The 270978-nt window shown below is 35.2% G+C and overlaps 7 protein-coding genes across 7 annotated transcripts; 4 read left to right on the forward strand and 3 right to left on the reverse strand.

Annotated features, from left to right (window-relative positions):
* Positions 1-5019: 5019 nt before the first annotated feature.
* Positions 5020-150074, reverse strand: LOC129750663 (sestrin homolog). The gene is made up of 8 exons (XM_055745669.1): positions 148553-150074; positions 125598-126136; positions 37926-38093; positions 27079-27261; positions 17969-18179; positions 17599-17908; positions 17241-17535; positions 5020-7208 (listed from the first exon to the last, which is right to left on the reverse strand). Exons 2-8 carry the CDS (start codon positions 125646-125648, stop codon positions 7122-7124), a joined length of 1305 nt encoding a protein of 434 aa, XP_055601644.1. The 5' UTR covers positions 125649-126136; positions 148553-150074; the 3' UTR covers positions 5020-7121.
* A 56120-nt stretch (positions 150075-206194) lies between these two features.
* Positions 206195-206767, forward strand: LOC129755266 (mitochondrial import inner membrane translocase subunit Tim10B). Its single transcript, XM_055751667.1, has 3 exons — positions 206195-206299; positions 206360-206533; positions 206596-206767. Exons 1-3 carry the CDS (start codon positions 206279-206281, stop codon positions 206761-206763), a joined length of 363 nt encoding a protein of 120 aa, XP_055607642.1. The 5' UTR covers positions 206195-206278; the 3' UTR covers positions 206764-206767.
* Positions 206767-207734, forward strand: LOC129755265 (L-seryl-tRNA(Sec) kinase). The gene has a single exon (XM_055751666.1). The coding sequence runs from the start codon at positions 206784-206786 to the stop codon at positions 207702-207704; it is 921 nt and encodes a 306-aa protein (XP_055607641.1). The 5' UTR covers positions 206767-206783; the 3' UTR covers positions 207705-207734.
* A 1184-nt stretch (positions 207735-208918) lies between these two features.
* LOC129756245 (lethal(2)neighbour of tid protein 2) lies at positions 208919-211326 on the reverse strand. The gene is made up of 2 exons (XM_055753051.1): positions 210837-211326; positions 208919-210716 (listed from the first exon to the last, which is right to left on the reverse strand). The coding sequence occupies exons 1-2, from the start codon at positions 211150-211152 to the stop codon at positions 209446-209448; spliced, it is 1587 nt and encodes a 528-aa protein (XP_055609026.1). The 5' UTR covers positions 211153-211326; the 3' UTR covers positions 208919-209445.
* Positions 211327-217166: 5840 nt separating this feature from the next.
* Positions 217167-218848, forward strand: LOC129756246 (uncharacterized). Its single transcript, XM_055753052.1, has 2 exons — positions 217167-218396; positions 218522-218848. The coding sequence occupies exons 1-2, from the start codon at positions 217410-217412 to the stop codon at positions 218531-218533; spliced, it is 999 nt and encodes a 332-aa protein (XP_055609027.1). The 5' UTR covers positions 217167-217409; the 3' UTR covers positions 218534-218848.
* Positions 218849-219157: 309 nt separating this feature from the next.
* On the forward strand, positions 219158-227147 carry LOC129756983 (protein lethal(2)denticleless). Its single transcript, XM_055754065.1, has 3 exons — positions 219158-219548; positions 219630-220279; positions 225109-227147. Exons 1-3 carry the CDS (start codon positions 219506-219508, stop codon positions 226612-226614), a joined length of 2199 nt encoding a protein of 732 aa, XP_055610040.1. The 5' UTR covers positions 219158-219505; the 3' UTR covers positions 226615-227147.
* A 13319-nt stretch (positions 227148-240466) lies between these two features.
* Positions 240467-258175, reverse strand: LOC129751593 (uncharacterized). Its single transcript, XM_055747193.1, has 6 exons — positions 256820-258175; positions 256505-256752; positions 251439-251633; positions 251016-251376; positions 249930-249958; positions 240467-241862 (listed from the first exon to the last, which is right to left on the reverse strand). Exons 1-6 carry the CDS (start codon positions 258026-258028, stop codon positions 241532-241534), a joined length of 2373 nt encoding a protein of 790 aa, XP_055603168.1. The 5' UTR covers positions 258029-258175; the 3' UTR covers positions 240467-241531.
* Positions 258176-270978: the final 12803 nt, after the last annotated feature.

The raw sequence follows: 270978 nt of genomic DNA on the forward strand, positions 1-270978 counted from the left end.
AGTACAAATTTGCCTTTCATGTTTTGCTCGCTATTTTTGTTTTCCAATAGTAATTTTTATTTTTTTTTTCCGGGATTTTAAGCCCAATGGAAGATAGTAAGTTGCTATCGAAATACCGGTATATGAACTTTTCATTTACTGTCGTTGAATTGAAAGGAATCTTTCGATTGCTTTGATTCAGTTGAATCATTCAACCAAGTAGGCTACAACACAACAGAGTGATTGTTAATTATTTGTATTGGTTTCTGCAATAATGTGAAATTTGAAATTTTTCAACTTTTGAGAAGGATTTTCCCATGAACCAGTTGATGGCTCAAAAGAGCAATCAACGATAAAACAAGAAGAAGAAGAAGAGAAGGATTTTTTTTTATTCTCTTTCTTAAAAGTTAGTATTTGAACAATTACCTTTCAGCAGACCTTTCAGTTTTAGTTATACATATTGGAAACAAAATAATTGCATTCTCATTATTATTAGACAGGCTTAGGTATACTGTCAGCTGAAAAGGAAATCTAGGTATAAAATGCACTTAAAAAGTCTTTTTACAGTGAAGTTTTGCTGAGGCTTTTTTCAGAATTTTCTAGCTTTGAGGTCAATAAAGAAGAAAACTATATTTGGAGTAACAATGATAATAAAGTATTGATTTGAAACCTAACTAGTTATACATATGGTCTGTTTGTTTTGTAGTTTTAATAACTATCGTTATTTCATTTATATTTTTTGTTGGCACGCTATGTGAACTTTTTCAGAAAAAACATAGTTTTTTGTCAACCTTAAAGTTCTTGTAAAATCATCATTTCTTACATATGGCCTATGATAGTAATTTTTATTTAAAATAATACAAAAACTCATTTTTTTTTCAAATCTTCTCAATTTTCCAATATACATGAAAGACATAGTAAATTTGACACGTTGATAGATTATTTCAATCAAAAACTTATTGTTTTTGCAACAATGATTTACTTTGGCACTGGAAACATTGGTCCTTATTCTGCGCCGCGCGTGACGTGATGATTGTCACCTGTCTTTTGTGTTTAAAGACGGCAGCATCTGAATTTGCATCTTTAAAAATTAATTAAAGTTTTAGAGTGTGACAAAAAGTGCAAATAAAATAAAAGATTATTATATTTTACCACTTTTACGATCAGAAAACTAATTCCAACAACTAAATTTTGCATTTACATTAGGATATCAAATTTAAGTGTTTGCATTCAGCATTCAAATTTGAATGACAGATTTTAGGAAACAAGGTTTTTATTTACTACATTACATAATCATATTTAATAAATTTGTTTCATTATTTCCAAAACTACAATTCTTTAGTGTAATTAACTATTCAGAGCCTAACATTCCGCTTTACATAAATTTAATGCTCAATTTCTATCCCGTCACCACCTGAAAAGGTACCGACAATTGTCACCTAAAACTCTCACTCGAATGCGACTGTTCTCACCCACGGTGTCTACGAGAATACGGTAAGAACTCACAAAGTTCATCCGAAGTGACGTTCCTCACCTAAAGTGACTACTGGAATCAAGTGACTTGGGTGACTCGACTATCATCACGTCACGCGCGGCGCAGAATACGGGCCATTATGTTTCTTCCTTAACCCTTTAATGCATAGTGTTGTTTTAAAGTAACACTATTCAAAATCCAGATATGTCGGAAACGCGTGGATGTTTTTGAGTGATGTATTCACAAAACAATATTCTAAAGATTGAAAAAAGTTAACTCATGATATTTTTATTACTATTTTTTAATGTATGTGTGAGATATCAAACAAAGTATACGGAAAAATTGCAAAAATCAAATTTATTTTTTGAAAAAAGTATTTTTTGAAAAATCACTGTTTTTCTTTAGATTTGTAATTTTTTAATCTCAATCAATCACAAACACCTTCCTGCACTCAATTAACAAGGTTTGGAAGAAATTGTCAAAAATTGGGATGAATCATCCAAACGGATGAAAATCCTTGCAAAAAAAAAAATTGTCAAAATCGTATTAAAATGAATTAAGAATTTCAAAAACTATTTTTCAACTTTGATGGGCCATAACTTTTATAATACTCAAAATAACGACTTCATACCTGTTCAGTTGTGTTATTCGTCATGCAATTAAAGCGTTAATTGAATTGTAAAATAGGGAACAGGAGACGCTCAGAGAATGAGATTTGAACAATGGGATTTAACACTAGTCAAAGGTGTCTCTTGATCTAATCCTTTCTCCACACCCCTAACAATATTGTTTGAATATTGAGGATGCAGAGGTAACCTCGGTCCTAAAACATAAAATTAATCTTTTATCCCTCTCTACCTTTTCCATCCTATCTTTTGACTACTAGGACGTGGCCGGAGCCCTTATTGATGTTTAAAGCGAGAGCATCAGTTTTGGGAATTGTGGATGAGCTGACAATTCATTTGACCTCTGTTTAAAAGTGATGGCCTCGGTTAATCACGAAGTAGCATCCATTGGCGATTTGGAATTCCCAAGCAACCAAAAGTCGCATACTAATACATACAATACAATCATAGTGTCTGCTATGCTCTTTCTAACGAACCAATAAGATCACATCTGGAACATTTAAGAGAATTTCAAGCTTGTCCAGCACATCTGTCATTTCTGTCACTGTTTTTCAGATTTTTTACAACGGCAAAACATTGCATTAAAGCAATTCGATAATATTGAGTGTGTGCTAGCCAGGGCAGAGAAGTGCAGTAAAATTTTCCCCGCCAGGAGGACGGAAAATAGCTTCGGACCCTTGGCGAATATCAACGATCGACAGGCCCTGACTCATTGCGGTAAATATTTCCGAAACCGCGCACGTGAATACGAATCCCAGCTATCCGGACATCACTTGAATTCTGTAAATTGTTCTTCGTGGGATTTTTTTTGTGCAAATGTTGAGAAACTTAGTTTTATGCCTTTTAAATAAATAAATTTTGATGATTCACAAATCAAAAATCAAACCAACGTTTCTGTTTGAATGAATCCGCTCACTTATGGCTTTAAGTGTTAAGAACCATCTTTGGCGGCGTACAGGAGAACGGAGTGTGGAGGCGAAGGATGAACCACGAGCTCGCGCGACTCTACGGCGAACCCAGTATCCAGAAGGTGGTGAAAGCTGGCCGGATACGCTGGGCGGGACATGTTGCGAGAATGCCGGACGACTGTCCTGCAAAACAGGTGTTCGCTACGAATCCGGTAGGAACAAGACGAGCGGGGGCGCAACGAGCGAGGTGGTTAGACCAAGTGGAGCGTGATCTGGCGAACGTGGGGTGCCCGAGAAATTGGAGAACGGTTGCTATGAACCGAGTGAATTTTAGGAATAATGTTCGTCAAGTTATGTCGTGAGACGGTATACTATGTAAATAAAAATAAAATTATGGCTTTAAGCATTTTATAGTGAAGTTTAAATACATCTAGTAAATACTCTTGAGAACTATTGCTGGTTTGGTCGAGAAACTGGTGAATTTCAGTGTGACTTGGAGAGCAGTGGTTCAATTCCCGAAATCTGAGCAGCTTTGTTATTAAATCTGTGAAAAATTCAATATTAAAATCAATGAAATGACTGGCAATCTAGCAATCTGTCATCTGGTTGTTAGAGCAATGTATCAACCGGATTTTTTTTTCGGCGCGTAGAAGGTTCTATACGTTCTCCTAGGGGCGAATAGCATTCTCTTCAGCCACTGAAATGAACATCAAAGTAGCTTTAATTAAATTTTAGGCTGATTAGCATTCTTTAGGAACACCTGCAGAAGCTGATTAGGCTTCTATGGTACCTCTTTATGGAACTTTTGGTTGCTTCAGTTTATTCTATTAAGTCGCACCAGCCATCATGGGACTCGAAATATGTAAGTTGCTAGGCAAAGAAAAAAAATACTTTTTTTAGTAAGTTTATTAAACATTTCGATTCCAACGGTTCAAGGTGGATCTGAGTAGTCAATCAATCTAAGCTAAGCTAGATATTTGTGGAGTTTCGATATAATTACCGATGATGTTTCGAAACACATTCATGATTTAGCAAATGATGAATATTAGTTTAAAACTTTCGCTTTTTCTTTAAATTAGCTTGAAGTAGGTACTAAATGCTGTACAATAAGAAAAACAAAAGATACACATGAAATTTCACGATGCATAAAATTGGCACTATTACGTGGGACTTTTCGTCAGTAATGTTTTTATTGGATTAGACATAGCTAGCTTATTTAGGTTCTTCGGAATCCGATGACCGTTCAAACAATGTTAAATCTTATATAAGGCTGTATGAAATTCCGGCAGTCTTTGTAGTAAAAAAAATGATGATGCAATATTTCATTCAACAATTCGAAATTGTTCAATCAACTGCTAAAGGATCTATCTTGAAATCGTGCCATCTATTGCGCCGCTGAAATGTTATAACTCAAGCAATAGATGGCACTAGTTTTCGTCAATTTTTAACGGTTTCTTTAAAAGAGAACATTTTTAATTTTAACAGGTTTCTGAAGATTTTTTTTTGAGCGTCATTTGTTCATCTGTGCTAAAAAGGACATCACTTTTAACCGATAAGGACGATAATCGAATTAAAAAGTTTTACGCAACATTGTCGGGAAAATGCATTGGATTTACAAAAACCAATCTTCACGCATTAATGGTCGAAAACGAAACGGAGTTCGTTCAGGATCAGCTAGCTAAATTAAATAAGTGTTCAAATTTTCCTACCTGATGTTACTTTTTTCTAACATGTTCAGCACAGCCTTGAATATTTTCTTTGCAACATAACGCTAGCGGCTAGCTCGACTTGAGCGGCATCTCAATAGTACATGTCTGAGGCTTTTTTGAGAATTTGTTTGCCAACGATCCATTTTTTCAATCAAGTGGAGCTCTGGTGTATTAAGTTGGTTCCTGTCGTTGGAAACCATTTGGACGTTATCGGCGGCATACTAGTTGATATCACAGTCTCGATGTAAATTTCAGTATTCAATACACATGCAAGGTTCATGTTCTTTCAAGAATAAAAGCTGCAACAGACAGTGTTTCGTTTTCGCTCACATTTATTCCTGTACAACAATAGTTGGATTTGTTTTCCGTGTAAGAAACGATTTATAAAAGATTTTTATTTGTCTGCTCCTCAGCGTGTGTGAGGTTATTTGTTCCATATCCTAGAATAAAACAGGAGACAACCTCGCCTTGTTCAAACTGATAATCATCGAACCTATGGTGTGCTTTCGTAATTGTAATTCAAATCGGGTGGGTTGTCTGATTTCATCACACAGACAGCGCATTTCGTCGTGTAAGGCTGTGGGTGGTTATTCTAAATGTTCGACTTAAGCTAGGAAAGATAAACTTATCAAGATATAATAATATTTCAATGCAATTAACAGTTAACAAAACATACATTTTCAACGCTATGATTCGTTTTGAACGTTTACATAAAAGAAAGGTATAAATCAACAAAATGTTACGAAACGGAAAATGTGATAATAAATTGATCGGTTCTCTGTATTGAGTTAATATAACATTTGTTGCACAATTGTTTTTGATTAAGGTTTTCTTCTTTTTTGTATCCTGGAACTGATTGAGTTACCATTTTGTTTTTTCGAATCTATGGATGCCATTTTGCAATCAAAACATCCTTTTTTATTTTGCATTGTACGCATTGTGTTTTGTAAAATAAGAGATTTTTGGCACAAATTTCATCACAAACAAATCACATTTATATTTTGTATTCATTTAGTTTGTTGCATAAGTCTTAGCTTTAAATTATTGAAGTTTTTTTTTGTCGGTTAGATCTTCAAAGGTGTATTTTGTTTTGTATCAAAACATTTTTCTCCAAAGTGATTTCATTAGGTAAACTGTTCACAATTTAGTGGTGTATACATCTGTAGAAAATTTTCATTTGAATCTATAAAATGTTGAACACATTTTCTCTGTTGTTCTTTTGTTGTACGTCAATTTGAATTCAATACAAAATCTGACTCAAAATGGTTTAGAAGCTTTTGCCAAGGTGGTTATTCTCCTCAGACTAGTTACGACACGATCGTCTATTCATAATATCAATGACCGTTTATATGGAGGTCTATCGTTTGTTCCTGCTTTAATGATTCATTTGACTTATTAAACACTTATTCTAGCAACAATCTAACTTTAACGTTTGGGTAATTCCTCGATTTGATAATCAACACGTCATGTCTATCATCAAAGGTTAACAATTTGTTGAAACTGGCATAGCAAAAATTTGTAATTCGAAAAACAAAATCCTTCACTTGATTTGTTTGAGATCAATCTGTAGTGAAAAATTAGTTATCTTCAATAGTTCACATTCAACTGGTGTTGATTAGCGGCTAATTGTGCGATTCATCAGGTTTCAATAAAAAGTTGTTATTTTTTATTCTGCTAGCTAGCAAGCATTCGCCATTATCTGTACAGACTAAGATTGATTTTAATCAATGCCCTGATCTTCGTCCTTATGACACATTCTTCTTATAAAGATTGTTATTAACATAGATCCTAAACTAAAGTTTTACATGAAATTTGACTTGTGTAATCACTTGTTACCATCTTTACATTTTTTCTTTTGTTTCGACAGCAATCAAATTCAATCTCAATGCTTTTCAGCATACAAAATAAAACGTCCTTAGCTTATATCACCACATGAATATTCTGTTGCTTGCAGTTTCTGCTCTTTTTTTTCTATCGACAAGTGCTTGATTACAAACTATACGCTCTTCCAAACTTCCATTCCATGCTCTGAACCAACTCTCGTCAAACGTCAAAAGCTGTGTCTGTTCGCCCCTTTGCGGCGAAATTCGAATGGGAAAAACAAAAAGTCTTGGACGCTCGGTCCTAACAACATCTACACATTTAGATTGAACAGGGAAGGTGCTTAAAATTCACAAAAAATAATAAAATAAAGATAATAAAATACAGCCAATTGATGTCAACAGAGTCGAGGATTTGATTGTTTCGGTGATTTTGTTCTGCGTGGATGGTTTGGTTGTAAGCAAAACTTAACTAACCGTATTACTTCTGCAAAATTGAACTACACAAAAGGGTTGGTGGCTATCATCTTGATTGTGATCGTCGTCGTCAGATTAAGTGATGTCATTTGTGCATCACCATCGTCGAAGACCGACACGCAGACGAATCATGTCATGTAGCGCATAATCTCACGCAGGGCGTACAGCAGCTCGGCCTGGTTGCGTGCCTCCATGATCATCAGATTCACGTGGACCTGGAAGAGAAGGGAGAAATCTATTAGTACAGGAGTTGACGTCGAAAATGTTTTAGAATGACAAGTGAGCTGAATATTGTGTTCTTCGTAGCTTAGCTTAGTAGAGCACAGAAAAACTAGGCCTAAATCATCCGACCTTTGAAAATCTTATGAGTATGATCTGACCACGGAAATAGATGGCGCAATGAGCCTAAAATTTGTTTGAAATTATGAAATTTTTTTGGAAGGAACATGAAAACCCTGTTTTGCACCAATTTCTTAAATCCCTGTCGGCCGATTTTTTTTAAGTGATAGTTATTCACGAAGCTTTAATTATGACAAATAGTTCATTCAAAGGTCCTATTCCAATAAGGGTTATGTTGTTTGGTTTTGATCACCGCACTTTTCTATGGTTTTCTTTGATTGATAATTTTCCGGTGATTAATTTATTACGAAATTAAAACTGCTGTTTTTTACGTTTCGGCCTACTGAACTTCAGCCATCTTCAGAAAAAAACTTGTTTGGCCAAAAAGAAAAAAACAAGTTTTTTTTCTGAAGAAGGCTGAAGCTCAGTAGGCCGAAACGTAAAAAAACAGCAGTTTTAATTTCGTCCTAAATAAATTACCGAAAATTATCAATCAAAGAAAACCATATAATAAGGGTTAAGGTAAAAAAAAGGTATTTAGTCTCGAAAATTAGCTTCTGAAGAGTCAATTACAAAATACATCGAATGATCGTTAATCGACGCTTATATACCCGCTTTTGAAGTTTTATAACTGTTTTATGATAACTCTAATTGAAATGCTCATAATTAACGCCATGTGCTAGTACCTATATATTTTAATATAACTGATATTGTAATTAATTTAAAAGTCTTTTTCGTGGAATTATATGTGAATACGAGGTTTGATTTGGATTTTCTAGTAACATTCATTGAGGGGGAAAGATTTGCAAGATTTTTTTTTCCGAAATTTCACAAATATTCTGTTAAAAAATCGGAGAGGATTTATGATAGTTTGTTTATTCTCGACAAGTGTTCAACATGCGTGATTTTATATGTTTTTCTTAAAAACGTTTAAATTGTTTTTGCATAAAAATAACGTTGTTGGTTATGCAAATAAAAAAGGTTTCTTAGTTTCGTTAAAAATTTGATAATTTAATCCGTTAATTAAATCGCATCGTTATGTTAAACTTGTATTGAAGAAACACTATAATAGCATTGAAGTAAAAAGTCTTGAAAGTTTCCGAAAAAAAAAATTAAATCGATTTTCATGACGTCAAAACGCATTCTTTACCCGGGTGTAACTCACAACTTTCTGAACCAATTTTCATTCTGAAAAATGTTTTTAATTCCTTTCAAAAATTTTGAAGAGACCGAAATTTCGACAATATGTGACGTGAATCATGAACTGAAAATCAGTAAAATTTGCATGACGTCACAAAGCTTAAAAATAGAAACATTTATCACCAATTCTAAAGCGTAAATTTGCAGTGATAATTCTTTATCTAATATTATGCTTAAACTGGCAATTTCCAAAATTTTTTTGACTGTGACCATGAAAGCTAGATTTTTGACTTAGTTATGGTTCAAATAAAGGATAATTATGAAAATCACTTTATTTTCATAGTAATTTTTTTCAATTTCAACGAAAACATACTCAATTCTAAAAAAAAGGTAACTTAGTACTGTACTTACGTTTAACTAGTTTAAAATGTTCCGTTTATCATTGAGTTCATTTTAACGATTTTTCAAATTCAGTTTAAAAAACTTTTATTTTGCACGGGTTTATTTCGAAGGATTTTCCTATACATTTCCGCGTTTCTTTAAAACAACTTCTGGGTGGCCAATTGATTTAAACATAGCTTCTTGACAAAATTATGGATCAAAATGGTTACTAGAAGATCCTACGAATGGTCCAGTCTTTGAAGGGAAAATAACCAAAGACAAATCTTAGAGCCTCACAATTTTATCCAAATCAATACAGCATGGCAGTTCATTGTCCGAGTTGGTAATTTCACTTGAGTTGACGATGTTTTTTTTCTACATGATTTCCTTTAATTTTTTAAATGGATTTTTTAATCGTACAAGACAATTGTTTGAAAAAAAATCCAGTGTATAATATATAGGATCCTAATTTGCAAACTTATTGAATCAACTAAATATAGACACAAAGCTTAAAATCAATGCTTGCCGAAAATCTTTATTTACTCATTAAAGATAATGTAGCTTATTTCGAGCTATTGACCCAATATAAAGCTTAGTTCATTTAGAAAAAGGGCAGTTATGAACACGTGTATCTTAAAAACCATTCATTTGATCGAAAAATAATATGAGAAGAAAAAGAAGGTTATCTTATGATAAATCTTAGAAAAAAAAAAAAAACATATAATATGTTCATATTTAGTCCTTGGTATTTCTCATCAGTCGGCTCATACTTTTTTAAGTTATGTTATTGATCAGAATAATCTGCATTTTATGTGCCTACATCCTTCCTCAATTTCCGCTACTTTTTTAACCATCCTTCTTATTTGACAGAAACTAGGGACATTTTGGTGGGTTCAGCTGTTTCGATTTTAAAAAGACTTGATTATTTTTGTGCCACTAAAACACGTTTTCACTGGAATGTCAGCAGTCAAAACCTGACAAAAACGTAATAGAATCATCATAAAACTTAGTTAAAAGCAAAATCGATTAGTTGAGATCTTAGGTTACAAAGTTATCAAACAAGACTACCTTTTTGGGCTTTTAAAATCATCATTGTTTTTTTTTTGTTCTGCCAAATCATGATATTTTTCGCTAAACAATCAACAGATATAACCTTGATTCTGCTAGGGACTTTGCCACGAGCAGAGATGAAGAAGGATTCTATAGCCGTAATTTATAAAAAAATTGTTTTTTTTTCACAAGTTTTGTCGTACATCGGATTTCAGCCTTCACATTGGCTCGAGTTTCCAACATACAGGGTCTGAACTGCCGTAATCTGGCAATCTGACGTATGCGCCAGCGAGTAAAATTTTCAGTACGGAGCTTTTTGCAAAAACGTTTGTTTATTGAGCCTCTGAGCGAATTCAGACAATCAAATCTGTACACTATGAGTTTAAATGATGACAAAACATGGCTAAATACATGATTTGTGGAAAGAGGTTTATTAACGGAAGTTATGTTACCAACGTCATTTTGTTGTGGAAACAGCTATTATTTTTCACTGTTTCCAAGACCAAATGACGTACATCCATCGTAGTATGCGACAAACCATTTCCAGATAGTTTCTTTCACAATCAGTCAGATATTCGCGGCTCGTGGATGGTGAGCTGTATCCGAACCAAAAAAATGGATTTTATAGCTGAGTATGGTAACATGAGCGAGAGTGAGCCTGAGGATAATCCGGTAATAGAACAGGTGCTTGGACTAACGAAGCGTGAAACGAAGCATTTGGAATCTGTGGCAAACAGGAAACCGAGGCATAATGTGATCCTCACAACATGTAAATGTGAATTCAATTGCTTGAATCACATTTCCACAGTGAGAAGAACTAAAACAAATAAAATGAAGAGTATCGGAACCTTTCCCTGGATAAGAAGAGGGTCTTCATACTCAAGCACAGCCTTCGCCAGGACGTTAAACGCCGACGGGTAGAACCTGATATTTCCGGAGGTTTCAAAAAAGCATTTTTTTAAATTAGAAATAAATCGATAATAATATTCTTCCTCTATAATTAACGTATACCTTATGAATTTAAAACAAAAAACTTATAATCCAAACAGCTTGTCAATATTTTCACATATTATCTTATCATCATGTTGGATAGATGAAGTTCTATTGGTTTGTTTCTTGCGAAAAGAAAGTACACACTAAAACGCGTCATTCATTATGGACAAAATATGAAACACAGGGACATAATTAAGACCCAAACCCACCTTCTTCCGCCCTTTACAACCTCCTCGTGAAAACGCAAAGCCATTGACACCTTTTGAAATTAATAATCATTTTACAAGTATAAAAGTGCAAAGGTTTAGTCCCTCATTTCTATTAGTCCTGAAGCTGCCACTAGTAATTTACTGGTATTTTTAGTTCGTAGAATTAAATAATTACATAAAGACAGTCTTTTATTAATGGTCCTCACACTTACTGTTTCTTTGAGACGTAATCAAAGCGTCTCAAACATATTTTTTATTAAACTTACGTCACGTTGAGTAGAAATGGCGCATACGTCATTTTGTTTTCATAATGTTATGTAGGTATTTTTTAACATTTTTGAACATATTTTTATCTCATTAGGTCGAGTTTGGTATCTTCTATCGTTCAACTGCAAAAAACACAAATCGGTAATGTTGGCGCATACGTCAGATTGCCAGATTACGGCAGTGAAACAAGCAAAAAAAAGTTGATTGAGGCTAAGCTGCCGAAATCACAGAAAAAATTTGAATTTCATAAAATTTTGAGCAAATTTTCTCCAGAAACTGTATCACAGAACACAAAATTTTGAAAAATTCACAAATCGTACAAATATTTTGAATTTTGAACGAATTATAAAATTATAAAATTTAGAATTTTTACTTTGAATTAAAAAAGTTTGATAAGATTGGTAATTTTGATTGATTTTACTCAACTTTAATGTAAAAAAGACCCAATTTATCATGAATTTTCAATGAAATTAAAGGAAACATCATCAATGAAAACCATCACAGAATTTTTGATTAAAACCACAGAAATTCAGATTTTTTTTTCTCAAAACACAGAAGTTTTTTTTCTGCAACCTTGAGGTTAATTTTACATGACTGATTGCTGGGCAACACTTCTATCTCCTCAGAGAGAAATCAGCTGGACATTTCAGATATCAGCGATACACTAAGTTTTTTGCTAATTCATAATTAAAAGGCTGATATAAGCCTTGACTTCTCTGATGCTCTTTAACCGTAGTATCCGAGTGCTCCACTCCAATACTTGGTTTAAACTTTGTGGAAAACCTTGACTGTGTTTTTATAAATTTGCGCCACTTACGCATAGTATTTTCGGCATTAAAGACGGTTTTGTCATTTCTAAATTTCCTAATGAAGAATTTTGAAGGAAACTGTGCACAATTATTTTTGTCTTCTTCTCTTGCGTCTGGAGTATCCCAGAAATGCGATAGTTTCAAATTTTGAAAAAAATAATGGGCAGAATAGTACTTACAGTTTACAAGCAATCCCACGCTTTCAAAACTTTGCATGTCCGATTACTAGTTTTATGCATAAAATTTTTCGTATGAGGTTTAAATGATTTGAAAAATAAAATTACATTTAATTTTGTTATTCAAAATGCGAAAAAATATTGCAAAATTTAATTCATAAATAAAATGTGCTGAACTTTTTTCATTGAGCAAAGTAGCTAATTTTCATACAAAAAAGAGTAAATTCAATCATTCAAAACTCTGCTAGTTCCATTGATTTCCACGTCTATTTGAGATGGAAAATGTTCCATTTATCATAAAAAATAATCACATAAAAAGTTGTGTTGCGATAATGTGCCCTTTTCGATGTACGAGCCTCTGAAAATCACTTTAAAAATACACTGAATGCTTTCTACAATTTCTTAAATTATCATAATGTATGTAGTGTAGAAATTGTAGATCTTAGCTTTTTCCAACTTTGTTTTGAGGACAGCGAACCATGTTATCCAATCGACAACGTTTCAGATTTAAAAATCTGTTTTTTCAAGGATTTTTTTTTGTACTTTCATTGTAATTTTTAAAGGTGATGTAATATAACTTTGATACATTCCACAAATTTATGTATTATATTCAGATCAACAACTTTGTTGAAGAAATCAAAGCCCTAATTTTAATAACAAAAAAGTTAATTTGTTCCACTTACATTCTTGTACCCGAATGTACAGAATGCATTCTGTTTTCTGTTCGTTTCTTTTCATTTGTTGATCGGTCAATTTTCGTTATTAATCTCCTTGGTTCGCATTTCATAATAATTTTCGCCAAAACAATAACGATTATGCCGTTTGGAAATGTGATTCGAAAATCAGAAGCGAGCAACGGTTGATTTGAAAAACTGACACGGGTTGTCTATGTGTGCGTCAGTGCGAAAATATTTCTGCGTGGAAATTATTTGCACAGGAGTCTAAATAGGTGCAATTTCCGCAATACTCCTTGTAAAACTGAACAATGTTGCCTAAGACACCAAATGTTTATCTGTTTATTCCTGGGCGCTTTTATTTAGTACAGCTAGATTGGTGTTCTGCAGTTAAGAATCTCACAACAGCGGAACATAAATGGCGCTTGTCCAGCTGTCAGAAAACGCACTCAACAAAGCAGGCCAAGTTGAAAGAGTGAAAGTAGAATTGTCTTAATTCCGGATAAGGTCCTACTTGCAATCATATAATTTGAATATATGCAAAGTTCTTCGAAATAACAGGTTACCTCATCCGCCATATTGGTTGGCAGATTTCCAGAATGATGACGTAGTTGTTATGAAGAATGACGAGCATTGTATTGAATTCTACAGTTTTTCCATAAAAAATATTTTTGATGACAGTCATTTGTACGCCACTGTCCTCAAATGCATAAATTCGACTTCCCAGATTTAAAAGCTTTTCAAAACAATACGATTTGGTTTGTAGTTCTGCATAAAATGTGAATTAACCTCGGAAATATCTAAACTTTGGTAGAAATTGTTATTATTGGAAACTATTTCCAAGCATATTGTAAGCTTAAAAATGGAAAACATTGCAAGAAAACACATCTTATAGTCCTAATAAAGCATTAAATACGCAAATTTCGAGTTTATTAGCAGTAAAAAAATTAATTGATAAATCAGCTTTTCTCGTAACTATTTTCTTATTCGAGTTTTGGAATGATTCCAAGCTCTTTATTTAAAATATTTCATACTGAAATCAATTGATTCAACACTAACTTTAGTTCCTTAACACTAATCACTGAACTTTTTAATGCAAATGACGAAAAACGTAGATTTAATTTTTTTTTCCTATGGAATGTATGAAGAATCTCATAACAACTACGTCATCATGCCCGGCGTGGGGGTACGTTCACGTATGATTACGGTACCCTATAATTCAAATACTCTGGAATATATGACATTAATCCTTCAAATTTATCAAAACAACTTTAAAATTTGTATTTCACATACAGAATATGTTGTTGAGACAACAAATATTCTAAATGGACAGAAATTGAGACTGGTTTATGTCAGTTTTTGTATTTTTCGTAATAGGGTAAGTGAGCCTTAACTTGGCATGCTCCTTATCTTGGCATGCCAAAATGCATTTTGGTGATTTTCATGTCAAACATACGCCTGAAAATAGAATAAAAATCAAACATAAAAGAAAATCGCATATGGCAACATTCTGCATAGCATTTGTCCACTATTAAATCCAAATAACTGCGTAATATTTTTTTTCGCATGACAAACTGCAAATTAAACTATGATCTTCGGAAAAAATCTAAAATGAACCTACCTTGCTAGTGCATCTGCCGTCTTCGTATTGATTTTAAAAACACACTTCCTTATGGAAAAATCACTAAAAATTACCACTGGTTACAGCAAAACATGGCAAAAAATATAAAATTATAACTTACTCCAAACAACGTACATTTTCTATGTAGAATTGAAGAAAATATAAACATTTTTTTTGCCTTATCTTGGCATGCAATTCCACAAATAAAAGTATGTATGTATGTGTGAAAACGACATAGCAGGCAGTCGGTAGCCCGCGGCCGTTCGTCGGCCGACGGTGCACAGTGGTCTGGAAATTGAAAAGCCGGTCGAAAGTAAAATGAATGATTGAAATAATTTAAAAATATCATGAATGTATTTTGGACTATAATCAATTTATTTATCTCTCAAGCCGACTCAAGCGTATTTGGCATCTTAGTTAGAATTATAATACTACAATTTGAGCTGCTCTTTCATGGTAAATTTCGAGAACTTTTATTCTCAATAAAATTTACCTCTCAATAAATTAATTTACCGGTTCCGGATCCGAATTGATATCTTGGATCTCAATGTTGTTACTATATCCATACCTTAAAAAATCCACATTTGGAAATGCGGTTTAACGTATTTTGAATTCATTTGATTTGTATTGAAGATGAACATTTGCTGCATATGTGTCGCTTTGAAAGGAATTGTTTTAAAGTTCAAATTATGACACTCTAAATATTAATATCAAAAATAACTGCAATGCAATGTTGAAATACTCTGTTGTGACGAGCTTGAATTTTTATTGTTTTCAATTTCATGTGAAATAAAAAATAATATTTTGACCAAGATTGTTTTTTATTATACATCACTGTGCATCAGCAGGAGGTGATGACGTTGTTCTCTGTAGGAAAGGAATATGCAAAGGAAGCGCTGTCTAGTTCGGGTGATAATTTTGCATAAGTGCGAAAGGGATGCAGCCTTTATTTCATCCAGCTTTTGAGTTTGCTATTCGCTTCCATTGCCTATAGTTCCCAAACGAACGAGTGAGATGCAATATATTTCTATCAGGCTGGCTGGAGTAGGCGAAAGTTTGTCTTGTATTGCTATCCGAGTGTACGCATACGATTGCTAGAAAATTCCTAAGGGCGACATTTTAAACATTTATGATTCAAAGAATCGTTCGCTTACTTTAGCTTAAGCTTTAGTTTGCTTCTTGCCTCGGTCATAATGGTTTTTAAAATTTCGATCCTCCTTTTAAGGGAGTGGAATAAAATATATGAATATATGAACATTTACTATCTTATGTTAACCTGTTAACTTCAATGGAAACAGATCTTTCATGATTGCATGTTAAAAATTGAGCGAACGATTTGTTTGCTTCATTTATAAACATTTTTATGTCAACCAGTGCAATAGTTTGGAACCTGTTTGTTTTAGATTATCATTCTTATAATAGAAATTTTAAATACACAAAAACTGAAATTAACAAGTTAAACTTTTTTACCTAAGATTATCATTCTACATGCAAATATCAATTCTAAAAGTTGATTGACATTTCGTACATCCGACTTTTTGAAAACAATACAGAACATTCCTTCCGGGATAGTTTTAATGAATTCGTGGGGGCTGTTGTTGTATTAGTGAGGCAAGTTTATTCTAGAGACGGTCAATTTAAGGAACTCATAAAGGGCCAAAATTCGGCGCGGGGGCTACAATAAGGAGCATTTCAATCAAAAGTTTGATCAGGTTTATCTCAAATTATCAACCGCTTTCAAGCAAAGACATATTTTTGCTGCATTTCAGGCTAGTAAGCAATCATATTTGTCGAAGGACTTATGAAGGTACACATTACACTACTAGACTACTATCATGGGAAATCTAGTCAACCATGCCTTAGGGGCCAAGATTGGGTACATTTACCCTAAAACTGTTTGTCTACGTTTTGTTTCATACGATGTAATAAAAGCTCACGCTAGAAATAGGTGTACCAGTGTAGGTGCAAACGATCACGTTACGGGTAGTGCGGGGTGTCCAACTTTTCTGGTCAACTATCGTGATCATCGTTGTCGTAGTGACCGAGAAGCTTCGAAGCCAGTTGCTAACACCTCAACACAGTTCTCGCAAACTGGAGTAGAATACTCTCACTGTCGAGAGGGGATATCCAAGTAATGCTATTCCCTACGAATGAAGCCGCGGGCATAAGACATAACCTCTCTGCAGCAGCGAATATCGTGATGTAAAGGGTATTTCGCGGTTTGAACAATATTTTGGAGAATAGAGACTTACTGAGTATTGCCAGGGGGCGCAATAGTACTAAAATGACCTCTCACTTTCAAAGGAAAGGAGTAAAGGACCAACAGTCAGAGACTTTATGTAGATTTGAGCAGATAGGGGTTATACGTAGGTATACCTTGAAAAGTCTAATTCCATTGTACCACTAGAACCAGAGGTATGGGAATACGGAATTTCAATTTGTAAGATGCGTGTTCTGATCAATAACAAAAATATTAGCTAGATTTTGAAACCAAGGTAATCGGTTTTTGGAGCCATGTGTAGTTTCAATGTGTTGAAAGCCCAAATTCCTTCATAAACGTTGTCATGGAAGACCCAGGTCAAACTTACCTTTTCGCTGTGCTGCAGCTCCACCAGTATGCTGTCGTAGTCCGTTTTGGTGATCCGCTCCGGAAAGCAGCAAGCCGTCTTGATGAACATCTTCAACGGCCGATCCAGCAGCTGGTTGACCTCCCCGTAGTCGTAATCATCGTAGCGAATACCGTAGATACACTGGATGTAGTTCCAGATGGCTCTCCGGAACTTCGACGTATCCACGTTGGTCCGACCGGCAATGGTGTAGTACGTCAGATTGTACGCCACCCGGAACTTTTCGTCCAGATAGAATCCAACGTCATTGTAGAGCCTTTGAATTGAAAGATAAATTTCAAAAATGGTTCAAAATTGCTTCAACTTTGGAAAAACTGACCTATTCACAAGGGAATACGCATGATCGTCCCAGGAGTAGTCCTGTATCCGAAACGTTTGCGGAATGTTCTCCGCTCCACGCCGGGCAAAGTCCTGATATGTGAAGTTCGGATCGTCCACGAAACGTCCGATCAGCTGAGGCACTTCAACGGCATTGGCCACCACGGCCGGCAGCTCGGCCGCCTGCAGTTCAACGTTCTTGAACCGATTGCTCAGTTCTGTTTCGGTACACTCGGTGCTCTTTTCCGAGAGTTTCTTCATGCGCTGCATCAGTGCATCCACTGTGACCTCGTTCTGGGGTTTGGTCATTGCTGAAAAAAGAAACTCAAATTCATTCAAATGTCTTCAATCAAATAATCAAAATTAGCTACCTTCTTGCCCGTTGTGATACTCGTGGTCAGTCTTTTGTGCGACACTGTTGTTGTTCACGATCATGCCTTGACTAGAGTTGTTGGCGGTGTCCAGTTCCTGCGTTAGGCCGCAGGAGAATACGAACGACGACAGCGAGTGGAAGTGGGCCAGCAGGACGATCGCGTGGACCACCTCCGACAGGGACCAACTGTTTTGACCCCTGGTAAGGCGCTGCAGAGAGTGGGGTTAGAAAGAAAAGAAGCAAACATTATTGTTTGTCTAGATTTGTCAATATGTTCATATATATTTTAATGTCAGTAAAAAATGTTCCGATCATTTAATTATTCGAAGAAACTTCTTTTACTAAAACTATCGTAAGTGAAATATGGTTTACTCGAAAAAAAAAGCTTTAGACACATTCCACGCGCTTGTACCGCTCAAAAGTGATTTTTATCCGTTCGCGAATCAAAAAATCTCAAAATAGTCTATAATTTTGATAATTCAAATCACACAAAACCATCGGAAAAATGAGAAAAAAGTTGTTTTACACACGGTTTAGATGATTTTGAAAATCAGTTTTGTTGTTGAAAAAAGTGGTGTTTTTGACAATTTTTACAAAATCATTAATTTTAATATATGGACGATTTTTTTTTGGAAATATTTTTAGTACGTTCAGAAGCCAAAAAACACGGCTTCATTTTGTAAAAAAAAACTACATTGGATTAGTTGGTTTGAAAAGCAAACAAAAACAGTCGCAAATGAGTGAATTCACGTCACAAGAAAAGGGAAGTTTTTAATTCTACGAGAAAATTATGACTTTTTTTTAATAAAAAATGAGATTTTCTTTGAAAATGATGAGACGATTCTAAAACTCTAAAATTTATAGAAATTGGTTGGAATTTAGCTGAGTTACAACAGCGCGAATGAGTGAATTCACGTCACAAAATTTGATTTGTTGTTAAATTTTATATGAAAAATGTGCTCTGAAAGCTGTTTTGACCCTCCAGATGGTCGGATTTTTACAAATCGAGCATAATTTGATTTTATCTAATAAGTTCATTATTTTCAAATAAAAATACAAAAGATTGAAAAAAAAAAAAATAAAAATTGTTTTTTTTTTGGTGAATCTTTAAATGAAGACAGCAGTAATTTTAACATATGATACCTCAATATGTTGCTATTCAAGTGCCAATCAAAATAAGGAAAAAGTTAGGTGCAGATACTGAAAATTTATGGTTGTAAAAGTCGCAACAACAAAATATCGTTTTTGAAAGTGTACATAAAATTTGAAGACTCCAAAGAATGGTTCAGTATAATCACAGTATAACTTTATATTAGCGTGAATTCACGTCACAAAAGTTCTTAATCATAACAAAAACAACTTAAATTTTAAAATGAACAAATTATATTCATTTTTAAGGAAATTCAATTTGCGACCGTTTGCTACAATTTTTTTTAATTTTCAAGTAAATTGGTTGACTTCTAGAACGATAACAGTGTAGAAAAGTCCGGAAAAGCGATATCACGTCACGGTGGAATGTGTCTTAAGAGTTCATGAAAGCTTAAGTTAAAAGCTATACGCTGGAACATCGAAAAAATTTTTGCGAACGAAAATATAAAAAGAAGTCTTAAAAACGTAGTTGAAGAATTGAGTCTTCTAGGTACAATTTTCAAAGATGTTTATTTCTCTGTAATTTTTGGAATTTGAAACATTATCCATTTTTTGTAATCTTCCCTGAGTTTGCACTTAGTTTTCAGTGAATTTTCACTGTTTAGACCAGTGGTTTTCAAACTTTTTTCACTCACCGCCCCCTTTTGCAAAATTTTCGAGCTCAACGCCCCCCCCCCCCCTGGGCAAATTTTCAAAAATTAAAGAAAATGATTATCTGGATCGTTAAAAACCATTAGCTTTTGGCTTTGTGTTCTTGTAAGACTAAACTCAAAATTCATTCAAATTTATATGAAGTTCTCAGAGCCAAATGGGTAGGGGGTATTATAAGTGTATATGGTTCGATTTTGATTAGATAATGTCTAACGATTATTCATGTTTCAAACTATATTTCGTTATTTTTCAGATTTTTAGAATTTTATTTGCATACTATTTTGTTCGAAAGATAAAGGCAAATTTTTGAAAAATGACCAAACATATCAACTTGTTTTCTCGAAATCAACATTTATGCATTTATACCTTTTTGACTCTAAGTGCCTCATTCATATTGCATAACCTCCAGTAATAACTTAATTCTATGTAAAGTTTTCTGGACATTAACTTGAACTGATTGATTAGTTTGTTTTGTTATAAAATCATATATCTTGAATTTTGGTAAACAAAATCCTATATTCACCATTAATTAGCATAATTGAATACAAACTTATTATCAAGCCGGTAAAATAACGAACAAAATAGTATTTTTCTCGATATCTGAATTTGAGTACTGTTCAAAATTATGCAGTAAAAACAATCCTTCATATTTTCTTTCCAAAAAATCTATTACTTAATCACAGATTCTTTCAAAGTTTTTTTTTCAGATTTTTTGAGACAAAATTTTTTAAAGATTATCAAGAATTACCATATAAAATTTATCTTTTTAAGTATAAAAAAAAATTACAAAACAAGATCAATATTCTATATATGTTATTCTTTTGCATCGAACTTACTCGTTTATATTTCTAATCTACGTTGTGTCGTGATTTGCAAAAATGTGAAGTACGACCTCAACGCCCCCCTGAGCCATTTTAACGCCCTCCAAATTTCAAAATTGAGCTCACCGCCCCCCTGAAAGCTATCAACGCCCCCAAGGGGGCGGTAGGGACCACTTTGAAAACCACTGGTTTAGACCAATTAAAAATATATTCAATGAAACGTAAATTTAATTGACATTCTTATGCAATAAATAAATTCCGCTGTGATGTGTCACAAAAATATGCAAATTATAAACTTAGAATAAATCTCGATTTTTTAGTATCGTTAGCAGAACGCGTTTCGTTTGCTCTTCGAGAACGCTGGGTGCTTTTGTAGGGTTGGTGAGTAAAACGGAACGAACGCAATTCACAGTAATCACTCCGAACATGAACATTGTTTGTTGAGAGAGTGAGTTTGTTCAAAGTTATGACATGCTTTATTTAGGGCTAAGTGGGGTAATTATAAACAAGGGATAATTCCGAACAAACGTCGTAAGCGTCGTTAGGGTCATAGTAGGGTCTCAAAACTGATCAAATGTGATAGATAGTCTGTCATTCTGACTTGTTATTCTGACAAGTTACAGTTATAACTTGCATACCTAACTGTATAAATTTTGTAGCTACAGTCCTATTAACAAAATTTATGTCTCTAAGAATTGAAAATCGTTTTCAGACGTGTCTTTTCAATTGACTTCCTCGTCAATGTGAATGGAGATGAAATGTTGTTTTTGAAAGTTTTACGTTTGATAATTGATGCTCCATGTGGTGTGATATGATTTTATGTTGAAAAAAATTTTCACCCACGCACAAAGAAGTATTCATATTTACCCCATACTTTTCAAGATGCAGGATAATTATGAAAACGTGTTTTCTCAGCATTGGTTAATGATTAAAATTTACCTTTTACCTTCAAAATCACGATATCCATCCAAATCTTCAAAATAAGCTAAAACATTACTTTATATATTTTTTAGAATTGTGGATCTGTGATTATATGAAAAGATGCCTCCCAGCTATGTAAAACTGAAAATATCCTGTAATTTCTCAACAGTGAATTCAAAAAATCATCAAATCTCACTACAATGCACCGTTTAGACGTGGTTTAAATCTAGGAATAAAGTCAATTTCAAAAGTCATCACATAACAAGAATCGTTACAGTGTTCATAATTACCCCATAGACAAGGGGGTAATTATGAACAAACGGGGTAATTATTAACAAGCTTTCTACGCCCACATAAACTGCAACTTAAAAGTTAAAAAAAAAATCTAAAATTAAGAAGGGAACCAGTCATTCATTTTTGGTTACTTTCCAGAATTTCAACACTAAAGAGTTACATACTTGTTTGAGCTGATAGTATGAAAAACTGAGTAATTTTGTTCATAATTACACCACCTAGCCCTACTGTGAATCTCGTTCGTTCCGTTTTTGAGTAATTTATATGTGACTTAAGGTAGTAGACTGAGTCGATTTGGGGTCATTTTTGAATTTCTCAAACCCTGGGGTTTTGGTAAGAGGTGTTTTTTCGGATTTTTTAAATTTAGAAGTTGAATGGCGAGAAGCAAGTGAATATAACTGTATAAAATGTTCGGAACATTTTCTACTGTCATTAAAATGTTTCTATTGTTGTTTTTTTGAAAAAATTGTTCAGAAAATTATAGATAATGAGAATAAGGTTAAATAATACAGATAACAAATCTAATGTTCTTAGTTCATTTTAGTACATCTTCGTACCTCAAAGTTATCACATTTCCAAAGTGATGGAAAGTAACAGAGAATCGAGACATCAAAGAAAGAAAGAAAGAACATACGCCGTAAATATCATGAATTTTTCGTAATAAGGACAACAGCTGATATCTTTTTTCGAAAAATTCATGATATTTACGGTTTTAATTCTTTCTTTCTCTGTTATTTTAAGATTCTCTAATACATAGTTGCCAGAATATTTTCAGCTCGTATCCAGGCCGGACAAATCCGGGTTATTTTAACTTGTTAAATCCGGGTATTTGATTTCAAAATTGTCGACAACAATCCGAGTAATATCCGGGCAAATTTGGTCAAAACCTAGGAATTATTCATCAAAAATCAATTAATAAAATTCGTTAAACCATATTTATCATTGAAATTTATCAGCAGATTTTATATCGTACTTAAGGCTTTCGAAAACCATTTCATGATTAATTTAATGAAACCTGCTTGAAAAAATTTATGTGTGCAATTTTCCATCTCAATCCTATGTAAAATGACGTCAATATCGCTCAATATTTGTCTTGTATGGACGACCCCCTTCACATAACACAATACTTAACATTTAAAATTATTATCTTGAATTCAAATTCAAAATTAAATTTCAGGTAAAAAATGAATGTAGATTAAAATTTAGATCAAATATAAGATTCCTGAATTCCTGAAATTTGGAAACTGAGGTGCTGAACAAGGTTGTCGAAAACACATTTATGTTTTTGCGAAATGAAATTCTGACTTTCTGTGATTTTAGGATTTTACTCATAAATTCTGTGATGGTTTTATGTGATGGAAAAAGTATAAATTTCAATAAAAAGTCACGAAAAATTATAATTTAAAAAATTTTTTTTTAGAAAAATAATTAAACAAAAATAATCTTATCATGATATTCCAACAAACAAATCCAAAATGAAAGTTGACTTTAAAATTTAGAATTTTATAGATAAGTAAAACATTTGAAAAATCTGCGAGTTCTGTGAATATTTCCAAAGTTCTGTGTTCTGTGACATAGATTCTGTGATAAAAATTTGCCTAAAATTCTGTAAAATTATAGATTTGTCTGTGATTTCGGCAACCTTGGTGCTGGAACGGGCGGAAATTCATCAGTATGCAGCAAAATCAAGCAGACAAGCGGCAGAATTCTCCAATTTTGAAAAAAAAATTCCAAGTGTGCAAAGAAATTCACCAAGTGTTCAGAAAAGTTCACCAGGTGTGCGTTCCATTTGTCGTTCCAATAACGACTGTGGGTTCTGGTCGCGGACAGATGGGTGGTATTTCGAAGGAAAGCCTGTTCTTTCTGGTGACCATAAGTGAGTCTCTGGAGCCACCATTCGACTTGAAGTTGAGACGGTCATCCAACCAATGTCTTCCGGTTTTGGAGGTTTATCACCCCTCCCCCCACCCCCTTGGAGAGTGACATTTTCAGTGCATTAAATGAGTTTACTGTAATTACAGAAAAAAATATCCTAAAAAGTGTTTAAACAAATGTCAGAAAATTGGTTCGACTCCGGCGAAATTTACTCCTTAATCACTCAAGGAATACGAAAACCTGTCCCTTTAACCTTTTTCATTGTTGATGCAAAACTAATTTGCACAGTTAGTTTGTAAAATAAATATTCAGGTAGGGTAGTAGAAAATAAAAAAAGATATTAATACAATTAAAAATATAAAAATCAGTAACTTGTGATATTTAACCTTCCTTTGCGGTTAAAAAAGGACAATTAGCAGGTTAGCGTCATATAGACATGGATTACTATTTAGGCTGTATCTTCAAAACTACTAAACCGATTTCCATAAATTATGAAATTTTGGAATCGTCTACATACGTCACTATCCATTGATCAAGGAAAAAATAAATTATAATTTTGTTGGTGTCTGAAAATTGAGCCGAAAGACAACATAATCAAAAAAAGATGCCATTTTTTCAACAAAGATCGTGAAGTAACGAAGTTTTACTGTGCCAGCCAAATTCCGGCTGGTTTAAAAATTCATTCAAAGTAATAATTGTTTTTGGTTTTCGATGTCATATATCATGAATGGAAATATAATAAAAATTGAAAAATAATTGAATTTCTTCTTGAAAACCATTGTTTTTGGATTGTCGTATTTAACTTCTTAAAATATTATTTCAAAACTAAATTTAACACTTCAGAGTATTTTGTACTTAGGGTTACAAAAAGCGTAAAGTAAAAGTGAATAAACCTGAGATTTGGTCCTAAATATGTTGAATATGATTTAATACTAGAATTGGTCACCCTATCAGTCCCTATTCATTATTAATTCATCACTATCGATGGGAATGAATGTAATTTAACAGAACAGTCATTTTTTTCATTCAAATTCGTTGATCCTCATGAAAATTCAATTATAAAACCATTGTATTTTTTTATGAATTTTTCAATAATAAGGTATGTAAAACCAAGAACTTTTATTATTCCAATATGAGCTCTCAATCTATCTGAATTCATATCAATCAAAAGATTTTAAATACGACCATAAAAATCAAACCTCGAATTTTTAAAAAGATTCTGATAGCAGACACTTGGACAATTTCGAAATGGTAGTGTTTATGAAAATTGGTTCAGTAGTTTTTTTGGTCTTCATTTGAGAAGTTGGTTCAGTAGTTTGATTTTATAACCAAAACAATAATACGGGTCTATATGACCCTAACCGGCTAATTGTCCTTTTTTTGCTGGGTGACTTTGGTAACCCTATCAGGGTGTCCAGCGGGTTTCTTTTTTTAAATTCCCGGTTTGAAACCCCCTTGTGAGATTTCATGTTTTCACGGTTTCAGAATGTACTGTTTAATACATTTTACAAGATTTATTGACCGAACAATATGATATTTTAAGATATTTGTAAGTGAAAGTGTGTCAGAAATGAAAATTTTTAGTGAATCCATTTTGTAATTCGAAAGTTATTCACAACTGCAAAAATTGCGGTGAGGCTAGATGGATTTCGTACCGATAATAAAGCATTTAAATGTTGAAATGTAAAAGGGAAAGAAAATAATTCCAGTATTCCGTTTGTTCAACAAAAATTGTCAACTTCGTATAGTCTTTGACAAAAAAATTTTCCAACTTTGACAACTGTTTTTTAGGGAAAATTCTTTATTTTTATAATTTGAATTTTTTGGACGTCATCTATGAATTTTGAAATACGGCATTGCATTATTTTGAAATCACATTATCATATCATGTGGTAAATCTGAGTTGACGTTCTGGATCTCAAGTTTTATGGAAGATTTTAAAGTTCGTTCAACTAATTAGAGCCAAAACTTCTTTTTATCAATAAAACATTTTGGGGTTCGAAGGTTTCTTAAATATTTAAATTTATGATGAAGAAAATATATTTTCCGAGACATTTAACGATAGATTTGTTCGTGAAAATGCCGAAAATGCCAAAAATTAAATAAGAGTATGAAAATAATAAACCAATATTAGGAATGCAAAGATTTCGTGATTTTTAAACTTCGGGGGGAATTAAAAAAGTTTAAGGTATTTTATTGAAAAAATTTATGAATTCTTGGAAAATCCAAGTAAGATTTGTTTGAATTGGTCGCAAAAATAGAGATTTATTTTCATTATTTTCTCAAAAAATCTAAAAGGAACGCCCATAATTATGTCTTAAAATGAAAACTGCAGCACCAAAAGGGCTGGAAAATTATATATTTTGCCGAATATTTGATGATACAGGTGATATTTTTTATAGATTACTCATATAGAAGCTAACTACATTTTAATTTGAAAACTGGTAAAATTTCAATGCATTTATTTGATTTCACTTGGGATGTTATTAAGTTATAAATGTGCATTTGAAAAAGGGTCCATCAATCTCAATAATCTCAAAAATGAAATTCATAAAAATTGCCATGATGAACCAAATTTAAAACAATTCTAAAATTTTTAAATATGTAATTCAGAAAAATCAGTTTATTTAGATAAATAAACAAGCTTATTTTGTGCTGTAAATATATTTTACTTTTAAACTTAGACTTGAAAAGTTGAACTCAAATTTTGGAATACCAACGAGGTATTGAAATTCTGATCCATAAATATCTATATAAGTTTCAAAATTTTATTGCCAATTCGAACTTTGAGTTAAAATTATGAATTCTTACCCATGCATGCATGAATAGCATTACTTTTTGTTATTCTGAATATGAATTTATGATTTTTGAGTGTTATTTGAATATTTATTTCTGAAATTTTAGTACTAGGTACTGGTTAATAAACTATAAATTTAGGATACTAGTTTCTTAGTTTTCGTTTTATTTCTATCCTAAAATGAGTACGTTTTATCCAGATAATGGGGCATATTCTGCAACTCGAGTTACCTGACTGGCGGAATTTCATATCGGTTTGCTTTTTTGAATAGCCTCTTTAGCCTCGAAATGTTCGTTCGGATGAGCTGCTATTATAGGTCTTCAGAGCTCATCGATACTCGAATTTACTTCCTGAAGCATTTTTTGGAGTCAGGACGAAAACGTGAAATTTTGTGAGTCACGTCACTCAAATCGCCCCAATAAGTCTGAATTTAAAATCTCAAGCTTAGTTAGATTTTTACATTTTGAAAATTAATTTTAAGTCCGAGTTCTAGAATACATTTTCAAATATTTTGTCTGATGACTGTCCTTTTAATGCCAAAAAATAAACGCAAAATAGAAAAGCAAACTCATAAACGCTTTGAAAGGAAACTATACTAACCTCTATGTGCTCCTTGTTGAGCAGCCATGGACGGTGGGCTAGGATTTTGTTGATATCGGCTATGGCACGTAGTTTGGCTGGAATATGCTCGAGTCCCTTGAGCCAGTCCGGATTTCCGCCCCGCATCAGGAACTCACCCTCGTACAGATTCACCAGATAGGTGCACTTGTGTCTGGCGGCCGCCTGCAAATAAGAAAATAAACAACGAGCAAAGCAAAAAGAGAGAAAGGTAAACAACGACGCTCAGGTAATAAATGTATAAATAAATAAAATGCCTCATAATGATAATGATGTGACACATATGTATGTACGTGTGGCGTTGCACCACCCACAATTGATCAGCAGGATGCAGCAAAAAAAAAAGTAAAAACGGTGCGAGCGAAATTATCACACCACGTAAGGTGTAATAACCCATCGAGTGCAAACAACATATTTGCATAGCGAGATACAAATGGAATGGCGAAAAATGAATGTGGCCCACCACAAGGAACGGGAAAAGGTAGGCATGGGAATGGGAAAGTGAGGCGGACATGTTAAGTAAACGTCCCGAACGGTAAGCAAACAAGAGATAAAATGGCAGACCCATCCGCATGTTTGCCAATTGTCTGCCAGTCGATCGAAAGGAATTAAATTAAGATGGTCGGTACATATTGGGACAGATAGCGGCTAACGGATAGGAATAGCGGAAAAAAAATGAATAAATTGATAAAACTTAAATACCCGGGACCCACATTGAGAGGACACGTTTCATTTACGATATGGAAGGGAGAAAATATGATAACATGTTACAAGATTACCCAAATAAATGTGTTAACTTAACTGAAGTTCAAATTCAAATAACATTAATAATCATTGCTTGGAAGAGTTTAATCTTTAAAAAGGTTTGTTAGACAGTGATGATGTTTTAGAAAAGATATAATTTATAAAACATGGTGTTCAAGACTGCTACAAAACTGTTTTATAAAATGTTCAGCTTGAATGTCTTGTTAAGAGGTTGTTTGTTAACAATTTCGAACCATGTGGACCGTATCATGAAGTTTCAATACTGGCAAAGCTGTTTTATAACTCAAATTTGTATGAAACTTTCTATGGAAAAAGTGAAAAATGAAAAAGAAATAGCTAAAAGTTTTGAGCGTCTAATTTTAAAGTTGAACCACAACGTTTTAGAACATTCAAAATCGTTCTGACGCATGTGGAAGAAGTTACAGAGATTTGAGGTTTGCTTTCACCTTATCATATAGTTTCATGTAAATCAATTGAAAGGTAACAGCAAAATTAAAATTCCGGAAACTATTTAAAAACTTTTTCAATTGTTTGGTATCATCGATATTTTCTCATTTTCCCATATTGGTTAAAAACTGAAGTCCTAAGTGCTGCCAGATATAATTGTTTAAGTAACATATTAAAAGTAAAGATTTTCATTAAAAAAATTGTTTTACAATGTACAGACTTATAGTATTGTTCATAATTTAAGTTAGTTCTCAAACATGTAGTAGCTCAAACCACTATAAATAATTTGAAAACTGCCAACCTTGATATGGCTGGCTTCTGGCTTCAAAAACTTCCCAGAATGTATACCCAAAAACCAAGAAACAAAGCTGCTCTTGGAGCATTTCCATACAACATCTGGTATTAGGCCCAGCCTGCCCTGAAATTGTTATAGGATGACAATGTTACAACACAAACACAGTTGGAACAATGGAAAAAATATTATTTCCAAGATACAAATAAGTAAAGATGAAAAAAAAAACTATTAAAGAGAAATCATCGACAACCAGCAACAATTTTACATCATTTTGAACGTTATAAAATTGCATTACATATATTTCCTTTTGGATTTGTCCTTACATTTCAAAAAACGACAATGGATACATAAATGGCAAAACAATGTAGGTTAGTTGAAAATAGCAACGGGAAAATATTTCGGCTTTTTTAGTCAAATCACGGATAAAAAACTCCGACTCTTCTTATTCAGACGTTTCGTTCTTTATTTGAACTTATTCACAGTCACAGTCACAATCTTTTACACCAGTCGAAAACAATTATCTACTCATGTTGAAAATAACATAATAGAAAAGGGTTTAACAGAAAAAGATAAAAAATTTACAAAAGACACGCAGGAAAAAAATGTGCGCAGATCCTGGTGAAAAAAGAAAAAAAAACCCAACCCAATCATTCAAATAAACATTTTTTTTAAATAGGAATTTTAAGAGGTTTTTTTTTCCCATCTTTTAACAATCATAAAAATGTGTGGTAAGGCTTAATTAAAGGTTGCCAGAATTTTTTCAACACGTATCCAGGCTGGACAAATCAAAATTGTTATTGTTCGCTACGAAAGCTCCCAGCAGCAGCGAGAGATTCCCAACATGCGACGCCGATGACCAGTAACGACGCCCGGAGCACTCACGAGAGGAGAAGAGTGCCACACAGACGCGAGAGTACGGCCCCGAGAGAGCGAGGAGGCTGCTCTCGCTGAAGGATTATACGCGACGCGCCTAGCAGGTTCTAGGCGTTTCCATCTGACGCAAGCACGTGGTCCTTTGCTTGCGTGACTGCCTATTTAAGGGCGCATTCTCAATGCGCCCTGAGTTAGTTCCGTTTAGTAAGCAGTGTAGTTAAGTTGTGTATAAATAGAGTTGTGAAGAGAAATAAACGTTGCAAGAGACAAAGAAGGAAATTTTATTGGTGTTCCTGCCTTTCTCGTCTTGGAGTTTTATTCTCTGCTCTGTTCCACTGCTTGGATCTCCGGTAGTGATTGGTGACGCAAACCCGGTTCTTGTCAGAACCAAACCAAGAGTTTAGTCTTCCCGCGTCCAGACCAATACTACCGATCCAGTCTGCCGTGTCTAGTGAAGAGAAGGCTCACTTCAGACACGTGTATCTCGGTGCGCTGTTCGCACATCGCTTGCCAGTTGCCGGAAACAACCAGTCCACTAGCAGATCCACCCCGTGTGAGTCACACGTTAAAAAACAGTTATAAAAAATCCGGGCAATATCCGGGCAAAGTTTGTCAAAACCCAGGAATCACTCAACAAAATTAAAGAAAAAAAACTAGGAAACAAATTTCCATCAAAACTCATTTTACATCGTATTGTAGGCTTCCAAAAAATCTTTCATTACTATTTTTATGAAAATGGTACAAAAAGTTTCGTTTTGGACGCATAAAAAAAAAATTACAAGACAATTTGTTGTTTTTTTGTTTCAACGAATTTTGGGCAACCAGGCCGAACCGGACTTTCTCCAAATTTTGCATTGAATATCCGGGCAAACTCGGACAAAATCGGGCAACCTGGCAATCTTAGCTTAATTAAACCTTAGTCAATTAATTGACTATGCAATATCATCAATATTCTCAAGAAATAAGAGAAAATGCTTTCAAAAATTACTTTCACATTCATGGAAACACTTTAAACATTTCTCAATGTAAAGAAACAATAAATAAAAAAATAATAAAAATAAAAGAAAAAAATTTAAAAAAATATAATACAAAAAATTTTAAAAAATGTTTCGATATGAAAATTTTAAGTTCATGAGAAAGAAAAAAGTTGCTGATACTTTTGTTAAATTTTTGATCTCCCATTGATCCCCATACAAAATGAATGGGATGAACAAAAAGGTCTTTAACTTTTTTCGCTTAGTCCGAAACTACTTGTTGTCTTCTGAAAAGTTGTTTCTAGACTTAGAATCTAGACTGCAATTAATTTTTAAGATTTCGCTAGACATAATCAATATTTTTTTCAATGAATATTTTCAAGGCATTGCGGCTTGTCTAAGAGTTGTCCATCAAAGTGAAATTTTACACTTAGAATTTTGCAGCAGTGAAAATTTGTCTTTTAAAAGCTTCTTTATAGCTAGGAGCCAGCTTAGTATCTACAGAAAATATTAAATTCAGAAAAAGAACCAAGAAAACAATAATTTAAAAACATAATATTAAGATTTGAACAGGTTCTTTTAAAATAATAAAAAAAAACTTTATTTTAGAATTCAAAATATGATCAACCTAATTGAAACGTTTCTTACAGTTCTGAATAAAATATGTTTATTTTTTTTCGAATCCTTACTTTAAAATTGAAGTAAGAGCAGACCAAAACTAAAAATTAAAATTTGAAAATTGTTTATTTTTATTTTGCAGGTATATTTGCATAACTTATTAACTCAATGTGACCATTTCAAACGATTCTTCGCAGTTTATTCTTTTGGTAATGAAAATTTCACGAAAGTGTTGAGGCATAATTTCTCCAAAGCAGCTTTAATGCACTTAAATTTTGTTTAAGAAACCAGAACTCAAAACAAATTTAAATAAGTTATTTAAATTTTATTCAAATTGATGAAAAAACGGCAAGGCAAGTATAAACAAGACATGAGACCTGAGATGTTGAACAGGTTTTAGGTCCAAAGTTTCATGTCTCACGCCGCACAGTTGGGCAGGACCTATGATAGCTTGGCCAAAATCCATTTTTGTAAATTTCAAAAATTCATCATAAATTTGTGCTTTTCAGAAACTGGACTACACCGATCACAAATCTGTCAAACATATCTTTAAATTCGTTGTTTCATAAAATTTTCTACGTAAGTGAAGTAGGGGTTTGATGCTGTTGCATTTTATTGTAAAAACAATAAAATATTTTCAATACTCCACCAAAATTTTATTTCTTGAAGAAATAAAAAAAAACATGTGTTCAGAATAATTTGAAATTTTTTTTATTTGAAGTGGAAGAATTGACAAGAATCGTAATTTTTTTTCGAGCACAAAAGTATAACGTTAAGAATTAAGAATTTTCATCATATTTGGACATCTGGACATCATGTTACCCCACGAGACCTCACTCTCATTCCTACTGGAAGTCTCAGCTATCCAAAAAAACAAAAACTAATTGCCACTTAACGTTTTGGTGAAATATGTTTATGGACAATTTTCGTGAAATTCAGCTCATTTAAATTGTTTTCCTCTTAATAATTTTGATAATAAATTTGTTGTTTTACAGACAAGCAGATAAGATTCCTTGGAACATAAACTTCCTATAACCATCTCACAACAACATTCGTTCAAAAGGGAAAAAAATAGATCTTCTAGTTCTACTCAAAAATAAAATAGAAATCATTTACCCACCGAATGTTTGAATATTTCAACAAAAAAACAAAGCAACCATGTTTTATTGCTGTCATATTAAGCAACAGCCCACTTGATCCATTTGCTACTTATAAAAGGTACCAAAATGAGTTTATGGATTATTTATCTGAACTAACTTGTTCTGATACTGAACCACATCGTGCACATGTTTTTTTATTGGTTTGAAGAAAGTTTGGTTGATTTTTTATGAAGTTTTTCTCCCGAGGTTTGGTTCAAAATGTTTCGGAGACGAGACTATTTTGAAATGCTCAATGAGAGCAGTCACAACACCTGGAATAATAGAATAACCTAAGTTATGGAAAAAAATGAGCAATCTGTGATTATAGACTTTAAAAGAAAAAAAGCTGCGAGAAAAATTATAACAAGAGAATGCTCCAAAATGCAACATAAATGGAAACACGGTAACCGCACAGATACATTCTTTTTTTTCGAAAAATAATCTTTGGCTTCAAACTAAAATAAATTTCTACTAAGCTATAAATGAAGGTAAATATGAAATTTTCTTTTATTTTTGTTTAAGAAAAAGCCCTACAATACAATCATTGATTCTTCAGGAGGAAGGCCTTCAGTAAATTTTGAAGATTCTTCAGATAATTCAAAACGTAGAAAAGTTACTGGATTGCGTAAATCTGATCCAACACAGCAGCTTGCATTATTTATACATAAATTGTAGATATTTTTTTGTATGGAAGCATTCGTTTCATAGATGGAATGAGTTTTAAGCCATCATAATAAACTATTTATTAAAACCTCAAAATCTTCCTTGTTCCTCATCAAGTTACTATCAATTGTTAGAAATTTTGTGGTTGCTTGATTAGTTTTTAGAACTGTAGTAATTTTGTACCAATTCTGCAAAATCTCCTTCTTCCAGAAAATAGATGGGTCTCAAACTAGCGAAAATAACATGTATTTCTCTCTTGATAAATTTGTCTCCATTTGCATTATTATTACAAGAGTTGTGCAGATATTTAGGTAACATTTGTTTGGGACCCCCCCCCCCCCCCCCTCTATTCTTGTGAGAGGAGGGATCTCAAAACATCATTTAACTTTTCAACGGTCCTAAAAACCCTTACACGAAAATTTTCACGCCGATAAAATGAGGAAATTCCAAGTTTACAAGCAGAATTAGCTAAACAAAGTTATCTAGATAAAATTCAATAAAATCTGGATGAAAAAAGTTACATCAAATTAAAGATTTTGATCAGTTGAACAACTTTTCAGAAGGCTTCAAGCCAGTAAGATTTGATTTGAAAAAGTTTTGAGGTTTTGACCATCGATTGGTCAGGCCTGCCTCGCTGTGCGCCGCCCTATGTCTCAAATCATAAACTGGATTTTGGTCACCGTTCCTTTTATGTTTTCGATTTTTGGTTGATTTTTCTCGTGTATCTTCTGTCTCAAACGTCACTTTTCAAGTCTCAGCTCAGCATGTTTTGTGTCTTATCTCCCATAATTAGGTCTCATATCTCAGGAAAACTTGAGTAACATCCAATTTAAATTCCGTATTCGAACTTTTTACTGTTTTTAACACTAGAAGGACCGGCAAATTGAATATACCTATTCGGACCGTGACCAGTCAAAATGACTGGTGAAGGGAAAAATTTTTATATCATAATATTTTCAACTTTTTTCTTTTGAAATTATTTTGTTATTTATTCGATAACATTTTTGTTATAAAATGGAAATATTTTTTCACCATGGGTGCCACGGAATCACCTCATATTGGCATAGTTGACGAACGCGTGTATGTCATAAAATGAATATTTCAAATAATTATCAAAAAATTAAAACACATTACCAATCTAATTATATAATTATGTTAGATGGCTATGGGTATTGACCATAAATGCACGGTTTCACTTCTATTTTGTTTAAGTAGATATTTTCTAGCATCCGTCGCTCTGAAATTTTTCAACACGTTGCCTATAAATTATACCTGATATTGTAGGTTTTGAAGCATATTTATTTCTATAAGCAGAGCAATTTGCCATGGGTGCACGGATTCACCGTTAGTCATCCAAAATCTTTTTTTTTTGCATGCTAAAGGTAAAGAATAAAGACTTTTATAGATTCAAATGAAAATTTTTGTTATACACATGGTTTTTCACTATGGGTGCACGGATTCACCGCGTTTTAATCAAATATTGGACTTTTTGCAAATTTTTAAAAAGCATTTTTACAAATCTTAACTAAACGAAAGTCGAAACCATGTCTTTCATGTTGAGACAAAATGATTTAAATAACGATTTTGTTTAAAGTTCCGTTTTTTCATGCCTGGAAAAGAAATATTTCAATTATGTATATCTTGAAACCATAAATTTATTTATTTATTATTCAAAAACAGGTTTTTTCAATCGTATATTTATTTAATAAGATCTGATCAACATCCAAGAAATTGGAAAACGGTCACCATGGACCGAGTGAATTTTAGGAATAATATGCATCAAGTAATGTCGTGCGACGGAAAACAGTGAAAATAAAAAAAAAATGAATCATCATTGTCAAATGTACACGTTGATTTGTTTTTCCTTAAAAGTTTTTTGATTGACCAATATGGCATTTCAAATAACTATCATATCTAACTCAAAAATATTTTGTGTTCTGAAGCAAGTTAAAAACTATTTATTTCTATATAATTTACAACAGCGAATTTACAGCCATTCTTTTCACCCATGGTGAAATATCTTAGCGCCGATGTGGTCTATCAGAAAGGCTGGCGTGAGTCTGGTCTAGGTATGCCAGGTATGGTTCGATTCCTGGTATCGGCAAGGAAACTCTTGGTTAATCCCGATAAGTTGCCGACAGGTAAGATGTGTTTCCTCTTATAATAAGAATGTTCAATAAGAATGTTCAATCAATTGCCAGTTGGCCAGGTAAATACACGGGTGCCGGAATACCTGTAAGTGAACTTGCATTGGAAATTGGTCGAACCTAATAAATCTAAGAATGCATTTGAATACATACTTGGGCAGAAACTGCGGTGAATCCGTGCACCCATGGTGGATAACCAACATATAAAAAATATTCCGTGCACCCATGTTGAAATATCATTTGAATTATTCAGTTTCATAGCTGATGTTTTCAAATTTGAATAAATGCGTACACAATTCATAATTATTTTACTCATTCTTGTTTGGTATAAAACATATTTATCACCTAAAACTACTCGATTACTCGAATGGACATTAGAGTGCCCCAAATGACCCTACTTTTGAAAAAGTTAAACGCTGCAGGCTAAAATTGATCCTAGGCCTAGTACAAGATCTCATGCCAAATTTGGGCCAGATTGGATCACGGGAAGGGGTCGCTCAACGAGCCTGAAGTTTGTATGGGATTTTGAGACATTTTGTTTGGGAGAAACATGAAAAACCAGTTTTTCATCAATAACTTTGGTTTCCGTCGGTCGATTTCTTTCAAAAAAGGGTTTTCTTAAAACCCAAATTATGAAAAACATTTCATCTGAAGACTGCATTTCGATAAGAGTTAAGATAAAAAAGTTATTAGGCTTCGAAAATGGGCTAACTTTTTCAACGGTGGTATTCATCAGTGTTAATGAGGCGACGATATGTTCGACCGCTCCGACTCATTAACAGTGATGAATACCATCCTTAAAAAAATCAGCCCATTTTTGAAGCCTTATAACTTTTTTATCTTAACTCTTATCGAAATGCAGTCTTCGGATGAAATGTTTTTCATAGTTTAGGCTTTAAGAAAACCCGGTTTTGAAAGAAATCGGCCAACGGGAACCAAAGTTATTGATGAAAAACTGGTTTTTCATGTTTCTCCCGAACAAAATGTCTCAAAATCCCATACAAACTTCAGGCTCGTTGAGCGACCCCTTCCCGTGATCCAATCTGGCCCAAATTTGGCATGAGATCTTGTACTAGGCCTAGGATCAATTTTAGCCTGCAGCGCATAACATTTCACAGGTTTTGAATTTCCCATACAAATTTGGGGCAGTCTAATGGACATGTATGAAATCTAACACAACTTTTACAAATCTTGATGAAATTTCGCCAAATTTTGACAGAAAGTTCGATTAAAGTTGAGCAACAAAACAGATTTAAAAATTGGGAGTCAAGTGCTTGAAGCGCCACACAGCGGCCAATCCGAGAACTTTTTCTACAAATCTTCATGACTTCGCATCGAAAATCAATAATTTCATTTTAAAATCCCAGATAAAAAAAACAATATTTCATAACGAATGACACACTTCTGCCCACTATAAATCACTGAGGGCTTATTGTCTTGAATGAAGATTGCAAATGAAACCAAAAGCAAACGAAAAAAGCTATAGGGTTGTGAATTTTACCAGTTATTTTGACTGGTTACGGTCCGAGTGTCCATGGCGAAATTTTTCTCGCTTACTAAAAGAGCTAGTGAAATAAAAAATACACAGTTTTGTAGAGATTCAAAATTCATAGAAAGTCGTATTTTTTCGAATTTTTGAAGCGAAGTATTTAAAAGATATTCAACAAACAAAGTGTCCAACCAGTCATTATGACTGGTGCGGTCTTTCTAGTGTTTACTCACATAGTGTTAAGATATATGCATTTGAATCAAAAATTAAAGTTGTGTAATTTAATTTCAATTTATTGAGTGTTTGGACTTTTCTTTTTTAAAATAAGTCTCTATTAGCCTTTTAATCATTACATTCAAGTTATTTTATTACAGTTTATTAAGTGTTCTGATCAATTATGACCAGTTCAACTCTTAAATTAAGTAAATATTAAACATTGTTTATTTGATTTAAATTTATTAGAGCAATAAATTATTCGATTTATAGGAGAATATCCTGTAGAGAAAAAAAATATTTATATATAAACTTAAGCCTAAACTATATCCTATTGACTGTTTTGACTGTTCCGAGCTTCAATTCACTGTAAATAAGCTTTATTCTTGAATTTGAATATACTGTACAAATTATGCCAGAGCTCTGTTTTTTTTTTTAATATTATGCTGGATACGATTTTTAAATATAGCTCTCGAGTTTATGTTTTAGTGTGTATTTTTTTTTTAAATCTGCTGGTATTATAAATCTGAATCTTTGATTGAAATGTAACAGTTTTTTCTATCAACTGATTAAAAGTTGATGTATGTGAAAGAGGTTATTTGGAATTAAAATCCAAATTGTAAGTTCTGCACTAAAATTCGATAAAACATTTTCTAAGCGTCATTATTTGTATGAAAATCTGTGTCATGAAAATTATTTTTATTCTAATAGTTTTAAAATGATTTTTGAATTTTTAAACTATTTTCTACCTGAAATATAACTTCAAACTCCATCTAGACTTTTCTTGGTCCTTGAGCAGGTGGTATCATAACTGTGCGGTATTTCAAAAATTAAAAAAACATCTACTTAAGTATATGTCATTAACAAAGTTTTTACGTTACAAACTAACGTGTGAAAATGGAATAATTGAAAATTTGAAAATTTGTGATTAAACAGGATACAAAAGTGAATTTCAAGTGAACATACGAATCACTAGATCAATAAGAATCAATAAGAAAATTTCTTGGCTGTCACCTAAGTCCTTAATAATTCAATCTATTCGTAGACAACTCCCTTGTTCCTTACTTTCCGAAGTAATCTTAAATTAAATCATGCCCAAAATGAACTGGTCTTTCAAACAATGTGTCACATCATTATCACTACTTAACTCTAAAATTAATTAAATTAATTGACAAGCTTCAGCAAAATATACAAAAGATGACTCACCATAATGGCAATGTAGGACCGAAATTCGTACGGCAGCGGTCCATCGCACTGCATGATGAAGTTCTGGGTGTCCAGGTAATGCTTCAGGTACCGCGGATGGTATGCTATCACCTTGGTGACGTGGTCCATATCCAGGCTGTCCACCGACAATGAGTCCTTTGTGCCAAACTATTGAACGAGATAGAAAAAGAAAATGGAAAACAATTAGATCAAAACATACTAACACTTCAATAAAATTGTCAAATATTCTAGATAAAGAATGCCAAGACACTTTGAAAACACTAGTTTAAGCAGATCTTTTATTCAAATAGAAACCAAACCCTCTGCCAGCGACGTCGGATGAAAATAGAAATCTCTGCAAATATTTTGCCCTTCTGTTTTTGCCGTAATCGTAAGAGGTATGCGCGATGGTAAATAAATAGGCAGACTCGTCGTGCTTATGTGACGGTTCCAACCTACTAGAAAGAGAGAGAGGCCGTTGTGTTGTTAATCACATTCTTATCATTCATTCCGCGGTTCAAAACAGATGGATGGATTCCTGTTTGAAGCATCCAGCCGGGCGATTCAGAAAGTGCAAAACAACAAACAGTGACGTCAGCAGTAAGGCGAAGGCTTCGTTTTTGCAAATAAGTTGCAATCTTGAATCCAGACCATCGAGGATTTTTCTGGAAGAAGGGAACAGATGAGATTCGCCTGTCTGTTCCCCAGGGATTCAACTGTTTCGAGTTTTATATGTTTCTTGTAAAAATGCTCTTATAAAAGAAATAAACAACATTCTCCCAAAACCTTATGAAAACAAAAGGCCTCGAAATGGCCTTAGATCAACTAAACTTTTTTTGGGATGTTATTTGCTCCTCTTTGCCAAATCATCCATCTCGCAGGAAACTTTATTGTGACAATCTGCGTAATCTTAACGATCTAAACATTAGTAAGCAAATTTCATGTTTATATCCCCCCAAATTTGTGGCAGTCCAGCATCCACCGAGAAAAAAAATCGTGATTTATTGAGATTTTAACTGCACTGCAATCAGTAGCCGCATCTGTTGACAAATGAGCGGTTCACCGTGATGCAATCCAACAAATTCAACCATTCAGCCAACCTACAAACCGTGTCGTATAAAATGATATCTCGTGTTTCTGTCATGTTTTTATGTTATTTTTTTCTTCCGTTGGGGACTATCTAATGTTTGACGAATCTCACTGAAGAGTACGACGACTGCGAGCGACTCTGTTGACCAGTTTTTGGTGGGGTTTATCGTATTCGGGTTTGGGACATCAAACTCCACTACCAATGCATTTTTAATAGGTTTTCCATAAAATGGTCACCCCATAAAAGTGCGCGAAGGTTTATGGATTTGGTTTTATTAGCTCAACACCTCTGAGGAGTATAGGTATTTGAGACCCGGTCGATATAAACATGACAACATTGTATAGTGGTATCTATTAGTAGGATGTGTCAAATTGGGACATTTTTTAGAATTTCAAAATGCCTAAGGCTTGAAAAGTTTTTGGCCCAAAAGAACTTTCAATTACTTCAAATTTTGAAGGTACTCTCTCGTTTAAAGTGTTGTATGAGAAAATGCAATTTTTTTCTGGAAGAATTTCGTTTTTTTTGGTGTTTCTCGATTACTTTTTCCCATGCATTGCAAAACAAAACATTGATTACATACTCGAAATCTATCTCTTTCTAAAAGCTATTGGCCTCCGTTTGTAAACTTCAACTTTCTTCTTCTATATCAAAATCTAATAAAAACAATGAAATGTAGTTACAAAAATCAGACATTGGCTCTACGGTACAAGCTGTTTCAAATAAACGAACCGTTAAAAAATTGCAAAACAAATTTCTACTTAGCCTATTGGAAAATTCTCGGACTAAAGTTTCGCTGAACACCAAAAAGCGAAAAAAAGGTTTAAAATAAATAATTTTCTGCCTTTTTTCAAACATTTATTAAGGGTTACCAGATGTCTAGATCAACCGGACGCCATGGTTTTGCAATAACCCAGGTCTACAAAACGTTTTTTTCTTGGTGCTAAGAGCTGTTTGTAAATAATTTGAGGGTGCCGAATCTTAATTTGCAATCTGATTTCCTGTTACAGCTAATTTTTTATTCAATACAACAGTTTATTTAAAAACGGAAATATTTATTTAGAAAATTGTTTATATTTCTGGCAACACTGAAAAATTAAACTAAGAGATTCAAGTTAAAAGTTAAAAATTCATAATTAAATGTATCTAAGACCACTGGAAATTATGTTTTTTGAGAAAAAAAGTTACAGAAATTTGATTTTTTTTAATTTGCCGTTAGGTGAAAATTGAGAATTTCAACAAACTTTTGGAATTTTAACCCTTATCAATTCTATACCTAATATGTTTTACAGAATAAGTCAAAACGTTTTGCGTTTAAAAAAATCTGTAAGATCAACAGCTCAGTAACAAGGCGAATAAAGTAAGGTGGTCCAAGCTGTCAAATATAACTGACATGTTGAAAAATATTTTCGACAGCAGGCCAAAACAACGAGAAGCAACGGCGTCACCGATCACATCGTTACTAAAACAATGCCTTTTCGACAACTTTTTACAACCTATAAACTCAAAAAGTTCTGAACCGATCAGTGTGAAATTTGGTATTTAGGAGTTTTTGGGGTCGGAGATGGTTTCTAAGATACTTTTAAACCACTCCGGCTTAAAAGATGAGGGCTACCATACAAATTTTTTAAAAAAATATGACACAATTCGAACAATTTTCGGAAACTACCGATTAACGTGAAAGTTTGTGTGTAGCCGTTTTCAAGATCGGAAATGGTTTCTATATTTCTTTCAAACCCTTCCACATCCAAAAAGGGGGGCTCCAATACAAATTTAACAAAAGTTGACACAATTTTAACAATTCTGGAAGGGTTTTTGTTAAAAATTGATAAACGTAAGCGCTTTGACATAATGAGGTGATTTATCGAATTGACAAATAAGTTTTGACAAAATTTGATGATATATTTTATTGAAAGAAGCTTCCCATTTTCATGAATAAAGAAAGACTCTCATATTCATTCAATATAATAAACATGTAATTTTCATAAAATTTGGCTCATTGAAGATCCCTTTCATTTTCTAAATGGTGGCTCCTTCAACCTACAAACCTTCAATTTACGTTGAGGCTCAAGAAAATCTAGAAGACCAGATGCCATGAAAAATAGTTAACTTTTAAATAATGTTTAAATTTAATTTCAGAGGAAGTTAATTTTGATAATAATAATTTTAACAATTTTATTTTTCTTTCATGGAAGGAAAAAGCAAAGCAAACCGGGTCAGCTAATTAATTACACTAGTTTACAAAATTTATAAAAAAAATCGTGAACTTGATTAACTGACCAACATTTTTAATGTAAAATCGGGCGCTAAATCCGAAAATGAAATTCAAAAAAATCTTAGTAGAACCGTTTTTGAGTTATGCTCCAAATATGAAATTTCGAAAAATTAAAAAAGTTCTTGTACTTAGATTAAAATATCTCGGACGACATAGCAGTAATTTGAAATCCCTCTTTTGCATATTGAAGGTGAATAAGTTTTCTATCGATCATCTGAACACTGTTTTTGCGTTTGACCAACAGTATTGTTGATATTAGTGACTTTATGAGAAAAAAAATTATAAAAAACGCATTTTTTTAGAGAAAATTTTGTTCAACGAAAGTTTTAGACTCGATGGTAGCATTTAAAAAATCTGATTTTCTTTTGCGCTTGAATGTTAATTTAAAACAAAGATTTCAAGTGGTTATTTATTAAAATCGGTTGAAAATTGAGGAAGTGATGGCTACTTTACCATAACTGAAATTTTTGGAGTTTTTAATAATTCATCGAACCGCAGTACACTTATCATAGTATAGGAAGAATGAAACATGATAAATGTCACTAGCTCCAAGTCAAAATTATTTATTAACTTACCAGAAGGTCACATGGCAAGTTTCAGGAAGATCTGACCATAGGGAGGGGTTGCTTAAGTCTCAAACGTGAATAAAATTTTGAGGTATTTTGCCCGGAAGGAACGAAAAATACTGGTTTTTCATCAATAACTTTTTTCATCACTTGCTGATGGTTTTTTATGGTTGATTTTCTCAAAGCCTAAGTTGACAGTCTAAAGTTGGTTCTCATCGGGTGCGCTCGTGATTTCCCGGTGCTGCGCAGTGTAAGGTGAAGTTTGCTTTTCCGTCGCGGGCTTGTCTAAATTGAAGTGGTGCTGAATTTTGGTTTTAAAATGGTGCTGTGATTCTGTCATCTCATTTCAAAATAAAGTCTGAATGGACAACAGAAAAAAAGAATTCTTAAGTAAATTCTCCGAAAATGTGCTGGTGCGGTTTTCAGCTAGCGGTTTGAAGAAAAAAGTTTTTGGCCAGAGAGAATCAGGGCGAAAAATTATAAGGTGCAAATTATTGAAGAGTACATTGGTGTTGCTGCTTTGCAATAGTTGACTAAGTCACTATTATCAAACTAATACAAAATTTCAAAAGAAGAGTTCAACAGAAAAAGCCTACAGCAGCAGTGGACGTGATGATGTGGGAAAATTCAATTCCCTGCTTTCGTGTTGTTGCCATAACGACGATTGTGGCTTGCTGCGATCAAAAAAATTTATCGCTTCTCGTTTCGTGTGATTATTGAAACCTTTTGTGATGGAATCGGGGAGTGATTTAAAAAGTGAAATGCTGGAAAGCTGATCCGAAATTTAAAAATTTTGGCCAAGCAAAAGTGCCTAAAAAGGCATGCTACGGGGTTTTTAAGTGCAGCAAGTGGTGGCTGAAGAATAAAGAAGAAGAATGAAGAATGAAATTATCCCGTAGTGAAAAAGGGCTTCAAGTTAGGGCTGGAAAAGATGTGGGTGGAAGAGAGAAGTTAGTGATAAAATCTGAGAAATTAAAGGGGAATCTTTCGAGGGGAAAGTTAGAAAATAAAAAGAAAAGAGAGCCTACTCGGATCTACGAGAGAATGTAGTAGCGTTTGGGTGAACAGTGGTGAAAAAAATTGTGCATAAAATGGGAAGTGAGGTGAAAAATTGTAAAGGTTTATATTAAAAATAGGAAGCGGGAAAATTTCCAAACGAGGAAAATAGGCAGAAGATGGCATATTTAAAGCGTAGTGGTCAGATCACGTATTTTCGGCAGATGGCTTCTTTTTATTGGGAGTATTCAAATAAAGTAGCCGAAAGGAGAAGAGAATATTGTTAGGTTGTATGGTAAGGTAGGTAGAGTTGCGCAACAAGGTAAGATGTCAAGTGTATCTCAAAATTAAATCAAATGCATATATTTTTGAATGGTCAACCATCTGCCAACTAGCCAGGTATATACACGGATGCCGGAATACCTGTAGTAAATTTATAAAAATTGAAAATTTTTATAAATTTTTGACTGGTTTTGGAGGTGATTGAAACATTCGTCCAAAATAAACACAAACACTCATACAAAGTACATACGTTCACAACACATGACACGAAGCCATGGTGCCGGGTATGGAAAATACTGCATTAGAGATGCTGTGAATAGTTAATCATAAGAATGCAGAGGGTTCATACTTTGGTAAAACTGCGGTGAATCCGTGCACCCATGGTGGATTATCATCATACAACATACATACATACATTTTCTCAAAGCCTAAGTTGAGACAAATATTGCACCCGAAGACTGTAACTCGATTGGATTTGAAACAGGAAAGTTATTGCGGTTCAAAGATTGTATTTTGGTCGAAAATTGTCGTATAAAACGCACTGCGTAAAAGTACTTATTGCGTGTTGGACAAAATTTGGAAATGACCTTCAGTTTACTGAGTTCAAAAATGCTGTAAACTAGTGTTATAAAATAGGGTATCCAAACAAACAATTGATTACTGAAAAAGCTCTCAAAAATATCGTGGCACAATTTTCAATCAGCAATCTGGCTGGAAGAAGGCCTCCAAAATTCACTGATTCACTTGTCTTCAGCCTTTATACATCTTAGTTGAGAGAAGTTATACAGCGAACGTCATTAAACGTCAATTGACAGGTCAATCAGAAAAGAAATAAAATATAAAAATAATGGCCAATGTCTGTCCGATGTTGTGTAAGAAATAAAATATGTTGAGTGTAGGAAGGATGATCTTTTTTTTCAATTTTGGACACAAAAAATCCAATTCATGCAAAAATCCACTCTTCATTTCAAAACTAAGCTGAACAAATGAACTTATAAAAAAATGGCATCAAATAACGAAAACAAAAATTCCCCTCTCATTTCAATTTAGCCGCCATCATGTATGACACCTTTACCCAACCCCCTGGCAACTTGACAGTTCTGGCGAGTTTCGTGTGCCTGATTGAAATCCGCAGGTGTCGCTTGTGTACCGCTTGTTTACATACTTTTCGAGCCATGCGTATGGAAAGGGCAGATCTTCAAATGTGGTGCAAATCATAAAATTCGAATGAATGAAAAAAAATTTCAACCGAAATTATTATTCTCATTGAATATTCTACATATTTATTTATTGTATACGAACAGTTTTCCATAAACCGAGAAATGTTCTGCTATAATTTGAAAGTGTTGTTATACTAAAATTATCATATGTATCGCAGTTTGTAAAAATCATTCGATGATTGTTGTGGTAATGTTTTGTTTTACATTTATTTTGTACGATCGTCATCAATAGTTTTGGTGGAAGGGGTTCTTTTCCCAAAAATCTGCCGTATATCAGTGAATTATTTTGATCAGTCCAAAAGTTTTAAACGTAATAAAGGACATACAGATTTACGTCTGTGTGCCTTTTATTCAACTGAACTTTTGAAAACAAATTCACTTTACGTATAACTGAACTAATTTTCAATTCTGAACGTTTTTTTCATTTGTTGAATCGGTTAAAAGAAAACATATTTCCATATGCGTCCTTCCGACATGTTAAGTCGCTTGATTTTCGATTTGACAGAACCAGAGAACCAGAAAAAACTGGCACACGCGATTTGTATGGGAAACGTCAAGTTGCCAGGGGGTTGCCTTTACCACACTTTATAGTCTGTCAAATTCCAATGGTAGCGAATGGTTAAAGAAAGGCTAAAAAAGTGGGTTAGAAACAATTCTTTAACTTCTCCCATTGGCTACACTAAGTCTTCTTCAAACGCTGAAACATGGTTTCAGTTTGTTGTTATTCAGCCAGTAATCTGAAACAGCAATTACGCTTTAGCTCAGCTTTTGTTCAGCAAATTACCGTTCTTAAGCAGCCAAAATGTTCGTTGAGATGTTTCTGTTTCAAAAAGTTAAAGAAAAAACATTCCAATTATTTTTAAGTTATTGAAAATTAAATGTATTGAAATTTCTTGGCAAAGAATAGGAAAATGAGCCAATGAATGAGCTTTTTTAGAAGCATTACTCAAAAGATGGAAATATAATTATAAACCCTTTCGGACAAAACTGAACACAATACTTTCAGTAACTCTAAGATACTTAAATTTGTACTAAATTTCGGTGTTTCTAGCCTTAGATTTCATCGCGGTCTTTAATGTCTACAGGATTTTTTTTTTAAATATTTGAGTATAAGTACATTTCAAACTTTTTAATGCCTTAAAAATTAAATTAGAAATTATAAAACTCAAGACCCAAAAACTAAGTACTTCAATCGACAAACTTGACTGATTCTTACTGCAAAAATTTGAAATGATTTACAAAGATTTTTCAATATCGATAGAAGTTTCTTAGCTAGACTTCAGGTTATTCCTCAACTCTCGTAAATTTTCAAATAGCTATCCTATTGTATCAAAATATGTCATTTCTTTGCCGATGATGTAGCTACTGTCAACAGTTTGCGAAACGGAAGTTCTAAGTGATGAATGTTGCAAAATAGAACATTTAGATTTTTTAAGCGTTTCCTTGGTTTTATAGATTGTCTGTCTGATTCCTGTTAAGCCATATATAAAGGTAGAACTCTGATTTTCCTTGCTTTCCAGACTAAGATCCATTTTTCCAATTAAGATCGTGTAAATTTTTAGTAATTTAGTACTTTTTATTGGCTTTGGATATTCCCGGGCGGGATATTTAAGCATTTTTCGGGATTCGGGAATTCCCGAATTTCTTCTTTTCCTGGGATTTCCCGGTCTTTTAAAAAATCGTGGATACAAAAATAAAGGTTTTTACAACAGTATACCTGTTGAGATTTTTTTTAAAAATCAGAATAATAAAGAAGTTTCTATCGATCAGTAGAAATGCTGAAAAATGGATGACCGTCAATTCTATTCCAAATTCTAATAAAAATGTATATTGATCGATATTGATACATACATATACCATGGAATAAATAATGTGAAATTTCTGAACGGACCCGATGCATTAAAATTCCTTCAAGCTCCTTACAAATTATGACACCCAATTTTCGTCGAAATTCTAAAAAGTAAAAAACTTTAATAAAAGCTAAGTTCTGTTATTACATTGTATAAAGTGTTAATATTACATGTTCTTTATTTTTTTAGCCAAGAATTTTGTGCAACTTTGTTAATAATTGATAAGTTTATGGGATAACTGTTTTGCATAAATTGTTTAAAGACAGGACTGTCTTCTTAATTTATTTCTATTATTAGATATACAAAATGAAAGTAGGGAAGAGACCCACTTAAAAAAAACCATTCATTAATATGTTACTCAGAAAACATAGCGCCTTACGCGTTCCTTTTCCAATCTTTCTAACCGGTATTTAATGATATACCGAAAACAAACCACAACCGATTTGCCCCTTCCATATTCAGTGGACCAAATACGGGGAAGATGTTATTCGATAATTTATACTGTGTGGACTAGCCGGGCTTGGTGCTGCTTGGTCGAAAACTGGCCATCCTTTAGGTGCCACGCTTAAAATTATTATTTATCGCTTTGTTTTGATTTTTTCGACGAAAAAAAATATTTTTAAATTTCCGAGACCATGCCACAGAAGTCTTTCGGTTGAGTGCCAATAACTGGCCTTCCGAGCTAGGTCGAGTCCGAGACCGAAGCAGGAGGGAGAGATAATAGATTTCGAAATGCTTTAAATTTTTCGCCAACTCTCGTGTATGTTAATGCGAAAAAAAAACCGAACAACAACATCATCGGAAATGGCCTATCAGTCTGTGTCGAGAGTAGTATCAACATCGGCCGAGTCCAAGGCATTCAAACGCCGCCGGACACTGCCAGCAATGGTTTATTTCTAGCAATATCGCACACAAATTTAGAAAGCCGCCCAAACAAAAAAAAAGTAAGAACTTGAATATCGACAGCTGGAAGACATTAAGCTGTCAGAAGTCGTACGGTCTTCTCAAGAATGAGGTCACTTGTTGCGAACAATCTAATCGTCTCCTCGGAACTGTTGTGAGCCGAGATGGTTTATAATCTTCAACTTGAGGCTACTGAACGGGCGGAGGACGGAGAAAAGCGTTCTTCCTGAATGGTCCAACCGAACCAATAAATAAACAACACGCTGTGCATCAATTGGATTTCTAGCGTCCAATAAAGTGTAGCGTTGTATCTCGTGCCGTTTGTCATGAGCTGAAATATAAACTGTTGATCCGAAATAGATTTGATCTAAAACTGGAGCGAAAATCAAACTATTTCAGTATCACATTATTTGGAAATTTATTGATTATTAAATTTATCTATTTTCCAAGATATATATCAAAATTCCTAGATGAAGAACTCAAAATTTTGAATTGTAATTTTATATGTTTCCTTCTCATATCTAATATGAATAGAATTACCTATAATGTTCATTAATCTGTGATTGACCTGCTTTTGATCGAGTATGCGAAAAAAACACTAGAAACCATCTCTACACACTATTTAAAGTTGAAAAAAATCAGGACATCTCGTGGCTCGCTTTTCGCGTGTGTGCAATGCTTAAAAATAACTTATAAGTTGTAAATTGAACCACGAGACTATATTGTACAAGTTGCCTTACCGAAGGCCCAAACCTTATTTATGACAAAAAAATCTTGCTAACAGATTCAACAACTTTTTTTCTTCAATTGGATCGGACCTTGCCAAGGAAATACTAAATGAACCTGAGATAGATGCTTTTTTCAATACACACAAGGTCGAAAATTCAATCTACCTTCAACCAACAGATGAAAATCAAGTTAAATAAGTAATACTGAGCCTCAAAAACAAAAAAGAAAATTGGGTCCACAGGGCAGTAATATAAGTCCTTTACTTTTTCTTATATACATTAAAGACATTTGTAATCTTCCCCATTCTTGGTACAGGACGGCTTTTGCGGATGATACTGCTTTATTTAACACAGAAAAGTCTCCAAATACAATAATTGAAAACCCGGAACATCATTTGAAATTTCTATCCATATCTGCAATCCACTCTTTTTAAACAACGAAAAAACTGAACATGTAGGTATATGTTATTCCATTCATTCAGAAAAGTAATATCACAACACAGAGGGATCCATACATGAGGTGAAAACTTTCAAATACTTAGGTAATCATTTAGATAGAACTCTTTCTTGAAGTTGTCATATACAACATTTAGAAAAAAAAAACAATTTTCCCCTCTATGGTGTACTCTGGAGATTGAAGAATTTTGTACCACAACATGTTCTGTTAAAATTCTATTATGCATTTATCTACCCTCTATTTCACTATCTTATAACTGACCGGGACGCGCATCTCAATCACATTTAAATAAACTTCAAACTCTGCTAAATTGATGCTTAAAATTATTTACAATCTTCCTTTGCTGCATCCAATTAGACTTATTTATTCATCTAGATTTCATAATATCTTACCATTATCTAACTAATCTTTGTGATTTCCAAACTGTATGGTATGTTTTTGATAACCTGCACTTTCTGCAACTTCTATTCAAAACCTTCATTTCAACCAACAGGAATACAACAAAATATAATTCCTTACCCAATGAATTAAAAGGAATCAATTCTCGATCTATTTTCCAATTGAAATTGCTTCATATATTTGAAGATAAAATAAGTCCGTAGAACAAATGAAAAACACATGAAGCGGCATCGATTAAATGTGTTTTCGATCTTCTAAATGGTAAGTTTGAGTTGAATTTCATTTTTTTTGTGAACGTTGAAATTATTTATTTTCTCAAATACGTTTTTTGTTTACTTTTCAGCATGCTGGCCACCGGTAAAAATAATATTTATGGTGAAAGGACCTGTTGCTCACGAATAACTTTGTTGGTATCGGGTGTTGATATGCTGCTGATAGTGAGTGATCACGATGTAATTTGAAATAAGTCAGCCGAATAATAAAATTAAAGTTTTAAACATAAAATTTCTTCAATTATTTTCACCAAACGTGACAATTCCTGTTTCCATAAGACCCTCTTATGAAAAGCGAAAATCTCTCATTGGTGTAGGTGTTCACTTCAGAATTCATTTGCGTCATAAGACAATCTTATGAATTTCAATATTTTTTCTTTTGGCGCCACTTCATAGGAGAATCTTATGTCATATTTAAGAGTATTTTTCTGAGTGTAATATTAATTATTTTTTAACGCTACAAGTTAATTGTTCATTCTAACTAAATCTTTTAATTTAAGTATTACTTTTTATATAAATTTTCTAAAACATGAATCTCTTAAAAGGAAATCGGTTTTCATTGAGATTCATACTAGAAATTATTAGCATAATGTGTTTCGTCACATTTCCTTGCATTATATTATATATTTTCAGTGCATAGTCTCAAAAATCCTTGGTCCATGTGTTTTTCGATCCAAAAAAAAAGATAAGCAATAGGTCTTAGAGTTGGAATTACGATTCGCAGTAACGTTTTTAATGACTTGAGTTATCATTATGAATGCGATTTCATGTTTGCTGGGTCCGGGCACAGTTCCGGACGGTTTGACAAATTCATGTCCTCTGGAACAAAATGGACAGAATTGGCCTCATACCACTTCAGGACAATTTTAGAATAGTGGCTTGATGCCAAATCTGGCCAAAATAGCGGAGCTTCGTCGTGCTGCTGCAAGAACGGCAAAAGGCGCTTCTCGAGGCACTCAGATTTGTAGATTTCGCCATTTACTGTGCCTTTTGTCACGAAAGGCTCACTCCTCATTCCGCAAGAGCAGATGGCCTGCCAAACGAGATATTTGGAGGCGAACTTCGACATTTTCTTCTTCTTAAATTTGTCGTCCACATCAAACTGGCTCTTGCCGGTGAAAAACTCCAACCCCGGAATTAGCTTGAAATCGGCTTTTATATACGTTTCGTCGTTCATCACACAGCAGCCATATTTTGTCAGAATCTTCTCATAGAGCTTCCGTGCCCGAGTTTTAGCCGTCGATTGTTGCCGCTTATCGCGATTTGGGAAGTCCTCTACCTTGTATGTATGTATGTAGTCCAGCTCTCTACTTTGCATTCTGGACGTAGCTCTGCGACATGCCGGTCTTTTTAGCCAAATCACGGCTTGGGACGTTGAGATTTGCTTTAATCATCCGTTTCACCTTTCCTTCCGTCTTTTTGTTCTCCGGTCCCTTTACCGTGGTCCTGGAACCGCTGCTCCTGGAACCGCTTCAACATTCTGGAGAAAGTTGAATGGTGAATGTTCAATATTTTTCCCAACTGCCGGTGCGACAGGTCAGAAAATTCCAGGTGTTTGAAAAGAATTTGTTTTCTCGACTTGCGTTGGTTCGCCTCCATTTTCGTTGAATCGAAAAACACGTGTTTGACAGCATGTAAACAATACACATCAATGAGAAACAGTACAAAAAACGGTTGATTTTTACCCAATGGTAAAAAAAAAGTTATGCCCAGTTGAATGGGTCGCAATAATATCGTGTTCGCCATTTTTATCAGGGATGAATCATCCAACAGGATGAAAATCCCAGAAAAAAAGTGTTCGCCCTTTAAAAACACTTGACATTTTTTTCTCGCATCCAAAAACATCATTTTTATTTTGCAAATAAAGTGATCGAGTCCGGGTTAAATTCCTGTGAGGAATCTAAAATTCTTTATATTCATGATTTTTCCTTCAGAGAATTAGCAATTTACAATTCTTTAAATATTATGTGTATGACGTAACGACCCAATTGACTTCAAATAAACAACACTGTCCAGCATTTACTCAGAGGAGATTTTGTTTTATTTTAACTGAATTGCTCGCATAAACATGTTCTACTTCCCGTGGAACTAATCATCGTCTCCACCGGACGATGAACAGACAAGCCTTTGATTTCGTTTGATACGATCCGAATATATTGGAACTCCTATGGACCTTGTATAGATTGAAGGTTTGAACTACACATATAAACAGCACAATTGAACCGTTTCTAAGAGGTTAAAATTATTTAACACACATTTTCAAACATCAGTCATGAATTATCATCTTTGTTCCAATTTGTTTATAAACTACTCAAATTGATAAGTATTGGATAGATGCTTCAACCTTTTGGAAGATGATAACAGGTTTATAAAAAGAGTAACTTGCTGAGTATAGGGACGAATGTCGCCTGAGAATTTGAAATCTCTTAAAAAATAATTCAAAAAAAAGTTTGCTTGTTCTTACTTGGTTAGAATGATAAAATTCTAACATTCGTGGAGCAAAAATAACTTTAGGTTGGCTCTAATCACACATGCTTTGAGATATTAGAAATGTATATCAAGAAACTTCTTTAAGCATTATATCATTTTGTGATTTTTTTAACTATACAGATGCAACATTTAGCTGTCTTTTCTGTTCAGTGGGTATGATCAAAACTCATTCGTCCAACTCGTGTGCCAGGTTTAGCAAAATTGAAGTGTGTTTTAATGGGTTTTTTTTCTTCAAATGATTTTTATCTCAAATCGTTCCCTTAAAATGTTAAACGGCATCAGCTGATACGTTATGCGTCTGATAACGATACATCGTGTATTTTTTTTAAACGCTGCCCGTGCATCCATATTTGCATTAACACGAAGCAACGATTCGCGAATCGGCATAAATGTTAACAGAAACAGTTATCTCGGGTTCGGAATCATATGGAGATCGAAACGGCGCGGCGGCGCGATACATTGTAGCGTACTTAGATATCACGTATCCCCCACAAACACCTCCCGGCTGCTTGGGGCTGGCAAAACGATGCAAATTCCGACCCCAACAGCAATGAGTTGATTCAAATAGTTGGATTTTTTTTCAATTCGTTTACTGTACCCCAACCGAAGATTTTAGCAAGCTGACTACCACTCAGCCAGACAATCAGATGTTCGCGTTCCACTGATCGCACGTTGCTTCCTCGTGATAAGGGTCGAAGCACCAAAACTATCTACGCCAATTGACGGCTTCCAAAGGGTAATGAGAGGTAAACGTCTCACTAAATTTGATTTAAAAAAAAGAACCCTAAAGTGTTTCTGTATTCAGAAAAGGCTGAAAAAATTTCTAGTTGAAGAAATACCCTGGATTACCCCATGGAACCTTTTTAAGCGAATGTAGTTGGGCACAATTGAGGAGAGAAAAAAAAGTGAAACATTGGTCTTGTACACGATAAATTCAATCAAACGTTGTTTGTTTCTGTTTTTTTTTTCGAAGGTATGTTCCCCAATTAGTTGCATACACTATACAATACGATACGCTACGATAAAAAAGTTGCATAGATTTTTAATCACTCATTAAATCTAAAGCTAAAGCCGAAAAATTACGATTGTCGCATTGAAGTTTGAAGATGGATTGAAAAATTCTCTTAAATCATCTATATATCTAATCATATTAAGGTTGGAGGATTGAGATTAACAAATATCTTTTATCACTGATTCGAATCTTCGGAAATTTGATTAAATATGCTTCACAGAAACCCGGCTACTTGAGTTGAAATGATTCCATTTTCGTAGCAAGAGTCTCTATTTAGTTAAATTATGTTTAGCCAGGTAATTATCAGGAGTCTTTTTTTATAAACAAACATAAAAACATATAGGATTTCAATAAAACTAAATGTTTCCTCGAAGAGATTCCTTTTACTCAACTCTAATCGTATATCTTCCGAGGATATGATGACTAGCATCTTACAAATGTTAAAATCATCAATCCACAAAAAGAGTACTATGTATACCGTGACCGAGATTTGATCTCATGACCTTTGGCTTAGAAGATTTGAAGGCTTTTCTCTAGGCCACGGGCTGCAGCGTGATATCCCGAAGTAACGTATACGCCGTTTTTAGTTTTCGCCAATAAGAGTGTTTTTCACTTTTACCCAGTTTTCCACTTCTACGGGACTTTTTATGAAATGTGATTCTGTTTGCAGATCACATTTCATGACAAGTCTCGGAGAAGTGGGAAATGGGGACAAAGAGAAAAACTCTCTTATTTGCGGAACTGTTATTTGCGAAAAATGGCATATACGCACATCAATTTTCATGGCAGCATGGGCATTTTTAACCCCAGTTTTTTTTACTAATTTTCACTTATATCTAAAACTAATCATACATTTTAAAATACTAACCAAAGATTTTGCAACGTTTTCGAAAGAGCCCAATTCTTCAAGAGTTGTAATGATATGCAATTTTAATGAATAGTTAAATATCCATTGTTCATTCTCCAAATATCAGAGTTCTCAATTGAATTACACAGTACTGGAACTGATTCGTCATGCCAAACGTCACATTCGAATGAAAGGGAAGGAAATATGGAAATCATGCTACACATGTTTGTGTTATATTCAAAAAAAAAAGTTTTCTCACTAAACTTGTCCAATCAGACAGCAAATTCAAGAAGATTCCAATTTCATTTGAATTTTTACCGCTAACCAATTGAAGGTACCGTCACCCTAAGCCTGAAAACGTATGGTTTCGTTTTTTTTTCTCCTATCCGAACCTGCACAACCCGCGATCAGCTGTGCGCTGTTAGGTCGTCCATCAGCCTATAAACGTTGCGAATTAATATGATAATTATAGCCTGGGTCCGGAGCCATATTAGATGCTCCCTAATAGGTGATAACTGAACCCACCTGCGGATATTGACCAGTGCACAGCCATAAAAATGGGAATCGAATGGGGGCTGAGGGAAACGTGACGCTCCGCTTTTGCGGGTGTTAGCGGGATTTGCGAGTCCGATTGCCGTTTGTCGTTTGCCAACATAGAAAGTGTGCGATCCCTCAGCAACTAATTAGCATCCCCCGTTCGTCGTTGTTGTCGGTCGAATTTCGGATGCGAGCTGCCTGCAGGTGCTAATTAGGAGGTGAATCGCGCTTTGGCTTTTTCCTAGCTTGAATGATGTTTTGTCATGCGCATCATTGCATTGTGCGAATTTGAATTTGAAATAAATAAAATAAACACACAGGAGGTAGCAGCAGAATTGCATTCACAAAACCAAATCAAAAAATTTGAATTTTGAATATCGCGATTGTTTATTCTGAAGAAAAACTTAATTTATCATTTTCAAAAAATTCATATTAGTTTATAAGAAGCAGTCCTTTGTAATTATGGTAAATATTGTTATTTTCAATTTTTGTTTTTGTAGTTTTTGCAATTATGAATTTTTTGATATTTTTGACTTTTTTCAGGTCTCCACTTTTTTACCACATCCGGAACTAAGGCAGTATTTTTACTGGCGTAAGCAAGCATGACTTCCTGGTCCAAATTTTTGTCCACCGGACCCGGTTTTCGCACAGATTTGTTTTTTGTCAACGGAGCTGCTTCATCTCCATGCTTCCGAATAGCATTCCGGACCGCATCTGGAATGAGCAAGGTTGAATCAAAGTCATTATCAGACCCAATGAAACACCCTATATACAGTGTCGAGCTGACGTGCGGAAAAGGCGTACTAACGCATGATCATGAGGATTATACTGGTTCTGAAACTGATCATCACCAACTCCAGGACTAGATGCTGATCCAGATTGTACTTGATCTTGATTGTGATCCTGATTGGGATCTTCCGATCATTCCGATCGTGATATCAATGTTTATTCTGATCCTGATCCAGATATTAATCCTTATCCTTATCTTGATCCTGGTTATTCATCATCCTCAATATCCGGATTCAGTTTCTTACCAACATCTGATTCTTGTTCTGGTCCAGATTCTTAACTAATCCTTATCCTGGACTTTAAACTAATTCTGATATTGTTATTCGTTCTGATCCAGATCCAAAACCTGATTGTGTATCCCAATCATAGTTTTGTTCCCAATGTTGATCCCAATGTTTCTGATTCTGATTCTGATCCTGCTTCTTTTTTGTTCGGGATTTCAAGCGCCTACGGCTTATTCATCCCTAAACTGATCCTGCTTTGAAGTTCATATAGTTTTTTATTGCGCCTCAAATTCGATTGCTTTGATTGTGTTGGTATATCTATCTACACCCAAACGATCCGAAGAGTACTTCGGATTGAGTACTCACAATACACAACCCAACTGGCCTAATGTTTTTTAAACGCGAAATATTTTTTCACTTTCATGTTCTCTATAGTCTTCTTTTACAGTGATTAAATACAAAATTATTTAGTAGGCTGAATCCTTTATTCATAGACATATCTTTATTTATTTTGAAGTTCCAAACTCTATTTTTTTTACTGTGAAAGCATTTGAAATAATCATTTTATGCTTTAATTTATTTGTATCTTTCATTTTAGCTCTAAAGTGTCTTCCGAACATTTGCTTCTTCAAACATGCTTCATAACTTTAAAGCATCGAAAATAATCGAAAGTCTACTATGCAAAAATTGAAAATTAGAACTTTTTTTTAAAAAAATAGAGCTTTACTATTTTGTAAAAATTTGAAACTTTGTTGTAAACCTTAAAACTGTATCTCTGCTCAGGGCAGAGATAAAGGGTGATACGGTCAAAATTTGGTCGATATCAACTTAACGTATTTCTTTCAATTTTGCATTTAAAAAACCTGAAACCCCTCATTTTGAAGGTGTGTGTGTAGAATATTGCTCCTATTTTGATTTTGGAATTCACTCTTCAGTTGTCAAAATGCCGTCCAAGGAAGAAGAGTAGCGTATCAAAATTTTGCTCGCACGAAAATCCGAGCTACTCGCACGCAAAGCTGGCAAAATCGCTAAAAGTTGCTGGCAAAATAGCTAAAAGGCAAATTAAAGTGTTTGGGGAACGTTTGTCGACAGCCAGGATGTATGGATCGTAGGGAAATCGAAAACCGGAAGCCACTGAGACGACAAAGAGAGTTGCCGGTAGTTTCAAGCGAAACCCTAACCTCTCTCTCGTCTACAACCGTGTATCGTGTATCGTGTATCGTCTACAACCGTGCATCGAGCCAAAAAACGAGAACTATCGACTTACAAGAAGGTAGTGACTCCAAATCGCGATGATCAACAAAATACGACGGCCAAAGCGCGATCCCGGAGGCTGTACACGACGATGCTGACGAAGTTTGATTGCGTGGTAATGGACGACGAAACCTACGTCAAAGCCGACTACAAGCACCTTCCGGGACAGGAGTTTTATACGGCAAAACGAAGGGGAAAGGTAGCAGATATTTACAAGAACATGAAACTGTCAAAGTTCGCGAAGAAATATCTGGTTTGGCAAGCCATCTGTACCTATGGCTTGAAAAGCGGCATTTTCATAGCTTCCGGGACTGTTAACCAAGAAATTTACGTGAAAAAGTGTTTGAATAAACGTCTGCTGCCTTTCCTGAAGAAACACGGTTGTTCCGTACTGTTTTGGCCGGATTTGGCATCTTGCCATTACGGTAAAAAGGCCATGGAGTGGTACGCCGCCGTGCAGGTGGTTCCCAAGGACAAGAACCCTCCCAACACGCCAGAGCACCGCCCAATTGTGAAATACTGGGCTATTGTCAAGCGGAACCTAAAGAAGACCAAAAAAACTGCTAAGGACGAGCAGCAATTCAAGGCAAACTGGCTTTCTGCGGCGAAGAAGGTGGACAAGGTGGCTGTACAAAATCTGATGGCAGGGGTTAAGCGTAAGGCGGATTTGGAAAAGCGGAAGCCTAACTGAATATTTTTTCTGAATTTTATACTAATTAAACTTGAAAAAGAAAATTAATTTGATTTTTTAAATAAATTCCACCGATTTACACGCGTTTTCCCATGACCAAATTTTGACCGTATCACCCTTTATAGAGGATCTATTTTGAAAGTTATTTAAAAGTTTCTTAAAGTAGTTTTATATATACTATGGTTATCTAAGTATTTACATGAATGATATGTTCTAAACATTTGTTGGGGCATTCAAATCACACGTTTTGCACAAGTTTTGAACGTTTTTTTCAACATTCCACGATTTTTGTTAGCTAACTTGTTGCAATTTTAAATTTATTTTTTTCTCAACTTTACGAGCGTTTATTGCAAAAACGTGCAAATGGATTTTTAAAACCAATAGATCAAATTGAATCTTTATTTAAGTGCAACAAACTGATGTTGGCGCCATTTGTCTCGAGGCGCTCATTTTTAAACACAACAATTTAATGTGTTTTGCATGTTTCCATACAAAAATTTTTCTCAACTGCCTTCTGCGTAGCACGGGAATCATCATAGCTAAACTCCTAACGAATCTTCGTTGCATTTTTTTAAGTTAGGAATTAATTGTAATCTCCTGTATGGTAAAACATATAACAAAATACAAAACTAGAAACCTTCAGTCATTATTATCATCCTACTATAATCAACTTTTTATTAGGGAAAAAAATAATAGAACATGCTGTAATCAATCAAAACTTGCCCTTTGGTGGCATCACTGATAATAATCGCAGCGTGTGGCATTATTTGTTGCGACACGTTTATATGAACCGTTTAGAAGAACAAACTGTTCGGTTGTCAAATTGGAATCGAAAGTAACGTTTCGAAATCTTGCATCATCTTTCTTCAAGGTTTCAATTTACACTTTAATTTTAATTAGAATTGGTATTTGTCAGTTTGTGAAATGACTGTAATAGGGAAGTCGGATTTTTCTCGGCATAGCTGTTTAAGATGAAAAAATACGTTTTTGAGCTTTAACAGTAAACTTCCATACCAACAGTCGCTGCACACTCCGAAATGACATCATCCGAGTCCAAACAGCTGCTGCTGCTGTTCAGGCTCTTGGATAACCGCGAATGCAAATGACTATTTAGAGTAAATTGCTCATCGTCGCGTCAAATTGTCAACATTGTCGATTACTGCTGCTCCTGCTGATTTTGCTCTATTCCACGCCGCCGCAAACCCATTATTATTTGCCAAGTGTCGCCATGTATGGGCTGAAATCCGATGTGTGACGCGCCGTCTTGGGTTCGTTGGGGATAATTGAGCAGCTCTTTGAGCGTGTCACGGCTAATTCGGGACTCCTGGAAGCCTCCTCGCCGCCGTAAGAGCACGTGTTGTTGCGCTTGTTCGCCGCGTTGTTTGATCGACCAATTAGACGTGGTTAAATCTTTGGAGACTTCAAAGTTGGAAATTTGCGTTGCTGTTTTTTAAATGCACCAAAATGATGCTCTGAAAAGTTCAATCTGACTGTCAAACTATAATTATGAACCTTCTAATAAGTTGTCCCACACATGATGAGCGAAACAGTTTAGGCTTGTCTCGTCGTGCTCATTAATTTATACTGCACATGGTTCTAGCATGAATTTTGTCACAGTGCTCGTAATAACTCCACGACCGGCAAATTTTGCGTCTCTTCGGTGTTTCTACATACAAAGTCGACTCGAACGAGGGATCGGTTTTGCGTTCTTTTCGGAATCCCGACAACCGACAGCTACGAAGCTCTTAATTACGGAATTCGGTTCCCGGTCACGATCCTGCGGTTTTGCGGCGCTTAGTTGTTGTTGATATTCACAAATATTGACAGCAAACTTGCTCGGAATGAGGAAGTAGTCGTAATTTTTACAAACGGACGATTTACTGAACCTAAACAACGACGACGCTCAGGCCGGCGTGTGACGGTCGTAAAATCACCAAACCGACTCATTCGGCCGCTCACTTGCTGGCTGGCTGCATTTATGATGGGATGCTTTTAGGTTTTGTTATTGTTGTGCACATCGTGAGAACCATCGATTAAAACAACTAAAATAGTATTACTTAAACACTATATAGGTTCTTAGCTGGCATTATACAGGGATATAGAAAATGCCTTACAGAGCCTGGTAGCTCTGAATACCACCTCAGTGCTGATTAAATGCCACTTTTGGCCTGTAAATCGGCTCATATACGGCTTGGGGAAAAAAACAAAAAAAAATATTTTTTTGTTAAACTTTGTGTCCCTTTTCCTCCCAAGCAACTTTGATTCCTATCTTCTTCTAGCACCTATTTTTTGCTCAATTGCTGTTAAATCAACTGGAATCGAAAATTTTCCAACGACTTGTGTAATCGTGACTTTACTCTCAGGCCAATTCTGTCCTCGGTTCAAACTTTGCAAAAATTTGTCATACTCAAACCAAACTTTATAACTTTTACCTTGGTTTTCCATCAGATTTGGTTCTGCATCAAAATCAGGGTCAGGAACAAAAACAAGATTAGGATCAAGATTGCAAATACGATCAGAATTATTACAAGGCTAAACACCTAGATCAGGATCAAGAAATGGTGCTGTATTCGAGTTATGTTAAGGTTCTGGATTTGGATTTCAATCTGAATCAATGTTGAGATCTGGATCAGGATCTGAATCAAGATCCAGATCAGGATTTGGATCAGGTTTTGGATCAGGGTTTGGATCAGGATTAGGATCATAATTGGAATGAGAATCAGGATCAGGATCATATAGGGACGATAAAAGGATCAGTATCAAAATCGGGGTCAGAATAAGCATCACGATCTCTATTGAAATAAGCGTTAAGATCAGTATCAAGAATAAGATCACGATCCATATCAGAATCAGAATCAAGATCAATATCCAAATCAGGATCAAGATCACGATCATGTTCTGGATAAGGATCCGATCAAAATAATACGTTTCGAGCTTCTGTGGCATTTGCTCCTCCTCAGTTGACCAATTTACAGGTCATCGTCCAAACCAGGGCTTTGGTAAGGATCACAATTCGGATCTAAATCCCGATTAGCGTTATGATAAGATTAGAACAGAAATCATTCTCATTTGAGAAAAAAATCGAGAAGCGAATAAGAATCTGGATCAGGGTCAGAATTATGATCAGGATCTGGCTTCACGATTAAGATCAAGATCAGAATCATAATCAGGATCAGGAATAGAATTAAAATGAAGATTAGAAATAGTTAAAGGATCTAAATTTCGATGAACATTACAACCAGAATCAGGTTTAAATCAAGATCAAGATCTGAATCGGGATTAGAGTTAGATACAAAATCGAAATCAGGACTAGGATAAAGATAAGGATCAGGATCTCTATTTGTACCTGAACCAGGATCAGGTTCTATATCAAGTTTCTTCTCGTGAACGTTACAGTGTGAAATATTTAAAAAAAAACTGCAACACTTTATTCATGAATTTAATGTTTTCAACGTTTTTTCGATAAGTAAAATAGGAAATTTATATAAAAAGTGTATTTTCAAACATTCAAATCTCTACTAGTTCCATCGATTTCCCCGCTAATTTGAAATGGAAATGGTTCCGCTTATCATCAAAAATAATCACAAAAAGGGGGTTTTGCGATAATGTGCACTTTTTGATGGACGAGCCTTCCAAAATGGCCAATAAATTACACTAAATGCTTTCTATAGGGCTTCAACAACTTCTAAACTCATCATAATGCATGTGACAATTGTAGATCGTGGCTTGTTACAACTTTGACATATTCAACAAACTTGGAAATTTTGATCAGATAAACAACTTTGTCGAAGACATCAAAGCCCTCATTTGAAAAACAAAAAAGTTAGCATTTTTATCTCGCTATCGATGGACCCCTCGGCAAAAATTTTGATACTCAAATATGCTCTATGTAAAATTGAACAATGTTGCTGAAGACATCAAATGTCTATCTCTTCATCCCTGGACACTATTAATTTCGTACAGCTAGATTGATGTTCTGCACCACTGTGCATTGAGAGGGAGGGGGCGGGGGGGGGGGGGGGGGTTCGTAATTCAATTGAAAGGTCGCCGTCTTTTGGAATATTGGGTCCTAGAAAGGACAAAATGTAGGAACTACCTTTTTCTTATAAAAAAAAAAAGATTTATAAGCTTCCAAGAAGATTATTTTTCAAAACATCAATACAGAATTGAAAAACAGAGATAAAATGTTCAAAAACATTACAAAAGAATTAAAAAAAATTGGCAAACATTCTGTAAAAAAATTCTTTGAAATTCGGTAAATTTATTTAAAAATTAAAACAAAATATGAAGATGGAAAAAGTTAGTTTGTTAACAATTTAAAAGGAAATTTTTTACAATAAAATCACCGTTTCGGTTTAAAAAACTTATTTAAAAATTTAATTGGTTTCTCCAGGAAGCAGCATTTTTGAGTCAATGTTTTAAATATTTGGTAGATTTTGGCGTCCTGAACTAGAATCTTTTGTCAGATTTGGTCTGTCACCTCTAATTTTGATGATATGATGTTTATGAGTTTTGACATTAAGTTGAATTGAGTTTTAAGTGAAATCAATCATTGATAACTGATGAACTAACAAATCTATATAAAAAACGATTCTGAAATTGTTTGTCAATAAGGAACAATTTTTTTTGTAAAGACAATGAAAAAAAAAATTGATTCTGTAGTTTTTGAAAATTATCCCTGGTAGGTAAGACTGGCATTACTGAATAAAGTCTGAAAAAAAATTATTTCATTCAATAAATTTGTTTAATTTTGCAAATCGATTTTATGTTTGCTTCAAAAATATCTAAAATATAATTGGGTTAAAAATTTTTTTTAAAATCTTAAAAATTCCCGTATTTTAAAAATAGTTATTATCTATAACTTTTTTTAGAAAAGTACAGTACTACTTCCGTCAAGTTAATTTAAATTTAACGCCACAGCTATTAGGACGCGAATAACTTAAGTCTATTTCCCACATCTGACAAATGCGACGATTTTTTTCGGTCAACGAATTGTTTTGCATTTGATGCCCGAAAAAACTTTTCTGAATTATGGAACATTTTGTATTTACTGTGTCACAAATAGTAGCAAATAAATATTAGAAAACATTATCATCATGAGATTCTTCAAAGTATAGGTTTCTTTTAAGTGTTCAAATGGTTTTTTTAATTAATTTATTTTTCAAAATAGCCATTTTGCCATGTTGTACAAACTGTTTCACAAAATTTATCTTATTTTATTTCACAGCTGCTTCAAAAAGGATAATATAATCAATTTGTCCCATTTGACAGACCCCAAACGATTAATTTTCATCAGTTTTTGTTGGGTTGATAAATATGTTTTTTACCTCGCCCTCTCGTCAATCACATCCAACACACATTTACAAAATGTTAAAATTTTGTAAAGTGTTGGTTTAAGTTAAAAGTAATATCAAGAATTTATTGTTTTGTTTGAAATGCTTTTAAAACTGCTTTATAGTTCTTCAGAAATATGAAAGTTGGTAAAAGATTTAAACAATGTAAGCTTAAGGCTTAAAAGCAGTTAGTGTTGAAGCTCCTTCATAGTTTTTTGTCACTATAAGAAGTTAAAAATAAAGATTACACCTTATTTTTATTCTGTTTAAGCACCCATAATCGGGTTATTTCAAAATTAACACCCGCTTAAAAAGTACTGAATAAAAAGTAGAGATTATCCATACCGCACCATAATAAAAATAAAAACCCTAACGACTGAGTTCAAATTAATGGCCACAGATCACACTCGGTGGCGCCAGAGAGTTCTCTCCCATGGAACAGACTGAATTAAATTAGTCATGAAAGAATAATGACTGCCCATTAATTAAACCTAGTCAACACCACCAACAGTTAGCTAAGCTAACTAGTGCTCATATGGTGTCAATTGTTGAAAAAAAACTCAACTAACACACTGTTTTCTCCGCGCGAATGTCAAGTTCATGTGAGTGACAATCTAAACCTTCTAACCCTAGCTAGCTGTCTCAACTTGTAGTGAACCTCCTCCAAACCACCAAGCCGGCTAATAAGCGAACGTTAATTAAACTTTGCCGGTGCACTAATTACTGCACAGCCCCAAGATAATTTCCCGGGGGCGGTCTGGCCTGACGGCTCCACCGAAAAACAAAAACTAATTAGAAGGAGCTCTTTTTATTGAATTTTTGAACCCTCCTCTTGTAATCAACAGCAACTACCTCTATATTTGCCAATTTTGTTCCAACTCCACACTCCACTTCTTCATTCAACATCGCACCTAAACTTATTATAATCATACTCAGACTAGTTAATCGCAAATTCACCATCGGGAACCGGAGACGATCTAAGGTGTTCCGGTAAGCTTGAATAAATGTGCTCTTTTTCCACCACCACGTCCAAAATTGGCATGCCAGCGACGAAAACGACGACGACGACGAGTTGTTTATCTTGCTAATGTTGCAAAACCGAATATGAAGAACGAAATCGTTGTAAACAAAATTTACACTTTTCGATGACTGACGACGCAGCAGTACAGCAGCATCGTCATTACGAGGGGGTGGTGTGGTGCGGAAACGCTTGGGGATACAGGACTTGATAGAATATTTACACGTACCCAGACGCAACGTCTGGAGATGGGTTTTTAATAACATCCTCTGATTTTGTTTTTTTTTTTAACAGTAGGGGTAAAGTGGGCAAGTTCTTTGCATTGCTTCATAACTTCTTTATCATATAAGACTAGCACTGGACGAACTTCTTTCCGCTGTCAACCATTGATACGTGAAAATATGTTTGCGTTTCAATAGGGGATCCGATGTTTAATAACGTCAGTGAAGCAGTGAACAATAAATATAAACGACTCTTATGGCCGTGATCCGTGATCACAAATTAAGAACTTGAAATAAATTGTTCGTGTCATTATTTGCCACCCTTCCCTCGAGAAAAAAAAAGTTGAGCAATCTGAGTGCCTTTTTACTATAGGAGATAGCAAATATTTGTCGTGTGACTGCTAACATACAGATATTTTAAAAATGGATCTCATAAAACCTCATCCGTCCCAGATTTATTTACCAGTTAAAATTACAGGAGTACCAATTTAATACTCCTGACTCCTGAAGTTGTACTTCTTTAGTTTATGAATTTGAAAACTTATAACTGATTATACCAATCATTGAGGCGTAGTTGATTTTTTTGCACCCAAATATAAATATAGTAGACTCAATTACAAACTGATGATTGACTTCACACAATCAACTATGAATATAATGGTTTCAATTGTAATGGTATAATTGATTCAACTGTAAATATGATAAATTCAGCCACAGTTGTATGATTGATTTGAGGCATTTAACAAATATAATAGACTTAACCATACATTTCTGGTTGACCTCTAATATTTGACTATAAATTTGATATATTCAACTTAGTGGTATATTTAATTCAACTGTAAATATGACACATCAAACTGCAATTGTATGATTGATTTTAGGTATTGAACTATAAATATAGTAAATTCAACTTTATGTTTATGATTGATTGTGTGATACTTGAATAAATACATACACAAAAAAAATACATGTATTTACATAAGTGTAGTTAGTGTACCATCAGCAGCAGGTAGCTGGTGTTTACCAATGGCAAAGCAGAAGGTTATTAGCAAAGGTATAATGAATGCATATATTTGTTTTTTTGAATAAATTTGTGATAAAATCTTTCCACCCTTTAGGTTAATTCTTACGGCAGCAACACAATTCTAAACGAAAAAATCGATGCCGCTTGAGGAATCGTTGAACATCCCGGTTGGGTGGCACCGATTTGCGTTTCATTGAAAAACAGAAATGGCTGGACAATGCCAAAACCATTGATGTGCTGATTGCTAACCAAATATGTATAAAACCAAAATGAAAATAAAATTAAATGCGGAAAAAAATACGAAAAAACAACTGTGAATGTATAATTGAGCGCACATTATCAATCAAAGAAGTATAATTGATTCAATCATAACTATAGTTGAATCAACCATAGCAATATCGTTGAATCTAAAATATATAGTTGAATCTAAAATATATAGCTAGGTGATCCTTAAATCCTTAAATCCCTTATTTTAGATTCAACCTTCTCAAGCACAAAATCTCTGTTCTACTCCTGGAGAAAGTCAAGATTTTACATTTTCCTGGATTCATCTCCATAGCTTTCACTTGACACCAAATCATAAGTTTATCGAGGTCTTGTTGAAGTGAAACACAGTCTTCATAATCTGTGATGGTGCGATACAACTTCAAATCGTCAGCGTAGAATATTATTTCCGAATCGATCAGTACGCAAAGGTCGTTCATATAAAGATTAAATAGCAATGGGCCCAAGTGGCTTCCTTGGGGAACTCCAGAAGGAACGGCGAAAGTAGTGGACTTGATGTGACCCTGTCTGACGAATGCGATTCTGTCTTGAAGGTATGACTCTAGCCACATGATCAGCCATTTGGGGAATCCGATAGTGTCAAGCTTATCGGTAAGTAGTTTGTGCGGGAGCCGATTGAACGCTTTGGCAAAATCCACATAAATTGCGTCGACTTGTTTCTTATCGGATAGAGATCTACTGATGAACGGAACATACACCATCAAGTTAGTTAGTGATGATCTCTTTTGACGGAAACCATTTTGGCATTCTGCGATGATATGTGATGAAACTGAACTCATTTAGTTGAAGATTAACAATTCAAATACCTGTGCTAAGCAGTTCAGAATTGATATGCCTCGATAGTTTTCAACAAGATGAATGTTACCAGATTTATGAATAGATGAGATAGCTGCAGTTTTCCAAAGTATGGATACAGCAGAAGTTTCCAATGACTTTTTAAACAGCATGCTCACTGCAAGTGCTAGCATCTTTTGATGAATAGTGGCGTAAGCCGTCCGGACTGGCTCCCTTTTACTCATTGATATCAAGGAGTGCTTTCTTAACTTCGTTTGGAGAACATATAGTTGAATGCCCAACATCAATCATTGTATTATAGTTAAATTTATTATATTTATGATTGAATCAATCATACAATTGTAGTTTAACTAATCATATTCATAGTTGAATGTATAAACACAAGCATACAAATATAGTTGAATATTTAATAATTATAGTTGGCCGAAAATCAATCATCAATATGATTGAATAAAAGCGGAATATTGTTGATGGAACTATATTTTTTTTCCGTGTATCCCTTTAAAACAAAATTACTTTTACGTAGTCGGAAGTCGAAGAAAAGAAATCCGAATAACGAGCTTCGGGAAAAAGGCGGAAAAAACGTCCAATAAATGCTCGAAAAAATAATTTGTTTACGTTGCAAATTATGTTTACGTTGCACATGAAGAGTTTTTTAAACCAATGGCTTCAGAAAATGAAAAAAGAAGCGTATGAAACCGTAGTTCCCAATCAATCAACCATGAAAGTTGTTCAAATCAGGGTAAAGCAATTGTGAATTGTGGATTGAAAAGTTGAAATAATTTGGCAAAGACATACGATGTTTAATGTTACTTTAATTATAAATACCGTATTTATAAAATACTCTACCCCTTACATGGACAAAATTAAGTTCGTTAAAATTATTATAATTAAAATAAAATTCCTTTAAAATTAAATTTCAACACCAATCAAAGGCAAACTATTTTTCATGGCATCTGAGTTTCTAGATTGTCTTGAGTTTCAACGTAACTTGAAGGTATGAACGTCGAAGAAGCCACCCTCAAATAATAAGAGGGATCTTGAATACAATAAATAAACTCTTCGAGTTTAAAAAAAAATCGCCCTTTATTGAAACAGGAGGAGTATTTAAATACAGGCAAATTTGTACACAATCAAAAAGTATGCCAAACTTTATGAAAACATGACATTAGTTCTGTTAATAATATATATGTTACATTAATTGAATATGAGAGTCTTCATTCAACGAAAAGGGAAGCGTCTATCAACACAATATATCATTTAATTTTGTCAAAACTTATTTTTCAATTCAATAAATCATCTTATTATTATGTCAACACGCTTACGTAAACCACTTTTTAGCCAAAATCGTTCAAGGATTTATAAAAAATCTTTTTTTTTTGTTTATTTTGTATGGGAGGCCCCCCCCCCCCTTTACGGATTCGGAGGGGTTTAAAAGTATTAAAGAAACCATTCCCGGTCTTGACACACTGAATTCCACGTTGATCGAATCAGTAGTTTCTGAAAATTTTTCGAATTATGTCAAATTTTTGTTAATTTTGTAAGCCCCCCCCCCCCCTCTTTTTGGATTCGAAAGGGTTTGAAAGTATTATAGAAATTATTCTCGGTCTTGAAAACGGATACACACCGAATGTCACGTTGATCGGTTCAGTAGATTCCGAAAAAAAAGTACAAATTGTGTCAACATTTTGTTAATTTTGTATGGGAGCCCCCTTCTCTTTGGATTCGGAGGGGTTGAGAGTATTATAGAAACCATTTCCGATCTTGAAAACGGCTACACACCAAATTTCACGTTCATCGGTTCAGAATTTTCCAAAAATTTTTTTAAATTTTGCCATACTTTTATGAATTTTGTAGTTTTCGAGTCTTTAGGGAACAAATAGACAGACAAACATTCACTTTTTTACATTTTTTTTTAAATTTTTTTTACATATTGTTAATTTTTTTCTATGTTTCGAATTCATTATTTTAAAAAATGTGAAAAAGGTACTTATCGAATAGATCATCGCTGAGTATCGGCACTTACCTAAAAATAGAAAAAAAAATAGGATTAATATATGTTCGATTAAAGGCTGATACGGTCAAAATTTGGTCAATATCAACTTGACGCATTTCTTTCAATTTTACATTTAAAAAACCTGAACACCCCTCATTTTGAAGGTGTGTGTGTGTATAGAATGTTGCTCCTATTTTGATTTTGGAATTCACTCTTCAGTTGTCAAAATGCCGTCCAAGAAAGAAGAGCAGCGTATCAAAATTGTGCTCGCGCATCGCGTAAATCCGAGCTACTCGCACGCAAAGCTGGCAAAATCGCTAAAAGTTGCCAAATCAACCGTTACAAATGTAATTAAAGTGTTTTGGGAACGTTTGTCGACAGCCAGGAAGTCTGGATCGGGGGGAAATCGAAAACCGGAAGCCGCTGAGACGACAAAGAGAGTTGCCGGTAGTTTCAAGCGAAACACTAACCTCTCTCTCCGAGATGCCGCAAATAAGCTTTGAGGGTGGCTTCTTCGACGTTCATACCTTCAAGTTACGTTGAAACTCAAGACAATCTAGAAACTCAGATGCCATGAAAAATAGTTTGCCTTTGATTGGTGTTGAAATTTAATTTTGAAGGAATTTTATTTTAATTATAATAATTTTAACGAACTTAATTTTGTCCATGTAAGGGGTAGAGTATTTTATAAATACGGAATTTAGAATTAAAGTAACATTAAACATCGTATGTCTTTGCCAAATTATTTCAACTTTTCAATCCACAATTCACAATTGCTTTACCCTGATTTGAACAACTTTCATGGTTGATTGATTGGGAACTACGGTTTCATACGCTTCTTTTTTCATTTTCTGAAGCCATTGGTTTAAAAAACTCTTCATGTGCAACGTAAACATAATTTGCAACGTAAACAAATTATTTTTTCGAGCATTTATTGGACGTTTTTTCCGCCTTTTTCCCGAAGCTCGTTATTCGGATTTCTTTTCTTCGACTTCCGACTACGTAAAAGTAATTTTGTTTTAAAGGGATACACGGAAAAAAATATAGTTCCATCAACAATATTCCGCTTTTATTCAATCATATTGATGATTGATTTTCGGCCAACTATAATTATTAAATATTCAACTATATTTGTATGCTTGTGTTTATACATTCAACTATGAATATGATTAGTTAAACTACAATTGTATGATTGATTCAATCATAAATATAATAAATTTAACTATAATACAATGATTGATGTTGGGCATTCAACTATATGTTCTCCAAACGAAGTTAAGAAAGCACTCCTTGATATCAATGAGTAAAAGGGAGCCAGTCCGGACGGCTTACGCCACTATTCATCAAAAGATGCTAGCACTTGCAGTGAGCATGCTGTTTAAAAAGTCATTGGAAACTTCTGCTGTATCCATACTTTGGAAAACTGCAGCTATCTCATCTATTCATAAATCTGGTAACATTCATCTTGTTGAAAACTATCGAGGCATATCAATTCTGAACTGCTTAGCACAGGTATTTGAATTGTTAATCTTCAACTAAATGAGTTCAGTTTCATCACATATCATCGCAGAATGCCAAAATGGTTAATTTTTTTCTATGTTTCGAATTCATTATTTTAAAAAATGTGAAAAAGGTACTTATCGAATAGATCATCGCTGAGTATCGGCACTTACCTAAAAATAGAAAAAAAAATAGGATTAATATATGTTCGATTAAAGGCTGATACGGTCAAAATTTGGTCAATATCAACTTGACGCATTTCTTTCAATTTTACATTTAAAAAACCTGAACACCCATCATTTTGAAGGTGTGTGTGTGTATAGAATGTTGCTCCTATTTTGATTTTGGAATTCACTCTTCAGTTGTCAAAATGCCGTCCAAGAAAGAAGAGCAGCGTATCAAAATTGTGCTCGCGCATCGCGTAAATCCGAGCTACTCGCACGCAAAGCTGGCAAAATCGCTAAAAGTTGCCAAATCAACCGTTACAAATGTAATTAAAGTGTTTTGGGAACGTTTGTCGACAGCCAGGAAGTCTGGATCGGGGGGAAATCGAAAACCGGAAGCCGCTGAGACGACAAAGAGAGTTGCCGGTAGTTTCAAGCGAAACACTAACCTCTCTCTCCGAGATGCCGCAAATAAGCTTGGTGTATCGTCTACAACCGTGCATCGAGCCTAAAGCCGAGCCGGATTATCGACTTACTAGAAGGTATTGACTCCAAATCGCGATGATAAACTAAATACGACGGCCAAAGCGCGATCCCGGAGGCTGTACACGACGATGCTGACGAAGTTTGACTGCGTGGTAATGGACGACGAAACCTACGTCAAAGCCGACTACAAGCAGCTTACGGGACAGGTGTTTTATACGGCAAAAGGAAGGGGAAAGGTAGCAGATATTTTCAAGCACATGAAACTGTCAAAGTTTGCGAAGAAATATCTGGTTTGGCAAATCATCTTTACCTGTGGCTTGAAAAGCAGCATTTTCATAGCTTCCGGGACTGTCAACCAAGAAATTTACGTGAAAGAGTGTTTGAATAAACGTCTGCTGCCTCTCCTGAAGGAACACGGTTGTTCCGTACTGTTTTGGCCGGATTTGGCATCTTGCCATTACGGTAAAAATTCCATGGAGTGGTACGCCGCCAAAAACGTACAGGTGGTTCCCAAGGACAAGAACCCTCCCAACACGCCAGAGCTCCGCCCAATTGAGAAATACTATGCTATTGTCAAGCGGAACCTAAGGAAGACCAAAAAACTGGTAAGGACGAGCAGCAGTTCAAGGCAAACTGGCTTTCTGTGGCGAAGAAGGTGAACAAGGTGGCTGTACAAAATCTGATGGCAGGGGTTAAGCATAAGGCCCGGCAATTCGGATTTGGAAAAACGGAAGCCTAACTGAATATGTTTCCTGAATTTTATACTAATTAAACTTGAAAAAGAAATTTAATTTAATTTTTTAAATAAACGATTTCACCGATTTACACGCGTTTTCCCTTGACCAAATTTTGACCGTATCACCCTTTATATGTGAAAATGGAAGAACAATCAAATGGTGTAAAATATCATACACGAATATTTGAATACAAACAGTCAGCATCTAAAATACACAAGATTTAAAAGAGAAAACCTAGTGCTTCAAAACCTTAAAACCACTTAAAACTACCTTCCAGACATTGCGCTAGGCAAGTGCTCGCATTTCGGTAGTCCTCACCGCGCCGCGCGCTGCTGCCATGCCATTCGCGAGCGAGAGTGCGTTATGATTTATCGCATCTCGCTGGTTTACTTCGCTGGTTGCGAGATGATTGATTGCTCAATTTGTTTACTTGCCTATTTGGGTTTGGAAAAGGCTGCAAATCGCTTTGCGTTTCGGTGCTGCTGGCATTTCCAAGCGCACAACCCGGGAGCGATACAAAAGTGTCGCTGATTTGTTTTTTTGCATATTTTGATCTTTTAGGCCTAGTCCAAGGAAATAGATCTAGCCGGGTTGTGGGCACGCCTAGCTTGGTAAGAAAAACAATAACTCAATTTCGAAAAGGTCACACAAAATACGTTTGGACTATGATTTACGGATGAATTTAGTTGGAAAACATGAACTTTAATTAGATTTTCTTGTAGCTGTAATTGTTCAAACGACGATATGTTGACTCAGCTCAGAAGAAATTGCTCTTTCCGTACACTCTACCTCGAAAGGTTGACAGGAAGAAATGTGCACAACACTCACTCGAAAGGTGTGTGTGCCACATCATCATTCATTAGGCCGGTCGGTCAGTCAGTCAATCGATGGTATCACTAACCCAATGGACTCAAACCAACCTCAAAACAGCTAAAATCGAGAGGAAAAACAGATTAAAAAACAGAACATCGACACGGTTGTTCTAAAAATACCTACAAGTTGTTTTCAACTTTGAATCAAACTGCCATCAGTCGCGCAAAAGTTCACGAAGATTAGGTGTGGCGTGTTAGGGTTAGCTTCTCAATACGTTGATTTAGAAAAAAAAAAACAGAATGATTTTTAATTTTGTGAATCGTGATGTTCAGAAATATGAAAAGTGAAATTTTAAATGCATGTCACTTAAAATTAAAAAAAAAAACATCTTTAGAGAACTTAAACTAAGAAAATTACACACCCCACTGTCACCTTCGATAGAAAAACAAAACCTCAGCGAAGGCATTTTTCACACCGCACTTCAACACCCTAGGTCAGGAAAATGAAGAACTAGAAAAGTGAAAAACAACCGGTGATGCGTAAACCTAAATGGATATAGACGAGCATACTTTTGAGGGAAGAAGGGTGGTAGGATGTTTATCGTTGAAACCGAATCTTTCGGATACCCAGCAACCACATCATCGTCAATTTCTTTTTCTTCAACGTATATCGCTAAATTGTCAGAGAGAAAGCTGTAAAGATGCTAAGGGTAAGCCGTCGTTGTAGCCATGCTGACTAAGGTGCTGGGTTGCGTTGTGTGTCAAGTTGTAATCTCGCTAATTTGAGCTATTGAATCACTCGAACTCACTTTTCTTACTTTCTGTTGCCAGCTAGTGGTCTTAGATGTGCGATATTTTTTAACGTCATCCTATACATTGTCGCGATTACGAGGACTAATTGGAGGCGATGAACTTTTCAGGAACAGGACTCCTCTTCTTTTTGATGGCTTGATTGAATCTTTGAAATAAGGAGTTTCAGTTTTTAAAAATAAAATTATGAGCTGTATCATTCATAAGAGGTGTGCACCTTAAAAGTATGAAGACATAGTAATAGCTTCGTAATAGCCTTTAAGTGCTTCTGGATCTAATTATCCATATCACATCTTATTGAGCGACATCACAAATTCGGAAATGCTATTCTTCAGAACTTCTCCCTATGTCACTTTCCAAAGACAAAGAAACGACGCCACTTTTTTTTTACAAAAACAATTCAGCACTTCCTGTCAGATTTTTACCGAATAAATATTATTCACAACAATGTAAACATCGCCATCGTACCATACCAGTGACATCTCATCGAGATGGTAACAAAACACCACGACCAAAGAAAGGGTGGCTTAAGTTGTTTACCAGTTTTATTGTATGGTAATGATTTTACTGCTAGAACCACAAACAAATTTCTATTTGAGTAATGTGATAATTTTTGAACAGTTAACCGCATCATCCAAGAACATGCTAAAACATTTAAAACAACTATTGAAGACATTTTGTAGTAATTCACAGCCATCTACTTTAATTTTTTATAAAAATGTAAAATTTATTGTGGAGAGGCTAAAGACATTATCGCCAGGTAATAAAACTCAATCTTCCTTAAGCTTATGTAACAACACGCTAAGCTTTATGGGATTTAAAGCCTAGTTAGTCTAACTTCGAGATGAAGCAAAAACATTTCACGGTGTGTTTCTAGAAGATGTTTAAAAGAAAAAAAAAAGCAGTAACACTATTTTTTTCAGAAATTGAAATTTAGCCTTTTCTGAGTCATTTTCACGCAAAATTAAAATATTTGGTCGGTAAGTCCTCATACGATTTGGTTTTTTGAAGATTTATAGTCTATATTTATGAATTTTTAATCTGGGCTTGTGATATAGCTCAGTTGGCAAGTCTGTTGTCTCCTGAGCCGATGTCCGCGAGTTCGAGCCCAAGAGTAAACATCGAACACAGTTGTACCGGATAGTTTCTCAATAACGATCCGCCAACTGTTACGTTGATAAAGTCGCGAATGCCATAAAGATGGTAAAACGACTATAATCGAAACAAAAAAAAAAAAAAATTTAATCTGAAAAATTATTCCAGTACAATGGAATTGCAATGTTTTTCTATAAAAAAATTTTTTTTCTTCTTCAATCAAGTTTTTGTCATTCTGAAACATAAAAAAAAATTCAACGAGTAAAAAGAATAATGATTTGGATGAAAAAATTAATTTTATATGATTTTTTTTTTTGATTTTTATTATTTGGAATATCCTTGTTATAATTGGTGTTATTCAAATGTAAATTACACATTCATAAGTGTTTATTATGGAAAACTAATTCTGGTTTAATGAAAATTAAAGTTACATGAACAACAACAGTCCAACATCCTTTGTTTGGTTTCCAACGAAATATTAAGAAAATTTTGGTTTTACGAGATGTCGACTGTATGTTTGTTATGTATATTTATTTCCGGAAAATCAGTCCAATTGTGTTTAACAAACGAAATTTATTTTTAAACCGACGTTTCGATGTCGTATGACATCATCTTCAGGGGTTAACGACGACAATTTTTAACCCCTGAAGATGATGTCATACGACATCGAAACGTCGGTTTAAAAATAAATTTCGTTTGTTAAACACAATTGGACTGATTTGCCGAAATAAATATACATTAAGAAAATGTTTTTTTTTTCAAACTTGTTTTTTGAATTAATTCCACAACATTTGTATGGTCAGATGCATATGAATACCTACGCATTTAAGAATAAATATTCCAAATAACACTGTTGATTTATAAGACTCCTCAGGCCATTTTTGAAACTTAAATTTGTTCTCATAGCCGGTTATAAAACCTGAAATGTTGCTTGGGATAATTTTTGATGATCCCACTCGTTTATGGTACTTTTCAATTTCAGTTCAAACAAATCTCGGCAGATCAGTTTTCAATAGAATTTAAAATATTAAATTTAGTCAAAAGTAAAAGTAATTGCCCTGAAATCCGTAAATCTTCGGCTACATAACATCAATTTGAAATTACTTTTACTCATATCGAAGATGAATAAATTTTCTATTAATCATCTGAACTACATTTTCACGTTAGAATTTAAACACTGTTGATATTTTTGAATTAATGAATTAAAGATGAAAAAAAACTATTTTTTCAGGAGAAGTTTCAATTTCATCGACGGTTTTGACCAGATTTTGCATCTTACCTTTTTTTGTTTTTATGGATATCTATGGTTAATTCAAACTTATGATTTCTAGAGGTTTTTGCCACAACTGGTGTAAATTGTAGAAATTATGATTTTTATTACTGTTACATTAATAATAAAGAATTAATAAATAATAAAGAAGAACAGCAGTGTTCAGTAGAATGACTAAAATAAGTATGAGAAGAACAAAACATGATGAATCTAACGCGTTTTAGGCTAGTTTGCTATCGATCATTTGCATTTTACCCTTGCCAACAAAACCTACTGTTGATTTTAGTAAATTTAAGATCAACAAAAAGATAGAAATGTTTTTCTTTCTTTTGAATAATTTCAAATTTATCACAGTTTTAGACTAATTTTATCCATTTTGATAAAAATCTTAAAAACTTTAAATTTTAATTTAAAACCAAGAGTTTAAGAGATTATAATAATAATATAGTGAGTTAAAAACTGTAGAAGCTAGGATTATTTAGCCTTAAAAGTAGTGCTTGCTTTTTGAAGAAAATTGGAGAATCATAGTGTACAGGAGGGTTACCAAAATTTGGCTTAAAAATAGAAAAAAAAAAAGATTTATAAAACACTCCAGGCTTATAGTGATCATCAAAGAAAGTTACATGCAAAATTTATGAAAGATAAAACTGCTGTTGTGACTTGCATTGAGTTTGAAGTGCGAATGGGATTTTGAAACATTTGACTCAGGAGAAGTATAAAAAGTGAATTATTTTTGAAAATTCTTTTTAACAGATCTTTTACTTTTGAATATTGATTTTCTTAATTTTTTTAAAAGCTTAAATTAAGACAAATGTTTCTACTCCAAATTGCATCAATAAGAATGCACCATAAGTGTTATTACAAGAAAGTTATACCGGTTCCTAGTATTAACTGATTTTCTAAATCATTGAGCTTTTTTAATAAAAAAAAAACCCTCCAGTGTTTCCGCAATCATAATACATAAAGATTCAAATGAATTCAAAATAGTTCAGATAATTCTAATAATTTCAGATAATTTTACCCTCTCAGACTGCTGGATTTGCCAGCTGATTTTTAAATTTTAGGAATAGAAGAATTTTGTTAATGTTATTTTCTTCTTTTTAATAGCTCTGTAACTTGTAACTAGTTTAAAATAATATTGAAAATTTTTCAAAGTTGTTTGTATGATTTCCAGCTTCAGTTTAATTTAAAAGTATTGAAAGTTAGAATTATGAGAATAAGCACCTCTGAAATTAAAAAACACTTGGAGTCTATGAATATTTTTTAAAGATTTCGAATAGAAAATTTTCAAAAAAAAAATTGTATGGGGGTCACTGACCAAATGTTTTAATTTTTGGTGGAAATGAACCGACAAAAGCTCTACTTTCTGCCCATGCAAAAATAGCGTTAATGTATTTTTTTTAATTTTTTAAGTCCTTCTGCGCAACACGCCGTGATTTTGAAAACCTTGCGTTAACATACTCAAAATCTAGTGAAAAGCCGAATCCAGGTGTTGGAATAGTCTCAGAAAAGGCAGATTGATAGAAAGTTCGAAAAATAGCTACCTTTAAAAGATCGTCCAAAATTATTGATTAAAAAGTACGACTTTTACACCACTTTTTAACATTTTTCATGGTCATCATCTTAAAAAAAATTAAACAATTTTCTATTCGTGGAACATATAGCTTCTAACTTCAGATTTCGTATGTAGTAAGTTAAATTTTCAACCGAGCACTTAATTGATTTATAGCCTTCTTCCTGAGGGTGTTTTTTCGATTTTTTTCTCTTCAACTTTCAATAACTTCGAGAAAAATAATTGTAGCTCAATTTTGTCTGAGAATCCAATTTGAGTCACATGTAAAACTTTCCAAAACTATAAACTGAAGTTAAATTTTATTAGGCGTAATCATCATTTAAAGTTCAAAAACCGTCATTTGATCGCCTCCGGTACGTTTAGTGATTAGCAAGTGATAAGCTAATACTTTTTAACCACAATCATAACCATTTGAATCGTTGATGAAAACTTATCAATATTCAGAAATAAAAGTAAGAAATTAAGTTTACGTTTCAAATAACATTTATTTTCTTCATTGGTAAATTAAGGATAAAATTTAAGATTTTTACTCGATATTTTTGAAAGATTCTGCAATATAAATAATGTTAAACTGCAAACAAATGAATATATTTCCAGCAGTCTATCTCCTTACGATTAAATACAAGTTCTTTTATTAAACAAAATTATCATAATAATTATAAATTTCATCGTTAAAATCCTGTGAATGAAGTTTTAAAAATTAAAATCTAGATTTCCGAAGAAAACAACCGATCAATGTGAAATTGGTGTATGTAAAAGATTTTTGTGTCGAAAATGGTTTCTAAAATACTTTCAAACCGCTTCGACTTAAATGAGAGGGGAGGGAGGCTTCCATACAAAATTAACAAAAATACGACACAGTTCGAACAATTTTCGGAAACTGCTGAACCGGTCAACGTGAAATTTGGTGTTTGCCGTTTATAGGACCGGGAATGGTTTCTAAAATACTTTCTTGAATCTCCAAATCCAAAAAGACGGGGCTCCCATACAAAACTTGACACGTATTGATCAATTTTCGGTAACTACTGAACCAATTGATGTGAAAGTTAGTGTATAGCCGCTTTCAAGACCGGCAATGGTTTCTATAATACTTTAAAACCTCTCAGAATTCAAAAAGAGAGGGCTCCCATACAAAATCAAAAAAAGATTTAACACAATTCGAACAATTTTCGGAAAGTACTGAATCGATCAACGTGAAATTGGGTGTGTAGTACCTTCAATTCCTTCCAAATCCAGAAAAGGGGGGCTCCCATACAGAATTACCAAAAATTGACAAAACTTTAACAATCCTTGAAGGATTTGGGTTGAAAGTTTATAAACATAAGTGTTTTGATATAATGAGATAATTTATTAAATTGACAAATAAATTTCAAAAAATTTTATGATATTTATATTGTATCGATAGACGCTTCCCATTTTCACGAATGACGACTCTCATATTCAATAAATGTAACATACATATCATTAAAAAAAACCAATGTCTTAGTGTCTTCATAAAGTTTGGCACACTTTTGGATTATGTACAAATATGTCTGTATTTAAATACTCATCCCGCATCAAAAAGGGGCTTTTTCATTCAATAGGTTTATTTATTGTATTGAAGATCCCTCTTATTTTTTCCATAGGATGGCTCCTTCAACCTACCAACCTCCAAGTTACGCTATATTTTTTACTTTCACCAGGTTTATTTTTCCAAACTGACTCTGGTTGAGTATATAATTTTAATTTCTGAATATAATTCAAAATCTGAATATATAAATTTCAGATAAGAATTCTTATGAATCAGCATATAACTTTCGCAACCTCATAAGGATACATATCTTTTAAGATTACTCGATCACAAACCATTTTTTTTAGAAGCAAAATTATTAAATTCAAATTATGAGAATTACCTTCAACATGAAGCTTAACAACAAGTTTGAACAGTTAGAACAATCCCATCAATTTTAATTTGGGAAAAGACCAATCTATTTAAAAACATCTTTATCAAGCTTTGGTGTATTTAAGCTGATTGGCTCCAAACATGAACTTAACACCCACACCTTCGCTATCTTCGAGATCGATCGCGGCGCCGAAACATTCACGGCCATTTCCAAACGGTGACCTGTCTTCAAGCAAAAAGCAACGCCATTGCCGAATCTTCTAGCACAAGGGATCACCATTTAAATAATTTTGTGTTCTCCAGAAGGCGACGCGGGCCGCGAGAAAAAAATCAACTCCATATCGCGAACCAAAAATCAACCCGCTTTAAGACTCTCATGAAACTTCAACCAGTTCCTGTAGCTGTTTCAGTCACACTTTACATAAAGGTACCGATTTTTTATTCTCGTTTACAAATGTAAAGAAAACAAACATTTCCAGGAAGTACGGTCATTTTGCGGCTCCAAGGGGTACTACATAAATCATGATCACTCAATAGAGCTAAAGACAGCTCACGCAGCTAGATTGAAAATTATCACAGATTATTCTTCGAAGGGGGGGCTGTGCCTGGGTCTTTTTCATCTATGTAGATGATTACGGATCTAATAAGTCAAGGTAGATTCTTAGCATAATTGGGGGAAAAAACAAACCCGAAGAACTTCCCCCCTAACCAAATGGGAAGGAATCATTTGTATGCTAAGCCCTTTTTAATGACTTTGGGTCCGCCGGCCGTTTCGATTTGATTTGATCTCAACGGCTGGAGTTTGTTTTTCTTCGTGCTCCATTCATGATCACACTTGTGTGAAGGGCGATGGACAATAATTGCTAGTTGATTTTGCTGAACCGAAATGCCTTGATTGTTTTATTACTTCCCTGTTTAAACTGTAAATTGGCTGGACCAGGGAGTATAAACATTGTATGCCTAGATTCTAGACCAGTTTATAAATTTATTTCTTATTTTTATTACAATCAGTTTAGAATGTTGATGTTGAGTTTTCGACTGTATGTTTTGATGAAATTATATTCGGCAAATCAGTCCAGTTTCTTATAAAATTTATTTTAATCCTACGTTTCGGTGTCGTATAACACCTTCATCAGGGATCTTACAATTTGTGTGGTTTAAAAAGTGTAATGATTTGTGTTTTAAAAGCTTATACTTAGTCCTACTTACAAAATGGTCAATCTTATTGTGCTTTAGTAAAAGCGTATTGTCCGGTCTATTTTTTGTTGGATTCCACTGTAAATATATATAATTTTGTGATTTTGTTGTTCAAAGTGTTATAAAATCTATCTTACGTAGTTAAATTTAAAATTTCAAATTTTCTACACACAAAACACTTATCAGTACTTTTAGGCGGTATGATTGCTATAACATAGTTTCTTCTTGCGGTGTTTTATGACTATCGGTATTTTTGGCGTTTGTTTCTTTATGGCTATCGGTATTTTTGACATATGGTTTTTTATAATTGTGTTTGTGTAGTATATCTAATACTGAGGCAAAGATAGTGTTGAGATTGTTTACATCTGTGCGTTGGTTGACTGTATTGTTGGTGTTAAATATGTGACACATCTCTAGAAAGTTTAGAGTGTGTTTGTTGAAACTACTATCCAGTACGATAGTTTTTTCAAGGTTGAATGTGTGCCCTGTCTCTAAAATGTGTTCGATGAGAGCTGTATTGTCTTTCTCTTTCTGTCTATTGGTTGCTGTGGTGTTGTTTACATTTCTGTCCTGTTTTGTTGCTAGTACTTTCATGTTGCTGCGATGTCCTGAGAGTCGTTGGTCAAGCGTATTCTTGGTGAGTCCAATGTATACGCATGGACAGGGCTCTTCACATGGGATCTGGTAAACAACATTGGATTTCTCTCCGATCCTCTTTGGGTCTTTCACACGTGTGTGTAGATCTTCTACTGTTAGGTTTCTCCTGCTGGCGATTCTGACGTTGGGGTAGTCGGTGGCTAGACATTGGATGAGTCGTTCGGTGAGCAGTGGAATATAGGGCACCGAACGATAAACTATTTCTGTGCTGGATATGTTGTCGGATGATTCTTTATTTTCAGGTGGATGGATGGCTTTCGGGATATCGGAATGGCTGGTTTCTGGATCGGATGCTGAATCTGCTAGTGGATTGTGGTGTAGTGTTGTGATGATCGGAGTTTGAATGGAATCTGGCTGATGAAGTGCTGAATTGTTGGTGGATGATTGGTTCTGGCCGGTGTTATTGTGTGGTTTGGATGATTGATCGAGGTTGATGGTTGAGCTGGTTGGTGATTTATTGGAGTTTGGATTGATGTGGTCGGTGAGCAGGAGATGATGGTTGATGTTTGGTTCGTTGGTTAGTTGCTGTGATTTTCGTTGCTGTATTTTCTTGTTTGTGTTTATCATTCTGTTGATCAGTTTTGTAGGGTAGTTGTTTTGAGTGAGATATTTCCGTATTATTTGGAAAATATCTTGATTTTCATCGTTCCTAGATAGGAAAGCTATTCGTTCGATGAAGTTATTGGCGACGTTGAGCTTATGCTTAAGTTGGTGGCAGGAGTGCCAGTTTAGCATTCGTCCGGAAGCTATGGGCTTTATGAACCATTCTGTTTTAAGTTTTTGATTTGTACCACGCACTACGACCATATCCAAGTATGGGAGGCGGTTTTCATGTTCGATTTCTATTGTAAATTGCAGTCGTTCTTCTTGTGAATTGAAAATATGTAGGACTTCTTCACAACTGTTTTGCGGTATGGCCATGAATAAGTCATCGACGTATTTGCGTATGATCGGAACAGGAAATGGTAGATTTTTAAGCGCCTTTGCGATGATGGTATCGAGAACCAATTCGGACAATATTGGGCTAATAGGGCTGCCCATAGCAGTGCCATATTCCTGAATGAAATATTTGTTACCATATTGGAAATATGCTGCGTCCATTAAGAACTCAATGATTTCCAGGAATAAATCGAGGTTGATATTCGTATCTATTTCGGACCAATGTTGAATTATGTTGCTTGTGACTAATCTTCGGGGGACGTTGGTAAAGAGTGAAACAACGTCCAGAGATATCATAATGTAGTCTTTTGGTAATGTGAGACCGTTGACTTCTTCACAAAAATCGAACGAGTTCTTGCAGCTGTATGGGCTCAGTATCGATTTTTGCAAGATTTCACTAAAATATTTAGCCAAGTGGTATGTTGGAGCGGTAACATTAGGCACTACTGGTCGAAGAGGCAATTCGGCTTTATGCGCTTTCGGTTGCCCGTAGATTCTGGGACAGGTGGCGTTGTACACAGTTAGCCTTTTTCCCGTAAATTTATCAATCAGTTTGAGGTCCAGAAGTCTTTTAACAAAATTGTTATTCTTGGTTTGAAAACTTCCTGTGGGGTCTCTTTTCATTAGTCGGTAGGTGTTACCATCGTTAACGAGTGTGGACATCTTTTGATGGTAATCTTTGGTGTTCATTATCACCGTTCTGTTACCTTTGTCGGCTGAAAGGACGCACACTTCTGGTTGATTTTTCAAAAAAGACTTTGTGGCACGTTTTGCTTGTTGAAAGAATTTGTTGGTTGGATCAATGGATCGTGTTTGTTGGTTAAAACCGTGTAAATAATTTTCTATGATGTTAACAGTTTTACATCTGTTAGTATTTTGTATTCTTTCGTCTTTGTTCGTTGTGATGATCCCTTCTAAATCTGCAAGAATGTGATAGAACGGGATATCATTCATTCCGTTAGGCGGAAGCGCAAATTTTGGCCCCAAACTGAGAAGAGTAATGACTTCGCCAGGGATGTCAATCTCTGTTTTATTGAGAATTGCTTTTTCATTGAAATTGAGCTTCAATTCATGATTTTTTGTTTCATCAAGAATAAGTTGAAGTTTTCGTTCTGTTTTCTTATTTTTACGATTTAAGTTGTTACGGAAGGCTGTGTTCTGTGTATTCATAAACGACTGAGACAGGGTTTCGTCTGTTGTTAAGAATTTGATATTCTGTATTTTCTTTGTAATTTCCGATATTGTATAAAAGGTTTGTTTGATTTCAATATTTAAAATGCTTCTTTTGAAGTGTTGTATAATTCTGTTGATTTTGTTGATGTATGGACCGTTTTGTGCAAGCATTTCATGAACACATTTGAATGAATTGGTAATGTGGCGAGGAAATATTCCTCTTTTCCGGCATTGTATTAGAAAAGTTTTTCTGCTTAACATGTTTCCTAACTTTTTGTTGAGCTGGGAGTAATGTTTCATATTTTTCACTTCTGATGCACCAAACAATTCCTTTATTTGGGCATAAAAGTGAGGTATGTGGTCGGCCATTATGTTTAGATGTTGATGTTGAGTTTTCGACTGTATGTTTTGATGAAATTATATTCGGCAAATCAGTCCAGTTTCTTATAAAATTTATTTTAATCCTACGTTTCGGTGTCGTATAACACCTTCATCAGGGATCCTACAATTTGTGTGGTTTAAAAAGTGTAATGATTTGTGTTTTAAAAGCTTATACTTAGTCCTACTTACAAAATGGTCAATCTTATTGTGCTTTAGTAAAAGCGTATTGTCCGGTCTATTTTTTGTTGGATTCCACTGTAAATATATATAATTTTGTGATTTTGTTGTTCAAAGTGTTATAAAATCTATCTTACGTAGTTAAATTACGCTTGACCAACGACTCTCAGGACATCGCAGCAACATGAAAGTACTAGCAACAAAACAGGACAGAAATGTAAACAACACCACAGCAACCAATAGACAGAAAGAGAAAGACAATACAGCTCTCATCGAACACATTTTAGAGACAGGGCACACATTCAACCTTGAAAAAACTATCGTACTGGATAGTAGTTTCAACAAACACACTCTAAACTTTCTAGAGATGTGTCACATATTTAACACCAACAATACAGTCAACCAACGCACAGATGTAAACAATCTCAACACTATCTTTGCCTCAGTATTAGATATACTACACAAACACAATTATAAAAAACCATATGTCAAAAATACCGATAGCCATAAAGAAACAAACGCCAAAAATACCGATAGTCATAAAACACCGCAAGAAGAAACTATGTTATAGCAATCATACCGCCTAAAAGTACTGATAAGTGTTTTGTGTGTAGAAAATTTGAAATTTTAAATTTAACTACGTAAGATAGATTTTATAACACTTTGAACAACAAAATCACAAAATTATATATATTTACAGTGGAATCCAACAAAAAATAGACCGGACAATACGCTTTTACTAAAGCACAATAAGATTGACCATTTTGTAAGTAGGACTAAGTATAAGCTTTTAAAACACAAATCATTACACTTTTTAAACCACACAAATTGTAGGATCCCTGATGAAGGTGTTATACGACACCGAAACGTAGGATTAAAATAAATTTTATAAGAAACTGGACTGATTTGCCGAATATAATTTCAGTTTAGAATTTTCGAATCACTAGATTCAATTTAGAAAGGTTTTTTGTGCATTGGACTACAACATATAGTTGATGTAGTCTACTAAATATATGACAAGGCCATTGAAAATCAGCAAAGACCTCATTTCTAAAAGGACTAGTGCAATGTACAAATCAAATTGCGTCAGCCTCTGAAGCTCCGCACTAAATATTGTATAGCATACATTTTCTAGATTTTCCAATGCCTTATCTTCAGTGTCCTCTTAGGAACGTCAAAAACCTCATTATGTCAATTGTTGCAAATTATTTTTGTACAGGGCAGCAAAACAGGTCGTCATATATTACTTCGAAACTACACTTATTTCAGGACGATAAGGGCATTATTTATTTATTTCTGAAGTCTTTGACTATTGTCATACAGACTGATTGCTTAAGATTAGCTTATAACTAAATTACATAGCAATTAAGTTATGTGACGTCACGGATTGTACATTTAAACTTAGATTTAGTAACATGATAGTCAAACAAGTGAGAAACATTGAAAACTTCACAACATCGAAAGAGGGGGTGATTCTGTCCGAAGACTGTCCTGCTTCTTCGCAGCCAAAACATGGTTTGATTACGCAGTCGGCGTGCTGGAACGTACATGTTCAATCTCTGGAGCAATTGCGGGCAGTCAACGGCATTTGTCAAGATATCGTGGACGAAGGTGCGTTGTAGAAAAGTTCTTCTTTGGCTCAGAGACGTCATTGATAGCAAGGCACACCTCTCAGAATAGGGTGGTAACCGTACGGGATCTTGCCATGGCAATCGTCGCAGTGCGTAGCGGAGGAATTTTTTTCTGGATCATTTCGAGTCTTTTGCTGTGGACAGAGTGGTAGGGTGCCCAGACTGGTACCGCGTATTCCAGAACGCTGCGTACCAATGAGCAGAAAATTGTTTTCAGAGCATAAGGGTCCTCAAAGCTGAGTGTATTCCGACGCAGGAAACGGAGCAAAGCTTTTCGTCAAACGTTATTCCGAGGTCTTTAATAAAGGTTACTCTCTCGAGAGAGGTGTCACTCAAACCGTAGTCGTAGACAACAGAGGCTCTGGTTCTAAAAAAGCTTATACACTTACATTTTTCGGCGTTAACTTCCATACCGTGTAATCCACACCATACTAATAATCGATCGACGTCCTCCTGAAGCGCAACACAATCCAATATCGAATCAATGGTCCGGTAGATTTTAAGATCATCTGCGAACAGCAGTTTCGGCGACTGAAGGAATGAAGCCAGGTCATTAATAAAAATCACGAAGATAAGCGGTCCAAGATGACTACCCTGCGGAACACCCGACAGCATTTCGAACACGGAGGAATGAGTCCCACAATGTTTATGAAGCCTTGACGGTTCAGCAGATACGAATACAGCCATTTAGTTGCCCACTCGGGAAATCCATATCGATCCAGTTTTTATCTTACGATTATGTGAGGTACTTTGTCAAAGGCCTTGGCGAAATCTACGTAAATCGAATCCACTTGCAGTTTTTTACCTGTTGCAGAATGCAAATCGCTGGCATAGATCATTCGGTTTGTCAAGGTTGATCGTTTCTTGATGAACCCGTGCTGGACATCGGTGAGTACTGGAATGGCTGCTGAATAGATTTTCTAGTATATCAGGACTTCTAGCACTTTAGAAAAGCAGCAAAGAATCGATATTGGCCTGTAATTCTCCACACGATGAGCATTTCCTGACTTATGAATCGGTGAGATTGATGCGATTTTCCAAGGAGTAGGAAAAGTACCTTCCGAGATTTAACCCTTATCCGCTGTTGAGTGTCAGTATGACACTATTTTAAGTTTGGCGGCTTGTAACTTTATTCGGGGGCATCCAAATAAAACAATTTCTTCGGGGACCCTCCATGAATTCTTGAAATCTTTAACACCTTCGTCGCCATGGGACCCATATTCGGGTGACGGGTGTGTTTTCTGGCAGGCCCCGTCACATCAAAGACGTGTGACGCTCTCTTACTCAAAATAGCCGCTCAGTTAAACCACACGTTGCAAATCTTGAAGTTCCTCTTTACTTACTCGCTCCGAGAACTTAAGGGGGAGGGGTTGAAAATATCCACGCCTGTATACGTAGAAGGGGTAGGTGTTTGAGTCATGTCCACGTGGACATACTTACTCCATAAATATTTTTGAATATTGAATGAATGTCTATAAATAAAACGGATTTCTGTCTGTCTGTTCCCTATAGTTCCGAAAACCACTAAAACGATTTGTATGAAACTTGCTAGGTGGGGGTATTGGAGGCCGGGAAAGGTTCTTATTATGGTTTGAGACCCCTCCCTCTTCCAAACAAAAGACAAAGGTTTGAATAACTCGAAAACCGATCATGCAAATGGAACCAAATTTGGTATGGAAGGGTTTTTGGTTACGAAAAATGTTCCTCAAATGGTTCGGTACCCCTCTCTCCTTCCAATGGAGAAATAGGAAGCGAGGATGGGGGCTCTCATACAATTTGAGAACTAATCAAGCAATGGGAACCAAATTTGGCATGCGAGGGTGTATGGGAGGGAAGAATATTTTAATGATGGTTTGAAACTCATCCCTCTTTCCAGTGAAGAGATACACGAGGAGGAGCGTCCTCCCAGCAGAATTTGCATATTCAAGCAAATGGAACCAAATTTGACATGGGTGGTTTTGGGTACGAGAGATGATTATATGATTGAGCGCTGATGTGGTCTAGTGAATAAGCTGGTGCGAGTCTTGTAACCCAGGCGTACTGGGTTCGATTTCCGGTATCGGCAAGAAAAATTTTTGGGTTCGAATTCCGAAAGTTGCCGACAGGTAAGATGTGATTTGTTGTATAAATAATCATATATTACAGAGGGAAGGCATCTGGGGTTAATCTGAAGAAACTATTGAAAGCGGAGTGGAAGAGTATTTAAATACAAGAAATATTTCTTAGATGATTTGGTTCCCCTCACGGGACATGAAAGAGTAGTGAGGTGTCATACGTTTGTTTTGATAAATTCAAGAACTTACAAATAATTTTTACCACATTTTACAGGGGAGAGTATAAAGGTACTTGAAATGGTTCTATGGTTATTGAAAAAAAACCCTTTTCACCTTCCAGAGAGGGGAAAAGGAGCTCCACACAATTCGAGTTCGAAAAATGTTTCTATTTTTTTTTTTTAAGGCGAGTTTCCATACAGTACAAAGCCAGTAATGGGGGTGGTTTTATCGCATAATTTTTAAAACTGTTTAAGCTAAAGAAAACATATTTTAACATGAGAGGTGTTATTTTAAGATTCAAGACCTATCCTTCTTCCAGAGGTGAAACGGGAAGAAGAAAAGTATGTATAGCTCGAAAACTTTTTAAGCAATTGGAGCCATATGTGAATTGTGGTGTTATTTGATTACAAAAAATGTTATTAGATATGACATATCGTGAACCCTCCCCACATTGCAGGGGAGAAAGGAAAATAAAAACGAGTTCTTAATATCAAATCCTTATTGGAAAACAATTTCAGAACAAGAGAAAAAATAATTTAGAGAATCTAATCTTCTTTGTATTCAAATAATAGTTTGATGTGAAAGCTCTTATTTTAAAGGTATCGAAAAAAAGTATTATGAACATATTTTAACACAATTTCTAGATTTTTAGAAGGTGTAGCAAAGCACACTGGTTCAGCTAGTCTAATATAAAATTGTAAATAATATGTCAACGTTGCTTACATTTAAATAAAAATTAAAGGTATCTTTTTTGAAAAGTGATAAATTCAAAGCAACATTAGGTATTAAACTTCTACTTCGAAAATAAACTCGAGATTAATGTTTCATGTTAAAATAAATATGTTCAATTACACAGATACATGTCCGCTGGAGTCCTCAATTTTCGTTCATTTATCTTTTACACACTGAAGCTGCTTTCCAACGTTATCCAGTTTTAAGTTTAAACTACATTATAGGATCACATTTGTTGAGTATCTGGGTATTTTGTTAATTTTGATAATCCGAATACGAGATGTGGCTTAAAAATCAAACAATCGAGCGCTTCCCTCTTTTGAATGAACACTTAAAATCAATGATTAGCCACTTACAAGCAAAATATATATACAACTATACAAATAATAGATTCAACTATAGTTCTATGATTGATTTTATGCATTCAACTATACATATAATAGATTCAACTATTATTGAAGATTTATGGTGTGCATTGAACAATAAATATAGTAAATTCAACTATACTGGTAGGTACTAGTAGATTCAACTATAATTATATGGTTTAATTTTTGCAGTCTACTATTAATATATTTAATAAAATTAAAATTTTCTGATTGGTTTCGGTACCTTTATTATTGAAGTTAATCTTTTTCAGTTCTGTTTCTTTGTAATTTAAATTCAATTGTTCATTCATCAAAATTGTTTACCAATAAACATAAAAAAGCAAAATAATTTCAAGACTCGTATACTCTGCCACGCCAGCGTTCCGGGTTTGCGGCTGCTGTTGTTGACGTTTTGTACAGGTAAAGTACCATCGCCGTCCTGATCCTGGGAGATCTCGAGCAACACTAATCTTCCGGTGATGTTGACCCCGAAGATCGAAGTTGTTGGTCTTTGATTTTAATTCGGTGCTGCTGTTCACCATCACCACCACATATAGTGTTTGGATGTGTATGTATCACACAATCAATCATAAAAATATAATTGAATGTACTATGTTTATAGTTCAATGTCTGAAATTAATCATATATTTGTAGTTGACTTTATCATATTTACAGTTAAATCGATTATACCATTACAGTTGAATCTATTATATTCATAGTCGATTGCTCAAGGACAATCAACAGTTTGTAGTTGAATCTATTATATTTATAGTTGAATGGCTGAAATCAATCATACAGATGCAGTTGAATCTATCATATTTACAGTTGAATCAATTATACCATTACAGTTGAATCTATTATATTCATGGTTGATCGCGTAAGGTCAATCAGCAGTTTGACGCTGAATGTATTATATTTATAGTTGAATGCAAAAATAATCAACTACACTTTAATGATCGGCATAACCAGCTGAGATAGTTGGAGCAATTGTCGTCTTTTTTCTTCGTGAATTTTTAATCACTACTTTTTTATGGACGCACCCTGAAAGCCCACAAAAAACTTCTAATCTGATTTAAGTCTTAGAAAATCTGAGAAATTGCAAATTCAGAAAACAACCAACTTTTGAAAATTCGTCAAAAAATTCGTATTTTGAAAATCTAAAAATGCTTAAATGTGCTAAATTACGTAAACTTTCCAATACTTTTTTTCAAAATTTACTTGGTATTATTCAAAGAAAATGTTCGGTTCATTGTTTGAAAAGTACAGTTTTCACTTCACTTTTTTATATTTTTTGTGGTCATGATCTTGAAAACATTTAAAAAAGTATACCCTTATGTGCAACATATTGCTTCTAACTTCAGCTTACTTGAAAACTTAGGGAATTTTTTTTTAACATTCTGCAGCTGATCTACAGTCATTTTCCGAAGCATGTTTTTCGGATTTTTATTTCTTAAACTTTGAATAACGGAAATCTGAAGTGTTGGAGCTAAATATTGTCTGAGAAACATATTTGATGTTTTCAAAACTTTAAATTTTGTAAAAAATCGGATGGGAAACAAGAAAAATATATTGGTTTTAGTGTTAAATTGACACTACAGGGACTGTAACGGGTACACATTCATGGGCTCAAGAGTTCCGATGCACTCAAAAACCTTTTCCGATCTCGTTTATGTGTTTTCGAAACCTTTTCGAAATCATTTCCACAGCTATGTAAGCACATATGTACTTAGCTTGCATATATCATGTTTTCGGTTCATTGTGCCGGTAATAAGTTCCGCACATGCAAACTTCAGAGGCTCATTGTTTGGTCACGCCTGGTCATGAATGTGTGTAGACCAGCTCGTCGCCCCGTCATTTTCCTCTTCCATTGCGTCCGAGTATGTACTTAGTTGGTCACATACCGTTGGTCGTTCGTTGTAACTCAAAACTAAGCCGCTTACAAATGCAACTGCAGACGGACGACCCAGTGCAGTTTGCAAATGAGTCACGCGAGTTCACCGCGAGTTGGTACTTTGATACCGGCTAACGCTTATGTTATGTGTATCGACTATACTGGTGCTAAGTAGCTAGTCGGCAGCACAGGTGAGGCAGATCTGCAATTAAAAACCCGTCCGTTGTGTCTACCTCCTAGGCCTAGTAGGTTTTTAGCTTCGGGCACCGTAAATTGATTGCAGGTTTAAGTACAGTTTGGGTTTTGATTTTTTTTTTTATTCCGTTTGCCCCTCAACAGGTGTGGCTTATGTTTATGAATTGTTTTCAGTTCACCACGAATTACATAGTACCTACCCTAGCATGGATGAGATTTGCACCGGGCAATAATCGATGGATGTGGGTCACTAATGAGTAGGTAGCTACTGGACGGTAGAACAGTTCCGGTGTTCACAGGTCAACAAACTTTGGAACGAAAAAAAACTAAAACTCTAGCTCATTCTATTCAAGAGGTGTTGAATAGAACTAAGTACGTATGTATCTACCCTTTGAAAGCTGTATGAAGATTTCCTACAACCAAAATTTAACAGTACAAATTTCACAGATATTGGACAAATAAAATGCGAAGCGATGGCCTGAAGATCCATGAAATTCAGTGCTAAAATTATTTTCATTTTCTTATAATATTATTTTTCTCTTTTTTTTTCTTTCCAACATGGGGAAGTGACCGGTCGGCGCGAAAGCCGGAAGAAAAAGAATTGCCGAACCTAATTCAGGTCCATCGGCCAAAAAAGTTGAAATTTCCATTTCATTCGATGTCCTTCTAAACATCGACGATAAGGAAATATTCATATTAATTTTGATAAGATTAATAAGAAACCTCCTTCTTATACTCATAAAAATTAAAAGGTTCCACAAATTACTGTCACGATTCCTGACTTCAAACTTATATAAAAAAAATGTGTTAAATTGAGAGATATTTCCGAAAACGTTAAATCTCCAAAAATAGTATCAATTTCGGTAGCCTACCCGCGTGTCACCCTTTCCGAGTGGCTCAAAAAGCAGCTGTGAATACCTTAATATACCTATAGAGATATACCTACATGTGTATATTTAGATGCAACACGCGAAATAGCCAGTGTGTTTACAATTCATTCCACTTGCCATGCTTCCGAAAACAGTTTCATCTGACACCGAAACTCAGCCCGGGCTAGATCCTGTCGATGTTTGGGATTTTTTTTTGGTTTTACCTACGGATTCTTATATTTTTTTAGATAAAAAAAAAATTTTTATTCGAGTCTGATATGTTTTTTTTTGTAACAAATTTTTCTTAAAATAAATTAGAATACAAAGATGAAACATTCAAACAAATTCTTCTCGGCACGATTCAGTAACGTGATAATAACGGCATGAGTTCAAGTTGGAAAAAACGCAACCAAGAGGACGCTGATTGTATACAAATTGAACCAACAATGGATTATCGTATTTCAGCCCACGAGTGACATCAGAGAAAATCAACACCCATTCTCTCGAAATGATGTGTGTTATGCATATACTATACTTAATGCGACAAGCAACAAGTTTGACAGAAGTGCCTGATGCCAAAAAAAAGGTCACTGAACTCTGGCCCAACCCATTAAGTTAAATTTTTTCCAACTTATTCTAGAGTTTCTTGATATTTTTGTTAATAAATATATGTTGAAATTTGTGAAAATTGTGATACACTTTTCCACTTTATCAGCATAGTAATAAAACAATCTAACAATTTCTCAATCAATCTTTATCTGCTGCTAAAGTGTTAAAAAAAGAGAGAAAAAATACAACATTGTTGCTTCCGATAACAGTTTCTGATACGTTAATGAGTTCAACGATAGCAACGACGAAAGGAAAAGAATGAAAAAAGAAGAAAAAAAATGCTTAAATATGCGTTCACACGTCCCATCAGCCGCAAGCCGAGACGTGCGTGTGCAATAAAGAAAAAGTTCATCATATCGGTTTTTCGCACTCGACTGGCATCCAACGAGGAGATATTATTATTAACCCATTGTAAACGTTGCTAATAGGAAAAAAGAACATTAGGTAGCTACATACATAATGAACCATGAGACTGCTACCGTTAATTGGATTGTTCAATCAAACAAAACGTTCGTCTGTTTGGATGAATTAATTCATTCGTTTAAGGTTTCCGATATTATGCGAACGGTTATTTCCATTATTAAAATTAAGTATCTCATAAGTGTAGCATGATATATATGTTCACAGACAAGTGGCGATATTTTTCTTGAAAGGCAATTTAATGCGTATCGCACTTCTTATTCATGATTCCTTTGTTTGTATACACCATTTGAAAAAAACTTAGGATCGTCTTCGCTTTTTTACAGTACGAAAACTACGAAATTCTGCTTGAACCTCATCTAAAACGACGTTTACACATATTACAAACAAATGATACACTGAATTGAAACGTTCACAATACTTGTCAATAGGGTGATTTTGGGCGTAATAAGTACGATGGTGAGATATCGAGAGGAACTGACGTTGCCGAAGTGTTCTGGTTGGTAAATAAATATTAACACATTGTAGAATGTAAGCACAGTCAATACGATTGGTCAATGTGTCAAATATAAAACCTTGCTGCAGTTCGCTGCGACGCTTTTCAAGTGAGGTCAGGCATATCAGAGCACACCTTTCCTCATACAGCAGAAGTTGGATCGGGTCATTCCAGTGAAGATGCCGTAGAGCGTATCTTAAGAAACATCGTTGAATTCGTTCAAGACGGTGGCATTGTATGCTCTGAGTGGGAGACCGCATCTGGACGGCGTTCTCCATGATGCTACATACTGAAGCACAGTAGATGGCTTTGAATGCGTAAACGTCATCAAAACCCGAGCTGTTCCGACGCAGAAATCCGAGATCAGCAAAGCTAGCATTCCGTTTAAGCGGCACCACCCATATAGTCTAGAGCTGTTAGCTTGAAGTGCCAGATAGTCAACGGTGTTATGAATCTTTCGGAAAATCTTCATATCGGCGAAGGAATGTATTGGACTGAAGTGTTGAGCACAGGTCATTCCAAAAGATTATAAACAGCAGGGGTCCGAAGTGACTGCCTTGAGGAACACCAGTTGGTATGGCGAATATTCGTGAGCGCGTGTTTGATATTCTGGTGAAAGCCTAGTCTGTTAGGTATGATGCAATCCACTCGAGAGTCCGAGCCGAAAACGATCGAAAGCTTGGGCACAGTCAATATAAACTGAAGCCACCTGGCAACCTTTCTCCATACTATTATTCAGTGAACTTACTAACTCTAACTCTATCTGGGCCTGAACCTTTAGACCTAGGAGTAGAAGGATCGACTGTGGACAACTTTTCGTAAATATCCTGTTCGGTGGAGCACAGTAAAGGAAAATTTATATCATAAGATTGCAACGATACGAGGTAGTTGCAGTTTGTATCAATACCGGAAAAACAATACACATTTTGAAAAAGGTCCGCGAACAAATTTACCGATTCAGCTTGATTGGAAGCTTCTTTTTTTAGTAACTACAGGTGGTAAATGTCGGTTTACGGATTGTATTCCAAGGCACCGCGAGCCACCGCGTCCCCCCAGTTTGCTACTCTGGGTCCATGGGTACAATGGGAAGACTCATGAGATATACTCCGTGTATACCTCCTACTCCCTAAACTCCACCTGGCGCCGCATACCTAGTTCTCACCTCGAATTGTTGTACGTATAGGTGGTCGAGTGGTTAGCGTGGTAAGACGGTAATCGCTGGTTAATCTTAAGTTGTCCACGTCATTGATTCAGTCTGTAAAGCCTAGATCGGCTAAGATGGTGTATGTCTTTAAAATCACCCATCCTTCAATAGTGGGAGGTCTATTCGCGGTAGTACGTTTCAAGGCAATACTCATAGTCGAGTCGAGACCACTTCCAGTAAAACCTCTCCTCATCACGACTTGAAGTCTGAAATCTCCTCTAACGACTTGAGAACCGAGATCTCCTCGCGATGACTCGAAGTTCCCACATAAACCTCTTCTCTTCGCGACTCGAGGCCTGATCTCTCCTCTTACGACTCGAGATCCGACCCCTCCTTGCATCAACTCGAGGTTGACGTACGCATACCTCTCCTCTGCTCGACTCAAGGCCCGATCTCTCCTCTAACGACTTGAAATCTGACCTCTCCTCGTAATGACTCGAGGTAACCACTTATACCCTTCCTCTTGTTGATTAAAGGCCTGATCTCTCTCCTCTTGCGACTCGAGATCCTACATCTTTTCGTAAAGACTCGGGGATGACCACACAAACCTCTCCTCCTGAAGACACGAGGCCTGACCTCTCCTCTAACGACTCGGAGCCTGACCTCTTATCTACAGGATTCGAGGTTTGCCACCTTTATGCCCGTTTGCCGATCGAGAGCAGCTTATCCTGGACTCACGCCTGTCACAGCACACGCGCGGGGCTTAACGCAACTACTCGGATGATTCCCGATGAAGAAGTCATCCTACTCTGACTCGAATGGCTCACCCGGCGTCGAGAGCCACTTTACCTGTTGGTATAATCCTTTCTCAACGATTCCACTGCGAAGAAGGTAAAATCTTATCCCCACTGCATCGATCGTTTGGAACCGCACTACTTAGATAATCCCCGAAGGTGTAGAATCCTACGTACGAACGCGGCGTATTCACGGCATCCGATACGCAGAAAATGTTGTTATCATTGTAATCATTGTAGTTTCAAACCGTGGTGTTGGACGCACTCTATTCGAAAGTCCCCCGTCGATGGGATCAGCCTACTCCGACCGTTGTCCGATCTTCTTGTATCCCTTTGGCTGGCGACCCTAGGGTTTTTGGCCCGCGGCTTTTTCTGCCCGTCTCGTGCAAGATCGAGACCAGCTTGTCCAGAACTCGCGCCTATTACGACACACATTCGGGACTTTGAATGCTACGACTCGGATGTTTCCCAACAGTGACGACATGATACACACAGATACGAGAGGCTCGCCTGGCATCGAAAACCTTTCTGCCCACAGATTGCAGATTTCCAGGGCATGGAACATTTAAGAGAAACATGAAGGTTAAAGAAAAGCAAGAACATAAGCCATAAATGTCATGAATTTCTCGAAAACCTGCAATCTCCGCTTCAGTACAACGGCGCGTTTGACCAAGTGATGGAATCGACCGACACGAGTGTACAAGTCGAGCTCTATCGGTCAACTACTGAACCCTGAACCTTCCATCGATACACTCCATACACATATATGTATACGCTCAGAGTAAATCTTATTACAAATTTCATAAGATTCATCTTATGAGCCGCTTTTTTGCGTCCAAACTAATTTTTCAGAGTCTTATGAAATTCTTTCAATATTCATACGAAGTTCTTATGAAAAATAGAAGAAGCGGCATTGTGAAAAAATAATGAACACATTCATTCCATCAGTCATTTTCTCATCGTCGTACCAAGCACTAGTTTTCCTCAAAGTTGAAAGTGATTTTGTTATTCTCCATGGTAAGTTTATTTTTTGTGAACGTTAAAATTATTTGTTAACTAAAACACATATATTTATGTTTGTTTTCAGCATGTTGACCGGCGGAAAGGATAAGTTTAATGACCGGGTTCGGCAGAATGACAGTTGGAACCGTGCCTTGATGTGCTGCTTATGGTGATGCTGAAGTAATTGTAAACAAATAACAAATTACCCAGAAAATAAACTGAACATTTTTAACATCAATTATCTTGATATTTTCTCATCAAAGGTAAAATTTTCTGTTTCCGTAAGACCCTCTTATGAAAAGCAACAATCTCTCATTGAAGCAGGTGTTCATCTGAAGAATTCAATCGCTTCATAAGACAATCTTATGAATTTCATAGATTTCTCTTATGGCGCCACTTCATAAGAGAATCTTATGGTATATATAATAGTATTTTTCTGAGTGTATATATCTCAAATGTGTTCTTGCCTCCTATTGATCTCTCTTGTTTCTCGTTTTTTTCCTTTGCTATGTGTCACTCTCTGAAGTGACGGCTAAGACTTAGGACCAGCCTTGCCAGATCTACGGATTTTTCCGTAGTTCTACGGATTTTAAGCATTTCTACGGAGCTACGGATCGATGCTCGAAATCTACGGATTTTCAGTATTTCCTACGGATTTTCTACGGATTATCGAATAAATTCAAGGGAGTCTGCGGATAAATGAAAATTCTACCTGACAACCAAAAAAAGGTCATCAAGTTTTACTTTGACGAAATCAGTACATTTTTCGATTTTCGTCACATCTACGGTCTTGAGCGTTTTCAATCTGGCAACGCTGCTCAGGACCAACATTTGCCAACATTTTTTTTTTTTTCAAAAATCAGGGAACTGATGAAATAAAAATCATGGAAAATCAGGCTACGCTAAAGTAACGGAAATTTCGCTCAAAGTGATGACCTTTTTTACATTTACATTAACATTTATGTATTTTATTCATGAAACATTCGAAACTTAGCAACACTCGAAAAAAAATCTTACTTATTCAAATAGAACAAAACAATCAAAGAGTCAACAAAGTGTAAAAACGTGTTTTTCTGAAAATTCTTAGTTTGGAACCGAGACAGTCGTGGTGATTTTCTTTGCTCGAGCTTCTTACCTCCTTAATCTATGTTTAATGTTAATAAAGTTCAGTTCGTTGTACAGTAGCACCTTGAGAAGAGTTTAGCTTCTTGCCAAAGAAATGATTACTGATTTGTTTGAAGTTATCAAATGTTTACCATCTTGAGTAGAGTTCAGCTCCTTGTCTAGAAACATGTTTAACGACTTGAGAAGAGTTCGGTTCATTACCAAGCTACAACAGCAAACTTCTAGCGAAGAATTAAACTTCTTGAGTAGAGTTAAGCTGCTTGACAAGAAAAATGTTTAAAACTTTGAGTAGAGTAAAGCTCAATGCCAAGGCTATACGTTCGTAATAAGACTACTTCTTGAGTAGAGTTAAGCTGCTTGGCAAGGAGAATGTTTGAAACCTTGAGTAGAGTAAAGCTCATTGTCAAGAGTATTTTGCTGATAAAAAGACTAACTTCTTGAGTATAGTAAAGCTCCTTGACAAGAAGAATGTTTCGAACCTTGAGTAGAGTAAAGCTCCTTGCCAAATAGAATGTTTGGAACCTTGCGTAGTTCATAACCGAGGCTATTTAGTTAAGAGATTAACTTCTTGAGTAAAGGTGATATGGTCAAAATTTGGTCAAGGGAAACGCGTGTAAATCGGTGGAATCGTTTATTTAAAAAATCAAATTAAATTTCTTTTTCAAGTTTAATTAGCATAAAATTCAGGAAAAATATTCAGTTAGGCTTCCGCTTTTCCAAATCCGAATTGCCGGGCTTACGCTTAACCCCTGCCATCTGATTTTGTACAGCCACCCTGTCCATCTTCTTCGCCGCAGAAAGCCAGTTTGCCTTGAACTGCTGCTCGTCCTTAGCAGTTTTTTTTTTGGTCTTCTTTAGGTTCCGCTTGACAATAGCCCAGTATTTCTCAATTGGGCGGAGCTCTGGCCTGTTGGGAGGGTTCTTGTCCTTGGCAACCACCTGCACGTTGTTGGCGGCGTACCACTCCATGGCCTTTTTACCGTAATGGCAAGATGCTAAATCCGGCCAAAGCAATACGGAACAACCGTGTTTCTTCAGGAAAGGCAGCAGACGTTTATTCAAACACTCTTTCACGTAAATTTCTTGGTTGACAGTCCCGGAAGCTATGAAAATGCTGCTTTTCAAGCCACATGTACAGGTGGCTTGCCAAACCAGATATTTCTTCGCGAACTTTGACAGTTTCATGTGTTTGAAAATATCTGCTACCTTTCCCCTTCCTTTTGCCGTATAAAACTCCTGTCCCGGAAGCTGCTTGTAGTCGGCTTTGACGTAGGTTTCGTCGTCCATTACCACGCAGTCAAACTTCGTCAGCATAGTCGTGTACAGCCTCCGGGATCGCGCTTTGGCCGTCGTATTTTGTTTATCATCGCGATTTGGAGTCACTACCTTCTTGTAAGTCGATAGTCCGGCTCGTTTTTTGGCACGGTTGTAGACGATACACCCAGCTTATTTACGGCATCTCGGAAAGAGAGGTTAGGGTTTCGCTTGAAACTACCAGCAACTCTCTTTGTCGTCTCAGCGGCTTCCGGTTTTCGATTTCCCCCCGATCCAGACTTCCTGGCTGTCGACAAACGTTCCCCAAACACTTTAATTACATTTGTAACGGTTGATTTGGCAACGTTTAGCGATTTTGCTTTGCGTGCGAGTAGCTCGGATTTTCGCGATGCGCGAGCAAAATTTAGATACGCTACTCTTCTTCCTTGGACGGCATTTTGAACAGAAGAGTGAATTCCAAAATCAAAACAGGAGCAACATTCTACACACACACACACACACCTTCAAAATGAAGGGAGTTCAGGTTTTTTAAATGCAAAATTGAAAGAAATATGTCAAGTTGATATTGACCAAATTTTGACCGTATCATCCTTTATTTGTTGTGAACCTACTTGGTTGAATAATTCTACTGAGTCAAAGCAAACGAAAAATTCCCTTTAATTCATTTTTTTAAAGTAGAATTAAAGGGAATCTTTAGATTGCTTTGATTCAGCCAAATTTTAACTTTTTAACTTCAGCAATGCTACCTAATCTAGTTCCTAACTACCCATTTTGCATCACATTTGCAAAAATCAGGCAAATCAGGCATATTTTCAAAAATCAAGGAAATTCAATGGCTTATCAGGCAGAGACCCAAAAAAACAGGTAAATCCGTAGGTTTCGTCGTCCATTACCACGCAGTCAAACTTCGTCAGCATAGTCGTGTACAGCCTCCGGGATCGCGCTTTGGCCGTCGTATTTTGTTTATCATCGCGATTTGGAGTCACTACCTTCTTGTAAGTCGATAGTCCGGCTCGTTTTTTGGCACGGTTGTAGACGATACACCCAGCTTATTTACGGCATCTCGGAGAGAGAGGTTAGGGTTTCGCTTGAAACTACCAGCAACTCTCTTTGTCGTCTCAGCGGCTTCCGGTTTTCGATTTCCCCCCGATCCAGACTTCCTGGCTGTCGACAAACGTTCCCCAAACACTTTAATTACATTTGTAACGGTTGATTTGGCAACGTTTAGCGATTTTGCTTTGCGTGCGAGTAGCTCGGATTTTCGCGATGCGCGAGCAAAATTTAGATACGCTACTCTTCTTCCTTGGACGGCATTTTGAACAGAAGAGTGAATTCCAAAATCAAAACAGGAGCAACATTCTACACACACACACACACACCTTCAAAATGAGGGGAGTTCAGGTTTTTTAAATGCAAAATTGAAAGAAATATGTCAAGTTGATATTGACCAAATTTTGACCGTATCATCCTTTATTTGTTGTGAACCTACTTGGTTGAATAATTCTACTGAGTCAAAGCAAACGAAAAATTCCCTTTAATTCATTTTTTTAAAGTAGAATTAAAGGGAATCTTTAGATTGCTTTGATTCAGCCAAATTTTAACTTTTTAACTTCAGCAATGCTACCTAATCTAGTTCCTAACTACCCATTTTGCATCACATTTGCAAAAATCAGGCAAATCAGGCATATTTTCAAAAATCAAGGAAATTCAATGGCTTATCAGGCAGAGACCCAAAAAAACAGGTAAATCCTGAAAAATCAGGAACATTGGCATTTCTGTTGGAGTGTACCGATGGAAGATCAAGTAGTTCACTGATAGGGCTCGACTTGAACGCTTGTGTCGGGATATTCCATCACGTTCGGTGAGCCGTTGTATCTTTTTAGAGAAATTCATGACATTTACGGGTTACGTTCTTTAACCCTCAGGTTTTTCTGAAATTTTCCATCCCCTTGGAAGTTTGCGTAAACTCTTGTTCGGTATGCTAAAGACTAGTTGCAAGCCTGCGAAAAGTATCCTTTTGGTAATTCGGTGATTTCAGTTTCTGATGAGGTTTTCGTCGGCATGAAACTATCAGTTTCGTGGTCCAAGGAAGATGTGGAAGATTATAACCACCCATCAGTAATATCCGAGTTGGAAAATTACAAACGAAACTAGAGATAAAAATTGAAGAAATAAAAAGACACGAACGGTTGGAAGAAATTGGAAAACTCCTGTTTTTTGCGATAGACTATTTGGTCCTCCCAATTCGCGTTTTTTATTATTACTTTTGTTGTCCTCCCAATTTGCATCCCTAAATGATTATTGCGGTCCTCTCAACTCGCAATGTTTCTCATTATGCGGACCTTCCAGCTTGCATTACTCCACCTTATTACGGTCTCTCCAATTCGCCATACTTGAACATTTATAGTGGTCATCCCAACTCGCATTCTTGAACGATTGTTGCGGTCCTCCCAACTTGCTGACTTATCTTAGATGGAAAGGATTGTTTTTTATTGCTTTCAAGGTCCTTTCTTCATTCGAATGATATTCGAATCTGTAGGGTAGCAAACAAAAAAATACTTCCCAACAGAATATTTTCTTGTGTGAAATTCTTTCAGCAATCTGAATATGTGGTTGGTTTTTATAGAAACTCACCGCCATTGACCTTTTCTGCCCAGAAACATAAATAAGCTTAAAAAATTTTCACAAAAATATGCAGTGCGGTTATAAAAAGTGGATACTCAATAATTTTGTGCTATTGGCGTCCTCATAAAAAACCAATTCGAAATAAACTATGCAAAGTTAATTAACATTGTAACTTAACATCGGGAAAATAGCTGTCCTGATGAAATGTGATAAATTGAAGTGCGGTTATAGAAAGAGGTACGTATACAGTGTAAAGGCTTAATATTCGGAGAGCATCCGAGTAGATTTTTAAGAGTTCAAGACTGTCCCTTTAGTTCAATATTTTTAATTAAATTTCTTTCTACTTAAAAAAAACAAGCAAAACAACTGGTTGTTGATTGAAAATTTGATCTCAATCTGCCGGCATTAGCTCACTCTCAAGAGCTCAGAATGAAAACAAAACCAAAAAAAAAAAACACGACACAAACTTCATCCAGAGCTCAATCAAGCGTTAAAACAATCAATCATAAATCACTTTATTTAAATTAAACTTGCGCTGCAAAACAGCACACACCGCCTCTCTTCTACATATGGAGATAGCGAGAATCTTGCGTTCGATAAAATCGGGTATACGAACGTCCTAAGTCCTATGTAGGTACGTACAGTCAGTGGCGTCAGCGAGATCAGCAACGGCGACGAGTTCAAAACAAGGGATTGTTCGTAGAAATGGAAACGAGATAAAATTGTGTTGATTTTATTAAGCTTTGAGCACAGGGTTTAATTTCAGCGAAACATCGTGTCATATTTTATGGACGTCCCTGTTCGCAATAAAAAAAAAACACTTCAATAGAACTGGATTGTTGAGACTTTGCCTTAAACTCTCTCAACCAATAATGGATGATTTTGATCACTTGTAATAATCCTCGCACAAATTTTCAGAATGGCTGTAAGCCACAATAATAAGATGCAGTTCAATAAACAGCATCGCCGATTGATTTTAACGGCGTGATTCAAAACCTTAAGGTTTTGGCTTAACGTTTCGACTCACCACCTAACGAAAACGCACGCTAGGAAATATAAAATATTCTGAAGGTGCTCGTTTATAGTTTCTGCATGTAGGCGTTCGCTTTATAGGGCTATTCGATGTTTTGAATTCATGAGCTATAAATTTTCAATCGATTCCAATGGCTTGAAACTAGAATTCTACACAATACTAAATTCAAAATGTTTATTTTGATTTGGATTATTGAAAATCTTTCCACACCGAATTGAGTTCAGAATTGCTTTGAGGCTTAACTCAGCGAGGTGGGTACAGTCTTTGACCTCAAAAGAAAATGCATGCACTCGTCGTCGATCGAACAAAGCCGTAACAGTTCATTCGATTGAAAATTTAATTATCTCAAACCAAGCACAGCAAACACTTTGACTCACATAAAATGTGCATTTCTTATCACCAACCAACGAACTGATTTGGTTCTACATATATGACTTAGAGCAGGGCAAAGCTCGATGATTCTTTGTCGTTAAAAAATGAATCGTCTTCCTTGTCCTGCTCTGACGCGATCAGGCTGGATTAATGGTGCTGATGAACCCCCTTTACGGGTTCTATTTATTCAACACATTTGCTGGTGTGACTCAAGCCAAGGCGTGAATGGCAACGTCCTTTGTCACCGATAGATTAAGCATTTGTACACATTTGTGATTATTCTTGGACAAATGGATGCAACACAACTGATCTGGATTAAGGCAGCACTAAGAATCTTTTTCTAGAACGTTGAACTGGTTTTGTAGCCTGAAATACTTTTAGTATTCTTTAGTACTAGATCTCCTTTATAAATACCTAGTGTGTTTTGTTTAAATTTTATGCAGATACGGAAAAAGCCTTTAAAACAGAAATATTGAAATTATTGAATATATGTGGTATTTTCTCAAGAAATACCTAAAAGCTCTCAAAAAGATATTCAATATGTTGATTGAAAAAAATCTCTATTATGAGTATTTGGAACAAGTCACTATTTGAATAAGATCTGTACGTTTCAGCAATTTGCACCATCATCATCATCCCGGACAAAGTTCCACATATGTGAGATTTGTGTTCCATAAACTTCGAAAAAAAAAAACACTATAAACAAAATGAAACACGAAATGGCAATTGAGAGAATCTACTCCCCCTTCCATGATGCTCTAGTACCATTTGCTGGGGCGTTGTTGTTATTGTGTACAGACAGAGTGTGTTCTTTTCGTTTTTTTATCATCCTCTGCCGTTTTTATTTCCAACTCAATAAACTTATAGTTTAATTCGACCAAACGCTGTCTTTGCCTCTGCCTTTGCTGACTGTAAACAATCCTCCAACATGAGGGATGGATGTCAAATCATTTTCAGTATTAACTCGGTACCAGTTTGTCAGCTGATGACCGACCCAGAGACCGGTCTCACTTGTTGTGTTGTGTTGTGTTGTGAGTTGCTGTTTGTCGATATAAACTGCTGCTACTTGTTGTTGTTGTTGTTTTTGTTAGCGTCTAGATGGAAGTTTTATCTTCTTTGTACACATTTTTGGGTCAATTAGATTTATGACCTGCAGGCTATTTTTTTCCTACTAGTATTTTGTATTTATTATCGAATGAACCCGTTGGAAAATAAAACAGCGGAACAGTGTTTGCACTATACAGATATCGTGCAGTCAACTTCTCACATGGGTTTCGGTTGATTATCTTTATGATTGTCTTTAACTTGTTTTTTTTTTATAGGAGGTATAAAAACATTAAACTTAGAGTTAGAAGCAAAAACAAATACGGGATTAGGGGCCGTCCACTAATTACGTAAGCACGATTTTGGAAATTTTCAACCCTCCCTCCCCCCCTGGTAATACAAAGTAAGATTTTTCAAACCCGCAACCCCCCCAACCCCCACCCCCCCTAGTAAGATCTTACGTTTTTTATTCTTTGAGAAATTGACACGTTTTTTCAAAAAGAGCTTGAAAATATTAAAAATGTGACTTCAAAGCAAAGCACTTTTCAAGTAAAAATTAAAAAAACTGTATTTGAAAATCACAATCTATACAAAACAACATAACTATTAAAAAAACATTATTCAAGACGTAGCATGTTTGAGGTAACAATAATTTTCAATAAATTTTCACAATCGAATAAACAATGTAAAATCAGAATTTTAAAAAGAGAAATCAGGTTAGCACTAGGTATTTTTTACCTGAAAATCATAAAAATCTTTTAAAAAAAATTCATTCTATACTACTAGAGATGGGGCCAAAAATTTTCAACAACAATCACGTTGTCAACTAACCTCAAAACTCAAACTCATCCAGCGGTAAGCGATATAGTTTTAGGATTTTTTGGTTAATCTTTTGTAAAATTTAGAGTTGATAGTGTCTATCACTGTAAATACTGTTTACAAATTCATTATTTAAAGCGCCTTATATGTATAGTAAAAGATTTTTTTCTGGATGAAGTCATTTTCAAAATATGATGGTTTGAATTGGTTCTCTATGAATTTTATGGAATTTTCAAATTTTTCAATAATTCAAAGACATTGAAAGATAAATAACATAACATCAAAATTAATCAACTAATAGGTAGGGAGAAAAAAAAACCTAAGTAATATGGTTTCGAATGGCTGTGGCTGTGATGAATTTGTAAGGTAATATTTCTTACGTAAGATTTTTGGAACCCCCCCTACCCCTCCAAGTAAGAGATCGTAAGCAAATGTGAAACCCCCCCACCCCCCTATGTGCTTACGTAATTAGTGAACAGCCCCTTAGATGTGGTTGATTCAAAACACGAATCTGGAACCAGCGTCAGAAACCAATAAATATCGAAAACAATTTCGGTAATAAATAAATCTTCAAAATGCACAAACAAAATCAAGTGCAAATAACAAAAAGAAATAAGCTTTCTAAGAAAAAAGGGACAAAAAAAAGAACATTAATTAATGATAAACATTTCAGCGTGTAAATTTTCAAAAAATTGACTAAAACTAACTTAGAGTGTAATTTACAGATATCTGGGGCAGGGGTGCCAGGTGATTTTGTCGAAAATCAGGACACCGCAAAATAAAAAATCAGGATTTTTCAGGACACCTTTGAATTTATGTATATAATATGCAGCTTTGCTAAGATTGCATAAACAAAGGCGAAATACATGTGCTGTAAATGCCATAGTTTATGCAACAGATGTGAGCAGTTTCTTGTCTGACCTGCAGGTCATAACAAAATACATCATTTAAATATCATCTGAACCGACGATTGCCATCGATAATACGAATTTAACTTTTTTTATACAGATTTGATCGAAGTTCTCATAGTTTAATTACAAATTCGAATAATAAACCGGACAATTCAGGACATTTTAAAGACACATTTTCAAAATCAGGACCATTCGAGAGTTTAAGAAAATCAGGAAAAATCCCGATAAATCAGGACACCTGGCACCTTATTTGTCTTTTTTTTTAATTTTTTTTTTAATTTTATAGTCATTTTAAGCCATTTTTTGTCAAGTTTGTCATTTCTGAAATTTTTGCAATTATTTTCATTTTTGTCATTTTTGTCGATTGTGTCATTTGCGTCATTTTTGTCATTTCTGTAATTTTTGTCATTTTAAAATCATTTGTCATTTTTGTGATTTTTATCAATTGTGTCATTTGTGCCCTTTTTGTGAATTTTCCCATTTTATATTTTGTTTAAATTTGTAATTTTGGTCAATTTTGTAAGTTCTGTCAATTGTTGCCATTTATGGCATTTTTGTCATCTTCGTCATTTATGTCATTTATGTCATTTTTGTCATTTTTGTCGATTTAGTCATTTTTGTCATTTTTGTCATTTTTGTCATTTTTATCATTTTACCATTTTGTCATTTTGTCATTTTTGTCATTTTTATAATTTTGATAATTTTTGTCATTTTTGTCATTTTTGTTGACTTTTTGTAATTTTTGAAAATTTATTTTTTATTTTTGTCATTTTATAATTTTTGTAATTTTTAGCAGTTTAATCATTTTGTGATTTTTGTAATTCTTGGCGTTTTTGTCATTCCTTTGCCATTTTTGTTATACTGGCATTTTCATTTTTGTCATTTTTTTTCTTTTTTTTTGTATTTTTTCAATTTTTTTTTTTATATTGTTTTGTATTTTTTGTCAGTTTTGTCATTTTTTCATTTTTGTCTTTTTTTTAATTTTTGTCAATTTCTGCATTTTTGCTATTTTTGTCATTTTTGTTGTTTTTATTGTTTTTGGTATCTTTGTTGTTATTTTTGGTTTTTTTTTTGTTATCTTTGTTAGATCGTTAGTTTTGTAAGTTTTGTTATTTTTGTCATTTTTGTTACTTTTGTCCTTAAATTCATTTTTATCATTTTTGTAATTTTTGTCATTTTTTGAAATTTTTATGTAGGTTATTTTTGTCACATTATTGCATTTTTTGTCACTTTTTTGTCATGTTGTCATTTTTTTATTTTTGTAATTTTTATGATTTTATTCATTTTTGTCATTTTTATGTTTTAGGTAATTTCTGTAACTTTTGTCATTTTTGTTATTTTGGTATTTTTGTCATTCTAGCCATTTTTGACATTATTGTCACTTTTGATGTTTGTCATGTTTGTATTTTTTAATTTTTGGCTTTTTTTTGTAATTTTTGTTATTTTTGTCTTAATATCATTTTTGTTATTTTTGTAATTTTTATCATTTTTATCATTGTTATCATTTTTAAACATTTAGGTAGTTTTTATCATATTTTCGTATTTTACTTGTAATTTTTTTGTATTATTTGTCGTTTTTTGTCATTTTATGAAATTATTTGTCATTTTTGTAATTTTCGTCATTTTGTGAATTTTGTTCTGTCATTTTGCTATTTTTGTCATTCTTGTCATTTTTGACATTTTAGTTATTTTTTCATTTTTTGTTTTTTGTGTCATTTTCGTTATTTTTGTCATTTTTTTTTATTTTTTTGTCATTTGTTGTCATTTTTGTCGTTTTTACCATTTTTATCATGTTTATTATATATTTTATTTATTGTTTTTATCGTTTTGTCACCTTTTACATTTTGGTCATTTTTGGCATTTTTATCTTCTTCGTAATTTTTCTCCAGTTTTGTGATTCATATCGTTTTTGTATCTTTTTACATTTTTATCATTTTCGTCTTTTTCGATGTCTTATTTCTTGACTTTTTCGCTTTTATTTTTGTCGTTTTTGTTTTTTTATTTGTTTTTGTCATTTTCGGTCATTTTTGTACGATTTTGTTGTTATATTTGTTGTCATTTTTTAATTCCATTTTTCATTTTTTTTGTTTTATTTTTGATGTCATTTTTTAAGTTATTTTTATATTTTTACTTTTGTCGTCAGTTTTGTTTATATTTTGAACATTTGTTTGATATTTATTTGTTGTGGCTATTGTTGTTATCATGTTTGTTATTTTGATAGTCAGTTGGTATTGATTTTGGTTGTTATTTATGTATCGTCTTTTCTATCTTAGTTGTGTTTATGTTTGTTGTCATTTTTGCTGAAATTTTTATCATCAAAGAGGATATTTGGATTTTCGTTTTTCTTTTTCAAGTCATGTTTTATGTCATTTTTTATTGTTATTTTTTTTGTTTCGACTGTAGTTGTTTTAACATATTTAAATCATTCGCGATTTGTTGTCAGCTCATTTTTTTGTCGTTTTCTTTGTTATTTTGTCGGCATTTTTGCCACTTTATTGATGTTTCGTTGTTTGTTTGGTTAATCAATCACTTTTGTTGCTAGTTTTTTCATTTTTCCATTACATTATTGTATCTTTTTGCTGTCATTTTTGTATTAAATGTGATATTTTTTATGTTGGCAACACTGGTATCTTTTTTTGGTTTACATTTTTGGATATTTACATTTCAATTTCTGTAGTTATTCTTACCTTTTTATTTTGTTACAATTTTAAAGTTATTTTCGTTGTCATTTCTGTTTTGTGATTTCGTCCATTGTCTGCTTTAGAGTTTCTTTTCATCATTCAATTATCATTGAAGGCATTTCCAATGAAAATTTATAAATAATTTTATTCAAACTCAACAAAATTGCAACCACTTATTCGCGATCCATCTTTTTGACACATTTTTATTTACGACTGAACCCAACACCAAAAAAAACTCAACGATAGCAATCGTATCGTTGATGATACGAGACAACTCCACACTACCCAGCAAGCAAAATTTATTTCATTTCCATTTTCGACTCCATTCACGTTTTCTGAAGCCTGACAAGCACCAAAAACAAATACGAAGCAGAAAAAACGGGCAAAACTGCAATGGGAGCACGCTTTTTTGGCTCTTTAAAAACCTTGAGCCGTATCAGGTTCTCGAATTTCCTACGATCCGCTGAAAACATACCATACGAATAACAATGTGTTAGTTTTTGGTTAAAGCGCTTGGTGTGAATCGAAATCAAGTGAATCATCTTGATTGATTGGTTTTGATTGATTTTGAACAAACGTACAAGGATTTGGATTCCTAAAACAGGAAACCTAATTTCGCAGAAACTTCAGTAAGAAGCATAAATTTTGCTCTGAATAATTCTAACATTGAGATCTCCACTATCTCCGATAAATCAGCAACAAGTCCAACAGTAGCTGTGGAACGCATAAATTGAATCGCCAAACTTTGAAGCGGACTTCTGAGAATGCTCAATCTGCCTTCATTCAAACCCGACCCGGTCCTGCAAATATATCCTCTCATTGATATTCTAATCACATGCCATCGAGTGGTTCGCAAAGCCACAAAAACGGCAAGCAGCTGCTTCTTTTTGTTTCGTTTCTGGTTGACTGATTGGCAAACCACCTACAAGCTAGCTCAACGTTCACTCGGAGATGCTATCAGACATGCCGAAGCAAATAACTTCCTCTTCGTGAAGGATTTTTTTTAATATCTTTAAATTTATTTCTATTTTAAAGCTGCTTATTTTAAATATCAATACACTTTTTAAAGACTTCCATTTTTTGTCCAAAAATAAGCACATTTCCTCCATGAATCCACTGAACTGTGACAAAGTAAACCTACATTGGGCGTCGTTGTTGTCAACAAACACGAGGGGACGGGCGGCAGCGGACTTATCATATGAACGACTCTGGGCGAATATGGCCGACCGTGTCGTCGAACGAGTGGTCCGTGAAGATGACCTCCAACATAAATTGCCAGGCAAAATAAAGGAACCAAAAAAAAAAATCGAAAAAAAACTCACCGAACCGTCCAGCTCTTATGACAGCATCTGTAGAGGACTCGCTAAACCAGTATGGATCTGCTACTTACTTATACCCACTATAGAACAGAGTGTCGTTATCGACCCCACCAACTTCTTCATGTGTTCTTTTTTCGGGGCAGCAAACACTTCCTCCTTAACTCAAGCTAGGCCCCAAACCCCAACCCTCAATCCTCCATCCGAATTCCGTTCCTAAATCCCCACCGACTTCGTCAATTCTTCCCATTATATGTTTTTTTCCCTTCGTATATTCTCATTCTCTCTTTCAACTATACTTATTCATGCCATTGGACCTGTTGTTTATGTTTTGGCTTGATTTTTATTCTAGTTTTTTTTTTTCTGACGTTGCTCCATGAAACCACACTTACGCATTTTTATTGTGATTTTTGGCAGGCTTTTAACTTGGGGCACGCAGGCAGCTTTAACAAAGTATAGTGGATCAACAGTAAAATGTTTGTTTGTTTGTTTTGGTTTTTTTTTTGCTTTCGATTCAGAATCAGTTACTACTCATAGAGAAGCACTGTGCTGGAACAAACGACCCAGCTAGAAGTTCGAAGTCCCATACGGAAAGACAACTTCCATTGGATTTGAATAATATGTTTCTGAGCGTTGTATGAACACAAATTTAACAAATTAGTGATAGTTTTTGTTTCAAGGGACTTCGTTTTGGAAACATATTGAGAACTTTTACACAACACATTAAATGCTGAAGTTCATAAGACTCAAATAAGAAAGAGTTGCAAGTTTTTTGGTTACTATACCTTTTTTTTTAACGATTATCAATATTCGAATACATAATTTCCGTGATTGAAAGAGAAAACCAGTCCACATTGGAGAAAATATATCAAACTAGCTGACCCGGCAAACTTTGTTAAGCCTGTAATTTTTGAGTATATTTTTATATTTTAGCACTGATCCTTAGACAGCCTTTCTTTTAAGTGTATAGAAGCTAGTGAATACCTTTGTATCAGAAAAAAAAATCCAGGATTATGGTTCGTTATTCGAATTTCATTATTTTAAGTTCATTCAAAAAACTGCTAATGGAATGGAAAATATCATACATAAATTTATATTCAAAACCGGCAGTTCGTGACACAAAAACGCTCATACGATTTGTTCTAACTTTTGTTTAGCGAACTTATTTTCTTGTTGAGGTAGCGTATAATAAAGTTCTGCTAATGATCAGTTCCGGTAACTTAAGAACGCTTAATTATATTATATCAAGTTTCAATTTAGTTCAGTCATCATTCCTATTCAAAAACTCCTATCTGATAAAGTATTTTAAAAATGTTGAAGATTGATTTCAACAGAAAATGGATCTTTTTCGCTGGAGTCGTCATAAATAGAGTTGTATTTTCGATTTGTGTTAACCTCTGTATTTAAATACATTACAGTTTTCTTTAAACATGGTCTTCAGAATAGACAAATTTAAAAAATGGACCCGGAACATTTAAAGAATAATGAATATAAAATTAATTTTTAATTTTTTTTTTATTATTTCAAATGCCTTTTTGTCGAACTAAATACACTTATTGAATCTAATTGTGAACTTTCACTAAATACACTAATTGAATCTTATTGTGAATTTACAGAGCTGAGTTTGACAAATATTTAACAATTCAGAAAAAGTTACTGTTCATTTGTTCATTTCATTTTACAGCAACACTTTTCTAATCAATATAATGTTTGAAAATGTCTTCGAAATTTGTGTCATCATAATCTTTTTTTCAATTTTCAGTTAGGGATTGGCAAATTGCACTAAGAATTTAAAAATTTAGAAAAAAAGAATTTAAACTTTCTTGTATTTAGATTATTTTTCTAATAACAGGCAAACCCTGAATGAAAGCAAATCTATTTTAAGTATTTGGAATAAAAATTCAAAATATTCACAAATTACTTAAATTTATAGTTTATGATCTTAAGATAAGAAACTGTTATCCAGAGAGTTAAATTTAATTCTGAATTTTATTGTTAATTTGTATCAATATTCCAAATTTGGCTTTATGAATCTGGATTTTCAGTTATATTAAAACGTTAATTTAAAAGCTGGATTTTCGTGGATCTTGATTTTATTTTTTTTTTTTTTTGTCGAATTTAAGTGTTTTTATTCTTTAATTTACTTATGCTTCACAAATTGTTTTTTTTAGATCTTATATCTGGTACGAAACTTTTATTTGTATTTTTGTGTATTGGTTCAGATTTTTCTCTATACTTAAATGTTCGAAATTTTAGGTGGCATGTTTTTTACTTAAAATTTAATTTTTATATTCTTTCAAGTTTTTAGTACCTACTTCAAGTTTTCTGACTTTTGAAACTGAGAGTTGGATCTGATATCAAGATAAAGTCCTATATAGCTAAAATTTTCAAAAGTTCCGATTCACCACTGAGCATGAAAGGTAGTGTGGATTTTCCAATGTTTCCTGATCCTCCAATCCGTTTTTATGATAATGATTCAATTTACTTGGAATCACAAAATTAATAACCTTCAATTTTCAAACTAACTGGATAAAATCAACAAAAAATAAATTAAGGTGATCTTTTACCAGTTATATGACTTTCTATTGGTGTTACCAAAACTCATAAAAAATGATTTGATAATGAAAAGTTTCAATTCAATCTCATTAAGTTGTTTTGAGTCTATTGGAAATTTTACAGCCATATTGCTTGAGTTGCTAAAAGAATATGACATTTCAAAAAAAAAAATAAACGGTGAACGAACAAACATCTAAAAAAATCTTAGAATTGCCTTGATTCTGATGCAAAAAATTACAAATTTTGTCAATATTCTTCGTACAGGCTTTGCTATGCTTCGTAGTTGCGGAACCCGATAGGGAAAATCACATCCAAGTATCCATTTTACTGGTGCCACGTGAAAAGTACGCTTGCAACGAAAATGGGCGCCAAAACTTCCTATAGAGGGATGGATGCACATCAGTAAGCCTTGATTACTTTTGGCGCCTTCCTACTCTGGGTGATTCGAATGAAAAAAAATGGAAATAAGTAAAATGACTTTTACTTGATACGAATAAAAACTAAAAATTAATTTTCAAATTCCACAAAAACATTTTTGAAATTATCTTGTGTTATTCTTCGCGTAAAGACGAACACAACAAAAAAAATCGCATGCAAATCGGATGATCCAGTGAAGAGTTATGCGTGTTCGCACATTTCTGTATGGGCTGTCTCTCTCTCTGTTTTATATATATAGATTAACCGAACTGCAGTTAATATAAGTAGCAATCCAATTTTCGAAAGATGACAAATATAAAAGTATAAAGTTATTTCAAGGTAACAAGTTAAAAAAAAGAAGATTTTTTCAGCACAAGTGAATAAAATAGTGCCTAAAATTAGCACTTTTTGACACTGTATAAAAAATACTACTTTTCGCCAATATTTTCTTCGGTAATAAAAAACAGTCCTTTTCAAAAGCAAACTTGGGATCGAAAAACAAATATTTGAGTACGAAGTTGTAAAAAAGCAATTCAACCTCTTACGAAATTAATCGTGCTTTTCAAGCGTCGGTCACAGAGTTTTGCTCTTCTGTGAGACAATGAAATTCAGTCTGAGTGAAATATATTTTTAACCAAAATAAGATAGATTGATCGCGGTTTAATCAAGAGACTGTAAAGAAACTACAATAAGCTTGCCAGATTGCCCGGTTTTATCCGGGTTTGCCCGGATATTTGATGCAAAATTTCGATAAAGTCCGGTCCGGCCCGGTTGCTTGGATATCTTGAAAAAAGTCCGGATATTGCCCGGATTTTTTTCATAATTTTCGCAAAGAAACCAAAAAAAAATCAAAGTTTTTGAGTAAGTTTGAGCAAAATCGATTAACGGTATGGAAATTTTCAACGGTTGTTTCAAATCATTTCGCTGAATTACTTTTATAAACCTTTAAATATTTAAGTATTCCAATAAGTTTTTGGAAGTCTGCAACTAAATTAATAAAATATTAATTTCAATTTTTTCTGCTTTTTTTCTTTGCTTTTATGTATAATTAAACCTAAATTTTGCCCGGTTTTTGCCCGGTTTTTGGATTTGAAAAATTGAAATCCATGCTCGGATTTTGCCAGGTTTTTTTGAAAAAATGCCCGGAATTGCTAGGCCCGGATGGGAGTGGAAAAAATTCTGGCAACCTTAAACTACAATATACATATGAAGAGCTGCTACTATGGAAGTTCTTTAGATAATAGTTCAGTAAAATGCGATTAACAGCTAAAGGAACCTTGCAAAAGAATAATTTGAGAAACTCGTTTCATGACAAGCTTGTGGACATTCAAAAAGACTTGGAAGATTACCCCGACTTCAAATGTATACCCGATCAGGAAAGTCTTCAAAATAAGTACTTAAACCCGGTTGTACTTTTTTTCCCCGATAACGTTTGCCCAGGATGAAAAGTATACAGAATTTCAATCACCAGAAAAATACATCCCCAGATTTTTTTTTCTCACAAACGAACCAAACTTTGAAATTTTTTCACAATAATGAACCATTTCCCAGAAATATTTTAGCCAGAAGGACTATTTTTCAGAAAATTGAATATATTTACCCATGCCAAAATTTGAAAAAAAAATTTATATCAAAAAAAAAATGGGTTTCTAAACAATTTCCTCCAGCCGGTTCTTATTCTGCGCATTCTCATACCCGGTTAACAAGAAATCCACTTTTAAAATCAATAAAAACATTAAGACAAAGTCAAACCTAAATAAGCAAACGCACAAAGTTTAAGTATGAATATGTGAAAAGGTGTATTTTAAGCAAAACTCATTTTTATTTAACGGCACATTTCGAATGCATGATTTCAAATAGCCGCGAATAAGTCCTAAATTCAAGTAACCAAGAAGCTAGTTTTCGAATCTTATGTGAATCATGTGTTCTGTAAATTTATATTATTTAATAAATTTTTTTTAAACTCTATACTTTTCAAGAAAATAGACAGATTTTCAAGACGTGAATTCAGTTCATAATCTTTACGATTTCACCTTATTTAAGTCATAAATTGAAGTGATTCTCGATAATTTTTTTTCATAAAACCAAAAGTTACCAAAATTTTAATTTCTTTCACGCCATCATATTTTTTTCGAGAAATTGAACATAAATCATTCCTACAAGAGATATAATAAAGCTTCTATGTCCACTTTTTAAGGTTTTTGATATTTTTGCTTGGAACATGTTTCCCTTCCGGAAGATATCGCATGAAATGAGTATTGATGTTCCGTGTTGAATGTTTAGCCCTTCCGAAGGCGATGGAAATTCTGAATAACTTTTACGAAATATGGAAACCTGCAAGGCCGCACCGTAGCCGTTTTTTCTAAGTTTTTTTTTTTAATTTATCGTGGTAACGGGAAATTACTTGATCCCAAAAATAACTGTTAACAAACATGGCAGAAAATAAGCTCGCCTCCGGCGGAATTCAGTACTACATCACATCCTTTATCACTCTTCGACTAAGATATATCATTTCACGACAGTCGACACTATATGCCTTCACAAATTTAAACTAATTTTAATTAATTTAAATCGAAATTTATTCGAATTGCGATTCCACAAATCCTTTGTATTTAATTTGAAAGCTTGACACTCAAAAACTCTACCTCTTCTTTGGAATGGGGTTTCTTTAAGAACTGTAACAACTCAACAATTTCAGAATTGGAAACCAACCATTTTAACATCAAACTACATTCATCAAATACTTATTTAACACATCGACAAGCTGGTAGCCAAGTGAAAGTCGCTCACCACTCACGCTTGTCAACATAATTAGCAAAAAAAAAGTTAAACCTAGTCAATAGTCAATCCATTGGTTTATTGCTTATCACTTTGATAATTAACACTTTTATGCCATAACAAATATCATGCTGATATGAATTATTCTTCAAAAAAATTTTAGTATCAATATTGTTTTGTGTTTTTTGGCCTTTAAAATGTTCAATTCCACATTTAAAAAGGTTTTCATTACACAAAGCCACAAAATTGACATTTTTTCGAGGTGCACAGAATTTAGGAGCTATTTTTTTTATTAATTTGGATGCCCTGAATTAATTTACAGTTATTTCCAAATAACGTTTGAAAGTAAGTAAACATCAACAAAAAAAAATGTCTAGACTTGCCTGACCAAACTTTATCACGTTACAAAAAATGTTAAAATAAATATTTTAAGCAATGATAAACTTTCCAGAAGCCCGCTAGAAAGTTTCGACTTATGCGAAAAAAGAAAAGAAGTATTCTTTTTGTTTTCTTTTATCTACTCGGTAAAATACGAGAATATTTACGATTTTTTAAAAGTAGTTTTAAACCTAATTGAATTTAGGATATTATTAAAGCAGAAGTCAAATCGATTGTCAGTCTTCAACAAATTTGTTTTAATATAATAAAACGTAAGAAATTCAGTAATGTCAGAAATACTTGTAGTGATATCTTTTCGAATTTCTAAAAATTGTAGAATTAAACTTTTCTTTATTTTCTAATTGGCATTCCAGTCTTAAGGAAGCAAATTACAGAATTTTACAATTTGCCCGACGTTTCGGCCTTTGATCTTGGCCTTCTTCAAGGGATAATTTGCATTATACTGTATATGTTCCTGAGTGTATACTGTGTGAAGAGAATTTCTGTCGGATTTTAACCTATTTCAATTCTTCAATCTTTATTTCAAACTAACCTATGAAAAGTTTGAAAAGTAATTCCATGTTGCACCACTAATGCTAAATATTAATGCACGATATTAACTAAATTAGTGTTTGTTTTGTGTTTTCAGCATTTAAAACAAGTCCTTAGAACAAGGACTAATAAAATCGTGTACACGAGTGACGATTCCCGCTCGTCTACGATTTTTACCCGTAAAGGTTCGCCAAAGCGCGAGCAGGCTGTGAAAAAAAATCCCTTAGGTTCGCGAACCATAGGAAACACGAGCGAGGCAGTCCAACCAACAGACGATTCTTTTGGATTTTGAATCCTGTCTCGCTCGTGGAAATCGTAACATACATGAAAATTTTTCCCCGCGATTTTGGCTCACGAACCATTAGCGAAAAGGTTCATGAACTTTTTTTTGGAAGGGAACGCGTGGTTATTCGATTTTCTTCCGTAGGCAGGCTGTGCGTCTCTTTAGGTACGCGTACGGGTAATAAATTGTGCTTCAAGCAGCAGCAGGAAGTTCTTCATTTTCCACTGTTCTTTCAATTATTGTATGGAATATTTCTGTTTTATTTTTAAGTTTATTAAAAAATTTTTTTTTGATAACCTACAGCGTTTTAAGGGGCTGTTTACTAATTACTTAAGCACATAGGGGGGTGAAAATTTCAAAAATCGTGCTTACGTAATTAGTGAACGGCCCCTAAGATTAACGAAACTCTAAATATTAAATCAAATTCATTCTGCCATGTCAACTCCTGGGTGGTCAATTGAATTAAACAAAGCTTTTTGACAAAATTATTGATTAGAATGGACACAAGAAGGCCCTAATAATGATCTTTAACAACCGTTTAAGGAATAAATAATCAAATCAAATCTTGGAACCTTATAATTTCATCCAAATCACTACATTTCTGTAGTAGAGGTTGAGTGTAAATTCCATAACTGTTTTTTTTAATTTGGAAAAGACAACCACGATTCCATATGTAAAGTTTCAATAAGAAAACACATGCAAACGTATCAATGATTATTTTGGATTAAAGTGAATATCATAAAAAATGGATAAATTAATTCTATAATCAAAGAAAAGTTTTCAAGTAATTTTTCTTAAAAAAAACTTTCTTGAGGGGTTTTGGCATGAGGGATACAAATATCTACGGAAACTTGCTTTTCACCACCTTATTTACATGCCCCTAAAATAATGAAGAAATAATGAAACCCTTAGTTCCAACGGCTTTTGCAGAGAATTGAATTCCTTTTAACTTATAAGAAGACGAAACAATTTTCCAAGAAGAGAAAAAACCCGAATTATAAGAGTGCGTACTTTATTTTGTCAAAGCGAAAACAGACTTTGACCACAATAACGGGACGGTAGTTTTTAAATATTACATTAAATTAGGAATTTGAAATATCAATCGCAAATCGTACATATTTGAAATATTTTAAAAATAAAAATCGAATATGTTCACACTAGTCCAAAAGTAGTATGTATGTAAAATTTAAGTAGTAATGAAAATCAAATAAGATGCCATTGAAAATATTTTGCAAAATGAGAATGTTCTGAAAAATATTTTGAAATATTTCTGAGCTAGGTATGGCTCTGTAACTTTGAAAAACTGAATAACATCAAAAATGTAGAAGACAATGCCTTAGCCATGAATCACATCAAAATATTCTTTTGTATCAGTACAAACCATCCTACTTCCTACTATTTTTGCATTGTTTCATATTAAAGTCTTATGTGAAAAATTATATGAAAAATACGAAAATAGTAGGTAAGTAGGTATTACAATTTTCATGTTTTAATATCTATGCAAATATATATATTTCAAAAATACAAAACCTGTTGTTGTTTTTTATTCATTTGTCATCATGACTTTTAGTTCTATAATATTTTTCTATCATTCATGCGATACTACAGCAAAAAAAAACTTCTAAATAACTTATAACTCAAATCTATCTTATCTAAAAAGTAAGTCCCTAATTTGTCATAAGTGAGTTTCATAAATCAAAGATTATGTCAATATAAAGCCTGAAAAATATAGAAATTCAACTGAGATCATATACTCCCTATTGCTATAGTTTATTGCAATACACCAATATTTCGTTGCATCCAAAATCAGTTGAATTAAAAAAGATCGTTTTAATTTCAAAACAGAAGTAAAAAAGCAGTTTTCAAAAATTTAAATGCAAATTTTTCAATTATAGTTATCTTTAACATTAATTTTGAACTTGATCTTGATCAAACTCATGAATTTTAAATCTACGTTTATTGCCTGGATTTCCTTTGATTGAGCTTGTTGAATTTTTTTTCCTGCTATTTTTAATTCGTCATTATTATCTGCTCATAAACTGAAAATGATATTAGAGAAATAGCGTTTCTTTCTTATCTAATGTTGTCCGATTTCCCGGTTTTATTCGGGTTTGCCTGGACATTCACTACAAAATTTTGAAACAGTCCGGGACGGCCCGGTTGCCTGGATTTCCTTGAAAAATGCCCAGATTTTGCCCGGTTATATTTACTTTATTTGGAAAATCAAAATAACAAACTCCTCCAAAACAGATTTTTTTGAGAAAAAATAATCATGAAAGGTGTTTTGGATCTTAAAGTTCGATTCAAAATCTGTCGATAAGTTCTGATAAACAAAAAAGTTTTTTTGCCCAGATAATGCTCGGATTTATGGACATTTTTGAAATAAATTGCCCGGATTTTGCTAGGTTTTTATTTAAAATTGCCCGGTTTGTCCGACTCGGAAACGCGTCAAGCGAAAAAACTAGATATCTTGTATTTGGTTCGCAATGAGTTAACATTGAACTTCATCGCACGGTTAATGCCTCCTTTTTTCTGCCATGACATGAAATTCGAAATTTCAAAGTTATATAACTTCCTCAATTTGAACTTCGGAAGAAACTTGAAAATAACAAAGGGGATACAATTAAGATGCCGAAGTAGCACATTTCTAGATTGGACTTATTTTTTTTTATCCTTCCCCCACCCCATACATCTTTTTAGGATGCGGAGGTACTTTTTATCCTTCGGATAATTAAATCAATATTTTTTCTATCTGTTACTGGGCCAGATTACATCCTTTCGAAACTCTATATACAAATTTGCCAAATTAGACGTTGTTTAACATCAGAAAGGACAAACTTCAATTCACAAATTATATACATCGTTTAAATTTACAACATTGTTAATTATTTTCAAGAAATTGTTTTGAAAACTTTGAAAAATCGATTTATTTCATCTGTCCACGCGTTGCATTTGGCGCAATCAACAACCATGTGGAGACAAAATAACGAAACGGAAAACACGACCATCAAGTGTGCAATGCGTTTTCCAATTTGGTTCACGAACCAAAATCGCGAGGTTCGCGAGGTTTTCTGCCACGGCTCGCTCACGATTTTCTGGCGATCGGATTCCCCTTGAAAAAAATCCCCTACAATCACGTGTTTGCTGAGTCGCGATCCTACTGTGGTCAGAACTTTTGTGAACTACGCGCGGTTTTGTTTCTTGGCTGCTCCGATTTGAATACGATTTTTTTAGTCCTTGCCTTAGAATTCTGTATTTTGGTTTTTATCAGTTTCTCAATGATTGTTCAAGAAATCATTTCTCAACTTAGATTTTGTCAGCCCATATAAGTTTTTAAACATAAATAGAACATGTTTCATTGTAAATATATAAAGTCAATATTGTGAACTGCAAAGACACTCTATCATTTATTTCAATAACTGGAAGAATCAAATATAAAAAAGTCAGAAATTTAAGCGCTGGTATTCTTGAAAAAATTGATATATTCATCGTTTTATCAAATTAAATTAAATTAAATTAGCTACTTGGTATGTGTTTTGAATGAATTCTCTGATTGAATTCTTCGAACGAGAATTTAAATTTCAAATCGTGAATTAAATTATTATGTTTTATTTCTGACATTATCTGAAACTTATTTTGGAATTTGCATTTTATTCTTTTTTAAATTTGGTTTCATTTTCAACGTTATATATTTCTGCGCTGATTTTTATGAATAAAATTCTTGTGTTATTGAAATTTTTAATTCGTATTCCTTTTTTAGTGTTTCAAAAATTTTGATTTCAAATTTGTTAACTAGACTGTTTAAAATTTATTTTCAAGCAAATTTCTAATTCAGATTAAGAATGTGTTTGTGTCATTTTTCTTAAAAAAGAAACATCTTTTTGAAAAAAAAACTATCAATACCTTCCGGAGAAAAAGTATTTATTTGAATGATTGATTCTGATTTCTAATACTTATAGTATTTTCTCTTATTCACTCAAGTCTGTGTCATGGTCATAAGAATGAAAAAAAATTAAAAACCAATTTACGTATTAATTGTGAATTTTTTATATTGTTATTATTTCCAGCTGAATTTCAATTTTGAAAACCCCTCAGCTATTTCACGGTGAGAACTGGACTGAAGTCCACAATTTTATAATTTTTGTTTTACTTGATGTTACAAGTTTTAATTTAGAACATGGTTTGAATGTTTCACAATTTTTCAGTTATCCTGGAGCATTCGAGGCACTGAAATATGTGCTGAGCCAAAAACTCCCAATTTTTTGGAAGAATTTCTGACTTTTTCCCGCCTTTTCCTGATAAATTTTTAATTCCCGATTTTTTCCCGCATTTCCTCACTCTCTCGAATGTGTGGCCACCCTGCATCAGATATGGTTCTGTGGTAGCGTGCGTGCCTTTCAACCGGTAAGACGAGGTTCGAATATCTTGGCTGTACCCAAACCCTTCAAGAGTTGTGCAAGTTTGAATCAACACATCTCGCTTGAGCTTTCTTTACGTCGTATGACACAAAATGTAAACAAACAGTTTCATGGCATGGCTTTAACTTTTTCAGTGAATCACGACAAAAAACGCCACTTTTTTGTCCCTGAAACAAAAGCCACTCCAGGAAAATAAAATTCAGGTAATTCTCTCATCCTAAATTTTTAAATAATTGTAATCTGGGTACAGGTTCTGGAACACATTTGAAAATTTTATTCGACAGATTCTCATATTTATTAGTTATTACTCATGCTGAAATACTGTTAGAATAAAATAAATGAAAATGTATATCAATTCTTTGAAAAAGGAAGCGTCAGTCAAGTTAAGCCTTAAAATATTTTCGGAGACAAAAACGCCGGAAGTGTATTAATTCTAAAATAATAAAAATCATGTGTTCCCTCTCTAAACAAAGACTTTTTCTACATAACAACGTTCAGGAAAAATACAATAAAATGAGATAAAATTGTACTGAAAGAGATACCTCAATGTATCCAGAACCGGATGTATTCAAAAGTAAATCCCTTCGCCGGATATCATACGTTATATGGAAATTTAAGCCACAATATGTCAAAAACAAACATCTCCCACTCCAAGTTACCTCTATTGGTTACTAAATAAACAAGTGAATCAAGCATTTTGTAAAACTGATCAAATCTAATGTAAATTTAGCTTGTAAGTGGGTGTTGTTATTGATTTTTATTCATTAGGTGGATTGTTGCAGTAAAACCCCGGCAGTTACTGGATAGGCTCAAAATTAGTTTTTGCTAGTTTGAAGAGCATCGTCTCATTTATTCAAACAAGTAAACTTTAAACCCTGTATCACATTGATTAGTTCGAGTGCTTCAGCTGCAGGGATGGTAACAAAAAACCATCTGACAAACTGATACAACTTCGCTGTTTGAACTTTCATCGTCCAATTTACTGATAAATAATGTTTGTTTTGGAGCTTAACTGCCTTTCAATACAATGTGTAACACATTTCTAACATGCATTGACCGTATCGATAAACGTCAGTTGCATGGCTTTATCACGAAAACAACCGATGCAACAAGCGCCATTTGTGTTGCAGACAACAACGGAGGTGAAAATCGTTGGAAAGTTCAAATCTGGCTGCGAGTACCTTCTATGATCGATGGGAACTTGCAGTAGGTATCAGTTTTATCAGTGACTAAACGTCACTAAACCCGGCTAGCTTGGAAACAGACGAGTTTATTGCTTCTTCATCGCTATACAGTATGACACAAGCTCGGTAGATAACACTTTTTTGCACAAACATTGTTGCTGATTTCCATTATCAATGCCGAGCGCGCTGCCAGCCAGTTATCTAGGGGAACTAATCCTATTTTGGACCTTCCAAAGCTGAGTAATTAATTAAGATGGTTGTTCCAACAGTCGGGGTACTCACTCTACTGATTTTTTGTCGGAGGAACAAACAACTCAATTTTATAATTAGAAATAATACAGCCTGTGCAAACATGATTCAGACCAATGGCTGCAGCCTTGGGATTTTTTCGTCCATTTGTCGCTGGCGAGCGATGCCGAGAAGAAGCAGATAGGCCAACGACCTGGTTTTCCACAAATTGTACCTCGTCGTCGGATTGATAAGTCCCATTCCAGCCATCCATCCATCTTTCCTTCGGTCGTTCCTGCTATCTCTGGGAGGCTACAATACTTGGTACTAGAAAACTGGGACACTGGAAATGCGTTTTGCGAATACCTTAGTACCTACTTGCTCAGGACAACTTGAGGCAAGGGGACGGATTCGAGAATCTTCGGTGCTTTCGCTCAGTCTTATCTGTGGCCAATGGAAGATTAGTGGGTCAGCTCGCCCGGGTAGTAAAATACAATATTCGCATTCAGTCTAGCTAGCTAGAGCTCTAACTAGCTTGGGCGGCTTCTTGCTTATCTCGAAACGTGTTTGTCTAAAGAATTTTTTATTGCAATTTTGCCTCTTTCTGCGTGATTCCGTGTTGGTATTACCGTTCTCTGAAGAGCCAGATAGCTGCTGCTGCTAAATAGCTAATGATTGGCTTCGCCTTGCATACAATGTATGGAAGCATTCTTGCACTTCTTTGAAGAGAGAAGGATTTTTCGCATTTGGAAAATTCCGAATCAGACAAAGTGTATGAATGTCAATTTCATAGGGGAAATCTAAATTCGATTTTAAGTTAATATATGCAATATCGTTCATAATTGTTCAGAAATGGGATGTATATAAATTGTTATTTCAACTAAGAGCTTCAATAACTTTTCACTCTGATGATATTTTTGCTCGATTTTTTATTTGAGCTGAAAAGTGTACCTGTACCAAAGATGATATGATTGGAAAAGCACTACTGGCATAAAGACTCGAGCTCCCAAGCAAAATGATGCATGACCACTACATTCATGCGAAGCAAGAAAAATATTTTATGGGAGTTCAACCTATTGGATAATTCATCCCAAAAAAAAAATAGTGAGATTAGAACTCACTACAACATCTTATCTCGGCTTGCCAGGCCGATATGTTACCCAGTGCACCATCTGAGTCGGTTAGCAAACGATTGTTTTTTGTCATAGTTTTTTTTTTGTTGAAAATGATCGTAAATTGCGTTATGCAGGGTGGCCACAATTTTTTCATTTTGAAATTCCCGGTTTTTTCCCGGTTTTCCCGAACAAAAATTTAAGGTTTTCCAGACTTTGATTGTCCAGTTTCCTCGGCATATAGCAAAATTTTCAAAAGCATGATCTTTGTTCATGATATCTTAAGTTGACCTTATCATTTTCCGAAGAACTTGTCTTCTGTTTAAGCTAAGTTTTGAAAATATATTCTTTAGAATTCAGTACAGATCTTTTATAAATTAAAGAAGTCAATATTTGCAAAAAAAATCAAATTCAATTTTTGAAACGTTATTATAATTGTATTTTATACAATTCAGTGCTTAAAAGTTAGCTTTTGGACACAGAAAACATTATCGAAAAGCGATAATTTTTAATACAAACTGTTTTTTTGTCTGCAAAATTACAGTCCACTACTTCATCACAAATTTTCAGTCATTTTGCATAATCATTGACATGTGGTTATTTGCAAGATGCACTTCTTGTAGGTCAATTAATGGATTTTCAAAGGATTTTTCAAAATTTCATTAAATTGTGTGCGCCACTTGTTGCAAAACTCGACGTAATTATCCACCGAGTTGGATGATAAGCCTCGTTGGGTAAATTTACGACTCGTGTTCAAAAAATAAATTTTTTGCAACTTGTTGCAATGAATAACTTATTAGAAACCATTCCCCAAACATTGTTTTTGCATCTTGAATTCTGACCTCAAAAGTTTAAAAAAGATATGGGCAACAAGTTACAGAGTCTCTATTAAACAGTTTTGGGGGTTTTCAACAGCATTTCAAAGTTTGAGATATAGACCAAATTTAAAACATTTATTCAATTCAGATTCGCCCATTGTTTTATTTGTGTAAAACTAAGAAATTTCATTTTCAAAATGAATATCGGAAAAAAATACAAAAGGAATTGAAAATTATGATATCTAAATTTATTAGAATAAAATTAAAAGAATCGTAAAATAATAAAAATATGAAACATTTATTTTTGATTTTCAAAGCGTAGTAAAATTAAATTTTGCAGTTTTAATTGATTGATAGATACTCGAATTAAACTACCTACACTATTTAAAAAATCTGAACTTCAAGACTCATGGATTAACATTTTGATATATTAAAATTGCAAATTTTGAAAGAAATTCAAAAAAGAACAATGTAATTTTTGGTAGTAGAAATACAAAGTAAAAAAAAAACATTTCTTAATTCTCTGCTGCACACGACTCCATATTTGGTTTCGAACTTAAAAACAAAAATTTTTTAGCATGATTCAGAACTGTCAAACATTGCAAACTATATTTCTAATTTAAAAAAAACTGATTTCGTACCTACATTATTTTAACAATTAAAATTATTAAATAACAGATATATTTTCCTACAGTAAAAATATTTCCATCAAATGAAAATCTCAAAGTTTTCATTTTTCATTCAGTGTAGAATTAGCTTTGCTATGCAGAAAAATGTGGATTTAATTTCAGTGAAAAAAGTAACTGTTATTTGTTCAATGTTTATGTTGAGTCAGTTTCTCGGGGTAAAATTAGATGATTGTTCCGGTTAATAAAAGAGTTATATCATATTTTGTAATGTTTGCTTGGAATTAACTCCTGTATCAGGAACAAATCTTATAAATTTCTTCAAAAAAAATGCTAAGCAAAAGCTAAATTTAAGGATTTATGCAAAAAACAAGTTGAAAAGTGGAAAAATAAGGTTTTGAAAAAGACTCGACAGTGTACATAAAATTATCAGAAACTATGAGCTAAGTTATAAAATGCATTTTACAATAAAAACATGATATGTACGTACTTCTTTTCAAATCTGTAAAGCTTTGTTTCACAAATTGATTGTGCCGTCATGAATTCGTATCATTTATTAGATTCTGTCAAATCTAGTTCTGGTGATATTGGGTTTTGAAATTTAAAAATTCCTAAGTACTAAGCAAAATACATCATTGACCATTGATAACTAATAATCATCAAGTTTAAAAATCCTCAAGTTAAAAAAGTAATAGAAAAAATGTAACTATTTGTGACATCGTTGAAGAATATTTATGAGCTTTCGATATCAAAGATTTAAATTCAATTTAAAACTTAGTTGAATACTTCAAACTTGATTTGACTTATGCTTTAAAAAAATATTTGATTCCTTCTGATTAAAAAACTATTCCAAAATATCGTTAGATTCTCATAATTCACCAGACTGTGAAAAACAAATTTAAAGGACGCCGCAGTTTGCTCAAAAGTTTCAACTATTCACGGTCTTCGTAAAAGTTAATCATTGAATCGAAACCTAAGATTTGAGTATCTTATAAAAGTTCTGAAATGTGGCTAAAAATTGTTTAAAGTTAACCCCTGAATCTCGAAAACTAGAGCCAGCAGAAAACACCAAACTGCATATTTGGATATGTCGCCTTCGAATTAGTCAAATTAGCTGTCAACCCCCCTAGCAAACCGAAGAACGTTTATTTGGTTGACTTGTGCTTTCGAAAAGAAATAAACTAAAAATAATCAATATTATGGCAATAATTTTGTTATTTTGACATGGGTCTTTTTTTACATTAATTTCAAGGATTTTTTTTTCTCAAATGCGTCACTTAAAATACAAATATGAATATTTAGGAAATATTTACACTGTTTTTTTCTAAATTTTATTTCAATATTCGTCACGGATCAGGTTAGAAATCAGTTCATTAGACTTTTTCGCAAATTTTCAAAGGAATCTTAACATAGTCAGGCTTTAAAAAGTGTAATTTAAAATTTTCTGAATAAATTATGACCAGTGATCGAAAAAAGTTAATTTTCCAATCAGTGTGGTTGATAGGAGATGGTTTCTTTTTTAACTATGCAAATTTTCGGCAATGTCTAATTTTTATTATTAAGCTACGGAAAAATACCGTGTCGTGCATAAAGATGATCGATTGTTTTGTGTCTAACTCTTAAGTTAATAACTATCACTGGAAAAATATAGTTTTCTCATTTTTTTCCATTTCCATTCGAAATTTGCTTGCTTTTATATGATTGAGAGTTTTTTTTAAACTATTGTAATGATGTTTAATGAACAAATTTTAAGAGGTTTTTTGAATTTCTCATCTAATTTTTCGGGCAGTTTTGAATTCTAGGTTCCAGTAAAATTAGTTAAAAGAAACTAAATTTTGAGGTAGTTGAAGAGAAATCTGAGAGTGTTTAAAATTTCCAAACTTAAGATATTCTTCTTACACAATTTTGAACTGTAAAATTCTGACTTGGAAATTGAATTTTGAATTTTGATCAGGGATTCAATCTTAGAAAAAAAAAATGAATATCGGTTTTCTTTGGTAAATTTTCCCGGTTTTGGATCTGAATTCCCGGTTTTTTCCCGGTTTTCCCGGTTCGATTTTCAATTCCCGGTTTTTTCCCGGTTTTCCCGGTTTTCCCGGTTCTGTGGCCACCCTGGTTATGTAATATTTGGGCCGTTCAAAGGGTTTTTTTTTTGTCAAATTTTTCAGGTTCGCAATACCGACGGTAGGTGGCAAAATTAGCCAGAAAATGATCGGATTTTTGTTCTGAGTGTCATGTCAGTGTGATCAGTGTATGTACTAGGGATCGATCAAACAAAATGGGAATAGGTACTTACATCATGGCCAAGCTGACCCATGTCGTTGTAGCAGTCTACCATTGAGTACATGGAAACGGTCTCCCGGCTGCTCTCCAGATCTATCAGCTCACTTTCAACCGGCAACCGAAACCACCGGAACCAAAAATTTGCAGTTCCACAACAAACACCGAACACTATCAAAAGAAAAAGTTCCGCTTTTTATCCACCAATTTACGATCGATTGCGATCATGTGTGACGGTTGGATCCCTGAACTCGAAGAACACTACCGAATCACGTCCATTCGAATGGTTTTTCCTTTTCTTCTTTTTTCACTGATTTTTAGAAAAAAATCCCACTTCAAACCAACTAACTAGAAGAGACTAGAGCGATGGCAGGTGTGAAAGCGTGATTTTCTGCTCGAAGGTATTTATTTTTGAAACTTTTTCCTCTGGTTCCGCGTCAACTAACAGTGCGAAAAATAATCCTCTGTCACGGTTGATAAATGATACGATCGCGCTAGCTATTTTTTTTGTTTTTCAACTGTTACTGTTGTTGTTTGTTTATTCCTTGCTGCCGCCTGTGAATAAAAAACAAAAAGCAAAAGATAATTAAAATTGGGTCAGGAAAACAATGTGTGGGAAGCGGCTTTGTCTGATTTCGAGAAGGTGCATGCTTTGCTCAAATGTGGTTCTTTAACCTAAAAGGGGAAGCAGGGGTGGAGGGAGGTTTAAGGAGACAATTAAAACAGCTTTGTTTACAATTAAGACCCGGGGTGGTATTTTCGAATGTAACGTATTAAATGTTTACTGTTGTGATGCATGTCGTATTTTTACTACGGATTATTGTTAAGATGATTTTTTTGTATTCTGATTTTTTATATCCTAAAACAAGAATAATTGGTGCTTCATAAGAGAATTTTGTTTCATTCCAGAATCATGTTCATCTGATGTTTTAATATTCCACTACTATTATACTATATTACGAACATTATATATTATAATGAATTCAAAGTTAAAGCATTAAAAATGCAATAGAAAATATCTTGACAAAATCGAGTCGGTTTGAGATTTCAGACAAAAGTTACACACGAGTTTTTACACGATTTTCGGAAATGAACACGGTTTCTTTGCATGGTAAGAAAAGTAAATATTGTAAAACTTATAGTAACTGTAAACAAAATGAACACTCTATGACAATAACAATATTAGAGCTGTAGATTGTTCGTAAATAAGTATGGCAACTCCTGGACTGCTGAGAGCTGTCTTACCTACCGGTTCCACCAAGTGTTCAGGACGGCTGTCAGCCGTCTAAGAAGCCCTTCTCATTGCTGATGTAAGTTCCAAGTCTTCTGACTATACACAACTTTTTTAATAGATGTCATTTGTATGACAACGTAGTATATTTATAAAAAAAATAATAGAGATCTTCCCTGTGAAATACAACTGATACTGATCAGTGCTGCAAATTATCTTCAAGCACGAATGATACTGACTGTGATTTTCTATCAGTGTAAAAAGCTTCATCTGAAATGAACGGAATAGAAAAGTCAACAAATATAAAAGCTTCTGATCGGCTCGGTCATCCTCGTGCCAAAAGAAAGCTGTGTGAGTGTGTCTATCAGTCAGTAGAAAGCTCACTCGTAAACCCGAACTAACTTGTTTCACTCGAAAGCTACGAAAGCGTCTTTCGCTTGGGCATTTCTGTCACTTACTGTTTTTGATCAGTGACTGCAGCTTAACCCTTTCCTTCCCACGAGGTTTTTCACGTTTTAAAAATAGAAATATTGATTTACAGCTAGAGTTCTAGAACAAAAGATGCATAATTTAAGCCTACTTTAATGATCCATTTGATAAATTTGGGTTTTGAGGTGGATCATATGTGCTCCATTGGGAAGATAACAACACATAGGGTGCAAAAGAAAAACAGGAAATAATTGCAAAAAAATATGGAATTTCATCACTTCATTGATCACAAACTAAAACGATGAAAAACTTCTTTGGTATACACATCCCTCGAAAGTCTATTTATTGAAATATCTGAAATTTTCATTTTTGCCTTGAACAATTGGCCGCCATGACACTTTGCGCAAGGGAAACAAAACATGCCGTTTTTCGAGAAAATCTCGAACTTTTAGAAATATTTTGAGACATGTGGTCATTTAAGCAGATGAAATAACTATCCTGAAGCGATTTTTTTTGTTGACGAAATGATTTTCTTGAGTATTGACAAGAAGCTTCACAAGAAGAAAAGTACGTTTTGTTCCCAGTGTATCACCAGTGATCCACTTAACTTACTCAAAAATTTATATGTTTTAGTTGAAATCTAAGTAAACCATCATTTGATTCTGCTTGCATAAGCAACCTTCTGAACGTCAGTATTTTTATTTGAAGGAAATTATAAAAACTTGTCAAGTTATTGAGCAACAAATGACGACTTGATTTAAATTCGAAAAAAATCCGACTTTTTTGCAGCTTTTGATCTGCCAAGCAAAACCTAGCGAACCGATTTTCTTCAAATTTTGTGCAATGTTTCTTCACTCATATCTACACATTCGGTGAAAAAATGGTGTTGATCCAAAGCGTCCAGTTCAAATGCGAGCTGAGCAAAGTTGTGGATCACCTGTGCTACCATGGGAAGGAAAGGGTTAAGCATTCAATCAGTGTCAGCGAAAGTTGCTGATAATTTCAGTAAGCATTTGTTTTTGCCATTTTTGCAAATTATGAATTGAGATTCAAAAAGAAAACGCGAATTGAAAATCGCTGAGACTATACGTTTACTTGAAGCGGGACAAGAGGATGGATGTATATAAAAAAAAAATTGAATTTATGGTAATTAATAATGACAAAAATATGATAAATTGAGGTCAAAAAATGACAAAATTATTACACAATGTGATAAATATGTTGAAAACATGATAAAATTTTGACAAAAGTATGAGAAAAATCTGACAAATATGACTAAAATTTGACAATAAAATGACATCAGTCAAACAATTATGTCATAAATATGATAAAAAATTGACAATAAAATGACAAAACATAACAAAAATAAGACAAAAATCCGACAAATGAGACAAAAATGTGACAAATGTGGTAGAAATATGAAAAATAACACAAAAATGATTTATTTACAATACAATGGTAAAACATGACAACAAAATTATAAAATTATGACAAAGTCTGACAAAAACGACATAAATTTAACAATAAAATGATTTAACTTCGAGAAAACTTTGTCAAAAACATGTGTTATGTGATGAAAATAAGACAACATTATGACATAAATCTTATTATTAAAACAAAATTATCACAAAAAATTGACAATAAAATTATTTATGTGGTTAAAAAATGACAACAATCTGAAAGATTTGTAATATTTAATCATTTTGTCAAATTTTAAATAGTTTGACGACATAGTCGTATTTTTGTTCTTTTGATATCAAATCTTCAAATATATAAATTTGTCTGACTTCACAATTTCATGTGATGATTTTGTCAATTTATTGACATATTTTTACCACGCTTGGCATAATTTTGTTATAATTGTCATATTTTTGTCAATTGTTTACGACATTTGTCATTTTTTTTGCCATGATTTTGTCTTTTTTGTCATATTTTTGTTAAAATATTGTCACATTTTAATCAGATTTGTAATATTTTCGACAGAGTTGTGTTAGTAAATATTTTTCCATTGTATTGTAAATTTCATTCCTATTTGTCAGATTTTTTTGTCATAATTTTGTCATACTTTTACCACATTTGTCATGTTTTGTCATTTTATTGCCAACTTTTTGTCATAATTTTGTCCCCCACATTCGTCTACACGCTCCCTCGCCAGCGTTCGTCTCGCCAACCCGAACACTCATTTCTAAACCTTCCCACCTCTTCACACCATTTGAAACAGACGTATTTTTTTATCAGAATCCGTCAAAAATAGCGATCTCAGCAGTAGTTCTGAAATTTGCGCATGTCTAGCGAGTCGAACAATCTTTGTCACCATTCAACTAAACTTAATGATAATAGAAGGAAGCTTTTTTCACTTTCAGCAATGTTCGCTTGAAACTGAAAATGAAGATTGGATAACCCCATGAACCTGCAAAGAGCCTGAATGTATACTTAGCACCGATGTTGCCGATTGGTGAATGAGTGTGCAGAGAGCTTTCAGGACTGAGCTTTCAGTTCATTCTCGTATGAATCTAGTTGGAATTGAACTGCCCGATACACTGCAATAAAGTCAGCTGATAATTTCTCACTGACACTGAAAATTTGCAGCACTGATACTGATAATAGTGCTCGGGACGGCTGGCAACCGTCTTTACAAAGCCCTCCATAGGAATTTTAGTCGCTAAAAGTCATCTACATTTCCAATTTTACATAAATAAACGTGTATAATAAAAAAAGATTTGCGTAACACAAACTCATTTGGAAAGGATTCGCTTCGGACCAACACACTTGTAAACAGTCTTGTAGATGGTAAAAATGCTTAGAATCAAGCAGTTCGTTTTCGTTGAGCCTATCTTTTCGAACAGAACTGGCAAAATCTCCTTCACCAACAGAGTGCCCTGATAACCGAGTGTAAAAATACAATCGAAAAAATTTCACGAGCCATAACTACATAAATCCGAGTGGCCTGACAGATATGACCGCAAGCAAGCTCAAGAACCGGCTAAAATCTGTTACTCTGGTAAACAGCCCAACAACAACAATCCATAACCGGCTTCTCTCCGGTCTCGCCGTTGTCGCTGTAGGTTGTTGTTTTGCTTTTATTTTTATTCTCAACCAAGGTAGGTATTATTTTTCAATTCCTCTTAAAAGTTTAGAGTTCTCTTCTCTTCCCCGAGCAGACTTTGATGCCCAAATGGATAGCAAACTGAGACCATAATAAGGTGTCAACAGCAAACTGATAGCATCTTCTGCTGTTCAATTTTGTATGAGAGCAAAATTAGGTATAATTAAGGTGTCATACATTTTTATTTGAAAGCAATCTGAGACCACATTTAGGTTTCAACAGCAACCAGGAGGCAAAATTTGGTGTAGAATTTTAATTGACAACAAAACTAGGCATAATTGAGGTGTCCATTTTTTTTAAATTCATAATACAAACTTGAGGCCAAAATTATTGCATCATTTGCTATACAACTGGTCCGATAGCAGAATCAGTCCTCATTATTTTGATAATTAGAGCATAAACCAAATCAAATTTATAGCACAACCTCCTAAAAATTTATTCGTTAATTTCTATATAAAAATTAAAATAATAGCAAAATAAAGCATCAGTAAGCCATCCAGAACTTTTAAGAATACATGTTTACTATCAATCAATTTTATTTAAAATTTTAATAAGAATCGCATATTTCTTTAATTTTGGGTTAAGAAGAGCAGAAAAGGGAGATCTGTAGGATGGAATGTTTTGCTGTTCAATTTTCAGCGAAAAAAAAAATCAGTTGATTAAATTCATAACAAAATATAAAAAAATCAACAAATTTTGTCGTTAGCGTATAAGTAAGCACATAATTTGTTTTATTTTAATAATTCCTCGTCCTCAGAATCCAAATCTTTTGTCAGATTTGTCTACCATTTCTAGTTTTGATGATATGTCGTTCAAAGTCTAATATAATTGTTCTTGAGTTGAATCAGGTTGATATTTTTACTAAGAATTCTGTTTCAGCAGTATAGTGCTTAAATTAATTTATTTAAAGTCAATCTCTCTTGAGTTTTGCTTTATATGCTAAAGTCGAATTTGAAAACAAGAGGAACAACTTTTTTCATCACAGATGTAAATCTATTTTGAATTTCAAATCGATAAAATTAATCATGTTCTAAATATGGCCGAAGCCTTTAAAAATTAAAGTATATACCTATTTAATTTCTTTTTTCCCTCGCATTTAATTATTTCAATGAAATATCACAATTTTTATTTCTACATAATATGTTCTGCGTATGTTTGTGTTTGATTCAGTTTTAAGTGTCCATCTAGAACCTCTAGTTTAAAGAAGAAACGCCGGTTGTTTATGCTCAAGGTTCTAGCCGAACGACAAAAATTATAATATATTAAAACCTAGTCAACATTCATCAACTTGAACTGCGATTTTGGTTGCAGAGATTTGAATATGTTTAGTTAAATTTTTAACTATGCATGTCTCAAGTCTGCGACAAGTATAGGAGACTTTCAGCAACCAAATGTACGTCTCGGTGGTCGAGTGGTTAGCGTGGTACGACGGTAATCGCTGGTCCACTGATGGCATGGGTTCGATTCCCGTCTCGGTACTGGGTGTTAAATGTTAATCTTAAGTTGTCCGCGTCATTTATTCAGTCTGTAAAGCCTAAATCGGCTAAGACGGTGTATGTCTTTTTTTTTTTTATAAACAAGTCTCATCAACCGAAATCGCAATTCAAATTGCCCAGTTTCATTCAGAACAAAAACATTTAAATTTGATCTATCATTTGATTTCATTTCATGATTTTGAAATAACATATAAAAAAACTTACATCGAAGTACAATTTTTTTACCGTGTAAAAATGCCAATGTTTTTGTTTTGTCTATCGCGAATGCGAATTCGGATTTGTGACCTTTTTTGTGCCAAAATGAGTTGTGTTGTGTCCGCTCGTGTTTCGAACACCTTATTTCCTGGTTCAGTTTTTGGAAGATGCAGGTCTGGCTATCCAAAGATGCACGCTGGTCAATTGCAAACTAGATACGGATCATCCCGATCGAACGCATTATGCGGTTGGCTTTCCGTCGATGAATCTTTGAAAGTCTATCAGGAACCGTTACAATCCTACTACAAGTAAGTACTAATTCAACCAATTCTAGTTCAATTAAGTATTTGAATTTTAATTAGCAAGTTCAGCTTTAATATTTGACAAACTTAATTAGATATCAGAGAAAAAATATTCTTTTTATTATGAATTGCCATCGGATAATGGTTTTTTTTGTTTTCCAAATCGTTTTCTGATGGTTACGTGTAGTTTGTTTTCTATCATGTTTGCATTTTTTTAGGTGCGTGCCGGTTGTAAACCAGGAACCGGAATTGTGGACTTTCTGACAGCGTAACTTTATGCTACTCCCGGAATTGGATATTGCACAGTGAAACTGTTGTTTTTGAACTTCCGGGTGTGAAAATTGGAAGTGCCCGGATACAGGACATTTGAATTGGACCAGATTTGTTCGGAAAGATCGCGATGAAGAAATTACATAAAACAGTTATGAAAGGTAAGTAAATTTTGATGTCTTATTGATTCGAGCACTCATCCGAATAACGTTCGCTCTTTCTACCATATATGTGGTTCAATAAGGTGAAATGGTAGTTGAAACACTTCTCTCCCACGTCAGAACACTGTTTAGTGATAATATTACCATTAGTTAGTTAGTTAGAGTTAGTTTTGTCTAAATAGAGTTTGTTACAGTTTTTTCACACCTCTGATTAGTGATTATGCAGTATAGAATCATCAGTCGATGTCTTATTATCTTAGTTCTCTTTTAGCATCAACATTATTCAAAATCTGCATCTAAAAGTCAAGGACCTAACCATTTAACATAACAAGGTATGAACTCCGAAAAAAATAATTGTTTATTTTTATCATGTGAGATGGTAGTTAAAATATGAGATTCGTAATACCGAGATCGAATACACATCTCTGAGGGTATGGATTGTATAGTGAAAATCGCCTTTACTTATGCAACTGTACGTGTTGGCATATTCATATTTCAATGCGATGTTCAAAAACATCGCATTTGCTAAATGAATTTTGCCTTCATGAACAACTGCATAAGTAAAGGCGAATTTCCATATCCATACCCTCAGATTTGCGTATAAATTGCGATCACCGTATTACAAATCTGAAATTTTAACAACCATCTCACACTTTTATAATGCTGAATTATGAATTCAAATCTTAATTTAGATCACGAAGTGTGGATCTAAATTCAACATTTACTAACTAGTTAATCATGAAGATCAGAAATAAGTAATCGTTTATCAACGGCCAACATGATTTTCAAATCATTTTTTCTGGCACGCATACTAATCATTAATCACTAACACTTAATCTCTGATAACATTGTTTTGAACCTTTTTTTTTGTTTTATCAGCATCCCTCAGCATCTAAGTTGGTGAACGTTTGCATTAATTGTATAGTAGAAAATTATGAAAATACTTGCGTATTTCTTCCGAAGATGGACATCATCTATTCACTTTGCATTTTGATTTCTCATGGGCGGCTGCAGATCTTTTTTTTTAAACTGTTTGGCATTTTTTCACAACGTATATGAGCGAAAAGAGCCTTTATGTAGACAATCTATTGACAACTAAAAGTATAAATCTGCTATATAAGCTATCTGATACTGATTTAAAAGTTATCTTTCATATGAATTTAATTCTTCCAGGAGCAATTGAATTGCTGACATTCAGGCGTTTCTGACAACGGTATCTTCCCAATATGGAACCCTTAAAAAGAATTTAAAACAGTTCCGATAAATAACATTGCAGAGTTCGTCAAGATGAGTAGAATTCTTTTTAGTATCCTACAGTATCAAAATCAATAATCCATCAGTATCAAAATTGATTCTAGTACTAGGGGAGAGTTAGCTTTTCAGATAAAAACGTATTTACCCGTACTGTTACACATCACAGTTACACAGCAATAGCAACATAAAAGAGTTTACTTCAAATTTTCAATACCTAATTTCTTGTCCGGTGGTTGGACCGCCTAGATTTTATCTATAAATTATCAATGCATCTTTTGTATTTGTAACATAGTTAAAATGAAGTTGAACGATGAATCTGGAATCGATTTAAATATATAAATCCCCTTTAAATTGTGTCTACTTCGATTCCTCCATTTTTTTTTTTAATCTCACGGTGGAAATCAGAGAATTAATAAACACAGTGTTGGCTTTTCAGATTCATCATTCAAGTATTGTTTTTTTTTTCTTCTCATAATTTTGTATGAAACATTAAAAATTAATTTTCATTTATGATTCAACATTTACCATCGAGATCAGTATGTAGTATTCTTCAGAAATTGTACTCTAGTGCCAGATAATTAGGTCACGTCACGTTCTTGCTTCTCAAAATAAGCGGAATTCAAGAATCCAATACGGAAGTCGAACTAAAACCTCAGGTTTTATATATGATTTCAAATTTTAAACGTGAGAATTCAATATTAGATAAATATATCGAGTAGCTTTTCGAACTCTGTCTTAAACCAATGCAGTATTAGTAATATTTAAAACTATTAAAAATACTCATTCCTAACGCGTGTGTGGGTCTATTAGATTATGTATATTTAAAAATGTTTTTCTCCTTCTTGTATTTAGCAGATTTGTTGCTACATAACAAATTATGTTCATGGATTGCAACATAAATTTTTTAGTATAACTTCAGGCGTTTAATTTAAGCAAGGAAAATTTTGTTTCTAATCTTTGCTTCGCTCTTCTAATCAACGCGCTCGCTGTACAAACTTGGCAAGCATACATTGTAAAATGAAAACAAATTTTGCTATCACGCTTCGAGAGTTAATTTTTCTTTCATTTCGGTTGATTTGAGGAAGTGCACAACAAAAATGAAAGCATAATTTTCATACGCGGACAGCAAAGTAATGTCATATAATTCTTGTAATGACACCATAGATACACCTTTTTTCGCTGTCGTTTTCATAAAGTTTTGAAAGCAGAATGATGTCAAATTTTGCTGTTACTAGAAAATAGGTGATGCCTTATATCGGCATCATTGTGCTCTCCAAGCTCTCAGAAAATGAGGTGTAGTTAGGCTCTCAGTTTTAGCAAAATTAGGTATCACTTTGCTAACCAAGTATGAAAATTTTTGCTCTCATTTTTGCTGTGTACCACCTTATGTCAAGCAAAATGAGAGCAAATTCGGCTTTCAGGGCGTGATAGCAAAATTTGCTATAATTTTGCCATAAAAGTCTGCTCGGGTATATATTTCCATATATAGTTTGCTAAAACGTTGCATACATGTAGGCGTTTCTGGTTACTCGAGCAACTGGGAGCAAAAATGTATAGCAAAAACTCAGCCAAATACTGCTATCACGCCTTGATAGCCTAATTTGCTGTTTTTTGAGTTGACTTGTGATACATAGCAAATATAAGAACAAAATTTTAATACATGAATTGCTTAGAACTTCCATGTTACGCTTTTATCGAAACCTTAACTATATCTCGTTTTGCTGTCGTATTCTTGAAAATTTTGAAATCACGATGATGCTTCATTTTGCTGTCAGTAAAAAATATGTGATGTCTTATATTGGTATCATTTTGCTCTCCAAGCTCTCGAAAATTGAGGTGTAGTTATGGTCTCAGTTTTAGCAAAATTTGGTATCACTTTGCCAACCATGTATGAAAATTTTTGCTCTCATTTTTGCTGTGTACCACCTTATGTCAAGCAAAATGAGAGCATATTAAACTCTCAGGGCGTGATAGCAAAATTTGCTATAATTTTGCCATAAAAGTCTGCTCGGGTCTAGCTTTTGAACGAAGAGCGAAATTTCGCGGCCACAGGATTCGAACGAAACGGCCCCATCCATACCCAAGTGGGGAGGCTCGTGAGGGGTCCCAAAGTTTATAAATAATTTGGCACAAACAACCGAGAAAACGGAGGAAAGATCGGATGTAATCTTCTACCGGTCGCGGTCGTCGAGGAGGTTGACGATGATGACGATAATGATTGTTGGCGATGATGACGATGGAGATGATTGCAACAATGATTGCTCGCGACCGAGTGGGTTCGAGTATGGTGTAGTATGGGTGGTTGTTGGTGTTTAGTCCTACAATCACGCGAATCGGAAACGATCCAACAACGAAAGGAAAAAAAAATCGTCACTGACTTCGGTAGACTTGTTTTTCTTGTTTGGCTGCTTCAGCTGATGCTGAATGGCTGTTGTTGAGGTTAAAGAGGCCGAGATTATTATTTTCATTCGATTCATTCGATGATGTCCGTCCGATAGAGCTTTATATATAGCTCGCGACAGCACGCTGTATATACATGAGCTTATATTTAGTGTTGGTCGCTATCAATTAGTAGCGAACGGTTGACTTAATCAGAAATCATTTTATTTGATTGGTTTCGATAGGTTTCGGTTGTGGCTAGGCTTTAGATCGAAGAGAAACTGTAGACCTAGATATTTGGTGTTATCTGTGAGCCATACTTTATATAATTTTGAATATATTTGAATTTTAAACCTTCAGGCTTTTTAGGATTTTTCAAACTATGGACTGTTTTCTGCTCAAAATGAGTAACTGTCCGAAAATCTGAAAACGAAACCTAAAAAGAAAAATTTAGAATGAAACGACGCGTGAAATAGCAAGAATAAATTTGTCAAAAGGTTTAATAAACGTTTACCACTTTAATAACTAATCTTCATAAAGATGGAATTGAAGGTAAGAAAATTCATAAGGAAAGAAAATTTAAATTTAAACGAAATGGTGCCTTGACTCGCCAGCAGTCAAGGATATTATAGAGAGTGGGTTCAACACTTCCACGGCGAAAGAGATGAACCAGGGAAAACTGAAAATCTACATAATAAAGATATCCAATAAATGGCGACCGTCAAAAATTGGTTTATCGAGGCCGCACAACGATTTTCCTACGACGGTTTACAACATAGTAGAATTTCACAACCTTTGTGCAGATCAGCTTTAACTGAAAATGTTTTTTTTTTAAGGGTAAAAGACTTGGAAGCAACAGACTAAAAGCAGACTACGTTCAGTCTCCAGTTATCCTTGATGATCGGTAAAGACTATGTTATCGGTTCGCTTTCATACTAAGTTTGATGAAGACTACAAAGATTGAAGGCTAAGATTGAACTATTGATTCAGAAGTTGCCGAAAGGGTGTCCGGGAAAAGCGCAAATGGAATACTTTCCCCAACATATCGCTCAGTCTGTTGGCGAAATGGAAGAAATAAGCATTGAAGCCGTCCGAAATGCGATCGGAAGTATGGAGAGGAAAGTAACTTCGTGGACAAAACAAAACCTGGGCGGAAACCGAAACCAGTGGACAAAACATTGGACCAGAAAGTCATGCGTGCTTACGCCACTTAAAAAATTGCCTCAGTTCAGGATGTGGTCAAAAACGTGGATCCACTCTCAGCACTGTCAGACTTATAATATTTTTTTTAAATCTGATATTTTAAAAGACAAACACCGTCTAAGCCGATTTAGGCTTTACAGACTGAATAAATGACGTGGACAACCTAAGATGACCATTTAACACCCAGTTCCGAGATCGGAATCGAACCCATGCCATCAGTGGACCAGCGATTACCGTCTTATGACGCTAACCACTCGACCACCGAGAAAGGCTTATATGAATCAATATTAAGAACTTGTTCATATAATTCTTTCTTCCCTGCAATGTGAGGAGGTTCCACGAACTGCCATAACAACATTTTTCGTAATCAAATAACATCACATTTCACATATGTCTCCTTCTGGGGATAAAACCTTCCCTATGCTCAGCTCTGTACTGTATGAAATCTCTCCAAATCGTTACAATCTGCTTGATTAGCACTCGAGTTATTAAAAAAAAATCTATGGGAACTTCCCTTCCCATCCATTTGAAAAACCTCTGCTACGAAGTTTGATGATAAATTCTCGATAGATCCAATAATATTGTATGAAAACCTCCCTCCTCTTTCTCCTCTTCCCGTTGGAGAGAGAGAGGTCAATACATAATTAAAATTTCCGTACTCTAATATACTTCCATGACAAATTTGTTTTTTTTTTGTCGATTAGTCGAGAAATGCATAAAACTGTATGGAAAATCTCCTCCCCCTTCTTATCCACTCAGTCTCCCAGATAAGCCTCAAACATCGCAGAAACTTGAGTCGTAGCCTCATTCCATCCTATGTGAAATTAGAATTCATCGATATGATTAGTTATTAAATAATGCAATAAATTGTATGGGAGCACCCTCCCCCCCTTCTCCCTTTTGCATCTCCCAAATCGAAGAGGGTGAAGTCCCAAATAATCATAGAAACATTTCTCGTACCCAAAAAAACTACTCATGTCAAATTTGGTTCCATTTGCTCCATTAGTTCTCGAATTTTGCAAAAAATTGTATGAAGGGTTAGGGGCCTTCCACACTGGTAGAAGGGGGGAGTCTCAAACCATCCTTAAAATATTCTTTGTACCCATATACACTCGCATGACAAATTTGGTTTCGTTTGCTTGATAAGCTCTCGAATTGTGCAAAAAATTGTATGGGAGCCCCCTTCCCCGCTTAATATTTCTCCATTTGAAGGAGGGAGGGGTACCAAACCATTTTAGGAACATCTCTCGTACCCGAATACACACCCATACATGAGTATGAAAATTTAGTTAAGAAAATTTTTTCGAATTTTTAGAAACAATTAACCAATCAAGAATGTAAGATTCTTTGACAAAATTTGTTCAATATTCTGTGAAATTTTAGTTTTTCTCGGATATCGACAGATTTTTCTCATTATCTTATTACGAATTTCATGAAAAAAATTTCAATTCATCTTTTTATGAAAAAAAATTAGGACTTCGATTGAAATTTTTATTTTTTAAACAACGAATCAACGTCCAACTCTGAAAAACAGCGGTTTCAAAAAAAAAAAATATAATCTTGAAAAATTTCCGTTTTTGAGATCAAAAAATTAAAGCAAATGATATCTATGTTAAAAAAGATGATGATTTGAGGAAAAAAAATTCAATTGCCTATTTGCAAAAATAAATATTATTGTTAAATGATCACAAAAAATGACTGAAAATTTTTTAAATAATGTAAAATGCATTCTAATCATTTTTTTATATTTTTGCCGGATATTAAATGTTATAAAAGTTAATATTCTTATGTTCTTACGCACTGCTGATTATCTGTAGTGATAATTTAAATGCAGCCCACCGACAACATTCAAAACTCAAATTGTCCCATAAGCTCAAAAGGTTGCTAACCCCTGGTTTATATCATTACAAATTTTCAGCTGAAATGAAATATTCTTTAAGAAACCAATTCCAGTTTCGATTTTATTTTGAGTTTCTTGTTCATCTTAACGCTCAACTCTACACTAAAAAGGGTTTTGATAAATTACATGAGACCACATAATTAACATTTTTTCAAGTGCAAAGAATTCACGAGCTTTTTTTGATTAATTTTGGTGCCCTGAAACATTTCAAAATATGTAAACATTATTTGAGAAAGTTCAGCACTTTTCTATCAAAAATATAGGTTTTTATCAACTTTCCCTAAAACCGCAAGTAATTTTGATTGCTTCGAAAAAAGTTATATAAGTTTTCTATTTATTTACCTTTCCTCGTTCTGTAAATAACAGATGTTTAACGATTTTTAAAAGAAGTATTAACTGAATGGAATTTAAGATTATTTTTAATGCAAAAATTGATTTTTTTTTTGCAGATTTCAACAAAGTTGTTAAACGAAATTAAAAATATTTTTAGTTACATCATTATTCAATATCAGAAATATTTTTCTTCACAAACTGTGGAATTGAACTTGTTTAGATAACTCATCAAAATATTATTTATTAATTGAATAAAAAAAATAAACAAATTCAGATACAGTTTTTTTTCCTTTAATGTAGATTTGTAATTCCATCAAGTAACTATCATTGATTTCACAAAAAACATAAAGTTACCCCAAATTCTGTCTCTGTAATTATCAACTAAATTTTATTGTTAAGTTTTTTTTACGATGGTAAGCATTTTTATTGAACTTTTTATTTTTCTAAAATGTTCAAAACTTATTTTTTTTATCTTCATATTATATTTCAATTTATAATGAGTTTAATGACCGTGAGTTATGGTATGCTCTTTAAGTAAGAACATTTTAGGATTATGAAAACTATAGGCGGCTAGAAAGTCAGAAGAAATGAATGAATATCAAAAATAAGCAAGTAGAATTTGATGAGAAGCATTTTCATCACATGTTTTCAATTTGTTCCTCATGAAACAAATTTTCATTTTCTTAATCCTGTTTTTCATTTCTGAATTTTTGTGTTCTATAAACATTATCTTCCTAGAAGATTTTTATAATTTTAATAAGAAAAACTTAGTTTCATGCTTTTGTTCATTCTATGATCCAATATTTCAATTGACGGCTACAAAATATGCGAAGCTTGAAATCTGTAGTTTAAAATTGAACTGCTAATGAAAATTTATAGAAGTTTCACTGATTTTTATTATTTTAAATTATTTTATTGAATCGATCATGATTTTTTTAATCATAATTTATAGAAAGATCGAAAAATGATTCGAAATAGAAACTTATAAGTTTAATTTTAATGCGCAATATTAACATTACTAATATTTGCTTTGTGCTTTCAATATTTACAGCAAATCTTCTTAACACCTGTAAAATTTTCTCCTAAATTTTCATCCATTTTATCAATTTTCAATTCTGATATTCTTTCTCCAAGAGTATACATTTTCACCGATATCTCAAAAATAAATTTATGAAAAGAGAGAATATTTCAGCATTTGTAAAACTTGGGTTTTGATTTTTTTTAAGCAGTTTCAGTAGTTAAGACGAATATCTTATACAGACCCCGTTCGTTTTTGGCAACATGCCCGAGCATTTTGTGTTGCCAAAATCGAACGGTTTTTTTCTGAGACTTTTTTCTCTTATTTTTACAAAATAATTATTTTTATTAACATTAACGTTATTTTAATTCAATTTCCGACCATATTTAGAATTTTTATACTTTGTCTCTTGTTTTTCATGCATTTGTTTGTTGTTTTGTTTATAATCTTTGTTTTTTTGGTCATTTTTGCTGTTTTTGTCATATTTCATTATTTTAAAGATGATTTTTGTCATTTTTAATCTTTTGTTTATATTTGTTTTTTAATTTTTTTTTTAATTTTCATCTTTTTGTGATTTTTGAGTACTTTAAAAATTTTTTAAAAAACTTTTGTTTTTTTTTGTTGTATTCTATCACCATTTTTGAACGTAGAAACGTGTTTTTGGTGTTTGTTTAAATTATATTGGTCCTGTTATAGCGAAAACTAAAAGGTAATGTTGGTACTCAAAACCGTTCAATATTTGCTCATGTGCCAAAATCGGATGTTGCCAAAATCGAATGTTGCCAAAAACGAACGGGGTCTGCATTCGTAAATCTCAAAATTTTGATTCAAAACTTTACTTAAACTTCCACGCCATTGAGGCTAAGAAGCAATCTTTGATTGATTTTCAGGATTTTTTAGTTTTTGATATTCATAACGAAACTGGAATCGTCCCAGTCGAAATGAATACAATAAACTGATTTAATCGTAATCATAAACCTGACAACCAGACCATTCCAAATTGAAACGCACAACAATTGGATCGAACCAAGTGGAAGCTCGGCTCAGATTTCGAGGTCCAATTTATTATTTAAAAAAAAGAAGTTTTAAGGTAAAGCTAACTGTTTTCAGCCATTTCGATTGAAAAAGGTATCGTGAACTCGAAAGTTTTTTTTTTGTTAAAAAACAAGATGGAATTGGATCCCTTCATCCATTCTCGATATGACCATTCTTTTAGGTGTCCGTTTTCCAAAGTTGTCCGATGATATTGTTTTTTTTTTTGTTTTCGTAAATCCAAGTTTTGCATTGGTTTGTATTTTTGGTTTTCGAAGCCACCATTGCTGCTTGGACATCGATGAATTCGAAAAACCTGTTTTCACGCGCTTCTGGAAGAGCCGCTCGTTCTGGTGATGGCCTCGGGGGCAAATCTGAATCGATGGATGATGCCTGATGGGAGTGGAGTTTGTTGTTTTTCGCCTTCCTCGCGGACCGAATGGAAACAATAATTTATGAATCTCACCGAATCTCGCTGCCAAAAATTGGTTGACTAAGTCTGGGTGCTGCGAAATATTGTAGCCAATTTGTTTGGGTGCTTGTGGAATTTAATTGGATTTCAGAAGATTAAGCGTTCTGCTTCCGAACGGAGCAGAAAAAGTGCATACATAGTTTCAACCCCCTTTTTTGGATAGGAAAAAGAACAGCAAATTTTCATAAATTAATCCAAACCGCATTCGGTTCGAATGAAAAAGGGATTTCAATTTTTATTGAGCCGAAATGAGTTATTTTCAAATTCAAATTCGAAACGAATATTAAACTTTTATGATTGAAAATAAGGTCGACTATCCCTTTTTCGGAACCACATTCAAATTACATAGTTGCACATTCTAGATCTATTAAGTGGTTATCAACTATTTGGCATTTAGGATGGGCTGGTCATAATCTTCATTCATATTCATGGATCGTTCGGCACATTAAATATACCGGTTTTGATTGAGTTACGCTGGCCTCGCTTGCCTGCCGCCGCGCCGCCTGCTTGAGTAGGTTGACGTGATTCGAAATGGACGCAAGGCGGCGATATAAGTAATGATATATCTTAATGCCTTGCTCTTCCTTTTCAAAGCTAAAAATATCTTGGTCATCACTTTTGGCTAATGTTGGATCAACGTTACTTGCACTTTCTTCAAACCAGATGAAGTAAAATTAGGGAAAGTTTTAGGAACCAATATCTACAGTTGTTTTACTCAGCAGATTTCCTATAAATTGTGATATCAAAACTGATAGTGTTCTAAATTTTAAAATTAAGTGGCTCCAGAGATACTAGAGAACAGTCTCGAAGATAATATGAAGGCTCCATTCTGTATACAAGGTCCTATGAAGTGTTTTCCGGATCTAGCAAGTTTTCCACTAATACTATAGCGTAATTTCTAGCAGTATGAGATTTCCAGAAAAAAGAAACAATTTCAATTAAAACTCGCAATCCAACCACTTTTCCACAGAGGGCGAGGGTTTCTCAAGAAACAGTAACAAGTTTTCATAATTCGAAAAAGAATTATGCAAACGCAACCGAATTTTGCATGAGAGTGTATTTTTGGTACGAGGAATGTTTCTATGATGGTTTGGTACCCCTCTTTTTTTTTCTTTTTTCAGTGGGGGAGGGGGGGCTCTTTTACATTTTTTTTTACATAATTCGAGAACTAATCAAGCAAATGGAACCAAATTTGGTATGTGAGGGTATTCGAATACGAGAAATGTTTCTATGCTTATTTGAAACACTTCTCTTTTCCAGCGGGGAGAAAAGAAAAGGGGCAGGGAGAGACAGTCTCTATACAATTTTACTGCATAACTCAAAAACTATTCCAGCAAATGGAACCGATTTCAGCATGGAAGGGAATTTAGAATTTTTTGCTAGTCGGTATACCCTTCATTTTAAAATTTTTTTAACTCCGTGGGAATGTTTATCAAACAAATATTAGGATTGGTATTAAATTAAAAGTTAAATTTTCCATTAGGCGGCTTCAGAAGTGTAGGACTTCTACTGACAGTCTAACTTTCTTTTCTTTTTTTCATCATTTTAATCTTCATTTAATGTAAAACCTTAAATACCAATGTTTTTTTCTCGCTGAAAAGTTCACAGAAGTTATTTTTTATGATTACATGATTGACATGTTTAACATTTTTTCAAAAATTTACATAATTTCGGTACTTTTTCGGTAGCAAATATTAGTCGTTTTTCCCAACCTCGCCTTTAGGCGAGGTTTATATTTCTTCTTTTCTACCTAACATAAGATCATTTTGTTCTAAAAATTATGAATCCGGAATGGTGGAAAATTTTAGACCTAATTGTCACTAGCTATTTTTGACCGAAAAACACATGGACTAAGGATTTCTGGTGATTTAATATTTTTTTTCAAAAATTAGGTCCATTTTAAGTTTTCTATACTTTTATGCTATTATTAGACGCAGTTTTTGGCGAATGCTTGTTTAAAAGAAGCCATTAATATGGATTTAGATTAACACATTCAGAAACATTCTGTAAAAAAAAATAAGTTAAAAGTTTTGCTTTGGTTTTTTTCCTGATTTTAGTAAACCCCATCAAAAGGCGAGGTTGGCTTTTGAAGGGTTCAAAAGTTCAATTTCCGATTTCATTTCATAAAGTAACAAATTAAAAACAGACATGTGTTAGTATAACAAAGAAATGCAACAACAATTTTTCTATTATTTTTCTATTTATGTTTATAATTGCTAGTTAAACGAGGTTAGACGTGGAAAAACTTTGAAATGAAGGAATGCAAATTCATTTTGTTTTGAGACAACCTTTGAATAAAATGTAAATGCTCAATTAAATGCTTCACTTCTAATTACAAGTTCTCAAACCCTCATTCTTTTTTTTTCTAAATTTAAGATAATTGAACAAATTAGAAATTTAAATTAGAAGCAGAAGAAGCATTTAAAGTAGCTATTCGATTTCTTCTACAAAGATTTTTTTCCACCTATCGGAATCAAAATTTTATACTTCGCAGAAACGCCAAATATGAATATAAAAGAATATGTATTTTATTTGAGCCGTTATCACAATCAAAAAGTATTAGGTTTTTTGTAGCTTGAAGTATTTTGAAAATCGGTGGCATGAATCTTAAATCCAAATAAAAATATTTAAACTAAACTTTGATTTCAGAATAAAAAGCGAATAAACTAATTTGATTTTTTTTTGTATATTTTATCAGATTTTTTCTATCACCTATAATTATGGTTTTTGACTAATGATTTTTTTTCAATTTACTAATTTTTACTAAAATTATTCATTGATAGCTGAGGAACTAATAATCCTTAGCTAAGCTTAGCTCAGCTTAGCTTGATTGACTACTCACATCTACCTGCCTCATTGATAGCTGATAAACTTATGATCCTACATAAACCTTAAAATGATTTTAAATTCTTTTACTATCCATTAATTAATAATTGATCCATAGTTTGTTTAGATTTTATAGTTTCAGTGATACATACAATGATTTGGAAATTAAATGTAATTCTACAAATTTTTATTATACAAAGAATATAACCATTACTAATATCACAAAAGTTTTGATATAACGTCATTCCGGGTTTAAAATTTCTGTGAAATTTTTTCGATTTCCTAGATTTTCACAGAACTGGAAAAAATCAAAAAGAAAACTTATCTATCTTTTTCTCAGAAGTCAAAATTACTCGCAGTCTTCGAGAAAGTTTTAAATTTTTTTAAAACCTTTATTTTCAACATGTTTTTTAAATTTTAGAATTGTTTCAAAAAAGTGATCATATTTATAAATTGAATTTTTATCAATTTTAAAATCCTTGAATCTCAGAAACGAGAGCCATTTATCAGCTCTCTCAAATCAGTCATAATCAGAATTTAGTAGCCTTGTGCTATCAATGATCCTTCATTTCATGAAGGATTTTATTGTTTAAAAAAATTGGGAATAATGTGTTCTTCAATTAATAAAACGCAAATTTTCACTTTATTCATAAATTCTTCGTTGCAAATTTGTTACTGCACAAACGTTTAATATTTCATTTTATTCGTTTCAGAATAAAAAAAACTGAAAAATCCAGGATGGGAGCTTGAATCTTTGAAGCAAATTAATCAAAGTAGAGATCCAAAAGCTGTGAGTTCAGAATTAAATTTCATTATTTTATACCACAACAAATCTAAATTATTTTGAAATTAAATTCTTCAACCACAATTCGCAATGAAAAATGAATTTCAGAATTGATAAAAGAAATGCGATATTTCCGAATCACTATTCAGAAAAATACAGACACCGTTTTTGGAAACATTCGATTTTGGCAACATCCGATTTTGGCACATGTGCTGAAATCGAACGATTTTTAGAAAGAGCATTACCTTATAGGTTTTGCTATCACAGAACCAATATATAATTTAGACAATAGAGTGCCCCAAATGACCCGACATTTGAAAAAGTTATGCGCTGCATGCTTAAATTGATCCTAGGCCTAGTGCAAGGTCTCATGCCGAATTTGGGACAGATCGGATCACGGGAAGGAGTCGCTCAACGAGCCTAAAGTTTGTATCGGATTTTGAGACATTTTGTTCGGGAGAAACATGAAAATTCAGTTTTTCATGAATAACTTTGGTCCCCTTCGGCCGATTTCTGTTGAAAACGATTTTTCTTAAAGCCTAAACTATGACAAATTTTCATCTGAAGACTGCATTTCGATTCAAGTTAAGACACAAAAGCTATTAAGCTTCAAAAAATAGTTATCTTTTTTAGGGGTGATATTCATCACTAATAATGAGAGACACTGCTTCGAACATTTTGACGCAGCACTAACAGTGATGAATATCACCCTGAAAAAAGTTACCCTATTTCTAAAGTCTAATAACTTTTTTATCTTAACTCGAATCGAAATGCAGTCTTGGGATGAAATATTTGTCATAGTTTAGGCCTTAAGAAAAACCATTTTCAAAAGAAATCGGCCATAGGGGACCAAAGTTATTCATGAAAAACTGAATTTTCATGTTTCTCCCGAACAAAATGTCTCAAAATCCCATATAAACTTTAGGCTTGTTGATCGACCCCTTCCCGTGATCCGATCTGGCCCAAATTCGGCATGAAACCTTCTATTAGGCCTAGGATCAATTTAAGCTTGCAGCGCATTTCATACAAATTTGGGTTAGTCTATTAGACAAGCACCATACATATGTTTTTACGTTCTTTAATGGTGTTGAAATACATTAACAAAAACAAAACAAAAATTAAAAATTATAAAGTACTCAAATATAACAAAAACATGAAAATTTCATTAATTTAAATCACAAATACTAACAAAAGACTAAAAATGATAAAAAAAAACTAAAAAATAATGAAGAATGTCAAAAATAGCAAATATGACATAAAAAATCAATCATTATAAACAAAACAAGAAAAGTGCTAAATTTATCAAAAGCATGATAAAAAAAAACAAATTACACTGAAAATGGTCGGAAATTGTCAAAAAAAATACGATAATGATAAGAACGATAGTTATTTTGTATTAAAAAGAGAAAAAAAGTCGAGAAAAAAAAATTGTGAAAAAAAAGTTGAGAAAAAAACCGTTTGATTTTTGCAATTTCGATTTTGTTATCTTATTTTAATCGCCGCTGGGATATATTGTGAGCTCATAAGTCGATATTTTTTTTCACTCCCTTGTATACAAAATACGAAAATCAGAAAATAGGTTGAAAAAATTTGAATTTTTCATTTGATTTTGGAATTTTTCAAAAGGTACATCTGATTTAGTAGAATTCGAGGAAAAAAGGCAATCATCTCTGCGTCACTCTTTTGAAATGAACGTTTTTTCCCTATAATCAAAGTTCTTTTTATTGGTCGCATGTCGTTTTTCGATGCCTTTTTGGTAAAAAAGCAACAGTGTAAAATTTGAGATGATTTGGTTGATTCCTGAGTTAACGCAACACGTTTCAATTTTGTATTGAAATTTGTATGGAAGAAGACATTTTTACACATTAAATCATCCAAAAAATTCAAATAAGCTTAAAAAATAAGTAAGTCCTTGATTTTTGGTTTTGACTATTCTTAAGCTTATTTTTGGTAACATAACAAACAGCTAAGCATTTCATGAAAAAAGTTATATTTTTTGGAACTCTTAGTACATCTCTAAAGTTTTTTTTAATGAAAAAAATTGTTTTCCCATACAAATTTCCATACAAAATTCAAACCCGTTGCGATAATTCAGGACTGGATGGATCGCTTCCAAAAAATTTATTGCTATTTCTAGCAGTTAAAAACTACCAACATAAGTTATTAGAGGTATAAAAATTTAGGAAATTCACATTTCCATAAAGCTTGCAGCGGTCTAATACACATACTTCTCAAGTGTTTTCATCCTTTGAATCATTGCGAACTATGGCGATATATTCTTTTTAACCGGAGCAAATCAATGTTTCCCAACGTTGTTTACTTTTACATAAAAAGTGATGCAACATTTTATAAAAATTAGCAGACAGCACGCTTGTGTTTTGTACCAGAGAAAGCACATGTTTTGTTGCAACTGAAGTCACTTCAGTTGACTGACAGTTGGAAATATAGCTAGGTACCTTATTGTTCGAAGTCCGTTATTTTCCAAAGTATTACTTGAAAACTATCCCAGCTATCTTTATCGAACATCAGCCTACCTTTAAACCATAAGGCATTCGATGACAAATTCGAACATGAACTTACTTGCTTTGTACCGCATGCACTTGCTGCTCCTATTCTCGTTTCTCAGTTCGTCCGCCCGTCTTTATCAGTAAATCCACAAATAAAGAAATCTACGGCTTAACAGCCGGCCGAACAACAACAGCCCGGAGACGATAGTTAGTTTGGTTCTTCTGTGTTGTTCCTTTTGCACCGACAATTATTGTAAGTTGTAGGTACCTCGCTCACTATTATCAGGCACCATAAACTGACGACGACGAGGACTGTTCCACTTTTGTTTGCGTACACTTTGGCAATTCGGTATGGCGGACAAACATCAGCGCGAATCCAGACACTAGTACAGGCTGGGTACAGGTCGAATCTCACTCGCGTATCAACAAGACACTTTTTTATTCAATAAAATGTATATATGCAGCTCTTGATATAATAAAAACTCGTCACGAAGAAAACCGACAACAACAAACGACTAATAGGGAGGCTACAGAAGAAAAAAACGGACAACAGCAATAAGAAAGAGTAAAAAGTAAAACGCGCTGTTGCGCTCCCCGATTTTAGGTTGGTGCTACTGGTGTCTTACAAAAACAAACAGCAACAGCATTTAGTGATAAAAACGGACAGCGATCGCCATGTGCAAACAACGTGAAACTTGGCTGGTTGGCTGGAGACGACCCTCACTTTGATTTGACTTTGTATAGGAGTAGGTATAGTGGCGAAGAAGCCGCTCCTGGATCGATATCACTTGTTTAGTCAATGCTTTTGGCTTTGCCGCCGCCGATGGTTGTTGTTTTTCCGCTGTTCACTCGCTTTGCCCTTGGCAACAGCTTTTCACTTTCATTTACACCACCTCCCGGGGTAGTAGAACCACATGCTATGAACGCTCCACCGGCTTTCCTCAACACACACACTTTCCCCAAAAACCCCCTTTCCAAGACAGTCAGTTAGTCCCTCGAGGACAGCTGTAATCAACTTGGAACTATCCCGAAAGCAAGTAAATCGGCAATAAAGTTGGCGTCAGGCACTCTTCTATTCCTCACACGCAACAACACTTGATGAAAGCCTCCTATTATCCCTGCTTAACCTTTAGCACTTGCGAGATTTACTACACTTCTGCTGATGCAATAAGAAGGGTCTTTTTACTACTTCCTGGCACGGTCCGGAATTCCGATATCAAAATAACACAAAAGAAATCAGCAAGTCACACACAACTTTGTATTCAATGCCATTCAACAGGCCTCCTCGCCTTGTGGAGCAAACAAATAAAAAAAAATATCCTTCCAGACTTCAACAGCCGATGAAGATCTCTCCCGAAGAGATATACAAAAGACCAGAACAGAAGTAAAGCACAGACAGCTTCCAAAAAATGAACGAAGTATACGCACTTCCTTCGTTATACTCAAAGTAAAAAGGTAGCAGCCAGCTACTACTCAAGTCATGCAGCGAAGATTTTCCCACACTTTGCGGTTTTCGATGTGGAAAACTACTAACGGCTCTGACGCTCTCTTCGTTCTTCCGTTCACGGCGACGGTCTATGGCAGACTGAATCCGGTGGCAGAACGTCTGGCAGGCATTATACTACACAGCACAACAACATCAACTCGACTCGAATCGACCGAACAATCATCCTCATCCACATCCATCTGTGTCCTATCCGCCTCTTCTGGCTGAACCGTCCGTCCGTCGTCTCGTTGTCATCGTCATTAGTTATCGTCATCGTCATTGGGTTTAGTTACTCTCGCACGCCGGTTTCTCTTGCAGTTGTTCGCCCAAGTTACTACCACAGCACAGCACCACCCCATCTATTATCGTCCAGTAACATCGAGATCGAGAGAGCTAGTGGGGTTTTAGTAGTGGTTCGTTTCTAGTATATCTACCTACAACTAAGCTACTTAAAAGCTGCTGAATGAGTAAATATTAGACCAGTTCATGTTGCAACCAATATTTTAACTTAAGTACTTAAAGACTATAGAAAGATTTTTTAGTTCACCGGAAAATTGAAGAAGAAAACGTGTCGTGGAATTCTTCCTAACTTAAAAAAAATCTCGCAGCAGGAACCTTTATCGAGAACTAAATGGAGCAAATATTTAGGTTGGTGAAAACACACGAGCATAATTTCTCTTTATTCATAATCGTCATTACTTTACTTCTCAGATTCGCAACATAAGAAAATTTTACAGAGCGAATACTTAAATGTGACAGTGATATTCTGTGATCGATGTTTACTTTTGGACTCGAACTGACGGAAATCGGCTCAGGAAGCAACTGACCTGCCAACAGAGCTATATATCACATGCCGACAGTGATATAAAAAGAGTGAGCAAAGTGAAAAAATCAATGTTTGAAAACTCGAAGCTGTCTTCATTTACTAGGTTACTTAATAGAATTCCAGAGGTATTCATCGCCTAGGAAATGGACTTCGTCATTTTAATAGAATAAACCATATATTTTTTTGGTGATGGTCCCTTAGGCCCATTTAAGTCCTTCTTCTACCTCATACGCTTTTGTAGAAGTGGCAGGGATATTTTATCCTAAGGATAATTTAATTTTTCTTTCAATTTTATTTTTATTTATTTTTTTGTTTATTTAATTATAACCGAAGAAGTTTATAAAAACTGTTTACGGTCCCTAGACAGTGTTACAGTTCCAAGGTTGTTTTTTTTATTAGTTGTTAACCCAAGTGGTAAATCTATTTCACGGATTGCATTCCAAGGCACGGCGAGCCACCGCGTCCCCCCAGTTTACTACTCTGGGTCCATGGGTGCAATTGGACGACTCATGATACAATGCTAAGGAACACTGTACCCCCTTCGCCATAAAGTCCACCTGGGGCCACTGAACTTTGTTCCCACCTCGAACTGTTTGACACACTTTGCTTCAATAGTGGGTGGTCAATTCGCGCTAGTGCGCTCCAAGGCAACACTCGTTTCCGAATCCTCTGTCAGCAATTCTAACACAACTCGATGCGCAGCCCCTCCCCTCCTCTGACGAGTAAGGACCCGACATCTCATCGTGTGAATGAGGTCCCCATGTAGCGCAACTACTAGCTTTGTGGAACTAGTCCAGGAAGTCCAGACCTTTCTCTGTTCGAACGCGCGGGTCAGGGGGGGGGGGGTAAGCCTCCTAAGCCACGTGTAGGACTCAGACTCCTCCGAACTCACAAGTAGTGTTGACTTAAGTCACCACTCACCGTAACTACTCAATCTTCAAGTCGGGTGCTTTACTCCCCGAAGCGCAGATCGAGCTGTAGACCGCCCTCATCAGGTAGCACTCAATTCCCGAAACGCGTGTCGAACCCTGACCACTGACACTGACCCTGACACTGACGTCCCTAAGTGATCGGCCCACCATTGGCCACCGCTTTGCGCATCCACCGTTTTGCGAGTCGGGTCTATACCCACCGAAACGCAAAACGAGTTGGCGATCGCTCTCCCTTCGGTCACGTCCGCATTTCGGGACCATGACCCCCCGAACGCGTGTTGGACCCTCACTCTCACACCCGAGTACTGGTACCTAAGCACCCATTTCTTCCGGTGCACCATTTCTTCCGCGCGGGTTTGACAGACCCGTCAACGGCCTCTAGTGAATTTAGTGATAGTTCTCTTGGCCGTACATCTGCAATACGCCGGACTTGCAGACACGTTTCCGCCCTGGACCACGAGGAGGTGGACTACCAGCCCAGAGCAGGGTTGTGTGTGTACTTATGTGATATGTGCTTTAATTTAAAACACTTCCGTTGCTGCTGTTAGTGAAACAGTAAGGATAGGAAGGAAGGGATGGAAATTAAGGATGGATTTTGGAGGGGGAAAGGAGATAGGATGAATTTGGAAAGGGAGCTTAAAATTTTCCACACCAGGTTGCACACGGTTACGAAGACCTTTTCCTGTCTTCTCCTCCCAAGAGCCCGTAGCTTAGACAAGATTTATAGCGCTTCTCACGCGTTACTTTTGTTGATGTGTCGTTTCTTGGGAGGTCCGTGCAGTTCAATTTTAGAGGTTTGGTTTAAGAAGCACAGTAAGATAATACCCCTCCACTAGTCATACTATCTTTGTACGGTATGGTTTCGTAAGAGTGGATGGACCCTACTACTGTGCTGAGTTTCGTTAATGTGATGATTGTTTCGAGTTAAATCCAAAAAAAAATAATTTTGGTTTTGAATGTAGTAAATCTTGGTTTGTTTTTTAATTCACTAGGCAGAGAGTGAAAAAATATTGATTCCTCTGTTTACAACACTGTTTTGTGCAAAGAAAGTTCGTGATCCTCTAGTAGATAGATTGACATGTGTCGAACTTCTTGTGGTATGTGCATGAAATTCTGATGATAGAGATATATTTAATTGATGTTTAACCAGATTATTTAAAACTTTGTAGATATAAAGGCAAAGTTCTAATTTATTGAGCATATCAAAAGATAACACTTTGGAATTGTAGAGAGATTCAGTCGGATTCAATATGGGAAGTTTTCATATAAATTTTATAGTTTCTTCCGTAAGATGCGCCTAGGTCGTAGATTGATACTGGCACTACTAACCCAAATGCAATTCATGTATGTTATGTGGGAATAGTGGGAATGAATATTAGCAAAATATATCTTCCAGGCTGTATATTCAGAAATTTTAGGGCGTATTTTTCTTAAAGCTTCGTCTTACTCCAGCGTATGTCCATCACCGTACAATTTAACATCTGATTCTTCGTTAGTTTCCATCGTCAGATTCCATCACTTTCATCGTCTTTCCTTGTCAGGATTGGACATATTTTCCAACCAGTCTGTTTTATTTATTGTGTTGTCATTCTCTTGAAAGTATTTATATTCACACAATCTTTGATGCTCGGCAGTAGGTTATTGAACATTTTCAATCCGTTGCAGAAAAGAGAGCTCATCCCTTTTTAATATTCGGCAGTCTGAAGTCTTGTGCTCTTCTAGTGTTGTTGTATCTGTGAAAGTCAATTCCGTATTGCAGGCCGTCCGTTAAATATTCCATCCCTTCGTAACATTCCATTTTTATGTAGAAACATTAAACTATTATATGCAGTTCTCTGTTTCACTAACAACTATTGATAAATAGCGAGCATTAAAACACTGGACGTGTATCGATTGCATCGTATCCCTATTCGCATTAATTTTATTTTGTATTAGCTAATCCCATACGAACTTCGTTTCACAAGCAACTAAAAAATGTGAAAAATAAGATGATATTTATCAAACAAAGTAAAACATTCCTCACACTGAATAAAAAGACCTTTTCAGTAAGAGTATTCTTATTAAAAAGATGGAAAACCATTAATAACGTATCTGTTTCTTTCCAAAAGCCGTTCTCCAATTCGTACGTTTACCCGTATAATTATATACCACAAAAATGTCACAAAATATCACTTTTTCGTTGCATAATAATCTGACATTAAATACCAAAAATTCCCAATAAATAACTGTGCACAAATTTTCCTCATTGATTCTATGCGCTAACTTATAACTCCACAATCGGATCAACTCGTCTTACCTAAAAAAACCCACGTGTTCTAATTTTTTCTTCCATATAATTACCCGTCTCTTAAACTCTTATATAGAATTTTTAATCCCAATGCAATGCATAATAACGTCAATATTTGAAAACCATAAACAGTTAATATGGACATTCCCTTTTGCAGACACTTTACACCAAATTGGATGCCTGAAATCGTTTGACAGTCCCTTAAAATTTCCGTGTGGTCTTAAAAAAAACGTCAAAATCGCAAAAACTGATATTATTTATTATGGATGACCCCTTTTGTCGACCCCTGACCCAAAATTGGATATTTTGGAATCAATTGCTCGTCCCTAAAAACTATCGTGTGCAAATTTTCATTTAAATATGGTGTATAATAACGTCAGTGTCGCAATAAAGAAAACAGGGAACCGGTAATATGGACGACCCCTTTGGCCAGCCCCTTCTTGCAAAATTCGATACCTGAAATCGGCTGCCCGTCTTTTAAAACCCACATGCCTGAATTTTCATTTCAATCCAATGTACATTAACATCAGTATAAATTTTGTTGAGGTAGGAATGTTCATTGAAACGTGCGGCGAGATGAAATGCTAGGTAGAAGAATTTGTAAAGGAATGAAGAACAGGCGAGGCGGATAGCATCAGATGAGCTTCGTAGGATAAAGTTTTAGATAGGTGATGAAAACTGTAAGTCTAGGGCATTTTTGTATGAAAGCATGCCTTTGCCGTACAACAGACTAATCTGTATAGGAAACGTGATTGACTTTTGATCATACATTCCTAAACACAGCAGGCTAGTTGGACACAGCAGGCTAGTTGGATTGTGTACTGTGAATACACAATCGGGAAAAATACCATGAATAAAGACGCTCTATGCTTTTCCATGAATATTAAGGACCTGGAAATGATTTCTGAACGATTTAAAAAAAAACCGTGATAAAATTGAAACAATAATAGTGATAAAATCAAGCGTGAATTTAGCGAGTATTAGAAAAAAACGTAACAACGCTGGTGTCTAGCGAGGTATTACTTGAAAACTAGTCATGCAACATCTCCTTAAGTATAATTTTAATTATAAGTATAAGTATAAGTATAAGTATAAGTATAAGTATAAGTATAAGTATAAGTATAAGTATAAGTATAAGTATAAGTATAAGTATAAGTATAAGTATAAGTATAAGTATAAGTATAAGTATAAGTACAAGTATAAGTATAAGTATAAGTATAAGTATAAGTATAAGTATAAGTATAAGTATAAGTATAAGTATAAGTATAAGTATAAGTATAAGTATAAGTATAAGTATAAGTATAAGTATAAGTATAAGTATAAGTATAAGTATAAGTATAAGTATAAGTATAAGTATAAGTATAAGTATAAGTATAAGTATAAGTATAAGTATAAGTATAAGTATAAGTATAAGTATAAGTATAAGTATAAGTATAAGTATAAGTATAAGTATAAGTATAAGTATAAGTATAAGTATAAGTATAAGTATAAGTATAAGTATAAGTATAAGTATAAGTATAAGTATAAGTATAAGTATAAGTATAAGTATAAGTATAAGTATAAGTATAAGTATAAGTATAAGTATAAGTATAAGTATAAGTATAAGTATAAGTATAAGTATAAGTATAAGTATAAGTATAAGTATAAGTATAAGTATAAGTATAAGTATAAGTATAAGTATAAGTATAAGTATAAGTATAAGTATAAGTATAAGTATAAGTATAAGTATAAGTATAAGTATAAGTATAAGTATAAGTATAAGTATAAGTATAAGTATAAGTATAAGTATAAGTATAAGTATAAGTATAAGTATAAGTATAAGTATAAGTATAAGTATAAGTATAAGTATAAGTATAAGTATAAGTATAAGTATAAGTATAAGTATAAGTATAAGTATAAGTATAAGTATAAGTATAAGTATAAGTATAAGTATAAGTATAAGTATAAGTATAAGTATAAGTATAAGTATAAGTATAAGTATAAGTATAAGTATAAGTATAAGTATAAGTATAAGTATAAGTATAAGTATAAGTATAAGTATAAGTATAAGTATAAGTATAAGTATAAGTATAAGTATAAGTATAAGTATAAGTATAAGTATAAGTATAAGTATAAGTATAAGTATAAGTATAACTAGAAGTATGTTCATTTTTAATTTTGTTTTTCGAAATTTATCATTTTTGTCAAAATTTCGATTAAAAATCATTATGATTAAAATTTCTGTATTGTTAAAAAAATGAAATTCTAAGGAAAAATTTTTATCGAAAACTTTCAAAATTTTGTTCCTGTATTTTGATCGTAAATCTTTCTAATTTTTTCCTAAATAGTGCGTTGGGTATGGGAGAGTCTCCTCTATAATGTGACAAATTTTCGGAGATGCCATTTTTTTTCTTGAAGTTGTTCCAAAACAGACACTGTGATTAGTATATTTATGTATAAATATAAGTGCTTGTAAGAATTTGGGAAAATTGATTCCTCGAGTTTTCTAAATAACATAAAATTATGAATTGATCTAATTGTAGTTATAGGTATGAAACTCGAAACATCCACTACAGCGAAGCTCTTTATGACTGTCATCCATCAACAAGTCATCATGATACTTACACATGCGTAAAATTATTGCATGTGGTTGATGGTGGCTACAGTCATCATCATCATCATTTGTTAAAATAACCCGTACACTGACTACTAGCCGGTAATCATCAGCCGGCTTTTAATTCTTCTTTTTTTCTCAGTTTTTCGCCTCTCAGCTGTAAGTCGCTCAGTCCGTGAGTAAAAACACACCCGGTTTTTGTTTTTCCCATCCAAAAAAAAACAACGACCATGCGGAATCTTGCTTAGGGAAGTTCAACTCGATTTATTACAAAATAGGTAATCATAAAGTTCCATTAAATTGTATGATTACACGGTTACAACACGACACAGCAATGAATGACAATTCAAGACTGAGTTTGATCTGAATTCTCATTTTAAATTCGGAATTTCGAACTGATCAATTTCTTGAACAATTTTTCTAGAATTTCGAACTGATCGATTTTTTGTATTTTTTTTTTTAAACATCTTATTATTTTCATTTGTTCAATAAAGAACAAATTAAAACATTACTTTAAGCTTTTCCATTATGTTGATTTGATTTTGAAGTCTGGAAGCAATGTTTGCACAACAAAGAAGATCAGCAAACTGCCTGTACTTTGTGGTTTAATCAAACCTTGAAAATTCTTCCATATTCAAACATTCCATCATCATATGCGTGCGTGCTTATTAGAATTCAACTCACAAATCACCGAGGGGAAAACTCATCGGACGCACTTGATGCCATATGAAAAGCATAAAATATACCCTGGTAGTTATGCTCGAATACTCACATCGAATATGGTGTATATCTCGTTTCGGGAGCGGGAAAAACATTGACATAGCGCCACACGCAGTCAAACGGGAATAGAAGAACATTATTCTTCTATGATTCCAAATGAAAACACTTTTAAAATGTGTGATACACATTTAAAAATAATGTGGTAGCTCTTCATTTTTTGAGTGTTACTTGTCAAATAATTCAGAAATTTGAATAAGTAAAATAAAAAATAAAATGAAAATGAAGTGTTTTTTTAAGATTTTCAATTTTTTTCCACCAAATTTGGTGTGTAGGTCACCCAGCGAGTGGCCCTAGGACAACCCTCCATTAGTTGTCATTCGTTCCCGGACAAAGGGCAATCTGGCAGCCAGTGTCGAATTATGCTAGGCTGCTTCCATCCAAAACGATCCGGATTCGCTTTCCCATCACCATCATCCCCCCTTTCCTCGAACACGGGACCGGGGAGTGTCGTTTTACGCACCCGCTGTGCTGCTTCCCTAACTTTGTAACACGCAATTCGCTAATGTTTTCGGGTGAAATTGCGTGTCATTTTATTTTTTTTTATTTTGTTTACTATTATACTTTAGGCAGGCAGCCAACCAAAGGAAAATGAGCGCATAGATCTGGATAGATTTTTATGGGTAGGAAAACTATGCTACGAAATTGAAAAGGGAAGGAGGAGGTTTTGTGTTTTGATGCGCGGTTTGGCTTATTGGATGTTCGATTCGAAGTATTGTTGTTGTCGCAGGAACGTTACCGAGAATTATTGCAGCTCGATTTCGGTTCTTTGTTTGGTGGATTAAGCACAATTACGCTACTTTGTTGCTGTCATGTTTCCTGGTTTCGGATATTTGTTACTGTCACAGCTATGATTCCATTGTGCCTTTTTAAGATCTAACAACTTATAGAATGGCAACCGAACCTCTAAACAGGTTTTTCACAAAATAAGAAAAAGATTTCTTAAAAATCTATAATAATATGTTTATTATATTTTGGTAAGCAAGAATCCTATCAGGGCATAGGTACATGAAAAAGTTTTTATTTTTTAATAAGACCACAATACCAAAAAAAATCTTTTTTTTATTCACCACAAAAAATCAGTCAGTTGTATTTTTCGAGATAACTTTTGAAAATACCAAAATTCATTTAAAAAACTTGTGCACTTTAATTGGCAAAACTCTAGAAAATAATAAATAAATGTTGTAATTCAATCCTAAACTTTCCAGAAGACCGTGATTAATTTTGACTAGAGATGTACCGAATATTCGGTTGGCCGAATATTCGGCGCCGAATACCGCCGAAAAACCGTTAAGCCGAATATGCGGCTCACACCGAATAGTTGAGCTAGAATTCGGCCGAATAGGCCGAATAGGCCGAATATCTACTACAGACTTGTAAATTTTTCAAATAATTTTGGCAAATATTTAAAAGTAATGTTGTAAAAGCTAAACAATCATTAAAAAACTTATGGTTTCATCAAACCATCTACGTTGTATCCGCGTATCTTTCACTGTAGATCGTTCAGGAGAATGCTGAACGGTATCGTTTCATACTTTGATTATAGTTTATTCCAGATTTTCTGGATATATTCAGGCTTGCCCATAAATCCAGTAAAGAATCCAGATGAGTCATATCTGGCCGGGATGTTCGGATATTGTTAACAACTTCCCGAGTTTTGCTCGAGTTTATTCAGATTATTTGCTAAATCAAATAAGAAACTAAAATTCCTCTTTGAAAATTTTTAGATTTGATGTTCAATAACGATTTATCAAAAAATTAAAAATATACATAAATTTGGAACTTTTTTAAATTTTCTTTTTCAAAAATTGTCCTGAATGCCTAATCATGTGGATACGTGTGGTTGAAAGTATGGTGTGCTTAAGATTAAAGATCATTTATCTTTTCAACAACTATCATTCATAGGAACGCAATTTCTTTGGTGATTAACGCCCTAGAAGCGACTAGTCATCTGATGTCTTTTCAGTTGTTGATGATATTTAAAAAAATAGGAAATCCCTACTGAGGGTAAAAGTTTAAGGCTAAAAACCCTATTTAAATAAACGTACAACAACAACAAAAACCCCAATTAAAAAAAATGTATTATATCATCCGATAATATCATCTGGTTAGAATAATCGACTAAAAAACATGAGGGGCATGAATATGGAAGAAATTGAAAGCATTGAAATAATCGCTTAGGTTTTTTTCATTACAAACTCAATAGAATATTCGACCGAATATTCGTTTGGCCGAATAGTTGAAAAGTTCAATACTCGGTATTCGGCCGTTCGCCGAATACCACTATTCGGTACATCTCTAATTTTGACTTATGAGAAAAAAAATGTTGACGAAATTTCAAAAAGTTTTAAACCAAATTAAATCATAGATATTTTCAAAACTACAGTCTTCACAAATTGCAAATATCTCAATCATATTTTAGAAATTTTCAGAACTGCAAATAATATTATTTTTAAAAATTTCTGAAAATTCTATGATTAAAATTTCAAAAGCGATGTATCACTGAAATTAGAATATTTAGAAGAAAAAAATTGAATCCCTGAAATGGAGGATAGTAAGGCCGCAAAAAATATCCAATTCTTTTTTGTAAACAAACAATCCCCCCTATCTCTCTCCCCCTTCAATCGTATAAATAAAATGGCGGCGATATTTTTGTGACACCATAACTTCGAAATAAGTAATACTTTCAAGACCCTCAGATTTTATGAAAGGGAAGCTCCCGTAAAAATTTTACTTTGAATTTGACATAAATCGAACGACTTTAAAGTGCTTTTCATAAAATGGTCGAAAAATTCCTTTTAATTCAACCAAGATAAATGAAAACTTCAGACTTCAGACTACTATCTTCTTCAGTGAGTGTTTTCGATCGAAATTAAATTATTACTTAAAAGGAATCTTTAGATTGCTTTAATTCAGTTGAATCATTCAACCAAGTAGGCTCACAACACTATAGAATAAAAACGGATTCAGAAGCATAATTTTACACATCATAAAGCCTTTCGCTTTTGACACGAAGTACTCACATACACAATTTCTATTAAAAAAGAACGACCGAACTCATACAATTTTCACGTGAAATTTATGAATTTTGGTACATATGTAAGTTTTGACATGTAGAAAATAATTTATTGTAATGAATGACTTTTCACTTTTCAGAAACGGGGGGCTCCCATATAAAATCAATATTTAATTTGATGCAGCTCGAAAAATTTAGAAGTCTTTTTAATAGATATTGATCAATTTATTGTTCGCCGGGGATAATTTTTAGGTTATGTATTGGTTTCGGTCTTATCAGGTCAATTATAACACTTTTTATATGTGCTTCATCTAACCTTTCGAATTAAATTAATTCTTCTCTTCATCAAGGAACTAAAATTGAAAACATCAGCATAAAACACTCCTAAAGCGCGCATCTCCTCTGGACAATAACACGAATGTTCGAGCAAGTAATTTATGTGAATATTAATTATGAGAAAATGTGTGTTATGCTCCTGTATTTAATTTTAATTCCATGATAAAGAATTAATATAATTCGAAACGTTGGATGAAGCACATATAAAAAGTGCTATAATTGACCTGAAAGACCGAAAAGCCAATACATTACCTAGAAATTTATAAACTTTCATTTTTTGTTGATTCAAAGTACCAAATTAGGAGAAAAAACACAAGTATTAGTACAACTGGACCTTCTTTGTAACAAAACACTCCCATGCACAAAAATGAAGGTTTTTGCAGCACCATCAGTTGTAAACGGATGATCCGATTGCCGTGAATTTTGGTATCCGGGATTTAAAGGCCAATAGTGGTTTGAGTAAAAATTGTCACACAATTTGGCTCCCGCAATTTTATTTATTTCACAGAATGACTTCTTCTTTTTTTTACTGTAAAGAACGTTGGGAGCGGGGAGCTAATTTTACAAAATCAAAATAAAATTTGTTACAACCTAAGCAATATTGAGATAAGTTCATCATGACTATTCACCCTTTTTACAAGGAGGAGGAAAAGAGGAAGAGGAGAAAATTAGTATTAATTAACTCGAACAGCTTTGAAGTGATTTTATAAAATTCAGAACATAGAAGAGTTTTTACATAACAGTATGATTTATTCAAATAGAAGAACCACCCAACCTTGGAATGAGAGATCCAATATAAAGTCAATGTGAAATTCGACACGACCCAGCAATTTTCAAATAAATTTTTATCGAATTTGGAGCTCAAACAAATTTCTATAGAAAGAAAGAATTAATGCTTTCAACTAACTCTTCTACTTTCAAAAGCAAGTGGTTTCCATATATTATCTCATACATTATCAATGTGGTATAAGCAGGAAATCGAAAAAAATTTTAGCATTTTTTTTGAATGAAAATTAGTACAAACCATTTTTTTTTCACTTTCGAATACTCAAGAAGCTTAGGGGATTATACAGAATCTATGCAATAAGAGACAACTAAAAAAATCTTGAATTGATTTTCATGAAATTTGACATACAGGTAAGTTTTAAAATAACGAAAGATTTTAACAATCCATGATTCTTCAGATGAAAATCAGATGAAAAATCATTATGAAATACGACACAACTCGGGAAACTTTCGACTGGTATTCATTTAATTTAATAAAAAAGTTTTTCATTAAATTGAAAAATTTCTTCACTTTTTTTAAGAGACAGGAAAATGTTTAATATTTGAAAATCAATGAAAAACACGATACAGCTCGAATAATTAATTATATTTTTTTAATAAACTTAAAATAACAACACATTGAAATCAAATTTCAAGAGATTTTGATCAATTTCGATATACAATACAAACATGTCTTGACATAACCAGATGTTAAGATAATATATTGCATAGCTAAATTTTCGCACTTCAACCCTTTAATGCATGACTTTTTTTAAATGAGAATTGCAGTAATTGATTCAGTGAAATAATAACATTTCAATTCGAATAACAAAACTCAACAAGTTTGAAGTCGTTATTTTTAGTTTTATAAAAGTTATGGCCCAGGTATCAGAATGGGACTAGGCTTAATAACGGCACGTTATCCAAACAAACGGGAAAATTGTACCTAGCCTTTTTTATCCAAGATTTCATCATTTACTTGAGAAACCTGAAAAACCTATAAAAGGAAGAAATAAATTCAATCTAATTAAGATGGCATAAAGCCTTTCCACTAGGGGTTATTAGCATTAAAGCTCTTTTCTACATTCGGTAAGGAATGATAGCATGTTTTTAAGTTTAATTTCTTAAACTCAGATTCGCTTATAGCGTAAGATCCCAGAGTACAAAAACGTAGTCTGGCCAATGAGGGACAGTTACATATGAGGCCCTCAGAACCAAAGGGGTATAAGTGACAAAACGGCCGATTTTGAGTTAATGATGCCAAACGATTCTTCATATTTCAAACTATATTTGATGATTTTTTCAGATTTTTTGAAATTCATTTAAGTACTTTTACGTTCCAAAGCAAAGTTAAAATTTTCGAAAAATATATGGAAAATTGCCAAACACAACAACTTAAAAGCGTGTTTTCTCGAAATAAGCTTTCATGCACTTATACCCCTTTGGCTCCAAGGGCCTCATATAAGATGGAAGGGATCTTCCACATCTGATTCACAACTACCACATACTGGAGATTCAGCACGCTGAATGTTGTGCATGTGATAGTTGAGTTTACAATGACCGGAGAGTGCTCTGATCAAGATGCTGTAATGAGATTTATTTAAAGTTAATAAGTAACTCGATATGATTGGAGATGGTTTTTCTAAAAATAATTTAGTTTGACGACAAGTGTCCAATTCTCCCAGTATCGTTTATGCTGGTTAGAGGACCAAGTTTGAATTTGGTTTCTGAACCAACATGGTGATATTGGGACAGCCGGCTCTGGTCCGTAAAATTCCTTTTCCGATCCAGCTCTAGCGAGTTCGTCGGCGCATTCGTTTCCAAAAATTCCCTTATGTCCGGGTACCCATAGAAGGTTTAATCCATAGCCAAAACTCAACAAGTTTGAAGTCGTTATTTTTAGTTTTATAAAAGTTATGGCCCATCAAAGTGGAAAAATATTTTTTTGAAATTCTTAGTTCATTTTGCTAACTTCTTTAAAACCTTGTTAATTGGGTGCAGCAGGGTGTTTGCGATTGATTGAGATAAAAAAAAATTCGTTATAATTTGCAAATCTGAAGAAATAACAGCGAGTTTTCAAAAACTACTTATTTCCAAAAAAAAATATTGATTTTTTCAATTTTATGCATATTTTGCTCAATATCTCACACATACATTACAATATTGTAATAAAAATACCATGGCTAAATTTCTTTAAATCTCTAGAAATTTTGTTGTCCAAACACTCAAAAATATTAACGCGTTTTCGAGATATTTGGATTTTAATTAGTGTTGTTTTAAAACAACACTATGCATTAAAGGGTTAAAAAGGGAGTTACTTTAATACAAAATAAATGTTGAATAACTAGAAAATTTTCTTCAAATTAGGTAGTAATGCCGGCAAATTTTTGCATGACTAGATGATTCTATGCATTGAAACGACTAAACTTTAGCGTTTTCAAGAAATTTTCGTAATATTTTTTTACACAAGAAAGTTTTGGCTTAAAGAGATGATCTATTGTATTGAAAGACTCTTCCGACATTCAATACGATAGGTGTTTCATAAAAAAATATTGTTAAATACAGATTCAGTCTAATAATTGTCATAACGAGCTTATCTTAACTATAAATATAAATAAATCAACTTCGGAAAGCTTGGCTTGCATGTAAAGAATATCTTTAGAATATTCCATAATTCACGAGAACGAAGAAGTCAAAAATGTGTAGATGAAGTTAAACATTTTCTAACGATTAAGTAAAACAAAGTTTACCGGGTCAGCTGGTTTTTAATAAATTTCAGTGTGTATAGTTCATACATATATCACAAACCAAGAAGTTTTGATTTTAGTAGAATTTTAATTTTTTAAAGAAGTTATGATACCTTTTAAAAGGTCTCTAATAAATATTATTATTATTATTACACTAGTTTACAGCATTTTTGAACTTAGTAAACTGAAGGTCATTTTTAATGTAAAATCGAGCGCTGAATCCGAAAATGAAATTAAAAAAAAATCTCAGTAGAACCGTTTTTGAGTTATGCTCCAAATATGAAATTTTGGAAAAATAAAAAAAGTTCTTGTACTTAGATAAAATATCTCGGACGGCATAACAGTAATTTGAAATCTCTCTTTTGCATATTGAGGGTGAATAAATTTTCTATCGATCATTTGAACACTGTTTTTGGGTATCATCAACAGTATTGTTGATTAGTGACTTTATGATAGAAAAAAAATTATAAAAAACGCATTTTTTTAGAGAAAATTTTGTTTTAGCGAAAGTTTTAGACTCGAGGTAACATTAAAAAAATCTGATTTTTTTCTGCGTTTAAATTTCAATCTAAAACAAAGATTTCAAGTGGTTATTTATCAAAATCGGTTGGAAATTGAAGAAGTTATAGCTACTTTACCATAAAATTTGTACATATTTTTTGTAGTTTTGAATAATTTGACGAACCGCAGTACACTTATCATAGTATAGGAAGAATGAAACATGATAAATCTCTCTCGCTCCAAGTCAAAAATATTTATTAACTTACCAAAAGGTCACATGCCAAATTTCAGGAAGATCTGACCATAGGGAGGGGTTGCTTGAGTCTCAAACGTGAATAAATTTTAAGGTATTTTGCCGGGAGGAACGAAAATTTTTTTTTTCATCAATAACTTTTTTTCATCACTAGCTGATTGTTTTTTATGGTTCATTTTCTTAAAGCCTAAGTTGAGACAAATATTTCACCCGAAGACTGTAACTCAATTGGGATCGAGATTTTTTTTTCATGTTTTCGACACACAATGCGGACCAATATATCCCGTTTTCCGTTCGCCGCGGATGTGCTACATAGCACAGCTCAAATGTTATTAATTGAATCATGAAACTAAGGAATGTTCACGAAAGAAAGTGGACACGGGTTATTATTGAGTAAGTATGCCAGCAAAAATTTAGAAAATTTTGTTGAATTGTTTGTTAAACTCTGCTTCAAGCAACACATTCGAAAAAATGTTGAAAAAGTTGGATTGAAGCTAGCAAAGGCGGGGTTAACCCATCGTTGGGCGAATCAATTCTGCACAAATGATGTGCAAAAAAGTTGTTTTTCCATAAATGAGTAAAAATTCCGAAGAATGTGAAGTTTTCGGTTTTCAAAATAATGAAGGTTTGTGCAGAATTTTATGGCACTTAAGGTCACAATCAAAATAGTACAAATTTTTACATAGTCTGGTGTAAGGCTCTGATTTCTCATAAATCTTTTGAAATATAGACTTTTCAACGATATTTCAAACTGAGTTTTTTTATTTATTTTTTTAAACTTAACATTCATCAGAAAAAAAACAAGTGTAAACTTTCTTTGAAACACTCCTTATATTTTACAAAATTAAACACAACACTTTCAGTAACTCAAAGATACTAAAATTGAAGAATTTGATTCATTGGATTCTGAGATATAAAATGCCGAATGTGTTTTTCGGATTCGTTTTCTTTGCGGTCCTTGATGTGTTAAGTAATCCGATTTCTCGATTTTGTGCAATATAAAAAAGTATCATAAAAAACCATGTTCCAGATTAAAATTACTGGAAAATGATGAATCTCATATTTTTATTCATACGAAGATGTTTGGTTTTTAACATTCCATTTTATATGAACCACTCTAATTCTCATATTGATTGTAATTAACATCCTGATTTCAGTCTGGATGCAAATTTCATCATACACATTTCTTTGTATCATCTTTCATACTCTTACATACATATTGTGGAACGATGAGTTATTTTGGTACCCAAAAAAACTTGGTACCTAGGTTAGAATCCATAGAATTCTTATTTAGATGTTCTTGTAATTTGAAGCTTTCAAAATATAATAATAGTCTAAATTATCAGACATAATCGTCATCAGAATCAGTCAATTTTTCAATCATCACTATCTTCAATTCAACTCTCAAATCTCCGAGCGCATCAATTACCAACAAGTGCGAACAAAACCATGTGCGAAATTTTAATAGTTACCTATGACGAGTCCGATAAACTGTATACCCTGCCCATTTTTTTCATACATAGCTGCTATATACCTTCTCAGATACAGAAACACGTTCGTTTGTTCTACAGCCATGTTTTATCTAATTGTTTGCCGGTCGATTACACAAGCACATGGTTTTTTTTCGTATTTTTTTTTTACTTGATGTTTCTATGAGCAGCTCTTATCGTTCATCGCCCAAAAGTTAAGTGACTGATAAGAGACAACCAACCATGCAGTATAGGTATACGAACACACATTCCGACATTTCGATTGAGTATACAAATGCTTTGATTATGCTAATTGGCACTGTGGGTAGGCAGGAAAATGTAGGAATGATGGCAGACTTTGTATTTAGTGAATCTACTTTCTAGCTTGTCAGTCTTAATTTGGAATTCTGAGTTCTACCTGTCATGATATTCTATTGATTTTTTTTCTATCACTCGCCTGAAAATACCCTGATCTTTATCGTAAGAAAAAACAGGTATAAATACAGAACATTGTTTTGCATCATACTTTCAAAAAAAAAATTAAGACCAAAAATAAATAAACCAACTTCCTGCCAAAAGACATCACCCACCGTCATTTGATCGCCAGCAAGTCTATATGGTGCGAAAAATCAGCTGTTTTCACGATATGAGTTCGCTGAATCACTTACCTACATACAATCAGTCAGAAACGATGTAATCATCATCGTCATTTGGCCCATCATCAGTTGAATTGAGTACGTCCGTCGGTCTCTTTTAGGTGTTTCACTGATAAATTTGGCATGGTGTGCCTAGTACCTATTCCCGTGATAGGTTAAAGTTCAAAAACGTTAACGAATTCCTGGGAAAGTAATTCACCTGACAAGATAAGTCGACTATTTCATGATATTTTTTGTATTTTTCAAGTTCAAAAATAGGTTGTAAATAACTATGTTTAGCAGCATTCTTTTCCGAAAAATATACACATTTTTTTTAAACTGAAAGTAGAAGTGTGTCAAGATTTAAAATTTACAGAAATTCATGCTAGGAGTAGTGAGGGACTAAGAAAATGATTTTAGTAATCCTAATCTTTTACCTTCGAGTCTTGCGAAACAAAAGTGAAAATATTCTTCCCAATATTGACCAAAAGTTTTATGCTGGGAAACTCGTTTATTGATTTGATTAAAGGGTGATACGGTCAAAATTTGGTCAATATCAACTTGACGTATTTCTTTCAATTTTGCATTTAAAAAACCTGAACACCCTTCGTTTTGAAGGTGTGTGTGTGTAGAATGTTGCTGCTATTTTGATTTTGGAATTCACTCTTCAGTTGTCAAAATGCCGTCCAAGGAAGAAGAGCAGCGTATCAAAAATTTTCTCGCGCATCGCGAAAATCCGAGCTACTCGCACGCAAAGCTGGCAAAATCGCTAAAAGTTGCCAAATCAACCATTACAAATGTAATTAAAGTGTTTGAGGAACGTTTGTCGACAGCCAGGAAGTCTGGATCGGGGGGAAATCGAAAACCGGAAGCCGCTGAGACGACAAAGAGAGTTGCCGGTAGTTTTAAGCGAAACCCTAACCTCTCTCTGAGATGCCGCAAATAAACTGGGTGTATCGTCTACAACCGTGCATCGAGCCAAAAAAACGAGCCGGACTATCGACTTACAAGAAGGTAGTGACTCCAAATCACGATGATAAACAAAATACGATGGCCAAAGCGCGATCCCGAAGGCTGTACACTACGATGCTGTCGAAGTTTGACTGCGTGGTAATGGACGACGAAACCTACGTCAAAGCCGACTACAAGCAGCTTCCGGGACAGGAGTTTTATACGGCAAAAGGAAGGGGAAAGGTAGCAGATATTTTCAAGCACATGAAACTGTCAAAGTTCGCGAAGAAATATCTGGTTTGGCAAGCCATCTGTACCTGTGGCTTGAAAAGCATCATTTTAATAGCTTCCGGCACTGTCGACCAAGAAATTTACGTGAAAGAGTGTTTGAATAAACGTCTGCTGCCTTTCCTGAAAAAAACACGGTTGTTCCGTACTGTTTTGGCCGGATTTGGAATCTTGCTATTACGGTAAAAAGGCCATGGAGTGGTACGCCGCCAACAACGTGCAGGTAGTTCCCAAGGACAATAATCCTCCCAACACGCCAGAGCTCAAGCGGAACTTAAAGAAGACAAAAAAAACTGCTAAGGACGAACAGCAGTTCAAGCCAAACTGGCTTTCTACGGCGAAGAAGGTGGACAAGGTGGATGTACAAAATCTGATAGCAGGGGTTAAGCGTAAGGCCCGGCAATTCGGATTTGGAAAAGCGGAAGCCTAACTGAATATTTTTCCTGAATTATGAACTAATCAAACTTGAAAAGAAATTTAATTTGATTTTTTAAATAAACGATTTCACCGATTTACACGCGTTTTCCCTTGACCAAATTTTGACCGTATCACCCTTTAGGCGTTCATAGAATATGTATATTATACATTAAGGTCTTCAACAGACTCCAACAGAAAAAAATGAATATACCGTAGTAATGAGAATCTTCTTGATGCCAAAAAGCATATTAGTAAAATGGATTTGTAGAGTTTAACAAATTTAGGATGAAATAAAACCTTTGTTTAAATGTTTAATAATGGCAGAAATTTACGGAATGATATCTTAACTCTTTGAAATCAGTGTATCCCTGAAATTAGAATATCTAGGCCAAATAGTATTGTTTGATTGACTAGATGAAAATAAACAAATTTAAAATCAGATTTTGTCTTTTGTGTAGAATTGTTGGTTCAACAGTTATCAATGATTGATTTCACTCAAGGAGGATTCGAAATTCAAATTTGGTTAAAAATAAACAAGGAAATAAATTTCTAACATATTTTTCTTACTCATATTACTCAGATAAACTCTAAAAATAATAAATTTTACTGGTAAAAATCGAAATTTCCGAAACCAATCACAATCAAAAATATTTCTAAAAATTAAATTAGTTTGACTTTAAAATTCGGTTAATTTATTTAAAAATTGAAAAAACGATAATTTCCAAAATTCAACAAAATATGAAGGTAAGTTTTTTACTATTCAAGAAGGATTGTTTTTTTCAATAAACACGTCTTACCATTATATAAAAATTATTTATATAATTTAATTGAAATAGCCGACATACCAAGAAATGCACGACACGCATCACTATTTCGTCTGTCGGCTTCGCTCTCTGCCCGAATCACCACCCACCGTACCTACTCGGAGAGCAAACAAACACGTTTTGCTGGACGCGGTGCTTGTAGTTCTAGAAATTCAGGAATGATTTTACGTTTATAATTTTCATATTTTTGTGAAATCTCACAGCGTGAATTGTAGCACCTCACTAGAATGTAGATTAAATGTGCTTTCCAATGAATATACTCTTGATTGGTCCAAACAAAGTAAAAGCACTGATAATCTGGGTACAACCTGACAGTGGACCACAAAAACAGATGAAATTTCAATTTGTAAAAAAATCGCGCAAAGTAGTGAACTTTGAAAAATTCCAGTAAATTCAATTTTTGTTGCATCAAAAATCTAAAGACAGCAAAATGTTGGAATTTTAATAGATTTTGTAGTCATAATTTTTTCAAAACTCTACCATCACTCAAACAATATTTACTAGCAACCGAATGAAAAGTAGGTTTTTTAGACCACTTTTTTAAACTTTTTGTAACCATTTCATTAAAAAAATTTAAAAAAATATTTCTTGTCTCCATGATATAGGCATTAACTTCAGCTTTCATATGCATAAGGCAAATATTTTTTTGGACGTGTAACATATGAACTACAGCAGTTTTCGTGAGGCATGTTTTTTCGGATTTTTTTTCTTTCATGCTGAATAACGAGAAAACTAGTAACTTTAGCTGTATATAATGTTCTAAACATATTTTACTGACATTACAAGGTTTCTATTGATATAAGTTATGTTAAAATCGGTTGAAAACACCAAAAGTTATAACGGTTTGAGCTTGTGGTGTCAAATTGACACTCCTAGTGCTGATTAGGGTAATGAAATCTAATGCGGATGAGGGTAAATGAGGAAAAGTAAACAAATAGAAAGCAGTTTTTCGCAGAACTCATAATTGCTTGAAGGCTTGAGGAAAGTTGAGAATTGATATAAAACTTTTCTTTTTGAATTTTATGTTTTTTAAAGTTTTATAAAAAAAATGCAGAACATTCTTAAATAAATTTAACTTATTTTCAAAAGTTATTTGAATAACAAAAGCTGATTGAAAGATGGCATACTTAAAATCAGAGCACCCAAATTAGTCAAAATTACTATTTAAACTCATTGCACCTCGGAAAAATGTACATTTTGTGGCCTTGTGTAGTTTTATTTATTTAATTTTTCAAAACCTTTTAAAATGTGATTTTGAGCATTGGGAAGAACAAGGAAAAAAATATAATTGAGGCTGAAATTGGTTTTTTGAAGAATATTTTATATCTGCATAACATTTTAAATGACATAATTTTTAGTAGGTTAGAATGGGGTATCATGGGCCACTTTTTTTTCTTTGCTTCATAACTTCTCTATTATAAAAGATAAATAGAAAAAAATAAATTGAAAGGTTTTCTACATTTTTAAGGTTAAGCATTTATGATTATTTTTAAAATACATAAAAACCCTTTACTGTTTTAAAAAAAAAATTTTTTTTATTTTAAAAAACTGTTGGGAAACCTGGGCCACCGTGGGAAACGTACAAAGTTTATGGGTTGATCCAAAACTGAAATTTTAATTAGTTATTCTAAAGCAATTTCGGATGAGAAAATAAAAAAGATAGTTCTGAATGATCGAATAGTTCCTAATTCCTGGCTCGCGAACGTTTCGGAAAAATTCCTTACATAGGATTTTTGTTCGTCTGTATCGCATTGGAAAAAATGGACCAAATATTTTTCACAACTCTTCATTTGGAATAAGATAGCTTTGCAGATAGGAAGAACGTATTTTAAATTCTGAATGTGTATAAAAACACCAAAATATAGGTGGCCCAAGATACCTAAAAAAAAGTGGCCCACGATTCTTCACAAGCTATGATTTGCAAATTGGTTGCGTTTGGGTGACTTATTGATGTTCCATCAAAAATTACTTTTCCACGTGGAAGAACATGACAAAACTAAGGCGCATAAGCATATTTATGTTATGTACTTTAGGTCTCCCACGGATGCAATTTGCGGGAGCGTATTTAATAATGTAAGTACATTTTTCTAGGCTAGTTAAATAAAATAAGCATATGATACGTAAATAAGTCAACAACATATGGGGATTTTTTTTTTTATTATTTGACAATTTGCGCCGGGGGTCTTCAGATTTTCCCCAAAATTGAAAATTTGGTTCATTTTTGCGACTTGGGGGCTGTTCACTAATTACGTAAGCACATAGGGGGGGTGGGGGGGGTTTCACATTTGCTTACGATCTCTTACTAGGGGGGCAGGGGGGGTTTCCAAAAATCTTACGTAAGAAATGTTACATTAAAAATTCATCACAGCCATACGAAACCACATTACTCAGGTTTTTTTACTCACTACCAATTTGTTGGTTAATTTTGATGTTATGTTATTTATCTTTTAAAAGCTTTGAATTAATAAATATAAATTGCAGGTTTTATAAAATTTATAGAGAACCAATTCAAACCAACATGCCAACAAAAACACTAAATCACATTATTAAAAAAGATCGTCGCTTTTCGCTTTCCATCATAACAATCTTTTCAAATGAGAAATTTATAGAAACAAAAAGGAAAATTTCGCGATGTGAATCCACAATTTGAATCCATCATATTTCGAAAATGACTTCATCTAGAAAATCTTCAAAAATCAATATAAGGCGGTTTAAATAATGAATTTCTAAACAGTTTTTTCAGTGATAGACACTACCAACTTTTTAATTATACAAACGATTTACCAAAAAAATCCTAAAACTTTATCGCTTACCGCTGAATGAGTCTGAGCTTTTAGGTTAGTTGACAATGTGATTGTCGTTAAACATTTTTGTCCCAATTCTAGTAGTTTAGAATGATATTTTTTTAAAGGATTTTTATGATTTCAAGTAAAAAACATAACAATTTTATGGAGCCTTGTGCTAACCTGATTTATCTCTCTTTTTTAAATCGGAATTTAGATTTTATATTGTTTATTCGATTTTGGAAATGTATTGTAAATTATTGTTACCCCAAACATGCTACGTCTTGAATAATGTTTTCTTAATCGTTTATGACATTTCATGTGTTGTTTTGTATAGATTGTGCTTTTCAAATACAGTTTTTTGTTTAAATTTTACTTAAAAAGTGCTTTGCTGTGAAGCATTTATGTCACATTTTTAATATTTTCAAGTTTAAAAAAAAAAACGTGTCAATTTCTCAAAGAAAAAAAAACGTAAGATCTTACAAGGGGGGGGGGGGGGTTTGAAAAATCTTACTTTGTCTTACCAGGGGGGGAGGGGGGGTTGAAAATTTCCAAAATCGTGCTTACGTAATTAGTGAACGGCCCCTTAAGAACACTTGTATTTTTTCAGGTTTCTAACATTTTAATTTTTTGAGTTAGCTTAGGTTAGATTTTTTTGTCAATTAAAAATAACCATTTTTCAAAGCTACATAACTCTTTTAATTTTTAACGGAAATTATAAAATAGCACATCAAAATGCATTGAAATTTTATCAGCTTTCTAAATAAAATAATTGAAAAAATATAAATAAAGACCTTCAATATGAAAAGTTGTAAATAAACTTTAAATGGCGTCTAAAAGTACCGTCTGCATCACCGAATATTTTGCAAAAAATACCATTGAATAGCTCAATTTATGATGCAACTTTCATCTGAAGACACCAAAGTGGGCCATCAACTCCTTGAAGAGTTATGAAAGAAATAATGACGATAAATCTCTTTTTTTGCGACGAAAACAAACAATGGTCGAACAACTGGACTCACATATGGAGATAGCGCGCACTTCTAACAACATGGAAACAAAAGAACTTACCAAAGCAGGTAAAAAACACTACTTTTTCGTGCTTTGTAGAGTGTTTGCAGCATAACTGACTTTAAATTTTGACCAAAATTCTGAGTACCGTATTGTTAATGTGATATAACAAATAATGGAAATGTTGCTTTTACAATCTGGTTATATGCTATATAACTTATTAACTTTTCGATCAAAGATCATTGTAAAGCATAATCGATGCCAATAGTAGAAGGTTCAGTTCCTGTGTTTGGGATCACAAAAATGTGATTAAAAATGAAATATAGACGTGCTTTACATAGTGTTTATATCGGGAGCAAAGCACTGGACACCAAAATCCTTTCCCATTGATCGAAAACAAAGAGTGTGACACAAATTTAGAAATAATCAAAGAGCTCAGTATGGCCAGCCCAGGCTGTAAAAAGCATCATTCCCATTGTAGGTAGTATGACATTGAAAATATGATACTTAGATTTTTGGATTTAACATGAAGTCAGTTTAGCTGCAACACTCTACTGCCCCTAAGCCAGAGAGAAAGTCAGCTTTTCCTGTTTCGGAAAACATTCTTAAATTGTGATCATCACTTTCGGCATAAACGAAAATCGTTTCTAGGATGTAATAATAAATCGTAAGACCTGAAATTTTCGAAATTGGGTTATTGGTAAGGTCGAGAACAACATTTTCATTCATAATAGGACTGTTAATCGACCATATTTGAACGCTTTTTCAAATCTACTCGCTTAAAAGTCCCATGCAGAATATTTTTTTCTCACCAAGCTACTTTCTAAGACTTGAATTTGATCATTTTTGAACTTCTAAATGCAATTTTCAGAAAAAGAAACAAACGAAATATCGTAAATTCCACATTGTAAGTTGCATCTTTTTTCGATTTTTGATTGCATCCGATAGTTTTTCGCTCAGGAAGTCATTCCTAAGGAAATCAGACCTGCCTTCGAAAAATCGTGTGCATCATTCGACATCAAGTGAGTTATTTTTTTTAAATGATTCAAAGCAAAAAATCAAAGACTATTTCGCCGAAAGAAGCATGGAAAAGTAACCAAATCCGCGGTATTTCACATATGGAACTGTTATTCGGGTATATTTCATATAGAACAGCCACAAATTGATATTTTTTTTCGAAATTCTCTCTCTTTTTTTAGTGTTTTATTTTGACTCCCTATGTTGACCTAAAATGACGAAAATTCATATGGGACTGTTATGCGAGTAGGGGTAGTCTACAAAGCACAAAAAATAGTGTATTTTACCTGCTTTGATAAGTTCTTTTGTTTCCATGTTGTTAGAAGTGCGCGCTATCTCCATATGTGAGTGCCGTTTTTCGACCATTGTTTGTTTCCGATGCAAAAAAAGAGATTCTTTGTCATTATTTCTTTCATAACTCTTCAAGGAGTTGATGGCCCACTTTGGTGTCTTCAGATGAAAGTTGCATCATAAATTGAGCTATTCAATGGTATTTTTTGCAAAATATTCGGTGATGCAGACGGTACTTTTAGACGCCATTTAAAGTTTATTTACAACTTTTCATATTGAAGGTCTTTATTTATATTTTTTCAACTATTTTATTTAGAAAGCTGATAAAATTTCAATGCATTTTGATGTGCTATTTTATAATTTCCGTTGAAAATTAAAAGAGTTATGTAGCTTTGAAAAATGGTTATTTTTAATTGACAAAAAAATCTAACCTAAGCTAACTCAAAAAATTAAAACGTTAGAAACCTGAAAAAATACAAGTGTTCTTAAGGGGCCGTTCACTAATTACGTAAGCACGATTTTGGAAATTTTCAACGATTTTTTTTCAACTATTTTATTTGGAAAGCTGATAAAATTTCAATGCATTTTTATGTGCTATTTTATAATTTCCGTTGAAAAATAACAGAGGAAAAATGATTATTTTTAATTGACAAAAAAATCTAACCGAAGCTAACTCAAAAAATAAAAATGTTAGAAATCTGAAAAAATACATGTGTTTTCAAGTCGCAAAAATGAACCAAATTTTCAATTTTGGGGAAAATCTGAAGACTCCCGGCGCAAACCCGTCAGATAATAAAAAAAAATCCCCATATAGAAAAACATGCTTACGCAAAGTGACGACGATAACAGTTGGATTGAGATTTTTATCTCAACACACAGCTGAGATGTTTAGAGTGGCCCACGTTACCCCACTCTCCCCTAGGTGATATTATTATTTTCGTATCTTTTCGACAGTTTTTTTCTAAATAATTCATTTTTTGTTATATTGTTGAAATGAAAACTAATTGAATGGTTTGAGAAGTTACATAAAAGTTTTAGCTTAGCTTAGCTTGCTTGACTACTCATATCCACCTTAAATCATTTAACTTGAAATGCTGTGAAGATAGGATCATTCATCAAAAATAAAAAAAGGGAAACTTCAGATAACATATTTGATTAGGCTTTGCTCAACTTACGCATTTCGAATTCTATGATCGCTGGCGTGGCTAAGCAGAACAAGTTCTACCTCGCCAATGGTTGCTACTCCGTGATTGATCGAGGCCATCAATTTTGTGCAAGGGCCAACAGAATGGTGCTTGGGATTAGCAGTTCATTCACAATGCACAAAACTCATGCTCTCCCTTTGAAGAAGATCAATAACGGCGCCGGCCACGTCCTAGTAGTCAATGGGGGAAACATGAAAGGATGTTAGTAGGATACTTTTTAGGTTCAATCAACAACCTTCTGTCCCTATATATTCCAAAGACAAGCTTTGAAAAATTCAGAAACAAAGGTAGGCCAATATCACCACCTATGGAAACCGTCTGTACGTCTGCGAATCTATATTCAAATATCCAAGGATAGGGTTTTGTTAGTAGGGGAGAGGTTGTAGATCAGGATCCATTTTGGTGAATGGTGCGATCGAGTTTTCCTACACCTCCTATGCTCCTAGATATTTCCTAAGGAAACTCCTATTTCTATCTTTGAGGCAGTAATAAGCAGTTTAATAGAAAAGTGAAAATGTGTTTAAATTATCTTTAAACTAACTTTTTTTCCTAATTCATGTTCCTGATACACTAATGTGTTTTCAAAAACAACCCTTTAGAGTAAAGACACTTTTATTATACTTCGCGGAATATTATTAAAAGATATTTAAAATATTAAAAATTTTGTTGATGTATGAAGTAAAGCCCTTGGGTTCTTTTAAATTTTTAACTTGTTATGTACGTTGTGTCAGTTATCACAAGATCGTTTTTGGAAACTCATCAGTGCAATTCAACTTTTTGCCTCATATTGATTTAACAATTGCACGGAGAAAACAAATTAACCAAAAAAGTTGGTTATTTATAAGATGGACTCAACAAGATTGAAATAGCAGAAATCAATTCAATGGAAATCCAAACCTTAACTGATTAAGAAAAAAAGGCTTTTTTAAATAATAATTTAGTAAAAGTTTAAAGCTGCGTTTGCCGTAGTAAATCAAACACTTATCAGCACCTAAACTGAACAAAATGACACATAATATACATAAAACTAACTGAAAGTATGAATGGACTACGTCAGAAAAATTGATGTCTTAAATACAAAAGTTTATTATATTCCTGATTTTATCGTATTTTTAACGCTTGAAGCATTATTTTTATTTATTTCTATGAATGATTCAATCCTATACTCAATCAAAATACACTCATTCCTGATCCATTCAGTATATCAAACTCGAGAACGCGAAGAAATTTGAATCGTCCAAGTAATGTGTTTTATTAAATGCTTTGAATATGAAAATAATATCAAATTGGAATTGAAATACGATTTGGAGACGAACTCCACATTAGACTGAGTCGATCCGGGCCCACTCCCGAACCTCCCAAACCCCGGGATCCAAAAAGCCTCGCCCCGGCTCAAAACTCATCCATAATTCCCCACAGAATCCCCAAGCAACGCCTACACAAGCAAACCAGAACTTCAAGGTCTGTATGGGAAAATCGAATATCCTGCACTGAAAAACCAACACCAATCCTGTCTCCTCCGTAGAACCGAGCCCGCTAACGGTTCCCGCGCGAATCCATGAATTCCCTAAAGGAAACCTTCCTCCGACGAACCCTGACGAATACCACAACCCCGTATCCAACTAGGCAAAAAAAATATTAGCTAACAGGGGCATGTCCCTTGACCTTGAAAAACAAGAAACTCAATCGACATTACCTCTGGATGCATAGCGAAGTTTTGCATGGAAATAAGTCATGCAATACCTCTCCAGGCATCCAGCAGCGATGCAATCCGAGTCCACTTCTTTTCAATGCCAAAAGACATTGTCCGATTCAACAATAACTTTCCAGTCCAATAAGACATGAAATTACGGTCCTCGACAAAGCAGTTCAGCGGAAAATTCTCCTCAAAAAACCCATAAATAGGCACAAAAACCATCAACAGACCCGGCTTCGCAGAAGAAACAAAAACTATGTTGATCCCTCAGTACAAAACACTCAACTTCCCCATACAAACCCAAAAGCCCAATCTACCCATGCAAACGCTACTCAAAAACTCTGCAAAAAAAACACGGATGAGTCCCGAACCAAAACGAAGCTTTCCAGACCCCAGAGTCTGAGAAATTAAAAAATGACCCCAAACCGACACAGTATACTACATGCCTTTTGCTATTCTGAATACATTTGGTTTTTGCAAAGTTACAAAAAAAAAATTTAAAAAATATATAATGCAGCTACATAAATTTTTATAATTATTGATTGTAGATTGTATTCATATTTCCATAATTTGAGATGTGTGCGATTAGGTGGCAGTGATAATGAGAGCTTTTTTAGTTGTTCAAGATAAAACAGCATCATCTGGTTTTTTATTTTTAAATCTTGATAATTGTGTACAACTTTGAGGAAAAGATTCTTTTTTTTTTGCTATTGATAAATGACAAATTTTTATACCATTATAAATTCTCACATGGAGATAATCAGATTTAAAAACTTGAAATAATACCACCTGGCTAAACAAAACCTGAATCGGATCAAGAAAACAAAAAATCAACAACCTGGTAAACTGGTCACTAATTAACAAAAAAAAACAACACTTAAATTGTTGTAATACCTACTAATGAAAGTAATTATTATAAGCATTTAATTCCGAAATTTTAGAAGAATTTAGATGACATATTTTTTTTTATTAACTTTTCAAAAAAAAAAAGTGTTGTAAATAAATAAAAACAGAGATTACTATTCATGCAACTTAACTAAAAACATTTTTTCTGAAATTAATGTGGGATATTAAGAAATGGAATAATAAAGTGAAATAATACTAAAGTCAAATTGAGCTTAGCTTTTAGAATCTAAACCTTATCGCAGTGTATGTAGTATGTTCTTATTAAAGAGCATAGAAAATCAGATAACTCCACGTGTTATTATAACTAAAATCTTGTTGATTGACTTTGATTGAATATGAATGAACTGTGAAGTAAATGAGGTGATCTTAAATAACACCGAAAAATCCGCAACATCCAAAATTATTGGCACCATGTTTAAAGTGTTAATGTGGCACACATACACATACACATACACACACACACACACACACACACACACACACACACACACACACACACACACACACACACACACACACACACACACACACACACACACACACACACACACACACACACACACACACACACACACACACACACACACACACACACACACACACACACACACACACACACACACACACACACACACACACACACACACACACACACACACACACACACACACACACACACACACACACACACACACACACACACACACACACACACACACACACACACACACACACACACACCTTCCAAGTACGGGTTGAATCTGACATGAGTTTTATAGTTATTTATTTTTTGGTTCGGAATCCGAAGTTCAGATGTCTCTGCTTTAAGATTGACCGTATCGCATTGGCATTTCAATATTGCATTCCACATTTGATGCAAGTTGTGCTTTTCGAGCAGAACCTCTGCTGAGCTTCTACTGGTATCGGAAAAGCTTTCGAATCTTATCGCGACTTTCGCACAAGCTTGAACACAATACGGGCGGTGAAATATTTCCTAGAATAAATATTTTGAGCTACCCTATGAAGATTAATGAATTTTCAAATTTTGATTATCAATTCGTATTAATGGTATTAAATGGCAAAAAAATAAATCATGCACTTATCTTGAACGATGAACAAACGAGAAACAGCATCTTTCTGCTCAACTCTCTTGGAAGGCTCATGACTCACGATGTCTTTCGATTTTCTGAAAGTGTCCGGGGGGCGTAGTGCGAGCCCCTATCCATTCAGTGGCTCAGGAACCAAAACTTTACTTCAAATTTCAGAGACGAAATCTCACTTCCACGCAAGAATAAAACAGCACAGATATTCTTTTTTAGTTTAACAACCGCGTTTCGGAGCAATATTTTAAAAACACTACTAATATTATGCAAAATAATTAAAAATACGTAAACAAGATCACAAAAAAGCTTCTACTTGGCAGCAGCGTTGCCAAAACTCTCTGAATGGTTTGAGAAGTTACATAAAAGTTTTAGAATAAAAACTCCGGAAAAATTCATGAAAATATTGAAAAAGCACAAAATGGATTTCCGCGAAATGGCAATGCGCCAAATAGCATAGACCGCAAAATGGGAAAGCGCGAAACAATACCAAACGCGAAGTGGCACCCTGCGGAGAGGCAACATATGATACAACCATCAGAATACTATAGAATTTCATGCAATGATTAGGTAATATTTTCTGGTTTAATAGTTTTTGACAAACTTAAGATATTTTTAGGAATAAAAGGAGATCACATTGTTGCGAATGAAAACTTATGAAAAACAAAACAGTATCACACGAAACAAGTGATGGAAGATTTCATCAGACATTGATCCTCCGGGCTTCGATCCAACGCCAAGAAAATAAAACTAACTAACTAACTAGTCACGTTACAACGACAAATCCGCATGATGATATGACGATGGCAGATGGATGAGCCGTCGAGCGAGTACCCAGTACATACTTAGTAGTATAAAATTACAAAAACAACACCGCCGTCTAAAACAAATAACTAGTAGAAGAGGCTCGGTTCGACAAGAAATAAAAAACAAACAATCAGCTGGCACTCGTTTTTCTCACATCCGTCCACCATCCACCATACAGTGTGGCCTAGGTCCTGTCGAGATAGTAAAATTGTCAAAAATAACAGTAAAAGTCTTACAAATTACAATAAAACTTCTGGGATTAGACTAAGGTTGCCAGATTGCTCGGTTTTATGTGGCTTTGCCCGGATATTTAATAAAAATTTTGGAATAGTCCCGGTTGCCCGGATTGAAAAAAGCCCAGATTTTGCGCGGATCTATTCCCTTTATTTGCAACCCAAACAACAACAACAAAAAACAATTTTTTTTTGTAATTTATTTTTCATTATGCGTCCAAAATTTATTGAGCAAGTTTTAGAAAAATAATCATGAAAAGTTTGGAAATCAAATGCCTGGGTTTTTCTAGGTTTCTAGATAAAATGGCCTGGATTTGTCCGGTCCGGATACGTGCTGAAAAAAATCTGGCAACTTTAGATTAGACCAGTGCCAGACGTCTGAAACCGATGACTCTTTATAACTCATTCGTACAATAAAAAATGTAAAGATATAATTAGTAATATTAGAGATTATGAATGTTAAACAATTTTTACTAGACACTCAGAAAAGTAAACACGCTCGCATAAATCGTTTTCGATGCACTACATGTCAGCTATATAGCTACATGTTGCACTATCTATTTGAAAGCGAAGATGCAACAAGTGTAAAAGATAGCGATAAACAACCAACTCATGACTTGGGAATGCACAAACGCAACTAATCACCCGATCAGCGGATGCAGCGTGTTTTTTTGCTGCTGCTCCTTTCTTTAAATACGCAATTTTATTTTCTGAAAAAAAATAGTAGCAGTGTGGTAGGTGTATACTGGTCGGAGAATTGAGAATCGTAAATTATTCTTTGAACTAAGATTTTTTTTACATGTAATTTGATAAATTCATGTAAAAAGACTACAGATTCCGAAATTCGTTTGAAATTTTGAAATTGGTACTGTAATCTGTTGTAAAACTTTCAACAATTAGAAAAACAACATGCGACACAAAATTTGAGACATGAAACCTGCAACCTGAAGCCTGAGATCTGACTGATCTGAGACCTATGGAATCAAACCTGAGACATAAAAGCTGAGCCATGACAATTGATACAGGAGACCTGAGACATAAGGACTTAGACCTGAGTTCTGAGACTTGAGACCTCTGCGAATCCTGAGACCTGAAACATGGACTTTCGATCTGAAAACTTAGACTTGAGAAGTGTGGAACGAGAGAAGTAAAAAGTGGTACGTGAGATGTGGGACGTGAATAATAAGAACTGGTACGTTAGATGTGAGACGTGAAAAGTAAGATGTGAGAATTGAGACGTGAGATTTTAGACTTAAGACATGAGACGTGAGACTGGTCCCATGTCTCATGTCTAAGGACTCAGGCTTCATGCTTCAAGTGTCAGGTCCAAAGTTTAATTTTTCATGTCTCGTGTCCCAGGTTTCATGACGCAGATCTCAAATCTCAGATCTTAAATCTCTCGTCTCATGGTTCATGTCTTAGAACGCAGGGCTCAGATCACATGGTCATGTCTCATGCCTAGTATTTCATGTCTTGGGGCCTGAGACTCATGTTTGAAGTCTCATTTCTCATGTCTCAGGTCTCATCTATCGAGTCTCAGGCCTCATGTCTTACGTCTAAGATCTCATAAGTTTCATGCCTCATGTCTGAGGCCCCTTGTCTAAAGTCTTGAGTTCCGTTTTTTTCATATTTCATGTCGAGTCAATGTGGGGTAATTTTTGAATTTTTCCTACGTGATTATTTGCAGAATTTTTAGTAACGTTATATAAATAAATTTGAACTTTAAAGCTTGTATGAGAAAACTTCACATTTTGTTCTGAAGAATCAACATCATTTTTGTTTCTCCTGTGGAACCGAGCCTTCTGATGGTTTTTAAGCCAATCTATTATTCCTTTTCCGCTTAACAATTTTGTCAAATACTTTGTATCTTATTTAGCAAAAAAAAAAAGTTTTTAGCTGTTGAATAGGAGTATGTCTTTTGACATTAAAAACCAACCAATTCAACTGACTTACTTCCAAAGCCGGATTAAAGGGGGGGGGGGGGGGGGGGCAAAAGCGGCAATTGCCTCGGGCTCTCCGAGGGAAAAAAAAGATTTAACATTACTTCAATCATACTAATACAAATCCACGAAAAGAAATCCAAACTAGAAAATCGGAATGATAACTTGAAATATAAAAACTAAAGGGCTCCCGGGAGATAATGTCTAGATTAGTTTTAAACAAAAAGTTAAGGAAGCAGCAGAAAGCAGTGATGGAGCTCTCCCACATTTTGCGAGCTGAGAATATCAAAATCTTCCCATTGAATTCCAAAATTTTCAACCCAAAAATATGTACAAAACCGAATTAAAAAAAATCGCAAAAAAAAATAAAGAAGAGTATGAGGCAGAACACCTCAAATTTTCATTTTTTTTTTTATCGAAACATATCAGTAAGTGTCTCCCTATTTTCATTACATACAAACATCTGGCACAATAATAATGTTTGTAATTATGTTAACTTTCCAAGTAGGGGAAAGGTTTCCTAAATGGGCCTATCGGGTTAAATGACCCTACGGCTGTTTGATGAAATGGCTGACTTGACAGCTTATCTGACCAATGCATTTTGAGGGTGATACGCTTAGAGCATAAGGCAAGAAAGAATTTTATGAATTTACAAACTCAAAAAAATTTAAAAAATCATACAAGGTTTTGATACATTTTGATGTAATATTTCGACTTTTAAAAATTATACGTAAAGAAGCTTAAAACAAAAACTAGGATGGTTTTTGTTTCTTACTCAAATGAACTTAAGAAATTAAACATATTTCAGCTTTTGTGGAGGTTCAATAATGATTATATAGTGGAATAATAGAGTGTGTTTGTTTGCCCCCATCTTGTTTGTAAAATGTCTCCATTCTAAAATAACAGGTTAAATAGAATAAACAAATGATTTTTATCATTGAACCTTCAAATCTAAGCTCTGAATAACATCTTAAGAGAGAATTGAAGATCTAAAAACAGATTTGATGAAGTTTTTCTTATAGATGAACTGCCTCCATAGTATGGCAACCCTAACTTTTGTTTTATTCCATAAAATTATAATACCAGAGATTTTTTTATAAAACTTCAGCTTTGTCGTACGGAAATTATTACTTTCTAGCAGTTTCAATAAAATTGTACGGAAATATTGCCCAAAAAACAGAAATTTTGTTCAAAACATAAATAGGCGCATTTAGCCTGCACGGTTTGAGGTTCGGCATTTTAGACAACACTTATAATAAAATCGTTTTCTTGGAAACAGAAGAAAATTTTAACATAAAAATTACTCCATTGTATAGAAAACAGATGCCTGCACTCGTGTATATAGTTTTTGTACACATATTCGATGTGATATTTGATTAAATCAATGTTCTGCTGAATAGGCGCATATAGCCCGCTCCTCCCCTAATGGCTACTAAGGTTGCCAGAATTTTTTCAGCTCGTATCCGGGCCGGACAAACCGGGTAATTTTTATATAAAAACCTGGCAAAATCAGGGCATTCGATTTCAAACTGACGACCATAAATCCGGGCAATAACCAAGAAAAAAAATTTAAAACAAATTTCAAATTTCAAATCATTTTTATTGAAATTTATTTTGGTTTATAAATTTCAAACCCTTTTGCATCAATAATTTTGAAAATAAAATCTATTTTAAAAAAATTGTATTTTCTTCAATTGGACCAATCGACAGCACAGAGTTTCTTTATTGAATTTAAATCCCAAGTTCTGTCTCAGATTTGAAATTCGTTTTGAAAATTTTTAACTGATTTAACTGAATTCAGCATATCATTTTTCAAATGATCATTCTCAAATTATCATGAAAACGATCTCATAGTAGATTTGCTAATATCATTGAGTGATTCTTTTAACATCAATATATCTATATTTTCAATCTTATCTTTTTCCAGATTCAATTTATTGATTTCAAGTCCTGTGTTGTTTCTTCAGTTGTGTTGTTAGTTCAGTTTCATAATTTATCAGAATTTTGAGAGCTCAGGATCTTTGGTTAAGGTACTAAACGCATTTCCATAACTCATCTGACTTTTTTCAATGATAACTGATTCTGTGTTTTAAAGATTTAATCTATATTCTGATTATTTTTTCAACTGATCATTTTTTTGGCTTTGAGGGCAACGAATGAATCTTTTGTAACACTTAGAATAAAATTTTGATAACTTTTTTTTTACCTGATGAGAATTATATACATAAACATCTCATAGAAGGTTTTTTTTGTATTTCAAAGATATAAAATTGAAATTCACATTTGGTGTAATTTCTGCTTTGTAACTTTCAATCTCTTTTTTTTATTTAATTCATATTCTGTTTCTCAAAACTTGATTTGAAATTGCGATTTGGATTTGAGACTCTGAGTTTTGGTTCTGAATACAACGTGATTTAAAGTTTTGAATTCTCAAACTCCTAAATCTTTATCTCTGTGGAATTTGAATTTAATCATTTTGTTTTTTTTTAAATTTTGTATTCTATGTTCAAAATCTTCATTACACTTCCCAATTGTCATGAGGTAAATATTTCTCGATGAAGCAAAAACCAGACGATCAATGATGAAATGAAAATCATTTGATATATCTATCCGGTCATTTTTCTTCATTACAGAATTTCACTTCGTGATAAGGGTATAAAAAAATGAAAATTAAATTTTGCATTTCGCAACTCAAATCAGAGCTTTCTTTTTTTAGGAATTTCCTTCCGCAATGTTTGCAGGTGATTAAGTAAGAATTTTTATTTGAAGTTACCAGAAACTTTTTTCTACGCAGACAACATGATTATTTGAAGAAGTTTACTGAACTCATGTCCAGTTCTTTTACACGTTTAAAAGTTTTTGTGTTCTCTGGGATAGCATTTGAAAAAAAAATCGAATCATAGGGGCCCCCCGAGAAAAATTGCCCTGGACCCCCCGATGCACAGTGGGGATTTTTGATCAAAAAAAGGTACCTATTTCTGTGACGATCGCCTAAACTGTTCTAAATTTTGGAAAACTATCATTTCTTATGCAAAAAAACACGAGGAACCGAATGGTCTATACCGCTTTCTGATAAAATGACTCTTAACGTCTCATTTTGCCCGATTTCCTCTATTTTTTTGGGTGTAAAGTTATAATTCCGATTGTAGCCATCTACCTTGCAACAAAAAAGTCATACAAACCATACTTATTTATGTAAAAATGTCAGCTGAATCGATTGGTATACTCGAATTTTTGTTTCTACTACGACAAGTTGCTCATTTTGCCTCTTTTCCCCTAAATTTAAGAATTTTTTTCTAAGAAATGCAGTCAAACAAAGTGTAATCCAACAATTTTTGGTAGATTTATTCATATTCTAGCTAATCACGTCACTTTTTTGTACTAGAATGAATATAAATGGCTAAATATCCCCAACCTCCCCAAGCTTTTTTAAATTTATGCATAAATTTCACTGTAACAATCGAGCGATTCACATACCAAATGCAAAAACCAAATGATTTAGTGTAAAATTTGTCGCTGAATCGAGTGGTGTACACCGCTTAGTGCTCAGCTTACGAGAATGGCCGCAATCACCCCGATTTCCCCTAAAATCGAGCGATATGTAGAAAAAAAAAACCATTATAACAAATGACAATGCATCATAAAATGCACAAAAATGATTGAAACAAGTGTAGAACTTATTGCTGAATCGAATGATGTACACCGCTCAGCGTTCAGTTAACGAGAAGAGCCTCAATCACCCCGATTTCCCCTAAACTCATTAAGTTTCTTTGAAAAATACATTGTTACAAACGAGAATTTAATTTAACAGATACAAAAAATATTGAATCGGGTGTAAAACTTATTGCTGAATCAAATGATGTACACCGCTATGGTGAAGTTGACGACCACTCCAATTTCCCCTATATTCATATAATTTCTTCGAGAAAAATTGTAACAAACGAGTGAATTTGAGTATTACTGTCGAATTGATGAGAAGAGCCTCATCATGTTTAAACCAATATCAATTATCAATTCAACAAAATATTTTTCAAATTAACGGGAAAAGGGGGTGATCCAGGCTTTTTTCTTCATCTTAACGTTCAGCAGTGTACATCTTTCTGTTCAACAATTAGTTTTTCACATGGTTCAGTTATTTCTGTGTACCTTCTAATGCATTCTCGAAAGTTACAAGATTTTTTTTTCTTAAATTGCAAGTATTTAGGGGAAATTGAGTCAAATAGGACTTTATTCATCAACAGAATTTAAGCGGTGTCCATTATTTTATTTAAAAGTTAGTTTCACAAACGATTCAATGTTTTTGTACCTTTTTCGATGCTTTCTCATTTGTTACTACGATTTTTTGTTCATATTGTATGAGTTTATGAATGAATTTAAGATAAATTGGGGAAAATGAGACTTTTCTTGTCAACTCAGTGCTAAGCGGTGCTCTTCATTCCATTTAGCGATAAGTTATCTACCTGATTCAATGTTTTTCTCATATGTTCATTTGCATTTTCGTTTGTTACAATGTTTTTTCCAAGAAACTGCATAAATTTAGGGAAAATTGGGGTGGTTGTGACTCTTCTCGTCAACTTCACGCTTAGCGGTGTACATCATTTGATTCAGCAATAAGTTTTACACCCGATTCAATGTTTTATGTATCTGTTAAATTAAATTCTCGTTTGTAACAATGCATTTTTCAAAGAAATTTAATGAGTTTAGGGGAAATCGGGGTGATTCAGGCTCTTCTCGTCAACTGAACGCTAAGCGGTGTACATCATTCGATTCAGCAATAAGTTTTACACTTGTTTCAATCATTTTTGTGCATTTTATGATACATTGTCATTTGTTATAATGGTTTTTTTCCACATATCGCTCGATTTTAGGGGAAATCAGGGTGATTGCGGCCATTCTCGTAAGCTGAGCACTAAGCGGTGTACACCACTCGATTCAGCGACAAATTTTACACTAAATCACTTGGTTTTTGCATTTGGTATGTGAATCGCTCGATTGTTACAGTGAAATTTATGCATAAATTTAAAAAAGCTAGGGGAGATTGGGGATATTTAGCCATTTATATTCATTCTAGTACAAAAAAGTGACGCGATTAGCTAGAATATGAATAAATCTACCAAAAATGATCATTCATGGTGAAAAATTGTTGGATTACACTTTGTTTGACTGCATTTCTTTGAAAAAATTCTTAAATTTAGGGGAAAAGAGGCAAAATGAGCCACTTGTCGTAGAAGAAACAAAAATTGGAGTACACCAATCGATTCAGCTGACATTTTTACATAAATAAGTATGATTTGTATGACTTTTTTGTTGCAAGGTAGATGGCTACAATCGGAATTATAACTTTACACCCAAAAAAATAGGGGAAATCGGGCAAAATGAGACGTTAAGAGTCGTTTTATCAGAAAGCGGTGTAAACCATTCGATTCCTCGTGTTTTTTACATAAAGAATGGTTGTTTTTCATTCAGGGCGTTCTTGCCTGAATTGGGTACCTTTTTTGGCTCGAAAATCCCCACTGTGCGATGGCTTAATCCGGCCCTGCTTACTTCGCTGGGCATCAGCAATGATTTCATTTAAGTTGGTTGGTGTTCAATGCCAAAATGCATACTCCTTTTCATCAGATAATAAATTTTTTGCCTAACAAGATACGAAGTTACAGTCTTTGACAAAGTTGTTCAGGCGAAAATTTACTTACGTATTTTTTTAATTTGACTTTTTCCCAGTCAATGGAATGGTCAAATTCCGTTGTGTGGGCGGCATCGCTCGATTCGTTGATCTTTCTATGTTCAACGGCATTCTTATCTTCTTGGGGCCGAACTTTAAATTTTAGGGGATTTTGGCCGATGTAAATTACTGAACAACTCTTACATGAACTTTCATAAATTCCAGATCTCTCCTCTTCTGGAATGTTATCTTGTAGTGAAACAAGCCGATCCTTCAAAGTATTTCCACTTCTGTGTGCAGTTTTTAATCCATGTTGTAGAAGAATTTTACTTATACCATTAGTTAGTCTCGGATGAAATACTAAAACTAGCTCTGTAAGATTCTTCTTTTTCCGGTCTGTTTTTCGGGCGTGTTTGCGAAGGATTTTTTGAACAAAATCATTGTCATATTCATTCACAATCCCGGCTTCGTACATTCTTTGCAATTATTCTATAAAAACGGTGTGCCATGGAGTGGAAGGCGGCTTGTTTATGGGCCCCAAAATGATTCGAGTCGACCCTGATGTACATATCTATCAGTTGAGGTTGGTTCACGGTAAATTCCAAATTTCAGAGTATTATCTTCATTTCTTTGAATTAGCAAATCAAGAAAAGGGAGTTTTCCCTCAACTTATTTTTCAGCCGTAAACTTGATCGAATTGTACTTAGAGATGTACCGAATATTCGGCGCCCAATACCACCAAAAAACAATTACGCCGAATATTCGGCTCTCCGAATAGTTGAGCTCACTAAGTATTCGGCCGAATAGAAAGAATATCTATTTTTAAAATTCATACAACAACAGACTTATCAAATTTTTCAAATGATGTAGAATAATTTATAAATATTCCAAAAGTAATGTTGGAAAAGCTACCCAATTACCAAAAAATTAAGGTTTCAGTGAAACATTTTAGGTGTATTCGTATATCTTTTACTGTAGATCGTGCTAGATACTTTGATTAGCGTTCATTCCAGATTTTCTTGGATAAATTTGGGCTTGCTGATAAATTCAATAATGAATTTGAGATTATTTAAATCTGGCCTGAATACCCAGATATTGTTCAAAATTTTCCGGATATTATCCGAATTTATTCACATCATTTGCTAAATTTATTTTAAAAATTCTTATTCCTCTTTGAGAAGTTCAAGTTTTCAAACTATTTTTTAGAGTAAATTTCGAATGCATTTTTCAAAACAAACAAGAGGAACGTGAAAGAAAGTTACTTAAAATTTATAATATTTTTTAAATCTCATCAGAAGCGTTCAAATCGTATTAAAGAATATAAAAAATGCTGTTTTATTTGAATTCTTTAATACGATTCGAACGCTTCTGATGAGATTTGAAAAATATTATAAATTTTAAGTAACTTTCTTTCACTTTCCTCTTGTTTGTTTTGAAATAATGTTTAGATTCTGTTCAGATTTCAGAGTAGAAAGTATAGCATACTTGAGGTTAAGCATCATCGTTCTTTTTAACTACTATTTTGAAGATATCTCGCTCAAATTTGACCGCCGAATAATATCGATATCACTTTGGCAATTCCCTGTTTCGACATCCAGGTTTCACTGTAATTAATATTTTATTAATAGACGCACTAAAAGCGACAAGTCATTGGATATCCTTTTAGTATGTAGTAATATCATGAAAATCGTCCGATATTTGAATGGAGCACGATTAAAGGTAAGTTAACTCTTGAAATCATTAATAGACGAGAGACTCGTTAATGGAACATGTCTTATGCGTTACATATCTGACTGAAAATAATTGACTCAAAAACATTTAGATCGAAGAAATAGCAGGAAATCGTAATAATCGCTTTTGTAACTTCTTAAAAACTCGACAGAATATTCGACCGAATAGTTGAAAAGGTTGATAATCGGCATGCGGCCGTTCGCCTAATACCACTATTCGGTATATCTCTAGTTGTGCTGATTATTGAGGAGCTCGAGTGCCTGTGGGAGATAGCGTTTTTTTAACGGAAGCAAACATCAGGGAAAAAAGAGTGTGTACTGTTTGTGTTTGTTAGATTTTTAATGGCTGGGTTGATGTTGGATTTTTCCGAACCAGAATGAGTAATAATTTAAACACTGGATTAACCTAATCCAGTGTTAAAATTTCCAACGTTTCGGCCAAGATCATAGCCGAAACGTTGGACATTGAGTAAATGTGCTGTTTTTAATAATATTTCAACTGACTGAGAAGCCGAAACGTCCTAAATTAGACTAGGGGAAAGGTTTCCTAAATGGGCCTATAGGGTTAAATGACCCTACGGCTGTTTGATGAAATGGCTGACTAGGCAGCTTATCTGACCAATGCATTTTGAGGGTGATACGCTTAGAACATAAGGCAAGAAAGAATTTTATGAATTTACAAACTCAAAAAAATTTAAAAAATCATACAAGGTTTTGATACATTTTGATGTAATATTTCAACTTTTAAAAAATATACGTAAAGAAGCTTAAAACAAAAACTAGGATGGTTTTTGTTTCTTACACAAATAAACTTTAGAAATTAAACATATTCCAGCTTTTGATGAGGTTTAATAATGATTATATAGTGGAATTATAGAGTGTTTTTGTATGCCCCTATCATGTTTGTAAAATGTCTCCATCCTAAAATAACAGGTTAAATAGAATAAACAAATGATTTTTATCATTGAACCTTCAAATCTAAGCTCTGAATAACATCTTAAGAGAGAATTGAAGATCTAAAAACAGATTTGATGAAGTTTTTCTCGTGGATGAACTTCCTCCATAGTATGGCAACCCTACTTACTTACTTAATGATCCCGCGCCGATCCTCCGGTGCATAGGGCCGTGGTAAAAGACCTCCACTGTTGACGATCCGGAGCCAGCGTCTTCACCTGGTCCCAGTCAAGATTCTCGTCGACAGTTCGGATTTCAGCGGCTAGGCTTCGCCGCCACGAATTTCTGGGTCTGCCTCTTCTTCGATGACCTTCTGGATTCCAATCTAGCGCCTCTCTGCAAATCTCGTTTTCATCTCTTCGCAGCGTGTGCCCAATCCATCTCCACTTACGTTCCCGAATCTCGATTTCTAGCGCCTTTTGATGACACCGGCGATGTAGTTCCTCATTCGAGATCCAGTTGCCAGGCCACCAAGCGCGGATGATATTCCGCAGGCAGCGGTTTACAAATACTTGCAGTTTTCGCGTCGTTACCGCATATGTGCACCAAGTTTCGCACCCGTACAGCAATACGGATTTGACGTTTGAGTTGAAGATTCGGATTTTTGTTGGTAGAGAGATCTGGCGTGACCGCCAGATGTTTCGGAGACTCGCAAACGCAAATCGGGCCTTTCTGATCCGTGTTTCGATGTCTTTTCTGGTACCACCATCAGGCGTAATCTGGCTACCAAGATACTGGAAGCACTCCACTTTCTCAACTTGTTGCCCAGCTACCATGAAACTGGAGGGATTTCCTGTGTTGATCTCCATCGACTTGGTCTTTCCGACATTGACTTTGAGACCTGCTGCCTTGGAACTTTCGGTGAGGTCGTCGAGTTTGCTCTGCATATCTGGTTGTGTTTGGGCGAGCAAAATAATATCGTCAGCCAGGTCAAGGTCGTTCAGTTGCTCCATTGTTGAAGGATTCCACGGCAATCCTCGGTTCGGTGCACAGTCAATCGATCCAATCAGAATGTCATCAATTACGATTAGAAAAAGTAGCGGTGATAGAATACATCCTTGTCTCACTCCAGCAGTTACCGGGATTGGTTCGGACAAGACACCGTCGTGCAAGACCTTGCACGAAAATGCCTCGTACTGTGCTTCGATGAGATGGACTAGTTTCTCTGGGACCCCTCGTCGCCTTAGAGCCGCCCAGATGTTTTCATGGTTAAGTCGGTCGAATGCTTTTTCGAAATCAACGAACACTAGCAGAAGAGAGTCCTGGAATTCGTTGATTTGTTCCAGTATGATTCGTAGCGTTGTGATGTGGTCCACACATGATCGTCGAGATCGGAATCCAGCTTGTTGCCGTCGGAGTGTAGCGTCTATTTTCTCCTGGATCCTGTTCAGAATCACTTTGCAGAGTACTTTGAGGGTTGTACAGATCAACGTTATGCCTCGCCAGTTACCGCACTCTGTCAGGTCTCCTTTCTTCGGGACCTTTACGAGGATACCCTGCATCCAGTCGGCCGGGAATGTTGCAGTATCCCAGATGTCAGCGAAAAGACGGTGCAACATTTGTGCTGATAGGGCAGGGTCGGCTTTCAGCATTTCAGCAGGGATGCAATCGATCCCAGGTGCTTTGTTGGATTTCATGTTTTTGATTGCCGCTTCTATTTCAGCCAGCGAAGGCGCTTCCGAGTTGACGCCATTTATGCGACTTACTGTTGGCGCTTCGAGCTGCAGATTCTGTTGGCCATCGCTATTCGTGACTCGGAAGAGTTGTTCGAAGTGCTCAGTCCATCGTTTGAGCTGATCTGTTCGATCGGTCAATAACTGACCTGCTCGGTCTTTTAGCGGCATTCTTGCATTAGTCCTTGCACCACTGAGGCGGCGAGAAATGTCATAAAGTAATCGGATATCTCCATTGGCGGCGGCTCTTTCTCCCTCTTCGGCTAGGGAGTTTGTCCAGGCTCTCTTGTCTCGTCTACAAGCTCGTTTAACTGCCTGCCTGGCAACCCTAACTTTTGTTTTATTCCATAAAATTATAATACCAGAGATTTTTTTATAAAACTTCAGCTTTGTCGTACGGAAGATATTACTTTCTAGTAGTTTCAATGAAATTATACGGAAATATTGCCCAAAAAACAGGAATTTTGTTCAAAACATAAATAGGCGCATTTAGCCCGCACGGTTTGAGGTTCGGCATTTTAGACAACACTTATAATAAAATCATTTTCTTGGAAACAGAAGAAAATTTTAACATAAAAATTACTCCAATGTATAGAAAACAGATGCCTGCACACGTGTATATAGTTTTTGTATACATATTCGATGTGATATTTGATTAAATCAGTGTTCTGCTTAATAGGCGCATATAGCCCGCTCCTCCCCTACATTCATCGATCGCAGATCCATCAACTTATATCAAAAACTATAAATGTTCAAGCGTTTTCATTTGACTTTTCCTTAAAAACTAAGATTGTTGTAACTTACCCCTTTTCCTTAGAAGGGGAAAATTGCATGTTTTTTTGTAAAATCAAAAATAATTGGTGAAACCAATAATTTTTCTGACTACGACAATTTGATGTCCCATCAACCTTAAAACTTTTGATGTACAAGCGATATGATTATCTGTGGACATCAAGTTTTTTAAAGCCATTGAAGTTGAAAAGTGTTGCATGATGCCCCAGTTGACGGTATGTAGTGTTTTAAATAAAATTTTGAATTATCAGGTAAGGTTTCTGTATTTTGAAAACTAATTTTGAAATAATTAAGCGATTTGAGTTTTTGTTTTGCTTATATGACTGAAATTTATCAGTATTGAATGGATCTGATTTTTTTTATCATTAATTCAAAGCGGGTATTCAATCCTACGAGTGGACTGAAAGTGAGAAGAAGAACGCGAGAGAAGAGAGGAATGTCGTCGGCCAATCAGCGAGCAGCAGCCGCACTGCTCTGCTAAAACATGAGTTTGTCTTCAGATTCTTATGTCAAGATTACAATAAATTTAAACGTTAAGTTTCAAATAAGTGATAAGAACTCCGATTTTAATTCAGAAATTTTACTCAGAATTTAAATGCATATTGGATTCAGCATTGAAATGCAGAATCTGATGATTGTTCAGAAAGATTATAGTAGCGAATAAAATATTCAATTCGAATTCGAATTGAAAATTCGAAATCAGAGTTCCCATTCAGATTAGAATCGGAATTAAAAAATAGCAAACAATAGTTTAGGATACAAATAGAAAATTTAATTTTAGATTGCTTAATTATTGGTCAGAATTCAGTTTTGTACTGTTCTCGACATTAGGGCAGAGATCCCACTTTATTTTAATAGGTACGCAAACAACGTGAACAGAACGTGCACAAAAGTCAAAAATAAATCCCAACACATCGTAAAGCGTGCACACATTCTACTCAAACAAACAGCAACAGCATTATTGCTTGATAAGCAGAGGCATAGAGTAGGTAGGTATTGAGAAGACTTCCTTGTGAATTCGTTGCTTGTGCTTTATTGAAAATGCCTTGCGTAGGTGCCTTTTCTAGCTAGTTTCATCCTCAATCAACTCAATAAATAATGGTTCTCGTTCACGTTCTAGGCGAGTGGTCGAGGCGTGATGGTTTGTTTCCAATTTCGAAGACGCCAAATTTGTGCCGTTGTTCGTCTAATTGAGGTTTGTCAAATATATAGAGGATCAATTTGCATTTTGATTAGGCGTCGTTTGCTGCTGTACGGCGCTACTGGAGCACAAATATGGGTCACCGGGAGCCATCAACAATCAATATTTACGGTGCCGGATGGCATTCTCTAATTCCGAAGTCCAATATTGCCTCGTGGGATGCGCTTTGTTGCACCTTATTACTCATGTTTACGACTGCTAGAGATAGATGGGTGACTTTAATCTTAAAATATAATATTGAAGTTAAACGTTTACACCTAATCTTGCTCTCAATCGGAACGGTCAACATCTTCCGGACTAAATAGGAATTTTTCTGAACAATGATCACAATGGGAACTGAAACCATATCAGTTAACATTCATTTATCAAACTTCAAATATGACAGATTCTGTCTTTTACAATGAAAGAAACCATTCACTCGAAAAAGAACCAGAACGATCTTCCAGATGGTCAACCTCGATCGGATTCGATTCTATCGGTTTACAATGTAAAAAAGTTTACACTTTTTCGTAACTATTTGTAAACATTTAGTTAACCCACCTAAACTAGATGGCTGAGCAATCGGTCAGATGAATTGCATATAGGCAGACTGACTGCTTGCATGTAAGTAGTAGGTACGTGCCAGACTGATAGCATCATTTGCGAGTCTGTATAGCCAGTTAATAACAGACTACACTTCCGCTATCCCACAGGATTGTTACTTAGTTCGTTAGTGTGTTACATAGGAGCGAGGCATGATTGAGATTTCGTAATATTTGACTATGCTCGTTCGAAAAAAACTCGGCTTTTGAAGCTTATAATTTTACTTTGTAATAAAACGCGTGTGCCACAGATGTTTTTGCAATAACGTAGTATGCTCTGCTCATCTTGAATGGAAATTCAAATAACTTGAAACAACTTATTACTTTTGTATGTAAATAGATTTTAATGTACAAAGTGGAACCAATTTTTGACGGTCGTCATTTATGTATAAAAGTCATCATTTCAAGTTTGTCAATATTTCAGGTTATTCTGAACCACCCTCAATGATTTTTAATAAGGTTGCCAGGTTGCCCGGTTTTATCAGGGTTTAATAGAAAATTTGGGAACAATCCGGCCCGGCCCGGTTTGCCCAGATTTCATTAAAAAATGCCCTGATTTTGCCCGGATTTATTCTCTTTATTTGGCAAATCAAACAAAAAAAAAATCTATTGTAAAAAATTTTCATTTATGCCTATAACGAGTGTTAAATAAAAAATGAGAATATTTTCAATACCTTTCAGTAACTCAAATAAAGAGCGTAAAATCTTCTTTCTCCAAGAAAATTGCTCTTTGGGCTCCCTAGAAACGCATTTCCAGCAAGGAAAAAAGTTCACGGTGGCACATTTTAAGGAAGAAAATGTACCTGTCAGTACGGTATATCGTATCCTGGGTTCCCTGAACGTAGAGCGGAAGGTCGGAAGTTGTCGTCCGGTGACGATAATGACGAAGCAGAGGAAGACATCGTTAAAGAAGCTGTTTGACAACAAGGATGCAACCAAGGTCATTCAATTACTAGGTTCTTTGACTTCTAAAGTAAGTAGGCGTGGAGAGGGCGGTGAAGTGGGGTGATGCTCGTTATCTTTGTTTACAAATTAGCAGTGTGCTAAAAAGAGAAGGCATGCTCAGGTCTCAACTGTTCTATGGATTAAATGTAAACAAACGCAACGAAGCAATCGACATGGCTGAATCTGAAATTTGAGAGATCGTATCACCTTCTATGTACCCCCCTTGGACGCAACCAGCCTGCGTGACGCCGGTCGAAAATATGGCTGCTCCCACGTATTGATCCACCGTACCCTCAAGATGGAACGAATCGTCTGCAGGAAGAAGACGAGATCGCCGGAGTACACGGAGGATCAGATTGAGACGGTTAAATCACAGTGTCGGTGGATGACCAAAAAATACCGCGGGACCACATTCGTTCTGGCTGGCTGGCGTACCTTGAGGAGAAAAAGATACCGTTCGTGCCGAAAGATCGTAACCCAACAAACTTGCCCCAGTGCCGCCCAATAGAGGATTTCTTTGGCTCACTCAGTGCCCTAGTGTATAAAAACAATTGGAGGGCCAAGGACACGAAGCAACTGATTACAAGAATCCGGAATTGTATCCGGAAAATGGACGTAAGTGCCGTACAACGTTCTTGTGAGAGCATCGCGACAAAGTTGCGTCTTACATCAGACCACGGCCCTTAATCAAACATTCACTGACATTTTTTTGAAGAAAATACATTATGTTATTAATAAAAAAATACTGAAACTAATGAAAAAAAATAATTTTTTTTTTTCATCAGTTTGAAAAAATTCTCATTTTTTATTTAACACCCGTTAATACGAAATACTTCGAGCAAGTTTTATAAAAATAATCATGGTACCTAGGTTTTTAAAAGCCTAAGTTTTGATAAAAATAAAGTTTTTTTTCTTGATTTTTGTTGAGTAATTTATGAAATTTTGACAAAATTTGCCCATATATTGCCCGGATTTTTTTCCGTCAATTTTGAAATCAAATGCCCGGATTTTTCCAGGTTTTTATATAAAATTGCCTGGATTTGTCCGGCCAGACACGTGCTGAAAAATTTGGGCAACCTTAATTTAAAATGTTGTGTACACTTTTTAAAATAGTAGTTTTTTTTTCTTTCAACTAACTCAATCAATTTTCAGTGTTGTTTTGAAACTCATTTTTTTTATTTTGACTCGCATTTACATGAGAAAACATTGATAAATCCTACGCTGAAATTACTAGTACAGTGAGCTTGTGGAAAGATTAATAAAAAAAATACCATAACGTAGGGTTGCCATCCGTCCCGCAAAAGCGGGACATGTCCCGCTTTTTTGTTGAATGTCCCGCCGTCCCGCTTTTTCCTCAAAATGTCCCGCTTTTTTTCTTGGAAAAGTTTTATAAAGTTCACTGACTTACACTAGTAAAAACCAAAATGAATTTATTGGTTCAACACAGAAAATTTTCAATCACGTCTTTTTCCTCAAAATAAGCAGCTTTCTAATAGTTTATATAAGACAATAATAAATAAGTCTAATGTTTTTAGCATTACAGTAAGATTCTGAGTCAGTTAAGCGTCCTTAGATCGTGTTCAACCAATGCAGTGTAAATAACTTTGGTATGCAGAAAATATTGTTTAAGGAGCTTCCAAATGATTATAGATCGTTATTTCTCGCAGTCATCTTTATTAAATTGCCTTATTTTATACACTACTTCTTTAGATGATAAAAATGATGAAATTTTTTTTGAAGTTTTCAAATTTTTGAAACAAATTTTAAGAATGTTTGTTATTACACAAAAGTTTTAAACGTGGTATCAAATCCGCCGTTTACATGTAGGACTTGATATATTTTCTCCCAAATAACGTGTTCATTCGTGAAAACCGTGCAAAAGAAACGTGCTTGTGGCAAAAAGAACCCTGTAAATAGAAGTCAGGTAAGAAAAAAAACTGAGCAAAATCAATCCGAAAACAAAACCTTAGCGTACATTCTATGAACAAATTTGGCTGATGGTATACAAATAGATTTGGCTGAACAGTTAAGCTTTTTTAAGAATTTTTGAAATGTCCCGCTTTTTTCGGCTGTGTCCCGCTTTTTTTCGTGAAATGTCCTGCTTTTTTCTGAAAGTATCTGGCAAGCCTACCTTAACGCTTATTTTTGCATGGAGAGAAAGTAAAGCTTTTCACGATTCATTTCCACCGAGAATTTAAAAGTTTTTGGTGGGAGATGCCCCATACCAAATGTTTATTTAATTTATTTTGTTAATATGATTTTTTGACTCAACAATCTCATATGATTTTGTGAAATTTATTTAAATTCTAAACTGGTTCAAAGTAAACATTATACATTAAAAAAGAAAAAAAACTTTTGAAAAATTTCTGGAAATTGAAATCTAGAAATTATCTAGAATTTTATGAATTTACTTAAACTGAATCATAATCTTTAGATTTTTTTATAGTGAAAACGTCTTCAACATCAGCATCATCAACGTGCACAGCCCTCACCTTAGAAGTACCTGTGACGACAAAGACGAATTCTACGCGCAGCTAGAACGTGAAAATGACCGCCGTCCGAAACATGGTATCAAAATCGTCATCGGAGATTTTAATGCTCAGATCGGCCCGGAAGAGGAATTCAAACCGACAATTGGAAGGTTAAGCGCGCACCAGCTAACCAAATAAAACGGCCTAAGAAGGCTAATACATTTTGCCGCCTCCAAACGAATCCCAATTTTCCAGCACCCCCTTCCACACAAGTACACCTGGAGATCACCGTACCAAACTCTATCACACAACTCTATCACAGATCGTCCACAATTTGATAGACAGCCGGAACTTCTCGGATATCATCGACGTCAGATCGTGTCGAGGTCGAGTCCGACCACTAAGAACTGAATCAAGAAGTCAAAAACAACTTTTATAACTAGCATGCAAGCAAAAGTTTGTTTACATACTTCAAAAGTGTTGTGCAATCAATTTGTTCGGATAGTTTTTTCATCTTTGCTTAGTATCTGGTGATGGTGAAGATGCGCTGAAAACTCTCCGTGCTACGGAACCGATACCCGCCTCGGTTAAATATCGCAAAATGTTGCAACCCGAGGTCGCAACAGACTACGCGCAATCGCAATTGACGAACCCCCGAGGACTTTTGGGATACCATCAAGGCAACCATCAACAGCGTTGTGGAGAACGTCATCGGGCATGTAAAACGAACTCGATGGAACGACTGGTTCGACGAGAAGTGGAGGAGGGTTATAGACGGAGAGAATGCAGAGAAGCACCCGTCGGAACGTGGAAACTCACCAACAGCGGAAGGGGCAGCAAGTCCAAATTTACCAGGAGAAAAAGCTCCGCCTCGAGGAGGAGCTGGAGCAACTGCATCGTTCCCAGGAAACACGAAAGTTCTATCAGAAGCTCAACGCGTCCTCCAAAGGCTTCATGCCACAAGCCGAAATGTGCCGGGATAAGGACGGAGGCATTCTGACGGACATGGTTGTCCATTTCTCCCCGAGCGGCTTGAAAAATGCAACTCAGTGAACTTTTCGTTCTCACAACACTTGCCCTGCTCTGTTGAGACACCGGGCGTACACCCAATCAAAGAGCAGAGAACGCTTCGGCAGGGTGAGAGCAAAAGAAAAAAAATCATCACATTAAGTGTAGGGGAGCAGCGTTAAAGCAACTCAGTAGGCTTGGTTCTTTCCCAACAAGAAAAGGAAGAAGAAGAAGCAATATCGTTTCGTGCTGTTTGTTTGCCTACTGTGGTAGGAAGAGAAGGAAAAAAATGCACTTCAGTTGTGTGTTTCGGGATTTCTCCTGCTCACACAGCAGTGTTGCTATTGGGGCACCGGTTTTGCTCGGCACTTGGCTTCGGCTGTCCTCGGAAACAAGTGTAGAGCATTTCGGAATGAAGTGTGGTGCTCTACAAATCGTAGAAGATAACGGTGCGATTTACACAGCGCACTGTCGGATTTAAGAAGTGCGGACCAACCATGCTGACGGACAATTTTGAGGTAATCGTCAAAATGTGGAAGCAGCATTTCGATGAACACTTGAACGGCTCACATGCAGGAGACAAAGGCCCTTATTCTGCGCCGCGCATGACGTGACGATTGTCACCTCACCTCGGAATCACTGTGAGTTTTGTCACTTTATTCCCAGAGTCGATGTGGGTGAAGTGACAGAGGTGAGTGACTGAATGAACACCTCTGTTAAAATGGTAGAATTTGTTGTTAATCCGCTCTTTCGAAGCTGCGCTGCTGCCATCTGGGGTAGTACGATGTAGCGTGAGCAACATTCTGGGTGAACGATTAATTATAGACAACTTTACATTGCTTCGAGTTAAGTTTTCATAAATCCAAATGATTTTGAAAAATAAAACACTCCTTTGAAAAATTGGAGTTTGTTTTAAAGTAAATTTAAATAAATTAGCCTGGTAGGAGAGTCAATTCTATCTGATAGTTCCATTTTAAAAAAGTCAGTCGGTCAGAGAAAACTAACATGGGGCCGTTCAGATACCACCTGGACAACTTAGGGGTGAGGAGGGGGTATGAAAATGTCCACGGAGAGGGGGATAGGGGTTTGGGTAGTGTCCACGTGGACATACTTACTTTCAAAACATTTTCTAAAGGTGAATAAATATTAAGATGTTTTAATCAAAAACTTAAAATTGCAAAGCTTTCCAGTTTAAGTTTGAGCAACTAGTAGCCACTTGAAAGCAAGCTATAAATATGATAATTTTGAAATTAATAATAATTATAATTATTACAAATTAGATTAAAAACAACAATTTCAAATCTGTCCACGTGGACATAAGGGAAGGGAGGCAGGGGTTTGCCAAATGTCCACGGAGGGGGAGGAGGGGGTCAAAAATCTCATTTTTCTGTCCATGTGGTATCTGAACGGCCCCTATGTGAATCAATCTTTTCGTCCATTTTCTTAACTTTTAATTTTTGCCAATAATCTATATTTTTTATCATATCTTCATATCAAACTTTATGCGATTCTCGTTAATCTATATAAAAGAACGATTTTCTCGTTGTTACTTTAAACTATAACTATTGGATTTGGTTTAGTTGTTACATTTAATAAATACGTTATATAAAAATTTAAATAGTTTCAGCCTAAGATAGTATAAAATGTTAAGTTTTAATTTAAAATTTTCTACGGCTAGTGGTTGTATAAATATAATTTTCAATAAAATTTTCCAAAAAAAAATAAGATCATGAGGTCCGATAAAAATACAAAACATTTTATAAACCTTGAACGATGGCAATTGAAAAGCATTTAAGTAAACTTGAATTGTGTAGTAATCCAAGGATATAATTTTTTTTCATGTCAACCACCATCAAATATAAAAATCCGCTTTCCAGCTTTAAAATTATTACGCCTGATTGTATGCAGCTGCAGAAGGAAACCTAATAGAAATTAGCAAAAATTTATGTTTTTTCGAATAAAAAATTCTACCTTACCAATTGTTGGGTCTTTCCCAAATTTTAAAGGAACGTTAATTGACTACTCTTTTAACAAACTGCAATTGAAAATGTGCATTTGGCTCGAGTTTTCATTCAAAAATATATGAAATACTCAGAATAGTTTTTGGAGTAGTAAAAAATTGACCTTTTTTGATGTCGATTTGCGATGCTTCACGGTACATACAGATTTTCTCCTATAACTCACAATAATCTCTGAACCTTCTACTTCAAATCTGTATCCGTCATTTTCTGAAAATCCTAACCAAATCAAAGAAAATAATGATTTATTAGAAGCTAGTATTTCCACCCGTTTGTTTACATTTTCTTGCACACACACGAACTGTCAAAAATTAGCTTCGAAATCGCGAATTGATTTGTTTTCGTTCGCGCGTCTGAGTTAGGGGGCTTCGTACGCGTCTGTTCTCCATGTTAGGGGCGGCGTGCGGAGTGCAACAACGTCCTGGTGGTGTTCGGGACTCAAAACAGCAACATCACGACGGTCCTCCTGCGAGATAGTGGGGTTAGCTGCGGGCCTTGCGAGCCTGTGACTACTAAAAAAAACATAAGCAACGAATAACGAACAACAAATTTCGGATGGAAATCGGCAAAGACCCACGCGACGAAAAGGGACTAGCGATTGGAAACTTGGAACATGGAACTGCCGATCTCTAAATTTTGTGGGCAGTACCCACGTGCTCTCCAACGAATTGAAGAGCCGCAAATTCGACATCGTAGCGCTGCAGGAGGTATGCTGGAAGGGCTCCACGGTACGAACGTATCCAGATGGTCGTGCCATCTACCAGAGCTGCGGCAACACACACGAGCTTGGAACAGCTTTTATAGTGATGGGAAAGATGCAAAAGCGCGTGATCGGGTGGTGGCCGATCAACTCACGAATGTGCCGGTTGAGAATCAAGGGCCGGTTCTTCAACATCAGCATCATCAACGTGCACAGCCCTCACCTCGGAAGTACCGGTGACGACAAAGACGAATTCTACGCGCAGCTGGAGCGTGAATACGACCGTTGCCCAAAACATGATATCAAGATCGTCATCGGAGATTTCAATGCTCAGGTCGGCCAGGAGGAGGAATTTAAACCGACAATTGGAAGGTTCAGCGCGCACCAGCTGACCAACGAAAACGGCCTCAGACTCATTGATTTCGCCGCCTCCAAACGAATGGCCGTACGTAGTACCTTTTTTCAGCACCGCCTCCCACACAAGTACACCTGGAGATCACCGTACCAAACTCAATCACAGATCGACCACGTTTTGATCGACAGCCGGCACTTCTCGGACATCATCGACGTCAGATCCTGTCGGGGCGCCAACATCGAGTCGGACCATTATCTGGTGATGGTGAAGATGCGCCCAAAACTCTCCGTAGTGAACAACACGCGAAACCGGCGCCCGCCTCGGTTAAATATCGCGCGACTGAAGCAACCTGAGGTCGCGGCAGACTACGCGCAATCGGTCGAAGCAGCGCTGCCGGCAGAGGGCGAGCTTGACGAAGCCCCTCTCGAGGACTGTTGGGATACCATCAAAACAGCCATCAACAGTGCTGCGGAGAACGTCATCGGTTATGTGGAGCGATCTCGACGGAACGACTGGTTCGACGAGGAGTGTAGGAGGGTGATGGACGAAGAGAATGCCGCGCGGGCGGCAGTAGTGCAAATAGGCACCCGTCGAAATGTGGAAAATCACCGACAGCGGAAGAGGCAGCGAGTTCGACTTTTCCAGGAGAAAAAGCGCCGCCTGGAGGAGGAGGAGCTCGAGGAGCTGGAGCAGCTGCATCGTTCCCAAGAAACACGAAAGTTCTATCAGAAACTCAACGCATCCCGCAAAGGCTTCGTGCCGCAAGCCGAAATGTGCCGGGATAAGGACGGGGGTATCCTGACGGACAATCGTGAGGTGATCAAAAGGTGGAAGCAGCACTTCGATGAACACCTGAACGGCGCACATGCAGGAGATCAAGACGGTGGGGGAAGGTACATCGCCGGCGTAGCCAACGACGAAGAGGAGCCACTCCCAACGATGAGTGAAGTTAAGGAAGCCATTCGCCAGCTGAATAGAAACAAGTCGGCTGGGAAGGATGGCATCGCAGCTGAACTCATCAAAATGGGCCCGGACAGGTTGGCCGATTGCCTACACCGGTTGATAATCCGGATCTGGGACATAGAACAGCTACCGGAGGAGTGGAAGGAAGGGGTAATATGCCCCATCTACAAGAAGGGCGACAAATTGGACTGTGAGAACTACCGAGCGATCACTGTCCTCAATGCCGCCTACAAAGTGTTGTCCCGAATCCTACTCCGCCGCCTCACGCCACAAGCAAACAGATTCGTGGGAAGTCATCAGGCCGGCTTCATGGAGGGACGGTCTACGACGGACCAGTTATTCACATTACGGCAAATCCTCCAAAAATGCCGTGAACACCAAGTCCCTACGCATCATCTATTCATCGACTTCAAAGCCGCATACGACACGATCGACCGTAACGAGCTATGGAAAATCATGGACGAGAACGGCTTTTCCGGGAAGCTAATCAGACTGATCAAGGCGACGATGGATGGAACGCAGTGCTGTGTGCGGATTTCGGGTGAATTGTCGAGTTCATTCGAATCGCGCAGGGGGCTTCGACAAGGTGATGGTCTATCCTGCATGATGTTCAACGTGGCGCTAGAAGGTGTTATTCGACGAGCGGTGGGCGAAATGCGGGGCACGATTTTCAACAGATCCAGTCAACTTATCTGCTTTGCCGATGACATTGATATAGTCGGCAGATCATCTGCGGCGGTGGAGGAGATCTACCGCAAACTGAAACGCGAAGCAGGAAGGATTGGGTTGATGATTAATACGTCCAAGACGAAGTACATGCTGGCCTGCGGATCCGAGACCGACCGAACCCGCTTGTCCAGTAATAACAAGGTCACGATCGACGGCGACGAGCTGGAGATAGTCGAAGACTTTGTCTATCTCGGCTCACTGGTGACCGCAGACAATGACACCAGCCGTGAGATCCGGAGGCGAATTATCAGCGGAAGTCGTGCCTACTATGGACTCCACAAGCAACTGCGGTCGAGAAGACTTTGCCCTCGCACGAAGTGTAACCTGTATATGACGCTTATTAGACCGGTTGTTCTCTACGGGCACGAGACATGGATATTGCTCGAGGAAGACCTGCGTACACTCGGAGTATTCGAGCGACGAGTGTTGAGACCCATCTTTGGCGGCGTACAGGAGAAAACAGGCTTGAAAATAACTTGTAAAATACAAAAAAATCTTCAAAATTACTCAAAAAAATCAAAAGATGCCAAAAAAGACCCAGTTTATTCTGAAAAAAAAAACTTTTTTGAACACTTATAAAATTTAAAAAAAAAAACATCTAAAACAGGAATTTGAAACGAGTCGTAGAAGAATAAAAAAAAACCCTACGAAAGATCCACAAAAAGACGCAAAATACTTCCAAAATATATTTAAAATAATTTCAAGTAAAAAACAACTTAAATAAGACTTAGAAAACTCCAAAGAACTAAAAGCTAAAAAAGAAATTTCTCTCATTTAAGTTGTTTTTTGCTTGAGAATATTTTAAATATTTTTTTATACAAGTTTTTGTATATTTTTCCGAAATTCAGGAAATTTGATGAGTTGATTATAGATACTCATTGACCAAGCTACAGACGATTGCTCTGTTTGGCATCCCTGCCTAAAACAACAACAAAAACGCACGTGCACCACAAGGAATATTTAAAGAAGGTAGTGTCGAGGCAGCCCTGCTTCAGTATTAGTACACACTGCGACGTCACAATCACGAAAAATCTGTTAATTTACTAGGAAATTTGCCTTTTTCGTTCATAATTTGAAGAATTTGCTGGAAATGTTCCACTTTTAATACCTGTTATTCTAGAAGCATTCTTGCTCTTCAAGATTGGTACGAAAAAAGTTGGATTTTCGAGTAATTTTTGTATGAAATAGACCATCGAAGTTCGAAAAAAATGGTGGATTTTCCCTACTCAAATTTGCAAAACTTTAAAATTGGTTCAAAGTCTTACATGAAAATAATCAAGTCAGTGCAGTTTAAGATCCTTATTACAAAAAAGTTATCAAAAAACAAACTGTTATTTAAAACAACAATTATTATTTATTGGCATTTTAGTAAATCGAGTTAATAATAATCAATTGATGTTAATTGTTCTACATAAGAATTGAAAATGGTAAACCGATTGGATAAAAATCATGACAATCAGTTGAACACTTAATAACTACCAGCTAGACCTTTTCAAAGTAGATTTCATCTTCGTTTTTGAACGTTTTAGCTTCAAGATGACATTGCGTTCATTATTAAAATGTGAAAAAAACATAATGCAATCTTCAAAGGACCAGAAAATTTCATAACATAGTGAAATAGAGGTTTTACAACACAATCAAAATGAAATTGGAATTCATTTTCGTTCTAAAACATGTTTTTCTTTGAAATTTCTGCCATTCGCAAATAAATTTTCGATACATTCGTTTTTGTGACGTCACAAAAAAAAATCCAATATGGCTCTCGACACTACCTTATTTAAATATTCCTTGTCTCGACACTACCTTATTTAAATATTCCTTGCGTGCACCAAAATCTGTCATCTGTTGTAAACACATCAGCTGGCGCAGCAAATTTGCTCGATTGTTGTGTAATTTTCTTTATCATTAAAACTATCACACATATTATGGATCTTGAATTAAGAAATGTAAGTACCAGTTTTTGAAAATGTAAGCCATCATTTTGATAATATAAAACTTGTGTTTAGTTGAAGGATTTCCTCGGACTGTACAACAAGGTAACGGAGCTCTGTTTTACCCGGTGTGTCGAGAACTTTTTCAGCCGAGACTTGTCCGGGGACGAAATCCGGTGCACCGAACGGTGCGTCGGGAAGTTTACCAACGTCAACCAGAGGCTAATGCAGGTTTACGTCGGCGTTCAGGTGAGATTTTGATTTTTTTTTTAATTCATTTTATACATAGGTAATGAGGTTTTTTTCTGTAGAGCGAGATCAATCTGCGAAGGATGCAGGAAGTCGAGGCTGAACAGGCTAAACTGGCAGCGGCACAACAGGAACAGCAAATCTCATTAGAAGCTTCAAGTCCCCAGCCGGCTGCTGAAATAGGAGCGAATCCCCCGGAAGTAGCAAAAATAGAAACTGTAGCCAATTAATTTTAATTCAGCATTTTCGAATGAGAAAGCTCCTAACTAAACCAACCATGAAACAAATTTGTTTGAACGTATTGATAGGATTACCTGGTGCGGGAAAGACCACCTTTTGTCGAGAAGTTACAAAATATCTGGAGTCGAAACATTCTTCTTTGTCTGTGATTCATGTCTGTTTTGACGATTACATTAAAGTTAATTCACAAATAGAACTCGAAAGTGGTTCGTTTAAGGAACAGAGGAACCAACTTCTACTTTCACTGGATAGACTTTTAGAATTCATAGTTAAGAAAGATTCAAGCTGTAACAGTAGGAACGCATCTCGAATGTTGGATTCAGAATTTCAAACGGTAATAGCCAAACTCAACGCTGACAGCAAAACCTGCTTTCTCATATTGTTGGACGACAACATGTACTACAGAAGTATGAGATTTTCGGTTTACCAACTATCGAGAAAGTATCAAACGGGATATATGCAAATGTTTTTCGAGGTACCTCTGGAAGTGGCTCAAAGACAAAATGCTCAGCGAGAAGAACCAATTCCTGATCAGGTGTTAGTTAGAATGGAGTCCAAACTGCAGAAGCCTCTGGTAGATTTCTGTCACTGGGAGAGGAACAGTTTCCATTACAAAGAGCAACCGTTTGATTTCACTTCAATTGAGGAATGTGTTTTCGAACGATTAGAACATCCGGAACGTTCCTTAGAGGAGGTCCCTGATAGAAAGCCAATGGAACAGTCCGCAGTTCATAAAATTGATTTAAGGCTACGGAAAACTGTAGGAAAACTGATCAAAAATCAGTCTGGAACAGGAGGTGTGGATAATCGAAATTTATCTATCGAACTGAATCGAAAGAGAAAAAGTTTGCTCGATGATATGCGGAACAGACTGCTAGAAATTGACGACAATATCACAGACGAAGAATTGCAGAAGCTCTTTTGTTGTTAAGTTGTAAATAAAAAATCTAACCAACTGGTACCAACGTGTTTCTGATTAGGTAGGTGCTTCGTAATGTGAAATAGTTGAAAGTTTTTCACAGGTTTTAGAACTTAGCGGCGAATTCTTTAAGGGATGGTCTACCGTGGGATCGTTTAAGTTATTTATCATTCCTTTTTTTTGTAGTTTTTGGGAAGTTATTTTTGCAAATCAGTTTTATTTATTCTTCTTTGAACTATTAGTCGTTTAGAAGTCTTACTTGAGTTAAATCTGATTCATTTTAAGGAATTTTGTGAGCTTTTTGGATTTTTATCAATTTTTAAAAGCAATTTTTAGTCTATTTATTGTCTTTTATATTTTCTTTTCTTTGTTTGATTATTCTTTTACATAAGAGTATTTTCTGAATCTTAATTTGTTTGTTTTAAGACTTTTTGTGGCTATTTTTTATTCTTTAGATATGTTTTAAGAGTATTTTTTCAGATTTTTGCGGTCTTGTCTGAGTCTGTTTTTGTTCTTTTCAGAGACATTTTGAGTTTTTGAAAGTTTTTTTTTTAGGTTTTTCTGAATCTTTTTTAGTCTTTTATTTTAAGTTGTTTTTCAAAATTTTAAATGAATTTTTATAAATTAAAAATAATTTAAAATAATTTATAATATAATAATTATAATTATATTTTTAAGATTTTATTTTTTTAAGTTTTTGTTTTTTTTCAATTTTAATTTGAATTTTTTTTAATGGTTTTTGAAACGTCCTTTTTCTAAGAATGTTCTATATTTTATTGTGTTTTTTTCATCATTTTGTTGTTGAAAGTTTCAAAGCATTTTTTGTTGTCTCTTTTATGAAACGTTCATAAGATTTTTTTATATTTTTTCCGAGTATTTTTTATGATTTTTTAGATATGTATTTAAGAATTTCTTTTTGTTTCTGATTTGAGTCTAGTGTAGTTTGAAGCATTTTTCAGACTATTTTGGAATATTTTACGTCTTCTTCAAGATTTTAAAACTTGTTTTAGTCTTATTTTTGTTTTGGATGAATGTTTAAAGAACGCTGGAATAATATTTAATGCAAATATTCCAAACCGAACTTAGATACTTAAAAATGCATTTTTAAAAGCATGTAGGAATTTTTTTAAAAAATACCACCTCAACCAGGGATTGTTCTTTTCTTATTCTACCGATGAAAAACGTGAAAAACTACACATTATAATAAAATATTTTATATAAACCTACAAATGCATGTTTGCAAGTCGTTTCAGTAACAACAAAAGTATCATCTATTCACTAGCTGGGGAAAAATTAAACAAACCACACACAAAAATTTTAACTTTGGAGAAAACTAAATGAGTTCATTAAAAAGAGTGTCTTGATGTAGGTATTTGTTTGAATTCAATTTTAAACTATTAGGTGAGATATTGAAGTTAGCTTTTCACTGTTGAACAATTGCACATAAACTTTAAGCAGGAAATTCGGTTAGTGAAATAAACAAAAATGTAGTTTGAGATCATCTTGTTTAAGATAATCGTACTCAATTGCCGATTTTTATACCTTTCTTATGCAAATTTTAGAAACAAAATTTTTAACAAGTACCTCAAAAAGTATTCTATACCGTTCTTTTGGTAACATTTGTATTTTGAAGGTTTTCTAACGGGACAAATTTGACTAATCCTTGCAAAAAAGGCACCTCTTCGATGTTAAGATCTTTCATATCCTTAGAAGATAACAAATGGTATCCTACAATTTAAACTTTGTCCCATTTTCAATCGGTCGATTTGGCCCCACTGATCTGGGCCAGATCCGGAATCTTTCGGAACATTTTCTTTCCGATACCAACCAACAGGATAATGTGACAAGTGTGAAGAATAAGGCTACTCACGTTTGTACTGGGATAGGTATTCCAAGCGAATTCCAGCAGCAGCAACAGCAAAAACTTGAGGCTGGTCGTGTACTCGGTGAACCAGGTCAGATATGGCAGGCTGTGGAAGTACCACACGTAGAACTGGTAGTGCAGACTGCGGGAACAAACGATTCCGATGAAGTTGCACAGGAAAATTGGGAGCAGCGCTAGCTGGGTAGCTCTATCGAAGTGGATCGAGAACTTGCTCGGTTGGGCGGGCTGGATATCTTCTTCCTGTTTCGGAGGTGGTGCCGTTCCATTGGAAGACTCTTTGTTGGCCATTTTCTTGATGCCTTTCTCGAAGGATTCTAGGAATTTTTCCTGCTCTTTTGAGAGATTTTCCTCTTTGGGTGGTTTTGTGGGTTTAGCTTTGGCATTTTTCGGTCGCTTCAGTTCTTGTTCGACTTCTCGATTTTTGGCAGCGATTTGAGGGGCCAACATCAGTTCTAACTGCCTCAGCCGACAGTAGTTTTGGAAATATTTAAACGTCGGAGAGGTGAATGCAATAAGCAAAATCACATGGATCCCTAGCAAAGCTAAATGGAACAACTTGCTCTCGAATAGATCTCGTTCGAGAAACCGATAGTTGACAGTCCATTTGTGCTCGAATACTCGACCAAGATCGAAACTTCCCTTAAGATATTCCCATGGGTAGGTCAGCAAGAATGGGGCTCCCAAAAGCAGCTGGATCGTTCCACAGATTGTCAACTGGATGAATGTTTTCCACCAACCCAAGTTAGTGATAAACAGCAATAAAATTGCAGGAGCAAATAGCAACACATTCATCTTAACAGAAACTCCAAGGCTAAGGAAAATACTTCCGGTTGTCCATCGATTATCGATGTATGCATTCAGAGCCAGATACAAGAAAAGTATTGCTATCGGATCATTGAACAGCCTCAGTACGTAGATCGAATGGATCCGATAGGAGGTGAATGTGGTCAGCACCAGAACATAAGGTGGCAGCTTCCGACTTTTACTGTACAGTCGCAGAACCAGTGCCATCTGAGCCAGATAGATTCCGATGAAGATATACTGGGCCAACCGAATATTCGTGCCATGTGACGTTATTAAGTACAGGGCACTGTAAATATAAACAAAACCAGCCGGATAGACTAGCGGCCCGGTGTCTCCTAAAACGAAAATAAAAAACGCGTTATTCAAGCACCCAAAATGTCAATCAGAAAAAGATTTATTTTTAGAATCGTGCGGAAAAAAATATTGCCTCACGCACGGCCCCCCTAAAAACTCACCTTTCAGCAATCCGTAATTGGTGGTTCCATTCAGGAAGCCTTCGCATTCCTGCATATAGGCCTTCCAATCGATTTCGGTATAAGCCACATTATTCACTACAAACACATTCAGAACCAGTTCCGCGGCCAAAATCAACCAGGAAACCAAAGGTAGCCGAGCCGGATCAAAAATAAGCGATTTCACAAACTCAACCGTTAGGTACTCCTTCCGAATCCGGGACCAGTTTAAACTTTTCAGCTGACTTCGATTATCACCGGTACCGGCACCGGTTTGGATGCTGCCGGTCGGAGGTTTGTTTTTCTGTGATCGAACCATGGTCTGCACAGTCAATCAACGAGCCAACGAACCGCATCCGCAAACGCGACGGGGACACGACTTTTTTTTCGTTTCGTTTCGAGAGAGCCAGTTGGAAGTTTTTCTTTTGATCCGGATCTTCGCGTGGGTGGTGGATTTTTAAATTTGCCACGTGGGAGCTTTGCGTTTGGATGCGCTCGCGCAAAGGAGCCGAGCCATTGAGGGGGGCTAACGTCTGATTTGAAAATACTTTAAAAGTTTGATCATTAAATCAATGAAATTTTATCGAAAGTTAAGGACGAACAAATGATTCCAATTATCCAAATCTCCAATTCATACTAAATATTCACTGTGTTTGCTATATTGGCGTTATTATACATCGGATTGGGATGCAAATTTTGCACATGGAAGTTTTCAGGGACTGCAGTGGCAATCGATTTCATGAGTCATTTTTTTGCCAGGAGGCGACAAATGGTGTCGTCCATATTAATTATTCACTGTTATTGCGATATTGCCATGATCATGCATCAGATTAAGATGAGACTTTGTATATCAAAATTTTAAGAAACGAGTAATTCATTTCAGGTTTTGGGTCGGGGCGGCCAAAGGAGACGTCCGTAATATTTTTTCACTGTTTTTATGCGATATTGACGTAATTATGCTATGAATTGGTTTGAAAATTTGCACAAGCGAGTTTTAAGGGAAGGGCAATTGATTTCAGATATCAAAGATTATTAAAGAGATCATCAAAAGCGGCTTTTTGGCAATAATTGCGTTGTTATGCAACGATCGAGTTAAAATTTCAAATAAGTATAGTAGACGACAGAAAAAGTGATCGTCCAATATTTTTGCAATTATTGCTAAACAATGCACCCGGAAATGCATCTTGGAAATGCTTGACAATTAACATTCATGACATATTCCAAATTGAAAGCGAAACGGAGTTCGTACGGGATCAGGTAGTTTTTATAATAATGTGTAATTTTTGTTTTTTTTTTGTAAATTTTGTAATTTCTGTAATTTTTTGAAATTTTTGTAAATTTTGTATTTATTGTATTTTTTTTACATTTGAGTATTTTTTAAAACTTTGTAACTTTGTAATCATGTCATATTCTGTAATGATTTTTTGTTTTTTGTAATTTTCGCAAGTTTGATATTTTTTTAAAAATTTTGTAATATTTTGATATTTTTGCAGTTTTTATTATTATGATGAGTTTAGTCATTAATTTAAGTCATTTTTATAAAAAAAATCGTTTTTTTTTTAAATTTTTTTTGTAATTTTATTTTTGTTATTTTTGTCATTTTGGTTTTGTTCGTTATTTTTGTAATTTTTGACATTTTTGTCAATTTTTAAGTTTTATAATTTCTGTAATGTTTTGTAATTTTATGAAATTTTTGTAAGTTTTGTAGTTTTGTCATGTTTTTAATTTATTTGTATTTTTTATTAACTTTGTAACTATGTATTATGGTCATATTTTGCCATGATTTGGAATTTTTTTGTGAATTTTCTAATGATTCTTATTCTAATTCGACATTTTTTTCATTATTTTTTTTTCATTTTCATAATTTCTGTTATTTTTGTTACACCTTTGTCATTATTGTGATGTTTGTCATTTTTATCATTTTTGTCATCATATTTTTGGTTTTTGTAGATTTATCTGAATCTTTGTGATTCTTGTAAATTTTGTAATTTTCATGATTTATGTGCTTTTTGTAATTTTTTTGTTTTTGTATTTTTGTCATATTTTTTAATCATTTTTGTTTTTTTTTTGTTTTTTTTTTGCAAGCATTGCTTTTTCCAAGTTTGTACGTTATTCTGTCATCGGATGTTTGTACCAAGGTTCGAATGAAGTTTTTAAAATTTTTTTACTAGATTTTTTAACTGTGTAATATTTGGATTTGGATTTTCACACTTGTGTTCTGGTTTTTGGACTTGGCCAAGGAATATTTAAATAAGGTAGTGTCGAGAGCCATATTGGATTTTTTTTTGTGACGTCACAAAAACGAATGTATCGAAAATTTATTTGCGAATGGCAGAAATTTCAAAGAAAAACATGTTTTAGAACGAAAATGAATTCCAATTTCATTTTGATTGTGTTGTAAAACCTCTATTTCACTATGTTATGAAATTTTCTGGTCCTTTGAAGATTGCATTATGTTTTTTTCACATTTTAATAATGAACGCAATGTCATCTTGAAGCTAAAACGTTCAAAAACGAAGATGAAATCTACTTTGAAAAGGTCTAGCTGGTAGTTATTAAGTGTTCAACTGATTGTCATGATTTTTATCCAATCGGTTTACCATTTTCAATTCTTATGTAGAACAATTAACATCAATTGATTATTATTAACTCGATTTACTAAAATGCCAATAAATAATAATTGTTGTTTTAAATAACAGTTTGTTTTTTGATAACTTTTTTGTAATAAGGATCTTAAACTGCACTGACTTGATTATTTTCATGTAAGACTTTGAACCAATTTTAAAGTTTTGCAAATTTGAGTAGGGAAAATCCACCATTTTTTTCGAACTTCGATGGTCTATTTCATACAAAAATTACTCGAAAATCCAACTTTTTTCGTACCAATCTTGAAGAGCAAGAATCCTTCTAGAATAACAGGTATTAAAAGTGGAACATTTCCAGCAAATTCTTCAAATTATGAACGAAAAAGGCAAATTTCCTAGTAAATTAACAGATTTTTCGTGATTGTGACGTCGCAGTGTGTACTAATACTGAAGCAGGGCTGCCTCGACACTACCTTCTTTAAATATTCCTTGGACTTGGCTTGGTTTTCAAAAAAATAACACCCGTCTCCAACATGGAAAACATTTCAAAAAGTTTTAGTTCTTCTGATCAACTATTTTATAAACTTAGAGTACCACGTGTACATTCCGTCTCGAGACGTAGAGATCGAGGGCGTGATTACAGAAATGAGTTTGAAGGCAGATTACGTGAAATCCAACGGCGTTGGTAAGTTTAAGAGCCTCGGTTCGGCTTCGGTCGAAATCTTGGATTGCCGCCAACTCAGAACTGCCACCGTCGTAAATGGAGTCAAAGGGTACTCACCTTCAGGCTCATTTCGTGTGACCTTTGCGGGAACCGCCCTCCCTCATTACGTCTTGATTGACGGAATTTTGAGGCTGCCTGTGCGACTCTTTGTTCCTCGCCCCATGGATTGCAAGAATTGCAATAAGTTGGGACACACTGCGTCGCACTGCTGTAACAAGCCACGGTGTCCCAAATGCGGGGAGAATCATGGGGCTGGAGCGTGCTCAGCAATAGAGCAGAAATGTGTCTATTGCGGGGGCTCACCCCATGAAATCTCCTCGTGCGAGGCATATAAGAGTCGCTGGGATAGCCAAAAGCGCTCTTTGAAGGAACGCTCAAAACGGTCTTATGCCGCCATTTTGAAAAGCGCGGCGCCTCCGATCCAACCTCATTCAAGTAACATTTTTACTGCGCTGTCAGTTGTAGACAATGTAGAATCAGATTCTACCGACGAAGAACACCCGGTCATCTTTGTAGCCAACTCGCGAAAACGATCAAAACCAGCACCGAAGACCCCCAAAATTCCAGCAAAAATCCCAACATTTAGTCCCTCAATTGGTATTAAGCAAAAACCGACACCTATAGTGAAAGAAAAACAAGTCCCTCCTGGATTCCGTATGAATATGACATCTCAGAATACTCCAAACATTGCGGAAACTGCTAAGTCTTTCATTCCTAACGTTATTTCGCCAGAATCAACATCACAATCTGGAATTTTTAAATTGTCCGACATTTTAAATGGGGTATTTACTTTTTTCAACGTCTCGGAATCGATCAGGAGTATTGTTACCTCTATGCTCCCTGTAGTAAAGACATTTTTGAAGCAATTGATGCAAACTTGGCCCCTTCTTTCAGCGTTTATCTCTCTCGATGGCTAATTTAAGCCGAGAGGTCGGAGATATCACTGTGTTACAGTGGAATTGTCGTAGCCTAATCCCTAAACTGGATCCGTTCAAATTTCTTCTTCATGAAACTAGTTGCGATATTTTTGCCCTTTCTGAAACATGGCTTTCTTCTCAATCAAACATCTCATTCCACGAATTTAACATCATTCGTTTGGATCGCAATGATTCTTATGGAGGGGTGCTTTTAGGGATCAATAAGCGCCACTCTTTCTATAGAATCCACCTCCCTTTGACAGGAGGAATTGAAGCTGTTGCTTGTCATACAACTATAAGGGGTAAAGACTTATGTGTTGTCAGTTTATACTGGCCTCAGAGAGTTGCAGTGAACCAAAGCCACCTAGAGGACCTGTGCTCAGTGCTACCTGAACCAAGGTTGATCCTGGGTGACTTTAATTCACATGGGACTGTGTGGGGGGAGCAAACTGACGATAGTCGTTCTACTCTTATCTATGACATTTGCGACAGTTTCAATTTAACAGTTTTGAACACGGGTGATAAAACACGGGTACCTAAACCTCCTGCTAGACAAAGTGCAATTGACCTCTCACTCTGCTCAAATTCACTATCATTGGATTGCCAGTGGAAGGTAATCCCTGATCCCAATGGTAGTGATCACCTGCCTATCAAAATTACAATCACCAATGGGGTTAACGCTTCAAATTCAACAAATATGGTATATGACCTCACAAGACACATCGACTGGAAAAAGTACTCGGACGCAATTGTTTCAGCCATCCATTCTGTGGAAGTGTTACCTCCGTTGGAGGAATATACCTTCCTTGCTTGCTTGATCCATGATAGTGCAATTAAATCTCAAACGAAACCCATCCCAGATCCATCTGTTCGCCGAAGGCCTCCCAATCCATGGTGGGACAGTCAGTGTACTAAACTTTACGTGGACAAATCGAACGCTTTTAAAGTTTTTCGGAAACACGGAACCCTGGATAACTTCAACGCGTATTTTTCTCTTGAGCAGCAATTTAAAAACTTGATCAAGGGGAAAAAACGTGCGCATTGGCGTAATTTTGTGGGAGGTTTGTCGCGGGAAACATCCTTAAGCACTTTGTGGAATGTGGCACGCAGCATGCGTAATCGTTCTCACACGAACGAAAGTGAAGAACATTCGCATAAATGGATTCTCAATTTCGCACGGAAAATCTGTCCAGATTCCACACCAGTGCAAAAAATCATCCGAAGTGTGTCTCCGAACAGATGCGATCTGGATTCCAGCTTTTCAATGATGGAACTCTCACTTGCTCTCCTCTCTTGTAACAATTCAGCTCCGGGAGTTGATAAAATCAAATTTAACTTGTTGAAAAACCTTCCGGATGCCGCCAAATTTCGCTTGTTGAATTTATTTAATCAATTCTTGGAGCATAACATTGTTCCCGAAGATTGGAGACAAGTGAGAGTTATTGCCATCCAAAAGCCTGGGAAACCAGCTTCCGATTTTTATTCTTACCGTCCAATAGCGATGTTGTCTTGCATTCGGAAATTGATGGAGAAAATGATTTTGTTCCGATTGGATAAATGGGTGGAAACAAATGGTCTTCTTTCAGATACTCAATTTGGGTTTCGAAGGGGCAAAGGGACAAACGATTGTCTTGCTTTGCTGTCTTCAGAGATACAAATGGCGTACGCAAAACGTGAGCAAATGGCTTCAGTGTTTCTAGACATAAAGGGAGCTTTTGATGCAGTCTCAATAGAGGTTTTGTCTGACAAGTTGCACTCCCGGGGTCTGCCTCCCCTATTGAACAACATCTTATACAGCTTGCTTTGTGAGAAACATCTGAACTTTGCTCACGGAGATATTTCAATTAGAAGGACCTCTTACATGGGCCTCCCGCAAGGTTCATGTTTGAGTCCTCTTTTGTACAATTTTTACGTAAGTGACATCGACAGTTGTATCTCCGAAGGTTGCACACTAAGACAACTTGCAGATGACGGCGTAGTGTCTGTCACAGGATCTACTGAGTCTCATCTGCACAGACCTTTACAAGATACTTTAGACAGATTGTCAACCTGGGCTTTGGGGCTTGGGATTGAGTTTTCGCCACAGAAAACGGAGATGGTTGTTTTCTCTAAGAAGCGTAGACCTGCTCAACCTAAGCTTCATCTCCTAGGCAGAACGATCACTCAATCGAGGTGTTTTAAGTATCTTGGGGTTTGGTTTGATTCCAAATGTACCTGGAGAGCCCACATTGAGTATCTGAAAGGAAAATGCCAACAAAGAATCAATTTTCTCCGATCAATCACTGGCACTTGGTGGGGAGCTCACCCAGAAGATCTTTTAAAATTGTATCAAACAACAATTCTCTCAGTTATGGAATATGGTAGCTTCTGTTTCCAGTCAGCTGCTAAAACTCATCTCATCAAACTCGAGCGTATCCAATATCGTTGTCTCCGCATCGCTTTGGGCTGTATGCCTTCTACGCATAATATGAGTCTTGAAGTTTTGGCAGGCATACTCCCACTAAAAGATCGATTCAATTTGTTATCACTCCGGTTCCTCATCAGGTGTGAGGTCATGAACCCATTGGTGACCGCAAATTTTGAAAGGCTTCTTGAGCAAAATCTTCAAACCAGATTTATGTCTATATACCATGTCTTCATGTCCATGCAGGTTAATCCTTCTTCATATTCTCCAACTCGTGTTTACATCCCAGACTACGACAACTCTTCTGTCCAGTTTGATTTGTCTATGCAGCAAGAAATTCGTGGAATCCCTGATTCACATCGTCCACTTCTGATTCCAAGAATTTTCGATGCTAAATATAGACACGTCGATGCTGACAAAATGTACTTTACAGATGGGTCGCTTATAGAGGAATCAACGGGATTTGGAGTTTTTAACGAAATAGCTACTGCCTCATATAACCTCCATCCACCATGCTCGGTATACATCGCAGAATTAGGAGCCATTTACTGGGCGTTGGACAGCGTCGTTTCAAGGCCAGTAGGACACTACTATATTATAACGGACAGCCTCAGTTCTGTTGAAGCAATCCGTTCAATAAGACCAGGAAAGCACTCACCGTATTTCCTCGGGAAGATACGGGAAACTCTGAGTGCTTTATCAAGACGTTGCTTTGCCATCACCTTCGTTTGGGTCCCCTCACATTGCTCGATATTGGGTAATGAGAGGGCGGACTCTCTGGCAAAGGTGGGGGCGATGGAAGGCGACACATATCACCGTGAAATCGTCTTCAACGAATTTTACTTCATAGTTCGAAGGAACTCTCTTGTCAACTGGCAGCGCAAATGGGACGAGGATGAGTTGGGTCGATGGCTCCACTCGATTATCCCAAAGGTAAGCCTCAAACCCTGGTTTAATAGATTGGACCTGAGTCGAGATTTTATTCGTATATTTTCCCGTCTCATGTCCAATCATTATTCCTTAGACGCGGTACTCTATCGTTTGAATATTGCTAGCAGCAATTTGTGTAGTTGCGGCCAAGGTTACCATGACATCGAGCATATTGTTTGGTCGTGCGAGGTCCATCTTGTCGCTAGAACGAATTTGATAGACTCCCTTCGGGCCCGAGGAAAACCACCCTATGTTCCAGTGAGAGATGTGCTGGGTGTGAGAGACTTGGACTACATGTTCGAAATATATCTTTTCCTAAAAGCTATTGATCTTCGTCTATAATTTCTTCTTATTTTCATATTTCCCTATCTATCTTCTTTTTTCTTTAAAAGTGATCTAGATATAAGCACACAATTGTTATCAAACAAAACGAGTTTGGCTCCTTAAAGCCTAAAGGTATGAGCCGTTTCAAATAAAGAATTTACAAAAAAAAAAAAAAAAAAAACTTTTTATTCAATCAAACTCTGAAAAATGATGTTTATTGTCAACTTTGTTTCTGGCAACACTGATTCAAAAAATGGCGCTCAGACGCCTTCAGACGTTTTTAGTTTTTTGTCCGTTCTTTTCCCGCTAAAGATCGCTTGTATGTTCTCTCTCGTTTTCGCATACGTATCAGGTTGCTTTGCGCGACGTATGAAAATCCCGCAAAAAGTGAACAGCCGTTTTTCTGTCTTTTTGTTGTGCTCCTTCCTTCGTCAGCCGAGTGTGTGTCGCTCGATTTTGCGGTGTTCTGGGTGCGCTCTTGGAAAAACGTTCGTTTGTTGCTTGATTTCGTTCTTGTTGCGCTCTTCCAGGCAAGCAATCTTTCGCTCCCAAATCGTCCAACCAGTAGCGCAGTCACTAGTCAGTCGAGTGTGAAGTTGAAGGCAAAGCAGCAAGAGAAAAATCGAGCGCCAACCAAAGCGCATCAGCAGAAAAGTCCGCCTAAATTTTCCCGGGCATTCCGCTGCAAGACTGCTAAAAAAGTGCGATAAGAACATTAAATTTTTTCGGTTAATCACAGGCTACCTGCAAATGTGCTGCTCATCTCATTAGTGAATGGTGCCTGGAATATGAATTCGGTGGTTAATTTTTTCGAACGGCAATACGGAAATGGTAAGAGTTGAGGCGTAGATCAGGAGCTTTACAGGAATATTCACGTTTCGGTGGATTCGTTTTTTTTTCTTTTTGAAACAGGATTTGTGCCCAACTATGACGCCGTGTTGTCGCGGTTGGCCGTTCACGAACAGGACAGCTGGAAAGGGATCAGTCCTTCGGTGATGACGGCCGATTTCAATCCGGCCCCACCGATTCTGGCCGCCAAGTTTGCCAAATGTGAAGGTAACGAGCATATCCTGGCGATTGCCAACGAAGACGGAAAGGTGGCAATCCAGGATACGAACCTCAGGAATGAGGAACCAGGTGGAGAGAAGGCTCTGGAGGGAGAGCAATGTCACCTGAATGCGGTCTTCGATGTGGAATGGATGCCGGGAGACATGAAACTGGTTTCGGCTTCCGGAGATCACACCGCGAGACTGTGGACCCTGACTGAATCCAAACTGGTGAGCAGTCAGATTTTCAACGGTCATTCGCGATCGGTTAAAACGGCCGCCTTCAGGAGAACGGATCCGGCCGTGTTTGCTACCGGAGGACGGGATGGTGTAATAGTGCTGTGGGATATCCGAGCCCAGCTCGGATCCAATATGGCTCCAAGAGCAGACAATTGTATCTTTAGTGGCCATTCGGGTGGGCCTGGGACCCCTTCGGCCTACAGGAAGCGAACCAGAGCCACGCCGAAGATGCCACCCAGTGGATGTAGCAGTAGTATTACCGGATTGGCTTTTCAGGTGAGAATCTTTACATTGTTGACGATTTTTGATCCTCTTTTTTCCAGTTCTTTTGAAATAGTTCATTGAATGAATTTTGACTGACTGACTGACTGACAATCTGTAGCCTGAATCTTATTTTTATTTATTTATTATAGACATTTTACCACGGTTTTTGAAGCTTGCATCTGAAATTTGTATCTAATCTGGATCTTAATTCTGAATCTGAAATTTAAATCAGAAATCTGAATATGAATTTAATATCAGAATCGTAAATCTATTATATAAAATTCTCTTGTAACGGTGTTTGTAGTACTACTCCTCCGAAATGACCAAAACGATTTGAATGAAATTATTTTTCGAATATTCTGTAGCCATGCGAATCGGTTTATATCGAATAAAATTAACAAAAAGTCACCTCAATTGTCCGTAAAAATAAAATTTGTAGTTTTTTGAATCAAATAAAAGTCATGACATCCATTTTTTCGAGATTTTCGTTACTTTGGGCGCCGAGCGGGCGGTTTGTTATCCGTCTCTATGGTCGAGGCGTCGCGAACAAACGTCGTGAGAGGATAGTAACCAGGGCATAGCATACTGATTAGTGGGAATACTTGAGCGCCTATTTCTCAACCAAGCATACTTTCAATGCACGTGGCGGCGATATGAAAGCTGGATGTGTTTTTTTCTTCTTGATTCCTAGCTTATTTGTACAGCACATATGAATAAATGAAGCCTAGATGTGACCCAGATTGATATTTTCCCGATAAAATCAAAACCATTTGAACGGTTTTAAATATAAAAACTGTTTATATTTCATGTTAATTGAATCAGCAATGGTTGTCTAAAAAAACATGAATTTGATACTGCTGCACATGAAAAAATGGTATGACTCTTTGCGGACGTTTGAAAAAAAAGAAAGTGGGAAGATTTACGTACGATTGAATAATTCAATACGCCTAGAAACATTTTTCGAACATGTGCCTTTAAATTTACAGAACAACAACAAAATCCGTTGAAAATGAACAGACACATGTACTGAACAAGAGCCTGTCCTTTAAGAAGGATTAAATAGGATTGATGTTTATTTAAAGGCCGAATGCAAAGAATTTTTTGCAACCATATGTGTAAGTTATCAATAGTCTAAGAAGAATTTCCAGTTAAAAGGTACACTAGAGCGAATGCAAACGTTCAAAATTTACATAAAATGTATACATTATTTCTTCATTTATAAATGGTTGGGCCCAAATAAACAATCTGACTAAACAAACTCAACTTTTTCTAAAATTATTTACCGAAAAACTGTTTACAGGTTCACTGTTATCATACCCGGTGTTCCTCTATTGAGAGTTTCGATTTACAAAAAAAAAATACTTTTTTTTTAAGGTTTTGAGTTATTTCAGTATGAAATTTTCCAGAAAATGATATGAACTCATACAACCATCGTAGCCTGAACAGATTATTTCTTTTCGAACTATTTAGTTTTTTTTCAAATCTGCTTTTCAATTAAATGTTATTGAATCTTGAAAATATTACATAGTCTTAAATTAAATCGCAGATCCCCACCAACAATGTTCAGGATATTTTGAATCGATCGAATCGATCTTCAATTAAAAACATATTTTTTTTCTATTTTTCATCCCAATCGTTTTCTTGATTCATTGGGTCATTTTTTTTCATTAATCAATATAAAAAAAGTAGATTGCAGTATACAAGATCGCCAGATTTTATGCCATGGCAAATGCTGTTTGGGAACACTTCAAGTTGAAATGTGTCATATCTATAAGATCGGCATCTAGAAAAACTTTTTGAACATGGTTTTGGTGAAAATATGTAAGGTACACCGGGGCAAGTGCAAACTCGGGGCAAGTGCAAACGATCAACATTCCTCTGTTATAAAAAAATTAAAAAATATTTCTTCTTCTAGAAGTTGTTGTTGTTGTCCAAACCAACAATCTGACATAGATAAACTAAACTTTCTTTCAATTATTCACTAAAAACACGGCACTGTTTGATTACACACGAATTCAAATACGTACTAGACATGAAAAGTGTGTTTTTGTTTTGCTTTTTTTGGCTACAAAAAAGGGCATTCAAATCCGATTTTTCGTCGAAAGGTGAGTGTTTGGGACTGATATTCAGGTGAAAGCAGAAAATTTATGAAAAATTTTCAGTAGACCCTAAAAATTGTGAAAATAATATTCACTCCTGTCAACCCACACTGCGGGGCAAGTGCAAACGACACTACCGGGGTAAGTGCAAACGCACCTTTAAGCCATGTAACATCAGACATTAAAAAAAAATCATCTCAAAAATGGTTCAGCATTATATTAGAGTGGCCAGAAAGGGTATCCAAAGTGTTGTATCTGAAGCGGATATTCAAAATTCCGTAATGCCTTGGCAAATGAAGGTCTTTTGCTTCAAACAACAGTCAGCAAAACTGAAGTTCCAAAAAGTAATTAATATAGCAGAAAAACAGCAAATACATCAAAAAAAGTTGATAAAACATACCGGAACATGTATTAAATTCGTTTTAGTAACGATACACTGACGCATCTTGGAATAAGTTTGGAAAAAGCATTGCGTTTGCACTTGCCCCCATAAACGGGGCAAGTGCAAACTTAGAAATTTTTTCAAAAAAGGGCCGTTACTTTTTAACAACATTTTTTAAATTTTCACTTTCTACGGGAATTTGTTGAGAACCATTTTAATGATGTAACGAACGATAATTGATTATTTTTGAAGATTTACATATTTTTCTAGGACATGTGAAAGTTGAACTATGGTGAAAACCGTTTGCACTTGCCCCGGTGTACCTTATATTAATTCAAACTACTTCGAGGGGTGAGGATGGTGAACAAAAAGCTGTCCCAAAACTAATTGGGAGCTAAAAGCGCTGCGTTAGGAATACTGATCCTAATGCAGCGCTTTTAGCTCCCAAATACTCCAAAAATTGTCTCAATATTCAAAATTTTATTTTCATAAAGTATCATATGCAATAAAATACAATAAATGAGAAACTTTTGATTTCGATTCCAACCTTAATGTTATTTCGAACAAAGTGGAATAAATCAACGAAATGGTAAACAATAAATGAAACATACATATTATCAACATACAATTATTTATGGAAAAAGTTACAAAAAGTGATTTTTTTTTTTGCAATAGGCTAGCAAGTTGGACGATAACATCGAACTGAAAAAAATAAACCATTTTGAGACAAGAACCTGAAACCTGACCATTCGTTGATATACAAAAAATCTGAATGAAAGAAGAGTTAATAAAAAAGTATTCATGAAAGTTGCATGTAAGATTTATTGAAAGTTATTTATTTGTTTATTTAAGAAAAGATCCGTAGAACTGAATTAAAATTGTTAGGTTTTATTTCGATAGAACTAAGCGGGACAATTCGAGCAAACGGAAATGAGAGAAATTTAAAAAAAAAAACTAGAACATGTTCACAAAAGCGAGACGATTGACAACTCAATATTACATAAATTTTAAAAGTTGATCAGCGAAGAAAAAATGGAAAATGGACGCCAAATTTAACAGGGTAAGACGAAGTTTACCGGGTCTGCTAGTCTTTATATGAAATTTTAATCTGAAATCTGAATTCGAAATCTGAAATCTGAATCTCAAATCTGAATTGAAATCCTAAATTTGATGTCTGATTCTGAGTTTGGAACGTAATTCTAGAATGTCGATTTGAAACCATAATCTGAAATCCTTTCGGAATTTGCATATTAAAGATGAAATTTGATTATGAACTCTGATGCTTTATATCTAATCTGAATCAGAAGCTACAGTTGTTTCTTAATCTGAATTATTAGGAGTCTAATTGTGAATCTTTACCCCGAATTAAAATAATAATAAAATAACTTTGTTATGCTGACGATCTTAAACTGTTTTACGCCATAAACGGTCAGGACGACATTGATTTTCTGCAAAACCAGTTTAATCTTTTCGCAAAGTGGTGCGACATCAACTGCCTGCCTTTGAATCGCAGTAAATGTGCAGTCATCAGTTTCTCACGAAGACGGCAGCCTTTTTGCGCGGAGTACTTCTTAGGAGATGAGTCCATTGCGCGGGTGGACCACATCAATGATTTGGGCGTAATACTCGACCGTAAGCTGGAATTCAAAACACATACGAACTACGTCGTCGATAAAGCTTCTAGAAGCCTCGGATTTTTATTCCGAGTGGCCAAGGAATTCAAGGACGTGTATTGCCTGAAGAGCCTGTATTGCAGCATAGTTCGATACATCCTCGAATACGCCTCAGCTGTCTGGTGTCCTTACTACCAGAACGGTAATGAGCGGCTCGAGGCCATCCAGAGGCGCTTTTTGCGTTATGCCCTCAGACACCTTAACTGGCAAGACCCATTCCACATGCCAAGCTACGAACATCGATGTCGTCTTATAGACATGGATACTCTTCAAGCCCGAAGAAATGCAACACGAGCTTCTTTTGTCGCCGATCTACTGACATCGCGTATCGATTGTCCTACGCTACTAGAAGCTATTCCTCTTAGTGTGAGACCTCATGGACTGAGAAACCAGGACCTTCAACTGTATGTTCCCATTCGATTGAACAACTATGGAGCCAATAGTGCATTCATCGGTGTGATGAAAACGTTCAACCGCTTTTCCGAACTCTTCGACTTCGACGATTCGCGGAATGTTTTTCGAAGAAGTGTTTTAAGATTATCAAGAAATCATTAATTAGATATAAATTTTATGTAACTTCAACTTTAAGTCGTCATTTGGACCTATACTTGGTCCGTTGATTGAATAAACAAACAAACAAACAAACAATCAGTTATTCATTTTTACCAACATTTCTTTCATTTTCAGGACGACAACACGTTGATATCCTGTGGGGCCGGCGATGGTATCATCAAGGTTTGGGACGTACGGCGGCATTATTCGGCCCACAATCGGGACCCACTGCCGAAGCACAGTTTCCCGTACGCGGGAACGACAACGCTCAAAGGTTTCACCAATCTGTTGATCGACAACGATCGGATGCGACTGTACGTAAACTGTATGGACAATCACATCTACTGCTACAACATTTCGACCTACTCGGCGCAACCGATGCAACGGTACGGTGGCTTCAAGAATGGAACCTTCTACATCAAGTCCTACCTGAGCCCGGACGGAAAATATCTGATCAGTGGTTCGAGCGACGAAAAGAGCTACATCTGGAACGTGAAAAGTTCTCAGCCGCTGGTTCGGTTGAATGGTCACACGGTGGAAGTGACTAGCGTAGCCTGGATGCAGAACCATCAGGACATTCGGATTGTGACTTGTAGCGACGATGCTCGACATAAAATATGGCGCATTGGACCGGAACAGATCGAAGAGGACGAAGCTGTCCTGTACCGGGGAACAGCAGAATACTGTGAAAATTATCGACAAGAGGTAGTTAAGGTCAGACTAAAGTCGCTGGAGTTTACTCCGAGATCAGTTCGCCGGCTTGTCGAACGCAACGAAACGACTCCGAACACCGTTGAGAAAAAAGTTTCCAACAAACGAACCTTCTTGGAAATGGCCGGTTGCGATCAACAGGATCCGTGTACCTCTTACATGGAAATCAAACGACCCAACATTGAAACGCGTGGTCGTCGACTGTTTAGTCCCGCAAACGCCAACTGTAAAACATCTGGATTCGCTGCCTTAGAAATTGCGTCTTCGTCGTCTTCATCTCGAAGCCTTACTGCCATTCTAGAGGAAAGTGATGATAAAGCATCTACACCCTGTAAATCACCTCTCACAATGTCCGATCTTAACTTGAAGTCCCCGGAACCATCAACTTCGTTTAGGAGCACCAACAATGGCCTATCATCTCCTACCATAAACCTTCCCAATTATGTACTGGATGGTGATGCACCACATCTAGTAAATGTGGCCAATAACAGTTCCAACAAGCGCAAGCTGAAAGAAAACGTGGACTGGCTCACTAAAATTCGGAAGCAAAAACTGCTGCAAGCAGCCAAATCCATCGAAAGCTCCAATAGCTCGACGGGTCCTGATGACGTAACTCTACTACTTTCACCGCGTCTTCAAATGTTAAAAACATCGGAAGACAATCCTTACAGTGGCACCGGCAACAACGGAAGCACTCAGAACAACACCAACCTCAATCAATCTCACCAGCAAACGCCTCATCAGCCGACAACTCCGCGACGGAGACGAAATGGATCGGTGGACGGTCAGGCGCCTCGCACCCCTACCGGTCGGCGAAATTCCGTTGGAATACGACCTTCCACGCCGGAAACCTCGATCCTCCGGTTCTTCACCGTCACTACACCTACGACCACGGCCGGAGGCAGCGCCTCCAGCGAAGGCGGTCATTAGCCTTCATTTTCCTCTACTTTTACCACCACATCGTTGTTTCTGGACAATGATACAACCATTTACTCGGCCAACTTTTAAAGCTTTACATCCTCCTTTTGAGTTAGAAGGAATAATATTAATTTTTCTCACTGAAGCGTGTGTACTTTTTTACCAGTTTACATTTTTCCTTTCGAGTATCAAATGCTTTCCACGTTTTGTAAAAATAAGCGAGTGAATTGGATTTGTTTCTTTTCCTACTAAGGATTTTATTTTTCTATCAACTAGAAAAAACGGTATTAAAAAAAAAGTTTGAAGCAAAGTTGAAGGTACCAGAAGGGAAACAACAAAATGTTATTTTGTTTACTAAAAACTATGAAGAACAGGAACGTACCCTCTCACCAGTAGGATTGCGTTTGCCCTGCCATGAATTTATACTCTTTAAAACCTACTTATTATTTCTAAACTAAAATCCTGTACATATGAAATGAAGATTCCTAATCAACCAACCAAATCAAAGAGATAAATATAGTGAATGATGTTTGTATAAAAATGAATTGTGACTGTTTTGATTTTATTGTTCCGAAAAATAACATTCTATTTGACTAACAGGAATGTCTGTAGTTTCTTGGATTCTATTAATTCCTAGAATAATCTCGATTTCAAGGCCAACAGTTGGATGTCTGGAAGGATTAAAAAAATCTCGCTGGGTCTAATAAGTCTGGATAGATCGGAAGAAAACACAGAATCATTGGTGAGTTTGTTTAATGTTGATAATAATTTCCACTTTGCAGAATATTCTCCTACACTGGAATCAGTTATTTTTCTGGTCAACTCCCCTAAGTCAAATATTTTTTATGAATAATTTAGTTAGCGGTTTTGAACAGTTCATATTGATTTAGCGTAATCATTTAACATTATTATTGAAGCTCTCAGAATCGGAGGGAGATAGCTATTAAAATCGTCGACTTTCATTTTAGTTTACCAATCGATTTTTCTTATCTTTATCTGGTGCCAAACTCAGATTTTGCAAAAAAAATATGACGGTGAATGAGCTCAGAATTACCAAATTTTTGTTGTATTTTTATACAAATTTATTCGAAAATACTCCTAGGGGGGCGGTGAGCTCCAAAATATCGAGACAAGGGGCGGTGATCGAAAAAAGTTTGAAAACCACTGATCCAACAGGATGAAAATCCCTGAAAAAAAAAACTGCGAAAGAAATACGAATCCCAAATTAAAACCGAGTTTTAAATCTGAAATATTGAATTTGTAATCGGAATTTAAAATCTTAAAACATAAATTTTGAAATTGGAATGTGATCTGAATCTGAAAGAAGAATCTGGAATTGAAATCTGCAATCTGCATTTGAAATTTGAACCTGAAATCTAAATCTGAATTCTAAATCTCAAAAAGTCCTTTAAATGAATCCGGAATCTGATTCTCGTATTTGAATTTGAAATCCGAAATCTGGTATCTGAAATCCATATTTGTATTTTGAAATATAATTACGAATTACGAATCTGAAATCTAAATCTAAAATCATAATCTGAATGCTTTAAATGTTTGAGACCCAGAACGTTAGTTGAACTGATTCATCTTGTTTATTTTAATGAAAAAAAAACTTAGGATGACCGGAAATAGACTATAAGTTTAGAATGACACTTTCTAGGTAAAAATATATAAGTACATTTGTAATCGGTCACGAAGGATTTAAACACATATATTTTCAATCCCTGGAGAACAAATTAAAAATAAATCAAGCGTTGTTATAATACACAAACAAGTCTTTCAAAAAAAAAACATGATTTTTATTTCTTCGCTGAAACCAAGCTATCTAATCTAATTTTTTTGTGCTAATTTATAAACTCTCCAAAAGAAATTTCGTGCTGAACAACTGTGTCACTTGTGCTACAGAATCTCTTAGCCTGATCGTTATTTGACTCTCTGGAGCCACTTGGTTACAATAAATGTGTGTATTTTTTTAAATGAATACTGTAACGGTAACTGTGTACGGTAACTTTCATTACTTGAATTGAAGTTTAATCTTCAAATGTTATTTTATCAGTTATTTCCTGAAATTTTACTTTTTTTCAATCTCTTCTACCACACACCGTTCTATTCCTTGATACATACCTACTGTCACAAAAATGGAAAACAAAAATCTGAAATCTAAAATTTGAATCTCAAACTAAATCAGAAATCTTTATCTGGATCTGAAATATGCATATGATATCTGAATCTGAAATCGGAGACTGAAATTGATTGAGTATACAAAAAACGACACTTGTGTTACAGAATTTCTTAGCCTGATCGTAGGATTCTCTGGAGCCACTAGGTTATAATAAATGTACAAAAAAATTTAATGAATACTGTATGGTTAACTTGCACAATTTGTATTGAAATTTAATCTTCAAATTTTATTTTATCGGTTTTCCTGGAAATTGCTTGATGGTGAAATCATCACTTTTTCAATTTCTTATGGTAGAACCGGTACCGTACATATTCTGCTCCTTAATACATACTTTCACAAAAATGGAAAAAAAAAAATTAATCTGAATCTGAAATATGAATGTGAGATCTGAATCTGAAGTCCGAAATTGAAAATTTAATTTCAACGTAGAAATATCAATCTACAATCGGAATCTGAAACCTTATTTTAAATTTAATCTTATGGAAGGTCTCAAATTTTAATCTTGTAACGGGTAGGGGAGATGAGGGCATAACGAGCACCCGAGGCATAATGAGAACTACGCTTTTCTACGAAAGTGCGTATTTTCTTAAATAAATTTTCATGAGGATTTGTTTCGTACTTCCTATAGTATTAATTTTTCACAAAAAAAGGAATCTCCTTATCATCTTTACAGAGATATTTAAAAAAAACTAGCTTGGTTCTCAAGTTACGAAAATATTATAATTTTTGAGCACCACAAAATAAGCTTTTATGATCTTAAAATAACCTTGATCTATAATGTACGCACTGCAACATGATGTACACATTGTTTCTCAATTTTTACCATCATAAAATTTTTGATTTTTCACTTTTGTCAATTTTAAAACACGTTTTTACTTGAATCTGTTGACTAGGGGCATATAGAGCACCATATTATCGAGGCATAATGAGCATTTTCTGCCGTAGAATCTAGCAGCAAATTGAAATTGATTTATAGAGCCACACCTTGACTAGTTTCCATCCGACGATTTAGCCTATTGGTAAGGTGTCGGAGAGGTAATCAAAAGACTAAAGTTCGATTTCTGTTCGAGGTGATTTTTTTCCATTCACAATTCATGATCGATTTTTTTATTGTTACATTATACGGCTAGTAACATCATTCTCCGAACAAAGCACTTAATGTATGAGCGTGCGTGAATTGTTTGTATTCTACAAACAGACCTAGATTATTTTGTTATTGCTTTGTTTGATGAATCTACGACTCACCTGACTTCATCGAATTGAATTCGCTGCTAGATTCCCCGGCAAAAACGCACATCTTGCTCTGATTAATGGTGCTCATACTGCCTCAGGGGGGGTTCTCATTATGCCTCCACAGTGGCTGGTTTTCAGCTTTTGGCAAAATTTTTTAAAATGCATTTTTTAACGTTTTCATCTAGTTTTTCACGTTTCAGCCCGTTAGGGAATAGGCTTTTCAAGTGTCTGAACACGAAACAATAATGTAACCTCCATATTATAGCTATTTTCTATGGTTAAATAACCGTTTTCCTTAAGGTGGCCATTATGCCTCCATCTCCCCTACATCCGATTAAAGATATTAATTTAATTTAATATACAACGCAAAACATTAAATCTTTTTACATTTAATCTGAAACTGTAAATAACTAGAGCCAGGGTGGCCACAACATTTTAATTTTGAAATTCCCGGGTTTTTCCCGGTTTTCCCGGTCAAAAATTCAAGGTTTTCCAGACTTTCATTATCTATTTTCGTCGGAATATAGCAAAATTTTCAACATATTTTATTGATTCGGTTGTTTCATAACACTCAAATCATTGAACACTTCAACGAACTCGATTCTTTTTCAAGGTTTTCATCACATTTTTTTAAATGATGAAAAACATCCTACACAAAACCGTTATGGGTTAAGTCACAGTAAATTCAGTTAAAATGTTGTTTCCAGAGGTTTTACATTCAGTAATAAATGCATCTTCAAGTACCAATAAAATACCAAATTTAAGTACCAATAAAGTACCAATAACATTTTTACTAAAAATTTATCTCATTGATTTACAGAGGATTGTTTATAATTTCTCCATGTTTTTTAAAATACGGGGTTATTATGAACACTTGGTTTTAGGCATTGTTTGATTATCTAAACTTATCTTTAGTGTTTAAATGTGTACCAATAATCATCAAGATCTTGAGAATAAACCGTTATACATAACTTCATCAGTTTCTGAAAATCTGTAAATATGAGATTGTAGGACATGGTATCTTGTTCCTTTGTGAATCTAAAAATTGCCCATGACTAATTAAGGGTAAATTTTGAAAAACCATTAATCCTATCTATGCGCAGTGTTTAGATTTATCTAGAAATATTGCCAACATTAAAAATTGTTACGTAACAAGAATTTTAACAGCGTTCATCATTACCCAAATTCATCTGGATAATTATGAACAGATAAGACCAAAAACAAAAATCTTTGTTCATAATCACCTCAGTTAACCCTCCCGTTTACCGAAAAACTTGTCTTCTGTTTTCAGCCAAGTTTGAAAAAGATTTTATTTTATATTCAGTAAAGATTTTTTTATTTTGAAAAGGCCTATAATTAAAACATGCAGAACATGGAAATCATGATCTCTATTTTGAATTCTGACATTGAAAGTTTAAAAAATATGGACAACGAGTTGCATCGTCTTGATTTAATATTTTTAGGGATTATTTAACAGCATATCAAAGTTTGAGATGAAGGAAAATTAAAACATTTATTCATTTGAGATTCACCCATTGTATTTTTTTTGTTTCAAATTAAGGAATTTCAATTTTGAAACTTGGTCTGCGTATATCATTTGGAAAAATATATATGAATCTACTGTTAATAAATTCAAAACACGGATTTGAAAATCTCTTTGAAATGATATAAGCCAAAGGGGTAAACGTGTATAAAAACTAAATTCGAGAAATAACGCTTTAAATTTGTTAGGTTTGGCCATTTTCTATACATTTTCAAACATTTTAAAACATTTTTCTTTCGCACGTAAAAGTATGCGAATTATTTTAAAAAATTCAAAAAATCAACTTGGAGGATCGTTTGGTATTATTTATCGATCATTTTTGCACTTATACCCCTTCGGCTCTGCGGGTCTCATATAATTTTACAAAAAAGGCTACCGTCACTGTTTAAATAAAATTACGATTACAATTTTTAAATTATCAAAATTGTACGGTATTTGAAACATTTTCTGTTAATTTCATCATAAATTTTTCAATGTTTCCCGATTGGTTTTTGGTGACCACATATCATTTGTATGAAGAGCACTCAAGCGGACTCTAGTTTCATTAATGAGAAGTTTGGATAGCCTCTGAAAGGTAGTAAGATCGTATCAAAATCGTTTAAAAATCGTAAAAAAAAACACAAACGCATTAATATCATAATTCAAATTATACTTATACAACAACTTCAATCATTCGTAACATGAATTCCATTTCAACAACTTCGTACATCCATCCAAACTTAACAACTTTTACAAAATTATGTAAAATATCGAAAATTTGCTTTGTATTTTTTTCCAATTTGTTATTGTTTGCTAAGCTTTAACAGAAAATTTATTAATAGGCATCTTGCTCTGTATTTATGAACATCAATAATGAAAAACTAGACAGAATCAATAGTTGGGAAGTTATCCGGTCTTGTTCTGACAAATCATTCAGAAGAAAGATTTTTTTTAGCAAAATTTTGACTTGAAAAAGGTGCAATAATTAAAAAAGATTTGAATTCGTTTTTATCCTGTTTATAGAAGGCCTTCCAAATACTCTTGTCATATCGAGATATTGAAAAATTTGGAAAGAGTTGGATTGAGTTGAGGTTAAGGTCCATACTTTGAAAAATCAATATTGTGATATAACTAGAGTTCGTTGAAAAAATTATTCTTTAAATGTCAAAAGCTTGTGAACGCTATATTTTGCATTCTGCTTTTTTTTTAATTTGTCTTTCAAATTTTTCTAAGGAAAACGGTGAACTTGAAAATTTTGGAAAATGGGTGGTCTTTTTTTATATTTGGAACCATAAAATTGACTTCAAGTCCGTTGTAAACCGATGAGATTTTAAATGCCTTGAAAAGATTGACGTACATCAGTTGGGAGGCAAAACTAATTTCATATTGCGTAAAATTTATACTGTTTTTCAAATGGAGTAAAATTTGAAAAAATATGCAAGTAACAAAAATGATTTATAAAGATGAATCTATACTTAGGTTCCCGTATTTTTTTCAGCACGTATCCGGGCCGAACAAATCCGAATAATTTTTAACTAAAAACCTGGCAAAATTTGGGATTTGATTTCATGATTGTCGACCTTTAAACTTCAGGCAATATCAATGCAAATTAATAGCAAAAAAAACTTAATGTTATCAGCAGATTTTAAATCGTATGTTAGGCTTCCACAAAACCTTTCGTGATTATATTTTTAGAAATTACTAAAAGAATATTCTATTTTTGGATGCATACATAATTTTTTTTAACAAATCAAATTGTTTTTCGTTCGGTTTGGCAAAAAGGGGAATAAATCTGAGAATTTTTCAATGAAATCCGGGCAACCAAGCCGGATCGGACTTTTCTCAAAATTTGTATTAAATATCCGGGCAAACCCGGATAAAACCGGGCAACCTGCAAACTTAATCCTAATTCGATGTGACCTAGGCAAATGTTTTTTTTTTGGCCCGCCAGCCAATCTCATTCCTGAAATTTGGCCCGCCTGTTCAAAATGTTAGCCACCCATGTCTTAAACATTCTTCAAACGGAAAAACGGAAATTTTGTTGCATTGTACCATCGAAAAGAAAAAAGTAAAAATAATCAATTTTATCAATGTTGAATCATTTTAAAATTTTTAAAGAATTTGCTATTGTCTTCTACCAACATAAACACACCCTCATAAAAAAGCTCGTGAAAATTCTGAACAGTGTTACTTTAATTTCATATGAGTATTTTATATAAATTTTTGTCACGATTTTTGCAAATTTTCAAAGGAATCCTAACATGTCCAAGCTTTAAAAAGTGTAATTCGAAATTTTCTTGATAAATTATGACCAGTTATCGAAAAATGTTTATTTTGAACGAACAACTTAAAAAATGGTTTGGACCCCGTGATGGTATTTTTTTAACTCTCGAATTAAATCACTGAAAAATTAGAATATTATCATCTTTTCAAAATTTCCCAATTATAAAAAAAAAGATCTTTGATTCGTTTGTTTCTACATGATTGATAGTTTTTTTTAATGAATCATGATTTGCGATATCTGAAAAAAATTTAAGAGAATTTTTAGATTTTTCATCTCTTTCTTCGAGGCAGGTTTAAACTCAGGGTTTCGGTGAATTTTTTTTGTTTTTTTTTTTATTTTGAAGGGTAATTGAAGAGAAATCACAGTAGTTAATAAGTTTAAAAACTTATGATATTCTTATGATACTTATGATATGATTTTTTGAACTGTTCAATTCTGTCTTTGAAATTCAAATTATTATTCTGAATTTAGAATTGTAGATTGATTCCTTGATCTTGGAACCAAAACTGAATTTCGGTTCCCTTTGCTAAATTTTCCCGGTTTTGAGTCTAAATTCCCGGTTTTTTCCCGGTTTTCCCGGTTCGATTTTCAATTCCCGGTTTTTTCCCGGTTTTCCCGGTTTTCCCGGTTCTGTGGCCACCCTGTAGAGCTAACTTAAAAATATTCCCTCATAGTAATATAAACGTGACATCAAAACTTCCAAATTACAAATTCATAGAGCCACCCTTAGCGAACAATCATTAAAACTAATGACTTTCCTTCTTAATGACACGAGTCTTGGCGAAAGCGTGGCTTAAGCTGCTTACTTTCGAAGATCATCACCACATTCTTGCTTGGCGTCAGTTGAATGACCTCTTTCGGGATATTTTCGTACACCTTAGGTTGACGAGAGAAAAAGTTAGGCCCCTGAAAGGGATCTCCGAAGGGGAAGACAAGGCTTATCCGAGCATTCGCGAAAATGGAGTTGATCGTTTAACTTCGTGATTAGATTCCATCGTATCGGGTAGTTCCGGTGCGAAGTTGAGCCAGATCTGGTCCATCGAAAGGCTTTAGAGACTCTCCATTTCATTTACCTTTGGTAATAAGAACAGGCAAGATCGTCTAATTTAGCTCGCGGGTCGATTAGTGTTCTTGGTAATTAAATTTGCAAACCCCCAACCTAGTATTCTTATCGTTAATCAGCTCTCTTTACGTAGCCCATACGGTCTCGAAACGGCATAGTTGAGGCTTTGTGCTTGTGGTGCCAAGATTTGTATTACCATCCGACTAGTAGGCGAGTGTTTTCCCTACTAACATAGCAACCAATTTATCACTAAGGAAAATCAACAAGTGAAAATTTAGTTCATTCCAGTTTTGCCTTTTGTCGAATAAAGTCTACTTTTGTAAAACAGCTTTTTCATTTATGAAAGTACAACATTTTGGCGACGAGAATTGAAGAACGCACGTTTTCAATCAACGGAAAATGGCACCACCAACCGAAAGCTCAAGATTGCTTGAAATCATCTTGGAGCAAAATCGTCAGATGGCCGAACAAAACCGACAGATGGCTGAACAAAACGCTCGTTTGATGGCTATGATGGAACGGTTCAATAATCAAGAAGCCCCAGTCCGGCCAGCAAGCGGTCCAGAATTCATCATCGAGTCATTGGCGTCAAACATCAAGGAATTTTGCTACGATCCCGAAAACGGTTTGGTATTCGATCGATGGTTTTAGAAGTACGAGGACCTGTTTCTGAAAGACGGAGAAAATCTGGATGACGAAGCAAAAGTTCGCCTGCTGTTGAGGAGCCTCAGCATTAACGTTCACGACAAGTATGTGAATTTTATTCTGCCAAACCATCCACGTGAATTTTCTTTTGCCGACACTGTCACTAAGTTGAAACAGTTGTTTGGTGTTCGAATTTCACTATTTAACAAGCGATATCAATGTTTTCAACTTACGAAGCTCGGGGAAGATGATTACGTTACCTACGCCGGAATCGTGAATAAACGCTGCGAGGATTTTGAGCTGAACAAAATCACCGCAGATCAGTTCAAATCCCTAATTTTTATTTGTGGTCTACGGTCTCCGAGGGAATCTGACATCCGAACAAGGTTGTTATCGAAGTTGGAATCCGAAGGCGAAGGGGAATGTAAACTGGAAAGCCTGATCACCGAATGCCAACGTTTACATAACCTCAAATCCGACACGGCTATGCTGGAACAGAAGCAACCAACGACAGCTTCAATCTGCGCAATCAACCGGAAAAAGCAGTCGTATCAACCCGCTTCATCACCGAGGGAACCGTCAAGCGTCCCAAAGAGTCCTTGTTGGCAGTGTGGAGACAAGCACTTTGTTCGTGATTGCTCATTTTCAAATCACACGTGCAAAGTCTGCAACGAAACGGGCCACAAGGAAGGCTACTGCAATTGCTTTTCGGCGAAGCCATCTGTCAAAAGCAAGAAACAGAAGGAAAAATTCAAACCAAAAGTCAACGGAGTTTTTGCTATCAACCGTGGAAGCAGCACAGCGTCAAGAAAGTTCCTGAATGTCACCATCGACGGAGTGATGTTACGTATGCAGTTTGATACAGCGTCCGACATCACCATCCTCTCCAAGCGTTCGTGGCAGGAACTTGGCTCACCACCTCTCCTTCAAACCGGTATCCAAGCAAAAACCGCATCAGGAAAACCCTTCAACATCATTGGTCAGCTGCATTGTAACATCACTTTGGACAAGAACACGAAATCTGGGTTGTGCTACGTGACAAATCAAAACTTCAATCTTTTCGGTCTGGACTGGATCGAGATGTTTGATTTGTGGTCACTACCTCTCTCCAAGATTTTCCATCCAATTCGAACCAGAGAAGTTTCGGTCCAATGATGCAACGCATCATTTTCGGAAGTTTCCAAACCACGGCACGGACGACGGAAACTGACTCGTTCACCTGCTAATCAACTCAAGCGGCGTGAGAGGGGAACAACAGCTGATTGCAATCCACCACTCAACATTCTCATGGACATGTTTGGATTACCGTCACCGAACCATCAGGACATAACACCATCACAGAGTTCAGAAGTTGTTTCACCAAATCGGAATTCGGTACCAATACATCAAGAACCGTGTTCCACTGCTCCTATCAACGAACCAGAATCCCAGCTCGACTCAACCATTCAAGCAGATGATCAAGCTAAATTCCCGGGGGACGTTGAAGAATGGAGTCCTTTACAGTCAACCACAGAACCTATTCTCTCAGGTTCCAGACCACCACGACCTCAACGTACGATCAGAATGCCATCAAGGTTGGAGCCATACCTAGTATTCTGAGAATAAAGAAGGGAGAAATATTACCATCCGACTAGTAGGTGAGTGTTTTCCCTACTAGCATAGCAACCAATTTATCACTAAGGAAAATCAACAAGTGAAAATTTAGTTCATTCCAGTTTTGCCTTTTGTCGAATAAAGTCTACTTTTGTAAAACAGCTTTTTCATTTATGAAAGTACAACAATTTACATAAAAGGTACGTAGGGTGAAGATAAGGCGAATCAGAAGGTGAATCGAAATGTGTTTGTTCCGTCGTACAGGGATCCGCAACACCTGCTACACCGTTGCTAGAAACTCGCTTGGTAGCCAACGCAGCACACGGGTTGACACCAACCATCAACCAGCCGAGTTTGCCGACATTCACCAGACAGAACGCGCTCACATTAGTCAGTCCCCGGAGCCAGTGAATCGCAACAACGCAGCGAGGATTTCACTAGCCACGCGACCACCTGCCGGCATAAAAAAGTTCCACACCGCCGGCCGATACCTACTTCCACCGCCCGTCCACCGACATTCATTAGACGGGAACGCAGTAGACAGCACCAGCGACTGTGGAATCATCGAGGCAGAGGTTCCACAAAACCCCGCCAATGCTATAGCTTTTTTTTTTTTTTCAAGGGAGTTTCACTGCCAGGGTCATTCTTCCCTATCAATGCTATTTTTTTTTTTTTTTACATTAAATATATTTTATTTCATTTTTCATTTTGCTTTTACCAATGATTTACATATCAAGTGCTTTGCTTATTTGCATCTCATCTTTGTAAATATTAATGTGTGTGTGTGTTTTGTTGTGTTGTTTACAATAAGTAATAATTAGTTTTTCCATGATTGTGCATTAGTGTTTAGTTATGAATTATTAAAATATAACTACCTACTTATACTAACATTAACCTATATCATCAACTCACGAATAATATCATGCTCAGAAGCAAGGCACCTCTCTCCAAATCGTTGGTTATAGTTTTGAAATTTGATGTCCAGAGTATCCATGCAAACTTTATCGTGGACTTCGGCTGTTCTGCTCCATGGGGGCAGTTTAAGTATCATCTTCAAAACTTTATTTTGAATGCGTTGGAGCCTTAGTTTGTGTGTTTGAGCGCAACTCTTCCATACACTATCAATGCTATAGCGAAACGTGAGTACTCATAGATTGCGCAACACTGTACACTATCGATCGATTGTATTTACGGGCCAACGGGCAACTTTGATCAATTTATGTTGCGCGTGCCGGAAGATTAATCCGCGACGTTTATTCTGCCGGATTGTCGAATTGGGTTGGACTGGCGAGCTTAAAGTAGCCACTTTCCACCCACGAATGGAAATTCCACCGTAATCGGAAAACTGTAAATGTAAACACTACAAACGATCGAATAGTCACTAAACACCACGCACCTCCATACACGTACCAACAGAAAGCCGAAAGCTCCACTAGGGTAAACGGACACAATTTGGTCCAAGCACAAACATGTAAACAAACACTACAATTACGACGAATAAAAGGAGTTTTGTATGCATAGCACGTAAAATAATCTCGAGTGCTAAATGATTTTCTAATTGGATATTGGGGAGGGGGAATGCACCTTGTTCGCGGTTTCCTGTTTTTGCTTCCGATCGCTTTTACTGCAGAGATTGGCCGCGAATCCAATCACGATCTTTCTCGTTCTTACCGTACAAGGGTGGGAGCTCGCCCGACGATTTGGATCCCTGACTCATTTCGCATCGAACAATGGTCAACCCCCCTCTCACAAATCGCTCTGGGTTTTTCTCGTTCTCGGGGCGGCTCGCAAGAGTCGAAGTACGAGATCCTTTCCAGATACCTCTCCGCTTCTTTCCCAAATAGGGAACCGAAAAGGAACTCACGACTGAGTCTCATCAGCTGGGCAAAACAAGAAAGGGTGGATGGTCTTCCTTCAGGAAGTGGCGCTTAAGCCATCCGCTAGAAACAGGAAGTGGGTCGAGGTCTCTCGTTATAATCTGAAATTCAAAAACTGGATTTGAAAGCTGCATCGAAAAAAAATAAATCTGAAATCAGAACGTTGAAGTACAAATTTTATAGTCCCAAATACAGAATCTGAATTTTAGCTCCTAAATTTTGAATTTAATATTTGGTCTACATTTAAATATCAGATTTCGATTTCAATTTCCAAAATTTGAGTTCAAAATTTCATATTTTAGATTTCAGTATCTGAAATCTTTTTCTTAAGTCTCCGAAATATCAATAATACAAAAAACCAAAAAATCACAAACGTTACTCGGAAATCAACGGCTGAAATCGAAAATTTGGAATTAAAAATTTTAAACTGATATCAAAATCTAACTTCTGATTCTTCTGAAATCTGAAAACAAAATCTGAAATCTGAATTTTAAGATTTAAAATACAAATAAGGAATCTGAAATCTATATTTGAATAAATTTCTGAAATTTTATTCTGATAGGTATATGAAATTTAATCTAAAACTAGAAATTTAAACCGTAAATCAAAATTTCAATTCTGAATTTAAAGTAATTTTTTTTCTTATGGGAATTATTAAAGCAAAAACGATTTTTGTGTTTTTTTTAAATCCAACGTTTCAATCCGTTTTGGATCTTCTTCAGGGACTAAAATTGTTTTTTTTTCTAAAGTATTTGGCCGATTACAAATATGTGAAATTTACCTAAAAACTTAGATTTTGTGTCCTTTGTTCACATGAATTGTACTGCAAGAATCAAGCAATATTTTTTATTCATAGTTATATTTTTGGAGCATTCAGTACATCTCTGGCGATTTTAGAATAAAAAATTTTATTTTCCCATACAAAATTAAAATTTGTTGCGCTAATTCAGGACTAAGTGGATCGCTTCCAAAAATTTTGTTGCTATTTCTGGCAGCAAAAACAACCAAAAAAAGTTATGGGAGGTGTGAAAATTAAAGAATTTGAAATTTCCACACAAAGCTTGCAGCGGTCTGATGTATATATTTGATTTCTGAATTCTGAAACCAAAAATATTTTGTTTGAAATCTGTGTTTGAATCTTAAGTTCGATTCCAGATATGAAGGCTGACAGCTCTACAGGCATGATCCATTTTAAATAAATAAACGTTAAAAAAGGTCTGAAACCTCAAATGGAAATTTAAGTAAGTATCGAAATTTTATCTACGTAATTGAGTCTTTAATCTAATTCCGAATTTTCAAATTTTGAATCTTAAATTTTTAATTGCAATCTTAATTTAGAGTTGTGAAGTCTGCATGAGAAATTTTAATCTGAATTTGAAACACTGCAACTACATGACCATAAATCGGAATGTGATATCTGTTAATGTCATCTAAATGAGAGAAAAAAGAAAAACAGAGCACCCAATTTACTGTTAGAATATTTTGCCATTTTTATTTTCGTTTTTTGTTTTTCAGAATATAAATTTTTGTTTCAATTCTCACAAAGTTCATCAAATTGTTAATAGGTTTTTTTTTCTTGTTTACAATTTCAATTTTAAATCGATCGTTGTTGTTACCACATGTGTTGTTGTCTCCTATTTCATAGTAGCAGCGCAGTATAGCAAGACTTGTTCCTGTATATTTGAAAAGCGATTTTGATATTTGTTTTCTTGTCTAATATGTTTGATGTGATACTTGTTAACTATCATGGTCTTGAATTGACTTACATTTTGCTATATCATCAAAGTGTGTTTCTACCGAAATGATAGGGAAAAAAGCCTTCACACAAACGTTCGAATTTTGTTTCTATCATATTTCTAACTTTTTGTCTGCTTAAACTTTCTAATACAACAATGTATAGCTATGCATACAATATTTCATTCAGGAGCATTTTTGATTTTCGATTTTTTTTCAACGACTTCTTTTTGTCAAATATATATGTCTCATATATTACTATCAAAAAATAATATTGATAATGACGATCCTTCGTTATGGGGGTTATATCATTTTTTAGCAAATGATTCGTTTCCTATTTACAATTAGTTACACTTCGAATTTTGTCTAGTTTGCAGCCTAGTGTTCTGATCGTTAAATCCATATAAATACATATTCTTCCTTCGCTGGTTACAGCTATCGTTAAAAATAGTTAGATTTGTTTTCATATGTAAATGTTGCATCAACCGATAAATTATTGCTTCTCGTTCATACTATCAGCATACGTCCTAAGCTTTCCAAATATATCTGGTCATCTTTCTCGAAACAAAACTAAATCTCACACACTCTCCTCGATCCCTTCTTCCTGTCTTCCTCGTGCTCGTTGCTGAACGCTCAGATATTTGATATCCATACTGAAACCAACAAGAAAAAAAAATAACCCGTCCGGAACCCTCCAAGAAGTTCCTCCTGTAGACAACCAACCAAACTAATTCTGTTGGAACATCCCAAACCGGGATCGGCGATCCGACCTGTTCCGGTGTTCCGGCCGTTGACCTCAGGCATGTACCTGATGATGCTGTTGCTGTTGCAATTCGGCATTCATTTCCCCATTCTTGGATGAGACCATAAGCGTCTTTTCGCCCTTCTTGTCTTGTTCTTCCTTGAAGAAAATCTTGGTAATGACGATGTCCCCGGTGCTGAGCGTCTGGCAGGCTGCTTCCCGAGTTTCGGTCGCATGGTGCCTCGGTGCATGATGAAAAACTGAGGCTGGGGGAGGCGTCAAGCCGTGCTGTTGCTGTTGGAGCCGGGAGGATAGTTTGGATCCTCCTCCGGTGATAACACCAACCGAGCTAGTCGTAGTAGTACCCGTTGATTTTGTAGACCGACTGCAAGAGATGGAACGTTAAAATTGTGCGAGAATTTTTTTATACTACAGATAGTGTTAGCTCTAGTGAATTTGATGATTGTCGATTTCCAAAATGGAAGATCCCGAACTTTTCATGAATTTATTTCGAACAAGTTAACCAGACTAAAAGAACATCTTGAATTCATATCAAGCACTACAGAGATGAACGAACTTTTAAGTTTAAAGTCTTTCTTATCAAACAATCAATCATATCAAGCATGTGACAATTCCGCGTTATGACTAACATAGCAAGAAACCATAATATTCATTAACATTCATATTTGGCTGAGTAAAGTTACTGTATTCTGGAAGGAAATAAAAACAGATTCCTTAGTGTGCCTAAATTTGACCTTAGAACAAGCATTACATAACATTACACATGTCACATTTTCCTTCGACGTGCTTTCAATAGCAGAACGTAGACGATAACCCATGGGGCCAAGTCTATACAGTTATACTGGCGAAATTCGTTGGCCCAAGGTCGCCGACCTAAAAGTGTCCGGAAAATTGAAAGAGATCGTTGTACATCTTTTCCCGCAGCATGGCCCGAATCTGTGGCTACTAGCCACGTAAGACGTGAGAGCCCACGGGAACTTGTGGCTATCGCTAAAAACTTGCGTTGAATAAGACCCCTGTTCCGGACGGAATCCCAAATGCAGTGCTGAAGGTGACGGTACAGACCATTCCGGATACTTTCAGAATGGTGCTATAAAAGTTCCCCAATCTGTGGAAAACGACGATGTTGGTGCTACTACGGAAACCTTGGAAACCTCCAGGGCATCCATCATCGTACAGACCCATTTGTCTGACACTCTTTGTAATCTACTTGAGAGGATAATATTTGTGCGGTACACGAGTTAACAAGCAGACACCTACTGTATAGATTGCATTGACCGTGTGTGGCGCGTACGAATACATCCTACCGTTAGCTGTTTCTCTCACGTCAGCGTCGCCCCCTTCTTTTCATGGGCAGTAGTTGATCGATTCAGTCGTGTGTACGCGGTGTGTTACTGTCTCGTAATTCGGGTGTTTTCTCGTAGATAATTAGCCATTGCACAATATTCAACAGACTTATTACCTACACAGAAGGCGAAAGGGGACTGCTGGACACACATTTCGGTTTTCGAAAAGGGAGATCTACGATGGACGCTATTCGAATGATGACAGAGTACTCGAAGAGCGCATTTAGAAAAAAGCGGACATGTGTACGTCACTGCGCCATTGTGACGATCGACGTCGAGAATGCCTTCAACAATGCCAGCTGGGAAGCTAGTGCCAAAGCGCTTCACAGGATGCGTGTTCCAAATACTCTCTGCTACTGCTCTGCGAAGTAGTTCCACCTCCCCGTGGTGCAGGGTGGAAACGTGTCTGCATTACCGCAGATGTACGGCCGAGAGAACTACACCTCCCCGCCTCCCCTCACGAAGACCCTTGCAAACGAATTCGGACTATGAACTTGGAACATCTATTGGAAACCGAGCCCATTTGGTGGAGGTGTAACGCTGAACCGTGCCGACGTACAATCGGAAGACTAACGGGTCGTTAAGTCACACCAGCCCAAACGGTTGCCTGTGGGGCACCAGGACACACCCCACAGTATTCCAGTCCTCGCAGCGCTAAGCAGGTCACTGGTGCAGTGGACCGTATATTTACCTCGCGACTCGTGGGATCAAATATGAACTCTAATTTAAAAAACAAAAGGCGGAAGGAAGTGAGTGAGGCAGAGAAGGGCGAATGTCCCAATCCGTCCGAGGAGGGAGAAGACTCCTTCGTCGGAGTCCAGCAGGAAGTCGAGGAACTCCTAAGCTCCCCGGAGCTTCAAAACCCTGAGACCCCTGCGAAGCTAGCGTTGGCAATGGCGGGTACGCAGAACCTTCTGGATTGTGTTAGAAAGAAGTCTAACATCCACAAGGACGTGCGGGAGAAACTCGTCAACATGATGGCGATGTTCGTCAAGGCGAACAGAGCGGTAGTGAGCCTGCTCACTGCACCGGAATGCCGGAAGAAGGCACGTGAGGATGTGGGACCCCTCTGCGGGTGGATACAATTCGATCGAAGAAGGTCAGCGTCTGCGTGCAGACGGACGGTGGAGGGGAGTTTGCCGGAAACTGCAAGCGGAAAAGAGGGTCTCCAGGAGAGACGAGAGCAGGAACCCTGAAAAAGCGTTCCCAGGATCCTAAGGTCCGGTAGGATCCGGGCGTAAAAAAAGGATAAAGGGAAAGGGTTCCAGAAGCGCCAACTGGGTGGCAGACGGTTGAGCGCAAACGGAAAAAGGCCAAAGCCAAACCCAAGTCCAAGCCCAAACCCAAGTCCAAGCCCAAACCCAACTGGGTCAGAGACAAGGGAGAGGCGTTGATGGTGATGTTCTCCGCCAAATGAGGACAATCGATAGGCTGGTGGGCCTAGGAGGCTATGTCAGGAGAATCCGCCGAACACTTTCCGGCAAGATGATCCTCGAACTCCGACGAGGCTCGACGGCGAAAAGCGCGGAGTGTAGTGCGCTTACCCAGGAGATAGTTGGTGAAGCTACGAAAATCCAAGCCCGGTTACCGTCAGGGTTAAAAACCTCGACGAGATAGCCACGGATGTTGAGGTTAAGGATGCGCTGAAGGATCTGTGTCAGATCGAAACGGACCTGATTTCGGTCAGGATGCGGTAAGGGCCTCCTAAATCCGGGACACAGGTGGCTTTCGAGAAACTTCCGGTTGCGGCAGCAAACGCAGCACTCAAGTGTGGGCGGCTAAAGGTGGGCTAGTCTATCTGCCAGATAGTCATCCCCCAGCAACCGGAAAGGTGCTTCCGTTGTGTGGAATATGGGCACAAATCATTCGCCTGCAAGGGCACTGATAGGAGTGGCTTGTGTTGGCGGTGCGGTGAAGCCGGCCATCAGGCGGCTAGTTGCACCAAAGACGCAAAGTGTCTCCACTGCGGTGGAGGACACAGAGATGGCAACCCTAGTTGCCCCGCCTTTCAAAAGGCGTCGACTGCATCTTCGCGGGGATAGAAGCGGTCCAGCTCAACCTCAACCACCGCCACTCAGCACATTAGCTGTTGCGGCAGATTGCATTTGAGGAAAAGCTGGATGTGGCGAAGTGGCAGACCCGTATCGCAGGACCTCGGATGGCAGTGATTGGGTAACCGATAAAGCCACACTGGCCGCGATATGGGTTACAGGAAGATACCCCATACAAGAGGTGGTGCCTGCTGGAGAGGAAGGCTTCGTGATAGCCAAGGTTAACGGGATCTTCGTCTGTAGCTGCTACGCCCTCCTAGGTGGTTTCTGGAGAGGTTCGGCGTCATGATGGACAAAATCGTCGAAGGTCTCACGGGCACGAGCCCCGTTGTCTTAGGTAGGGACTTCAACGCGTTGGCCGTAGTCCGTTGGGGTAGTCGCCTTACAAACCCCGGGGGACAGCTTCTACTGGAAGCCCTGGCAAGGCTGAACGTAGACTTGGGGAATGTAGACGATACAAGGACCTACCACAGGAATGGGCGCGAGTCCATCATTGACGTCATCTTCAGTAGTGCGTTCACCGATAGCGATCACTTTGCGATTCAGTATCGAGTAGGCACAAGTACGCGAGCAGGTAGAAGAGGTACGACAACAGGAGCACGCCTCTGGAAGTCGTTAAATTAGGAGTGAAACTTGTGTTAAATTGGGAGTGGAACTTGGAAAACCTGTCCGCAGAAAACCTGACGAGGGTTCTCGCACGCGCATAAGACGCTGCGATTACAAGCAGGGCCAAGCGGAAGGACACTCGGCAACCCGTATACTGATGGACGACGGAAATCGCGGACCTGCGTACTAGCTGCCCACGGGCTAGATACGAGTGAAGAGGAGCAGATTTCGCTGGAGGAACTGCGCGACATCGCTGAGTCCCTCTAGTTGAACAAAGCTCCGGGTCCGGGCATCCCTAATGTAGCAGTTAAGGCCGCGCATGGAACATCCTGAAATGTTCCGGTTATCACTGCAACAGTACGTGGATGATAGACGTGTGGAAGCGGCAGCGATTTGTGCTCCTGCCAAAACCGGGCAAGCCACCAGCATATCGCCCGATATGTCTCCTGGACAGGAATGGGAATATGTCAGTGTCGTGAACTAAATTTTGCGACCAAGGAGTCGATTTATTTTTCGTCTGTCACCAATTTCAAAATCTATCGCGATGAAAACAGACACGAAATGATTGCTTGGTTTCTGAAGGATATTAGAAATACTGATATCATTCACGTATATACCTTTCAATCATGTAGTCTGTAAACATATCACCACATGGTGATCAGTCATCTAAGCCTGCTTTCGCGACCAATACAAAAAAATCAGTCATGACTGGTTTTGGTAGACGTGTCATGAGAACCATCACCAAGGCAATTCTACAGTTGTTTATTTTCTACACAATCGGTCATTCGTTTTCGATCTCCACTTGAAGAAGTTGTGAAAATTACTTAAAGAATAGCCTCCAGAACCCTTATATTCAAAGATGCCTAGAGGATTGTGGGGCCCGGATGGAGTCGCAGTCGGTACATTCGAGTACGAGAATTATCGCCGGAGAGTGTCGTTCATTGCGGTTATTATAAACGAATGAGAAATCTTTGATGACGCAGCACAACGGCGAACTTATTCAAAATCTCAGTTGCAAATGTTCCGTTGCAGTTCCAGATGTCCAATCGGAGAACAAAACCCGTGAGAGAGGAGAGTTTTTTTTAATTGTAGGTACTAGGCTACTTTGTTGTTGAATTTTCTATTTAAAATTTTTCTACATTTTAGCGCACTTGGTGTGACGTCAAAAAAAAACTGACTCGAATCTTAAAGAACCTCGGAACTACTTATCTGCATGCTGCCAATCCTAATAACTTTAACAATCTAGTGTTGTGGTGATCTCTATGGCTGGGACATCACTCATCAAGAATTCAGAAGCCTTCATCAGTTCAGCACGATTTTTTATTTCTACGAACCATTCGACTATTGTGTTATTTAAAAAAATCTTAACCGAGTTAACGTTAACGTTGGTATGACTATAATAGTGTTATCAACGGACTCTAGTGACTTGACCTTTTTAATCTCACGCGCCAGGTAGAAAAATGTTCAAGATTTAGGTTCACAATATAAAGCAGAATAAATAATAGCACGAAACCTTCATCTCTTTAATGTGTTCCGCATCAGTCTTTAAAAATAAAAATTTGAATCAGAATTGCTTAATTTTTTACCGTTTATTGTAAGAAGTCCGTAAGCCCACCAATTATAAACTATAGATCAGGTTAAGTATTGTTGCCTTCATTCAAAGTAAGTCATGTCCATTATCTTTGAAACTGAAAAATTCATTAATTCTCCAGATTTATTGGTCCGATAAAAAACTAATGTTATTCGTCTGTGATCATTCTTCTAAACATAGAAGACAGTTTTAACTAATCTTGGTTATAAGAAAACTTTTCTAAAAACCTTCGGCCTGAATAGCCTTTGTGTATTGACGGCCATGTAAATTGTGAATAAATAAATAAATGAAATTGCAAGACATCTATTCGAAGAACAAAGATATGAGATTGTCTTTAAATTAAATAACTATGGCCTATCACTCATTCACTGCCTGCTTTTCTCACATGCGAAAGTTATTCTTCTCGCGTGATTTAGGTGATCTTTCGTCTGTCATGACCATTCGATATATCAGTCACGACATGCTCGAAGACATATTTTGGGAAAACATGATGGTGACTACGTTAAAAATTTCTCATTCATAAGACATGAATGAAAATTTTCAAGCCTGCTCCTGGATACTGCTGGAAAGGTGTTAGAGAAGGTGGTACAGAGCAGGATCCAGCTATACACCGAAAGCGCGAACGGCCTATTCGATAAAAAGTTTGGTTTTCGGAAAGGTCGCAGTACGGTGGATGCCATTCGACGTGTCATCGAAGGGGCAGACGAAGGCAGACTGAGGAAGAGGAGAGGAGACCGGTTTTGAGCAGTGATCACCCTTGACGTGAATAACGCCTTCAATAACGACAGTTGGGCAGCGATTGCGTCGTCGCTCATCCTTATGAGGATTCCGGCGTATATCTGTAGGATGGTGGAGTGTTACTTCCGTAACCGCCAACGACAGTATATGACCAGCGAGGGACTGGAAACAGTGAGTGTCTTGTGTGGGGTTCTACAAGGGTCGATACTTGGCCCGGTATTGTGAAACTTAGTTTACGATGAACCGCTAAGACTGCGTCTTCCCACGGGAGTGAGACTTGTGGGATTCGTCGATGACTTGGTTCTCCTAGCATCGGGCCCATCAACCAAAGAGGTCCAGCTACTCGCCACAGTAGCTATTGAGAAGGTGGAAAGATGGATGCGCCCCAAAAGCTTGCGTCTGGCTCACACCGAGATGGTGCTCGGAGTGGGACAGCTCGGAACGTTGCCGGTGGATCCATCGCTTGATCCCTAACGTCGGATCCTGGATGGACCGGAGACATGGTGAGGTGGATTTTTCTGCATGACACAGTTCTTGACTGGTCACGGATGCTTCATGCAGTACCACCATCGGTTTGGTCACGTTGACTCCTTCGTAAGGGAGCATCTGAGTAGTGTACGTCCGATCCTAGCAGTAAAGCATACAAAGATAAGACTCTACCTTCTGCGTATGCCGAGCTGTTAGGTACGTCGCGAACATTGTGTAGGATCTGTGTAGAACGGTGTGTGTAGGTATCTGAGTAGAACGAGCTCCCTACGAGGGAAGCTGCGGGGATAGGACTTGACCTTCTTCGCAGTCGAACTCGTAGGGGGAAGAGTATTTACGCCGCGAAATACTCTCGGGTAGGGTGACTTCACGTCGTCGGCGGCTGAGTCACTCGAGTCGGATGACGTCTTCGCCGGGAATCATCCTTGGAGTTTCGTAAAGCCCTGGACGTGTGCTGTGACAGGCGCGTGTCCAGGATAAGCTGCTCTCGATTCGGCACACGGACAGGCAAAGAGGAGAGGGCCTCTAGCCAAACCAAGCGGAGCCAAGATCTCGAGCCGTTAGAAGAGAGGTCATTGGTCTCGAACAGAGGCGGAGCGCACGATAGTCGTGCAAACCAAGCGAGCCTCGAGTTGCGAGAAAAGGTCGGACCTCGAGTCGTCAGAGGAGAGGTCCTTAGTCCTGAATCGTAACAAGAGGCAGGATATATATGCTGGAGTAGTACGTATTAACGAGTATTGCCGTTGAGCGCTTTCCGCGAGTATGGTCTCCTATCACGGGTTTAGCCTTCGTTGCAGGTCCGGATGGGAATTATGGCCAGAGGCCCCAGGTGGCCTTTGTGGCGTAGGGGTACGCAATATCATGAGTCGACCAATTGTACCCATGGACCCAGATTAGCATCAGAATGGGGGTAGGCTTAATGCGATCCGCAAAAAAGATTTACCACCTGGGTGATCAACTAATAAAAAATACCCTCTGCCGGATAAAAGGAAGCTTCTTCGAAAATCGAGTTTTGACGTAAGTAACCGAAACTGGGTTACGCTCTTCTGCCCTAACAGCGGTTGTTCCACAGGGTTCCATATTCGGACCTGTGCTTTGGAATGCCATGTGTAATGAATTGTTGATGCTGAAACTACCAGGTGCCCATAATCACCGGCGAAACAATCGAGGAGGTAGAAGACCTTGCAACGGTGTCCGAAGAAAGGGTTGGCATCTGGATAGAGGGATTTAAGCTACAGATAGCCCACCAAAAACCCGAAGTTCTGCTCGTGGCCAACGAAAGAGTTGTGTCGCACATGGACATTATTGTTGGAGGACACACGACATCTTGGAAACAGCAGCTGAAAAACATCGGAGTAAAGGTTGACCATCGCTTAAGTTTTGGTGCGCATGTCAAATACTGTAGTGAGAGTGCATCGAAAGTCATCGATTCATCGATGGTATGGATTATGCCGAACTGCCATGGACCAAAGAGTAGCAAGAGATGTCCGAGCGTAGCACTGTCGCACAAAAATATCCTAACGCAAGGTTTACTTGTGAATTCTCAAGCGTTGTGTTATTCAAAAATAGCTTATATTAAACTTAAAAATAGATTAAATAAGATTACAACTCACCTCTTGATGGGATCCTCCTTTTTCGCCGGCTGCAGAATATTATCGTTAGTTACTACTATCGTATTGGAATTGAAATTGTTCATGGTCTCGGTAAAGGACTGGCCGACGGGTTACGTTTGATTGGTATAATTGATGTATTTTTTTAGAGGTTTTGAGGAATTAATCAAACGTAGGTGGTGAATAAACGCGTGGTCAATCGATCCGTTAATGTATGGATGGAAGGATGCAACGGGTAGTCGGTATTGGATTCGGTGGTGCAAATTGTTTAGGGATGCAATAGGTTGGTGTTTTGGTTTGAGTGAGTCAGGTAGAACATTCAACATGGGTACACGTGCACAGTTAACGTAATTATTACACAACAGGTTGATTCGTATGGCATTTGGTGTTCAGATTTTCCGGACATACAATTGTTTCGAGTGTGAGTTCGATGGGAATGTTTTGAAAATGGTTTCAGTGTGTATGGTAAGTGGTTGGTAGTAAGGATTTGGATAGGTAGTACGTTTGTGCGTCGGAAACGAGGATCACAAACAGGTTCAAGGGAAGAGAAAGCAGAATAAAAATTAAGATTAACAATTTTTGGAAATTAAAGTTTTTATTAGGATTTTTTTCTTAAATTTCAAACTATGTACCATGCCAATTGAGGGATTCCGAAAGCCACCGGAATCACCGGATGTTAGTAACGGATAAACAGTTAGTACTGGTGCGTAACATTGAAGAAGATCACAATTATTTTTAACACCATTGTCCAACGTGAAGTTATATGTAATAAACTATTCTGTTATCGAAATTATCTACTACTGGTTAGATCTAGATTTTTTTGTTATCACTTAATCATAAGTCATTCAAAGTTATTCTTATCGTGTTTTCATTGATATCATCTGAAAATCTCTAATCTTCTTGTGCATAAAAATTCTAACAAGATCATGCATGTGTAAAAACTGAAATGAAAGTAAAACAAAAAATGTAAAAGCAAGCCACCAAATTCCACGAAGGAGTAACTGAAGGACAAAACCAAACTTATTGAAAAAAAAACAGCCAATCCGATCCAGTCTCAATCACTAAGCACTCACGACTCTGAGCACTTACCTGATCATTCGGTAGTAAGGTTGCCGCCGATAGGATCGCTTCGAGCTTATCGATCTTGGACATCCGATCCATGGTAGTGTTGGACAGAATCTCATCCATCAACTGCATCGATTCCGTCAAACTTGGCGGCTCACAGTTCTTGGGCGAAAATGTTCCCGGACCTCCGCCCGTTCCCGGCAGAGAATTATCCGACGGGACACTGTCCAGACTTTGGTAGTCCTGTTCGATCACATCACAATCGTCATCCGAATCGCTCTGATCCCCACGATCCCGATCAAAGTTCTCTAACTTGTCCAACTTCCGGGCCACCTTGTATGACACTCTTAATTTCTCTTTCTCTTCTTCCGTTAAGTCCATGTATCTAAAATTTAAGAGAAAATCATTAGTCCAAAAATCCTCAACATTTTTAAAGATTAAACTCACCGGAGCAATCGGATCTCGCGGTTGCTCAGCACCACATTTTTGCTGGCGCCCTTCAGCTTCACCTTGAGATCTTGCAGCTCGGATCGGACCTTGCGTTGCTTCTTGCGCATCTTGACGTCCACTGGGCGGATTAGCATTAAAATCTGCTCAGTGCACAGCTCCCCCAGGAGCTCCCGATATTCCGGCTTGATGGAACTGAAAATTTAAAAAAAAGGTTGACCATTGCAGTTCGGAATAATTTTCAAAAAATTTATAAAATACATAAAAAAGGAACATTAAGCTGGGATCATTTAGTATTCGAGCACTTTCATGTAATCAACGAAAATTTTTTTTTTTATATTTTTACATTAAAAATCATATTAACACCTTCATTTCCTCCATAGAAAGTTTTTCGATCAAATGAATAGTTTTTTAAATATACACTTTGTAACTGCCCGGATTCTAAATGATCATAGCCTTAATATTTGATTCTGAATTTGATAAAAAAAACCTATTGATGGTATTTATTTTCTCAGAAAATTTCAGAAAGAGAAAGAAGAGAGTTGACTATATTCTTTCTCTCGTTGAGTCTCTAGCTTTTTCTATAATCTCTCTTGGCCCCTTTCTCTTAGGATCTCTCTGATAACTTTCAACAATCGTGCTTTTTTGTATCAATACCACCAAGGAATATTTAAAGAAGGTAGTGCCAAGGCAGCCCTGCTCTAGTATTGGTACAGACTGAGACGTCACAATCACGAAAAATCTGTTAATTTACTAGGAAAATTTTCTTTTTCGATGATAATTCGAAGAATCTGAAGGAAATTTTCCACTTTGAAAACATGTAATTGTAGAAGGATTCTTGCTCTTCAAGATGGGTACAAAAAAGTTTCATTTTCAAATAATTTTTCTATAAAATAGATCATCGAATTTCTAAAAAAATGGTGGATTTTCACCACTGCAATTTGCAAAACTTTAAAATTAGTTTCAAGTCTTCCATGAAAATGTTCAAGTCAGTGCATTTTAAGCTCCTCATTACAATAAAGTGATCAAAACACAATTTTTTATACAAAAACAGAATCTTTTATTGGCATTTTGGTAAACTGAGTCAACAATCATGAATTAATGTTAATTGTTCTACATAAGAATTGTATATGGTAAACCGCGGTTGGATTAAAATCATGACAATCAGTTGAACACTCAATATCTACCAGCTAGACCTTTTTTGAAGTTGATATTTTCTTCATTTTTGTACGTTTTAGCTTCAAGGCGACATTGCATTCATCAATAAATTAAGATAAAACTATGATGCAATCTTCAAAGGACCAAAAAACTCCATTACATAGTCAAAGAGAGGCCCTACAACAAAATAGAAATGAAATTGGAATTCGATTTCGTTTTAAAACGTGTTTTTTTTTTTGAAATTCCTACCATCCTCACATAAATTTTCGATACAATCGTTTTTGTGACGTCACAAAAAAAATCCAATATGGCTCTCGACACTACCTTATTTAGATATTCCTTGATCAATTACAGTGTTTGAATTCTTCTCTCTCTCTTGAGATATTTTTCTACATTTTTTCAGAAAATTTCAGAAAGAGAAAGAAGAGAGTTGACTATATTCTTTCTCTCGTTGAGTCTCTAGCTTTTTCTATAATCTCTCTTGGCCCCATTCTCTTAGGATCTCTTTGATAACTTTCAACAATCGTGCTTTTTTTGTATCAATTACAGTGTTTGAATTCTTCTCTCTCTTAAGATATTTCTCTACAGGCAGCCCAAAAAATTTTTAGGACAAAGGAATTTTCCTTTGTTTAGTCGCAAAACACCTGGTTTTCTCTTAATCTCTCTTTCTATTCGGAATTCCTTTTTTCCGCTGATCGCTTTCTAGCCTTGATATCTGGCTTTGTTTAGCAATATTTCCAAACCTTTCTATCTTTTTATTTTTGATTTTTTCTCTCTCAGTTAGAATCTTTGTCTTTGAATGTCTCTCTTTTAAATTTAGTCTTTCTTTAAAAAAAAAAACGGTTTCTTTTTAATAACTTTAATGAGAAATATCTTTTTTATCAATCACTCTTGGAATCAAGTCTTTTTAGAATTTGAAATTCGATAAAACATAATTAAAAAAACTGTTTTTGAATAACACTAAAGGGAGGGAGTCTTAAATTTGAAGTTTCTCTCTTCTTTAGAAGCAAACTCTCTTTGAAGGACTTTTTTTTATTACAATACTCACTTGTTTAAATCCCTCTTTTTGTGTATCTCTGTTCTAAAAAATTTCACTTTTCGAATCTGATTCTTTTTTCCAAGTATTTTCCTATGTCACTCTCACTTTTATTTTAATCTCTTCAATCTCTCTCTCTCTCTCTCTCTCTCTCTCTCTCTCTCTCTCTCTCTCTCTCTCTCTCTCTCTCTCTCTCTCTCTCTCTCTCTCTCTCTCTCTCTCTCTCTCTCTCTCTCTCTCTCTCTCTCTCTCTCTCTCTCAACATTTTTCTCTTCAAATCTCCCTATCTTTGTCTCTCTAAACCAGTGGTTTTCAAACTTTCAAACTGGGCGTACTTTCGAACAAATTTGCATAGAAATACAACAAAAAGTGGTAGTTCTGAGGTCTTTCATCGCCCCTTTGAAGTCTTCCAACGACCGCCAGGGGGCGGTAGAAACCACTTTGAAAACCACTGCTCTAAACCATTCATCCGACTATTCGATCGACTTTGGATTCCTCTCATTTCTAGTTTCTCTGGTACCTTCTCGCACTCTCTTTTTCTCACTCTTAGTTTACTTATACCGTATTTGTTTATGCCGAGTGTTGCACTAGTGTTGCACTGGTGCACCATTAGGTGCTGTCAAACTGTTTGTTTATTCGGACGGTGTTGCACTGGTTTTGACCTGTCGGAGTTCTGCTTACGGACGGTGGTCCACCGATAATTTTGCCAGTGTTGCGAGAGAGCGTGTGAGTGAGTGAGATAGCAATACACTGGCGACGATTTGTGTTTGTTTTTATCGGGTACGGTGGAACACTCCACGAGTGGAGAACACAAATACAGTATTACTCCTAAAACCTTATATTCTTTCACTCTCCTTCAATACATATATTTCAAAATCACTCCTAGGCGCCAGGGTTGCCGATTATCGAAAAATCTCTCAGTTAAACGATTTTTAAGCGAATTTTCGATAGAAGTTTTTTTAAACAAAGAGTTTTTCCGGCACCTTCCCTTACAATCCTTTTTCAGTTCCTTTGTTAATTTTTTTAATTGTAATTTTTTAACGCTCGTTTTGCTTTTCATATAAAGCGGAAGATAATAAGTTTTACGTAAGCTATTTGCATTTTTCTAGTTTCTAAATACACCAAGGTTTTTTTACACTGATAAAAAAAACATGCAAAAACCGTGCTAATTCCCGAAAACCGTGTAAAAAAAACCTTGCTAATTGCGGAACATCTTGTAAAAAAAACCTTTAAATTTCTACAGCTCTGAGACTTGAAACAATAAGGCATGTAACTTGATACTTAAGACCTGAGGCCTGAGACCTGAGACTTGAGACCTGAGACTTGAAACTTCAGGCTTGAAACATGAGACCTGAGATCTGAGACCTGCGAACTGGTACCTAACTTGAGACCAGACAATTGTCACATGAGACCTGAGAACTGATACCTGAGACCTGAGACTTTCGACATGACACCTGAGACCTGAGACTTGAGACTGAAGACATGACACCTGAGACCTGCGACCATATATCTGAAACCTGAGACCTGAGACATTTGACTTGGGACATAAGACCTGAGACCTGAGACCTGAGACATAAAACATGAGATCTGAGACCTGAGAGCTAAGACCTGAGACCTGAGATCTAAGAACGGAGACATAAGATCTGAGACATGAGACCTGAGTCTGGTCTCAGGTCTCAGATCTCATGTCTTAGGTCTCGAGTCTCATGTCTCAAGTCTCAGATCTCAGGTCTCAGATCTAAGATCTCAGGTCTCCGGTCTTAGGTCTCATGTCTCATGTCTCATGACTTATGTCTGATGTCTCATGTCTAATGACTCAGGTCTAATGTCTCATGTTTCAGGACTCATGTCTCAGCTATCATGTCTCATGTCTCATGTCTAATATCTCATATCTCATGTATCATGTCTCAGGTCACAGGTCTCAGGTCTCAGGTTTCTTGTCTAAGGTCTTAGGTCGCATGTCTTTCGTCTCAGGTCTCAAGTCTCGCTTGTCTTATGTCTCAGGTTTCTGGTCTCAGGTCTCAGATCTCATGTCTGAGGTCTCGAGTCTCATGTCTCTTGTCTTAGATCTGAGGTCTAATGTCTCATGTCTCAGGTCTCAGGTCTCATGTTTCATGGCTCTTGTCTGATGCCTCAGGTCTCATGTTTTATGTCTCATGCCTCATGCTCAGGTCCCAAGTCTCATATCTCTTGTCTCAGGTCCAAGGTCTAAGGTCGCAAGTTCCAGGTCTCTTGTCTCGTGTCTCAGATCTCGGGTCTCATATTTCAGATCTCAAGTCTCAGGTCTCAGGTCTCAAGTCTCAGATCTCAGATATCAGGTCTCAGGTCTTAGGTCTCGAGTCTCATGACTCTTGTCTCAGGTCTAAAGTCTCATGTCTCAGGTCTCAGATCTCATGTTTCATGGCTCTTGTCTCATGCCTCAGGTCTCATAATTTATGTCTCATGTCTCATGCTCAGGTCTCAAGTCTCGTATCACATAGCTCTATGGTTATACGTCTCAGATTTCAGGTCTCATGTCTCGTGTCTCAGATCTCAGGTCTCATATTTCAGGTCTCAAGTCTCAAGTCTCAGGTCTAAGGTCCCAGGTCGCTGGTCTCAGGTCTCAGGTCGCTGGTCTCAGGTCTCAGGTCTCACGTATCCATTATTAGTCTCAGAGCTAAGATTTTCCTGTTAATTCGCGAAATCCGTGTAAAAAAAACCGTGTTAATTCCCGAAAACCGTGTAAAAACCCGTACAAAAAAACCGCGTTAAAAAACCTTGGTGTATTCTTGGAAAAAACCTTCCGTGTATAAAACCGCCCCTATCCCAATTTGTAGTGGCAGATCGGAGGAAAAATTAAGAGATAGTTTGCCCATAATTTTAGTGTACTTACGTGGCCATGTTGAGAAATAGCTGCTTATTGATCAGGATCAGCACATCTCCGGCGGCGTACAGCAACATGTCCCGCGTCAGCGGTCGCCGGCTCCAGAACTTCTGATCCCGGCGGTACACATTCTTCAGCTGGTCCTTCATCGGATTGACGGTGGCGTTGTACATCTCACAGAGAGTGTTCAGTGAAACGTTTTTCACCTTGTACACCTGCTTACCCTGGTCCTGGAACTGCAGCACGGCGTGTGCGGACTGTTTCGAGTGAATTAAAACAAAGTGATTTAGCGGTGTTTCTAATTTTTCAACAAGGGTAGCTCACCTGAGTATCGAACACGTTGCGCAGTTGGATCGAAAACTGGTTGAACAAATTAACGGAATCGTTCCGGCAATCGTGTATCACCTTGATGACTTTTTCGGATTCGAGCACCTCCTTGATGCCGCCCTGGGTCACCATTTCCGGACAGACGGTAATGTCGAAGATGAACGCTTCACCATCAGTCGTCCCCAGCTGGATGAGCGTAATCTTACCTCGTATGCCCAGATTGATGCCTTCGCAGTCGAAACTTAACACGGACTGTCCGTCGCCGGAGGCTGCCGATTTGAGAATGTTTGCCGTAATGAATTGCGAATCTTTGAGAGTCGAAACGACTTTGGTGTTCTGGAGTACCTTGATCTTCCAGGTATCGCCCATGAAGTAATCGTTCGAGTGAACCGGACCAGGTGGCGTTGGGGACACGGGATTAGCCACCGGAGTTACGTAGTTATTATTGAGTTGACCGGTTCCGGCGGGTTGATGAGTTTGGTGAATGGCAGACATGGATTGTTTATCTTTTTCAAGGTTTTCAGCTAGGGTTTTGATGACCAAACTGTTGATACGTTGCTTGAGGGAAATATTTAAGTTCTTCGGATTCACAGCCTGACTATTGTTGTTGACGAGATTGGCCTTCTCGTTGGCCGCCGAAAGCTGATCCGGCTTGATGCTGTTCTGCTGCGGCGTTTGTTTGCTCGGATAGGTGGAGGCTGAAGCGTCCGGGCAGTTTTTGGGACACAGGTTTTCCATCCTAAAATCATTATTCATGAGTAAACTATCGAAACCGCTGGTGGGTTCGCCTTTGTTGCTATTGTTCAGTGCAGCGCAAACGGAATTGTTGTTAGGGCCAATCGGAACCGAAACCGGTTCGTTAAGTTTAAAATCGCCGATCATGTTTTTGGGCGAGGCCGTTCGACTCGTGTTGCTGCTTCCATTCGTGCTTCCCACTGTGCTTCCGGAACTTCCGATGCTCGTGTTGCTCGGAAATGTGCTATTCGACAGATTCAATTTCTCCTGGGCCTGTCGGATGTGCGAATCGGACAGCTTTGGTTTCTGCAATAGCGTGACTAGATTGGATTGAATGTGGAAGCAGTCCGAGAAGAGCTTCAGAAAAGTCTTGAGGTCGCTCGGATTTTTGAACATGTTAAACCACTGTTCTTCGGGGAAGTTTGTTGTGACCATGTGGAAGAGCTGATCAACGATTATGGGCCCCTTCATTTCTATCACTTGAGCAAATGAGTCCAGCAACTGCTGAGTGGCCTGTGTATCGATGGAAGAATTTGGAAGGTGCAATCGTTCCGTCGCCGGGACGTCTTCCTCGTTTTCGCACCCAACTAGCACCACATTCTCGCCGTCTACCACCTGGAAGGTGTCCGGATGTTTCAACAGAAACTCTGTGAACTCTCGGATGTGCTGACCGGATATGTGTCGCACCTGTGGGGATGCCTGGCTCCGGTGACCCAATAAACTGCGGATGGGAACTTCCGTCCCCTTGCCGTACTGTAGCAGCTTGTGTTTGAAGTAGTCTTTTGCCTCTTGGATGTAGTCGCGCTTGCCCGAGATCGAAGAATCGTCCACGCTGCTCGATGTGTAGCTGTTGATGTGCACAAAGTCCCCGTTGATCTCGAACAGGGCCGGATACTGTGAGAGGAATTTTTTGAGACCTGGAGTTTCGAGAAAAGAAAAAAAAATGATAATTTTAATAGTTAACATTGGTAATGTAAGCAGAAATTTATAGAAAAGGTTCAATCGATTCACAAAAAAATGGTCAAAATATTCTAAACTTTGATAGTAGTTTAGAGTGATACTTTTTTCAATAATATTATGTATTTACTGAATACTGAGGATCCTATTTCAGCACCATATTGTTCTTCCTTTCTTTAATAGTAGGAATTTTTCTAATACCTACTTATTATAAAGGATTTCTAAGAATTTGAACAGTTTTCCTCCTAATGATAAAAAATAGAGAAAATATTCCGATGAATCTAATTCCTTACTAAGCATTCTGACACTTAATTTCGATTCTCATCACGAATGAAGCTTAGTAACTACATCTTCATTGATAAGAACTGATTTAATGCAAGTTTAAAGTACATCATCATGTTCTGCGTTCAGTTTTACATTAAATTTCGAATTTGCAGATTAATTTGACCAGTAATAACAAAGTAAGAATTAAAAAGGTGTTTCTGAACTTTAACATCGATTTGCTCAAAACATGCCAGGTGGTTCATACGACTTAATCAAAACAAACTCTAGAGTTCTTTTAGGAATGATGGGACACTTTTTTTGGTTATAGCTACGTCCCTATTTTTTTAATTTAAAATTTAAGCGTTTCAAAAATATTGGCGATACATGAAAAGAACCTTTAAAAATTGTGCACAATTTCCTTCAAAATCATTCATTGGTCAATTAATAATGTAACAAGGGTGTTTTTTTTTACAAAAAAAATCTATGGCAGTAGTGGTGAAAAATGGTTTTAATACTGCCCAGAAGGTCGTTGACATCGACTGGAAATAAATTTCAGGTAATATCACAAAAATAACCAAATCCAGTTAGTTTCTTTATTCAAACTTTTAATTAGAAATATTAATCCTCATTTAGAAATTTATCTTTTAAAGTATGATTTTGAATGTAGATGATTCCGAAACTTCAAAAGCGATTCTGTAACTCAATCACTTATTATCTGAAATTACCTTCTTGAGAACATCTTGCTAAAATTTGACATTCATCTAATTTGATATCAAATAAGCAATTTCAAAATAGCTTGGTACCCAATCTCTTTGGTGATAAACGTCTTAGAAGTGACTAGTCATCAGATGTTTTTTAGCATTTGGTGCATTTTGAAAACCAAAGAAAGTCTTACTTAAAGAATTCTCATGTTGGTCTTATACAACTGGTTGAAAATAATCGACTCAAAAACATGAGGGGCATTGAGATGGAAGAAATAGAAGGAAAATGAAATTATCAAAAATTCAACAGGATATTCGACCGAATATTCGGCCGAATATTCGTTTGAACGAATAGTTGAAAAAGTCAATATTCGGTACACCTCTAATTTAGACGAATTCGATGCTATTAAAAGATTTTTATCAAAATGATTAAATAAAACACCCTAAAAATCGTTATTGGAATACAAAAGCTGGTGTCGACGACACTATTATGTTTTAAAATAATGTTCACAAAAAATTTAATAATGGTGTGCTAAACAATTCGAAATTCAAATTTAGATTAAAAATAATAACAATACCAAAAATAAAAAATTGAAAAGGAAAGGGTGGTTTTCTTACACCGTTTGTCACTCATGTTCAACACACATACTAAAAAAAATGACTGATAAACAAAATTTAGGAAACATATTATAATGAATGTTTCAAATTTTCGATAAGTCAAGAAAGTAAGAAATAAATTAGTTTCAAAAGAATTTCTTAGCAAATTTAAAATAAAAAAAAAAATTGAATTCTAAAATAAATGTCCAATCTTGCACAAAACTTACCATGAAGAGATGTTAGAAAAATGATAATAATTGTTAATTTTTATTCATCTAAATTTGGAATTCTTTTCCTCATTTTCAACTGGAAGTTTAGTGAGAAATTGCGCTGTAATTTTTGAATTCGAACAACAAATATTTACTCACCATTTAAAATGTGAATTACCGATTACTGAATAAGAAATGAATTTTGAACAGAATTTATTCAATGTTCGATGGTTTAATTTAATTTGATAAAAACAAGAATATATTTATAATGATTTTAAAAGTGCCAGTTATATTTATAAGCCAGACATAAAACCTTTAATAAAGCAGAATCTTCCAGAAATCAAAATTTCATTTTTGAAGCTTAAATAATAACTTCATGTTCAACTACACTGACAAAAAAATGTTAGAAAATGAGTAATTACGTGAATGATAAAAACTGATTAAAAATTAAAAATAATGAGTTCAAAACTTTTGTTATTAATATTGAAAGCACCATTTTAAATACAAAGTTAGTTAACACTGCGTATTATAATTTATTTTTAAAGTTGCTACTTAGAACAATTTTTCAAACTTTTTAGATTAATTTAAAAATCATGCACGATCTAAAAAACATGATTTCATATAAAAAATATTAAAAAAGAGTTTTTAAATTTTCAATCGCAGGTTTTTAAGCTTTAAATTACAAGCTCTGAGTATTTAGTCTCTTTTGATTAAAATATTGGGTCCTGAAAGAACAGAAGGTTGAAATTATGTTTTATTTTTAAAAATTAAGTTAAAGGTTCATGGTTGAAGAACACGAAAATTCAGAATTTAAAACAAGGAAACTATTGTTAAAAATATGTCTTAAAAATTTAAAAAGTTTGATTAAAAAAAATCCGGCAAGTTGATTAGAAAATTGAAAAAAAAACTGTACAATAAATTCGGTAAATTTATTTGAAAATTGAAAAAAAAACAATCTATATATATAAAAAGCAATTTCTGTTTGTTTGTTTGTTTGTTTGTTTGTTTGTTTGTTTGTTTGTCCTCTATAGACTCAGCCGTCTTAAGAGCTAGAGGCCTGAAATTTGGCATGGATACTCATTAGGACCAGGAAGGATGAAAAATGTTTTCAGATTTTTGGATGACCCCTTCTGAAGGGGGTCGTCCATACAAGACAAATATTATTTTCACGATATTGACGTTATTTTTTGTCGGATTGTGTTGATAATTTGCATATGAGTGTGTTGAAAGACGAGAAATAGATTTCAGGTGTCAAATTTTGTGTAAGAGGACAGCCAAAGGGGTCGTCCATATTAACTGTTCACTGTTTTTGCGATATTGACGTTATTATACATCGTATTCAGATGAAAATTGGTAAACGATAGTTTTGAGTGACGTGCAATCGATTTGAGGTATCAAATTAAGTGTAAGGGGCCGGCAAAAGGGGTCGTCCATATTAAATTTTCAGTAACTTAGTGATATTGTCGTTTTTATACATCGGATTGGCATGAAAATTTGCCCATAGGAGTTATTAGGGACAAATAACTGATTTCACTTATCCAAACTAAAATCAGGGGTCGGCCAAAGGGGTCGTCCATGTTAACTATTCACTGTTGATGCAATATTGTCGTTATTATACATCGGATTCAGATGAAAATTTGTACACGAGAGTTTTGAGAGACGAGCAATGAACTTCAGGTATTAAATTCAGCGTAAGGGGCCGGCAAAGGGGGTTGTCCATATTAACCTTTCAATATTTTTTCGATTTCAGATGTCAAATGTTTTGCCAGGGGTTGACGAAAGAAGTCGTCCATATAAATAAATTTTTCACTGTTTTTAGCAATATTGACGTTATTATACAATGGATTGCTTTGAAAATTTGCATACGGAAGTTTAATGGGAAGGGCTATCGATTCCAGATATCAAAGATTGTATAAAAGTCCACCGAAAGGGCTTTAGCTTTTTGTAAATAATTGCGTCGATATGCAACGATTGAGTCGAAATTTATACAAGGGGTTTATTGGCACGGTCAATTGATTCCTGATTTCAAATTTAGTAGCAGACGACAGAAAAAGTGATCGTCCAATATTTTTGCAATTATTACTTAACAATGAATTCAGAAGTGCATCTGGAAATTGCTTGACAATTGAATTTCATACAAACTGTTCATGACATATTCCAAGTAGAAAGCGAAACGGAGTTCGTATGGGATCAGCTAGTATGGAAATAAAAAAAGATAAGTGTTTAAAAACATTTCAGGAAGAGTTTTTTCAATAAACATGTTTCACTATAACCATTTTGGTGCTAATTTTTTTAAATTATTGATTTGGTAAATAGTGTCCTAACCTAAATTAGAAATTTTGTCAAATTCGGCCGAACACATTTAGTTTTGGTGATATAGAGTTTATTACTAGTAAAATCAAACATTGATAGATAACTGATTATGGAAAAATGTCATTACAAGTATTTTTGACATCACAGCAGAAAGTGTAAAAAAAAATTGATTCTATTTAAAGCTCATCAATTCATATAAAACTTTTATTTTTAAATAATATGTTTTTGATTTGAGTTTTTGTAAAAAAAAAGTGCAGAAACTTCTCTAAAGATTTTTAATTATTTTCAAAAGTCATTTCAATAACAAAAGCTGATAGAAATATTTCATACATTTAGATTTGGGGAACCCAAATTAGTTGAAATTACCATTTAAATTCATTGCACCTAAGAAAAATGTAAATTTTGTTACCTTGTGAAATTTTTAAAACCATTTTTTTAAGTATTTAGAAGAACAAAAAACACGACCTAAAATTTAGTATGAAATTGTTTTTTTTAAGAATATTTCATATCAACATAACATTTGTTATGACATAAAAGATTTTTTTAATAAAAAAAATGGTTCGTTTCAATCTCAATCTTAGTTACACTTAGTTACACATAAAAACCCATTCTAAAGACGAGATAGGATTTTTTTATATCTAGTTTTGTGTTCCAATACAAAAGGTTGATTGAACTAAAAATTAAAATCTACAATCAAAGTTAGTTTCAATTCATGAAGGTCAAATAATGTCGTAGATCGAATTGTCTCAAGCCAAGGGTGATTCATGCCGAAATTCCGCCGGAGGCGAAAAAAACTTCTGACTGACTGATCAAGTAATTTACCGTTACTACCGTCAATATCAACACGCGCAATTCAAATTACTCTTTCATTGGTTTATTTTCGGGGAAAAAAGTGACTTTTGGTGATAAAAGTGACAATTTTTCGGAAAATAGTGACTTTGGTGACCAAATGATGAAAAAAGTGACTTTTTAGTGACTGACCCAAAAAAAAGTGACCAAGTCACTAAAAAGTGACTCGCTACCAGCCCTGGGTGTAGTTACGAACACTTCTTTTAGGCATTGTAAGATTACTTAAACTTACCTTTTATGATTAAAATACCCATAACCATCAAGATATTGAAAATAAGCCGTTTGTCAAAACGAAAATACCTAATGTCTAATCAATGGTAATATTTGTAAGATCACTAATCGTATCTACACGAAGTTAAAAAATCCTCTAGAAATACCGCCAACACTCAAAGTTTTACCTAACCTAAAAAGAAATCGGAGTAATTATGAGCATAATTACATAAGTTGACTCTGCCATTTTACGACATACTTGTCTTCAGGTTTTTAAACCGAGTTTTTGAATGAAAAATAATTTCTTTACGATTCAATAAAGATTTATATTCTATTTTGAAAATAAATAAAAAAAAAAAGATTTAAATAATTTTTAATTCCTTGTTAAAGTAGTTTTTTAGATACATTCCAAAATTCTCATCGCCGAACTTGGAAATCACGATCTCAATTATAAATCTTCTTTGTGAAAATTAAAAAAAAAAAGAACAAAAACTTGCACAGACTAGAAACTTACAGTTTTGGGAATATTTCCACAGGATATCAAAGTTTAAGATATAAAAAATATAAGAATGATATATTTGTTTCGATTTAGATTCACCCACTTGCTTTTTATTAGCCTAGGAACTTCAATTTCGAAATGCTTATTGAATTTAAATATGGAGAAGGTATTCAAAATTATAATTTTTAAATTAATGAAAATAAAATCATCTTACATCAATAAACATTAGAAAGTATTTATTGTTAATTCAATAGCTTAGTAAAATTGCAATTTTGCAGTTTAAATCAGTTGAAACTCGAAGTTAACTATAATTTGTCGAAAATTTTAACACTGGATTCAGAACCAACGAGATTCAGAAATCGTTTTTTCTTCAAATAGTGATGCAGAATAAAACTGTACCGGATATTCGGACCGAATATCAACAAAATTTTGGGTTTGTCGAATATTCAACGCATCTGATGTGCCTAATAGTTGGCCGAAAATACGCAAATTTTGAAGGAAATTTTTAAAATTTAAAATGACAATTTGGTTGAAGTAGTCATAAAATTTTTAAACATAACATTTTGTAGAGCTTTTTTAAATCCTCTACTGCATACGACCTCGTATAAGTCTCGAATTTTTTGTCATGATTTGAAGCTTGATTCTGTATTGCAAAACATTGCAACCTTATTTTATTGTTTATAAAATCTATCTTATTCTTTACACTTTTTGAAGGATTCAATTTTTTTGGAATAAATTTTAAATTTAAGGTCACGGTAAACCTCAGGTGAAAATGAAAATGAAAAATCTGAGGTGTACTGACATAAGTTGGTATACATGGTTGAATTGATAGGGAAGAATTTCGAACTGATCACAGTGTCCAAAATCTCATAAAAATGTTTGAATTTTGATTCCCTCGATTTTCCATGCGGAAATTTTCTCATATTGGGTTCGGGATAGGGAATCGAAATAAAATCAGTGTTAAGAAACTCTAAACCGGTTCAAAATTCAACTTTTAACTGTTCCAAATCGATTCCACCATGTTATAAAGCCAAAATGTTTCGCTTTTTTTGAGTTATTGACAAAATAAGATTTTTCTTTTTCACCTGAGGTGTACTGTGACCTTTAGAGGTGAGTCAAGTTATTTCCATCGACACATTTTTTTTAAACTTGTTCATAACTCATGCAGTAGAGGGTTGACTTTGTTATGCAGAAATATGTGGAATTTATTTCAGTGAAAATGATATGCTCTTGTTTTCAAACCTGTTAACCAACAGAACTAGAAATTATTAGGGCATCATCAAGGAACAATGTCGCCTTTGGTTTGAAAATTTCTTTTGAAAAATTTTGCCGTGTCAGCATTTGTCAGATTCTGTTTAAAATCTTAAACTCTGATGATATTGCGTATTTAAATTTAAAAAATTGTTAAGTTTTGAGTAAAATAAATTCTTGAAAATAAATTAATTGACAACACTCTATAAAAACAAAAAATGTTTTCCAATCTTTTTATTACCCTCCATTTGATCCAGGATTAAGATATAAACTGATTATTCTAGTTTCAGAGAAACAAATGAAATAAACTTAAAAAAACCCCGGTTTCTCAAAAGTTTAACACTAAACGTACCGGAGGCGGTCAAATGACGGTTTTTGAACTTTGAACGATGATTACGCCTTATATAATTGTTTTTTCGCAAATTTAACGACAGGACAATTTTTATTTTGGAAAAGCAAGTATTTTTGCGTTTTTAAAATTTTTTTAAGTGTTACGGTTTTCGAATAACGTATGTGGTATACCTATTCATACCGCGAGCGGTCAAATGACGGCAAACACCGTTTTCGCTAAAACTCCCTTGTTTCTCAACCGATTTCTACCAAATTTATAGTTTTGAAAAGCTTATAATTTGACTCAAATCTGTTTCTCAGACAATTTTCAGCTACAATCAATAACTTTAAAGTTATTTACAGTACAAGAAAAATTTTATGAAAAAACATGCTTCAGGAAAAAGGTTGTAAATCAGTTATTAAGTGCTCGAAAAAAATTTCACTCAATGCCTGAGAAAGCTGAAGTTAGAAGCTATATGTTGCACATATGGAAAAAAATTTTAAAAATTTTCTAAGATCATGGCCACAAAAAATGTAAAAAAGTTGTGTAAAACCCGTACTTTTCAATCAATCAACCGCCTAAGCTGTTCCTGTTACAGTAAAAAAATTTGAAAAAGTGAATTGAAAAGTAGACGTAATTTGTCACATTTTGGCATCTTTAGATTTTTAAAATACTATATACATAATTTTTGACGACTTTTCAAAGGTAGTTGTTTTGCGAACTTTTTATGAATCTGGATTTTCTGAGACAATCCCTACACCCAAATTCAGCTTTGCACTGGATTTTGAGTATGTTAACGTATAGTTTAGGCAATCAAACTATATGCAAAAGGAAGCAAATTTCATGCCAGTTCTAGTGATGTAACTGCATTGGCGGTGCAATGCTTGGCGAAAATATGATAAATAAAACAGTGAAGTAGTTTCTGAATTTTGAGAAATCAGCACAAATTCTTGCTTGGCAGACGGGCGCAGTGGGTGGTAATATCTCAAAGCTATTTTGCACACGAAGACGGATGAAAAGAAACGAAAAAACAAACAAGCATTAGCTCAAATTTTCTAGTTTTACTTTCAGAAATATATTTATTATATTTTTGTAAAGCATTGCACCGCCAATGCAGTTACATCACTAGAACTGGCATGAAATTTGCTTCCTTTTGCATATAGTTTGATTGCCTAAACTATACGTTAACATACTCAAAATCCAGTGCAAAGCTGAATTTGGGTGTAGGGATTGTCTCAGAAAATCCAGATTCATAAAAAGTTCGCAAAACAACTACCTTTGAAAAGTCGTCAAAAATTATGTATATAGTATTTTAAAAATCTAAAGATGCCAAAATGTGACAAATTACGTCTACTTTTCAATTCACTTTTTCAAATTTTTTTACTGTAACAGGAACAGCTTAGGCGGTTGATTGATTGAAAAGTACGGGTTTTACACAACTTTTTTACATTTTTTGTGGCCATGATCTTAGAAAATTTTTAAATTTTTTTTCCATATGTGCAACATATAGCTTCTAACTTCAGCTTTTTAAGGCACTAAGTGAAATTTTTTTCGAGCACTTGATAACTGATTTACAACCTTTTTCCTGAAGCATGTTTTTTCATAAAATTTTTCTTGTACTGTAAATAACTTTAAAGTTATTGATTGTAGCTGAAAATTGTCTGAGAAACAGATTTGAGTCAAATTATAAGCTTTTCAAAACTATAAATTTGGTAGAAATCGGTTGAGAAACAAGGGAGTTTTAGCGAAAACGGTGTTTGCCGTCATTTGACCGCTCGCGGTATGAATAGGTATATACAAAGTGTCGGTATGTTTAGTGTTAAACTATTCGCGGACTTCTAAAAAGTTGATCATTGGCTCAAAACTTTTGATTTCTTAGTTCTTTCGAGTATCTTAGAAATGTTCTAATTTTTTTATAATAGATATAAAATTGAATTTTTCCTTTTTTCAAAAGTTACCCTTTGAATCTTAAAAATTGGAGCTGGTAGGAAAAAAACCAAACAGCATTTTTGGACTTAGCGCCCCCAATTTAGTTAAAATTAGCTCTTAAACCTTTGGCACCATGGAAAATGTGAATTTTGTTGCCTTGTGTTATCAAACGAAAGCAAAAGATCAAGTAAAAATAATCAATTCTAATGCAATAAAATTATTATTTTTATTTGTTTGTTGAAACGAAACCTCTTTTCAGCATTCAAATACAAATATATACATATTTCTATATATAGGACGTTTCGGCTTCTCAGTCATGATTTTGAACAAAAACTAGAAACAGCACATTTTCTCAGTGTCCTACGTTTCGGCCATGATCTTGGCCATCATCAGGGATATAGAGAGTGTACTGTTTGTCAAATGGTGGGATCCTGGCTATTGTATTGTTGTTGTTTTTCCTTTTTTTCTCCTTTTTTTCCTTCCGATCAGTGTAAGTTGAATAATTAGTTACTTTTGAGAAATGTTACGGTTGTTTTTAAATGTTTTTAAACGTAGGACACTGAGAAAATGTGCCATTTCTAGTTTTTGTTCAAAATATGCGACTGAGAAGCCGAAACGTTCTATATATAGACTACATTCACCAGTCAAAAAAATCATATATTTAATACATATTTCTGAAGTACTTTACTAAAAACACATATACATTTTCAAGGAGGTACCGTAAATAGTTGTAGCAATTTTAAATTAAATAATTTTAAATTTTAAATTATTATAATCAAAAGGCTTTTATGAATTCTTTACAGTATTATTTCAAGGTCATTTTTTAAGTATTTTTTTTTTGAATTTTTTTTTTCAAATTTTTTTTTGTCGCGAATCAGGTAAAAAAAAGTTTATTCGAATTTTTTGTAAATTTTCATAGTATTCGTTACATAATCAAGCTTTAAAAAGGGTTATTTGAAGTGAAATTTGAAAAATCAACTTAAAGAAAAGTTCACGGATGATTTTTTTTCTTAAACAGGGCAATTGAAAGGAGATCGTTTCGTCAAATTTCAAGAGATATCGAAAGAGTTGTATTATACTACAATTTTTTTTTTAATTTCTGCCTTGTGTTCAACTCTTGAATTAACCACTATCATTTGAAAATATGCCTCTTTTTATAATTGAGTTGAGTTTTCATTTCAAAGTTAATTGAAGAGAGATTCGAGTTGTTTTTTAATTTCAATAATATAGATTATAGGCCAACCAGTGTAATGCCGTTTTCGTTTTCTCCACTAGCGCAGGGCAAAACTTTTTCTGAATAATCAAACAAAATCGACACCCGGGACGATGCAAATATATGATACTCATCCTTATGCTTAGAGCAAGTTAACTGGTATTGGGAAAACGTGGTAGAAATTTTGACCCTTGTAGAACATTTTGAAAATTTTACCATGTGAAAATGTTTTCAAGATCTTTGGGAGTTGTATTTTTACAGTACTGTTTCTATTTTAGCCGCATGTGACAGAAATATTGCTATTTTTGCATCACAGCATGCGAAAATAGAACACGTGTTGTAAAAAAACTTGAAGGCCGCAGATCTTGAAAATGTTTTGCATAGTAAAGTTTTCAAAATGTGCTGGAAGTGTCAAAATTTCTACCACTTTTTCCCAACACCAATGAACTTGCTCTTACCCACAACACATCTTTGAATCAATTTGACATTAAAGCTGATTTATCCTAGTTATTACCGATTACTCAACAAACGTGAAACCACCCTATTCAACAATCGACAGCTATTTTGTTAAACCAACCTTGAATGATAACTGATTTATCTTCAATATTGATGCTTATTGTCAAAAAAATATGAGGTCTAAAAAAGTAACTGATATGGAAGAACCAACCGTAGGTTCCCTAAGTACGTTAAGGCTTTTTAAGTCCTTACCATTTAAAAAGATATTTGTAATCTTATTGAACCAAGTTTAAAAGATCGTATGCCAAATAATCACATGTGTCTCTCAGATCAAAATTGAATAAATTTGTAATGTGATGTTTAGCCTTGACAGAAGAATCCAATTACTTACTAGATACTAAAATTTAAGTAAAAACTCATAGCCTTGAACACATTCATAAACTGTGTATTACTTTTTCCATAGATGCATTTTTGAATAGCCACTCACCGATGAGAACTTACAATAAAAAAGAAACGTGCTACCTAAAATGTCAAAGTTAAGTGACAATTGCATTGAAAGCTGCAGCAGCAGCACCGCAAATCTGATTCCAGTGAGCTGTAACCGATTACAAATTGCTTAGCGCTATTCGCGCAAAATACCTTCCTCCGTAATGCGCTCTAGTCGATAGATTTTCAAAGAAAGGCGTGCCTCATCATTCACCCGGGAAGATGTGAATGAAGGTAGGATAGTTTTTTATGCTTCTATTTGCTGCAATCTTGAATGAATATGAGCTTGTTACAACGTAGGAGAAAACTCTGAACACGACGTTGCTTGTGAGAATTTGAGCTCTTTGTCAATTATTAAAATTTACGCTTTAGACTTGCTTCAATTTTAAACTAATTATTTAAAAAAAATTATTTTGTTTGTTAAATTTGTGAGCCTATTTTCAGTTTGAAGTTAATACTTTTCCCATACCTCAGCTGAAGGTTTGCCCAAACTTGGAATTTCAGTAACGATATCGGCTTGCCGTTCAGTGTCTATCATCAAGGCCATAAACACAATCCATCTTTGAGTTTGAACGAGCAACAAAAAAAAAACACAAAACAACTTCTCTCACCATATAGAGCAGCGATGCAACGTCAATAGCACGCGCTTTACAAACCAGATGTCGAAGCGAAAATGCAGTCGAGAAGGAGGAGGAAAAGGGACTATGTAGTAGGGTAGAAGATGGGCTGAACTAGATAGATACTATAGATGCAACAAACAATATCAACTGCTGCTGCATTACGCCTTGGATCGAAATACCCAGAGCTAAAGTTGAGTTGCGATCTCTACTGGTTAGTCAGAGCTGCAGCAACCAAGAAATGAAATAATTGATACTCGACGGTTTCTCACATTAGTCATTTTATATTGATCACTAATTAGTTGCGTTTAGTAGTGAGAAGAATGGGTGCACTCTGTTATTTCGACAAACTGCCACTGACGACTGACTACTGGTATAGTTTGGCTTTTAATTGATATCGTTCGTTCGTTTATGAAGCAACTTCTAAGGTTTGTTAAGTGTTAGGAAACATTGGCAAAATGATTGTAGAAAGATGACCTAGTTATGACAAAAATTAGGTCGGAACAAGTTATCCTTTTTTTTGTCATTTGGGGTTGTGA

The sequence above is a fragment of the Uranotaenia lowii genome, chromosome 3 (assembly GCF_029784155.1).
Source record: "Uranotaenia lowii strain MFRU-FL chromosome 3, ASM2978415v1, whole genome shotgun sequence".
NCBI classification, from domain to species: domain Eukaryota; kingdom Metazoa; phylum Arthropoda; class Insecta; order Diptera; family Culicidae; genus Uranotaenia; species Uranotaenia lowii.

What these genes read in the sequence shown, in the direction of transcription:
- LOC129756983 (XM_055754065.1), top strand. Translation starts at nt 219,506, where the DNA reads ATGAATTCGGTGGTTAATTTTTTCGAACGGCAATACGGAAATG. An exon ending in CGAACGGCAATACGGAAATG is followed by an intron (nt 219,549 to 219,629) that starts GTAAGAGTTGAG and finishes TTTTTGAAACAG; the next exon opens with GATTTGTGCCCAACTATGAC. An exon ending in TTACCGGATTGGCTTTTCAG is followed by an intron (nt 220,280 to 225,108) that starts GTGAGAATCTTT and finishes TTTCATTTTCAG; the next exon opens with GACGACAACACGTTGATATC.
- LOC129756245 (XM_055753051.1), bottom strand. Translation starts at nt 211,152, where the DNA reads ATGGTTCGATCACAGAAAAACAAACCTCCGACCGGCAGCATCCAAACC. An exon ending in CAATTACGGATTGCTGAAAG is followed by an intron (nt 210,717 to 210,836) that starts GTGAGTTTTTAG and finishes TTTTCGTTTTAG; the next exon opens with GAGACACCGGGCCGCTAGTC.
- LOC129751593 (XM_055747193.1), bottom strand. Translation starts at nt 258,028, where the DNA reads ATGAAGGGGCCCATAATCGTTGATCAGCTCTTCCACATGGTCACAACA. An exon ending in CCTTACTACCGAATGATCAG is followed by an intron (nt 249,959 to 251,015) that starts GTAAGTGCTCAG and finishes AATATTCTGCAG; the next exon opens with CCGGCGAAAAAGGAGGATCC. An exon ending in AAGGAGGATCCCATCAAGAG is followed by an intron (nt 241,863 to 249,929) that starts GTGAGTTGTAAT and finishes CATCTCTTGCAG; the next exon opens with TCGGTCTACAAAATCAACGG.
- LOC129755266 (XM_055751667.1), top strand. Translation starts at nt 206,279, where the DNA reads ATGGATCTTGAATTAAGAAAT. An exon ending in TGGATCTTGAATTAAGAAAT is followed by an intron (nt 206,300 to 206,359) that starts GTAAGTACCAGT and finishes ACTTGTGTTTAG; the next exon opens with TTGAAGGATTTCCTCGGACT. An exon ending in AGGTTTACGTCGGCGTTCAG is followed by an intron (nt 206,534 to 206,595) that starts GTGAGATTTTGA and finishes TTTTTTCTGTAG; the next exon opens with AGCGAGATCAATCTGCGAAG.
- LOC129755265 (XM_055751666.1), top strand. Translation starts at nt 206,784, where the DNA reads ATGAGAAAGCTCCTAACTAAACCAACCATGAAACAAATTTGTTTGAAC.
- LOC129750663 (XM_055745669.1), bottom strand. Translation starts at nt 125,648, where the DNA reads ATGTACTCAATGGTAGACTGCTACAACGACATGGGTCAGCTTGGCCAT. An exon ending in GGTCCTACATTGCCATTATG is followed by an intron (nt 27,262 to 37,925) that starts GTGAGTCATCTT and finishes TCTTATTTGCAG; the next exon opens with GCGGCCGCCAGACACAAGTG. An exon ending in GCGTATTCCCTTGTGAATAG is followed by an intron (nt 17,536 to 17,598) that starts GTCAGTTTTTCC and finishes TTCAATTCAAAG; the next exon opens with GCTCTACAATGACGTTGGAT.
- LOC129756246 (XM_055753052.1), top strand. Translation starts at nt 217,410, where the DNA reads ATGGAATATGGTAGCTTCTGTTTCCAGTCAGCTGCTAAAACTCATCTC.